The 243731-nt window shown below is 35.8% G+C and overlaps 64 non-coding genes across 64 annotated transcripts; all 64 read left to right on the top strand.

Moving 5' to 3' along the window:
• Positions 1 to 726: 726 nt before the first annotated feature.
• Positions 727 to 799, top strand: Trnak-cuu (transfer RNA lysine (anticodon CUU)). The gene has a single exon. It is a non-coding gene; the product is annotated as a tRNA-Lys (tRNA).
• A 2749-nt stretch (positions 800 to 3548) lies between these two features.
• Positions 3549 to 3621, top strand: Trnak-cuu (transfer RNA lysine (anticodon CUU)). The gene has a single exon. It is a non-coding gene; the product is annotated as a tRNA-Lys (tRNA).
• A 2749-nt stretch (positions 3622 to 6370) lies between these two features.
• On the top strand, positions 6371 to 6443 carry Trnak-cuu (transfer RNA lysine (anticodon CUU)). Its single transcript has one exon. It is a non-coding gene; the product is annotated as a tRNA-Lys (tRNA).
• Positions 6444 to 9191: 2748 nt separating this feature from the next.
• Trnak-cuu (transfer RNA lysine (anticodon CUU)) lies at positions 9192 to 9264 on the top strand. Its single transcript has one exon. It is a non-coding gene; the product is annotated as a tRNA-Lys (tRNA).
• A 2749-nt stretch (positions 9265 to 12013) lies between these two features.
• Positions 12014 to 12086, top strand: Trnak-cuu (transfer RNA lysine (anticodon CUU)). The gene has a single exon. It is a non-coding gene; the product is annotated as a tRNA-Lys (tRNA).
• Positions 12087 to 14835: 2749 nt separating this feature from the next.
• Positions 14836 to 14908, top strand: Trnak-cuu (transfer RNA lysine (anticodon CUU)). Its single transcript has one exon. It is a non-coding gene; the product is annotated as a tRNA-Lys (tRNA).
• Positions 14909 to 17646: 2738 nt separating this feature from the next.
• Trnak-cuu (transfer RNA lysine (anticodon CUU)) lies at positions 17647 to 17719 on the top strand. Its single transcript has one exon. It is a non-coding gene; the product is annotated as a tRNA-Lys (tRNA).
• A 2748-nt stretch (positions 17720 to 20467) lies between these two features.
• On the top strand, positions 20468 to 20540 carry Trnak-cuu (transfer RNA lysine (anticodon CUU)). The gene has a single exon. It is a non-coding gene; the product is annotated as a tRNA-Lys (tRNA).
• Positions 20541 to 23288: 2748 nt separating this feature from the next.
• Positions 23289 to 23361, top strand: Trnak-cuu (transfer RNA lysine (anticodon CUU)). The gene has a single exon. It is a non-coding gene; the product is annotated as a tRNA-Lys (tRNA).
• A 2748-nt stretch (positions 23362 to 26109) lies between these two features.
• Trnak-cuu (transfer RNA lysine (anticodon CUU)) lies at positions 26110 to 26182 on the top strand. The gene has a single exon. It is a non-coding gene; the product is annotated as a tRNA-Lys (tRNA).
• A 9134-nt stretch (positions 26183 to 35316) lies between these two features.
• Positions 35317 to 35389, top strand: Trnak-cuu (transfer RNA lysine (anticodon CUU)). The gene has a single exon. It is a non-coding gene; the product is annotated as a tRNA-Lys (tRNA).
• A 2749-nt stretch (positions 35390 to 38138) lies between these two features.
• Positions 38139 to 38211, top strand: Trnak-cuu (transfer RNA lysine (anticodon CUU)). The gene has a single exon. It is a non-coding gene; the product is annotated as a tRNA-Lys (tRNA).
• A 2748-nt stretch (positions 38212 to 40959) lies between these two features.
• Trnak-cuu (transfer RNA lysine (anticodon CUU)) lies at positions 40960 to 41032 on the top strand. Its single transcript has one exon. It is a non-coding gene; the product is annotated as a tRNA-Lys (tRNA).
• A 2738-nt stretch (positions 41033 to 43770) lies between these two features.
• Trnak-cuu (transfer RNA lysine (anticodon CUU)) lies at positions 43771 to 43843 on the top strand. Its single transcript has one exon. It is a non-coding gene; the product is annotated as a tRNA-Lys (tRNA).
• Positions 43844 to 46591: 2748 nt separating this feature from the next.
• Trnak-cuu (transfer RNA lysine (anticodon CUU)) lies at positions 46592 to 46664 on the top strand. The gene has a single exon. It is a non-coding gene; the product is annotated as a tRNA-Lys (tRNA).
• Positions 46665 to 49412: 2748 nt separating this feature from the next.
• Trnak-cuu (transfer RNA lysine (anticodon CUU)) lies at positions 49413 to 49485 on the top strand. Its single transcript has one exon. It is a non-coding gene; the product is annotated as a tRNA-Lys (tRNA).
• A 2748-nt stretch (positions 49486 to 52233) lies between these two features.
• On the top strand, positions 52234 to 52306 carry Trnak-cuu (transfer RNA lysine (anticodon CUU)). Its single transcript has one exon. It is a non-coding gene; the product is annotated as a tRNA-Lys (tRNA).
• Positions 52307 to 61440: 9134 nt separating this feature from the next.
• On the top strand, positions 61441 to 61513 carry Trnak-cuu (transfer RNA lysine (anticodon CUU)). Its single transcript has one exon. It is a non-coding gene; the product is annotated as a tRNA-Lys (tRNA).
• Positions 61514 to 64262: 2749 nt separating this feature from the next.
• Trnak-cuu (transfer RNA lysine (anticodon CUU)) lies at positions 64263 to 64335 on the top strand. The gene has a single exon. It is a non-coding gene; the product is annotated as a tRNA-Lys (tRNA).
• Positions 64336 to 67083: 2748 nt separating this feature from the next.
• On the top strand, positions 67084 to 67156 carry Trnak-cuu (transfer RNA lysine (anticodon CUU)). The gene has a single exon. It is a non-coding gene; the product is annotated as a tRNA-Lys (tRNA).
• Positions 67157 to 69905: 2749 nt separating this feature from the next.
• Positions 69906 to 69978, top strand: Trnak-cuu (transfer RNA lysine (anticodon CUU)). Its single transcript has one exon. It is a non-coding gene; the product is annotated as a tRNA-Lys (tRNA).
• Positions 69979 to 72727: 2749 nt separating this feature from the next.
• Positions 72728 to 72800, top strand: Trnak-cuu (transfer RNA lysine (anticodon CUU)). Its single transcript has one exon. It is a non-coding gene; the product is annotated as a tRNA-Lys (tRNA).
• Positions 72801 to 75548: 2748 nt separating this feature from the next.
• Trnak-cuu (transfer RNA lysine (anticodon CUU)) lies at positions 75549 to 75621 on the top strand. Its single transcript has one exon. It is a non-coding gene; the product is annotated as a tRNA-Lys (tRNA).
• A 2748-nt stretch (positions 75622 to 78369) lies between these two features.
• Positions 78370 to 78442, top strand: Trnak-cuu (transfer RNA lysine (anticodon CUU)). The gene has a single exon. It is a non-coding gene; the product is annotated as a tRNA-Lys (tRNA).
• Positions 78443 to 81962: 3520 nt separating this feature from the next.
• Positions 81963 to 82035, top strand: Trnak-cuu (transfer RNA lysine (anticodon CUU)). The gene has a single exon. It is a non-coding gene; the product is annotated as a tRNA-Lys (tRNA).
• Positions 82036 to 84783: 2748 nt separating this feature from the next.
• Trnak-cuu (transfer RNA lysine (anticodon CUU)) lies at positions 84784 to 84856 on the top strand. Its single transcript has one exon. It is a non-coding gene; the product is annotated as a tRNA-Lys (tRNA).
• A 2748-nt stretch (positions 84857 to 87604) lies between these two features.
• Trnak-cuu (transfer RNA lysine (anticodon CUU)) lies at positions 87605 to 87677 on the top strand. The gene has a single exon. It is a non-coding gene; the product is annotated as a tRNA-Lys (tRNA).
• A 3520-nt stretch (positions 87678 to 91197) lies between these two features.
• Positions 91198 to 91270, top strand: Trnak-cuu (transfer RNA lysine (anticodon CUU)). Its single transcript has one exon. It is a non-coding gene; the product is annotated as a tRNA-Lys (tRNA).
• Positions 91271 to 94019: 2749 nt separating this feature from the next.
• On the top strand, positions 94020 to 94092 carry Trnak-cuu (transfer RNA lysine (anticodon CUU)). Its single transcript has one exon. It is a non-coding gene; the product is annotated as a tRNA-Lys (tRNA).
• Positions 94093 to 96840: 2748 nt separating this feature from the next.
• On the top strand, positions 96841 to 96913 carry Trnak-cuu (transfer RNA lysine (anticodon CUU)). Its single transcript has one exon. It is a non-coding gene; the product is annotated as a tRNA-Lys (tRNA).
• Positions 96914 to 99661: 2748 nt separating this feature from the next.
• Positions 99662 to 99734, top strand: Trnak-cuu (transfer RNA lysine (anticodon CUU)). Its single transcript has one exon. It is a non-coding gene; the product is annotated as a tRNA-Lys (tRNA).
• A 2748-nt stretch (positions 99735 to 102482) lies between these two features.
• Trnak-cuu (transfer RNA lysine (anticodon CUU)) lies at positions 102483 to 102555 on the top strand. Its single transcript has one exon. It is a non-coding gene; the product is annotated as a tRNA-Lys (tRNA).
• Positions 102556 to 105303: 2748 nt separating this feature from the next.
• Positions 105304 to 105376, top strand: Trnak-cuu (transfer RNA lysine (anticodon CUU)). Its single transcript has one exon. It is a non-coding gene; the product is annotated as a tRNA-Lys (tRNA).
• Positions 105377 to 108124: 2748 nt separating this feature from the next.
• Trnak-cuu (transfer RNA lysine (anticodon CUU)) lies at positions 108125 to 108197 on the top strand. Its single transcript has one exon. It is a non-coding gene; the product is annotated as a tRNA-Lys (tRNA).
• A 2749-nt stretch (positions 108198 to 110946) lies between these two features.
• On the top strand, positions 110947 to 111019 carry Trnak-cuu (transfer RNA lysine (anticodon CUU)). Its single transcript has one exon. It is a non-coding gene; the product is annotated as a tRNA-Lys (tRNA).
• A 2749-nt stretch (positions 111020 to 113768) lies between these two features.
• Positions 113769 to 113841, top strand: Trnak-cuu (transfer RNA lysine (anticodon CUU)). Its single transcript has one exon. It is a non-coding gene; the product is annotated as a tRNA-Lys (tRNA).
• A 2749-nt stretch (positions 113842 to 116590) lies between these two features.
• Positions 116591 to 116663, top strand: Trnak-cuu (transfer RNA lysine (anticodon CUU)). The gene has a single exon. It is a non-coding gene; the product is annotated as a tRNA-Lys (tRNA).
• Positions 116664 to 119412: 2749 nt separating this feature from the next.
• On the top strand, positions 119413 to 119485 carry Trnak-cuu (transfer RNA lysine (anticodon CUU)). Its single transcript has one exon. It is a non-coding gene; the product is annotated as a tRNA-Lys (tRNA).
• A 2749-nt stretch (positions 119486 to 122234) lies between these two features.
• On the top strand, positions 122235 to 122307 carry Trnak-cuu (transfer RNA lysine (anticodon CUU)). The gene has a single exon. It is a non-coding gene; the product is annotated as a tRNA-Lys (tRNA).
• A 2749-nt stretch (positions 122308 to 125056) lies between these two features.
• On the top strand, positions 125057 to 125129 carry Trnak-cuu (transfer RNA lysine (anticodon CUU)). Its single transcript has one exon. It is a non-coding gene; the product is annotated as a tRNA-Lys (tRNA).
• Positions 125130 to 127877: 2748 nt separating this feature from the next.
• Positions 127878 to 127950, top strand: Trnak-cuu (transfer RNA lysine (anticodon CUU)). The gene has a single exon. It is a non-coding gene; the product is annotated as a tRNA-Lys (tRNA).
• A 2749-nt stretch (positions 127951 to 130699) lies between these two features.
• Trnak-cuu (transfer RNA lysine (anticodon CUU)) lies at positions 130700 to 130772 on the top strand. Its single transcript has one exon. It is a non-coding gene; the product is annotated as a tRNA-Lys (tRNA).
• A 2749-nt stretch (positions 130773 to 133521) lies between these two features.
• On the top strand, positions 133522 to 133594 carry Trnak-cuu (transfer RNA lysine (anticodon CUU)). The gene has a single exon. It is a non-coding gene; the product is annotated as a tRNA-Lys (tRNA).
• A 2748-nt stretch (positions 133595 to 136342) lies between these two features.
• Trnak-cuu (transfer RNA lysine (anticodon CUU)) lies at positions 136343 to 136415 on the top strand. The gene has a single exon. It is a non-coding gene; the product is annotated as a tRNA-Lys (tRNA).
• Positions 136416 to 139164: 2749 nt separating this feature from the next.
• On the top strand, positions 139165 to 139237 carry Trnak-cuu (transfer RNA lysine (anticodon CUU)). Its single transcript has one exon. It is a non-coding gene; the product is annotated as a tRNA-Lys (tRNA).
• Positions 139238 to 141986: 2749 nt separating this feature from the next.
• On the top strand, positions 141987 to 142059 carry Trnak-cuu (transfer RNA lysine (anticodon CUU)). Its single transcript has one exon. It is a non-coding gene; the product is annotated as a tRNA-Lys (tRNA).
• Positions 142060 to 144808: 2749 nt separating this feature from the next.
• Positions 144809 to 144881, top strand: Trnak-cuu (transfer RNA lysine (anticodon CUU)). Its single transcript has one exon. It is a non-coding gene; the product is annotated as a tRNA-Lys (tRNA).
• Positions 144882 to 147630: 2749 nt separating this feature from the next.
• Positions 147631 to 147703, top strand: Trnak-cuu (transfer RNA lysine (anticodon CUU)). The gene has a single exon. It is a non-coding gene; the product is annotated as a tRNA-Lys (tRNA).
• Positions 147704 to 150452: 2749 nt separating this feature from the next.
• Positions 150453 to 150525, top strand: Trnak-cuu (transfer RNA lysine (anticodon CUU)). Its single transcript has one exon. It is a non-coding gene; the product is annotated as a tRNA-Lys (tRNA).
• Positions 150526 to 153274: 2749 nt separating this feature from the next.
• On the top strand, positions 153275 to 153347 carry Trnak-cuu (transfer RNA lysine (anticodon CUU)). Its single transcript has one exon. It is a non-coding gene; the product is annotated as a tRNA-Lys (tRNA).
• A 2749-nt stretch (positions 153348 to 156096) lies between these two features.
• Positions 156097 to 156169, top strand: Trnak-cuu (transfer RNA lysine (anticodon CUU)). The gene has a single exon. It is a non-coding gene; the product is annotated as a tRNA-Lys (tRNA).
• Positions 156170 to 158940: 2771 nt separating this feature from the next.
• Trnak-cuu (transfer RNA lysine (anticodon CUU)) lies at positions 158941 to 159013 on the top strand. The gene has a single exon. It is a non-coding gene; the product is annotated as a tRNA-Lys (tRNA).
• Positions 159014 to 161762: 2749 nt separating this feature from the next.
• On the top strand, positions 161763 to 161835 carry Trnak-cuu (transfer RNA lysine (anticodon CUU)). Its single transcript has one exon. It is a non-coding gene; the product is annotated as a tRNA-Lys (tRNA).
• Positions 161836 to 164583: 2748 nt separating this feature from the next.
• Positions 164584 to 164656, top strand: Trnak-cuu (transfer RNA lysine (anticodon CUU)). Its single transcript has one exon. It is a non-coding gene; the product is annotated as a tRNA-Lys (tRNA).
• Positions 164657 to 167405: 2749 nt separating this feature from the next.
• On the top strand, positions 167406 to 167478 carry Trnak-cuu (transfer RNA lysine (anticodon CUU)). Its single transcript has one exon. It is a non-coding gene; the product is annotated as a tRNA-Lys (tRNA).
• A 2749-nt stretch (positions 167479 to 170227) lies between these two features.
• Positions 170228 to 170300, top strand: Trnak-cuu (transfer RNA lysine (anticodon CUU)). Its single transcript has one exon. It is a non-coding gene; the product is annotated as a tRNA-Lys (tRNA).
• A 2749-nt stretch (positions 170301 to 173049) lies between these two features.
• Positions 173050 to 173122, top strand: Trnak-cuu (transfer RNA lysine (anticodon CUU)). The gene has a single exon. It is a non-coding gene; the product is annotated as a tRNA-Lys (tRNA).
• Positions 173123 to 175871: 2749 nt separating this feature from the next.
• Positions 175872 to 175944, top strand: Trnak-cuu (transfer RNA lysine (anticodon CUU)). The gene has a single exon. It is a non-coding gene; the product is annotated as a tRNA-Lys (tRNA).
• Positions 175945 to 178693: 2749 nt separating this feature from the next.
• Trnak-cuu (transfer RNA lysine (anticodon CUU)) lies at positions 178694 to 178766 on the top strand. The gene has a single exon. It is a non-coding gene; the product is annotated as a tRNA-Lys (tRNA).
• A 2749-nt stretch (positions 178767 to 181515) lies between these two features.
• Trnak-cuu (transfer RNA lysine (anticodon CUU)) lies at positions 181516 to 181588 on the top strand. Its single transcript has one exon. It is a non-coding gene; the product is annotated as a tRNA-Lys (tRNA).
• A 2749-nt stretch (positions 181589 to 184337) lies between these two features.
• Positions 184338 to 184410, top strand: Trnak-cuu (transfer RNA lysine (anticodon CUU)). The gene has a single exon. It is a non-coding gene; the product is annotated as a tRNA-Lys (tRNA).
• Positions 184411 to 187159: 2749 nt separating this feature from the next.
• Trnak-cuu (transfer RNA lysine (anticodon CUU)) lies at positions 187160 to 187232 on the top strand. Its single transcript has one exon. It is a non-coding gene; the product is annotated as a tRNA-Lys (tRNA).
• Positions 187233 to 189980: 2748 nt separating this feature from the next.
• Positions 189981 to 190053, top strand: Trnak-cuu (transfer RNA lysine (anticodon CUU)). The gene has a single exon. It is a non-coding gene; the product is annotated as a tRNA-Lys (tRNA).
• Positions 190054 to 192483: 2430 nt separating this feature from the next.
• Positions 192484 to 192558, top strand: Trnak-cuu (transfer RNA lysine (anticodon CUU)). The gene has a single exon. It is a non-coding gene; the product is annotated as a tRNA-Lys (tRNA).
• Positions 192559 to 243731: the final 51173 nt, after the last annotated feature.

The raw sequence follows: 243731 nt of genomic DNA, 5'->3' as shown, positions 1-243731 counted from the left end.
GAGTTAAGAATACGAAATCAACTTGAGGAGAAAAGGGAATAACTGTTATCAATATCAGCCTGGTTAACACAAGACTGGTAAATACAACTTTTAGATGTATATGTCTCCTTATTGTTTGCTTTATATAGCTGATGATTAGGTTGAACAGTGCTGAACTTTTTTATAGTTTGTACTTTGCCATAAACTTCCACACCGCGTCATCGTGGAGTAACATGTTTTGCGAAAGTTTTTGTAAGGTTATTAATAATTTGATTTATTTGATTTTAGAGTTTGACCCAAATATGTTGTTCATTTATCCCGCCATATTCCTGTTTTTTGTTTGTATTAAGTTTGCTTAGACTTTCTATCTTATGGTACGTGAAATTGTATAATTGCACTGAATAGAGAAATAGTCTGTTATCGTTTCAAAAAAAGTATTTCGCAAGAGACCTTTTGGGTTCAAGGTAATCACAAAATACATTTTTCTAATTTTACATGGTTAATCGTATACGATATATTTTCCTTCAGTTTGGAAGTTAATCTTTGGTGCATAAATTTTAATGACATGGTCTCATAATTTTGCCATATCGATGTATCACACGAAAGAGTTTGTTACCGAACATTCTTTTTTTCAGTCACCATGAGTAAATTTTATGTGAAATAATGACAGCTAATGTTGTTTTTTTATTATGATATATAAATACGATGTCTCTTGATGAGAAAAGTCAATAGATGTTAACATTATCTGCCCGGTTAGCTCAGTCGGTAGAGCACGGGACTCTTAATCCCGGGGTCGTGGGTTCGAGCCCCACATCGGGCGTGTATATTTTAATAGCTACAGCTTTGTTTGTAAATACAGTTTTTAGTGGCGTATTTCTCATCAATATTTTGCCGTAGTAATTTGCACTTTCTCAAAATTCCACAGCAAAACACCTCTTTTGTTCAATTTGCTTGTAAGGTAGGTAAACATTTGAATTATTTGACTTCTGAGCGTAACCTGGTCACCCAAGAATCATGTTCGTTTTTCGAAATGCCATCTCGTTTTATTTTCATTAAGTGTTTTCGAATTTTCCTCTTCATTTGGATACGAGGAATTGCATAATTGAGTTGAATAAACACATTTTCTTCTTGCTATAGTTTTTTAAACAAATATCCCATAAGAGACCTTTTGTGATTCGACTAGTCCCATATTAGCTTTTTTAATTTTAAGTGTTCTGTAGCTAATTATAAGTGATCTATCGTTCAGACATCAGCAGTTAATCTGTTACCGTCATATAAGTTTCTGGTAGGGATCTTTCACACCAAAGAATCTGGTAACGAATATTCTAAGATAAAGTGGTATATGCTGTATTGAGCTTAATACATAATAACAATCACAAATGTTAAGGACAATCGTCAATGTAAAGTTCTAAGACTAAATAGAAGGTATATAGTCGTGTTAGATATGGCACATCACCATCGGATGTTGAAGAAAAAACTTTCTATTGGCTGTTGACTTATCAGACTAACGTTTGTTTTGAGAAAGGTACAGCTAGTAATATCGTTCTTCAGTCATCGCCTGGATATTTATGTCATGGCATGAACTAAATACTGCGTTGTAATTAGTCGATAGTGAAACCATTATTCTAAAGAAATTTTTAATTAACATGGAACAATATGACACCGGAAGCAGACGAATTCACAATATGAACAATCTCGGCCTTTGCTGTCCTAACCAACATCCTGCAGTTTACAAGAGGAGTATCACCAAGCACATCAGATCGATGTGTATTCGTGCAACTACTTCCAAACTATATTCAAAATAACAAAGTCAAACCAAAATAGAAAATATTCAAAGAAAGGTTTGATGATTAAATATAAGGTATATATTCATATTAGATGTGATAAGAACACATCGGGAATTGAAGAAACGACGTCGGACTGGCTCTTGGTTTGTATAACACGTTTCTCTTGCTCTGAGAAGGCACAACTAGTGTTCGTCATTTAATATCGCACGGCTATTAACGTCAGATCGTGAAACATACCTCCCACGTAATTCGTCACAATTGGGGGCTTTATATTTAACAAATTTGTTTCCCTTGATCAAGATGCCGGCGGAAAGAGACAAGTTCACGATCGGGTCAATTTTGGTCAATCATATCCTAAATTACATGTTGCACTCCACAATTACCGAAAACATGAAACTGATGTGTATTCTTACAACCAATCCCTACGATATTTCACAACATGACGGATGTGATGTAGCGACGTTTCAATCGGCTGTCTTATCAGCGTACAGACTGGTACAAGGCTGTAAAAATGCTAAAGGTTATTCACAATACGTTAAGTGACATAAGGCGACTGAGAAAAATACCTAATTGTATTGTTCTTTTCAAGTCAATTTTCCATTAACAGACGAACATAGTGATATAGAAACAGGCATCTAAGCAAAACACAAATAACACAAATACGTCAGCAAACACACACAAACAAGGAGAGGTTCATAGTCTTCAAGACTAATTTTTATGTGTAATAAACCCAGCGGATGTTAAAGCAAATACGTCGGAAATGAAAAATATAGCGTCTGCCTTTTCTTTGCCTGTCTAATGATACATCTCGATAGACTTTTTTCACATACGAATGACTGGTTTATATTGTATGAGACATCTCTTGACGAGAAAAGGTAATATATGTTTACAATATCAGTCAGTAGAGCACGGGACTCTTAATCCCGGGGTCGTGGGTTGGAGCCGCACATTGGGCGATTCGATTTTGATTATAGTGTTTTATATGACAGAGGACAATTTTATGTGATAAAATAACATTTTGCACACTGTCTTAACATTTTACTACGCATCATTGTGAGTTAAGAATACGAAATCAACTTGAGGAGAAAAGGGAATAACTGTTATCAATATCAGCCTGGTTAACACAAGACTGGTAAATACAACTTTTAGATGTATATGTCTCCTTATTGTTTGCTTTATATAGCTGATGATTAGGTTGAACAGTGCTGAACTTTTTTATAGTTTGTACTTTGCCATAAACTTCCACACCGCGTCATCGTGGAGTAACATGTTTTGCGAAAGTTTTTGTAAGGTTATTAATAATTTGATTTATTTGATTTTAGAGTTTGACCCAAATATGTTGTTCATTTATCCCGCCATATTCCTGTTTTTTGTTTGTATTAAGTTTGCTTAGACTTTCTATCTTATGGTACGTGAAATTGTATAATTGCACTGAATGGAGAAATAGTCTGTTATCGTTTCAAAAAAAGTATTTCGCAAGAGACCTTTTGGGTTCAAGGTAATCACAAAATACATTTTTCTAATTTTACATGGTTAATCATATACGATATATTTTCCTTCAGTTTGGAAGTTAATCTTTGGTGCATAAGTTTTAATGACATGGTCTCATAATTTTGCCATATCGATGTATCACACGAAAGAGTTTGTTATCGAACATTCTTTTTTTTCAGTCACCATGAGTAAATTTTATGTGAAATAATGACAGCTAATGTTGTTTTTTTATTATGATATATAAATACGATGTCTCTTGATGAGAAAAGTCAATAGATGTTAACATTATCTGCCCGGTTAGCTCAGTCGGTAGAGCACGGGACTCTTAATCCCGGGGTCGTGGGTTCGAGCCCCACATCGGGCGTGTATATTTTAATAGCTACAGCTTTGTTTGTAAATACAGTTTTTAGTGGCGTATTTCTCATCAATATTTTGCCGTAGTAATTTGCACTTTCTCAAAATTCCACAGCAAAACACCTCTTTTGTTCAATTTGCTTGTAAGGTAGGTAAACATTTGAATTATTTGACTTCTGAGCGTAACCTGGTCACCCAAGAATCATGTTCGTTTTTCGAAATGCCATCTCGTTTTATTTTCATTAAGTGTTTTCGAATTTTCCTCTTCATTTGGATACGAGGAATTGCATAATTGAGTTGAATAAACACATTTTCTTCTTGCTATAGTTTTTTAAACAAATATCCCATAAGAGACCTTTTGTGATTCGACTAGTCCCATATTAGCTTTTTTAATTTTAAGTGTTCTGTAGCTAATTATAAGTGATCTATCGTTCAGACATCAGCAGTTAATCTGTTACCGTCATATAAGTTTCTGGTAGGGATCTTTCACACCAAAGAATCTGGTAACGAATATTCTAAGATAAAGTGGTATATGCTGTATTGAGCTTAATACATAATAACAATCACAAATGTTAAGGACAATCGTCCATGTAAAGTTCTAAGACTAAATAGAAGGTATATAGTCGTGTTAGATATGGCACATCACCATCGGATGTTGAAGAAAAAACTTTCTATTGGCTGTTGACTTATCAGACTAACGTTTGTTTTGAGAAAGGTACAGCTAGTAATATCGTTCTTCAGTCATCGCCTGGATATTTATGTCATGGCATGAACTAAATACTGCGTTGTAATTAGTCGATAGTGAAACCATTATTCTAAAGAAATTTTTAATTAACATGGAACAATATGACACCGGAAGCAGACGAATTCACAATATGAACAATCTCGGCCTTTGCTGTCCTAACCAACATCCTGCAGTTTACAAGAGGAGTATCACCAAGCACATCAGATCGATGTGTATTCGTGCAACTACTTCCAAACTATATTCAAAATAACAAAGTCAAACCAAAATAGAAAATATTCAAAGAAAGGTTTGATGATTAAATATAAGGTATATATTCATATTAGATGTGATAAGAACACATCGGGAATTGAAGAAACGACGTCGGACTGGCTCTTGGTTTGTATAACACGTTTCTCTTGCTCTGAGAAGGCACAACTAGTGTTCGTCATTTAATATCGCACGGCTATTAACGTCAGATCGTGAAACATACCTCCCACGTAATTCGTCACAATTGGGGGCTTTATATTTAACAAATTTGTTTCCCTTGATCAAGATGCCGGCGGAAAGAGACAAGTTCACGATCGGGTCAATTTTGGTCAATCATATCCTAAATTACATGTTGCACTCCACAATTACCGAAAACATGAAACTGATGTGTATTCTTACAACCAATCCCTACGATATTTCACAACATGACGGATGTGATGTAGCGACGTTTCAATCGGCTGTCTTATCAGCGTACAGACTGGTACAAGGCTGTAAAAATGCTAAAGGTTATTCACAATACGTTAAGTGACATAAGGCGACTGAGAAAAATACCTAATTGTATTGTTCTTTTCAAGTCAATTTTCCATTAACAGACGAACATAGTGATATAGAAACAGGCATCTAAGCAAAACACAAATAACACAAATACGTCAGCAAACACACACAAACAAGGAGAGGTTCATAGTCTTCAAGACTAATTTTTATGTGTAATAAACCCAGCGGATGTTAAAGCAAATACGTCGGAAATGAAAAATATAGCGTCTGCCTTTTCTTTGCCTGTCTAATGATACATCTCGATAGACTTTTTTCACATACGAATGACTGGTTTATATTGTATGAGACATCTCTTGACGAGAAAAGGTAATATATGTTTACAATATCAGTCAGTAGAGCACGGGACTCTTAATCCCGGGGTCGTGGGTTGGAGCCGCACATTGGGCGATTCGATTTTGATTATAGTGTTTTATATGACAGAGGACAATTTTATGTGATAAAATAACATTTTGCACACTGTCTTAACATTTTACTACGCATCATTGTGAGTTAAGAATACGAAATCAACTTGAGGAGAAAAGGGAATAACTGTTATCAATATCAGCCTGGTTAACACAAGACTGGTAAATACAACTTTTAGATGTATATGTCTCCTTATTGTTTGCTTTATATAGCTGATGATTAGGTTGAACAGTGCTGAACTTTTTTATAGTTTGTACTTTGCCATAAACTTCCACACCGCGTCATCGTGGAGTAACATGTTTTGCGAAAGTTTTTGTAAGGTTATTAATAATTTGATTTATTTGATTTTAGAGTTTGACCCAAATATGTTGTTCATTTATCCCGCCATATTCCTGTTTTTTGTTTGTATTAAGTTTGCTTAGACTTTCTATCTTATGGTACGTGAAATTGTATAATTGCACTGAATAGAGAAATAGTCTGTTATCGTTTCAAAAAAAGTATTTCGCAAGAGACCTTTTGGGTTCAAGGTAATCACAAAATACATTTTTCTAATTTTACATGGTTAATCATATACGATATATTTTCCTTCAGTTTGGAAGTTAATCTTTGGTGCATAAGTTTTAATGACATGGTCTCATAATTTTGCCATATCGATGTATCACACGAAAGAGTTTGTTATCGAACATTCTTTTTTTTCAGTCACCATGAGTAAATTTTATGTGAAATAATGACAGCTAATGTTGTTTTTTTATTATGATATATAAATACGATGTCTCTTGATGAGAAAAGTCAATAGATGTTAACATTATCTGCCCGGTTAGCTCAGTCGGTAGAGCACGGGACTCTTAATCCCGGGGTCGTGGGTTCGAGCCCCACATCGGGCGTGTATATTTTAATAGCTACAGCTTTGTTTGTAAATACAGTTTTTAGTGGCGTATTTCTCATCAATATTTTGCCGTAGTAATTTGCACTTTCTCAAAATTCCACAGCAAAACACCTCTTTTGTTCAATTTGCTTGTAAGGTAGGTAAACATTTGAATTATTTGACTTCTGAGCGTAACCTGGTCACCCAAGAATCATGTTCGTTTTTCGAAATGCCATCTCGTTTTATTTTCATTAAGTGTTTTCGAATTTTCCTCTTCATTTGGATACGAGGAATTGCATAATTGAGTTGAATAAACACATTTTCTTCTTGCTATAGTTTTTTAAACAAATATCCCATAAGAGACCTTTTGTGATTCGACTAGTCCCATATTAGCTTTTTTAATTTTAAGTGTTCTGTAGCTAATTATAAGTGATCTATCGTTCAGACATCAGCAGTTAATCTGTTACCGTCATATAAGTTTCTGGTAGGGATCTTTCACACCAAAGAATCTGGTAACGAATATTCTAAGATAAAGTGGTATATGCTGTATTGAGCTTAATACATAATAACAATCACAAATGTTAAGGACAATCGTCCATGTAAAGTTCTAAGACTAAATAGAAGGTATATAGTCGTGTTAGATATGGCACATCACCATCGGATGTTGAAGAAAAAACTTTCTATTGGCTGTTGACTTATCAGACTAACGTTTGTTTTGAGAAAGGTACAGCTAGTAATATCGTTCTTCAGTCATCGCCTGGATATTTATGTCATGGCATGAACTAAATACTGCGTTGTAATTAGTCGATAGTGAAACCATTATTCTAAAGAAATTTTTAATTAACATGGAACAATATGACACCGGAAGCAGACGAATTCACAATATGAACAATTTCGGCCTTTGCTGTCCTAACCAACATCCTGCAGTTTACAAGAGGAGTATCACCAAGCACATCAGATCGATGTGTATTCGTGCAACTACTTCCAAACTATATTCAAAATAACAAAGTCAAACCAAAATAGAAAATATTCAAAGAAAGGTTTGATGATTAAATATAAGGTATATATTCATATTAGATGTGATAAGAACACATCGGGAATTGAAGAAACGACGTCGGACTGGCTCTTGGTTTGTATAACACGTTTCTCTTGCTCTGAGAAGGCACAACTAGTGTTCGTCATTTAATATCGCACGGCTATTAACGTCAGATCGTGAAACATACCTCCCACGTAATTCGTCACAATTGGGGGCTTTATATTTAACAAATTTGTTTCCCTTGATCAAGATGCCGGCGGAAAGAGACAAGTTCACGATCGGGTCAATTTTGGTCAATCATATCCTAAATTACATGTTGCACTCCACAATTACCGAAAACATGAAACTGATGTGTATTCTTACAACCAATCCCTACGATATTTCACAACATGACGGATGTGATGTAGCGACGTTTCAATCGGCTGTCTTATCAGCGTACAGACTGGTACAAGGCTGTAAAAATGCTAAAGGTTATTCACAATACGTTCAGTGACATAAGGCGACTGAGAAAAATACCTAATTGTATTGTTCTTTTCAAGTCAATTTTCCATTAACAGACGAACATAGTGATATAGAAACAGGCATCTAAGCAAAACACAAATAACACAAATACGTCAGCAAACACACACAAACAAGGAGAGGTTCATAGTCTTCAAGACTAATTTTTATGTGTAATAAATCCAGCGGATGTTAAAGCAAATACGTCGGAAATGAAAAATATAGCGTCTGCCTTTTCTTTGCCTGTCTAATGATACATCTCGATAGACTTTTTTCACATACGAATGACTGGTTTATATTGTATGAGACATTTCTTGACGAGAAAAGGTAATATATGTTTACAATATCAGTCGGTAGAGCACGGGACTCTTAATCCCGGGGTCGTGGGTTGGAGCCGCACATTGGGCGATTCGATTTTGATTATAGTGTTTTATATGACAGGGGACAATTTTATGTGATAAAATAACATTTTGCACACTGTCTTAACATTTTACTACGCATCATTGTGAGTTAAGAATACGAAATCAACTTGAGGAGAAAAGGGAATAACTGTTATCAATATCAGCCTGGTTAACACAAGACTGGTAAATACAACTTTTAGATGTATATGTCTCCTTATTGTTTGCTTTATATAGCTGATGATTAGGTTGAACAGTGCTGAACTTTTTTATAGTTTGTACTTTGCCATAAACTTCCACACCGCGTCATCGTGGAGTAACATGTTTTGCGAAAGTTTTTGTAAGGTTATTAATAATTTGATTTATTTGATTTTAGAGTTTGACCCAAATATGTTGTTCATTTATCCCGCCATATTCCTGTTTTTTGTTTGTATTAAGTTTGCTTAGACTTTCTATCTTATGGTACGTGAAATTGTATAATTGCACTGAATAGAGAAATAGTCTGTTATCGTTTCAAAAAAAGTATTTCGCAAGAGACCTTTTGGGTTCAAGGTAATCACAAAATACATTTTTCTAATTTTACATGGTTAATCGTATACGATATATTTTCCTTCAGTTTGGAAGTTAATCTTTGGTGCATAAATTTTAATGACATGGTCTCATAATTTTGCCATATCGATGTATCACACGAAAGAGTTTGTTACCGAACATTCTTTTTTTCAGTCACCATGAGTAAATTTTATGTGAAATAATGACAGCTAATGTTGTTTTTTTATTATGATATATAAATACGATGTCTCTTGATGAGAAAAGTCAATAGATGTTAACATTATCTGCCCGGTTAGCTCAGTCGGTAGAGCACGGGACTCTTAATCCCGGGGTCGTGGGTTCGAGCCCCACATCGGGCGTGTATATTTTAATAGCTACAGCTTTGTTTGTAAATACAGTTTTTAGTGGCGTATTTCTCATCAATATTTTGCCGTAGTAATTTGCACTTTCTCAAAATTCCACAGCAAAACACCTCTTTTGTTCAATTTGCTTGTAAGGTAGGTAAACATTTGAATTATTTGACTTCTGAGCGTAACCTGGTCACCCAAGAATCATGTTCGTTTTTCGAAATGCCATCTCGTTTTATTTTCATTAAGTGTTTTCGAATTTTCCTCTTCATTTGGATACGAGGAATTGCATAATTGAGTTGAATAAACACATTTTCTTCTTGCTATAGTTTTTTAAACAAATATCCCATAAGAGACCTTTTGTGATTCGACTAGTCCCATATTAGCTTTTTTAATTTTAAGTGTTCTGTAGCTAATTATAAGTGATCTATCGTTCAGACATCAGCAGTTAATCTGTTACCGTCATATAAGTTTCTGGTAGGGATCTTTCACACCAAAGAATCTGGTAACGAATATTCTAAGATAAAGTGGTATATGCTGTATTGAGCTTAATACATAATAACAATCACAAATGTTAAGGACAATCGTCAATGTAAAGTTCTAAGACTAAATAGAAGGTATATAGTCGTGTTAGATATGGCACATCACCATCGGATGTTGAAGAAAAAACTTTCTATTGGCTGTTGACTTATCAGACTAAGGTTTGTTTTGAGAAAGGTACAGCTAGTAATATCGTTCTTCAGTCATCGCCTGGATATTTATGTCATGGCATGAACTAAATACTGCGTTGTAATTAGTCGATAGTGAAACCATTATTCTAAAGAAATTTTTAATTAACATGGAACAATATGACACCGGAAGCAGACGAATTCACAATATGAACAATCTCGGCCTTTGCTGTCCTAACCAACATCCTGCAGTTTACAAGAGGAGTATCACCAAGCACATCAGATCGATGTGTATTCGTGCAACTACTTCCAAACTATATTCAAAATAACAAAGTCAAACCAAAATAGAAAATATTCAAAGAAAGGTTTGATGATTAAATATAAGGTATATATTCATATTAGATGTGATAAGAACACATCGGGAATTGAAGAAACGACGTCGGACTGGCTCTTGGTTTGTATAACACGTTTCTCTTGCTCTGAGAAGGCACAACTAGTGTTCGTCATTTAATATCGCACGGCTATTAACGTCAGATCGTGAAACATACCTCCCACGTAATTCGTCACAATTGGGGGCTTTATATTTAACAAATTTGTTTCCCTTGATCAAGATGCCGGCGGAAAGAGACAAGTTCACGATCGGGTCAATTTTGGTCAATCATATCCTAAATTACATGTTGCACTCCACAATTACCGAAAACATGAAACTGATGTGTATTCTTACAACCAATCCCTACGATATTTCACAACATGACGGATGTGATGTAGCGACGTTTCAATCGGCTGTCTTATCAGCGTACAGACTGGTACAAGGCTGTAAAAATGCTAAAGGTTATTCACAATACGTTAAGTGACATAAGGCGACTGAGAAAAATACCTAATTGTATTGTTCTTTTCAAGTCAATTTTCCATTAACAGACGAACATAGTGATATAGAAACAGGCATCTAAGCAAAACACAAATAACACAAATACGTCAGCAAACACACACAAACAAGGAGAGGTTCATAGTCTTCAAGACTAATTTTTATGTGTAATAAACCCAGCGGATGTTAAAGCAAATACGTCGGAAATGAAAAATATAGCGTCTGCCTTTTCTTTGCCTGTCTAATGATACATCTCGATAGACTTTTTTCACATACGAATGACTGGTTTATATTGTATGAGACATCTCTTGACGAGAAAAGGTAATATATGTTTACAATATCAGTCAGTAGAGCACGGGACTCTTAATCCCGGGGTCGTGGGTTGGAGCCGCACATTGGGCGATTCGATTTTGATTATAGTGTTTTATATGACAGAGGACAATTTTATGTGATAAAATAACATTTTGCACACTGTCTTAACATTTTACTACGCATCATTGTGAGTTAAGAATACGAAATCAACTTGAGGAGAAAAGGGAATAACTGTTATCAATATCAGCCTGGTTAACACAAGACTGGTAAATACAACTTTTAGATGTATATGTCTCCTTATTGTTTGCTTTATATAGCTGATGATTAGGTTGAACAGTGCTGAACTTTTTTATAGTTTGTACTTTGCCATAAACTTCCACACCGCGTCATCGTGGAGTAACATGTTTTGCGAAAGTTTTTGTAAGGTTATTAATAATTTGATTTATTTGATTTTAGAGTTTGACCCAAATATGTTGTTCATTTATCCCGCCATATTCCTGTTTTTTGTTTGTATTAAGTTTGCTTAGACTTTCTATCTTATGGTACGTGAAATTGTATAATTGCACTGAATAGAGAAATAGTCTGTTATCGTTTCAAAAAAAGTATTTCGCAAGAGACCTTTTGGGTTCAAGGTAATCACAAAATACATTTTTCTAATTTTACATGGTTAATCATATACGATATATTTTCCTTCAGTTTGGAAGTTAATCTTTGGTGCATAAGTTTTAATGACATGGTCTCATAATTTTGCCATATCGATGTATCACACGAAAGAGTTTGTTATCGAACATTCTTTTTTTTCAGTCACCATGAGTAAATTTTATGTGAAATAATGACAGCTAATGTTGTTTTTTTATTATGATATATAAATACGATGTCTCTTGATGAGAAAAGTCAATAGATGTTAACATTATCTGCCCGGTTAGCTCAGTCGGTAGAGCACGGGACTCTTAATCCCGGGGTCGTGGGTTCGAGCCCCACATCGGGCGTGTATATTTTAATAGCTACAGCTTTGTTTGTAAATACAGTTTTTAGTGGCGTATTTCTCATCAATATTTTGCCGTAGTAATTTGCACTTTCTCAAAATTCCACAGCAAAACACCTCTTTTGTTCAATTTGCTTGTAAGGTAGGTAAACATTTGAATTATTTGACTTCTGAGCGTAACCTGGTCACCCAAGAATCATGTTCGTTTTTCGAAATGCCATCTCGTTTAATTTTCATTAAGTGTTTTCGAATTTTCCTCTTCATTTGGATACGAGGAATTGCATAATTGAGTTGAATAAACACATTTTCTTCTTGCTATAGTTTTTTAAACAAATATCCCATAAGAGACCTTTTGTGATTCGACTAGTCCCATATTAGCTTTTTTAATTTTAAGTGTTCTGTAGCTAATTATAAGTGATCTATCGTTCAGACATCAGCAGTTAATCTGTTACCGTCATATAAGTTTCTGGTAGGGATCTTTCACACCAAAGAATCTGGTAACGAATATTCTAAGATAAAGTGGTATATGCTGTATTGAGCTTAATACATAATAACAATCACAAATGTTAAGGACAATCGTCAATGTAAAGTTCTAAGACTAAATAGAAGGTATATAGTCGTGTTAGATATGGCACATCACCATCGGATGTTGAAGAAAAAACTTTCTATTGGCTGTTGACTTATCAGACTAAGGTTTGTTTTGAGAAAGGTACAGCTAGTAATATCGTTCTTCAGTCATCGCCTGGATATTTATGTCATGGCATGAACTAAATACTGCGTTGTAATTAGTCGATAGTGAAACCATTATTCTAAAGAAATTTTTAATTAACATGGAACAATATGACACCGGAAGCAGACGAATTCACAATATGAACAATCTCGGCCTTTGCTGTCCTAACCAACATCCTGCAGTTTACAAGAGGAGTATCACCAAGCACATCAGATCGATGTGTATTCGTGCAACTACTTCCAAACTATATTCAAAATAACAAAGTCAAACCAAAATAGAAAATATTCAAAGAAAGGTTTGATGATTAAATATAAGGTATATATTCATATTAGATGTGATAAGAACACATCGGGAATTGAAGAAACGACGTCGGACTGGCTCTTGGTTTGTATAACACGTTTCTCTTGCTCTGAGAAGGCACAACTAGTGTTCGTCATTTAATATCGCACGGCTATTAACGTCAGATCGTGAAACATACCTCCCACGTAATTCGTCACAATTGGGGGCTTTATATTTAACAAATTTGTTTCCCTTGATCAAGATGCCGGCGGAAAGAGACAAGTTCACGATCGGGTCAATTTTGGTCAATCATATCCTAAATTACATGTTGCACTCCACAATTACCGAAAACATGAAACTGATGTGTATTCTTACAACCAATCCCTACGATATTTCACAACATGACGGATGTGATGTAGCGACGTTTCAATCGGCTGTCTTATCAGCGTACAGACTGGTACAAGGCTGTAAAAATGCTAAAGGTTATTCACAATACGTTAAGTGACATAAGGCGACTGAGAAAAATACCTAATTGTATTGTTCTTTTCAAGTCAATTTTCCATTAACAGACGAACATAGTGATATAGAAACAGGCATCTAAGCAAAACACAAATAACACAAATACGTCAGCAAACACACACAAACAAGGAGAGGTTCATAGTCTTCAAGACTAATTTTTATGTGTAATAAACCCAGCGGATGTTAAAGCAAATACGTCGGAAATGAAAAATATAGCGTCTGCCTTTTCTTTGCCTGTCTAATGATACATCTCGATAGACTTTTTTCACATACGAATGACTGGTTTATATTGTATGAGACATCTCTTGACGAGAAAAGGTAATATATGTTTACAATATCAGTCAGTAGAGCACGGGACTCTTAATCCCGGGGTCGTGGGTTGGAGCCGCACATTGGGCGATTCGATTTTGATTATAGTGTTTTATATGACAGAGGACAATTTTATGTGATAAAATAACATTTTGCACACTGTCTTAACATTTTACTACGCATCATTGTGAGTTAAGAATACGAAATCAACTTGAGGAGAAAAGGGAATAACTGTTATCAATATCAGCCTGGTTAACACAAGACTGGTAAATACAACTTTTAGATGTATATGTCTCCTTATTGTTTGCTTTATATAGCTGATGATTAGGTTGAACAGTGCTGAACTTTTTTATAGTTTGTACTTTGCCATAAACTTCCACACCGCGTCATCGTGGAGTAACATGTTTTGCGAAAGTTTTTGTAAGGTTATTAATAATTTGATTTATTTGATTTTAGAGTTTGACCCAAATATGTTGTTCATTTATCCCGCCATATTCCTGTTTTTTGTTTGTATTAAGTTTGCTTAGACTTTCTATCTTATGGTACGTGAAATTGTATAATTGCACTGAATAGAGAAATAGTCTGTTATCGTTTCAAAAAAAGTATTTCGCAAGAGACCTTTTGGGTTCAAGGTAATCACAAAATACATTTTTCTAATTTTACATGGTTAATCATATACGATATATTTTCCTTCAGTTTGGAAGTTAATCTTTGGTGCATAAGTTTTAATGACATGGTCTCATAATTTTGCCATATCGATGTATCACACGAAAGAGTTTGTTATCGAACATTCTTTTTTTTCAGTCACCATGAGTAAATTTTATGTGAAATAATGACAGCTAATGTTGTTTTTTTATTATGATATATAAATACGATGTCTCTTGATGAGAAAAGTCAATAGATGTTAACATTATCTGCCCGGTTAGCTCAGTCGGTAGAGCACGGGACTCTTAATCCCGGGGTCGTGGGTTCGAGCCCCACATCGGGCGTGTATATTTTAATAGCTACAGCTTTGTTTGTAAATACAGTTTTTAGTGGCGTATTTCTCATCAATATTTTGCCGTAGTAATTTGCACTTTCTCAAAATTCCACAGCAAAACACCTCTTTTGTTCAATTTGCTTGTAAGGTAGGTAAACATTTGAATTATTTGACTTCTGAGCGTAACCTGGTCACCCAAGAATCATGTTCGTTTTTCGAAATGCCATCTCGTTTTATTTTCATTAAGTGTTTTCGAATTTTCCTCTTCATTTGGATACGAGGAATTGCATAATTGAGTTGAATAAACACATTTTCTTCTTGCTATAGTTTTTTAAACAAATATCCCATAAGAGACCTTTTGTGATTCGACTAGTCCCATATTAGCTTTTTTAATTTTAAGTGTTCTGTAGCTAATTATAAGTGATCTATCGTTCAGACATCAGCAGTTAATCTGTTACCGTCATATAAGTTTCTGGTAGGGATCTTTCACACCAAAGAATCTGGTAACGAATATTCTAAGATAAAGTGGTATATGCTGTATTGAGCTTAATACATAATAACAATCACAAATGTTAAGGACAATCGTCAATGTAAAGTTCTAAGACTAAATAGAAGGTATATAGTCGTGTTAGATATGGCACATCACCATCGGATGTTGAAGAAAAAACTTTCTATTGGCTGTTGACTTATCAGACTAACGTTTGTTTTGAGAAAGGTACATCGTTCTTCAGTCATCGCCTAGATATTTATGTCATGGCATGAACTAAATACTGCGTTGTAATTAGTCGATAGTGAAACCATTATTCTAAAGAAATTTTTAATTAACATGGAACAATATGACACCGGAAGCAGACGAATTCACAATATGAACAATCTCGGCCTTTGCTGTCCTAACCAACATCCTGCAGTTTACAAGAGGAGTATCACCAAGCACATCAGATCGATGTGTATTCGTGCAACTACTTCCAAACTATATTCAAAATAACAAAGTCAAACCAAAATAGAAAATATTCAAAGAAAGGTTTGATGATTAAATATAAGGTATATATTCATATTAGATGTGATAAGAACACATCGGGAATTGAAGAAACGACGTCGGACTGGCTCTTGGTTTGTATAACACGTTTCTCTTGCTCTGAGAAGGCACAACTAGTGTTCGTCATTTAATATCGCACGGCTATTAACGTCAGATCGTGAAACATACCTCCCACGTAATTCGTCACAATTGGGGGCTTTATATTTAACAAATTTGTTTCCCTTGATCAAGATGCCGGCGGAAAGAGACAAGTTCACGATCGGGTCAATTTTGGTCAATCATATCCTAAATTACATGTTGCACTCCACAATTACCGAAAACATGAAACTGATGTGTATTCTTACAACCAATCCCTACGATATTTCACAACATGACGGATGTGATGTAGCGACGTTTCAATCGGCTGTCTTATCAGCGTACAGACTGGTACAAGGCTGTAAAAATGCTAAAGGTTATTCACAATACGTTAAGTGACATAAGGCGACTGAGAAAAATACCTAATTGTATTGTTCTTTTCAAGTCAATTTTCCATTAACAGACGAACATAGTGATATAGAAACAGGCATCTAAGCAAAACACAAATAACACAAATACGTCAGCAAACACACACAAACAAGGAGAGGTTCATAGTCTTCAAGACTAATTTTTATGTGTAATAAACCCAGCGGATGTTAAAGCAAATACGTCGGAAATGAAAAATATAGCGTCTGCCTTTTCTTTGCCTGTCTAATGATACATCTCGATAGACTTTTTTCACATACGAATGACTGGTTTATATTGTATGAGACATTTCTTGACGAGAAAAGGTAATATATGTTTACAATATCAGTCGGTAGAGCACGGGACTCTTAATCCCGGGGTCGTGGGTTGGAGCCGCACATTGGGCGATTCGATTTTGATTATAGTGTTTTATATGACAGAGGACAATTTTATGTGATAAAATAACATTTTGCACACTGTCTTAACATTTTACTACGCATCATTGTGAGTTAAGAATACGAAATCAACTTGAGGAGAAAAGGGAATAACTGTTATCAATATCAGCCTGGTTAACACAAGACTGGTAAATACAACTTTTAGATGTATATGTCTCCTTATTGTTTGCTTTATATAGCTGATGATTAGGTTGAACAGTGCTGAACTTTTTTATAGTTTGTACTTTGCCATAAACTTCCACACCGCGTCATCGTGGAGTAACATGTTTTGCGAAAGTTTTTGTAAGGTTATTAATAATTTGATTTATTTGATTTTAGAGTTTGACCCAAATATGTTGTTCATTTATCCCGCCATATTCCTGTTTTTTGTTTGTATTAAGTTTGCTTAGACTTTCTATCTTATGGTACGTGAAATTGTATAATTGCACTGAATAGAGAAATAGTCTGTTATCGTTTCAAAAAAAGTATTTCGCAAGAGACCTTTTGGGTTCAAGGTAATCACAAAATACATTTTTCTAATTTTACATGGTTAATCGTATACGATATATTTTCCTTCAGTTTGGAAGTTAATCTTTGGTGCATAAATTTTAATGACATGGTCTCATAATTTTGCCATATCGATGTATCACACGAAAGAGTTTGTTACCGAACATTCTTTTTTTCAGTCACCATGAGTAAATTTTATGTGAAATAATGACAGCTAATGTTGTTTTTTTATTATGATATATAAATACGATGTCTCTTGATGAGAAAAGTCAATAGATGTTAACATTATCTGCCCGGTTAGCTCAGTCGGTAGAGCACGGGACTCTTAATCCCGGGGTCGTGGGTTCGAGCCCCACATCGGGCGTGTATATTTTAATAGCTACAGCTTTGTTTGTAAATACAGTTTTTAGTGGCGTATTTCTCATCAATATTTTGCCGTAGTAATTTGCACTTTCTCAAAATTCCACAGCAAAACACCTCTTTTGTTCAATTTGCTTGTAAGGTAGGTAAACATTTGAATTATTTGACTTCTGAGCGTAACCTGGTCACCCAAGAATCATGTTCGTTTTTCGAAATGCCATCTCGTTTTATTTTCATTAAGTGTTTTCGAATTTTCCTCTTCATTTGGATACGAGGAATTGCATAATTGAGTTGAATAAACACATTTTCTTCTTGCTATAGTTTTTTAAACAAATATCCCATAAGAGACCTTTTGTGATTCGACTAGTCCCATATTAGCTTTTTTAATTTTAAGTGTTCTGTAGCTAATTATAAGTGATCTATCGTTCAGACATCAGCAGTTAATCTGTTACCGTCATATAAGTTTCTGGTAGGGATCTTTCACACCAAAGAATCTGGTAACGAATATTCTAAGATAAAGTGGTATATGCTGTATTGAGCTTAATACATAATAACAATCACAAATGTTAAGGACAATCGTCAATGTAAAGTTCTAAGACTAAATAGAAGGTATATAGTCGTGTTAGATATGGCACATCACCATCGGATGTTGAAGAAAAAACTTTCTATTGGCTGTTGACTTATCAGACTAACGTTTGTTTTGAGAAAGGTACAGCTAGTAATATCGTTCTTCAGTCATCGCCTGGATATTTATGTCATGGCATGAACTAAATACTGCGTTGTAATTAGTCGATAGTGAAACCATTATTCTAAAGAAATTTTTAATTAACATGGAACAATATGACACCGGAAGCAGACGAATTCACAATATGAACAATCTCGGCCTTTGCTGTCCTAACCAACATCCTGCAGTTTACAAGAGGAGTATCACCAAGCACATCAGATCGATGTGTATTCGTGCAACTACTTCCAAACTATATTCAAAATAACAAAGTCAAACCAAAATAGAAAATATTCAAAGAAAGGTTTGATGATTAAATATAAGGTATATATTCATATTAGATGTGATAAGAACACATCGGGAATTGAAGAAACGACGTCGGACTGGCTCTTGGTTTGTATAACACGTTTCTCTTGCTCTGAGAAGGCACAACTAGTGTTCGTCATTTAATATCGCACGGCTATTAACGTCAGATCGTGAAACATACCTCCCACGTAATTCGTCACAATTGGGGGCTTTATATTTAACAAATTTGTTTCCCTTGATCAAGATGCCGGCGGAAAGAGACAAGTTCACGATCGGGTCAATTTTGGTCAATCATATCCGAAATTACATGTTGCACTCCACAATTACCGAAAACATGAAACTGATGTGTATTCTTACAACCAATCCCTACGATATTTCACAACATGACGGATGTGATGTAGCGACGTTTCAATCGGCTGTCTTATCAGCGTACAGACTGGTACAAGGCTGTAAAAATGCTAAAGGTTATTCACAATACGTTAAGTGACATAAGGCGACTGAGAAAAATACCTAATTGTATTGTTCTTTTCAAGTCAATTTTCCATTAACAGACGAACATAGTGATATAGAAACAGGCATCTAAGCAAAACACAAATAACACAAATACGTCAGCAAACACACACAAACAAGGAGAGGTTCATAGTCTTCAAGACTAATTTTTATGTGTAATAAACCCAGCGGATGTTAAAGCAAATACGTCGGAAATGAAAAATATAGCGTCTGCCTTTTCTTTGCCTGTCTAATGATACATCTCGATAGACTTTTTTCACATACGAATGACTGGTTTATATTGTATGAGACATCTCTTGACGAGAAAAGGTAATATATGTTTACAATATCAGTCAGTAGAGCACGGGACTCTTAATCCCGGGGTCGTGGGTTGGAGCCGCACATTGGGCGATTCGATTTTGATTATAGTGTTTTATATGACAGAGGACAATTTTATGTGATAAAATAACATTTTGCACACTGTCTTAACATTTTACTACGCATCATTGTGAGTTAAGAATACGAAATCAACTTGAGGAGAAAAGGGAATAACTGTTATCAATATCAGCCTGGTTAACACAAGACTGGTAAATACAACTTTTAGATGTATATGTCTCCTTATTGTTTGCTTTATATAGCTGATGATTAGGTTGAACAGTGCTGAACTTTTTTATAGTTTGTACTTTGCCATAAACTTCCACACCGCGTCATCGTGGAGTAACATGTTTTGCGAAAGTTTTTGTAAGGTTATTAATAATTTGATTTATTTGATTTTAGAGTTTGACCCAAATATGTTGTTCATTTATCCCGCCATATTCCTGTTTTTTGTTTGTATTAAGTTTGCTTAGACTTTCTATCTTATGGTACGTGAAATTGTATAATTGCACTGAATAGAGAAATAGTCTGTTATCGTTTCAAAAAAAGTATTTCGCAAGAGACCTTTTGGGTTCAAGGTAATCACAAAATACATTTTTCTAATTTTACATGGTTAATCGTATACGATATATTTTCCTTCAGTTTGGAAGTTAATCTTTGGTGCATAAATTTTAATGACATGGTCTCATAATTTTGCCATATCGATGTATCACACGAAAGAGTTTGTTACCGAACATTCTTTTTTTCAGTCACCATGAGTAAATTTTATGTGAAATAATGACAGCTAATGTTGTTTTTTTATTATGATATATAAATACGATGTCTCTTGATGAGAAAAGTCAATAGATGTTAACATTATCTGCCCGGTTAGCTCAGTCGGTAGAGCACGGGACTCTTAATCCCGGGGTCGTGGGTTCGAGCCCCACATCGGGCGTGTATATTTTAATAGCTACAGCTTTGTTTGTAAATACAGTTTTTAGTGGCGTATTTCTCATCAATATTTTGCCGTAGTAATTTGCACTTTCTCAAAATTCCACAGCAAAACACCTCTTTTGTTCAATTTGCTTGTAAGGTAGGTAAACATTTGAATTATTTGACTTCTGAGCGTAACCTGGTCACCCAAGAATCATGTTCGTTTTTCGAAATGCCATCTCGTTTTATTTTCATTAAGTGTTTTCGAATTTTCCTCTTCATTTGGATACGAGGAATTGCATAATTGAGTTGAATAAACACATTTTCTTCTTGCTATAGTTTTTTAAACAAATATCCCATAAGAGACCTTTTGTGATTCGACTAGTCCCATATTAGCTTTTTTAATTTTAAGTGTTCTGTAGCTAATTATAAGTGATCTATCGTTCAGACATCAGCAGTTAATCTGTTACCGTCATATAAGTTTCTGGTAGGGATCTTTCACACCAAAGAATCTGGTAACGAATATTCTAAGATAAAGTGGTATATGCTGTATTGAGCTTAATACATAATAACAATCACAAATGTTAGGGACAATCGTCAATGTAAAGTTCTAAGACTAAATAGAAGGTATATAGTCGTGTTAGATATGGCACATCACCATCGGATGTTGAAGAAAAAACTTTCTATTGGCTGTTGACTTATCAGACTAAGGTTTGTTTTGAGAAAGGTACAGCTAGTAATATCGTTCTTCAGTCATCGCCTGGATATTTATGTCATGGCATGAACTAAATACTGCGTTGTAATTAGTCGATAGTGAAACCATTATTCTAAAGAAATTTTTAATTAACATGGAACAATATGACACCGGAAGCAGACGAATTCACAATATGAACAATCTCGGCCTTTGCTGTCCTAACCAACATCCTGCAGTTTACAAGAGGAGTATCACCAAGCACATCAGATCGATGTGTATTCGTGCAACTACTTCCAAACTATATTCAAAATAACAAAGTCAAACCAAAATAGAAAATATTCAAAGAAAGGTTTGATGATTAAATATAAGGTATATATTCATATTAGATGTGATAAGAACACATCGGGAATTGAAGAAACGACGTCGGACTGGCTCTTGGTTTGTATAACACGTTTCTCTTGCTCTGAGAAGGCACAACTAGTGTTCGTCATTTAATATCGCACGGCTATTAACGTCAGATCGTGAAACATACCTCCCACGTAATTCGTCACAATTGGGGGCTTTATATTTAACAAATTTGTTTCCCTTGATCAAGATGCCGGCGGAAAGAGACAAGTTCACGATCGGGTCAATTTTGGTCAATCATATCCTAAATTACATGTTGCACTCCACAATTACCGAAAACATGAAACTGATGTGTATTCTTACAACCAATCCCTACGATATTTCACAACATGACGGATGTGATGTAGCGACGTTTCAATCGGCTGTCTTATCAGCGTACAGACTGGTACAAGGCTGTAAAAATGCTAAAGGTTATTCACAATACGTTAAGTGACATAAGGCGACTGAGAAAAATACCTAATTGTATTGTTCTTTTCAAGTCAATTTTCCATTAACAGACGAACATAGTGATATAGAAACAGGCATCTAAGCAAAACACAAATAACACAAATACGTCAGCAAACACACACAAACAAGGAGAGGTTCATAGTCTTCAAGACTAATTTTTATGTGTAATAAACCCAGCGGATGTTAAAGCAAATACGTCGGAAATGAAAAATATAGCGTCTGCCTTTTCTTTGCCTGTCTAATGATACATCTCGATAGACTTTTTTCACATACGAATGACTGGTTTATATTGTATGAGACATCTCTTGACGAGAAAAGGTAATATATGTTTACAATATCAGTCAGTAGAGCACGGGACTCTTAATCCCGGGGTCGTGGGTTGGAGCCGCACATTGGGCGATTCGATTTTGATTATAGTGTTTTATATGACAGAGGACAATTTTATGTGATAAAATAACATTTTGCACACTGTCTTAACATTTTACTACGCATCATTGTGAGTTAAGAATACGAAATCAACTTGAGGAGAAAAGGGAATAACTGTTATCAATATCAGCCTGGTTAACACAAGACTGGTAAATACAACTTTTAGATGTATATGTCTCCTTATTGTTTGCTTTATATAGCTGATGATTAGGTTGAACAGTGCTGAACTTTTTTATAGTTTGTACTTTGCCATAAACTTCCACACCGCGTCATCGTGGAGTAACATGTTTTGCGAAAGTTTTTGTAAGGTTATTAATAATTTGATTTATTTGATTTTAGAGTTTGACCCAAATATGTTGTTCATTTATCCCGCCATATTCCTGTTTTTTGTTTGTATTAAGTTTGCTTAGACTTTCTATCTTATGGTACGTGAAATTGTATAATTGCACTGAATAGAGAAATAGTCTGTTATCGTTTCAAAAAAAGTATTTCGCAAGAGACCTTTTGGGTTCAAGGTAATCACAAAATACATTTTTCTAATTTTACATGGTTAATCGTATACGATATATTTTCCTTCAGTTTGGAAGTTAATCTTTGGTGCATAAATTTTAATGACATGGTCTCATAATTTTGCCATATCGATGTATCACACGAAAGAGTTTGTTACCGAACATTCTTTTTTTCAGTCACCATGAGTAAATTTTATGTGAAATAATGACAGCTAATGTTGTTTTTTTATTATGATATATAAATACGATGTCTCTTGATGAGAAAAGTCAATAGATGTTAACATTATCTGCCCGGTTAGCTCAGTCGGTAGAGCACGGGACTCTTAATCCCGGGGTCGTGGGTTCGAGCCCCACATCGGGCGTGTATATTTTAATAGCTACAGCTTTGTTTGTAAATACAGTTTTTAGTGGCGTATTTCTCATCAATATTTTGCCGTAGTAATTTGCACTTTCTCAAAATTCCACAGCAAAACACCTCTTTTGTTCAATTTGCTTGTAAGGTAGGTAAACATTTGAATTATTTGACTTCTGAGCGTAACCTGGTCACCCAAGAATCATGTTCGTTTTTCGAAATGCCATCTCGTTTTATTTTCATTAAGTGTTTTCGAATTTTCCTCTTCATTTGGATACGAGGAATTGCATAATTGAGTTGAATAAACACATTTTCTTCTTGCTATAGTTTTTTAAACAAATATCCCATAAGAGACCTTTTGTGATTCGACTAGTCCCGTATTAGCTTTTTTAATTTTAAGTGTTCTGTAGCTAATTATAAGTGATCTATCGTTCAGACATCAGCAGTTAATCTGTTACCGTCATATAAGTTTCTGGTAGGGATCTTTCACACCAAAGAATCTGGTAACGAATATTCTAAGATAAAGTGGTATATGCTGTATTGAGCTTAATACATAATAACAATCACAAATGTTAAGGACAATCGTCAATGTAAAGTTCTAAGACTAAATAGAAGGTATATAGTCGTGTTAGATATGGCACATCACCATCGGATGTTGAAGAAAAAACTTTCTATTGGCTGTTGACTTATCAGACTAACGTTTGTTTTGAGAAAGGTACAGCTAGTAATATCGTTCTTCAGTCATCGCCTGGATATTTATGTCATGGCATGAACTAAATACTGCGTTGTAATTAGTCGATAGTGAAACCATTATTCTAAAGAAATTTTTAATTAACATGGAACAATATGACACCGGAAGCAGACGAATTCACAATATGAACAATCTCGGCCTTTGCTGTCCTAACCAACATCCTGCAGTTTACAAGAGGAGTATCACCAAGCACATCAGATCGATGTGTATTCGTGCAACTACTTCCAAACTATATTCAAAATAACAAAGTCAAACCAAAATAGAAAATATTCAAAGAAAGGTTTGATGATTAAATATAAGGTATATATTCATATTAGATGTGATAAGAACACATCGGGAATTGAAGAAACGACGTCGGACTGGCTCTTGGTTTGTATAACACGTTTCTCTTGCTCTGAGAAGGCACAACTAGTGTTCGTCATTTAATATCGCACGGCTATTAACGTCAGATCGTGAAACATACCTCCCACGTAATTCGTCACAATTGGGGGCTTTATATTTAACAAATTTGTTTCCCTTGATCAAGATGCCGGCGGAAAGAGACAAGTTCACGATCGGGTCAATTTTGGTCAATCATATCCTAAATTACATGTTGCACTCCACAATTACCGAAAACATGAAACTGATGTGTATTCTTACAACCAATCCCTACGATATTTCACAACATGACGGATGTGATGTAGCGACGTTTCAATCGGCTGTCTTATCAGCGTACAGACTGGTACAAGGCTGTAAAAATGCTAAAGGTTATTCACAATACGTTAAGTGACATAAGGCGACTGAGAAAAATACCTAATTGTATTGTTCTTTTCAAGTCAATTTTCCATTAACAGACGAACATAGTGATATAGAAACAGGCGTCTAAGCAAAACACAAATAACACAAATACGTCAGCAAACACACACAAACAAGGAGAGGTTCATAGTCTTCAAGACTAATTTTTATGTGTAATAAACCCAGCGGATGTTAAAGCAAATACGTCGGAAATGAAAAATATAGCGTCTGCCTTTTCTTTGCCTGTCTAATGATACATCTCGATAGACTTTTTTCACATACAAATGACTGGTTTATATTGTATGAGACATCTCTTGACGAGAAAAGGTAATATATGTTTACAATATCAGTCAGTAGAGCACGGGACTCTTAATCCCATGGTCGTGGGTTGGAGCCGCACATTGGGCGATTCGATTTTGATTATAGTGTTTTATATGACAGAGGACAATTTTATGTGATAAAATAACATTTTGCACACTGTCTTAACATTTTACTACGCATCATTGTGAGTTAAGAATACGAAATCAACTTGAGGAGAAAAGGGAATAACTGTTATCAATATCAGCCTGGTTAACACAAGACTGGTAAATACAACTTTTAGATGTATATGTCTCCTTATTGTTTGCTTTATATAGCTGATGATTAGGTTGAACAGTGCTGAACTTTTTTATAGTTTGTACTTTGCCATAAACTTCCACACCGCGTCATCGTGGAGTAACATGTTTTGCGAAAGTTTTTGTAAGGTTATTAATAATTTGATTTATTTGATTTTAGAGTTTGACCCAAATATGTTGTTCATTTATCCCGCCATATTCCTGTTTTTTGTTTGTATTAAGTTTGCTTAGACTTTCTATCTTATGGTACGTGAAATTGTATAATTGCACTGAATAGAGAAATAGTCTGTTATCGTTTCAAAAAAAGTATTTCGCAAGAGACCTTTTGGGTTCAAGGTAATCACAAAATACATTTTTCTAATTTTACATGGTTAATCGTATACGATATATTTTCCTTCAGTTTGGAAGTTAATCTTTGGTGCATAAATTTTAATGACATGGTCTCATAATTTTGCCATATCGATGTATCACACGAAAGAGTTTGTTACCGAACATTCTTTTTTTCAGTCACCATGAGTAAATTTTATGTGAAATAATGACAGCTAATGTTGTTTTTTTATTATGATATATAAATACGATGTCTCTTGATGAGAAAAGTCAATAGATGTTAACATTATCTGCCCGGTTAGCTCAGTCGGTAGAGCACGGGACTCTTAATCCCGGGGTCGTGGGTTCGAGCCCCACATCGGGCGTGTATATTTTAATAGCTACAGCTTTGTTTGTAAATACAGTTTTTAGTGGCGTATTTCTCATCAATATTTTGCCGTAGTAATTTGCACTTTCTCAAAATTCCACAGCAAAACACCTCTTTTGTTCAATTTGCTTGTAAGGTAGGTAAACATTTGAATTATTTGACTTCTGAGCGTAACCTGGTCACCCAAGAATCATGTTCGTTTTTCGAAATGCCATCTCGTTTTATTTTCATTAAGTGTTTTCGAATTTTCCTCTTCATTTGGATACGAGGAATTGCATAATTGAGTTGAATAAACACATTTTCTTCTTGCTATAGTTTTTTAAACAAATATCCCATAAGAGACCTTTTGTGATTCGACTAGTCCCATATTAGCTTTTTTAATTTTAAGTGTTCTGTAGCTAATTATAAGTGATCTATCGTTCAGACATCAGCAGTTAATCTGTTACCGTCATATAAGTTTCTGGTAGGGATCTTTCACACCAAAGAATCTGGTAACGAATATTCTAAGATAAAGTGGTATATGCTGTATTGAGCTTAATACATAATAACAATCACAAATGTTAAGGACAATCGTCAATGTAAAGTTCTAAGACTAAATAGAAGGTATATAGTCGTGTTAGATATGGCACATCACCATCGGATGTTGAAGAAAAAACTTTCTATTGGCTGTTGACTTATCAGACTAACGTTTGTTTTGAGAAAGGTACAGCTAGTAATATCGTTCTTCAGTCATCGCCTGGATATTTATGTCATGGCATGAACTAAATACTGCGTTGTAATTAGTCGATAGTGAAACCATTATTCTAAAGAAATTTTTAATTAACATGGAACAATATGACACCGGAAGCAGACGAATTCACAATATGAACAATCTCGGCCTTTGCTGTCCTAACCAACATCCTGCAGTTTACAAGAGGAGTATCACCAAGCACATCAGATCGATGTGTATTCGTGCAACTACTTCCAAACTATATTCAAAATAACAAAGTCAAACCAAAATAGAAAATATTCAAAGAAAGGTTTGATGATTAAATATAAGGTATATATTCATATTAGATGTGATAAGAACACATCGGGAATTGAAGAAACGACGTCGGACTGGCTCTTGGTTTGTATAACACGTTTCTCTTGCTCTGAGAAGGCACAACTAGTGTTCGTCATTTAATATCGCACGGCTATTAACGTCAGATCGTGAAACATACCTCCCACGTAATTCGTCACAATTGGGGGCTTTATATTTAACAAATTTGTTTCCCTTGATCAAGATGCCGGCGGAAAGAGACAAGTTCACGATCGGGTCAATTTTGGTCAATCATATCCTAAATTACATGTTGCACTCCACAATTACCGAAAACATGAAACTGATGTGTATTCTTACAACCAATCCCTACGATATTTCACAACATGACGGATGTGATGTAGCGACGTTTCAATCGGCTGTCTTATCAGCGTACAGACTGGTACAAGGCTGTAAAAATGCTAAAGGTTATTCACAATACGTTAAGTGACATAAGGCGACTGAGAAAAATACCTAATTGTATTGTTCTTTTCAAGTCAATTTTCCATTAACAGACGAACATAGTGATATAGAAACAGGCGTCTAAGCAAAACACAAATAACACAAATACGTCAGCAAACACACACAAACAAGGAGAGGTTCATAGTCTTCAAGACTAATTTTTATGTGTAATAAACCCAGCGGATGTTAAAGCAAATACGTCGGAAATGAAAAATATAGCGTCTGCCTTTTCTTTGCCTGTCTAATGATACATCTCGATAGACTTTTTTCACATACGAATGACTGGTTTATATTGTATGAGACATCTCTTGACGAGAAAAGGTAATATATGTTTACAATATCAGTCGGTAGAGCACGGGACTCTTAATCCCGGGGTCGTGGGTTCGAGCCCCACATCGGGCGTGTATATTTTAATAGCTACAGCTTTGTTTGTAAATACAGTTTTTAGTGGCGTATTTCTCATCAATATTTTGCCGTAGTAATTTGCACTTTCTCAAAATTCCACAGCAAAACACCTCTTTTGTTCAATTTGCTTGTAAGGTAGGTAAACATTTGAATTATTTGACTTCTGAGCGTAACCTGGTCACCCAAGAATCATGTTCGTTTTTCAAAATGCGATCTCGTTTTATTTTCATTAAGTGTTTTCGAATTTTCCTCTTCATTTGGATTCCGGTTATGACATCAGAAGGAAAACACGTTTGATGATCGCTCCGTGAATTTTCAAGTTTTTTTCCTTTAATAGACATTTTTGCTGTTTTAATTTGTTACTGGTACGTTGATAAGATTTGTTTGATCGCATTCATATATAAGTGAGATATATTTTGAGTGTGTGGATAACTTTATCCACCACACAAAATTTTTTTTCTGTGACAATGAATACAAAGCCTGGTCGTGCTGCACGTGCAGCACAAGGAGCTGACTCACACTCTAATGACACCAGTGGAATAGCTAACAATAAGAATGGCATGTCGAGTAACATCGATAGACAGACAGGAGCTTCTCGTCGTTTTGGGAAAGAATGTACCGTGGTGATTGATGTAAAGGATGTGAAGAAAATAAAGGCAAGTGATATTGTTAGAAGTGTAGAAGAATTAACCGGAGATATGTCGGTCTATGCAGTTGTGCCCAAAGGTGCAATTTTGTATGAGGTCACACTACCGAGTAAGGAAGTAGCATATAATACCTTGTGTGGAATTGATATTGGAAGTGAACACTTTGATTGTACTCTTTTATATTCAGACACTATTATTGTGTCAATTCTTCATTTACCAGCATACATCACAGATGATGATATAAGTATGAAGCTCGGTGAATACGGAGTAGAACTTCTTTCTCCCATTCAACGCAGATATTATCGTGGAACTAGTGTGGCTGATGGGACTCGTTATGTCAAATGTAAATTTCCACAGCAGGTAAAATCCTTACCTTACAGTCTGAAATTTCAGACTGTCAATGGTCAACAATACTTTAGAGTATTACACAATAATCAAGTTAAGGTATGTTCTAGATGTCTTGATCCGGGACATGTTATAAAAGACTGCCCTGATTTTGTATGCTACAAGTGTGGGGAGCAAGGCCATGTAGCAAAAAATTGCACAAGGCAAAGATGTGAAAGTTGTGGAAGTTTTCCTCTTATGTGTACATGCAGGATATGCGACAAATGCCACAAAGAGGCGCAAACATGTATGTGTTACAGAGAGGCCATTGCAGGCATTCATTCGCAAGTTGATGATGATATGAGGGAAGACATATTGGAGTTACAGAGTGACGAAGATGATAAAGAAGAAATTGAGAATGAAAAAAAAGATAATGAGAGTGGAGAAAGTGGGGAAGAAAAAGAAAGAATTGGAGTTGATATGACCAATGTAGAAATAGAATCTGAGGAAGTAAACAACAATCATACAATTGGAGATGGATCGGGGACAGATTCAGATGATGACAGGAAGATGGCTGCAGACGTTGTTGAAAGATCAAACGAATCACGTACATGTCAAGAAAACGGTACTAATATCGAAAATTTCAAAGTAGTACAAAGGAGAAGGAGAAGGTTTAATCCAGTACCTAATATGAAGATGAATAGCATGCGACGAACACCTATGAAGAAATGATCAAACACTCAACATTTTTTAATACTTTCAATACACTCATCATAATCATGGCTTTAAATATTGTATCTCTAAATGTAAATGGCTTGCGTAATTTGAATAAACTAAAGTCTGTTTTAGAAATATTTAAAGAGAAAAGAGGCCATATTTTATTATTGCAAGAAACCTTTTGGGATGATGAGTTTGTTGAAAGTATTAGAGAAAATGAGATTTGGAATGGTGACATATTTTATAGTAATGCTGACAATAGGAGGGCAGGTGTTGCTGTTTTAGTAGTGAGAGAATTGAGAAATCAGGTGACACAAGAAATGATTGAAAAGGGTAGGATTTTACATCTTAAAATAGCTATTGATGATAAAGTGATTGATTTAATCAATATTTATGCTCCAAATGTTGTGAAGGAAAAGTTTAACTTTTTCATGAAGCTAAATACATATTTACATAACAGTACTAGTGATAGCACTATCCTGGCTGGTGATTTTAATACAACTTTAGCAGGTATTGATCGACATAACAAAGCCTTACATATTGATGATGTAGCAATGCGTGAACTTTATAAAATTATTCATGATAGGAATATTACCGATTTATGGAGATCACGAAATCCTAGTACTCGTAGTTTCTCCAGAAAACAAGTTGTACTAGGCGAAATGAAGCAGAGTAGAATAGATTATTTTTTGATTTCCTCAAAATTGCACTCCAATGTGCAAAATATTTATTATGCAGATACATCCTTTAGTGATCATTCTTTTGTATACCTTAAACTAAATACCTGCAAAGTGGAAACAGGGCCCGGATTATGGATATTAAATAACAATGTTCTTTTTGAGGAAAAATATGTACAAAGAGTGAAATCAATTCTTACCGAAGGAAAAACTGACGAAATGTATTTCAGTGAACCACTCATTTGGTGGGATAATGTAAAATACAAAATTAAAAAATTTTCCCAAGTATACTGTACAAGAAGAAATAAGGAAAGATTACAAGAATACTTTACATTGCAAAATAAATTAAAATCATTTTCAGAAAAAGTCGCAAATAAAGAACCATATGACATTAACAAATATGAAGAACTAAAACATCAGCTAAGTGACTATGAAACTGATTTTTGTCGGGGTGCTATATTGAGATCTAAGGCCAAATGGGCAATTGAAAGCGATAGAAATACTAAATATTTTCTAAATCTTGAGAAATATCGACACAACAAAAATGTAATCAATGAATTGATTGATGATGATGGTGTAATTATTTCAAATACAAGCGGAATCTTAGATGAAACACATCAGTTTTATAGTCATTTATATTCTTCGGTAACTGTTGATGATAATTGTACTGATTCACTTTTAAATTTTGTAAACTGTTCTGTATCTGATGAGGATAAAGATATGTGTGATGCCATAATAACAGTTGATGAAATACATACAGCTATAAAAGGGATGGCTAAAAATAAAAGCCCCGGCCCGGACGGATTGACAGTAGAGTGGTATTGTAAATTTTATGATTGTATATATGATATTCTGTTGCACATCTTTCAGAGTGTTAAGAATGACAATATTATGTCGAGATCAATGAGATTTGGGGTTATATCACTTATTTATAAAAATAAGGGGGATAATAGAAGATTGCAAAATTGGCGTCCTATCAGTTTACTTAATGTAGATTATAAAATTTTGGCAAGGATTTTGTCTACACGTTTAAAAATGGTATTACCCAAAATTATTTCTCAAACTCAGACATGTTGTATAGTTGGGAGAGATATTGCTGATACTGTAGTCACTGTAAGAGATATTATAGATATGGTTGAGAGAGACAATCTTGAGGGATATATCTTAAAAATTGATCAAGAAAAAGCGTTTGACAGAGTTTGCCACTCATATTTGATTTCTGTGTTACGAAAGTTCGGTTTTGGTGACAATTTTATTCAGTGGATAAAGATATTTTATAATGAAATTAAAAGTAGTGTTAAATGCAATGGTCATCTAACGAAACCCTTTTTAATTAAAAATTCAGTCAGACAAGGTTGTCCTATATCAGCAATGTTATATGTATTAGCAGCAGAACCCTTAGGACTCGCTATCAAAGCAAATCCCACTATCAAAGGTATTCCACTCCCACTGTCTAGTAATACAAGTAAAGTTTTTCAACATGCAGATGATACAACCTTGACATTAGCGGATACACAATCCATTAATCAATCTTTTAATGTACTTGACTTGTATTGTAAAGGATCTGGTGCAAAGGTGAACAAGGAAAAGACAGAACTTCTGTGTATTGGATCTGGTAAACTTACTGATGATTATTGCAGACAATTACAAATTCAAATGTGTGATCAAGTCATCTTAATTTTGGGAGCTTATGTGGGAAAATGTGCAAAGTTATGTGAGCAACTGAACTGGAATGATAGATTGTCTAAAATTAAAAACTTATTGCAACTGTGGTCACAGAGATATTTGACAATACAAGGAAAAGTAACAGTTGTTAATAACTTATTAGTTTCTAGAGTATTGTACATAGTGTCAGTTCAGCCTCTTCCTGATATGATTGCTGATGAATTGAAGCAATTATTTCTCAGATTTATCTGGTCAGGAAAGTCCCATTTGGTTCACTATTATACAATAATTGGTGATAAGCGAAATGGCGGACTACAGTTAACTGATATAAAGATGAAAATGTATGCATTCAGACTAAATTTTTTAAAAAGATACTTTGATGTGAATTGCCATGCTATGTGGAAAAATACCTTTGATCACTTTTTATCTACTGTCCTGAACATGAGGTTGACCAAAGAGTTGTTTCTCATGTCTTTAAATAAGCAACAATTGAATACCCTACCTATATTTTACAGAGAAATGTTTCATGCATGGGAAAAACTTAGAAATAATATCGATACAAATATTGATGTGAGGAATGTTTTTGAACAACCTCTCTTTTTAAATCCTAATATTACATGTGCTGGTAAAACGTTGTTTTTCGCAGAATTTATAGAAGCAGGAGTTGTTCGTGTTCAGGATATTACATATGAATTTGTACCTGGAATACTACCTTATAGAGCTATTCAAGAAATGATATACAAATCAAATTCTGAGATCAAAACAGATAAGATAAAAAAAGACTATAATTGCATAATAGAAAGTATACCATTAGGCTGGAGAAATATTGTTGCAACAGAGTCAAAACCCACTGTAACCAATGGGAGAAATAATATGTTTCTCAGAGTTGATACAAAATTATATGACCTCTGTTTATGTACAAAACAACTATTTTACAAGCTTTTATGTACGTTGATTTTTCAAGAACCAGCTTCTGTTTCCTTTTGGAGTAAGATATTTAGTTTGGAAAAGCATAAATACTGGAAATTGATACACCTACCTTTCAAGACCCCAGATTGTATAGATTTGGATTACAGAATAATGCACAATCGAATATTTACAAAAGAGAGACTAAAATACTATGGCAAAATTGATAATGACTTATGTCCAGTGAGCCAGTTGGAAACAGAAGATTTATTTCACATGTTTTTGAAATGTCCTGAATTAAGCTCTTTTAAGAATTATATTGTATATATAGTTGAGATTCTTTTTAAAAAATGTAGAGTTGGTGTTCTCAATAGCACTTCTTTTGAACAAATGCTCATGATAGGATATAACAAAGAAACAAAATCAGTAAATAGTTATTTTTTGAACTACATTCTGAGCATTGCTCGATTGTGCATTTACAAAAGAAGAAACATTATGTCTTTATTAGGGAAACAAATAGACATAGAAAGATTGTTCCAATATTTGACTAGAAAATATATATTATATGCGTATCAACATTACAAAGACAAAAATCAGACTTTGATTACGAAGTATTTTGTAAAAGATAATCCTTTAATGAGAATAGAAGAGGATAAAGTGTTTATAATTTTGTAGAATCATTGTTTTGTAATATAGCACGGCTATTAACGTCAGATCGTGAAACATACCTCCCACGTAATTCGTCACAATTGGGGGCTTTATATTTAACAAATTTGTTTCCCTTGATCAAGATGCCGGCGGAAAGAGACAAGTTCACGATCGGGTCAATTTTGGTCAATCATATCCTAAATTACATGTTGCACTCCACAATTACCGAAAACATGAAACTGTTGTGTATTCTTACAACCAATCCATACGATATTTCACAACATGACGGATGTGATGTAGCGACGTTTCAATCGGCTGTCTTATCAGCGTACAGACTGGTACAAGGCTGTACAAATGCTAAAGGTTATTCACAATACGTTAAGTGACATAAGGCGACTGAGAAAAATACCTAATTGTATTGTTCTTTTCAAGTCAATTTTCCATTAACAGACGAACATAGTGATATAGAAACAGGCATCTAAGCAAAACACAAATAACACAAATACGTCAGCAAACACACACAAACAAGGAGAGGTTCATAGTCTTCAAGACTAATTTTTATGTGTAATAAACCCAGCGGATGTTAAAGCAAATACGTCGGAAATGAAAAATATAGCGTCTGCCTTTTCTTTGCCTGTCTAATGATTCATCTCGATAGACTTTTTTCACATACGAATGACTGGTTTATATTGTATGAGACATCTCTTGACGAGAAAAGGTAATATATGTTTACAATATCAGTCGGTAGAGCACGGGACTCTTAATCCCGGGGTCGTGGGTTGGAGCCGCACATTGGGCGATTCGATTTTGATTATAGTGTTTTATATGACAGAGGACAATTTTATGTGATAAAATAACATTTTGCACACTGTCTTAACATTTTACTACGCATCATTGTGAGTTAAGAATACGAAATCAACTTGAGGAGAAAAGGGAATAACTGTTATCAATATCAGCCTGGTTAACACAAGACTGGTAAATACAACTTTTAGATGTATATGTCTCCTTATTGTTTGCTTTATATAGCTGATGATTAGGTTGAACAGTGCTGAACTTTTTTATAGTTTGTACTTTGCCATAAACTTCCACACCGCGTCATCGTGGAGTAACATGTTTTGCGAAAGTTTTTGTAAGGTTATTAATAATTTGATTTATTTGATTTTAGAGTTTGACCCAAATATGTTGTTCATTTATCCCGCCATATTCCTGTTTTTTGTTTGTATTAAGTTTGCTTAGACTTTCTATCTTATGGTACGTGAAATTGTATAATTGCACTGAATAGAGAAATAGTCTGTTATCGTTTCAAAAAAAGTATTTCGCAAGAGACCTTTTGGGTTCAAGGTAATCACAAAATACATTTTTCTAATTTTACATGGTTAATCGTATACGATATATTTTCCTTCAGTTTGGAAGTTAATCTTTGGTGCATAAATTTTAATGACATGGTCTCATAATTTTGCCATATCGATGTATCACACGAAAGAGTTTGTTACCGAACATTCTTTTTTTCAGTCACCATGAGTAAATTTTATGTGAAATAATGACAGCTAATGTTGTTTTTTTATTATGATATATAAATACGATGTCTCTTGATGAGAAAAGTCAATAGATGTTAACATTATCTGCCCGGTTAGCTCAGTCGGTAGAGCACGGGACTCTTAATCCCGGGGTCGTGGGTTCGAGCCCCACATCGGGCGTGTATATTTTAATAGCTACAGCTTTGTTTGTAAATACAGTTTTTAGTGGCGTATTTCTCATCAATATTTTGCCGTAGTAATTTGCACTTTCTCAAAATTCCACAGCAAAACACCTCTTTTGTTCAATTTGCTTGTAAGGTAGGTAAACATTTGAATTATTTGACTTCTGAGCGTAACCTGGTCACCCAAGAATCATGTTCGTTTTTCGAAATGCCATCTCGTTTTATTTTCATTAAGTGTTTTCGAATTTTCCTCTTCATTTGGATACGAGGAATTGCATAATTGAGTTGAATAAACACATTTTCTTCTTGCTATAGTTTTTTAAACAAATATCCCATAAGAGACCTTTTGTGATTCGACTAGTCCCATATTAGCTTTTTTAATTTTAAGTGTTCTGTAGCTAATTATAAGTGATCTATCGTTCAGACATCAGCAGTTAATCTGTTACCGTCATATAAGTTTCTGGTAGGGATCTTTCACACCAAAGAATCTGGTAACGAATATTCTAAGATAAAGTGGTATATGCTGTATTGAGCTTAATACATAATAACAATCACAAATGTTAAGGACAATCGTCAATGTAAAGTTCTAAGACTAAATAGAAGGTATATAGTCGTGTTAGATATGGCACATCACCATCGGATGTTGAAGAAAAAACTTTCTTTTGGCTGTTGACTTATCAGACTAACGTTTGTTTTGAGAAAGGTACAGCTAGTAATATCGTTCTTCAGTCATCGCCTGGATATTTATGTCATGGCATGAACTAAATACTGCGTTGTAATTAGTCGATAGTGAAACCATTATTCTAAAGAAATTTTTAATTAACATGGAACAATATGACACCGGAAGCAGACGAATTCACAATATGAACAATCTCGGCCTTTGCTGTCCTAACCAACATCCTGCAGTTTACAAGAGGAGTATCACCAAGCACATCAGATCGATGTGTATTCGTGCAACTACTTCCAAACTATATTCAAAATAACAAAGTCAAACCAAAATAGAAAATATTCAAAGAAAGGTTTGATGATTAAATATAAGGTATATATTCATATTAGATGTGATAAGAACACATCGGGAATTGAAGAAACGACGTCGGACTGGCTCTTGGTTTGTATAACACGTTTCTCTTGCTCTGAGAAGGCACAACTAGTGTTCGTCATTTAATATCGCACGGCTATTAACGTCAGATCGTGAAACATACCTCCCACGTAATTCGTCACAATTGGGGGCTTTATATTTAACAAATTTGTTTCCCTTGATCAAGATGCCGGCGGAAAGAGACAAGTTCACGATCGGGTCAATTTTGGTCAATCATATCCTAAATTACATGTTGCACTCCACAATTACCGAAAACATGAAACTGATGTGTATTCTTACAACCAATCCCTACGATATTTCACAACATGACGGATGTGATGTAGCGACGTTTCAATCGGCTGTCTTATCAGCGTACAGACTGGTACAAGGCTGTAAAAATGCTAAAGGTTATTCACAATACGTTAAGTGACATAAGGCGACTGAGAAAAATACCTAATTGTATTGTTCTTTTCAAGTCAATTTTCCATTAACAGACAAACATAGTGATATAGAAACGGGCGTCTAAGCAAAACACAAATAACACAAATACGTCAGCAAACACACACAAACAAGGAGAGGTTCATAGTCTTCAAGACTAATTTTTATGTGTAATAAACCCAGCGGATGTTAAAGCAAATACGTCGGAAATGAAAAATATAGCGTCTGCCTTTTCTTTGCCTGTCTAATGATACATCTCGATAGACTTTTTTCACATACGAATGACTGGTTTATATTGTATGAGACATCTCTTGACGAGAAAAGGTAATATATGTTTACAATATCAGTCGGTAGAGCACGGGACTCTTAATCCCGGGGTCGTGATTTGGAGCCGCACATTGGGCGATTCGATTTTGATTATAGTGCTTTATATGACAGAGGACAATTTTATGTGATAAAATAACATTTTGCACACTGTCTTAACATTTTACTACGCATCATTGTGAGTTAAGAATACGAAATCAACTTGAGGATAAAAGGGAATAACTGTTATCAATATCAGCCTGGTTAACACAAGACTGGTAAATACAACTTTTAGATGTATATGTCTCCTTATTGTTTGCTTTATATAGCTGATGATTAGGTTGAACAGTGCTGAACTTTTTTATAGTTTGTACTTTGCCATAAACTTCCACACCGCGTCATCGTGGAGTAACATGTTTTGCGAAAGTTTTTGTAAGGTAATTAATAATTTGATTTATTTGATTTTAGAGTTTGACCCAAATATGTTGTTCATTTATCCCGCCATATTCCTGTTTTTTGTTTGTATTAAGTTTGCTTAGACTTTCTATCTTATGGTACGTGAAATTGTATAATTGCACTGAATAGAGAAATAGTCTGTTATCGTTTCAAAAAAAGTATTTCGCAAGAGACCTTTTGGGTTCAAGGTAATCACAAAATACATTTTTCTAATTTTACATGGTTAATCATATACGATATATTTTCCTTCAGTTTGGAAGTTAATCTTTGGTGCATAAGTTTTAACGACATGGTCTCATAATTTTGCCATATCGATGTATCACACGAAAGAGTTTGTTATCGAACATTCTTTTTTTTCAGTCACCATGAGTAAATTTTATGTGAAATAATGACAGCTAATGTTGTTTTTTTATTATGATATATAAATACGATGTCTCTTGATGAGAAAAGTCAATAGATGTTAACATTATCTGCCCGGTTAGCTCAGTCGGTAGAGCACGGGACTCTTAATCCCGGGGTCGTGGGTTCGAGCCCCACATCGGGCGTGTATATTTTAATAGCTACAGCTTTGTTTGTAAATACAGTTTTTAGTGGCGTATTTCTCATCAATATTTTGCCGTAGTAATTTGCACTTTCTCAAAATTCCACAGCAAAACACCTCTTTTGTTCAATTTGCTTGTAAGGTAGGTAAACATTTGAATTATTTGACTTCTGAGCGTAACCTGGTCACCCAAGAATCATGTTCGTTTTTCGAAATGCCATCTCGTTTTATTTTCATTAAGTGTTTTCGAATTTTCCTCTTCATTTGGATACGAGGAATTGCATAATTGAGTTGAATAAACACATTTTCTTCTTGCTATAGTTTTTTAAACAAATATCCCATAAGAGACCTTTTGTGATTCGACTAGTCCCATATTAGCTTTTTTAATTTTAAGTGTTCTGTAGCTAATTATAAGTGATCTATCGTTCAGACATCAGCAGTTAATCTGTTACCGTCATATAAGTTTCTGGTAGGGATCTTTCACACCAAAGAATCTGGTAACGAATATTCTAAGATAAAGTGGTATATGCTGTATTGAGCTTAATACATAATAACAATCACAAATGTTAAGGACAATCGTCAATGTAAAGTTCTAAGACTAAATAGAAGGTATATAGTCGTGTTAGATATGGCACATCACCATCGGATGTTGAAGAAAAAACTTTCTATTGGCTGTTGACTTATCAGACTAAGGTTTGTTTTGAGAAAGGTACAGCTAGTAATATCGTTCTTCAGTCATCGCCTGGATATTTATGTCATGGCATGAACTAAATACTGCGTTGTAATTAGTCGATAGTGAAACCATTATTCTAAAGAAATTTTTAATTAACATGGAACAATATGACACCGGAAGCAGACGAATTCACAATATGAACAATCTCGGCCTTTGCTGTCCTAACCAACATCCTGCAGTTTACAAGAGGAGTATCACCAAGCACATCAGATCGATGTGTATTCGTGCAACTACTTCCAAACTATATTCAAAATAACAAAGTCAAACCAAAATAGAAAATATTCAAAGAAAGGTTTGATGATTAAATATAAGGTATATATTCATATTAGATGTGATAAGAACACATCGGGAATTGAAGAAACGACGTCGGACTGGCTCTTGGTTTGTGTAACACGTTTCTCTTGCTCTGAGAAGGCACAACTAGTGTTCGTCATTTAATATCGCACGGCTATTAACGTCAGATCGTGAAACATACCTCCCACGTAATTCGTCACAATTGGGGGCTTTATATTTAACAAATTTGTTTCCCTTGATCAAGATGCCGGCGGAAAGAGACAAGTTCACGATCGGGTCAATTTTGGTCAATCATATCCTAAATTACATGTTGCACTCCACAATTACCGAAAACATGAAACTGATGTGTATTCTTACAACCAATCCCTACGATATTTCACAACATGACGGATGTGATGTAGCGACGTTTCAATCGGCTGTCTTATCAGCGTACAGACTGGTACAAGGCTGTACAAATGCTAAAGGTTATTCACAATACGTTAAGTGACATAAGGCGACTGAGAAAAATACCTAATTGTATTGTTCTTTTCAAGTCAATTTTCCATTAACAGACGAACATAGTGATATAGAAACAGGCGTCTAAGCAAAACACAAATAACACAAATACGTCAGCAAACAAACACAAACAAGGAGAGGTTCATAGTCTTCAAGACTAATTTTTATGTGTAATAAACCCAGCGGATGTTAAAGCAAATACGTCGGAAATGAAAAATATAGCGTCTGCCTTTTCTTTGCCTGTCTAATGATACATCTCGATAGACTTTTTTCACATACGAATGACTGGTTTATATTGTATGAGACATCTCTTGACGAGAAAAGGTAATATATGTTTACAATATCAGTCGGTAGAGCACGGGACTCTTAATCCCGGGGTCGTGGGTTGGAGCCGCACATTGGGCGATTCGATTTTGATTATAGTGTTTTATATGACAGAGGACAATTTTATGTGATAAAATAACATTTTGCACACTGTCTTAACATTTTACTACGCATCATTGTGAGTTAAGAATACGAAATCAACTTGAGGAGAAAAGGGAATAACTGTTATCAATATCAGCCTGGTTAACACAAGACTGGTAAATACAACTTTTAGATGTATATGTCTCCTTATTGTTTGCTTTATATAGCTGATGATTAGGTTGAACAGTGCTGAACTTTTTTATAGTTTGTACTTTGCCATAAACTTCCACACCGCGTCATCGTGGAGTAACATGTTTTGCGAAAGTTTTTGTAAGGTTATTAATAATTTGATTTATTTGATTTTAGAGTTTGACCCAAATATGTTGTTCATTTATCCCGCCATATTCCTGTTTTTTGTTTGTATTAAGTTTGCTTAGACTTTCTATCTTATGGTACGTGAAATTGTATAATTGCACTGAATAGAGAAATAGTCTGTTATCGTTTCAAAAAAAGTATTTCGCAAGAGACCTTTTGGGTTCAAGGTAATCACAAAATACATTTTTCTAATTTTACATGGTTAATCGTATACGATATATTTTCCTTCAGTTTGGAAGTTAATCTTTGGTGCATAAATTTTAATGACATGGTCTCATAATTTTGCCATATCGATGTATCACACGAAAGAGTTTGTTACCGAACATTCTTTTTTTCAGTCACCATGAGTAAATTTTATGTGAAATAATGACAGCTAATGTTGTTTTTTTATTATGATATATAAATACGATGTCTCTTGATGAGAAAAGTCAATAGATGTTAACATTATCTGCCCGGTTAGCTCAGTCGGTAGAGCACGGGACTCTTAATCCCGGGGTCGTGGGTTCGAGCCCCACATCGGGCGTGTATATTTTAATAGCTACAGCTTTGTTTGTAAATACAGTTTTTAGTGGCGTATTTCTCATCAATATTTTGCCGTAGTAATTTGCACTTTCTCAAAATTCCACAGCAAAACACCTCTTTTGTTCAATTTGCTTGTAAGGTAGGTAAACATTTGAATTATTTGACTTCTGAGCGTAACCTGGTCACCCAAGAATCATGTTCGTTTTTCGAAATGCCATCTCGTTTTATTTTCATTAAGTGTTTTCGAATTTTCCTCTTCATTTGGATACGAGGAATTGCATAATTGAGTTGAATAAACACATTTTCTTCTTGCTATAGTTTTTTAAACAAATATCCCATAAGAGACCTTTTGTGATTCGACTAGTCCCATATTAGCTTTTTTAATTTTAAGTGTTCTGTAGCTAATTATAAGTGATCTATCGTTCAGACATCAGCAGTTAATCTGTTACCGTCATATAAGTTTCTGGTAGGGATCTTTCACACCAAAGAATCTGGTAACGAATATTCTAAGATAAAGTGGTATATGCTGTATTGAGCTTAATACATAATAACAATCACAAATGTTAAGGACAATCGTCAATGTAAAGTTCTAAGACTAAATAGAAGGTATATAGTCGTGTTAGATATGGCACATCACCATCGGATGTTGAAGAAAAAACTTTCTATTGGCTGTTGACTTATCAGACTAACGTTTGTTTTGAGAAAGGTACATCGTTCTTCAGTCATCGCCTAGATATTTATGTCATGGCATGAACTAAATACTGCGTTGTAATTAGTCGATAGTGAAACCATTATTCTAAAGAAATTTTTAATTAACATGGAACAATATGACACCGGAAGCAGACGAATTCACAATATGAACAATCTCGGCCTTTGCTGTCCTAACCAACATCCTGCAGTTTACAAGAGGAGTATCACCAAGCACATCAGATCGATGTGTATTCGTGCAACTACTTCCAAACTATATTCAAAATAACAAAGTCAAACCAAAATAGAAAATATTCAAAGAAAGGTTTGATGATTAAATATAAGGTATATATTCATATTAGATGTGATAAGAACACATCGGGAATTGAAGAAACGACGTCGGACTGGCTCTTGGTTTGTATAACACGTTTCTCTTGCTCTGAGAAGGCACAACTAGTGTTCGTCATTTAATATCGCACGGCTATTAACGTCAGATCGTGAAACATACCTCCCACGTAATTCGTCACAATTGGGGGCTTTATATTTAACAAATTTGTTTCCCTTGATCAAGATGCCGGCGGAAAGAGACAAGTTCACGATCGGGTCAATTTTGGTCAATCATATCCTAAATTACATGTTGCACTCCACAATTACCGAAAACATGAAACTGATGTGTATTCTTACAACCAATCCCTACGATATTTCACAACATGACGGATGTGATGTAGCGACGTTTCAATCGGCTGTCTTATCAGCGTACAGACTGGTACAAGGCTGTAAAAATGCTAAAGGTTATTCACAATACGTTAAGTGACATAAGGCGACTGAGAAAAATACCTAATTGTATTGTTCTTTTCAAGTCAATTTTCCATTAACAGACGAACATAGTGATATAGAAACAGGCATCTAAGCAAAACACAAATAACACAAATACGTCAGCAAACACACACAAACAAGGAGAGGTTCATAGTCTTCAAGACTAATTTTTATGTGTAATAAACCCAGCGGATGTTAAAGCAAATACGTCGGAAATGAAAAATATAGCGTCTGCCTTTTCTTTGCCTGTCTAATGATACATCTCGATAGACTTTTTTCACATACGAATGACTGGTTTATATTGTATGAGACATTTCTTGACGAGAAAAGGTAATATATGTTTACAATATCAGTCGGTAGAGCACGGGACTCTTAATCCCGGGGTCGTGGGTTGGAGCCGCACATTGGGCGATTCGATTTTGATTATAGTGTTTTATATGACAGAGGACAATTTTATGTGATAAAATAACATTTTGCACACTGTCTTAACATTTTACTACGCATCATTGTGAGTTAAGAATACGAAATCAACTTGAGGAGAAAAGGGAATAACTGTTATCAATATCAGCCTGGTTAACACAAGACTGGTAAATACAACTTTTAGATGTATATGTCTCCTTATTGTTTGCTTTATATAGCTGATGATTAGGTTGAACAGTGCTGAACTTTTTTATAGTTTGTACTTTGCCATAAACTTCCACACCGCGTCATCGTGGAGTAACATGTTTTGCGAAAGTTTTTGTAAGGTAATTAATAATTTGATTTATTTGATTTTAGAGTTTGACCCAAATATGTTGTTCATTTATCCCGCCATATTCCTGTTTTTTGTTTGTATTAAGTTTGCTTAGACTTTCTATCTTATGGTACGTGAAATTGTATAATTGCACTGAATAGAGAAATAGTCTGTTATCGTTTCAAAAAAAGTATTTCGCAAGAGACCTTTTGGGTTCAAGGTAATCACAAAATACATTTTTCTAATTTTACATGGTTAATCGTATACGATATATTTTCCTTCAGTTTGGAAGTTAATCTTTGGTGCATAAATTTTAATGACATGGTCTCATAATTTTGCCATATCGATGTATCACACGAAAGAGTTTGTTACCGAACATTCTTTTTTTCAGTCACCATGAGTAAATTTTATGTGAAATAATGACAGCTAATGTTGTTTTTTTATTATGATATATAAATACGATGTCTCTTGATGAGAAAAGTCAATAGATGTTAACATTATCTGCCCGGTTAGCTCAGTCGGTAGAGCACGGGACTCTTAATCCCGGGGTCGTGGGTTCGAGCCCCACATCGGGCGTGTATATTTTAATAGCTACAGCTTTGTTTGTAAATACAGTTTTTAGTGGCGTATTTCTCATCAATATTTTGCCGTAGTAATTTGCACTTTCTCAAAATTCCACAGCAAAACACCTCTTTTGTTCAATTTGCTTGTAAGGTAGGTAAACATTTGAATTATTTGACTTCTGAGCGTAACCTGGTCACCCAAGAATCATGTTCGTTTTTCGAAATGCCATCTCGTTTTATTTTCATTAAGTGTTTTCGAATTTTCCTCTTCATTTGGATACGAGGAATTGCATAATTGAGTTGAATAAACACATTTTCTTCTTGCTATAGTTTTTTAAACAAATATCCCATAAGAGACCTTTTGTGATTCGACTAGTCCCATATTAGCTTTTTTAATTTTAAGTGTTCTGTAGCTAATTATAAGTGATCTATCGTTCAGACATCAGCAGTTAATCTGTTACCGTCATATAAGTTTCTGGTAGGGATCTTTCACACCAAAGAATCTGGTAACGAATATTCTAAGATAAAGTGGTATATGCTGTATTGAGCTTAATACATAATAACAATCACAAATGTTAAGGACAATCGTCAATGTAAAGTTCTAAGACTAAATAGAAGGTATATAGTCGTGTTAGATATGGCACATCACCATCGGATGTTGAAGAAAAAACTTTCTATTGGCTGTTGACTTATCAGACTAAGGTTTGTTTTGAGAAAGGTACAGCTAGTAATATCGTTCTTCAGTCATCGCCTGGATATTTATGTCATGGCATGAACTAAATACTGCGTTGTAATTAGTCGATAGTGAAACCATTATTCTAAAGAAATTTTTAATTAACATGGAACAATATGACACCGGAAGCAGACGAATTCACAATATGAACAATCTCGGCCTTTGCTGTCCTAACCAACATCCTGCAGTTTACAAGAGGAGTATCACCAAGCACATCAGATCGATGTGTATTCGTGCAACTACTTCCAAACTATATTCAAAATAACAAAGTCAAACCAAAATAGAAAATATTCAAAGAAAGGTTTGATGATTAAATATAAGGTATATATTCATATTAGATGTGATAAGAACACATCGGGAATTGAAGAAACGACGTCGGACTGGCTCTTGGTTTGTATAACACGTTTCTCTTGCTCTGAGAAGGCACAACTAGTGTTCGTCATTTAATATCGCACGGCTATTAACGTCAGATCGTGAAACATACCTCCCACGTAATTCGTCACAATTGGGGGCTTTATATTTAACAAATTTGTTTCCCTTGATCAAGATGCCGGCGGAAAGAGACAAGTTCACGATCGGGTCAATTTTGGTCAATCATATCCGAAATTACATGTTGCACTCCACAATTACCGAAAACATGAAACTGATGTGTATTCTTACAACCAATCCCTACGATATTTCACAACATGACGGATGTGATGTAGCGACGTTTCAATCGGCTGTCTTATCAGCGTACAGACTGGTACAAGGCTGTAAAAATGCTAAAGGTTATTCACAATACGTTAAGTGACATAAGGCGACTGAGAAAAATACCTAATTGTATTGTTCTTTTCAAGTCAATTTTCCATTAACAGACGAACATAGTGATATAGAAACAGGCATCTAAGCAAAACACAAATAACACAAATACGTCAGCAAACAAACACAAACAAGGAGAGGTTCATAGTCTTCAAGACTAATTTTTATGTGTAATAAACCCAGCGGATGTTAAAGCAAATACGTCGGAAATGAAAAATATAGCGTCTGCCTTTTCTTTGCCTGTCTAATGATACATCTCGATAGACTTTTTTCACATACGAATGACTGGTTTATATTGTATGAGACATCTCTTGACGAGAAAAGGTAATATATGTTTACAATATCAGTCAGTAGAGCACGGGACTCTTAATCCCGGGGTCGTGGGTTGGAGCCGCACATTGGGCGATTCGATTTTGATTATAGTGTTTTATATGACAGAGGACAATTTTATGTGATAAAATAACATTTTGCACACTGTCTTAACATTTTACTACGCATCATTGTGAGTTAAGAATACGAAATCAACTTGAGGAGAAAAGGGAATAACTGTTATCAATATCAGCCTGGTTAACACAAGACTGGTAAATACAACTTTTAGATGTATATGTCTCCTTATTGTTTGCTTTATATAGCTGATGATTAGGTTGAACAGTGCTGAACTTTTTTATAGTTTGTACTTTGCCATAAACTTCCACACCGCGTCATCGTGGAGTAACATGTTTTGCGAAAGTTTTTGTAAGGTTATTAATAATTTGATTTATTTGATTTTAGAGTTTGACCCAAATATGTTGTTCATTTATCCCGCCATATTCCTGTTTTTTGTTTGTATTAAGTTTGCTTAGACTTTCTATCTTATGGTACGTGAAATTGTATAATTGCACTGAATAGAGAAATAGTCTGTTATCGTTTCAAAAAAAGTATTTCGCAAGAGACCTTTTGGGTTCAAGGTAATCACAAAATACATTTTTCTAATTTTACATGGTTAATCGTATACGATATATTTTCCTTCAGTTTGGAAGTTAATCTTTGGTGCATAAATTTTAATGACATGGTCTCATAATTTTGCCATATCGATGTATCACACGAAAGAGTTTGTTACCGAACATTCTTTTTTTCAGTCACCATGAGTAAATTTTATGTGAAATAATGACAGCTAATGTTGTTTTTTTATTATGATATATAAATACGATGTCTCTTGATGAGAAAAGTCAATAGATGTTAACATTATCTGCCCGGTTAGCTCAGTCGGTAGAGCACGGGACTCTTAATCCCGGGGTCGTGGGTTCGAGCCCCACATCGGGCGTGTATATTTTAATAGCTACAGCTTTGTTTGTAAATACAGTTTTTAGTGGCGTATTTCTCATCAATATTTTGCCGTAGTAATTTGCACTTTCTCAAAATTCCACAGCAAAACACCTCTTTTGTTCAATTTGCTTGTAAGGTAGGTAAACATTTGAATTATTTGACTTCTGAGCGTAACCTGGTCACCCAAGAATCATGTTCGTTTTTCGAAATGCCATCTCGTTTTATTTTCATTAAGTGTTTTCGAATTTTCCTCTTCATTTGGATACGAGGAATTGCATAATTGAGTTGAATAAACACATTTTCTTCTTGCTATAGTTTTTTAAACAAATATCCCATAAGAGACCTTTTGTGATTCGACTAGTCCCATATTAGCTTTTTTAATTTTAAGTGTTCTGTAGCTAATTATAAGTGATCTATCGTTCAGACATCAGCAGTTAATCTGTTACCGTCATATAAGTTTCTGGTAGGGATCTTTCACACCAAAGAATCTGGTAACGAATATTCTAAGATAAAGTGGTATATGCTGTATTGAGCTTAATACATAATAACAATCACAAATGTTAAGGACAATCGTCAATGTAAAGTTCTAAGACTAAATAGAAGGTATATAGTCGTGTTAGATATGGCACATCACCATCGGATGTTGAAGAAAAAACTTTCTATTGGCTGTTGACTTATCAGACTAAGGTTTGTTTTGAGAAAGGTACAGCTAGTAATATCGTTCTTCAGTCATCGCCTGGATATTTATGTCATGGCATGAACTAAATACTGCGTTGTAATTAGTCGATAGTGAAACCATTATTCTAAAGAAATTTTTAATTAACATGGAACAATATGACACCGGAAGCAGACGAATTCACAATATGAACAATCTCGGCCTTTGCTGTCCTAACCAACATCCTGCAGTTTACAAGAGGAGTATCACCAAGCACATCAGATCGATGTGTATTCGTGCAACTACTTCCAAACTATATTCAAAATAACAAAGTCAAACCAAAATAGAAAATATTCAAAGAAAGGTTTGATGATTAAATATAAGGTATATATTCATATTAGATGTGATAAGAACACATCGGGAATTGAAGAAACGACGTCGGACTGGCTCTTGGTTTGTATAACACGTTTCTCTTGCTCTGAGAAGGCACAACTAGTGTTCGTCATTTAATATCGCACGGCTATTAACGTCAGATCGTGAAACATACCTCCCACGTAATTCGTCACAATTGGGGGCTTTATATTTAACAAATTTGTTTCCCTTGATCAAGATGCCGGCGGAAAGAGACAAGTTCACGATCGGGTCAATTTTGGTCAATCATATCCTAAATTACATGTTGCACTCCACAATTACCGAAAACATGAAACTGATGTGTATTCTTACAACCAATCCCTACGATATTTCACAACATGACGGATGTGATGTAGCGACGTTTCAATCGGCTGTCTTATCAGCGTACAGACTGGTACAAGGCTGTAAAAATGCTAAAGGTTATTCACAATACGTTAAGTGACATAAGGCGACTGAGAAAAATACCTAATTGTATTGTTCTTTTCAAGTCAATTTTCCATTAACAGACGAACATAGTGATATAGAAACAGGCATCTAAGCAAAACACAAATAACACAAATACGTCAGCAAACACACACAAACAAGGAGAGGTTCATAGTCTTCAAGACTAATTTTTATGTGTAATAAACCCAGCGGATGTTAAAGCAAATACGTCGGAAATGAAAAATATAGCGTCTGCCTTTTCTTTGCCTGTCTAATGATACATCTCGATAGACTTTTTTCACATACGAATGACTGGTTTATATTGTATGAGACATCTCTTGACGAGAAAAGGTAATATATGTTTACAATATCAGTCAGTAGAGCACGGGACTCTTAATCCCGGGGTCGTGGGTTGGAGCCGCACATTGGGCGATTCGATTTTGATTATAGTGTTTTATATGACAGAGGACAATTTTATGTGATAAAATAACATTTTGCACACTGTCTTAACATTTTACTACGCATCATTGTGAGTTAAGAATACGAAATCAACTTGAGGAGAAAAGGGAATAACTGTTATCAATATCAGCCTGGTTAACACAAGACTGGTAAATACAACTTTTAGATGTATATGTCTCCTTATTGTTTGCTTTATATAGCTGATGATTAGGTTGAACAGTGCTGAACTTTTTTATAGTTTGTACTTTGCCATAAACTTCCACACCGCGTCATCGTGGAGTAACATGTTTTGCGAAAGTTTTTGTAAGGTTATTAATAATTTGATTTATTTGATTTTAGAGTTTGACCCAAATATGTTGTTCATTTATCCCGCCATATTCCTGTTTTTTGTTTGTATTAAGTTTGCTTAGACTTTCTATCTTATGGTACGTGAAATTGTATAATTGCACTGAATAGAGAAATAGTCTGTTATCGTTTCAAAAAAAGTATTTCGCAAGAGACCTTTTGGGTTCAAGGTAATCACAAAATACATTTTTCTAATTTTACATGGTTAATCGTATACGATATATTTTCCTTCAGTTTGGAAGTTAATCTTTGGTGCATAAATTTTAATGACATGGTCTCATAATTTTGCCATATCGATGTATCACACGAAAGAGTTTGTTACCGAACATTCTTTTTTTCAGTCACCATGAGTAAATTTTATGTGAAATAATGACAGCTAATGTTGTTTTTTTATTATGATATATAAATACGATGTCTCTTGATGAGAAAAGTCAATAGATGTTAACATTATCTGCCCGGTTAGCTCAGTCGGTAGAGCACGGGACTCTTAATCCCGGGGTCGTGGGTTCGAGCCCCACATCGGGCGTGTATATTTTAATAGCTACAGCTTTGTTTGTAAATACAGTTTTTAGTGGCGTATTTCTCATCAATATTTTGCCGTAGTAATTTGCACTTTCTCAAAATTCCACAGCAAAACACCTCTTTTGTTCAATTTGCTTGTAAGGTAGGTAAACATTTGAATTATTTGACTTCTGAGCGTAACCTGGTCACCCAAGAATCATGTTCGTTTTTCGAAATGCCATCTCGTTTTATTTTCATTAAGTGTTTTCGAATTTTCCTCTTCATTTGGATACGAGGAATTGCATAATTGAGTTGAATAAACACATTTTCTTCTTGCTATAGTTTTTTAAACAAATATCCCATAAGAGACCTTTTGTGATTCGACTAGTCCCGTATTAGCTTTTTTAATTTTAAGTGTTCTGTAGCTAATTATAAGTGATCTATCGTTCAGACATCAGCAGTTAATCTGTTACCGTCATATAAGTTTCTGGTAGGGATCTTTCACACCAAAGAATCTGGTAACGAATATTCTAAGATAAAGTGGTATATGCTGTATTGAGCTTAATACATAATAACAATCACAAATGTTAAGGACAATCGTCAATGTAAAGTTCTAAGACTAAATAGAAGGTATATAGTCGTGTTAGATATGGCACATCACCATCGGATGTTGAAGAAAAAACTTTCTATTGGCTGTTGACTTATCAGACTAACGTTTGTTTTGAGAAAGGTACAGCTAGTAATATCGTTCTTCAGTCATCGCCTGGATATTTATGTCATGGCATGAACTAAATACTGCGTTGTAATTAGTCGATAGTGAAACCATTATTCTAAAGAAATTTTTAATTAACATGGAACAATATGACACCGGAAGCAGACGAATTCACAATATGAACAATCTCGGCCTTTGCTGTCCTAACCAACATCCTGCAGTTTACAAGAGGAGTATCACCAAGCACATCAGATCGATGTGTATTCGTGCAACTACTTCCAAACTATATTCAAAATAACAAAGTCAAACCAAAATAGAAAATATTCAAAGAAAGGTTTGATGATTAAATATAAGGTATATATTCATATTAGATGTGATAAGAACACATCGGGAATTGAAGAAACGACGTCGGACTGGCTCTTGGTTTGTATAACACGTTTCTCTTGCTCTGAGAAGGCACAACTAGTGTTCGTCATTTAATATCGCACGGCTATTAACGTCAGATCGTGAAACATACCTCCCACGTAATTCGTCACAATTGGGGGCTTTATATTTAACAAATTTGTTTCCCTTGATCAAGATGCCGGCGGAAAGAGACAAGTTCACGATCGGGTCAATTTTGGTCAATCATATCCTAAATTACATGTTGCACTCCACAATTACCGAAAACATGAAACTGATGTGTATTCTTACAACCAATCCCTACGATATTTCACAACATGACGGATGTGATGTAGCGACGTTTCAATCGGCTGTCTTATCAGCGTACAGACTGGTACAAGGCTGTAAAAATGCTAAAGGTTATTCACAATACGTTAAGTGACATAAGGCGACTGAGAAAAATACCTAATTGTATTGTTCTTTTCAAGTCAATTTTCCATTAACAGACGAACATAGTGATATAGAAACAGGCGTCTAAGCAAAACACAAATAACACAAATACGTCAGCAAACACACACAAACAAGGAGAGGTTCATAGTCTTCAAGACTAATTTTTATGTGTAATAAACCCAGCGGATGTTAAAGCAAATACGTCGGAAATGAAAAATATAGCGTCTGCCTTTTCTTTGCCTGTCTAATGATACATCTCGATAGACTTTTTTCACATACAAATGACTGGTTTATATTGTATGAGACATCTCTTGACGAGAAAAGGTAATATATGTTTACAATATCAGTCAGTAGAGCACGGGACTCTTAATCCCATGGTCGTGGGTTGGAGCCGCACATTGGGCGATTCGATTTTGATTATAGTGTTTTATATGACAGAGGACAATTTTATGTGATAAAATAACATTTTGCACACTGTCTTAACATTTTACTACGCATCATTGTGAGTTAAGAATACGAAATCAACTTGAGGAGAAAAGGGAATAACTGTTATCAATATCAGCCTGGTTAACACAAGACTGGTAAATACAACTTTTAGATGTATATGTCTCCTTATTGTTTGCTTTATATAGCTGATGATTAGGTTGAACAGTGCTGAACTTTTTTATAGTTTGTACTTTGCCATAAACTTCCACACCGCGTCATCGTGGAGTAACATGTTTTGCGAAAGTTTTTGTAAGGTTATTAATAATTTGATTTATTTGATTTTAGAGTTTGACCCAAATATGTTGTTCATTTATCCCGCCATATTCCTGTTTTTTGTTTGTATTAAGTTTGCTTAGACTTTCTATCTTATGGTACGTGAAATTGTATAATTGCACTGAATAGAGAAATAGTCTGTTATCGTTTCAAAAAAAGTATTTCGCAAGAGACCTTTTGGGTTCAAGGTAATCACAAAATACATTTTTCTAATTTTACATGGTTAATCGTATACGATATATTTTCCTTCAGTTTGGAAGTTAATCTTTGGTGCATAAATTTTAATGACATGGTCTCATAATTTTGCCATATCGATGTATCACACGAAAGAGTTTGTTACCGAACATTCTTTTTTTCAGTCACCATGAGTAAATTTTATGTGAAATAATGACAGCTAATGTTGTTTTTTTATTATGATATATAAATACGATGTCTCTTGATGAGAAAAGTCAATAGATGTTAACATTATCTGCCCGGTTAGCTCAGTCGGTAGAGCACGGGACTCTTAATCCCGGGGTCGTGGGTTCGAGCCCCACATCGGGCGTGTATATTTTAATAGCTACAGCTTTGTTTGTAAATACAGTTTTTAGTGGCGTATTTCTCATCAATATTTTGCCGTAGTAATTTGCACTTTCTCAAAATTCCACAGCAAAACACCTCTTTTGTTCAATTTGCTTGTAAGGTAGGTAAACATTTGAATTATTTGACTTCTGAGCGTAACCTGGTCACCCAAGAATCATGTTCGTTTTTCGAAATGCCATCTCGTTTTATTTTCATTAAGTGTTTTCGAATTTTCCTCTTCATTTGGATACGAGGAATTGCATAATTGAGTTGAATAAACACATTTTCTTCTTGCTATAGTTTTTTAAACAAATATCCCATAAGAGACCTTTTGTGATTCGACTAGTCCCATATTAGCTTTTTTAATTTTAAGTGTTCTGTAGCTAATTATAAGTGATCTATCGTTCAGACATCAGCAGTTAATCTGTTACCGTCATATAAGTTTCTGGTAGGGATCTTTCACACCAAAGAATCTGGTAACGAATATTCTAAGATAAAGTGGTATATGCTGTATTGAGCTTAATACATAATAACAATCACAAATGTTAAGGACAATCGTCAATGTAAAGTTCTAAGACTAAATAGAAGGTATATAGTCGTGTTAGATATGGCACATCACCATCGGATGTTGAAGAAAAAACTTTCTATTGGCTGTTGACTTATCAGACTAACGTTTGTTTTGAGAAAGGTACAGCTAGTAATATCGTTCTTCAGTCATCGCCTGGATATTTATGTCATGGCATGAACTAAATACTGCGTTGTAATTAGTCGATAGTGAAACCATTATTCTAAAGAAATTTTTAATTAACATGGAACAATATGACACCGGAAGCAGACGAATTCACAATATGAACAATCTCGGCCTTTGCTGTCCTAACCAACATCCTGCAGTTTACAAGAGGAGTATCACCAAGCACATCAGATCGATGTGTATTCGTGCAACTACTTCCAAACTATATTCAAAATAACAAAGTCAAACCAAAATAGAAAATATTCAAAGAAAGGTTTGATGATTAAATATAAGGTATATATTCATATTAGATGTGATAAGAACACATCGGGAATTGAAGAAACGACGTCGGACTGGCTCTTGGTTTGTATAACACGTTTCTCTTGCTCTGAGAAGGCACAACTAGTGTTCGTCATTTAATATCGCACGGCTATTAACGTCAGATCGTGAAACATACCTCCCACGTAATTCGTCACAATTGGGGGCTTTATATTTAACAAATTTGTTTCCCTTGATCAAGATGCCGGCGGAAAGAGACAAGTTCACGATCGGGTCAATTTTGGTCAATCATATCCTAAATTACATGTTGCACTCCACAATTACCGAAAACATGAAACTGATGTGTATTCTTACAACCAATCCCTACGATATTTCACAACATGACGGATGTGATGTAGCGACGTTTCAATCGGCTGTCTTATCAGCGTACAGACTGGTACAAGGCTGTAAAAATGCTAAAGGTTATTCACAATACGTTAAGTGACATAAGGCGACTGAGAAAAATACCTAATTGTATTGTTCTTTTCAAGTCAATTTTCCATTAACAGACGAACATAGTGATATAGAAACAGGCGTCTAAGCAAAACACAAATAACACAAATACGTCAGCAAACACACACAAACAAGGAGAGGTTCATAGTCTTCAAGACTAATTTTTATGTGTAATAAACCCAGCGGATGTTAAAGCAAATACGTCGGAAATGAAAAATATAGCGTCTGCCTTTTCTTTGCCTGTCTAATGATACATCTCGATAGACTTTTTTCACATACGAATGACTGGTTTATATTGTATGAGACATCTCTTGACGAGAAAAGGTAATATATGTTTACAATATCAGTCGGTAGAGCACGGGACTCTTAATCCCGGGGTCGTGGGTTCGAGCCCCACATCGGGCGTGTATATTTTAATAGCTACAGCTTTGTTTGTAAATACAGTTTTTAGTGGCGTATTTCTCATCAATATTTTGCCGTAGTAATTTGCACTTTCTCAAAATTCCACAGCAAAACACCTCTTTTGTTCAATTTGCTTGTAAGGTAGGTAAACATTTGAATTATTTGACTTCTGAGCGTAACCTGGTCACCCAAGAATCATGTTCGTTTTTCAAAATGCCATCTCGTTTTATTTTCATTAAGTGTTTTCGAATTTTCCTCTTCATTTGGATTCCGGTTATGACATCAGAAGGAAAACACGTTTGATGATCGCTCCGTGAATTTTCAAGTTTTTTTCCTTTAATAGACATTTTTGCTGTTTTAATTTGTTACTGGTACGTTGATAAGATTTGTTTGATCGCATTCATATATAAGTGAGATATATTTTGAGTGTGTGGATAACTTTATCCACCACACAAAATTTTTTTTCTGTGACAATGAATACAAAGCCTGGTCGTGCTGCACGTGCAGCACAAGGAGCTGACTCACACTCTAATGACACCAGTGGAATAGCTAACAATAAGAATGGCATGTCGAGTAACATCGATAGACAGACAGGAGCTTCTCGTCGTTTTGGGAAAGAATGTACCGTGGTGATTGATGTAAAGGATGTGAAGAAAATAAAGGCAAGTGATATTGTTAGAAGTGTAGAAGAATTAACCGGAGATATGTCGGTCTATGCAGTTGTGCCCAAAGGTGCAATTTTGTATGAGGTCACACTACCGAGTAAGGAAGTAGCATATAATACCTTGTGTGGAATTGATATTGGAAGTGAACACTTTGATTGTACTCTTTTATATTCAGACACTATTATTGTGTCAATTCTTCATTTACCAGCATACATCACAGATGATGATATAAGTATGAAGCTCGGTGAATACGGAGTAGAACTTCTTTCTCCCATTCAACGCAGATATTATCGTGGAACTAGTGTGGCTGATGGGACTCGTTATGTCAAATGTAAATTTCCACAGCAGGTAAAATCCTTACCTTACAGTCTGAAATTTCAGACTGTCAATGGTCAACAATACTTTAGAGTATTACACAATAATCAAGTTAAGGTATGTTCTAGATGTCTTGATCCGGGACATGTTATAAAAGACTGCCCTGATTTTGTATGCTACAAGTGTGGGGAGCAAGGCCATGTAGCAAAAAATTGCACAAGGCAAAGATGTGAAAGTTGTGGAAGTTTTCCTCTTATGTGTACATGCAGGATATGCGACAAATGCCACAAAGAGGCGCAAACATGTATGTGTTACAGAGAGGCCATTGCAGGCATTCATTCGCAAGTTGATGATGATATGAGGGAAGACATATTGGAGTTACAGAGTGACGAAGATGATAAAGAAGAAATTGAGAATGAAAAAAAAGATAATGAGAGTGGAGAAAGTGGGGAAGAAAAAGAAAGAATTGGAGTTGATATGACCAATGTAGAAATAGAATCTGAGGAAGTAAACAACAATCATACAATTGGAGATGGATCGGGGACAGATTCAGATGATGACAGGAAGATGGCTGCAGACGTTGTTGAAAGATCAAACGAATCACGTACATGTCAAGAAAACGGTACTAATATCGAAAATTTCAAAGTAGTACAAAGGAGAAGGAGAAGGTTTAATCCAGTACCTAATATGAAGATGAATAGCATGCGACGAACACCTATGAAGAAATGATCAAACACTCAACATTTTTTAATACTTTCAATACACTCATCATAATCATGGCTTTAAATATTGTATCTCTAAATGTAAATGGCTTGCGTAATTTGAATAAACTAAAGTCTGTTTTAGAAATATTTAAAGAGAAAAGAGGCCATATTTTATTATTGCAAGAAACCTTTTGGGATGATGAGTTTGTTGAAAGTATTAGAGAAAATGAGATTTGGAATGGTGACATATTTTATAGTAATGCTGACAATAGGAGGGCAGGTGTTGCTGTTTTAGTAGTGAGAGAATTGAGAAATCAGGTGACACAAGAAATGATTGAAAAGGGTAGGATTTTACATCTTAAAATAGCTATTGATGATAAAGTGATTGATTTAATCAATATTTATGCTCCAAATGTTGTGAAGGAAAAGTTTAACTTTTTCATGAAGCTAAATACATATTTACATAACAGTACTAGTGATAGCACTATCCTGGCTGGTGATTTTAATACAACTTTAGCAGGTATTGATCGACATAACAAAGCCTTACATATTGATGATGTAGCAATGCGTGAACTTTATAAAATTATTCATGATAGGAATATTACCGATTTATGGAGATCACGAAATCCTAGTACTCGTAGTTTCTCCAGAAAACAAGTTGTACTAGGCGAAATGAAGCAGAGTAGAATAGATTATTTTTTGATTTCCTCAAAATTGCACTCCAATGTGCAAAATATTTATTATGCAGATACATCCTTTAGTGATCATTCTTTTGTATACCTTAAACTAAATACCTGCAAAGTGGAAACAGGGCCCGGATTATGGATATTAAATAACAATGTTCTTTTTGAGGAAAAATATGTACAAAGAGTGAAATCAATTCTTACCGAAGGAAAAACTGACGAAATGTATTTCAGTGAACCACTCATTTGGTGGGATAATGTAAAATACAAAATTAAAAAATTTTCCCAAGTATACTGTACAAGAAGAAATAAGGAAAGATTACAAGAATACTTTACATTGCAAAATAAATTAAAATCATTTTCAGAAAAAGTCGCAAATAAAGAACCATATGACATTAACAAATATGAAGAACTAAAACATCAGCTAAGTGACTATGAAACTGATTTTTGTCGGGGTGCTATATTGAGATCTAAGGCCAAATGGGCAATTGAAAGCGATAGAAATACTAAATATTTTCTAAATCTTGAGAAATATCGACACAACAAAAATGTAATCAATGAATTGATTGATGATGATGGTGTAATTATTTCAAATACAAGCGGAATCTTAGATGAAACACATCAGTTTTATAGTCATTTATATTCTTCGGTAACTGTTGATGATAATTGTACTGATTCACTTTTAAATTTTGTAAACTGTTCTGTATCTGATGAGGATAAAGATATGTGTGATGCCATAATAACAGTTGATGAAATACATACAGCTATAAAAGGGATGGCTAAAAATAAAAGCCCCGGCCCGGACGGATTGACAGTAGAGTGGTATTGTAAATTTTATGATTGTATATATGATATTCTGTTGCACATCTTTCAGAGTGTTAAGAATGACAATATTATGTCGAGATCAATGAGATTTGGGGTTATATCACTTATTTATAAAAATAAGGGGGATAATAGAAGATTGCAAAATTGGCGTCCTATCAGTTTACTTAATGTAGATTATAAAATTTTGGCAAGGATTTTGTCTACACGTTTAAAAATGGTATTACCCAAAATTATTTCTCAAACTCAGACATGTTGTATAGTTGGGAGAGATATTGCTGATACTGTAGTCACTGTAAGAGATATTATAGATATGGTTGAGAGAGACAATCTTGAGGGATATATCTTAAAAATTGATCAAGAAAAAGCGTTTGACAGAGTTTGCCACTCATATTTGATTTCTGTGTTACGAAAGTTCGGTTTTGGTGACAATTTTATTCAGTGGATAAAGATATTTTATAATGAAATTAAAAGTAGTGTTAAATGCAATGGTCATCTAACGAAACCCTTTTTAATTAAAAATTCAGTCAGACAAGGTTGTCCTATATCAGCAATGTTATATGTATTAGCAGCAGAACCCTTAGGACTCGCTATCAAAGCAAATCCCACTATCAAAGGTATTCCACTCCCACTGTCTAGTAATACAAGTAAAGTTTTTCAACATGCAGATGATACAACCTTGACATTAGCGGATACACAATCCATTAATCAATCTTTTAATGTACTTGACTTGTATTGTAAAGGATCTGGTGCAAAGGTGAACAAGGAAAAGACAGAACTTCTGTGTATTGGATCTGGTAAACTTACTGATGATTATTGCAGACAATTACAAATTCAAATGTGTGATCAAGTCATCTTAATTTTGGGAGCTTATGTGGGAAAATGTGCAAAGTTATGTGAGCAACTGAACTGGAATGATAGATTGTCTAAAATTAAAAACTTATTGCAACTGTGGTCACAGAGATATTTGACAATACAAGGAAAAGTAACAGTTGTTAATAACTTATTAGTTTCTAGAGTATTGTACATAGTGTCAGTTCAGCCTCTTCCTGATATGATTGCTGATGAATTGAAGCAATTATTTCTCAGATTTATCTGGTCAGGAAAGTCCCATTTGGTTCACTATTATACAATAATTGGTGATAAGCGAAATGGCGGACTACAGTTAACTGATATAAAGATGAAAATGTATGCATTCAGACTAAATTTTTTAAAAAGATACTTTGATGTGAATTGCCATGCTATGTGGAAAAATACCTTTGATCACTTTTTATCTACTGTCCTGAACATGAGGTTGACCAAAGAGTTGTTTCTCATGTCTTTAAATAAGCAACAATTGAATACCCTACCTATATTTTACAGAGAAATGTTTCATGCATGGGAAAAACTTAGAAATAATATCGATACAAATATTGATGTGAGGAATGTTTTTGAACAACCTCTCTTTTTAAATCCTAATATTACATGTGCTGGTAAAACGTTGTTTTTCGCAGAATTTATAGAAGCAGGAGTTGTTCGTGTTCAGGATATTACATATGAATTTGTACCTGGAATACTACCTTATAGAGCTATTCAAGAAATGATATACAAATCAAATTCTGAGATCAAAACAGATAAGATAAAAAAAGACTATAATTGCATAATAGAAAGTATACCATTAGGCTGGAGAAATATTGTTGCAACAGAGTCAAAACCCACTGTAACCAATGGGAGAAATAATATGTTTCTCAGAGTTGATACAAAATTATATGACCTCTGTTTATGTACAAAACAACTATTTTACAAGCTTTTATGTACGTTGATTTTTCAAGAACCAGCTTCTGTTTCCTTTTGGAGTAAGATATTTAGTTTGGAAAAGCATAAATACTGGAAATTGATACACCTACCTTTCAAGACCCCAGATTGTATAGATTTGGATTACAGAATAATGCACAATCGAATATTTACAAAAGAGAGACTAAAATACTATGGCAAAATTGATAATGACTTATGTCCAGTGAGCCAGTTGGAAACAGAAGATTTATTTCACATGTTTTTGAAATGTCCTGAATTAAGCTCTTTTAAGAATTATATTGTATATATAGTTGAGATTCTTTTTAAAAAATGTAGAGTTGGTGTTCTCAATAGCACTTCTTTTGAACAAATGCTCATGATAGGATATAACAAAGAAACAAAATCAGTAAATAGTTATTTTTTGAACTACATTCTGAGCATTGCTCGATTGTGCATTTACAAAAGAAGAAACATTATGTCTTTATTAGGGAAACAAATAGACATAGAAAGATTGTTCCAATATTTGACTAGAAAATATATATTATATGCGTATCAACATTACAAAGACAAAAATCAGACTTTGATTACGAAGTATTTTGTAAAAGATAATCCTTTAATGAGAATAGAAGAGGATAAAGTGTTTATAATTTTGTAGAATCATTGTTTTGTAATATAGCACGGCTATTAACGTCAGATCGTGAAACATACCTCCCACGTAATTCGTCACAATTGGGGGCTTTATATTTAACAAATTTGTTTCCCTTGATCAAGATGCCGGCGGAAAGAGACAAGTTCACGATCGGGTCAATTTTGGTCAATCATATCCTAAATTACATGTTGCACTCCACAATTACCGAAAACATGAAACTGTTGTGTATTCTTACAACCAATCCATACGATATTTCACAACATGACGGATGTGATGTAGCGACGTTTCAATCGGCTGTCTTATCAGCGTACAGACTGGTACAAGGCTGTACAAATGCTAAAGGTTATTCACAATACGTTAAGTGACATAAGGCGACTGAGAAAAATACCTAATTGTATTGTTCTTTTCAAGTCAATTTTCCATTAACAGACGAACATAGTGATATAGAAACAGGCATCTAAGCAAAACACAAATAACACAAATACGTCAGCAAACACACACAAACAAGGAGAGGTTCATAGTCTTCAAGACTAATTTTTATGTGTAATAAACCCAGCGGATGTTAAAGCAAATACGTCGGAAATGAAAAATATAGCGTCTGCCTTTTCTTTGCCTGTCTAATGATTCATCTCGATAGACTTTTTTCACATACGAATGACTGGTTTATATTGTATGAGACATCTCTTGACGAGAAAAGGTAATATATGTTTACAATATCAGTCGGTAGAGCACGGGACTCTTAATCCCGGGGTCGTGGGTTGGAGCCGCACATTGGGCGATTCGATTTTGATTATAGTGTTTTATATGACAGAGGACAATTTTATGTGATAAAATAACATTTTGCACACTGTCTTAACATTTTACTACGCATCATTGTGAGTTAAGAATACGAAATCAACTTGAGGAGAAAAGGGAATAACTGTTATCAATATCAGCCTGGTTAACACAAGACTGGTAAATACAACTTTTAGATGTATATGTCTCCTTATTGTTTGCTTTATATAGCTGATGATTAGGTTGAACAGTGCTGAACTTTTTTATAGTTTGTACTTTGCCATAAACTTCCACACCGCGTCATCGTGGAGTAACATGTTTTGCGAAAGTTTTTGTAAGGTTATTAATAATTTGATTTATTTGATTTTAGAGTTTGACCCAAATATGTTGTTCATTTATCCCGCCATATTCCTGTTTTTTGTTTGTATTAAGTTTGCTTAGACTTTCTATCTTATGGTACGTGAAATTGTATAATTGCACTGAATAGAGAAATAGTCTGTTATCGTTTCAAAAAAAGTATTTCGCAAGAGACCTTTTGGGTTCAAGGTAATCACAAAATACATTTTTCTAATTTTACATGGTTAATCGTATACGATATATTTTCCTTCAGTTTGGAAGTTAATCTTTGGTGCATAAATTTTAATGACATGGTCTCATAATTTTGCCATATCGATGTATCACACGAAAGAGTTTGTTACCGAACATTCTTTTTTTCAGTCACCATGAGTAAATTTTATGTGAAATAATGACAGCTAATGTTGTTTTTTTATTATGATATATAAATACGATGTCTCTTGATGAGAAAAGTCAATAGATGTTAACATTATCTGCCCGGTTAGCTCAGTCGGTAGAGCACGGGACTCTTAATCCCGGGGTCGTGGGTTCGAGCCCCACATCGGGCGTGTATATTTTAATAGCTACAGCTTTGTTTGTAAATACAGTTTTTAGTGGCGTATTTCTCATCAATATTTTGCCGTAGTAATTTGCACTTTCTCAAAATTCCACAGCAAAACACCTCTTTTGTTCAATTTGCTTGTAAGGTAGGTAAACATTTGAATTATTTGACTTCTGAGCGTAACCTGGTCACCCAAGAATCATGTTCGTTTTTCGAAATGCCATCTCGTTTTATTTTCATTAAGTGTTTTCGAATTTTCCTCTTCATTTGGATACGAGGAATTGCATAATTGAGTTGAATAAACACATTTTCTTCTTGCTATAGTTTTTTAAACAAATATCCCATAAGAGACCTTTTGTGATTCGACTAGTCCCATATTAGCTTTTTTAATTTTAAGTGTTCTGTAGCTAATTATAAGTGATCTATCGTTCAGACATCAGCAGTTAATCTGTTACCGTCATATAAGTTTCTGGTAGGGATCTTTCACACCAAAGAATCTGGTAACGAATATTCTAAGATAAAGTGGTATATGCTGTATTGAGCTTAATACATAATAACAATCACAAATGTTAAGGACAATCGTCAATGTAAAGTTCTAAGACTAAATAGAAGGTATATAGTCGTGTTAGATATGGCACATCACCATCGGATGTTGAAGAAAAAACTTTCTTTTGGCTGTTGACTTATCAGACTAACGTTTGTTTTGAGAAAGGTACAGCTAGTAATATCGTTCTTCAGTCATCGCCTGGATATTTATGTCATGGCATGAACTAAATACTGCGTTGTAATTAGTCGATAGTGAAACCATTATTCTAAAGAAATTTTTAATTAACATGGAACAATATGACACCGGAAGCAGACGAATTCACAATATGAACAATCTCGGCCTTTGCTGTCCTAACCAACATCCTGCAGTTTACAAGAGGAGTATCACCAAGCACATCAGATCGATGTGTATTCGTGCAACTACTTCCAAACTATATTCAAAATAACAAAGTCAAACCAAAATAGAAAATATTCAAAGAAAGGTTTGATGATTAAATATAAGGTATATATTCATATTAGATGTGATAAGAACACATCGGGAATTGAAGAAACGACGTCGGACTGGCTCTTGGTTTGTATAACACGTTTCTCTTGCTCTGAGAAGGCACAACTAGTGTTCGTCATTTAATATCGCACGGCTATTAACGTCAGATCGTGAAACATACCTCCCACGTAATTCGTCACAATTGGGGGCTTTATATTTAACAAATTTGTTTCCCTTGATCAAGATGCCGGCGGAAAGAGACAAGTTCACGATCGGGTCAATTTTGGTCAATCATATCCTAAATTACATGTTGCACTCCACAATTACCGAAAACATGAAACTGATGTGTATTCTTACAACCAATCCCTACGATATTTCACAACATGACGGATGTGATGTAGCGACGTTTCAATCGGCTGTCTTATCAGCGTACAGACTGGTACAAGGCTGTAAAAATGCTAAAGGTTATTCACAATACGTTAAGTGACATAAGGCGACTGAGAAAAATACCTAATTGTATTGTTCTTTTCAAGTCAATTTTCCATTAACAGACAAACATAGTGATATAGAAACGGGCGTCTAAGCAAAACACAAATAACACAAATACGTCAGCAAACACACACAAACAAGGAGAGGTTCATAGTCTTCAAGACTAATTTTTATGTGTAATAAACCCAGCGGATGTTAAAGCAAATACGTCGGAAATGAAAAATATAGCGTCTGCCTTTTCTTTGCCTGTCTAATGATACATCTCGATAGACTTTTTTCACATACGAATGACTGGTTTATATTGTATGAGACATCTCTTGACGAGAAAAGGTAATATATGTTTACAATATCAGTCGGTAGAGCACGGGACTCTTAATCCCGGGGTCGTGATTTGGAGCCGCACATTGGGCGATTCGATTTTGATTATAGTGCTTTATATGACAGAGGACAATTTTATGTGATAAAATAACATTTTGCACACTGTCTTAACATTTTACTACGCATCATTGTGAGTTAAGAATACGAAATCAACTTGAGGATAAAAGGGAATAACTGTTATCAATATCAGCCTGGTTAACACAAGACTGGTAAATACAACTTTTAGATGTATATGTCTCCTTATTGTTTGCTTTATATAGCTGATGATTAGGTTGAACAGTGCTGAACTTTTTTATAGTTTGTACTTTGCCATAAACTTCCACACCGCGTCATCGTGGAGTAACATGTTTTGCGAAAGTTTTTGTAAGGTAATTAATAATTTGATTTATTTGATTTTAGAGTTTGACCCAAATATGTTGTTCATTTATCCCGCCATATTCCTGTTTTTTGTTTGTATTAAGTTTGCTTAGACTTTCTATCTTATGGTACGTGAAATTGTATAATTGCACTGAATAGAGAAATAGTCTGTTATCGTTTCAAAAAAAGTATTTCGCAAGAGACCTTTTGGGTTCAAGGTAATCACAAAATACATTTTTCTAATTTTACATGGTTAATCATATACGATATATTTTCCTTCAGTTTGGAAGTTAATCTTTGGTGCATAAGTTTTAACGACATGGTCTCATAATTTTGCCATATCGATGTATCACACGAAAGAGTTTGTTATCGAACATTCTTTTTTTTCAGTCACCATGAGTAAATTTTATGTGAAATAATGACAGCTAATGTTGTTTTTTTATTATGATATATAAATACGATGTCTCTTGATGAGAAAAGTCAATAGATGTTAACATTATCTGCCCGGTTAGCTCAGTCGGTAGAGCACGGGACTCTTAATCCCGGGGTCGTGGGTTCGAGCCCCACATCGGGCGTGTATATTTTAATAGCTACAGCTTTGTTTGTAAATACAGTTTTTAGTGGCGTATTTCTCATCAATATTTTGCCGTAGTAATTTGCACTTTCTCAAAATTCCACAGCAAAACACCTCTTTTGTTCAATTTGCTTGTAAGGTAGGTAAACATTTGAATTATTTGACTTCTGAGCGTAACCTGGTCACCCAAGAATCATGTTCGTTTTTCGAAATGCCATCTCGTTTTATTTTCATTAAGTGTTTTCGAATTTTCCTCTTCATTTGGATACGAGGAATTGCATAATTGAGTTGAATAAACACATTTTCTTCTTGCTATAGTTTTTTAAACAAATATCCCATAAGAGACCTTTTGTGATTCGACTAGTCCCATATTAGCTTTTTTAATTTTAAGTGTTCTGTAGCTAATTATAAGTGATCTATCGTTCAGACATCAGCAGTTAATCTGTTACCGTCATATAAGTTTCTGGTAGGGATCTTTCACACCAAAGAATCTGGTAACGAATATTCTAAGATAAAGTGGTATATGCTGTATTGAGCTTAATACATAATAACAATCACAAATGTTAAGGACAATCGTCAATGTAAAGTTCTAAGACTAAATAGAAGGTATATAGTCGTGTTAGATATGGCACATCACCATCGGATGTTGAAGAAAAAACTTTCTATTGGCTGTTGACTTATCAGACTAAGGTTTGTTTTGAGAAAGGTACAGCTAGTAATATCGTTCTTCAGTCATCGCCTGGATATTTATGTCATGGCATGAACTAAATACTGCGTTGTAATTAGTCGATAGTGAAACCATTATTCTAAAGAAATTTTTAATTAACATGGAACAATATGACACCGGAAGCAGACGAATTCACAATATGAACAATCTCGGCCTTTGCTGTCCTAACCAACATCCTGCAGTTTACAAGAGGAGTATCACCAAGCACATCAGATCGATGTGTATTCGTGCAACTACTTCCAAACTATATTCAAAATAACAAAGTCAAACCAAAATAGAAAATATTCAAAGAAAGGTTTGATGATTAAATATAAGGTATATATTCATATTAGATGTGATAAGAACACATCGGGAATTGAAGAAACGACGTCGGACTGGCTCTTGGTTTGTGTAACACGTTTCTCTTGCTCTGAGAAGGCACAACTAGTGTTCGTCATTTAATATCGCACGGCTATTAACGTCAGATCGTGAAACATACCTCCCACGTAATTCGTCACAATTGGGGGCTTTATATTTAACAAATTTGTTTCCCTTGATCAAGATGCCGGCGGAAAGAGACAAGTTCACGATCGGGTCAATTTTGGTCAATCATATCCTAAATTACATGTTGCACTCCACAATTACCGAAAACATGAAACTGATGTGTATTCTTACAACCAATCCCTACGATATTTCACAACATGACGGATGTGATGTAGCGACGTTTCAATCGGCTGTCTTATCAGCGTACAGACTGGTACAAGGCTGTACAAATGCTAAAGGTTATTCACAATACGTTAAGTGACATAAGGCGACTGAGAAAAATACCTAATTGTATTGTTCTTTTCAAGTCAATTTTCCATTAACAGACGAACATAGTGATATAGAAACAGGCGTCTAAGCAAAACACAAATAACACAAATACGTCAGCAAACACACACAAACAAGGAGAGGTTCATAGTCTTCAAGACTAATTTTTATGTGTAATAAACCCAGCGGATGTTAAAGCAAATACGTCGGAAATGAAAAATATAGCGTCTGCCTTTTCTTTGCCTGTCTAATGATACATCTCGATAGACTTTTTTCACATACGAATGACTGGTTTATATTGTATGAGACATCTCTTGACGAGAAAAGGTAATATATGTTTACAATATCAGTCGGTAGAGCACGGGACTCTTAATCCCGGGGTCGTGGGTTGGAGCCGCACATTGGGCGATTCGATTTTGATTATAGTGTTTTATATGACAGAGGACAATTTTATGTGATAAAATAACATTTTGCACACTGTCTTAACATTTTACTACGCATCATTGTGAGTTAAGAATACGAAATCAACTTGAGGAGAAAAGGGAATAACTGTTATCAATATCAGCCTGGTTAACACAAGACTGGTAAATACAACTTTTAGATGTATATGTCTCCTTATTGTTTGCTTTATATAGCTGATGATTAGGTTGAACAGTGCTGAACTTTTTTATAGTTTGTACTTTGCCATAAACTTCCACACCGCGTCATCGTGGAGTAACATGTTTTGCGAAAGTTTTTGTAAGGTTATTAATAATTTGATTTATTTGATTTTAGAGTTTGACCCAAATATGTTGTTCATTTATCCCGCCATATTCCTGTTTTTTGTTTGTATTAAGTTTGCTTAGACTTTCTATCTTATGGTACGTGAAATTGTATAATTGCACTGAATAGAGAAATAGTCTGTTATCGTTTCAAAAAAAGTATTTCGCAAGAGACCTTTTGGGTTCAAGGTAATCACAAAATACATTTTTCTAATTTTACATGGTTAATCGTATACGATATATTTTCCTTCAGTTTGGAAGTTAATCTTTGGTGCATAAATTTTAATGACATGGTCTCATAATTTTGCCATATCGATGTATCACACGAAAGAGTTTGTTACCGAACATTCTTTTTTTCAGTCACCATGAGTAAATTTTATGTGAAATAATGACAGCTAATGTTGTTTTTTTATTATGATATATAAATACGATGTCTCTTGATGAGAAAAGTCAATAGATGTTAACATTATCTGCCCGGTTAGCTCAGTCGGTAGAGCACGGGACTCTTAATCCCGGGGTCGTGGGTTCGAGCCCCACATCGGGCGTGTATATTTTAATAGCTACAGCTTTGTTTGTAAATACAGTTTTTAGTGGCGTATTTCTCATCAATATTTTGCCGTAGTAATTTGCACTTTCTCAAAATTCCACAGCAAAACACCTCTTTTGTTCAATTTGCTTGTAAGGTAGGTAAACATTTGAATTATTTGACTTCTGAGCGTAACCTGGTCACCCAAGAATCATGTTCGTTTTTCGAAATGCCATCTCGTTTTATTTTCATTAAGTGTTTTCGAATTTTCCTCTTCATTTGGATACGAGGAATTGCATAATTGAGTTGAATAAACACATTTTCTTCTTGCTATAGTTTTTTAAACAAATATCCCATAAGAGACCTTTTGTGATTCGACTAGTCCCATATTAGCTTTTTTAATTTTAAGTGTTCTGTAGCTAATTATAAGTGATCTATCGTTCAGACATCAGCAGTTAATCTGTTACCGTCATATAAGTTTCTGGTAGGGATCTTTCACACCAAAGAATCTGGTAACGAATATTCTAAGATAAAGTGGTATATGCTGTATTGAGCTTAATACATAATAACAATCACAAATGTTAAGGACAATCGTCAATGTAAAGTTCTAAGACTAAATAGAAGGTATATAGTCGTGTTAGATATGGCACATCACCATCGGATGTTGAAGAAAAAACTTTCTTTTGGCTGTTGACTTATCAGACTAACGTTTGTTTTGAGAAAGGTACAGCTAGTAATATCGTTCTTCAGTCATCGCCTGGATATTTATGTCATGGCATGAACTAAATACTGCGTTGTAATTAGTCGATAGTGAAACCATTATTCTAAAGAAATTTTTAATTAACATGGAACAATATGACACCGGAAGCAGACGAATTCACAATATGAACAATCTCGGCCTTTGCTGTCCTAACCAACATCCTGCAGTTTACAAGAGGAGTATCACCAAGCACATCAGATCGATGTGTATTCGTGCAACTACTTCCAAACTATATTCAAAATAACAAAGTCAAACCAAAATAGAAAATATTCAAAGAAAGGTTTGATGATTAAATATAAGGTATATATTCATATTAGATGTGATAAGAACACATCGGGAATTGAAGAAACGACGTCGGACTGGCTCTTGGTTTGTATAACACGTTTCTCTTGCTCTGAGAAGGCACAACTAGTGTTCGTCATTTAATATCGCACGGCTATTAACGTCAGATCGTGAAACATACCTCCCACGTAATTCGTCACAATTGGGGGCTTTATATTTAACAAATTTGTTTCCCTTGATCAAGATGCCGGCGGAAAGAGACAAGTTCACGATCGGGTCAATTTTGGTCAATCATATCCTAAATTACATGTTGCACTCCACAATTACCGAAAACATGAAACTGATGTGTATTCTTACAACCAATCCCTACGATATTTCACAACATGACGGATGTGATGTAGCGACGTTTCAATCGGCTGTCTTATCAGCGTACAGACTGGTACAAGGCTGTAAAAATGCTAAAGGTTATTCACAATACGTTAAGTGACATAAGGCGACTGAGAAAAATACCTAATTGTATTGTTCTTTTCAAGTCAATTTTCCATTAACAGACAAACATAGTGATATAGAAACGGGCGTCTAAGCAAAACACAAATAACACAAATACGTCAGCAAACACACACAAACAAGGAGAGGTTCATAGTCTTCAAGACTAATTTTTATGTGTAATAAACCCAGCGGATGTTAAAGCAAATACGTCGGAAATGAAAAATATAGCGTCTGCCTTTTCTTTGCCTGTCTAATGATACATCTCGATAGACTTTTTTCACATACGAATGACTGGTTTATATTGTATGAGACATCTCTTGACGAGAAAAGGTAATATATGTTTACAATATCAGTCGGTAGAGCACGGGACTCTTAATCCCGGGGTCGTGATTTGGAGCCGCACATTGGGCGATTCGATTTTGATTATAGTGCTTTATATGACAGAGGACAATTTTATGTGATAAAATAACATTTTGCACACTGTCTTAACATTTTACTACGCATCATTGTGAGTTAAGAATACGAAATCAACTTGAGGATAAAAGGGAATAACTGTTATCAATATCAGCCTGGTTAACACAAGACTGGTAAATACAACTTTTAGATGTATATGTCTCCTTATTGTTTGCTTTATATAGCTGATGATTAGGTTGAACAGTGCTGAACTTTTTTATAGTTTGTACTTTGCCATAAACTTCCACACCGCGTCATCGTGGAGTAACATGTTTTGCGAAAGTTTTTGTAAGGTAATTAATAATTTGATTTATTTGATTTTAGAGTTTGACCCAAATATGTTGTTCATTTATCCCGCCATATTCCTGTTTTTTGTTTGTATTAAGTTTGCTTAGACTTTCTATCTTATGGTACGTGAAATTGTATAATTGCACTGAATAGAGAAATAGTCTGTTATCGTTTCAAAAAAAGTATTTCGCAAGAGACCTTTTGGGTTCAAGGTAATCACAAAATACATTTTTCTAATTTTACATGGTTAATCATATACGATATATTTTCCTTCAGTTTGGAAGTTAATCTTTGGTGCATAAGTTTTAACGACATGGTCTCATAATTTTGCCATATCGATGTATCACACGAAAGAGTTTGTTATCGAACATTCTTTTTTTTCAGTCACCATGAGTAAATTTTATGTGAAATAATGACAGCTAATGTTGTTTTTTTATTATGATATATAAATACGATGTCTCTTGATGAGAAAAGTCAATAGATGTTAACATTATCTGCCCGGTTAGCTCAGTCGGTAGAGCACGGGACTCTTAATCCCGGGGTCGTGGGTTCGAGCCCCACATCGGGCGTGTATATTTTAATAGCTACAGCTTTGTTTGTAAATACAGTTTTTAGTGGCGTATTTCTCATCAATATTTTGCCGTAGTAATTTGCACTTTCTCAAAATTCCACAGCAAAACACCTCTTTTGTTCAATTTGCTTGTAAGGTAGGTAAACATTTGAATTATTTGACTTCTGAGCGTAACCTGGTCACCCAAGAATCATGTTCGTTTTTCGAAATGCCATCTCGTTTTATTTTCATTAAGTGTTTTCGAATTTTCCTCTTCATTTGGATACGAGGAATTGCATAATTGAGTTGAATAAACACATTTTCTTCTTGCTATAGTTTTTTAAACAAATATCCCATAAGAGACCTTTTGTGATTCGACTAGTCCCATATTAGCTTTTTTAATTTTAAGTGTTCTGTAGCTAATTATAAGTGATCTATCGTTCAGACATCAGCAGTTAATCTGTTACCGTCATATAAGTTTCTGGTAGGGATCTTTCACACCAAAGAATCTGGTAACGAATATTCTAAGATAAAGTGGTATATGCTGTATTGAGCTTAATACATAATAACAATCACAAATGTTAAGGACAATCGTCAATGTAAAGTTCTAAGACTAAATAGAAGGTATATAGTCGTGTTAGATATGGCACATCACCATCGGATGTTGAAGAAAAAACTTTCTATTGGCTGTTGACTTATCAGACTAAGGTTTGTTTTGAGAAAGGTACAGCTAGTAATATCGTTCTTCAGTCATCGCCTGGATATTTATGTCATGGCATGAACTAAATACTGCGTTGTAATTAGTCGATAGTGAAACCATTATTCTAAAGAAATTTTTAATTAACATGGAACAATATGACACCGGAAGCAGACGAATTCACAATATGAACAATCTCGGCCTTTGCTGTCCTAACCAACATCCTGCAGTTTACAAGAGGAGTATCACCAAGCACATCAGATCGATGTGTATTCGTGCAACTACTTCCAAACTATATTCAAAATAACAAAGTCAAACCAAAATAGAAAATATTCAAAGAAAGGTTTGATGATTAAATATAAGGTATATATTCATATTAGATGTGATAAGAACACATCGGGAATTGAAGAAACGACGTCGGACTGGCTCTTGGTTTGTGTAACACGTTTCTCTTGCTCTGAGAAGGCACAACTAGTGTTCGTCATTTAATATCGCACGGCTATTAACGTCAGATCGTGAAACATACCTCCCACGTAATTCGTCACAATTGGGGGCTTTATATTTAACAAATTTGTTTCCCTTGATCAAGATGCCGGCGGAAAGAGACAAGTTCACGATCGGGTCAATTTTGGTCAATCATATCCTAAATTACATGTTGCACTCCACAATTACCGAAAACATGAAACTGATGTGTATTCTTACAACCAATCCCTACGATATTTCACAACATGACGGATGTGATGTAGCGACGTTTCAATCGGCTGTCTTATCAGCGTACAGACTGGTACAAGGCTGTACAAATGCTAAAGGTTATTCACAATACGTTAAGTGACATAAGGCGACTGAGAAAAATACCTAATTGTATTGTTCTTTTCAAGTCAATTTTCCATTAACAGACGAACATAGTGATATAGAAACAGGCGTCTAAGCAAAACACAAATAACACAAATACGTCAGCAAACACACACAAACAAGGAGAGGTTCATAGTCTTCAAGACTAATTTTTATGTGTAATAAACCCAGCGGATGTTAAAGCAAATACGTCGGAAATGAAAAATATAGCGTCTGCCTTTTCTTTGCCTGTCTAATGATACATCTCGATAGACTTTTTTCACATACGAATGACTGGTTTATATTGTATGAGACATCTCTTGACGAGAAAAGGTAATATATGTTTACAATATCAGTCGGTAGAGCACGGGACTCTTAATCCCGGGGTCGTGATTTGGAGCCGCACATTGGGCGATTCGATTTTGATTATAGTGCTTTATATGACAGAGGACAATTTTATGTGATAAAATAACATTTTGCACACTGTCTTAACATTTTACTACGCATCATTGTGAGTTAAGAATACGAAATCAACTTGAGGATAAAAGGGAATAACTGTTATCAATATCAGCCTGGTTAACACAAGACTGGTAAATACAACTTTTAGATGTATATGTCTCCTTATTGTTTGCTTTATATAGCTGATGATTAGGTTGAACAGTGCTGAACTTTTTTATAGTTTGTACTTTGCCATAAACTTCCACACCGCGTCATCGTGGAGTAACATGTTTTGCGAAAGTTTTTGTAAGGTAATTAATAATTTGATTTATTTGATTTTAGAGTTTGACCCAAATATGTTGTTCATTTATCCCGCCATATTCCTGTTTTTTGTTTGTATTAAGTTTGCTTAGACTTTCTATCTTATGGTACGTGAAATTGTATAATTGCACTGAATAGAGAAATAGTCTGTTATCGTTTCAAAAAAAGTATTTCGCAAGAGACCTTTTGGGTTCAAGGTAATCACAAAATACATTTTTCTAATTTTACATGGTTAATCATATACGATATATTTTCCTTCAGTTTGGAAGTTAATCTTTGGTGCATAAGTTTTAACGACATGGTCTCATAATTTTGCCATATCGATGTATCACACGAAAGAGTTTGTTATCGAACATTCTTTTTTTTCAGTCACCATGAGTAAATTTTATGTGAAATAATGACAGCTAATGTTGTTTTTTTATTATGATATATAAATACGATGTCTCTTGATGAGAAAAGTCAATAGATGTTAACATTATCTGCCCGGTTAGCTCAGTCGGTAGAGCACGGGACTCTTAATCCCGGGGTCGTGGGTTCGAGCCCCACATCGGGCGTGTATATTTTAATAGCTACAGCTTTGTTTGTAAATACAGTTTTTAGTGGCGTATTTCTCATCAATATTTTGCCGTAGTAATTTGCACTTTCTCAAAATTCCACAGCAAAACACCTCTTTTGTTCAATTTGCTTGTAAGGTAGGTAAACATTTGAATTATTTGACTTCTGAGCGTAACCTGGTCACCCAAGAATCATGTTCGTTTTTCGAAATGCCATCTCGTTTTATTTTCATTAAGTGTTTTCGAATTTTCCTCTTCATTTGGATACGAGGAATTGCATAATTGAGTTGAATAAACACATTTTCTTCTTGCTATAGTTTTTTAAACAAATATCCCATAAGAGACCTTTTGTGATTCGACTAGTCCCATATTAGCTTTTTTAATTTTAAGTGTTCTGTAGCTAATTATAAGTGATCTATCGTTCAGACATCAGCAGTTAATCTGTTACCGTCATATAAGTTTCTGGTAGGGATCTTTCACACCAAAGAATCTGGTAACGAATATTCTAAGATAAAGTGGTATATGCTGTATTGAGCTTAATACATAATAACAATCACAAATGTTAAGGACAATCGTCAATGTAAAGTTCTAAGACTAAATAGAAGGTATATAGTCGTGTTAGATATGGCACATCACCATCGGATGTTGAAGAAAAAACTTTCTATTGGCTGTTGACTTATCAGACTAAGGTTTGTTTTGAGAAAGGTACAGCTAGTAATATCGTTCTTCAGTCATCGCCTGGATATTTATGTCATGGCATGAACTAAATACTGCGTTGTAATTAGTCGATAGTGAAACCATTATTCTAAAGAAATTTTTAATTAACATGGAACAATATGACACCGGAAGCAGACGAATTCACAATATGAACAATCTCGGCCTTTGCTGTCCTAACCAACATCCTGCAGTTTACAAGAGGAGTATCACCAAGCACATCAGATCGATGTGTATTCGTGCAACTACTTCCAAACTATATTCAAAATAACAAAGTCAAACCAAAATAGAAAATATTCAAAGAAAGGTTTGATGATTAAATATAAGGTATATATTCATATTAGATGTGATAAGAACACATCGGGAATTGAAGAAACGACGTCGGACTGGCTCTTGGTTTGTGTAACACGTTTCTCTTGCTCTGAGAAGGCACAACTAGTGTTCGTCATTTAATATCGCACGGCTATTAACGTCAGATCGTGAAACATACCTCCCACGTAATTCGTCACAATTGGGGGCTTTATATTTAACAAATTTGTTTCCCTTGATCAAGATGCCGGCGGAAAGAGACAAGTTCACGATCGGGTCAATTTTGGTCAATCATATCCTAAATTACATGTTGCACTCCACAATTACCGAAAACATGAAACTGATGTGTATTCTTACAACCAATCCCTACGATATTTCACAACATGACGGATGTGATGTAGCGACGTTTCAATCGGCTGTCTTATCAGCGTACAGACTGGTACAAGGCTGTACAAATGCTAAAGGTTATTCACAATACGTTAAGTGACATAAGGCGACTGAGAAAAATACCTAATTGTATTGTTCTTTTCAAGTCAATTTTCCATTAACAGACGAACATAGTGATATAGAAACAGGCGTCTAAGCAAAACACAAATAACACAAATACGTCAGCAAACACACACAAACAAGGAGAGGTTCATAGTCTTCAAGACTAATTTTTATGTGTAATAAACCCAGCGGATGTTAAAGCAAATACGTCGGAAATGAAAAATATAGCGTCTGCCTTTTCTTTGCCTGTCTAATGATACATCTCGATAGACTTTTTTCACATACGAATGACTGGTTTATATTGTATGAGACATCTCTTGACGAGAAAAGGTAATATATGTTTACAATATCAGTCGGTAGAGCACGGGACTCTTAATCCCGGGGTCGTGGGTTGGAGCCGCACATTGGGCGATTCGATTTTGATTATAGTGTTTTATATGACAGAGGACAATTTTATGTGATAAAATAACATTTTGCACACTGTCTTAACATTTTACTACGCATCATTGTGAGTTAAGAATACGAAATCAACTTGAGGAGAAAAGGGAATAACTGTTATCAATATCAGCCTGGTTAACACAAGACTGGTAAATACAACTTTTAGATGTATATGTCTCCTTATTGTTTGCTTTATATAGCTGATGATTAGGTTGAACAGTGCTGAACTTTTTTATAGTTTGTACTTTGCCATAAACTTCCACACCGCGTCATCGTGGAGTAACATGTTTTGCGAAAGTTTTTGTAAGGTTATTAATAATTTGATTTATTTGATTTTAGAGTTTGACCCAAATATGTTGTTCATTTATCCCGCCATATTCCTGTTTTTTGTTTGTATTAAGTTTGCTTAGACTTTCTATCTTATGGTACGTGAAATTGTATAATTGCACTGAATAGAGAAATAGTCTGTTATCGTTTCAAAAAAAGTATTTCGCAAGAGACCTTTTGGGTTCAAGGTAATCACAAAATACATTTTTCTAATTTTACATGGTTAATCGTATACGATATATTTTCCTTCAGTTTGGAAGTTAATCTTTGGTGCATAAATTTTAATGACATGGTCTCATAATTTTGCCATATCGATGTATCACACGAAAGAGTTTGTTACCGAACATTCTTTTTTTCAGTCACCATGAGTAAATTTTATGTGAAATAATGACAGCTAATGTTGTTTTTTTATTATGATATATAAATACGATGTCTCTTGATGAGAAAAGTCAATAGATGTTAACATTATCTGCCCGGTTAGCTCAGTCGGTAGAGCACGGGACTCTTAATCCCGGGGTCGTGGCTTCGAGCCCCACATCGGGCGTGTATATTTTAATAGCTACAGCTTTGTTTGTAAATACAGTTTTTAGTGGCGTATTTCTCATCAATATTTTGCCGTAGTAATTTGCACTTTCTCAAAATTCCACAGCAAAACACCTCTTTTGTTCAATTTGCTTGTAAGGTAGGTAAACATTTGAATTATTTGACTTCTGAGCGTAACCTGGTCACCCAAGAATCATGTTCGTTTTTCGAAATGCCATCTCGTTTTATTTTCATTAAGTGTTTTCGAATTTTCCTCTTCATTTGGATACGAGGAATTGCATAATTGAGTTGAATAAACACATTTTCTTCTTGCTATAGTTTTTTAAACAAATATCCCATAAGAGACCTTTTGTGATTCGACTAGTCCCATATTAGCTTTTTTAATTTTAAGTGTTCTGTAGCTAATTATAAGTGATCTATCGTTCAGACATCAGCAGTTAATCTGTTACCGTCATATAAGTTTCTGGTAGGGATCTTTCACACCAAAGAATCTGGTAACGAATATTCTAAGATAAAGTGGTATATGCTGTATTGAGCTTAATACATAATAACAATCACAAATGTTAAGGACAATCGTCAATGTAAAGTTCTAAGACTAAATAGAAGGTATATAGTCGTGTTAGATATGGCACATCACCATCGGATGTTGAAGAAAAAACTTTCTTTTGGCTGTTGACTTATCAGACTAAGGTTTGTTTTGAGAAAGGTACAGCTAGTAATATCGTTCTTCAGTCATCGCCTGGATATTTATGTCATGGCATGAACTAAATACTGCGTTGTAATTAGTCGATAGTGAAACCATTATTCTAAAGAAATTTTTAATTAACATGGAACAATATGACACCGGAAGCAGACGAATTCACAATATGAACAATCTCGGCCTTTGCTGTCCTAACCAACATCCTGCAGTTTACAAGAGGAGTATCACCAAGCACATCAGATCGATGTGTATTCGTGCAACTACTTCCAAACTATATTCAAAATAACAAAGTCAAACCAAAATAGAAAATATTCAAAGAAAGGTTTGATGATTAAATATAAGGTATATATTCATATTAGATGTGATAAGAACACATCGGGAATTGAAGAAACGACGTCGGACTGGCTCTTGGTTTGTATAACACGTTTCTCTTGCTCTGAGAAGGCACAACTAGTGTTCGTCATTTAATATCGCACGGCTATTAACGTCAGATCGTGAAACATACCTCCCACGTAATTCGTCACAATTGGGGGCTTTATATTTAACAAATTTGTTTCCCTTGATCAAGATGCCGGCGGAAAGAGACAAGTTCACGATCGGGTCAATTTTGGTCAATCATATCCTAAATTACATGTTGCACTCCACAATTACCGAAAACATGAAACTGATGTGTATTCTTACAACCAATCCCTACGATATTTCACAACATGACGGATGTGATGTAGCGACGTTTCAATCGGCTGTCTTATCAGCGTACAGACTGGTACAAGGCTGTAAAAATGCTAAAGGTTATTCACAATACGTTAAGTGACATAAGGCGACTGAGAAAAATACCTAATTGTATTGTTCTTTTCAAGTCAATTTTCCATTAACAGACGAACATAGTGATATATAAACAGGCATCTAAGCAAAACACAAATAACACAAATACGTCAGCAAACACACACAAACAAGGAGAGGTTCATAGTCTTCAAGACTAATTTTTATGTGTAATAAACCCAGCGGATGTTAAAGCAAATACGTCGGAAATGAAAAATATAGCGTCTGCCTTTTCTTTGCCTGTCTAATGATACATCTCGATAGACTTTTTTCACATACGAATGACTGGTTTATATTGTATGAGACATCTCTTGACGAGAAAAGGTAATATATGTTTACAATATCAGTCGGTAGAGCACGGGACTCTTAATCCCGGGGTCGTGGGTTGGAGCCGCACATTGGGCGATTCGATTTTGATTATAGTGTTTTTTATGACAGAGGACAATTTTGTGTGATAAAATAACATTTTGCACACTGTCTTAACATTTTACTACGCATCATTGTGAGTTAAGAATACGAAATCAACTTGAGGAGAAAAGGGAATAACTGTTATCAATATCAGCCTGGTTAACACAAGACTGGTAAATACAACTTTTAGATGTATATGTCTCCTTATTGTTTGCTTTATATAGCTGATGATTAGGTTGAACAGTGCTGAACTTTTTTATAGTTTGTACTTTGCCATAAACTTCCACACCGCGTCATCGTGGAGTAACATGTTTTGCGAAAGTTTTTGTAAGGTTATTAATAATTTGATTTATTTGATTTTAGAGTTTGACCCAAATATGTTGTTCATTTATCCCGCCATATTCCTGTTTTTTGTTTGTATTAAGTTTGCTTAGACTTTCTATCTTATGGTACGTGAAATTGTATAATTGCACTGAATAGAGAAATAGTCTGTTATCGTTTCAAAAAAAGTATTTCGCAAGAGACCTTTTGGGTTCAAGGTAATCACAAAATACATTTTTCTAATTTTACATGGTTAATCATATACGATATATTTTCCTTCAGTTTGGAAGTTAATCTTTGGTGCATAAATTTTAATGACATGGTCTCATAATTTTGCCATATCGATGTATCACACGAAAGAGTTTGTTACCGAACATTCTTTTTTTCAGTCACCATGAGTAAATTTTATGTGAAATAATGACAGCTAATGTTGTTTTTTTATTATGATATATAAATACGATGTCTCTTGATGAGAAAAGTCAATAGATGTTAACATTATCTGCCCGGTTAGCTCAGTCGGTAGAGCACGGGACTCTTAATCCCGGGGTCGTGGCTTCGAGCCCCACATCGGGCGTGTATATTTTAATAGCTACAGCTTTGTTTGTAAATACAGTTTTTAGTGGCGTATTTCTCATCAATATTTTGCCGTAGTAATTTGCACTTTCTCAAAATTCCACAGCAAAACACCTCTTTTGTTCAATTTGCTTGTAAGGTAGGTAAACATTTGAATTATTTGACTTCTGAGCGTAACCTGGTCACCCAAGAATCATGTTCGTTTTTCAAAATGCCATCTCGTTTTATTTTCATTAAGTGTTTTCGAATTTTCGTCTTCATTTGGATTCCGGTTATGACATCAGAAGGAAAACACGTTTGATGATCGCTCCGTGAATTTTCAAGTTTTTTTCCTTTAATAGACATTTTTGCTGTTTTAATTTGTTACAGGTACGTTGATATGATTTGTTTGATCGCATTCATATATAAGTGAGATATATTTTGAGTGTGTGGATAACTTTATCCAAAAAAATTGTTTCTGTGACAATGAATACAAAGCCTGGTCGTGCTGCACGTGCAGCACAAGGAGCTGACTCACACTCTAATGACACCAGTGGAATAGCTAACAATAAGAATGGCATGTCGAGTAACATCGATAGACAGACAGGAGCTTCTCGTCGTTTTGGGAAAGAATGTACCGTGGTGATTGATGTAAAGGATGTGAAGAAAATAAAGGCAAGTGATATTGTTAGAAGTGTAGAAGAATTAACCGGAGATATGTCGGTCTATGCAGTTGTGCCCAAAGGTGCAATTTTGTATGAGGTCACACTACCGAGTAAGGAAGTAGCATATAATACCTTGTGTGGAATTGATATTGGAAGTGAACACTTTGATTGTACTCTTTTATATTCAGACACTATTATTGTGTCAATTCTTCATTTACCAGCATACATCACAGATGATGATATAAGTATGAAGCTCGGTGAATACGGAGTAGAACTTCTTTCTCCCATTCAACGCAGATATTATCCTGGAACTAGTGTGGCTGATGGGACTCGTTATGTCAAATGTAAATTTCCACAGCAGGTAAAATCCTTACCTTACAGTCTGAAATTTCAGACTGTCAATGGTCAACAATACTTTAGAGTATTACACAATAATCAAGTTAAGGTATGTTCTAGATGTCTTGATCCGGGACATGTTATAAAAGACTGCCCTGATTTTGTATGCTACAAGTGTGGGGAGCAAGGCCATGTAGCAAAAAATTGCACAAGGCAAAGATGTGAAAGTTGTGGAAGTTTTCCTCTTATGTGTACATGCAGGATATGCGACAAATGCCACAAAGAGGCGCAAACATGTATGTGTTACAGAGAGGCCATTGCAGGCATTCATTCGCAAGTTGATGATGATATGAGGGAAGACATATTGGAGTTACAGAGTGACGAAGATGATAAAGAAGAAATTGAGAATGAAAAAAAAGATAATGAGAGTGGAGAAAGTGGGGAAGAAAAAGAAAGAATTGGAGTTGATATGACCAATGTAGAAATAGAATCTGAGGAAGTAAACAACAATCATACAATTGGAGATGGATCGGGGACACATTCAGATGATGACAGGAAGATGGCTGCAGACGTTGTTGAAAGATCAAACGAATCACGTACATGTCAAGAAAACGGTACTAATATCGAAAATTTCAAAGTAGTACAAAGGAGAAGGAGAAGGTTTAATCCAGTACCTAATATGAAGATGAATAGCATGCGACGAACACCTATGAAGAAATGATCAAACATCAGATCGATGTGTATTCGTGCAACTACTTCCAAACTATATTCAAAATAACAAAGTCAAACCAAAATAGAAAATATTCAAAGAAAGGTTTGATGATTAAATATAAGGTATATATTCATATTAGATGTGATAAGAACACATCGGGAATTGAAGAAACGACGTCGGACTGGCTCTTGGTTTGTATAACACGTTTCTCTTGCTCTGAGAAGGCACAACTAGTGTTCGTCATTTAATATCGCACGGCAATTAACGTCAGATCGTGAAACATACCTCCCACGTAATTCGTCACAATTGGGGGCTTTATATTTAACAAATTTGTTTCCCTTGATCAAGATGCCGGCGGAAAGAGACAAGTTCACGATCGGGTCAATTTTGGTCAATCATATCCTAAATTACATGTTGCACTCCACAATTACCGAAAACATGAAACTGATGTGTATTCTTACAACCAATCCCTACGATATTTCACAACATGACGGATGTGATGTAGCGACGTTTCAATCGGCTGTCTTATCAGCGTACAGACTGGTACAAGGCTGTAAAAATGCTAAAGGTTATTCACAATACGTTAAGTGACATAAGGCGACTGAGAAAAATACCTAATTGTATTGTTCTTTTCAAGTCAATTTTCCATTAACAGACGAACATAGTGATATAGAAACAGGCATCTAAGCAAAACACAAATAACACAAATACGTCAGCAAACACACACAAACAAGGAGAGGTTCATAGTCTTCAAGACTAATTTTTATGTGTAATAAACCCAGCGGATGTTAAAGCAAATACGTCGGAAATGAAAAATATAGCGTCTGCCTTTTCTTTGCCTGTCTAATGATACATCTCGATAGACTTTTTTCACATACGAATGACTGGTTTATATTGTATGAGACATCTCTTGACGAGAAAAGGTAATATATGTTTACAATATCAGTCAGTAGAGCACGGGACTCTTAATCCCGGGGTCGTGGGTTGGAGCCGCACATTGGGCGATTCGATTTTGATTATAGTGTTTTATATGACAGAGGACAATTTTATGTGATAAAATAACATTTTGCACACTGTCTTAACATTTTACTACGCATCATTGTGAGTTAAGAATACGAAATCAACTTGAGGAGAAAAGGGAATAACTGTTATCAATATCAGCCTGGTTAACACAAGACTGGTAAATACAACTTTTAGATGTATATGTCTCCTTATTGTTTGCTTTATATAGCTGATGATTAGGTTGAACAGTGCTGAACTTTTTTATAGTTTGTACTTTGCCATAAACTTCCACACCGCGTCATCGTGGAGTAACATGTTTTGCGAAAGTTTTTGTAAGGTTATTAATAATTTGATTTATTTGATTTTAGAGTTTGACCCAAATATGTTGTTCATTTATCCCGCCATATTCCTGTTTTTTGTTTGTATTAAGTTTGCTTAGACTTTCTATCTTATGGTACGTGAAATTGTATAATTGCACTGAATAGAGAAATAGTCTGTTATCGTTTCAAAAAAAGTATTTCGCAAGAGACCTTTTGGGTTCAAGGTAATCACAAAATACATTTTTCTAATTTTACATGGTTAATCATATACGATATATTTTCCTTCAGTTTGGAAGTTAATCTTTGGTGCATAAATTTTAATGACATGGTCTCATAATTTTGCCATATCGATGTATCACACGAAAGAGTTTGTTACCGAACATTCTTTTTTTCAGTCACCATGAGTAAATTTTATGTGAAATAATGACAGCTAATGTTGTTTTTTTATTATGATATATAAATACGATGTCTCTTGATGAGAAAAGTCAATAGATGTTAACATTATCTGCCCGGTTAGCTCAGTCGGTAGAGCACGGGACTCTTAATCCCGGGGTCGTGGCTTCGAGCCCCACATCGGGCGTGTATATTTTAATAGCTACAGCTTTGTTTGTAAATACAGTTTTTAGTGGCGTATTTCTCATCAATATTTTGCCGTAGTAATTTGCACTTTCTCAAAATTCCACAGCAAAACACCTCTTTTGTTCAATTTGCTTGTAAGGTAGGTAAACATTTGAATTATTTGACTTCTGAGCGTAACCTGGTCACCCAAGAATCATGTTCGTTTTTCGAAATGCCATCTCGTTTTATTTTCATTAAGTGTTTTCGAATTTTCCTCTTCATTTGGATACGAGGAATTGCATAATTGAGTTGAATAAACACATTTTCTTCTTGCTATAGTTTTTTAAACAAATATCCCATAAGAGACCTTTTGTGATTCGACTAGTCCCATATTAGCTTTTTTAATTTTAAGTGTTCTGTAGCTAATTATAAGTGATCTATCGTTCAGACATCAGCAGTTAATCTGTTACCGTCATATAAGTTTCTGGTAGGGATCTTTCACACCAAAGAATCTGGTAACGAATATTCTAAGATAAAGTGGTATATGCTGTATTGAGCTTAATACATAATAACAATCACAAATGTTAAGGACAATCGTCAATGTAAAGTTCTAAGACTAAATAGAAGGTATATAGTCGTGTTAGATATGGCACATCACCATCGGATGTTGAAGAAAAAACTTTCTTTTGGCTGTTGACTTATCAGACTAAGGTTTGTTTTGAGAAAGGTACAGCTAGTAATATCGTTCTTCAGTCATCGCCTGGATATTTATGTCATGGCATGAACTAAATACTGCGTTGTAATTAGTCGATAGTGAAACCATTATTCTAAAGAAATTTTTAATTAACATGGAACAATATGACACCGGAAGCAGACGAATTCACAATATGAACAATCTCGGCCTTTGCTGTCCTAACCAACATCCTGCAGTTTACAAGAGGAGTATCACCAAGCACATCAGATCGATGTGTATTCGTGCAACTACTTCCAAACTATATTCAAAATAACAAAGTCAAACCAAAATAGAAAATATTCAAAGAAAGGTTTGATGATTAAATATAAGGTATATATTCATATTAGATGTGATAAGAACACATCGGGAATTGAAGAAACGACGTCGGACTGGCTCTTGGTTTGTATAACACGTTTCTCTTGCTCTGAGAAGGCACAACTAGTGTTCGTCATTTAATATCGCACGGCTATTAACGTCAGATCGTGAAACATACCTCCCACGTAATTCGTCACAATTGGGGGCTTTATATTTAACAAATTTGTTTCCCTTGATCAAGATGCCGGCGGAAAGAGACAAGTTCACGATCGGGTCAATTTTGGTCAATCATATCCTAAATTACATGTTGCACTCCACAATTACCGAAAACATGAAACTGATGTGTATTCTTACAACCAATCCCTACGATATTTCACAACATGACGGATGTGATGTAGCGACGTTTCAATCGGCTGTCTTATCAGCGTACAGACTGGTACAAGGCTGTACAAATGCTAAAGGTTATCCACAATACGTTAAGTGACATAAGGCGACTGAGAAAAATACCTAATTGTATTGTTCTTTTCAAGTCAATTTTCCATTAACAGACGAACATAGTGATATAGAAACGGGCGTCTAAGCAAAACACAAATAACACAAATACGTCAGCAAACACACACAAACAAGGAGAGGTTCATAGTCTTCAAGACTAATTTTTATGTGTAATAAACCCAGCGGATGTTAAAGCAAATACGTCGGAAATGAAAAATATAGCGTCTGCCTTTTCTTTGCCTGTCTAATGATACATCTCGATAGACTTTTTTCACATACGAATGACTGGTTTATATTGTATGAGACATCTCTTGACGAGAAAAGGTAATATATGTTTACAATATCAGTCGGTAGAGCACGGGACTCTTAATCCCGGGGTCGTGGGTTGGAGCCGCACATTGGGCGATTCGATTTTGATTATAGTGTTTGTTATGACAGAGGACAATTTTATGTGATAAAATAACATTTTGCACACTGTCTTAACATTTTACTACGCATCATTGTGAGTTAAGAATACGAAATCAACTTGAGGAGAAAAGGGAATAACTGTTATCAATATCAGCCTGGTTAACACAAGACTGGTAAATACAACTTTTAGATGTATATGTCTCCTTATTGTTTGCTTTATATAGCTGATGATTAGGTTGAACAGTGCTGAACTTTTTTATAGTTTGTACTTTGCCATAAACTTCCACACCGCGTCATCGTGGAGTAACATGTTTTGCGAAAGTTTTTGTAAGGTTATTAATAATTTGATTTATTTGATTTTAGAGTTTGACCCAAATATGTTGTTCATTTATCCCGCCATATTCCTGTTTTTTGTTTGTATTAAGTTTGCTTAGACTTTCTATCTTATGGTACGTGAAATTGTATAATTGCACTGAATAGAGAAATAGTCTGTTATCGTTTCAAAAAAAGTATTTCGCAAGAGACCTTTTGGGTTCAAGGTAATCACAAAATACATTTTTCTAATTTTACATGGTTAATCATATACGATATATTTTCCTTCAGTTTGGAAGTTAATCTTTGGTGCATAAATTTTAATGACATGGTCTCATAATTTTGCCATATCGATGTATCACACGAAAGAGTTTGTTACCGAACATTCTTTTTTTCAGTCACCATGAGTAAATTTTATGTGAAATAATGACAGCTAATGTTGTTTTTTTATTATGATATATAAATACGATGTCTCTTGATGAGAAAAGTCAATAGATGTTAACATTATCTGCCCGGTTAGCTCAGTCGGTAGAGCACGGGACTCTTAATCCCGGGGTCGTGGCTTCGAGCCCCACATCGGGCGTGTATATTTTAATAGCTACAGCTTTGTTTGTAAATACAGTTTTTAGTGGCGTATTTCTCATCAATATTTTGCCGTAGTAATTTGCACTTTCTCAAAATTCCACAGCAAAACACCTCTTTTGTTCAATTTGCTTGTAAGGTAGGTAAACATTTGAATTATTTGACTTCTGAGCGTAACCTGGTCACCCAAGAATCATGTTCGTTTTTCGAAATGCCATCTCGTTTTATTTTCATTAAGTGTTTTCGAATTTTCCTCTTCATTTGGATACGAGGAATTGCATAATTGAGTTGAATAAACACATTTTCTTCTTGCTATAGTTTTTTAAACAAATATCCCATAAGAGACCTTTTGTGATTCGACTAGTCCCATATTAGCTTTTTTAATTTTAAGTGTTCTGTAGCTAATTATAAGTGATCTATCGTTCAGACATCAGCAGTTAATCTGTTACCTTCATATATGTTTCTGGTAGGGATCTTTCACACCAAAGAATCTGGTAACGAATATTCTAAGATAAAGTGGTATATGCTGTATTGAGCTTAATACATAATAACAATCACAAATGTTAAGGACAATCGTCAATGTAAAGTTCTAAGACTAAATAGAAGGTATATAGTCGTGTTAGATATGGCACATCACCATCGGATGTTGAAGAAAAAACTTTCTTTTGGCTGTTGACTTATCAGACTAAGGTTTGTTTTGAGAAAGGTACAGCTAGTAATATCGTTCTTCAGTCATCGCCTGGATATTTATGTCATGGCATGAACTAAATACTGCGTTGTAATTAGTCGATAGTGAAACCATTATTCTAAAGAAATTTTTAATTAACATGGAACAATATGACACCGGAAGCAGACGAATTCACAATATGAACAATCTCGGCCTTTGCTGTCCTAACCAACATCCTGCAGTTTACAAGAGGAGTATCACCAAGCACATCAGATCGATGTGTATTCGTGCAACTACTTCCAAACTATATTCAAAATAACAAAGTCAAACCAAAATAAAAAATATTCAAAGAAAGGTTTGATGATTAAATATAAGGTATATATTCATATTAGATGTGATAAGAACACATCGGGAATTGAAGAAACGACGTCGGACTGGCTCTTGGTTTGTATAACACGTTTCTCTTGCTCTGAGAAGGCACAACTAGTGTTCGTCATTTAATATCGCACGGCTATTAACGTCAGATCGTGAAACATACCTCCCACGTAATTCGTCACAATTGGGGGCTTTATATTTAACAAATTTGTTTCCCTTGATCAAGATGCCGGCGGAAAGAGACAAGTTCACGATCGGGTCAATTTTGGTCAATCATATCCTAAATTACATGTTGCACTCCACAATTACCGAAAACATGAAACTGATGTGTATTCTTACAACCAATCCCTACGATATTTCACAACATGACGGATGTGATGTAGCGACGTTTCAATCGGCTGTCTTATCAGCGTACAGACTGGTACAAGGCTGTAAAAATGCTAAAGGTTATTCACAATACGTTAAGTGACATAAGGCGACTGAGAAAAATACCTAATTGTATTGTTCTTTTCAAGTCAATTTTCCATTAACAGACGAACATAGTGATATATAAACAGGCGTCTAAGCAAAACACAAATAACACAAATACGTCAGCAAACACACACAAACAAGGAGAGGTTCATAGTCTTCAAGACTAATTTTTATGTGTAATAAACCCAGCGGATGTTAAAGCAAATACGTCGGAAATGAAAAATATAGCGTCTGCCTTTTCTTTGCCTGTCTAATGATACATCTCGATAGACTTTTTTCACATACGAATGACTGGTTTATATTGTATGAGACATCTCTTGACGAGAAAAGGTAATATATGTTTACAATATCAGTCGGTAGAGCACGGGACTCTTAATCCCGGGGTCGTGGGTTGGAGCCGCACATTGGGCGATTCGATTTTGATTATAGTGTTTTTTATGACAGAGGACAATTTTATGTGATAAAATAACATTTTGCACACTGTCTTAACATTTTACTACGCATCATTGTGAGTTAAGAATACGAAATCAACTTGAGGAGAAAAGGGAATAACTGTTATCAATATCAGCCTGGTTAACACAAGACTGGTAAATACAACTTTTAGATGTATATGTCTCCTTATTGTTTGCTTTATATAGCTGATGATTAGGTTGAACAGTGCTGAACTTTTTTATAGTTTGTACTTTGCCATAAACTTCCACACCGCGTCATCGTGGAGTAACATGTTTTGCGAAAGTTTTTGTAAGGTTATTAATAATTTGATTTATTTGATTTTAGAGTTTGACCCAAATATGTTGTTCATTTATCCCGCCATATTCCTGTTTTTTGTTTGTATTAAGTTTGCTTAGACTTTCTATCTTATGGTACGTGAAATTGTATAATTGCACTGAATAGAGAAATAGTCTGTTATCGTTTCAAAAAAAGTATTTCGCAAGAGACCTTTTGGGTTCAAGGTAATCACAAAATACATTTTTCTAATTTTACATGGTTAATCATATACGATATATTTTCCTTCAGTTTGGAAGTTAATCTTTGGTGCATAAATTTTAATGACATGGTCTCATAATTTTGCCATATCGATGTATCACACGAAAGAGTTTGTTACCGAACATTCTTTTTTTCAGTCACCATGAGTAAATTTTATGTGAAATAATGACAGCTAATGTTGTTTTTTTATTATGATATATAAATACGATGTCTCTTGATGAGAAAAGTCAATAGATGTTAACATTATCTGCCCGGTTAGCTCAGTCGGTAGAGCACGGGACTCTTAATCCCGGGGTCGTGGCTTCGAGCCCCACATCGGGCGTGTATATTTTAATAGCTACAGCTTTGTTTGTAAATACAGTTTTTAGTGGCGTATTTCTCATCAATATTTTGCCGTAGTAATTTGCACTTTCTCAAAATTCCACAGCAAAACACCTCTTTTGTTCAATTTGCTTTTAAGGTAGGTAAACATTTGAATTATTTGACTTCTGAGCGTAACCTGGTCACCCAAGAATCATGTTCGTTTTTCAAAATGCCATCTCGTTTTATTTTCATTAAGTGTTTTCGAATTTTCGTCTTCATTTGGATTCCGGTTATGACATCAGAAGGAAAACACGTTTGATGATCGCTCCGTGAATTTTCAAGTTTTTTTCCTTTAATAGACATTTTTGCTGTTTTAATTTGTTACAGGTACGTTGATAAGATTTGTTTGATCGCATTCATATATAAGTGAGATATATTTTGAGTGTGTGGATAACTTTATCCAAAAAAATTTTTTCTGTGACAATGAATACAAAGCCTGGTCGTGCTGCACGTGCAGCACAAGGAGCTGACTCACACTCTAATGACACCAGTGGAATAGCTAACAATAAGAATGGCATGTCGAGTAACATCGATAGACAGACAGGAGCTTCTCGTCGTTTTGGGAAAGAATGTACCGTGGTGATTGATGTAAAGGATGTGAAGAAAATAAAGGCAAGTGATATTGTTAGAAGTGTAGAAGAATTAACCGGAGATATGTCGGTCTATGCAGTTGTGCCCAAAGGTGCAATTTTGTATGAGGTCACACTACCGAGTAAGGAAGTAGCATATAATACCTTGTGTGGAATTGATATTGGAAGTGAACACTTTGATTGTACTCTTTTATATTCAGACACTATTATTGTGTCAATTCTTCATTTACCAGCATACATCACAGATGATGATATAAGTATGAAGCTCGGTGAATACGGAGTAGAACTTCTTTCTCCCATTCAACGCAGATATTATCCTGGAACTAGTGTGGCTGATGGGACTCGTTATGTCAAATGTAAATTTCCACAGCAGGTAAAATCCTTACCTTACAGTCTGAAATTTCAGATTGTCAATGGTCAACAATACTTTAGAGTATTACACAATAATCAAGTTAAGGTATGTTCTAGATGTCTTGATCCGGGACATGTTATAAAAGACTGCCCTGATTTTGTATGCTACAAGTGTGGGGAGCAAGGCCATGTAGCAAAAAATTGCACAAGGCAAAGATGTGAAAGTTGTGGAAGTTTTCCTCTTATGTGTACATACAGGATATGCGACAAATGCCACAAAGAGGCGCAAACATGTATGTGTTACAGAGAGGCCATTGCAGGCATTCATTCGCAAGTTGATGATGATATGAGGGAAGACATATTGGAGTTACAGAGTGACGAAGATGATAAAGAAGAAATTGAGAATGAAAAAAAAGATAATGAGAGTGGAGAAAGTGGGGAAGAAAAAGAAAGAATTGGAGTTGATATGACCAATGTAGAAATAGAATCTGAGGAAGTAAACAACAATCATACAATTGGAGATGGATCGGGGACAGATTCAGATGATGACAGGAAGATGGCTGCAGACATTGTTGAAAGATCAAACGAATCACGTACATGTCAAGAAAACGGTACTAATATCGAAAATTTCAAAGTAGTACAAAGGAGAAGGAGAAGGTTTAATCCAGTACCTAATATGAAGATGAATAGCATGCGACGAACACCTATGAAGAAATGATCAAACATCAGATCGATGTGTATTCGTGCAACTACTTCCAAACTATATTCAAAATAACAAAGTCAAACCAAAATAGAAAATATTCAAAGAAAGGTTTGATGATTAAATATAAGGTATATATTCATATTAGATGTGATAAGAACACATCGGGAATTGAAGAAACGACGTCGGACTGGCTCTTGGTTTGTATAACACGTTTCTCTTGCTCTGAGAAGGCACAACTAGTGTTCGTCATTTAATATCGCACGGCTATTAACGTCAGATCGTGAAACATACCTCCCACGTAATTCGTCACAATTGGGGGCTTTATATTTAACAAATTTGTTTCCCTTGATCAAGATGCCGGCGGAAAGAGACAAGTTCACGATCGGGTCAATTTTGGTCAATCATATCCTAAATTACATGTTGCACTCCACAATTACCGAAAACATGAAACTGATGTGTATTCTTACAACCAATCCCTACGATATTTCACAACATGACGGATGTGATGTAGCGACGTTTCAATCGGCTGTCTTATCAGCGTACAGACTGGTACAAGGCTGTACAAATGCTAAAGGTTATCCACAATACGTTAAGTGACATAAGGCGACTGAGAAAAATACCTAATTGTATTGTTCTTTTCAAGTCAATTTTCCATTAACAGACGAACATAGTGATATAGAAACGGGCGTCTAAGCAAAACACAAATAACACAAATACGTCAGCAAACACACACAAACAAGGAGAGGTTCATAGTCTTCAAGACTAATTTTTATGTGTAATAAACCCAGCGGATGTTAAAGCAAATACGTCGGAAATGAAAAATATAGCGTCTGCCTTTTCTTTGCCTGTCTAATGATACATCTCGATAGACTTTTTTCACATACGAATGACTGGTTTATATTGTATGAGACATCTCTTGACGAGAAAAGGTAATATATGTTTACAATATCAGTCGGTAGAGCACGGGACTCTTAATCCCGGGGTCGTGGGTTGGAGCCGCACATTGGGCGATTCGATTTTGATTATAGTGTTTGTTATGACAGAGGACAATTTTATGTGATAAAATAACATTTTGCACACTGTCTTAACATTTTACTACGCATCATTGTGAGTTAAGAATACGAAATCAACTTGAGGAGAAAAGGGAATAACTGTTATCAATATCAGCCTGGTTAACACAAGACTGGTAAATACAACTTTTAGATGTATATGTCTCCTTATTGTTTGCTTTATATAGCTGATGATTAGGTTGAACAGTGCTGAACTTTTTTATAGTTTGTACTTTGCCATAAACTTCCACACCGCGTCATCGTGGAGTAACATGTTTTGCGAAAGTTTTTGTAAGGTTATTAATAATTTGATTTATTTGATTTTAGAGTTTGACCCAAATATGTTGTTCATTTATCCCGCCATATTCCTGTTTTTTGTTTGTATTAAGTTTGCTTAGACTTTCTATCTTATGGTACGTGAAATTGTATAATTGCACTGAATAGAGAAATAGTCTGTTATCGTTTCAAAAAAAGTATTTCGCAAGAGACCTTTTGGGTTCAAGGTAATCACAAAATACATTTTTCTAATTTTACATGGTTAATCATATACGATATATTTTCCTTCAGTTTGGAAGTTAATCTTTGGTGCATAAATTTTAATGACATGGTCTCATAATTTTGCCATATCGATGTATCACACGAAAGAGTTTGTTACCGAACATTCTTTTTTTCAGTCACCATGAGTAAATTTTATGTGAAATAATGACAGCTAATGTTGTTTTTTTATTATGATATATAAATACGATGTCTCTTGATGAGAAAAGTCAATAGATGTTAACATTATCTGCCCGGTTAGCTCAGTCGGTAGAGCACGGGACTCTTAATCCCGGGGTCGTGGCTTCGAGCCCCACATCGGGCGTGTATATTTTAATAGCTACAGCTTTGTTTGTAAATACAGTTTTTAGTGGCGTATTTCTCATCAATATTTTGCCGTAGTAATTTGCACTTTCTCAAAATTCCACAGCAAAACACCTCTTTTGTTCAATTTGCTTGTAAGGTAGGTAAACATTTGAATTATTTGACTTCTGAGCGTAACCTGGTCACCCAAGAATCATGTTCGTTTTTCGAAATGCCATCTCGTTTTATTTTCATTAAGTGTTTTCGAATTTTCCTCTTCATTTGGATACGAGGAATTGCATAATTGAGTTGAATAAACACATTTTCTTCTTGCTATAGTTTTTTAAACAAATATCCCATAAGAGACCTTTTGTGATTCGACTAGTCCCATATTAGCTTTTTTAATTTTAAGTGTTCTGTAGCTAATTATAAGTGATCTATCGTTCAGACATCAGCAGTTAATCTGTTACCGTCATATAAGTTTCTGGTAGGGATCTTTCACACCAAAGAATCTGGTAACGAATATTCTAAGATAAAGTGGTATATGCTGTATTGAGCTTAATACATAATAACAATCACAAATGTTAAGGACAATCGTCAATGTAAAGTTCTAAGACTAAATAGAAGGTATATAGTCGTGTTAGATATGGCACATCACCATCGGATGTTGAAGAAAAAACTTTCTTTTGGCTGTTGACTTATCAGACTAAGGTTTGTTTTGAGAAAGGTACAGCTAGTAATATCGTTCTTCAGTCATCGCCTGGATATTTATGTCATGGCATGAACTAAATACTGCGTTGTAATTAGTCGATAGTGAAACCATTATTCTAAAGAAATTTTTAATTAACATGGAACAATATGACACCGGAAGCAGACGAATTCACAATATGAACAATCTCGGCCTTTGCTGTCCTAACCAACATCCTGCAGTTTACAAGAGGAGTATCACCAAGCACATCAGATCGATGTGTATTCGTGCAACTACTTCCAAACTATATTCAAAATAACAAAGTCAAACCAAAATAGAAAATATTCAAAGAAAGGTTTGATGATTAAATATAAGGTATATATTCATATTAGATGTGATAAGAACACATCGGGAATTGAAGAAACGACGTCGGACTGGCTCTTGGTTTGTATAACACGTTTCTCTTGCTCTGAGAAGGCACAACTAGTGTTCGTCATTTAATATCGCACGGCTATTAACGTCAGATCGTGAAACATACCTCCCACGTAATTCGTCACAATTGGGGGCTTTATATTTAACAAATTTGTTTCCCTTGATCAAGATGCCGGCGGAAAGAGACAAGTTCACGATCGGGTCAATTTTGGTCAATCATATCCTAAATTACATGTTGCACTCCACAATTACCGAAAACATGAAACTGATGTGTATTCTTACAACCAATCCCTACGATATTTCACAACATGACGGATGTGATGTAGCGACGTTTCAATCGGCTGTCTTATCAGCGTACAGACTGGTACAAGGCTGTACAAATGCTAAAGGTTATCCACAATACGTTAAGTGACATAAGGCGACTGAGAAAAATACCTAATTGTATTGTTCTTTTCAAGTCAATTTTCCATTAACAGACGAACATAGTGATATAGAAACGGGCGTCTAAGCAAAACACAAATAACACAAATACGTCAGCAAACACACACAAACAAGGAGAGGTTCATAGTCTTCAAGACTAATTTTTATGTGTAATAAACCCAGCGGATGTTAAAGCAAATACGTCGGAAATGAAAAATATAGCGTCTGCCTTTTCTTTGCCTGTCTAATGATACATCTCGATAGACTTTTTTCACATACGAATGACTGGTTTATATTGTATGAGACATCTCTTGACGAGAAAAGGTAATATATGTTTACAATATCAGTCGGTAGAGCACGGGACTCTTAATCCCGGGGTCGTGGGTTGGAGCCGCACATTGGGCGATTCGATTTTGATTATAGTGTTTGTTATGACAGAGGACAATTTTATGTGATAAAATAACATTTTGCACACTGTCTTAACATTTTACTACGCATTCATTGTGAGTTAAGAATACGAAATCAACTTGAGGAGAAAAGGGAATAACTGTTATCAATATCAGCCTGGTTAACACAAGACTGGTAAATACAACTTTTAGATGTATATGTCTCCTTATTGTTTGCTTTATATAGCTGATGATTAGGTTGAACAGTGCTGAACTTTTTTATAGTTTGTACTTTGCCATAAACTTCCACACCGCGTCATCGTGGAGTAACATGTTTTGCGAAAGTTTTTGTAAGGTTATTAATAATTTGATTTATTTGATTTTAGAGTTTGACCCAAATATGTTGTTCATTTATCCCGCCATATTCCTGTTTTTTGTTTGTATTAAGTTTGCTTAGACTTTCTATCTTATGGTACGTGAAATTGTATAATTGCACTGAATAGAGAAATAGTCTGTTATCGTTTCAAAAAAAGTATTTCGCAAGAGACCTTTTGGGTTCAAGGTAATCACAAAATACATTTTTCTAATTTTACATGGTTAATCATATACGATATATTTTCCTTCAGTTTGGAAGTTAATCTTTGGTGCATAAATTTTAATGACATGGTCTCATAATTTTGCCATATCGATGTATCACACGAAAGAGTTTGTTACCGAACATTCTTTTTTTCAGTCACCATGAGTAAATTTTATGTGAAATAATGACAGCTAATGTTGTTTTTTTATTATGATATATAAATACGATGTCTCTTGATGAGAAAAGTCAATAGATGTTAACATTATCTGCCCGGTTAGCTCAGTCGGTAGAGCACGGGACTCTTAATCCCGGGGTCGTGGCTTCGAGCCCCACATCGGGCGTGTATATTTTAATAGCTACAGCTTTGTTTGTAAATACAGTTTTTAGTGGCGTATTTCTCATCAATATTTTGCCGTCGTAATTTGCACTTTCTCAAAATTCCACAGCAAAACACCTCTTTTGTTCAATTTGCTTGTAAGGTAGGTAAACATTTGAATTATTTGACTTCTGAGCGTAACCTGGTCACCCAAGAATCATGTTCGTTTTTCGAAATGCCATCTCGTTTTATTTTCATTAAGTGTTTTCGAATTTTCCTCTTCATTTGGATACGAGGAATTGCATAATTGAGTTGAATAAACACATTTTCTTCTTGCTATAGTTTTTTAAACAAATATCCCATAAGAGACCTTTTGTGATTCGACTAGTCCCATATTAGCTTTTTTAATTTTAAGTGTTCTGTAGCTAATTATAAGTGATCTATCGTTCAGACATCAGCAGTTAATCTGTTACCGTCATATAAGTTTCTGGTAGGGATCTTTCACACCAAAGAATCTGGTAACGAATATTCTAAGATAAAGTGGTATATGCTGTATTGAGCTTAATACATAATAACAATCACAAATGTTAAGGACAATCGTCAATGTAAAGTTCTAAGACTAAATAGAAGGTATATAGTCGTGTTAGATATGGCACATCACCATCGGATGTTGAAGAAAAAACTTTCTTTTGGCTGTTGACTTATCAGACTAAGGTTTGTTTTGAGAAAGGTACAGCTAGTAATATCGTTCTTCAGTCATCGCCTGGATATTTATGTCATGGCATGAACTAAATACTGCGTTGTAATTAGTCGATAGTGAAACCATTATTCTAAAGAAATTTTTAATTAACATGGAACAATATGACACCGGAAGCAGACGAATTCACAATATGAACAATCTCGGCCTTTGCTGTCCTAACCAACATCCTGCAGTTTACAAGAGGAGTATCACCAAGCACATCAGATCGATGTGTATTCGTGCAACTACTTCCAAACTATATTCAAAATAACAAAGTCAAACCAAAATAAAAAATATTCAAAGAAAGGTTTGATGATTAAATATAAGGTATATATTCATATTAGATGTGATAAGAACACATCGGGAATTGAAGAAACGACGTCGGACTGGCTCTTGGTTTGTATAACACGTTTCTCTTGCTCTGAGAAGGCACAACTAGTGTTCGTCATTTAATATCGCACGGCTATTAACGTCAGATCGTGAAACATACCTCCCACGTAATTCGTCACAATTGGGGGCTTTATATTTAACAAATTTGTTTCCCTTGATCAAGATGCCGGCGGAAAGAGACAAGTTCACGATCGGGTCAATTTTGGTCAATCATATCCTAAATTACATGTTGCACTCCACAATTACCGAAAACATGAAACTGATGTGTATTCTTACAACCAATCCCTACGATATTTCACAACATGACGGATGTGATGTAGCGACGTTTCAATCGGCTGTCTTATCAGCGTACAGACTGGTACAAGGCTGTACAAATGCTAAAGGTTATCCACAATACGTTAAGTGACATAAGGCGACTGAGAAAAATACCTAATTGTATTGTTCTTTTCAAGTCAATTTTCCATTAACAGACGAACATAGTGATATAGAAACGGGCGTCTAAGCAAAACACAAATAACACAAATACGTCAGCAAACACACACAAACAAGGAGAGGTTCATAGTCTTCAAGACTAATTTTTATGTGTAATAAACCCAGCGGATGTTAAAGCAAATACGTCGGAAATGAAAAATATAGCGTCTGCCTTTTCTTTGCCTGTCTAATGATACATCTCGATAGACTTTTTTCACATACGAATGACTGGTTTATATTGTATGAGACATCTCTTGACGAGAAAAGGTAATATATGTTTACAATATCAGTCGGTAGAGCACGGGACTCTTAATCCCGGGGTCGTGGGTTGGAGCCGCACATTGGGCGATTCGATTTTGATTATAGTGTTTGTTATGACAGAGGACAATTTTATGTGATAAAATAACATTTTGCACACTGTCTTAACATTTTACTACGCATCATTGTGAGTTAAGAATACGAAATCAACTTGAGGAGAAAAGGGAATAACTGTTATCAATATCAGCCTGGTTAACACAAGACTGGTAAATACAACTTTTAGATGTATATGTCTCCTTATTGTTTGCTTTATATAGCTGATGATTAGGTTGAACAGTGCTGAACTTTTTTATAGTTTGTACTTTGCCATAAACTTCCACACCGCGTCATCGTGGAGTAACATGTTTTGCGAAAGTTTTTGTAAGGTTATTAATAATTTGATTTATTTGATTTTAGAGTTTGACCCAAATATGTTGTTCATTTATCCCGCCATATTCCTGTTTTTTGTTTGTATTAAGTTTGCTTAGACTTTCTATCTTATGGTACGTGAAATTGTATAATTGCACTGAATAGAGAAATAGTCTGTTATCGTTTCAAAAAAAGTATTTCGCAAGAGACCTTTTGGGTTCAAGGTAATCACAAAATACATTTTTCTAATTTTACATGGTTAATCATATACGATATATTTTCCTTCAGTTTGGAAGTTAATCTTTGGTGCATAAATTTTAATGACATGGTCTCATAATTTTGCCATATCGATGTATCACACGAAAGAGTTTGTTACCGAACATTCTTTTTTTCAGTCACCATGAGTAAATTTTATGTGAAATAATGACAGCTAATGTTGTTTTTTTATTATGATATATAAATACGATGTCTCTTGATGAGAAAAGTCAATAGATGTTAACATTATCTGCCCGGTTAGCTCAGTCGGTAGAGCACGGGACTCTTAATCCCGGGGTCGTGGCTTCGAGCCCCACATCGGGCGTGTATATTTTAATAGCTACAGCTTTGTTTGTAAATACAGTTTTTAGTGGCGTATTTCTCATCAATATTTTGCCGTAGTAATTTGCACTTTCTCAAAATTCCACAGCAAAACACCTCTTTTGTTCAATTTGCTTGTAAGGTAGGTAAACATTTGAATTATTTGACTTCTGAGCGTAACCTGGTCACCCAAGAATCATGTTCGTTTTTCGAAATGCCATCTCGTTTTATTTTCATTAAGTGTTTTCGAATTTTCCTCTTCATTTGGATACGAGGAATTGCATAATTGAGTTGAATAAACACATTTTCTTCTTGCTATAGTTTTTTAAACAAATATCCCATAAGAGACCTTTTGTGATTCGACTAGTCCCATATTAGCTTTTTTAATTTTAAGTGTTCTGTAGCTAATTATAAGTGATCTATCGTTCAGACATCAGCAGTTAATCTGTTACCGTCATATAAGTTTCTGGTAGGGATCTTTCACACCAAAGAATCTGGTAACGAATATTCTAAGATAAAGTGGTATATGCTGTATTGAGCTTAATACATAATAACAATCACAAATGTTAAGGACAATCGTCAATGTAAAGTTCTAAGACTAAATAGAAGGTATATAGTCGTGTTAGATATGGCACATCACCATCGGATGTTGAAGAAAAAACTTTCTATTGGCTGTTGACTTATCAGACTAACGTTTGTTTTGAGAAAGGTACAGCTAGTAATATCGTTTTTCAGTCATCGCCTGGATATTTATGTCATGGCATGAACTAAATACTGCGTTGTAATTAGTCGATAGTGAAACCATTATTCTAAAGAAATTTTTAATTAACATGGAACAATATGACACCGGAAGCAGACGAATTCACAATATGAACAATCTCGGCCTTTGCTGTCCTAACCAACATCCTGCAGTTTACAAGAGGAGTATCACCAAGCACATCAGATCGATGTGTATTCGTGCAACTACTTCCAAACTATATTCAAAATAACAAAGTCAAACCAAAATAGAAAATATTCAAAGAAAGGTTTGATGATTAAATATAAGGTATATATTCATATTAGATGTGATAAGAACACATCGGGAATTGAAGAAACGACGTCGGACTGGCTCTTGGTTTGTATAACACGTTTCTCTTGCTCTGAGAAGGCACAACTAGTGTTCGTCATTTAATATCGCACGGCTATTAACGTCAGATCGTGAAACATACCTCCCACGTAATTCGTCACAATTGGGGGCTTTATATTTAACAAATTTGTTTCCCTTGATCAAGATGCCGGCGGAAAGAGACAAGTTCACGATCGGGTCAATTTTGGTCAATCATATCCTAAATTACATGTTGCACTCCACAATTACCGAAAACATGAAACTGATGTGTATTCTTACAACCAATCCCTACGATATTTCACAACATGACGGATGTGATGTAGCGACGTTTCAATCGGCTGTCTTATCAGCGTACAGACTGGTACAAGGCTGTACAAATGCTAAAGGTTATCCACAATACGTTAAGTGACATAAGGCGACTGAGAAAAATACCTAATTGTATTGTTCTTTTCAAGTCAATTTTCCATTAACAGACGAACATAGTGATATAGAAACGGGCGTCTAAGCAAAACACAAATAACACAAATACGTCAGCAAACACACACAAACAAGGAGAGGTTCATAGTCTTCAAGACTAATTTTTATGTGTAATAAACCCAGCGGATGTTAAAGCAAATACGTCGGAAATGAAAAATATAGCGTCTGCCTTTTCTTTGCCTGTCTAATGATACATCTCGATAGACTTTTTTCACATACGAATGACTGGTTTATATTGTATGAGACATCTCTTGACGAGAAAAGGTAATATATGTTTACAATATCAGTCGGTAGAGCACGGGACTCTTAATCCCGGGGTCGTGGGTTGGAGCCGCACATTGGGCGATTCGATTTTGATTATAGTGTTTGTTATGACAGAGGACAATTTTATGTGATAAAATAACATTTTGCACACTGTCTTAACATTTTACTACGCATCATTGTGAGTTAAGAATACGAAATCAACTTGAGGAGAAAAGGGAATAACTGTTATCAATATCAGCCTGGTTAACACAAGACTGGTAAATACAACTTTTAGATGTATATGTCTCCTTATTGTTTGCTTTATATAGCTGATGATTAGGTTGAACAGTGCTGAACTTTTTTATAGTTTGTACTTTGCCATAAACTTCCACACCGCGTCATCGTGGAGTAACATGTTTTGCGAAAGTTTTTGTAAGGTTATTAATAATTTGATTTATTTGATTTTAGAGTTTGACCCAAATATGTTGTTCATTTATCCCGCCATATTCCTGTTTTTTGTTTGTATTAAGTTTGCTTAGACTTTCTATCTTATGGTACGTGAAATTGTATAATTGCACTGAATAGAGAAATAGTCTGTTATCGTTTCAAAAAAAGTATTTCGCAAGAGACCTTTTGGGTTCAAGGTAATCACAAAATACATTTTTCTAATTTTACATGGTTAATCATATACGATATATTTTCCTTCAGTTTGGAAGTTAATCTTTGGTGCATAAATTTTAATGACATGGTCTCATAATTTTGCCATATCGATGTATCACACGAAAGAGTTTGTTACCGAACATTCTTTTTTTCAGTCACCATGAGTAAATTTTATGTGAAATAATGACAGCTAATGTTGTTTTTTTATTATGATATATAAATACGATGTCTCTTGATGAGAAAAGTCAATAGATGTTAACATTATCTGCCCGGTTAGCTCAGTCGGTAGAGCACGGGACTCTTAATCCCGGGGTCGTGGGTTCGAGCCCCACATCGGGCGTGTATATTTTAATAGCTACAGCTTTGTTTGTAAATACAGTTTTTAGTGGCGTATTTCTCATCAATATTTTGCCGTAGTAATTTGCACTTTCTCAAAATTCCACAGCAAAACACCTCTTTTGTTCAATTTGCTTGTAAGGTAGGTAAACATTTGAATTATTTGACTTCTGAGCGTAACCTGGTCACCCAAGAATCATGTTCGTTTTTCGAAATGCCATCTCGTTTTATTTTCATTAAGTGTTTTCGAATTTTCCTCTTCATTTGGATACGAGGAATTGCATAATTGAGTTGAATAAACACATTTTCTTCTTGCTATAGTTTTTTAAACAAATATCCCATAAGAGACCTTTTGTGATTCGACTAGTCCCATATTAGCTTTTTTAATTTTAAGTGTTCTGTAGCTAATTATAAGTGATCTATCGTTCAGACATCAGCAGTTAATCTGTTACCGTCATATAAGTTTCTGGTAGGGATCTTTCACACCAAAGAATCTGGTAACGAATATTCTAAGATAAAGTGGTATATGCTGTATTGAGCTTAATACATAATAACAATCACAAATGTTAAGGACAATCGTCAATGTAAAGTTCTAAGACTAAATAGAAGGTATATAGTCGTGTTAGATATGGCACATCACCATCGGATGTTGAAGAAAAAACTTTCTATTGGCTGTTGACTTATCAGACTAACGTTTGTTTTGAGAAAGGTACAGCTAGTAATATCGTTTTTCAGTCATCGCCTGGATATTTATGTCATGGCATGAACTAAATACTGCGTTGTAATTAGTCGATAGTGAAACCATTATTCTAAAGAAATTTTTAATTAACATGGAACAATATGACACCGGAAGCAGACGAATTCACAATATGAACAATCTCGGCCTTTGCTGTCCTAACCAACATCCTGCAGTTTACAAGAGGAGTATCACCAAGCACATCAGATCGATGTGTATTCGTGCAACTACTTCCAAACTATATTCAAAATAACAAAGTCAAACCAAAATAGAAAATATTCAAAGAAAGGTTTGATGATTAAATATAAGGTATATATTCATATTAGATGTGATAAGAACACATCGGGAATTGAAGAAACGACGTCGGACTGGCTCTTGGTTTGTATAACACGTTTCTCTTGCTCTGAGAAGGCACAACTAGTGTTCGTCATTTAATATCGCACGGCTATTAACGTCAGATCGTGAAACATACCTCCCACGTAATTCGTCACAATTGGGGGCTTTATATTTAACAAATTTGTTTCCCTTGATCAAGATGCCGGCGGAAAGAGACAAGTTCACGATCGGGTCAATTTTGGTCAATCATATCCTAAATTACATGTTGCACTCCACAATTACCGAAAACATGAAACTGATGTGTATTCTTACAACCAATCCCTACGATATTTCACAACATGACGGATGTGATGTAGCGACGTTTCAATCGGCTGTCTTATCAGCGTACAGACTGGTACAAGGCTGTACAAATGCTAAAGGTTATCCACAATACGTTAAGTGACATAAGGCGACTGAGAAAAATACCTAATTGTATTGTTCTTTTCAAGTCAATTTTCCATTAACAGACGAACATAGTGATATAGAAACGGGCGTCTAAGCAAAACACAAATAACACAAATACGTCAGCAAACACACACAAACAAGGAGAGGTTCATAGTCTTCAAGACTAATTTTTATGTGTAATAAACCCAGCGGATGTTAAAGCAAATACGTCGGAAATGAAAAATATAGCGTCTGCCTTTTCTTTGCCTGTCTAATGATACATCTCGATAGACTTTTTTCACATACGAATGACTGGTTTATATTGTATGAGACATCTCTTGACGAGAAAAGGTAATATATGTTTACAATATCAGTCGGTAGAGCACGGGACTCTTAATCCCGGGGTCGTGGGTTGGAGCCGCACATTGGGCGGTTCGATTTTGATTATAGTGTTTTATATGACAGAGGACAAATTTATGTGATAAAATAACATTTTGCACACTGTCTTAACATTTTACTACGCATCATTGTGAGTTAAGAATACGAAATCAACTTGAGGAGAAAAGGGAATAACTGTTATCAATATCAGCCTGGTTAACACAAGACTGGTAAATACAACTTTTAGATGTATATGTCTCCTTATTGTTTGCTTTATATAGCTGATGATTAGGTTGAACAGTGCTGAACTTTTTTATAGTTTGTACTTTGCCATAAACTTCCACACCGCGTCATCGTGGAGTAACATGTTTTGCGAAAGTTTTTGTAAGGTTATTAATAATTTGATTTATTTGATTTTAGAGTTTGAGCCAAATATGTTGTTCATTTATCCCGCCATATTCCTGTTTTTTGTTTGTATTAAGTTTGCTTAGACTTTCTATCTTATGGTACGTGAAATTGTATAATTGCACTGAATAGAGAAATAGTCTGTTATCGTTTCAAAAAAAGTATTTCGCAAGAGACCTTTTGGGTTCAAGGTAATCACAAAATACATTTTTCTAATTTTACATGGTTAATCGTATACGATATATTTTCCTTCAGTTTGGAAGTTAATCTTTGGTGCATAAATTTTAATGACATGGTCTCATAATTTTGCCATATCGATGTATCACACGAAAGAGTTTGTTACCGAACATTCTTTTTTTCAGTCACCATGAGTAAATTTTATGTGAAATAATGACAGCTAATGTTGTTTTTTTATTATGATATATAAATACGATGTCTCTTGATGAGAAAAGTCAATAGATGTTAACATTATCTGCCCGGTTAGCTCAGTCGGTAGAGCACGGGACTCTTAATCCCGGGGTCGTGGCTTCGAGCCCCACATCGGGCGTGTATATTTTAATAGCTACAGCTTTGTTTGTAAATACAGTTTTTAGTGGCGTATTTCTCATCAATATTTTGCCGTAGTAATTTGCACTTTCTCAAAATTCCACAGCAAAACACCTCTTTTGTTCAATTTGCTTGTAAGGTAGGTAAACATTTGAATTATTTGACTTCTGAGCGTAACCTGGTCACCCAAGAATCATGTTCGTTTTTCGAAATGCCATCTCGTTTTATTTTCATTAAGTGTTTTCGAATTTTCCTCTTCATTTGGATACGAGGAATTGCATAATTGAGTTGAATAAACACATTTTCTTCTTGCTATAGTTTTTTAAACAAATATCCCATAAGAGACCTTTTGTGATTCGACTAGTCCCATATTAGCTTTTTTAATTTTAAGTGTTCTGTAGCTAATTATAAGTGATCTATCGTTCAGACATCAGCAGTTAATCTGTTACCGTCATATAAGTTTCTGGTAGGGATCTTTCACACCAAAGAATCTGGTAACGAATATTCTAAGATAAAGTGGTATATGCTGTATTGAGCTTAATACATAATAACAATCACAAATGTTAAGGACAATCGTCAATGTAAAGTTCTAAGACTAAATAGAAGGTATATAGTCGTGTTAGATATGGCACATCACCATCGGATGTTGAAGAAAAAACTTTCTATTGGCTGTTGACTTATCAGACTAAGGTTTGTTTTGAGAAAGGTACAGCTAGTAATATCGTTCTTCAGTCATCGCCTGGATATTTATGTCATGGCATGAACTAAATACTGCGTTGTAATTAGTCGATAGTGAAACCATTATTCTAAAGAAATTTTTAATTAACATGGAACAATATGACACCGGAAGCAGACGAATTCACAATATGAACAATCTCGGCCTTTGCTGTCCTAACCAACATCCTGCAGTTTACAAGAGGAGTATCACCAAGCACATCAGATCGATGTGTATTCGTGCAACTACTTCCAAACTATATTCAAAATAACAAAGTCAAACCAAAATAGAAAATATTCAAAGAAAGGTTTGATGATTAAATATAAGGTATATATTCATATTAGATGTGATAAGAACACATCGGGAATTGAAGAAACGATGTCGGACTGGCTCTTGGTTTGTATAACACGTTTCTCTTGCTCTGAGAAGGCACAACTAGTGTTCGTCATTTAATATCGCACGGCTATTAACGTCAGATCGTGAAACATACCTCCCACGTAATTCGTCACAATTGGGGGCTTTATATTTAACAAATTTGTTTCCCTTGATCAAGATGCCGGCGGAAAGAGACAAGTTCACGATCGGGTCAATTTTGGTCAATCATATCCTAAATTACATGTTGCACTCCACAATTACCGAAAACATGAAACTGATGTGTATTCTTACAACCAATCCCTACGATATTTCACAACATGACGGATGTGATGTAGCGACGTTTCAATCGGCTGTCTTATCAGCGTACAGACTGGTACAAGGCTGTACAAATGCTAAAGGTTATTCACAATACGTTAAGTGACATAAGGCGACTGAGAAAAATACCTAATTGTATTGTTCTTTTCAAGTCAATTTTCCATTAACAGACGAACATAGTGATATAGAAACAGGCATCTAAGCAAAACACAAATAACACAAATACGTCAGCAAACACACACAAACAAGGAGAGGTTCATAGTCTTCAAGACTAATTTTTATGTGTAATAAACCCAGCGGATGTTAAAGCAAATACGTCGGAAATGAAAAATATAGCGTCTGCCTTTTCTTTGCCTGTCTAATGATACATCTCGATAGACTTTTTTCACATACGAATGACTGGTTTATATTGTATGAGACATCTCTTGACGAGAAAAGGTAATATATGTTTACAATATCAGTCGGTAGAGCACGGGACTCTTAATCCCGGGGTCGTGGGTTGGAGCCGCACATTGGGCGATTCGATTTTGATTATAGTGTTTTATATGACAGAGGACAATTTTATGTGATAAAATAACATTTTGCACACTGTCTTAACATTTTACTACGCATCATTGTGAGTTAAGAATACGAAATCAACTTGAGGAGAAAAGGGAATAACTGTTATCAATATCAGCCTGGTTAACACAAGACTGGTAAATACAACTTTTAGATGTATATGTCTCCTTATTGTTTGCTTTATATAGCTGATGATTAGGTTGAACAGTGCTGAACTTTTTTATAGTTTGTACTTTGCCATAAACTTCCACACCGCGTCATCGTGGAGTAACATGTTTTGCGAAAGTTTTTGTAAGGTTATTAATAATTTGATTTATTTGATTTTAGAGTTTGAGCCAAATATGTTGTTCATTTATCCCGCCATATTCCTGTTTTTTGTTTGTATTAAGTTTGCTTAGACTTTCTATCTTATGGTACGTGAAATTGTATAATTGCACTGAATAGAGAAATAGTCTGTTATCGTTTCAAAAAAAGTATTTCGCAAGAGACCTTTTGGGTTCAAGGTAATCACAAAATACATTTTTCTAATTTTACATGGTTAATCATATACGATATATTTTCCTTCAGTTTGGAAGTTAATCTTTGGTGCATAAATTTTAATGACATGGTCTCATAATTTTGCCATATCGATGTATCACACGAAAGAGTTTGTTATCGAACATTCTTTTTCTCAGTCACCATGAGTAAATTTTATGTGAAATAATGACAGCTAATGTTGTTTTTTTATTATGATATATAAATACGATGTCTCTTGATGAGAAAAGTCAATAGATGTTAACATTATCTGCCCGGTTAGCTCAGTCGGTAGAGCACGGGACTCTTAATCCCGGGGTCGTGGGTTCGAGCCCCACATCAGGTGTGTATATTTTAATAGCTACAGCTTTGTTTGTAAATACAGTTTTTAGTGGCGTATTTCTCCTCAATATTTTGCCGTAGTAATTTGCACTTTCTCAAAATTCCACAGCAAAACACCTCTTTTGTTCAATTTGCTTGTAAGGTAGGTAAACATTTGAATTATTTGACTTCTGAGCGTAACCTGGTCACCCAAGAATCATGTTCGTTTTTCGAAATGCCATCTCGTTTTATTTTCATTAAGTGTTTTCGAATTTTCCTCTTCATTTGGATACGAGGAATTGCATAATTGAGTTGAATAAACACATTTTCTTCTTGCTATAGTTTTTTAAACAAATATCCCATAAGAGACCTTTTGTGATTCGACTAGTCCCATATTAGCTTTTTTAATTTTAAGTGTTCTGTAGCTAATTATAAGTGATCTATCGTTCAGACATCAGCAGTTAATCTGTTACCGTCATATAAGTTTCTGGTAGGGATCTTTCACACCAAAGAATCTGGTAACGAATATTCTAAGATAAAGTGGTATATGCTGTATTGAGCTTAATACATAATAACAATCACAAATGTTAAGGACAATCGTCAATGTAAAGTTCTAAGACTAAATAGAAGGTATATAGTCGTGTTAGATATGGCACATCACCATCGGATGTTGAAGAAAAAACTTTCTATTGGCTGTTGACTTATCAGACTAAGGTTTGTTTTGAGAAAGGTACAGCTAGTAATATCGTTCTTCAGTCATCGCCTGGATATTTATGTCATGGCATGAACTAAATACTGCGTTGTAATTAGTCGATAGTGAAACCATTATTCTAAAGAAATTTTTAATTAACATGGAACAATATGACACCGGAAGCAGACGAATTCACAATATGAACAATCTCGGCCTTTGCTGTCCTAACCAACATCCTGCAGTTTACAAGAGGAGTATCACCAAGCACATCAGATCGATGTGTATTCGTGCAACTACTTCCAAACTATATTCAAAATAACAAAGTCAAACCAAAATAGAAAATATTCAAAGAAAGGTTTGATGATTAAATATAAGGTATATATTCATATTAGATGTGATAAGAACACATCGGGAATTGAAGAAACGATGTCGGACTGGCTCTTGGTTTGTATAACACGTTTCTCTTGCTCTGAGAAGGCACAACTAGTGTTCGTCATTTAATATCGCACGGCTATTAACGTCAGATCGTGAAACATACCTCCCACGTAATTCGTCACAATTGGGGGCTTTATATTTAACAAATTTGTTTCCCTTGATCAAGATGCCGGCGGAAAGAGACAAGTTCACGATCGGGTCAATTTTGGTCAATCATATCCTAAATTACATGTTGCACTCCACAATTACCGAAAACATGAAACTGATGTGTATTCTTACAACCAATCCCTACGATATTTCACAACATGACGGATGTGATGTAGCGACGTTTCAATCGGCTGTCTTATCAGCGTACAGACTGGTACAAGGCTGTACAAATGCTAAAGGTTATTCACAATACGTTAAGTGACATAAGGCGACTGAGAAAAATACATAATTGTATTGTTCTTTTCAAGTCAATTTTCCATTAACAGACGAACATAGTGATATAGAAACAGGCCTCTAAGCAAAACACAAATAACACAAATACGTCAGCAAACACACACAAACAAGGAGAGGTTCATAGTCTTCAAGACTAATTTTTATGTGTAATAAACCCAGCGGATGTTAAAGCAAATACGTCGGAAATGAAAAATATAGCGTCTGCCGTTTCTTTGCCTGTCTAATGATACATCTCGATAGACTTTTTTCACATACGAATGACTTTTTTATGTTGTATGAGACATCTCTTGACGAGAAAAGGTAATATATGTTTACAATATCAGTCGGTAGAGCACGGGACTCTTAATCCCGGGGTCGTGATTTGGAGCCGCACATTGGGCGATTCGATTTTGATTATAGTGCTTTATATGACAGAGGACAATTTTATGTGATAAAATAACATTTTGCACACTGTCTTAACATTTTACTACGCATCATTGTGAGTTAAGAATACGAAATCAACTTGAGGAGAAAAGGGAATAACTGTTATCAATATCAGCCTGGTTAACACAAGACTGGTAAATACAACTTTTAGATGTATATGTCTCCTTATTGTTTGCTTTATATAGCTGATGATTAGGTTGAACAGTGCTGAACTTTTTTATAGTTTGTACTTTGCCATAAACTTCCACACCGCGTCATCGTGGAGTAACATGTTTTGCGAAAGTTTTTGTAAGGTAATTAATAATTTGATTTATTTGACTTTAGAGTTTGACCCAAATATGTTGTTCATTTATCCCGCCATATTCCTGTTTTTTGTTTGTATTAAGTTTGCTTAGACTTTCTATCTTATGGTACGTGAAATTGTATAATTGCACTGAATAGAGAAATAGTCTGTTATCGTTTCAAAAAAAGTATTTCGCAAGAGACCTTTTGGGTTCAAGGTAATCACAAAATACATTTTTCTAATTTTACATGGTTAATCATATACGATATATTTTCCTTCAGTTTGGAAGTTAATCTTTGGTGCATAAATTTTAATGACATGGTCTCATAATTTTGCCATATCGATGTATCACACGAAAGAGTTTGTTATCGAACATTCTTTTTCTCAGTCACCATGAGTAAATTTTATGTGAAATAATGACAGCTAATGTTGTTTTTTTATTATGATATATAAATACGATGTCTCTTGATGAGAAAAGTCAATAGATGTTAACATTATCTGCCCGGTTAGCTCAGTCGGTAGAGCACGGGACTCTTAATCCCGGGGTCGTGGGTTCGAGCCCCACATCGGGCGTGTATATTTTAATAGCTACAGCTTTGTTTGTAAATACAGTTTTTAGTGGCGTATTTCTCATCAATATTTTGCCGTAGTAATTTGCACTTTCTCAAAATTCCACAGCAAAACACCTCTTTTGTTCAATTTGCTTGTAAGGTAGGTAAACATTTGAATTATTTGACTTCTGAGCGTAACCTGGTCACCCAAGAATCATGTTCGTTTTTCGAAATGCCATCTCGTTTTATTTTCATTAAGTGTTTTCGAATTTTCCTCTTCATTTGGATACGAGGAATTGCATAATTGAGTTGAATAAACACATTTTCTTCTTGCTATAGTTTTTTAAACAAATATCCCATAAGAGACCTTTTGTGATTCGACTAGTCCCATATTAGCTTTTTTAATTTTAAGTGTTCTGTAGCTAATTATAAGTGATCTATCGTTCAGACATCAGCAGTTAATCTGTTACCGTCATATAAGTTTCTGGTAGGGATCTTTCACACCAAAGAATCTGGTAACGAATATTCTAAGATAAAGTGGTATATGCTGTATTGAGCTTAATACATAATAACAATCACAAATGTTAAGGACAATCGTCAATGTAAAGTTCTAAGACTAAATAGAAGGTATATAGTCGTGTTAGATATGGCACATCACCATCGGATGTTGAAGAAAAAACTTTCTATTGGCTGTTGACTTATCAGACTAACGTTTGTTTTGAGAAAGGTACAGCTAGTAATATCGTTCTTCAGTCATCGCCTGGATATTTATGTCATGGCATGAACTAAATACTGCGTTGTAATTAGTCGATAGTGAAACCATTATTCTAAAGAAATTTTTAATTAACATGGAACAATATGACACCGGAAGCAGACGAATTCACAATATGAACAATCTCGGCCTTTGCTGTCCTAACCAACATCCTGCAGTTTACAAGAGGAGTATCACCAAGCACATCAGATCGATGTGTATTCGTGCAACTACTTCCAAACTATATTCAAAATAACAAAGTCAAACCAAAATAGAAAATATTCAAAGAAAGGTTTGATGATTAAATATAAGGTATATATTCATATTAGATGTGATAAGAACACATCGGGAATTGAAGAAACGACGTCGGACTGGCTCTTGGTTTGTATAACACGTTTCTCTTGCTCTGAGAAGGCACAACTAGTGTTCGTCATTTAATATCGCACGGCTATTAACGTCAGATCGTGAAACATACCTCCCACGTAATTCGTCACAATTGGGGGCTTTATATTTAACAAATTTGTTTCCCTTGATCAAGATGCCGGCGGAAAGAGACAAGTTCACGATCGGGTCAATTTTGGTCAATCATATCCTAAATTACATGTTGCACTCCACAATTACCGAAAACATGAAACTGATGTGTATTCTTACAACCAATCCCTACGATATTTCACAACATGACGGATGTGATGTAGCGACGTTTCAATCGGCTGTCTTATCAGCGTACAGACTGGTACAAGGCTGTAAAAATGCTAAAGGTTATTCACAATACGTTAAGTGACATAAGGCGACTGAGAAAAATACCTAATTGTATTGTTCTTTTCAAGTCAATTTTCCATTAACAGACGAACATAGTGATATAGAAACAGGCCTCTAAGCAAAACACAAATAACACAAATACGTCAGCAAACACACACAAACAAGGAGAGGTTCATAGTCTTCAAGACTAATTTTTATGTGTAATAAACCCAGCGGATGTTAAAGCAAATACGTCGGAAATGAAAAATATAGCGTCTGCCGTTTCTTTGCCTGTCTAATGATACATCTCGATAGACTTTTTTCACATACGAATGACTTTTTTATGTTGTATGAGACATCTCTTGACGAGAAAAGGTAATATATGTTTACAATATCAGTCGGTAGAGCACGGGACTCTTAATCCCGGGGTCGTGATTTGGAGCCGCACATTGGGCGATTCGATTTTGATTATAGTGCTTTATATGACAGAGGACAATTTTATGTGATAAAATAACATTTTGCACACTGTCTTAACATTTTACTACGCATCATTGTGAGTTAAGAATACGAAATCAACTTGAGGAGAAAAGGGAATAACTGTTATCAATATCAGCCTGGTTAACACAAGACTGGTAAATACAACTTTTAGATGTATATGTCTCCTTATTGTTTGCTTTATATAGCTGATGATTAGGTTGAACAGTGCTGAACTTTTTTATAGTTTGTACTTTGCCATAAACTTCCACACCGCGTCATCGTGGAGTAACATGTTTTGCGAAAGTTTTTGTAAGGTAATTAATAATTTGATTTATTTGATTTTAGAGTTTGAGCCAAATATGTTGTTCATTTATCCCGCCATATTCCTGTTTTTTGTTTGTATTAAGTTTGCTTAGACTTTCTATCTTATGGTACGTGAAATTGTATAATTGCACTGAATAGAGAAATAGTCTGTTATCGTTTCAAAAAAAGTATTTCGCAAGAGACCTTTTGGGTTCAAGGTAATCACAAAATACATTTTTCTAATTTTACATGGTTAATCATATACGATATATTTTCCTTCAGTTTGGAAGTTAATCTTTGGTGCATAAGTTTTAATGACATGGTCTCATAATTTTGCCATATCGATGTATCACACGAAAGAGTTTGTTATCGAACATTCTTTTTTTTCAGTCACCATGAGTAAATTTTATGTGAAATAATGACAGCTAATGTTGTTTTTTTATTATGATATATAAATACGATGTCTCTTGATGAGAAAAGTCAATAGATGTTAACATTATCTGCCCGGTTAGCTCAGTCGGTAGAGCACGGGACTCTTAATCCCGGGGTCGTGGCTTCGAGCCCCACATCGGGCGTGTATATTTTAATAGCTACAGCTTTGTTTGTAAATACAGTTTTTAGTGGCGTATTTCTCATCAATATTTTGCCGTAGTAATTTGCACTTTCTCAAAATTCCACAGCAAAACACCTCTTTTGTTCAATTTGCTTGTAAGGTAGGTAAACATTTGAATTATTTGACTTCTGAGCGTAACCTGGTCACCCAAGAATCATGTTCGTTTTTCGAAATGCCATCTCGTTTTATTTTCATTAAGTGTTTTCGAATTTTCCTCTTCATTTGGATACGAGGAATTGCATAATTGAGTTGAATAAACACATTTTCTTCTTGCTATAGTTTTTTAAACAAATATCCCATAAGAGACCTTTTGTGATTCGACTAGTCCCATATTAGCTTTTTTAATTTTAAGTGTTCTGTAGCTAATTATAAGTGATCTATCGTTCAGACATCAGCAGTTAATCTGTTACCGTCATATAAGTTTCTGGTAGGGATCTTTCACACCAAAGAATCTGGTAACGAATATTCTAAGATAAAGTGGTAAATGCTGTATTGAGCTTAATACATAATAACAATCACAAATGTTAAGGACAATCGTCAATGTAAAGTTCTAAGACTAAATAGAAGGTATATAGTCGTGTTAGATATGGCACATCACCATCGGATGTTGAAGAAAAAACTTTCTATTGGCTGTTGACTTATCAGACTAAGGTTTGTTTTGAGAAAGGTACAGCTAGTAATATCGTTCTTCAGTCATCGCCTGGATATTTATGTCATGGCATGAACTAAATACTGCGTTGTAATTAGTCGATAGTGAAACCATTATTCTAAAGAAATTTTTAATTAACATGGAACAATATGACACCGGAAGCAGACGAATTCACAATATGAACAATCTCGGCCTTTGCTGTCCTAACCAACATCCTGCAGTTTACAAGAGGAGTATCACCAAGCACATCAGATCGATGTGTATTCGTGCAACTACTTCCAAACTATATTCAAAATAACAAAGTCAAACCAAAATAGAAAATATTCAAAGAAAGGTTTGATGATTAAATATAAGGTATATATTCATATTAGATGTGATAAGAACACATCGGGAATTGAAGAAACGACGTCGGACTGGCTCTTGGTTTGTATAACACGTTTCTCTTGCTCTGAGAAGGCACAACTAGTGTTCGTCATTTAATATCGCACGGCTATTAACGTCAGATCGTGAAACATACCTCCCACGTAATTCGTCACAATTGGGGGCTTTATATTTAACAAATTTGTTTCCCTTGATCAAGATGCCGGCGGAAAGAGACAAGTTCACGATCGGGTCAATTTTGGTCAATCATATCCTAAATTACATGTTGCACTCCACAATTACCGAAAACATGAAACTGATGTGTATTCTTACAACCAATCCCTACGATATTTCACAACATGACGGATGTGATGTAGCGACGTTTCAATCGGCTGTCTTATCAGCGTACAGACTGGTACAAGGCTGTACAAATGCTAAAGGTTATTCACAATACGTTAAGTGACATAAGGCGACTGAGAAAAATACCTAATTGTATTGTTCTTTTCAAGTCAATTTTCCATTAACAGACGAACATAGTGATATAGAAACAGGCATCTAAGCAAAACACAAATAACACAAATACGTCAGCAAACACACACAAACAAGGAGAGGTTCATAGTCTTCAAGACTAATTTTTATGTGTAATAAACCCAGCGGATGTTAAAGCAAATACGTCGGAAATGAAAAATATAGCGTCTGCCTTTTCTTTGCCTGTCTAATGATACATCTCGATAGACTTTTTTCACATACGAATGACTGGTTTATATTGTATGAGACATCTCTTGACGAGAAAAGGTAATATATGTTTACAATATCAGTCGGTAGAGCACGGGACTCTTAATCCCGGGGTCGTGGGTTGGAGCCGCACATTGGGCGATTCGATTTTGATTATAGTGTTTTATATGACAGAGGACAATTTTATGTGATAAAATAACATTTTGCACACTGTCTTAACATTTTACTACGCATCATTGTGAGTTAAGAATACGAAATCAACTTGAGGAGAAAAGGGAATAACTGTTATCAATATCAGCCTGGTTAACACAAGACTGGTAAATACAACTTTTAGATGTATATGTCTCCTTATTGTTTGCTTTATATAGCTGATGATTAGGTTGAACAGTGCTGAACTTTTTTATAGTTTGTACTTTGCCATAAACTTCCACACCGCGTCATCGTGGAGTAACATGTTTTGCGAAAGTTTTTGTAAGGTAATTAATAATTTGATTTATTTGACTTTAGAGTTTGACCCAAATATGTTGTTCATTTATCCCGCCATATTCCTGTTTTTTGTTTGTATTAAGTTTGCTTAGACTTTCTATCTTATGGTACGTGAAATTGTATAATTGCACTGAATAGAGAAATAGTCTGTTATCGTTTCAAAAAAAGTATTTCGCAAGAGACCTTTTGGGTTCAAGGTAATCACAAAATACATTTTTCTAATTTTACATGGTTAATCATATACGATATATTTTCCTTCAGTTTGGAAGTTAATCTTTGGTGCATAAGTTTTAATGACATGGTCTCATAATTTTGCCATATCGATGTATCACACGAAAGAGTTTGTTATCGAACATTCTTTTTTTTCAGTCACCATGAGTAAATTTTATGTGAAATAATGACAGCTAATGTTGTTTTTTTATTATGATATATAAATACGATGTCTCTTGATGAGAAAAGTCAATAGATGTTAACATTATCTGCCCGGTTAGCTCAGTCGGTAGAGCACGGGACTCTTAATCCCGGGGTCGTGGCTTCGAGCCCCACATCGGGCGTGTATATTTTAATAGCTACAGCTTTGTTTGTAAATACAGTTTTTAGTGGCGTATTTCTCATCAATATTTTGCCGTAGTAATTTGCACTTTCTCAAAATTCCACAGCAAAACACCTCTTTTGTTCAATTTGCTTGTAAGGTAGGTAAACATTTGAATTATTTGACTTCTGAGCGTAACCTGGTCACCCAAGAATCATGTTCGTTTTTCGAAATGCCATCTCGTTTTATTTTCATTAAGTGTTTTCGAATTTTCCTCTTCATTTGGATACGAGGAATTGCATAATTGAGTTGAATAAACACATTTTCTTCTTGCTATAGTTTTTTAAACAAATATCCCATAAGAGACCTTTTGTGATTCGACTAGTCCCATATTAGCTTTTTTAATTTTAAGTGTTCTGTAGCTAATTATAAGTGATCTATCGTTCAGACATCAGCAGTTAATCTGTTACCGTCATATAAGTTTCTGGTAGGGATCTTTCACACCAAAGAATCTGGTAACGAATATTCTAAGATAAAGTGGTATATGCTGTATTGAGCTTAATACATAATAACAATCACAAATGTTAAGGACAATCGTCAATGTAAAGTTCTAAGACTAAATAGAAGGTATATAGTCGTGTTAGATATGGCACATCACCATCGGATGTTGAAGAAAAAACTTTCTATTGGCTGTTGACTTATCAGACTAAGGTTTGTTTTGAGAAAGGTACAGCTAGTAATATCGTTCTTCAGTCATCGCCTGGATATTTATGTCATGGCATGAACTAAATACTGCGTTGTAATTAGTCGATAGTGAAACCATTATTCTAAAGAAATTTTTAATTAACATGGAACAATATGACACCGGAAGCAGACGAATTCACAATATGAACAATCTCGGCCTTTGCTGTCCTAACCAACATCCTGCAGTTTACAAGAGGAGTATCACCAAGCACATCAGATCGATGTGTATTCGTGCAACTACTTCCAAACTATATTCAAAATAACAAAGTCAAACCAAAATAGAAAATATTCAAAGAAAGGTTTGATGATTAAATATAAGGTATATATTCATATTAGATGTGATAAGAACACATCGGGAATTGAAGAAACGACGTCGGACTGGCTCTTGGTTTGTATAACACGTTTCTCTTGCTCTGAGAAGGCACAACTAGTGTTCGTCATTTAATATCGCACGGCTATTAACGTCAGATCGTGAAACATACCTCCCACGTAATTCGTCACAATTGGGGGCTTTATATTTAACAAATTTGTTTCCCTTGATCAAGATGCCGGCGGAAAGAGACAAGTTCACGATCGGGTCAATTTTGGTCAATCATATCCTAAATTACATGTTGCACTCCACAATTACCGAAAACATGAAACTGATGTGTATTCTTACAACCAATCCCTACGATATTTCACAACATGACGGATGTGATGTAGCGACGTTTCAATCGGCTGTCTTATCAGCGTACAGACTGGTACAAGGCTGTACAAATGCTAAAGGTTATTCACAATACGTTAAGTGACATAAGGCGACTGAGAAAAATACCTAATTGTATTGTTCTTTTCAAGTCAATTTTCCATTAACAGACGAACATAGTGATATAGAAACAGGCATCTAAGCAAAACACAAATAACACAAATACGTCAGCAAACACACACAAACAAGGAGAGGTTCATAGTCTTCAAGACTAATTTTTATGTGTAATAAACCCAGCGGATGTTAAAGCAAATACGTCGGAAATGAAAAATATAGCGTCTGCCTTTTCTTTGCCTGTCTAATGATACATCTCGATAGACTTTTTTCACATACGAATGACTGGTTTATATTGTATGAGACATCTCTTGACGAGAAAAGGTAATATATGTTTACAATATCAGTCAGTAGAGCACGGGACTCTTAATCCCGGGGTCGTGGGTTGGAGCCGCACATTGGGCGATTCGATTTTGATTATAGTGTTTTATATGACAGAGGACAATTTTATGTGATAAAATAACATTTTGCACACTGTCTTAACATTTTACTACGCATCATTGTGAGTTAAGAATACGAAATCAACTTGAGGAGAAAAGGGAATAACTGTTATCAATATCAGCCTGGTTAACACAAGACTGGTAAATACAACTTTTAGATGTATATGTCTCCTTATTGTTTGCTTTATATAGCTGATGATTAGGTTGAACAGTGCTGAACTTTTTTATAGTTTGTACTTTGCCATAAACTTCCACACCGCGTCATCGTGGAGTAACATGTTTTGCGAAAGTTTTTGTAAGGTTATTAATAATTTGATTTATTTGATTTTAGAGTTTGACCCAAATATGTTGTTCATTTATCCCGCCATATTCCTGTTTTTTGTTTGTATTAAGTTTGCTTAGACTTTCTATCTTATGGTACGTGAAATTGTATAATTGCACTGAATAGAGAAATAGTCTGTTATCGTTTCAAAAAAAGTATTTCGCAAGAGACCTTTTGGGTTCAAGGTAATCACAAAATACATTTTTCTAATTTTACATGGTTAATCATATACGATATATTTTCCTTCAGTTTGGAAGTTAATCTTTGGTGCATAAGTTTTAATGACATGGTCTCATAATTTTGCCATATCGATGTATCACACGAAAGAGTTTGTTATCGAACATTCTTTTTTTTCAGTCACCATGAGTAAATTTTATGTGAAATAATGACAGCTAATGTTGTTTTTTTATTATGATATATAAATACGATGTCTCTTGATGAGAAAAGTCAATAGATGTTAACATTATCTGCCCGGTTAGCTCAGTCGGTAGAGCACGGGACTCTTAATCCCGGGGTCGTGGCTTCGAGCCCCACATCGGGCGTGTATATTTTAATAGCTACAGCTTTGTTTGTAAATACAGTTTTTAGTGGCGTATTTCTCATCAATATTTTGCCGTAGTAATTTGCACTTTCTCAAAATTCCACAGCAAAACACCTCTTTTGTTCAATTTGCTTGTAAGGTAGGTAAACATTTGAATTATTTGACTTCTGAGCGTAACCTGGTCACCCAAGAATCATGTTCGTTTTTCGAAATGCCATCTCGTTTTATTTTCATTAAGTGTTTTCGAATTTTCCTCTTCATTTGGATACGAGGAATTGCATAATTGAGTTGAATAAACACATTTTCTTCTTGCTATAGTTTTTTAAACAAATATCCCATAAGAGACCTTTTGTGATTCGACTAGTCCCATATTAGCTTTTTTAATTTTAAGTGTTCTGTAGCTAATTATAAGTGATCTATCGTTCAGACATCAGCAGTTAATCTGTTACCGTCATATAAGTTTCTGGTAGGGATCTTTCACACCAAAGAATCTGGTAACGAATATTCTAAGATAAAGTGGTATATGCTGTATTGAGCTTAATACATAATAACAATCACAAATGTTAAGGACAATCGTCCATGTAAAGTTCTAAGACTAAATAGAAGGTATATAGTCGTGTTAGATATGGCACATCACCATCGGATGTTGAAGAAAAAACTTTCTATTGGCTGTTGACTTATCAGACTAAGGTTTGTTTTGAGAAAGGTACAGCTAGTAATATCGTTCTTCAGTCATCGCCTGGATATTTATGTCATGGCATGAACTAAATACTGCGTTGTAATTAGTCGATAGTGAAACCATTATTCTAAAGAAATTTTTAATTAACATGGAACAATATGACACCGGAAGCAGACGAATTCACAATATGAACAATCTCGGCCTTTGCTGTCCTAACCAACATCCTGCAGTTTACAAGAGGAGTATCACCAAGCACATCAGATCGATGTGTATTCGTGCAACTACTTCCAAACTATATTCAAAATAACAAAGTCAAACCAAAATAGAAAATATTCAAAGAAAGGTTTGATGATTAAATATAAGGTATATATTCATATTAGATGTGATAAGAACACATCGGGAATTGAAGAAACGACGTCGGACTGGCTCTTGGTTTGTATAACACGTTTCTCTTGCTCTGAGAAGGCACAACTAGTGTTCGTCATTTAATATCGCACGGCTATTAACGTCAGATCGTGAAACATACCTCCCACGTAATTCGTCACAATTGGGGGCTTTATATTTAACAAATTTGTTTCCCTTGATCAAGATGCCGGCGGAAAGAGACAAGTTCACGATCGGGTCAATTTTGGTCAATCATATCCTAAATTACATGTTGCACTCCACAATTACCGAAAACATGAAACTGATGTGTATTCTTACAACCAATCCCTACGATATTTCACAACATGACGGATGTGATGTAGCGACGTTTCAATCGGCTGTCTTATCAGCGTACAGACTGGTACAAGGCTGTAAAAATGCTAAAGGTTATTCACAATACGTTCAGTGACATAAGGCGACTGAGAAAAATACCTAATTGTATTGTTCTTTTCAAGTCAATTTTCCATTAACAGACGAACATAGTGATATAGAAACAGGCATCTAAGCAAAACACAAATAACACAAATACGTCAGCAAACACACACAAACAAGGAGAGGTTCATAGTCTTCAAGACTAATTTTTATGTGTAATAAATCCAGCGGATGTTAAAGCAAATACGTCGGAAATGAAAAATATAGCGTCTGCCTTTTCTTTGCCTGTCTAATGATACATCTCGATAGACTTTTTTCACATACGAATGACTGGTTTATATTGTATGAGACATTTCTTGACGAGAAAAGGTAATATATGTTTACAATATCAGTCGGTAGAGCACGGGACTCTTAATCCCGGGGTCGTGGGTTGGAGCCGCACATTGGGCGATTCGATTTTGATTATAGTGTTTTATATGACAGGGGACAATTTTATGTGATAAAATAACATTTTGCACACTGTCTTAACATTTTACTACGCATCATTGTGAGTTAAGAATACGAAATCAACTTGAGGAGAAAAGGGAATAACTGTTATCAATATCAGCCTGGTTAACACAAGACTGGTAAATACAACTTTTAGATGTATATGTCTCCTTATTGTTTGCTTTATATAGCTGATGATTAGGTTGAACAGTGCTGAACTTTTTTATAGTTTGTACTTTGCCATAAACTTCCACACCGCGTCATCGTGGAGTAACATGTTTTGCGAAAGTTTTTGTAAGGTAATTAATAATTTGATTTATTTGATTTTAGAGTTTGAGCCAGATATGTTGTTCATTTATCCCGCCATATTCCTGTTTTTTGTTTGTATTAAGTTTGCTTAGACTTTCTATCTTATGGTACGTGAAATTGTATAATTGCACTGAATAGAGAAATAGTCTGTTATCGTTTCAAAAAAAGTATTTCGCAAGAGACCTTTTGGGTTCAAGGTAATCACAAAATACATTTTTCTAATTTTACATGGTTAATCATATACGATATATTTTCCTTCAGTTTGGAAGTTAATCTTTGGTGCATAAGTTTTAATGACATGGTCTCATAATTTTGCCATATCGATGTATCACACGAAAGAGTTTGTTATCGAACATTCTTTTTTTTCAGTCACCATGAGTAAATTTTATGTGAAATAATGACAGCTAATGTTGTTTTTTTATTATGATATATAAATACGATGTCTCTTGATGAGAAAAGTCAATAGATGTTAACATTATCTGCCCGGTTAGCTCAGTCGGTAGAGCACGGGACTCTTAATCCCGGGGTCGTGGCTTCGAGCCCCACATCGGGCGTGTATATTTTAATAGCTACAGCTTTGTTTGTAAATACAGTTTTTAGTGGCGTATTTCTCATCAATATTTTGCCGTAGTAATTTGCACTTTCTCAAAATTCCACAGCAAAACACCTCTTTTGTTCAATTTGCTTGTAAGGTAGGTAAACATTTGAATTATTTGACTTCTGAGCGTAACCTGGTCACCCAAGAATCATGTTCGTTTTTCGAAATGCCATCTCGTTTTATTTTCATTAAGTGTTTTCGAATTTTCCTCTTCATTTGGATACGAGGAATTGCATAATTGAGTTGAATAAACACATTTTCTTCTTGCTATAGTTTTTTAAACAAATATCCCATAAGAGACCTTTTGTGATTCGACTAGTCCCATATTAGCTTTTTTAATTTTAAGTGTTCTGTAGCTAATTATAAGTGATCTATCGTTCAGACATCAGCAGTTAATCTGTTACCGTCATATAAGTTTCTGGTAGGGATCTTTCACACCAAAGAATCTGGTAACGAATATTCTAAGATAAAGTGGTAAATGCTGTATTGAGCTTAATACATAATAACAATCACAAATGTTAAGGACAATCGTCAATGTAAAGTTCTAAGACTAAATAGAAGGTATATAGTCGTGTTAGATATGGCACATCACCATCGGATGTTGAAGAAAAAACTTTCTATTGGCTGTTGACTTATCAGACTAACGTTTGTTTTGAGAAAGGTACAGCTAGTAATATCGTTCTTCAGTCATCGCCTGGATATTTATGTCATGGCATGAACTAAATACTGCGTTGTAATTAGTCGATAGTGAAACCATTATTCTAAAGAAATTTTTAATTAACATGGAACAATATGACACCGGAAGCAGACGAATTCACAATATGAACAATCTCGGCCTTTGCTGTCCTAACCAACATCCTGCAGTTTACAAGAGGAGTATCACCAAGCACATCAGATCGATGTGTATTCGTGCAACTACTTCCAAACTATATTCAAAATAACAAAGTCAAACCAAAATAGAAAATATTCAAAGAAAGGTTTGATGATTAAATATAAGGTATATATTCATATTAGATGTGATAAGAACACATCGGGAATTGAAGAAACGATGTCGGACTGGCTCTTGGTTTGTATAACACGTTTCTCTTGCTCTGAGAAGGCACAACTAGTGTTCGTCATTTAATATCGCACGGCTATTAACGTCAGATCGTGAAACATACCTCCCACGTAATTCGTCACAATTGGGGGCTTTATATTTAACAAATTTGTTTCCCTTGATCAAGATGCCGGCGGAAAGAGACAAGTTCACGATCGGGTCAATTTTGGTCAATCATATCCTAAATTACATGTTGCACTCCACAATTACCGAAAACATGAAACTGATGTGTATTCTTACAACCAATCCCTACGATATTTCACAACATGACGGATGTGATGTAGCGACGTTTCAATCGGCTGTCTTATCAGCGTACAGACTGGTACAAGGCTGTACAAATGCTAAAGGTTATTCACAATACGTTAAGTGACATAAGGCGACTGAGAAAAATACCTAATTGTATTGTTCTTTTCAAGTCAATTTTCCATTAACAGACGAACATAGTGATATAGAAACAGGCCTCTAAGCAAAACACAAATAACACAAATACGTCAGCAAACACACACAAACAAGGAGAGGTTCATAGTCTTCAAGACTAATTTTTATGTGTAATAAACCCAGCGGATGTTAAAGCAAATACGTCGGAAATGAAAAATATAGCGTCTGCCGTTTCTTTGCCTGTCTAATGATACATCTCGATAGACTTTTTTCACATACGAATGACTTTTTTATGTTGTATGAGACATCTCTTGACGAGAAAAGGTAATATATGTTTACAATATCAGTCGGTAGAGCACGGGACTCTTAATCCCGGGGTCGTGATTTGGAGCCGCACATTGGGCGATTCGATTTTGATTATAGTGCTTTATATGACAGAGGACAATTTTATGTGATAAAATAACATTTTGCACACTGTCTTAACATTTTACTACGCATCATTGTGAGTTAAGAATACGAAATCAACTTGAGGAGAAAAGGGAATAACTGTTATCAATATCAGCCTGGTTAACACAAGACTGGTAAATACAACTTTTAGATGTATATGTCTCCTTATTGTTTGCTTTATATAGCTGATGATTAGGTTGAACAGTGCTGAACTTTTTTATAGTTTGTACTTTGCCATAAACTTCCACACCGCGTCATCGTGGAGTAACATGTTTTGCGAAAGTTTTTGTAAGGTAATTAATAATTTGATTTATTTGATTTTAGAGTTTGAGCCAAATATGTTGTTCATTTATCCCGCCATATTCCTGTTTTTTGTTTGTATTAAGTTTGCTTAGACTTTCTATCTTATGGTACGTGAAATTGTATAATTGCACTGAATAGAGAAATAGTCTGTTATCGTTTCAAAAAAAGTATTTCGCAAGAGACCTTTTGGGTTCAAGGTAATCACAAAATACATTTTTCTAATTTTACATGGTTAATCATATACGATATATTTTCCTTCAGTTTGGAAGTTAATCTTTGGTGCATAAGTTTTAATGACATGGTCTCATAATTTTGCCATATCGATGTATCACACGAAAGAGTTTGTTATCGAACATTCTTTTTTTTCAGTCACCATGAGTAAATTTTATGTGAAATAATGACAGCTAATGTTGTTTTTTTATTATGATATATAAATACGATGTCTCTTGATGAGAAAAGTCAATAGATGTTAACATTATCTGCCCGGTTAGCTCAGTCGGTAGAGCACGGGACTCTTAATCCCGGGGTCGTGGCTTCGAGCCCCACATCGGGCGTGTATATTTTAATAGCTACAGCTTTGTTTGTAAATACAGTTTTTAGTGGCGTATTTCTCATCAATATTTTGCCGTAGTAATTTGCACTTTCTCAAAATTCCACAGCAAAACACCTCTTTTGTTCAATTTGCTTGTAAGGTAGGTAAACATTTGAATTATTTGACTTCTGAGCGTAACCTGGTCACCCAAGAATCATGTTCGTTTTTCGAAATGCCATCTCGTTTTATTTTCATTAAGTGTTTTCGAATTTTCCTCTTCATTTGGATACGAGGAATTGCATAATTGAGTTGAATAAACACATTTTCTTCTTGCTATAGTTTTTTAAACAAATATCCCATAAGAGACCTTTTGTGATTCGACTAGTCCCATATTAGCTTTTTTAATTTTAAGTGTTCTGTAGCTAATTATAAGTGATCTATCGTTCAGACATCAGCAGTTAATCTGTTACCGTCATATAAGTTTCTGGTAGGGATCTTTCACACCAAAGAATCTGGTAACGAATATTCTAAGATAAAGTGGTAAATGCTGTATTGAGCTTAATACATAATAACAATCACAAATGTTAAGGACAATCGTCAATGTAAAGTTCTAAGACTAAATAGAAGGTATATAGTCGTGTTAGATATGGCACATCACCATCGGATGTTGAAGAAAAAACTTTCTATTGGCTGTTGACTTATCAGACTAACGTTTGTTTTGAGAAAGGTACAGCTAGTAATATCGTTCTTCAGTCATCGCCTGGATATTTATGTCATGGCATGAACTAAATACTGCGTTGTAATTAGTCGATAGTGAAACCATTATTCTAAAGACATTTTTAATTAACATGGAACAATATGACACCGGAAGCAGACGAATTCACAATATGAACAATCTCGGCCTTTGCTGTCCTAACCAACATCCTGCAGTTTACAAGAGGAGTATCACCAAGCACATCAGATCGATGTGTATTCGTGCAACTACTTCCAAACTATATTCAAAATAACAAAGTCAAACCAAAATAGAAAATATTCAAAGAAAGGTTTGATGATTAAATATAAGGTATATATTCATATTAGATGTGATAAGAACACATCGGGAATTGAAGAAACGACGTCGGACTGGCTCTTGGTTTGTATAACACGTTTCTCTTGCTCTGAGAAGGCACAACTAGTGTTCGTCATTTAATATCGCACGGCTATTAACGTCAGATCGTGAAACATACCTCCCACGTAATTCGTCACAATTGGGGGCTTTATATTTAACAAATTTGTTTCCCTTGATCAAGATGCCGGCGGAAAGAGACAAGTTCACGATCGGGTCAATTTTGGTCAATCATATCCTAAATTACATGTTGCACTCCACAATTACCGAAAACATGAAACTGATGTGTATTCTTACAACCAATCCCTACGATATTTCACAACATGACGGATGTGATGTAGCGACGTTTCAATCGGCTGTCTTATCAGCGTACAGACTGGTACAAGGCTGTAAAAATGCTAAAGGTTATTCACAATACGTTAAGTGACATAAGGCGACTGAGAAAAATACCTAATTGTATTGTTCTTTTCAAGTCAATTTTCCATTAACAGACGAACATAGTGATATAAAAACAGGCATCTAAGCAAAACACAAATAACACAAATACGTCAGCAAACACACACAAACAAGGAGAGGTTCATAGTCTTCAAGACTAATTTTTATGTGTAATAAACCCAGCGGATGTTAAAGCAAATACGTCGGAAATGAAAAATATAGCGTCTGCCTTTTCTTTGCCTGTCTAATGATACATCTCGATAGACTTTTTTCACATACGAATGACTGGTTTATATTGTATGAGACATCTCTTGACGAGAAAAGGTAATATATGTTTACAATATCAGTCGGTAGAGCACGGGACTCTTAATCCCGGGGTCGTGGGTTGGAGCCGCACATTGGGCGATTCGATTTTGATTATAGTGTTTTATATGACAGAGGACAATTTTATGTGATAAAATAACATTTTGCACACTGTCTTAACATTTTACTACGCATCATTGTGAGTTAAGAATACGAAATCAACTTGAGGAGAAAAGGGAATAACTGTTATCAATATCAGCCTGGTTAACACAAGACTGGTAAATACAACTTTTAGATGTATATGTCTCCTTATTGTTTGCTTTATATAGCTGATGATTAGGTTGAACAGTGCTGAACTTTTTTATAGTTTGTACTTTGCCATAAACTTCCACACCGCGTCATCGTGGAGTAACATGTTTTGCGAAAGTTTTTGTAAGGTAATTAATAATTTGATTTATTTGATTTTAGAGTTTGACCCAAATATGTTGTTCATTTATCCCGCCATATTCCTGTTTTTTGTTTGTATTAAGTTTGCTTAGACTTTCTATCTTATGGTACGTGAAATTGTATAATTGCACTGAATAGAGAAATAGTCTGTTATCGTTTCAAAAAAAGTATTTCGCAAGAGACCTTTTGGGTTCAAGGTAATCACAAAATACATTTTTCTAATTTTACATGGTTAATCATATACGATATATTTTCCTTCAGTTTGGAAGTTAATCTTTGGTGCATAAGTTTTAATGACATGGTCTCATAATTTTGCCATATCGATGTATCACACGAAAGAGTTTGTTATCGAACATTCTTTTTTTTCAGTCACCATGAGTAAATTTTATGTGAAATAATGACAGCTAATGTTGTTTTTTTATTATGATATATAAATACGATGTCTCTTGATGAGAAAAGTCAATAGATGTTAACATTATCTGCCCGGTTAGCTCAGTCGGTAGAGCACGGGACTCTTAATCCCGGGGTCGTGGGTTCGAGCCCCACATCGAGCGTGTATATTTTAATAGCTACAGCTTTGTTTGTAAATACAGTTTTTAGTGGCGTATTTCTCATCAATATTTTGCCGTAGTAATTTGCACTTTCTCAAAATTCCACAGCAAAACACCTCTTTTGTTCAATTTGCTTGTAAGGTAGGTAAACATTTGAATTATTTGACTTCTGAGCGTAACCTGGTCACCCAAGAATCATGTTCGTTTTTCGAAATGCCATCTCGTTTTATTTTCATTAAGTGTTTTCGAATTTTCCTCTTCATTTGGATACGAGGAATTGCATAATTGAGTTGAATAAACACATTTTCTTCTTGCTATAGTTTTTTAAACAAATATCCCATAAGAGACCTTTTGTGATTCGACTAGTCCCATATTAGCTTTTTTAATTTTAAGTGTTCTGTAGCTAATTATAAGTGATCTATCGTTCAGACATCAGCAGTTAATCTGTTACCGTCATATAAGTTTCTGGTAGGGATCTTTCACACCAAAGAATCTGGTAACGAATATTCTAAGATAAAGTGGTATATGCTGTATTGAGCTTAATACATAATAACAATCACAAATCTTAAGGACAATCGTCAATGTAAAGTTCTAAGACTAAATAGAAGGTATATAGTCGTGTTAGATATGGCACATCACCATCGGATGTTGAAGAAAAAACTTTCTATTGGCTGTTGACTTATCAGACTAAGGTTTGTTTTGAGAAAGGTACAGCTAGTAATATCGTTCTTCAGTCATCGCCTGGATATTTATGTCATGGCATGAACTAAATACTGCGTTGTAATTAGTCGATAGTGAAACCATTATTCTAAAGAAATTTTTAATTAACATGGAACAATATGACACCGGAAGCAGACGAATTCACAATATGAACAATCTCGGCCTTTGCTGTCCTAACCAACATCCTGCAGTTTACAAGAGGAGTATCACCAAGCACATCAGATCGATGTGTATTCGTGCAACTACTTCCAAACTATATTCAAAATAACAAAGTCAAACCAAAATAGAAAATATTCAAAGAAAGGTTTGATGATTAAATATAAGGTATATATTCATATTAGATGTGATAAGAACACATCGGGAATTGAAGAAACGATGTCGGACTGGCTCTTGGTTTGTATAACACGTTTCTCTTGCTCTGAGAAGGCACAACTAGTGTTCGTCATTTAATATCGCACGGCTATTAACGTCAGATCGTGAAACATACCTCCCACGTAATTCGTCACAATTGGGGGCTTTATATTTAACAAATTTGTTTCCCTTGATCAAGATGCCGGCGGAAAGAGACAAGTTCACGATCGGGTCAATTTTGGTCAATCATATCCTAAATTACATGTTGCACTCCACAATTACCGAAAACATGAAACTGATGTGTATTCTTACAACCAATCCCTACGATATTTCACAACATGACGGATGTGATGTAGCGACGTTTCAATCGGCTGTCTTATCAGCGTACAGACTGGTACAAGGCTGTACAAATGCTAAAGGTTATTCACAATACGTTAAGTGACATAAGGCGACTGAGAAAAATACCTAATTGTATTGTTCTTTTCAAGTCAATTTTCCATTAACAGACGAACATAGTGATATAGAAACAGGCCTCTAAGCAAAACACAAATAACACAAATACGTCAGCAAACACACACAAACAAGGAGAGGTTCATAGTCTTCAAGACTAATTTTTATGTGTAATAAACCCAGCGGATGTTAAAGCAAATACGTCGGAAATGAAAAATATAGCGTCTGCCGTTTCTTTGCCTGTCTAATGATACATCTCGATAGACTTTTTTCACATACGAATGACTTTTTTATGTTGTATGAGACATCTCTTGACGAGAAAAGGTAATATATGTTTACAATATCAGTCGGTAGAGCACGGGACTCTTAATCCTGGGGTCGTGATTTGGAGCCGCACATTGGGCGATTCGATTTTGATTATAGTGCTTTATATGACAGAGGACAATTTTATGTGATAAAATAACATTTTGCACACTGTCTTAACATTTTACTACGCATCATTGTGAGTTAAGAATACGAAATCAACTTGAGGAGAAAAGGGAATAACTGTTATCAATATCAGCCTGGTTAACACAAGACTGGTAAATACAACTTTTAGATGTATATGTCTCCTTATTGTTTGCTTTATATAGCTGATGATTAGGTTGAACAGTGCTGAACTTTTTTATAGTTTGTACTTTGCCATAAACTTCCACACCGCGTCATCGTGGAGTAACATGTTTTGCGAAAGTTTTTGTAAGGTAATTAATAATTTGATTTATTTGACTTTAGAGTTTGACCCAAATATGTTGTTCATTTATCCCGCCATATTCCTGTTTTTTGTTTGTATTAAGTTTGCTTAGACTTTCTATCTTATGGTACGTGAAATTGTATAATTGCACTGAATAGAGAAATAGTCTGTTATCGTTTCAAAAAAAGTATTTCGCAAGAGACCTTTTGGGTTCAAGGTAATCACAAAATACATTTTTCTAATTTTACATGGTTAATCATATACGATATATTTTCCTTCAGTTTGGAAGTTAATCTTTGGTGCATAAATTTTAATGACATGGTCTCATAATTTTGCCATATCGATGTATCACACGAAAGAGTTTGTTATCGAACATTCTTTTTCTCAGTCACCATGAGTAAATTTTATGTGAAATAATGACAGCTAATGTTGTTTTTTTATTATGATATATAAATACGATGTCTCTTGATGAGAAAAGTCAATAGATGTTAACATTATCTGCCCGGTTAGCTCAGTCGGTAGAGCACGGGACTCTTAATCCCGGGGTCGTGGGTTCGAGCCCCACATCGGGCGTGTATATTTTAATAGCTACAGCTTTGTTTGTAAATACAGTTTTTAGTGGCGTATTTCTCATCAATATTTTGCCGTAGTAATTTGCACTTTCTCAAAATTCCACAGCAAAACACCTCTTTTGTTCAATTTGCTTGTAAGGTAGGTAAACATTTGAATTATTTGACTTCTGAGCGTAACCTGGTCACCCAAGAATCATGTTCGTTTTTCGAAATGCCATCTCGTTTTATTTTCATTAAGTGTTTTCGAATTTTCCTCTTCATTTGGATACGAGGAATTGCATAATTGAGTTGAATAAACACATTTTCTTCTTGCTATAGTTTTTTAAACAAATATCCCATAAGAGACCTTTTGTGATTCGACTAGTCCCATATTAGCTTTTTTAATTTTAAGTGTTCTGTAGCTAATTATAAGTGATCTATCGTTCAGACATCAGCAGTTAATCTGTTACCGTCATATAAGTTTCTGGTAGGGATCTTTCACACCAAAGAATCTGGTAACGAATATTCTAAGATAAAGTGGTAAATGCTGTATTGAGCTTAATACATAATAACAATCACAAATGTTAAGGACAATCGTCAATGTAAAGTTCTAAGACTAAATAGAAGGTATATAGTCGTGTTAGATATGGCACATCACCATCGGATGTTGAAGAAAAAACTTTCTATTGGCTGTTGACTTATCAGACTAACGTTTGTTTTGAGAAAGGTACAGCTAGTAATATCGTTCTTCAGTCATCGCCTGGATATTTATGTCATGGCATGAACTAAATACTGCGTTGTAATTAGTCGATAGTGAAACCATTATTCTAAAGAAATTTTTAATTAACATGGAACAATATGACACCGGAAGCAGACGAATTCACAATATGAACAATCTCGGCCTTTGCTGTCCTAACCAACATCCTGCAGTTTACAAGAGGAGTATCACCAAGCACATCAGATCGATGTGTATTCGTGCAACTACTTCCAAACTATATTCAAAATAACAAAGTCAAACCAAAATAGAAAATATTCAAAGAAAGGTTTGATGATTAAATATAAGGTATATATTCATATTAGATGTGATAAGAACACATCGGGAATTGAAGAAACGATGTCGGACTGGCTCTTGGTTTGTATAACACGTTTCTCTTGCTCTGAGAAGGCACAACTAGTGTTCGTCATTTAATATCGCACGGCTATTAACGTCAGATCGTGAAACATACCTCCCACGTAATTCGTCACAATTGGGGGCTTTATATTTAACAAATTTGTTTCCCTTGATCAAGATGCCGGCGGAAAGAGACAAGTTCACGATCGGGTCAATTTTGGTCAATCATATCCTAAATTACATGTTGCACTCCACAATTACCGAAAACATGAAACTGATGTGTATTCTTACAACCAATCCCTACGATATTTCACAACATGACGGATGTGATGTAGCGACGTTTCAATCGGCTGTCTTATCAGCGTACAGACTGGTACAAGGCTGTACAAATGCTAAAGGTTATTCACAATACGTTAAGTGACATAAGGCGACTGAGAAAAATACCTAATTGTATTGTTCTTTTCAAGTCAATTTTCCATTAACAGACGAACATAGTGATATAGAAACAGGCCTCTAAGCAAAACACAAATAACACAAATACGTCAGCAAACACACACAAACAAGGAGAGGTTCATAGTCTTCAAGACTAATTTTTATGTGTAATAAACCCAGCGGATGTTAAAGCAAATACGTCGGAAATGAAAAATATAGCGTCTGCCGTTTCTTTGCCTGTCTAATGATACATCTCGATAGACTTTTTTCACATACGAATGACTTTTTTATGTTGTATGAGACATCTCTTGACGAGAAAAGGTAATATATGTTTACAATATCAGTCGGTAGAGCACGGGACTCTTAATCCCGGGGTCGTGATTTGGAGCCGCACATTGGGCGATTCGATTTTGATTATAGTGCTTTATATGACAGAGGACAATTTTATGTGATAAAATAACATTTTGCACACTGTCTTAACATTTTACTACGCATCATTGTGAGTTAAGAATACGAAATCAACTTGAGGAGAAAAGGGAATAACTGTTATCAATATCAGCCTGGTTAACACAAGACTGGTAAATACAACTTTTAGATGTATATGTCTCCTTATTGTTTGCTTTATATAGCTGATGATTAGGTTGAACAGTGCTGAACTTTTTTATAGTTTGTACTTTGCCATAAACTTCCACACCGCGTCATCGTGGAGTAACATGTTTTGCGAAAGTTTTTGTAAGGTAATTAATAATTTGATTTATTTGATTTTAGAGTTTGAGCCAAATATGTTGTTCATTTATCCCGCCATATTCCTGTTTTTTGTTTGTATTAAGTTTGCTTAGACTTTCTATCTTATGGTACGTGAAATTGTATAATTGCACTGAATAGAGAAATAGTCTGTTATCGTTTCAAAAAAAGTATTTCGCAAGAGACCTTTTGGGTTCAAGGTAATCACAAAATACATTTTTCTAATTTTACATGGTTAATCATATACGATATATTTTCCTTCAGTTTGGAAGTTAATCTTTGGTGCATAAGTTTTAATGACATGGTCTCATAATTTTGCCATATCGATGTATCACACGAAAGAGTTTGTTATCGAACATTCTTTTTTTTCAGTCACCATGAGTAAATTTTATGTGAAATAATGACAGCTAATGTTGTTTTTTTATTATGATATATAAATACGATGTCTCTTGATGAGAAAAGTCAATAGATGTTAACATTATCTGCCCGGTTAGCTCAGTCGGTAGAGCACGGGACTCTTAATCCCGGGGTCGTGGGTTCGAGCCCCACATCGGGCGTGTATATTTTAATAGCTACAGCTTTGTTTGTAAATACAGTTTTTAGTGGCGTATTTCTCATCAATATTTTGCCGTAGTAATTTGCACTTTCTCAAAATTCCACAGCAAAACACCTCTTTTGTTCAATTTGCTTGTAAGGTAGGTAAACATTTGAATTATTTGACTTCTGAGCGTAACCTGGTCACCCAAGAATCATGTTCGTTTTTCGAAATGCCATCTCGTTTTATTTTCATTAAGTGTTTTCGAATTTTCCTCTTCATTTGGATACGAGGAATTGCATAATTGAGTTGAATAAACACATTTTCTTCTTGCTATAGTTTTTTAAACAAATATCCCATAAGAGACCTTTTGTGATTCGACTAGTCCCATATTAGCTTTTTTAATTTTAAGTGTTCTGTAGCTAATTATAAGTGATCTATCGTTCAGACATCAGCAGTTAATCTGTTACCGTCATATAAGTTTCTGGTAGGGATCTTTCACACCAAAGAATCTGGTAACGAATATTCTAAGATAAAGTGGTAAATGCTGTATTGAGCTTAATACATAATAACAATCACAAATGTTAAGGACAATCGTCAATGTAAAGTTCTAAGACTAAATAGAAGGTATATAGTCGTGTTAGATATGGCACATCACCATCGGATGTTGAAGAAAAAACTTTCTATTGGCTGTTGACTTATCAGACTAACGTTTGTTTTGAGAAAGGTACAGCTAGTAATATCGTTCTTCAGTCATCGCCTGGATATTTATGTCATGGCATGAACTAAATACTGCGTTGTAATTAGTCGATAGTGAAACCATTATTCTAAAGAAATTTTTAATTAACATGGAACAATATGACACCGGAAGCAGACGAATTCACAATATGAACAATCTCGGCCTTTGCTGTCCTAACCAACATCCTGCAGTTTACAAGAGGAGTATCACCAAGCACATCAGATCGATGTGTATTCGTGCAACTACTTCCAAACTATATTCAAAATAACAAAGTCAAACCAAAATAGAAAATATTCAAAGAAAGGTTTGATGATTAAATATAAGGTATATATTCATATTAGATGTGATAAGAACACATCGGGAATTGAAGAAACGATGTCGGACTGGCTCTTGGTTTGTATAACACGTTTCTCTTGCTCTGAGAAGGCACAACTAGTGTTCGTCATTTAATATCGCACGGCTATTAACGTCAGATCGTGAAACATACCTCCCACGTAATTCGTCACAATTGGGGGCTTTATATTTAACAAATTTGTTTCCCTTGATCAAGATGCCGGCGGAAAGAGACAAGTTCACGATCGGGTCAATTTTGGTCAATCATATCCTAAATTACATGTTGCACTCCACAATTACCGAAAACATGAAACTGATGTGTATTCTTACAACCAATCCCTACGATATTTCACAACATGACGGATGTGATGTAGCGACGTTTCAATCGGCTGTCTTATCAGCGTACAGACTGGTACAAGGCTGTACAAATGCTAAAGGTTATTCACAATACGTTAAGTGACATAAGGCGACTGAGAAAAATACCTAATTGTATTGTTCTTTTCAAGTCAATTTTCCATTAACAGACGAACATAGTGATATAGAAACAGGCCTCTAAGCAAAACACAAATAACACAAATACGTCAGCAAACACACACAAACAAGGAGAGGTTCATAGTCTTCAAGACTAATTTTTATGTGTAATAAACCCAGCGGATGTTAAAGCAAATACGTCGGAAATGAAAAATATAGCGTCTGCCGTTTCTTTGCCTGTCTAATGATACATCTCGATAGACTTTTTTCACATACGAATGACTTTTTTATGTTGTATGAGACATCTCTTGACGAGAAAAGGTAATATATGTTTACAATATCAGTCGGTAGAGCACGGGACTCTTAATCCCGGGGTCGTGATTTGGAGCCGCACATTGGGCGATTCGATTTTGATTATAGTGCTTTATATGACAGAGGACAATTTTATGTGATAAAATAACATTTTGCACACTGTCTTAACATTTTACTACGCATCATTGTGAGTTAAGAATACGAAATCAACTTGAGGAGAAAAGGGAATAACTGTTATCAATATCAGCCTGGTTAACACAAGACTGGTAAATACAACTTTTAGATGTATATGTCTCCTTATTGTTTGCTTTATATAGCTGATGATTAGGTTGAACAGTGCTGAACTTTTTTATAGTTTGTACTTTGCCATAAACTTCCACACCGCGTCATCGTGGAGTAACATGTTTTGCGAAAGTTTTTGTAAGGTAATTAATAATTTGATTTATTTGATTTTAGAGTTTGAGCCAAATATGTTGTTCATTTATCCCGCCATATTCCTGTTTTTTGTTTGTATTAAGTTTGCTTAGACTTTCTATCTTATGGTACGTGAAATTGTATAATTGCACTGAATAGAGAAATAGTCTGTTATCGTTTCAAAAAAAGTATTTCGCAAGAGACCTTTTGGGTTCAAGGTAATCACAAAATACATTTTTCTAATTTTACATGGTTAATCATATACGATATATTTTCCTTCAGTTTGGAAGTTAATCTTTGGTGCATAAGTTTTAATGACATGGTCTCATAATTTTGCCATATCGATGTATCACACGAAAGAGTTTGTTATCGAACATTCTTTTTTTTCAGTCACCATGAGTAAATTTTATGTGAAATAATGACAGCTAATGTTGTTTTTTTATTATGATATATAAATACGATGTCTCTTGATGAGAAAAGTCAATAGATGTTAACATTATCTGCCCGGTTAGCTCAGTCGGTAGAGCACGGGACTCTTAATCCCGGGGTCGTGGGTTCGAGCCCCACATCGAGCGTGTATATTTTAATAGCTACAGCTTTGTTTGTAAATACAGTTTTTAGTGGCGTATTTCTCATCAATATTTTGCCGTAGTAATTTGCACTTTCTCAAAATTCCACAGCAAAACACCTCTTTTGTTCAATTTGCTTGTAAGGTAGGTAAACATTTGAATTATTTGACTTCTGAGCGTAACCTGGTCACCCAAGAATCATGTTCGTTTTTCGAAATGCCATCTCGTTTTATTTTCATTAAGTGTTTTCGAATTTTCCTCTTCATTTGGATACGAGGAATTGCATAATTGAGTTGAATAAACACATTTTCTTCTTGCTATAGTTTTTTAAACAAATATCCCATAAGAGACCTTTTGTGATTCGACTAGTCCCATATTAGCTTTTTTAATTTTAAGTGTTCTGTAGCTAATTATAAGTGATCTATCGTTCAGACATCAGCAGTTAATCTGTTACCGTCATATAAGTTTCTGGTAGGGATCTTTCACACCAAAGAATCTGGTAACGAATATTCTAAGATAAAGTGGTATATGCTGTATTGAGCTTAATACATAATAACAATCACAAATCTTAAGGACAATCGTCAATGTAAAGTTCTAAGACTAAATAGAAGGTATATAGTCGTGTTAGATATGGCACATCACCATCGGATGTTGAAGAAAAAACTTTCTATTGGCTGTTGACTTATCAGACTAAGGTTTGTTTTGAGAAAGGTACAGCTAGTAATATCGTTCTTCAGTCATCGCCTGGATATTTATGTCATGGCATGAACTAAATACTGCGTTGTAATTAGTCGATAGTGAAACCATTATTCTAAAGAAATTTTTAATTAACATGGAACAATATGACACCGGAAGCAGACGAATTCACAATATGAACAATCTCGGCCTTTGCTGTCCTAACCAACATCCTGCAGTTTACAAGAGGAGTATCACCAAGCACATCAGATCGATGTGTATTCGTGCAACTACTTCCAAACTATATTCAAAATAACAAAGTCAAACCAAAATAGAAAATATTCAAAGAAAGGTTTGATGATTAAATATAAGGTATATATTCATATTAGATGTGATAAGAACACATCGGGAATTGAAGAAACGATGTCGGACTGGCTCTTGGTTTGTATAACACGTTTCTCTTGCTCTGAGAAGGCACAACTAGTGTTCGTCATTTAATATCGCACGGCTATTAACGTCAGATCGTGAAACATACCTCCCACGTAATTCGTCACAATTGGGGGCTTTATATTTAACAAATTTGTTTCCCTTGATCAAGATGCCGGCGGAAAGAGACAAGTTCACGATCGGGTCAATTTTGGTCAATCATATCCTAAATTACATGTTGCACTCCACAATTACCGAAAACATGAAACTGATGTGTATTCTTACAACCAATCCCTACGATATTTCACAACATGACGGATGTGATGTAGCGACGTTTCAATCGGCTGTCTTATCAGCGTACAGACTGGTACAAGGCTGTACAAATGCTAAAGGTTATTCACAATACGTTAAGTGACATAAGGCGACTGAGAAAAATACCTAATTGTATTGTTCTTTTCAAGTCAATTTTCCATTAACAGACGAACATAGTGATATAGAAACAGGCCTCTAAGCAAAACACAAATAACACAAATACGTCAGCAAACACACACAAACAAGGAGAGGTTCATAGTCTTCAAGACTAATTTTTATGTGTAATAAACCCAGCGGATGTTAAAGCAAATACGTCGGAAATGAAAAATATAGCGTCTGCCGTTTCTTTGCCTGTCTAATGATACATCTCGATAGACTTTTTTCACATACGAATGACTTTTTTATGTTGTATGAGACATCTCTTGACGAGAAAAGGTAATATATGTTTACAATATCAGTCGGTAGAGCACGGGACTCTTAATCCTGGGGTCGTGATTTGGAGCCGCACATTGGGCGATTCGATTTTGATTATAGTGCTTTATATGACAGAGGACAATTTTATGTGATAAAATAACATTTTGCACACTGTCTTAACATTTTACTACGCATCATTGTGAGTTAAGAATACGAAATCAACTTGAGGAGAAAAGGGAATAACTGTTATCAATATCAGCCTGGTTAACACAAGACTGGTAAATACAACTTTTAGATGTATATGTCTCCTTATTGTTTGCTTTATATAGCTGATGATTAGGTTGAACAGTGCTGAACTTTTTTATAGTTTGTACTTTGCCATAAACTTCCACACCGCGTCATCGTGGAGTAACATGTTTTGCGAAAGTTTTTGTAAGGTAATTAATAATTTGATTTATTTGACTTTAGAGTTTGACCCAAATATGTTGTTCATTTATCCCGCCATATTCCTGTTTTTTGTTTGTATTAAGTTTGCTTAGACTTTCTATCTTATGGTACGTGAAATTGTATAATTGCACTGAATAGAGAAATAGTCTGTTATCGTTTCAAAAAAAGTATTTCGCAAGAGACCTTTTGGGTTCAAGGTAATCACAAAATACATTTTTCTAATTTTACATGGTTAATCATATACGATATATTTTCCTTCAGTTTGGAAGTTAATCTTTGGTGCATAAATTTTAATGACATGGTCTCATAATTTTGCCATATCGATGTATCACACGAAAGAGTTTGTTATCGAACATTCTTTTTCTCAGTCACCATGAGTAAATTTTATGTGAAATAATGACAGCTAATGTTGTTTTTTTATTATGATATATAAATACGATGTCTCTTGATGAGAAAAGTCAATAGATGTTAACATTATCTGCCCGGTTAGCTCAGTCGGTAGAGCACGGGACTCTTAATCCCGGGGTCGTGGGTTCGAGCCCCACATCGGGCGTGTATATTTTAATAGCTACAGCTTTGTTTGTAAATACAGTTTTTAGTGGCGTATTTCTCATCAATATTTTGCCGTAGTAATTTGCACTTTCTCAAAATTCCACAGCAAAACACCTCTTTTGTTCAATTTGCTTGTAAGGTAGGTAAACATTTGAATTATTTGACTTCTGAGCGTAACCTGGTCACCCAAGAATCATGTTCGTTTTTCGAAATGCCATCTCGTTTTATTTTCATTAAGTGTTTTCGAATTTTCCTCTTCATTTGGATACGAGGAATTGCATAATTGAGTTGAATAAACACATTTTCTTCTTGCTATAGTTTTTTAAACAAATATCCCATAAGAGACCTTTTGTGATTCGACTAGTCCCATATTAGCTTTTTTAATTTTAAGTGTTCTGTAGCTAATTATAAGTGATCTATCGTTCAGACATCAGCAGTTAATCTGTTACCGTCATATAAGTTTCTGGTAGGGATCTTTCACACCAAAGAATCTGGTAACGAATATTCTAAGATAAAGTGGTAAATGCTGTATTGAGCTTAATACATAATAACAATCACAAATGTTAAGGACAATCGTCAATGTAAAGTTCTAAGACTAAATAGAAGGTATATAGTCGTGTTAGATATGGCACATCACCATCGGATGTTGAAGAAAAAACTTTCTATTGGCTGTTGACTTATCAGACTAACGTTTGTTTTGAGAAAGGTACAGCTAGTAATATCGTTCTTCAGTCATCGCCTGGATATTTATGTCATGGCATGAACTAAATACTGCGTTGTAATTAGTCGATAGTGAAACCATTATTCTAAAGAAATTTTTAATTAACATGGAACAATATGACACCGGAAGCAGACGAATTCACAATATGAACAATCTCGGCCTTTGCTGTCCTAACCAACATCCTGCAGTTTACAAGAGGAGTATCACCAAGCACATCAGATCGATGTGTATTCGTGCAACTACTTCCAAACTATATTCAAAATAACAAAGTCAAACCAAAATAGAAAATATTCAAAGAAAGGTTTGATGATTAAATATAAGGTATATATTCATATTAGATGTGATAAGAACACATCGGGAATTGAAGAAACGATGTCGGACTGGCTCTTGGTTTGTATAACACGTTTCTCTTGCTCTGAGAAGGCACAACTAGTGTTCGTCATTTAATATCGCACGGCTATTAACGTCAGATCGTGAAACATACCTCCCACGTAATTCGTCACAATTGGGGGCTTTATATTTAACAAATTTGTTTCCCTTGATCAAGATGCCGGCGGAAAGAGACAAGTTCACGATCGGGTCAATTTTGGTCAATCATATCCTAAATTACATGTTGCACTCCACAATTACCGAAAACATGAAACTGATGTGTATTCTTACAACCAATCCCTACGATATTTCACAACATGACGGATGTGATGTAGCGACGTTTCAATCGGCTGTCTTATCAGCGTACAGACTGGTACAAGGCTGTACAAATGCTAAAGGTTATTCACAATACGTTAAGTGACATAAGGCGACTGAGAAAAATACCTAATTGTATTGTTCTTTTCAAGTCAATTTTCCATTAACAGACGAACATAGTGATATAGAAACAGGCCTCTAAGCAAAACACAAATAACACAAATACGTCAGCAAACACACACAAACAAGGAGAGGTTCATAGTCTTCAAGACTAATTTTTATGTGTAATAAACCCAGCGGATGTTAAAGCAAATACGTCGGAAATGAAAAATATAGCGTCTGCCGTTTCTTTGCCTGTCTAATGATACATCTCGATAGACTTTTTTCACATACGAATGACTTTTTTATGTTGTATGAGACATCTCTTGACGAGAAAAGGTAATATATGTTTACAATATCAGTCGGTAGAGCACGGGACTCTTAATCCCGGGGTCGTGATTTGGAGCCGCACATTGGGCGATTCGATTTTGATTATAGTGCTTTATATGACAGAGGACAATTTTATGTGATAAAATAACATTTTGCACACTGTCTTAACATTTTACTACGCATCATTGTGAGTTAAGAATACGAAATCAACTTGAGGAGAAAAGGGAATAACTGTTATCAATATCAGCCTGGTTAACACAAGACTGGTAAATACAACTTTTAGATGTATATGTCTCCTTATTGTTTGCTTTATATAGCTGATGATTAGGTTGAACAGTGCTGAACTTTTTTATAGTTTGTACTTTGCCATAAACTTCCACACCGCGTCATCGTGGAGTAACATGTTTTGCGAAAGTTTTTGTAAGGTAATTAATAATTTGATTTATTTGATTTTAGAGTTTGAGCCAAATATGTTGTTCATTTATCCCGCCATATTCCTGTTTTTTGTTTGTATTAAGTTTGCTTAGACTTTCTATCTTATGGTACGTGAAATTGTATAATTGCACTGAATAGAGAAATAGTCTGTTATCGTTTCAAAAAAAGTATTTCGCAAGAGACCTTTTGGGTTCAAGGTAATCACAAAATACATTTTTCTAATTTTACATGGTTAATCATATACGATATATTTTCCTTCAGTTTGGAAGTTAATCTTTGGTGCATAAGTTTTAATGACATGGTCTCATAATTTTGCCATATCGATGTATCACACGAAAGAGTTTGTTATCGAACATTCTTTTTTTTCAGTCACCATGAGTAAATTTTATGTGAAATAATGACAGCTAATGTTGTTTTTTTATTATGATATATAAATACGATGTCTCTTGATGAGAAAAGTCAATAGATGTTAACATTATCTGCCCGGTTAGCTCAGTCGGTAGAGCACGGGACTCTTAATCCCGGGGTCGTGGCTTCGAGCCCCACATCGGGCGTGTATATTTTAATAGCTACAGCTTTGTTTGTAAATACAGTTTTTAGTGGCGTATTTCTCATCAATATTTTGCCGTAGTAATTTGCACTTTCTCAAAATTCCACAGCAAAACACCTCTTTTGTTCAATTTGCTTGTAAGGTAGGTAAACATTTGAATTATTTGACTTCTGAGCGTAACCTGGTCACCCAAGAATCATGTTCGTTTTTCGAAATGCCATCTCGTTTTATTTTCATTAAGTGTTTTCGAATTTTCCTCTTCATTTGGATACGAGGAATTGCATAATTGAGTTGAATAAACACATTTTCTTCTTGCTATAGTTTTTTAAACAAATATCCCATAAGAGACCTTTTGTGATTCGACTAGTCCCATATTAGCTTTTTTAATTTTAAGTGTTCTGTAGCTAATTATAAGTGATCTATCGTTCAGACATCAGCAGTTAATCTGTTACCGTCATATAAGTTTCTGGTAGGGATCTTTCACACCAAAGAATCTGGTAACGAATATTCTAAGATAAAGTGGTAAATGCTGTATTGAGCTTAATACATAATAACAATCACAAATGTTAAGGACAATCGTCAATGTAAAGTTCTAAGACTAAATAGAAGGTATATAGTCGTGTTAGATATGGCACATCACCATCGGATGTTGAAGAAAAAACTTTCTATTGGCTGTTGACTTATCAGACTAACGTTTGTTTTGAGAAAGGTACAGCTAGTAATATCGTTCTTCAGTCATCGCCTGGATATTTATGTCATGGCATGAACTAAATACTGCGTTGTAATTAGTCGATAGTGAAACCATTATTCTAAAGAAATTTTTAATTAACATGGAACAATATGACACCGGAAGCAGACGAATTCACAATATGAACAATCTCGGCCTTTGCTGTCCTAACCAACATCCTGCAGTTTACAAGAGGAGTATCACCAAGCACATCAGATCGATGTGTATTCGTGCAACTACTTCCAAACTATATTCAAAATAACAAAGTCAAACCAAAATAGAAAATATTCAAAGAAAGGTTTGATGATTAAATATAAGGTATATATTCATATTAGATGTGATAAGAACACATCGGGAATTGAAGAAACGACGTCGGACTGGCTCTTGGTTTGTATAACACGTTTCTCTTGCTCTGAGAAGGCACAACTAGTGTTCGTCATTTAATATCGCACGGCTATTAACGTCAGATCGTGAAACATACCTCCCACGTAATTCGTCACAATTGGGGGCTTTATATTTAACAAATTTGCTTCCCTTGATCAAGATGCCGGCGGAAAAAGACAAGTTCACGATCGGGTCAATTTTGGTCAATCATATCCTAAATTACATGTTGCACTCCACAATTACCGAAAACATGAAACTGATGTGTATTCTTACAACCAATCCCTACGATATTTCACAACATGACGGATGTGATGTAGCGACGTTTCAATCGGCTGTCTTATCAGCGTACAGACTGGTACAAGGCTGTAAAAATGCTAAAGGTTATTCACAATACGTTAAGTGACATAAGGCGACTGAGAAAAATACCTAATTGTATTGTTCTTTTCAAGTCAATTTTCCATTAACAGACGAACATAGTGATATAGAAACAGGCATCTAAGCAAAACACAAATAACACAAATACGTCAGCAAACACACACAAACAAGGAGAGGTTCATAGTCTTCAAGACTAATTTTTATGTGTAATAAACCCAGCGGATGTTAAAGCAAATACGTCGGAAATGAAAAATATAGCGTCTGCCTTTTCTTTGCCTGTCTAATGATACATCTCGATAGACTTTTTTCACATACGAATGACTGGTTTATATTGTATGAGACATCTCTTGACGAGAAAAGGTAATATATGTTTACAATATCAGTCGGTAGAGCACGGGACTCTTAATCCCGGGGTCGTGGGTTGGAGCCGCACATTGGGCGATTCGATTTTGATTATAGTGTTTTATATGACAGAGGACAATTTTATGTGATAAAATAACATTTTGCACACTGTCTTAACATTTTACTACGCATCATTGTGAGTTAAGAATACGAAATCAACTTGAGGAGAAAAGGGAATAACTGTTATCAATATCAGCCTGGTTAACACAAGACTGGTAAATACAACTTTTAGATGTATATGTCTCCTTATTGTTTGCTTTATATAGCTGATGATTAGGTTGAACAGTGCTGAACTTTTTTATAGTTTGTACTTTGCCATAAACTTCCACACCGCGTCATCGTGGAGTAACATGTTTTGCGAAAGTTTTTGTAAGGTAATTAATAATTTGATTTATTTGATTTTAGAGTTTGACCCAAATATGTTGTTCATTTATCCCGCCATATTCCTGTTTTTTGTTTGTATTAAGTTTGCTTAGACTTTCTATCTTATGGTACGTGAAATTGTATAATTGCACTGAATAGAGAAATAGTCTGTTATCGTTTCAAAAAAAGTATTTCGCAAGAGACCTTTTGGGTTCAAGGTAATCACAAAATACATTTTTCTAATTTTACATGGTTAATCATATACGATATATTTTCCTTCAGTTTGGAAGTTAATCTTTGGTGCATAAGTTTTAATAACATGGTCTCATAATTTTGCCATATCGATGTATCACACGAAAGAGTTTGTTATCGAACATTCTTTTTTTTCAGTCAGCATGAGTAAATTTTATGTGAAATAATGACAGCTAATGTTGTTTTTTTATTATGATATATAAATACGATGTCTCTTGATGAGAAAAGTCAATAGATGTTAACATTATCTGCCCGGTTAGCTCAGTCGGTAGAGCACGGGACTCTTAATCCCGGGGTCGTGGGTTCGAGCCCCACATCGGGCGTGTATATTTTAATAGCTACAGCTTTGTTTGTAAATACAGTTTTTAGTGGCGTATTTCTCATCAATATTTTGCCGTAGTAATTTGCACTTTCTCAAAATTCCACAGCAAAACACCTCTTTTGTTCAATTTGCTTGTAAGGTAGGTAAACATTTGAATTATTTGACTTCTGAGCGTAACCTGGTCACCCAAGAATCATGTTCGTTTTTCGAAATGCCATCTCGTTTTATTTTCATTAAGTGTTTTCGAATTTTCCTCTTCATTTGGATACGAGGAATTGCATAATTGAGTTGAATAAACACATTTTCTTCTTGCTATAGTTTTTTAAACAAATATCCCATAAGAGACCTTTTGTGATTCGACTAGTCCCATATTAGCTTTTTTAATTTTAAGTGTTCTGTAGCTAATTATAAGTGATCTATCGTTCAGACATCAGCAGTTAATCTGTTACCGTCATATAAGTTTCTGGTAGGGATCTTTCACACCAAAGAATCTGGTAACGAATATTCTAAGATAAAGTGGTAAATGCTGTATTGAGCTTAATACATAATAACAATCACAAATGTTAAGGACAATCGTCAATGTAAAGTTCTAAGACTAAATAGAAGGTATATAGTCGTGTTAGATATGGCACATCACCATCGGATGTTGAAGAAAAAACTTTCTATTGGCTGTTGACTTATCAGACTAAGGTTTGTTTTGAGAAAGGTACAGCTAGTAATATCGTTCTTCAGTCATCGCCTGGATATTTATGTCATGGCATGAACTAAATACTGCGTTGTAATTAGTCGATAGTGAAACCATTATTCTAAAGAAATTTTTAATTAACATGGAACAATATGACACCGGAAGCAGACGAATTCACAATATGAACAATCTCGGCCTTTGCTGTCCTAACCAACATCCTGCAGTTTACAAGAGGAGTATCACCAAGCACATCAGATCGATGTGTATTCGTGCAACTACTTCCAAACTATATTCAAAATAACAAAGTCAAACCAAAATAGAAAATATTCAAAGAAAGGTTTGATGATTAAATATAAGGTATATATTCATATTAGATGTGATAAGAACACATCGGGAATTGAAGAAACGACGTCGGACTGGCTCTTGGTTTGTATAACACGTTTCTCTTGCTCTGAGAAGGCACAACTAGTGTTCGTCATTTAATATCGCACGGCTATTAACGTCAGATCGTGAAACATACCTCCCACGTAATTCGTCACAATTGGGGGCTTTATATTTAACAAATTTGTTTCCCTTGATCAAGATGCCGGCGGAAAGAGACAAGTTCACGATCGGGTCAATTTTGGTCAATCATATCCTAAATTACATGTTGCACTCCACAATTACCGAAAACATGAAACTGATGTGTATTCTTACAACCAATCCCTACGATATTTCACAACATGACGGATGTGATGTAGCGACGTTTCAATCGGCTGTCTTATCAGCGTACAGACTGGTACAAGGCTGTACAAATGCTAAAGGTTATTCACAATACGTTAAGTGACATAAGGCGACTGAGAAAAATACCTAATTGTATTGTTCTTTTCAAGTCAATTTTCCATTAACAGACGAACATAGTGATATAAAAACAGGCATCTAAGCAAAACACAAATAACACAAATACGTCAGCAAACACACACAAACAAGGAGAGGTTCATAGTCTTCAAGACTAATTTTTATGTGTAATAAACCCAGCGGATGTTAAAGCAAATACGTCGGAAATGAAAAATATAGCGTCTGCCTTTTCTTTGCCTGTCTAATGATACATCTCGATAGACTTTTTTCACATACGAATGACTGGTTTATATTGTATGAGACATCTCTTGACGAGAAAAGGTAATATATGTTTACAATATCAGTCGGTAGAGCACGGGACTCTTAATCCCGGGGTCGTGGGTTGGAGCCGCACATTGGGCGATTCGATTTTGATTATAGTGTTTTATATGACAGAGGACAATTTTATGTGATAAAATAACATTTTGCACACTGTCTTAACATTTTACTACGCATCATTGTGAGTTAAGAATACGAAATCAACTTGAGGAGAAAAGGGAATAACTGTTATCAATATCAGCCTGGTTAACACAAGACTGGTAAATACAACTTTTAGATGTATATGTCTCCTTATTGTTTGCTTTATATAGCTGATGATTAGGTTGAACAGTGCTGAACTTTTTTATAGTTTGTACTTTGCCATAAACTTCCACACCGCGTCATCGTGGAGTAACATGTTTTGCGAAAGTTTTTGTAAGGTAATTAATAATTTGATTTATTTGATTTTAGAGTTTGACCCAAATATGTTGTTCATTTATCCCGCCATATTCCTGTTTTTTGTTTGTATTAAGTTTGCTTAGACTTTCTATCTTATGGTACGTGAAATTGTATAATTGCACTGAATAGAGAAATAGTCTGTTATCGTTTCAAAAAAAGTATTTCGCAAGAGACCTTTTGGGTTCAAGGTAATCACAAAATACATTTTTCTAATTTTACATGGTTAATCATATACGATATATTTTCCTTCAGTTTGGAAGTTAATCTTTGGTGCATAAGTTTTAATGACATGGTCTCATAATTTTGCCATATCGATGTATCACACGAAAGAGTTTGTTATCGAACATTCTTTTTTTTCAGTCACCATGAGTAAATTTTATGTGAAATAATGACAGCTAATGTTGTTTTTTTATTATGATATATAAATACGATGTCTCTTGATGAGAAAAGTCAATAGATGTTAACATTATCTGCCCGGTTAGCTCAGTCGGTAGAGCACGGGACTCTTAATCCCGGGGTCGTGGGTTCGAGCCCCACATCGGGCGTGTATATTTTAATAGCTACAGCTTTGTTTGTAAATACAGTTTTTAGTGGCGTATTTCTCATCAATATTTTGCCGTAGTAATTTGCACTTTCTCAAAATTCCACAGCAAAACACCTCTTTTGTTCAATTTGCTTGTAAGGTAGGTAAACATTTGAATTATTTGACTTCTGAGCGTAACCTGGTCACCCAAGAATCATGTTCGTTTTTCGAAATGCCATCTCGTTTTATTTTCATTAAGTGTTTTCGAATTTTCCTCTTCATTTGGATACGAGGAATTGCATAATTGAGTTGAATAAACACATTTTCTTCTTGCTATAGTTTTTTAAACAAATATCCCATAAGAGACCTTTTGTGATTCGACTAGTCCCATATTAGCTTTTTTAATTTTAAGTGTTCTGTAGCTAATTATAAGTGATCTATCGTTCAGACATCAGCAGTTAATCTGTTACCGTCATATAAGTTTCTGGTAGGGATCTTTCACACCAAAGAATCTGGTAACGAATATTCTAAGATAAAGTGGTATATGCTGTATTGAGCTTAATACATAATAACAATCACAAATCTTAAGGACAATCGTCAATGTAAAGTTCTAAGACTAAATAGAAGGTATATAGTCGTGTTAGATATGGCACATCACCATCGGATGTTGAAGAAAAAACTTTCTATTGGCTGTTGACTTATCAGACTAAGGTTTGTTTTGAGAAAGGTACAGCTAGTAATATCGTTCTTCAGTCATCGCCTGGATATTTATGTCATGGCATGAACTAAATACTGCGTTGTAATTAGTCGATAGTGAAACCATTATTCTAAAGACATTTTTAATTAACATGGAACAATATGACACCGGAAGCAGACGAATTCACAATATGAACAATCTCGGCCTTTGCTGTCCTAACCAACATCCTGCAGTTTACAAGAGGAGTATCACCAAGCACATCAGATCGATGTGTATTCGTGCAACTACTTCCAAACTATATTCAAAATAACAAAGTCAAACCAAAATAGAAAATATTCAAAGAAAGGTTTGATGATTAAATATAAGGTATATGATCATATTAGATGTGATAAGAACACATCGGGAATTGAAGAAACGACGTCGGACTGGCTCTTGGTTTGTATAACACGTTTCTCTTGCTCTGAGAAGGCACAACTAGTGTTCGTCATTTAATATCGCACGGCTATTAACGTCAGATCGTGAAACATACCTCCCACGTAATTCGTCACAATTGGGGGCTTTATATTTAACAAATTTGTTTCCCTTGATCAAGATGCCGGCGGAAAGAGACAAGTTCACGATCGGGTCAATTTTGGTCAATCATATCCTAAATTACATGTTGCACTCCACAATTACCGAAAACATGAAACTGATGTGTATTCTTACAACCAATCCCTACGATATTTCACAACATGACGGATGTGATGTAGCGACGTTTCAATCGGCTGTCTTATCAGCGTACAGACTGGTACAAGGCTGTAAAAATGCTAAAGGTTATTCACAATATGTTAAGTGACATAAGGCGACTGAGAAAAATACCTAATTGTATTGTTCTTTTCAAGTCAATTTTCCATTAACAGACGAACATAGTGATATAGAAACAGGCATCTAAGCAAAACACAAATAACACAAATACGTCAGCAAACACACACAAACAAGGAGAGGTTCATAGTCTTCAAGACTAATTTTTATGTGTAATAAACCCAGCGGATGTTAAAGCAAATACGTCGGAAATGAAAAATATAGCGTCTGCCTTTTCTTTGCCTGTCTAATGATACATCTCGATAGACTTTTTTCACATACGAATGACTGGTTTATATTGTATGAGACATCTCTTGACGAGAAAAGGTAATATATGTTTACAATATCAGTCGGTAGAGCACGGGACTCTTAATCCCGGGGTCGTGGGTTGGAGCCGCACATTGGGCGGTTCGATTTTGATTATAGTGTTTTATATGACAGAGGACAAATTTATGTGATAAAATAACATTTTGCACACTGTCTTAACATTTTACTACGCATCATTGTGAGTTAAGAATACGAAATCAACTTGAGGAGAAAAGGGAATAACTGTTATCAATATCAGCCTGGTTAACACAAGACTGGTAAATACAACTTTTAGATGTATATGTCTCCTTATTGTTTGCTTTATATAGCTGATGATTAGGTTGAACAGTGCTGAACTTTTTTATAGTTTGTACTTTGCCATAAACTTCCACACCGCGTCATCGTGGTGTAACATGTTTTGCGAAAGTTTTTGTAAGGTTATTAATAATTTGATTTATTTGATTTTAGAGTTTGACCCAAATATGTTGTTCATTTATCCCGCCATATTCCTGTTTTTTGTTTGTATTAAGTTTGCTTAGACTTTCTATCTTATGGTACGTGAAATTGTATAATTGCACTGAATAGAGAAATAGTCTGTTATCGTTTCAAAAAAAGTATTTCGCAAGAGACCTTTTGGGTTCAAGGTAATCACAAAATACATTTTTCTAATTTTACATGGTTAATCATATACGATATATTTTCCTTCAGTTTGGAAGTTAATCTTTGGTGCATAAGTTTTAATGACATGGTCTCATAATTTTGCCATATCGATGTATCACACGAAAGAGTTTGTTATCGAACATTCTTTTTTTTCAGTCACCATGAGTAAATTTTATGTGAAATAATGACAGCTAATGTTGTTTTTTTATTATGATATATAAATACGATGTCTCTTGATGAGAAAAGTCAATAGATGTTAACATTATCTGCCCGGTTAGCTCAGTCGGTAGAGCACGGGACTCTTAATCCCGGGGTCGTGGCTTCGAGCCCCACATCGGGCGTGTATATTTTAATAGCTACAGCTTTGTTTGTAAATACAGTTTTTAGTGGCGTATTTCTCATCAATATTTTGCCGTAGTAATTTGCACTTTCTCAAAATTCCACAGCAAAACACCTCTTTTGTTCAATTTGCTTGTAAGGTAGGTAAACATTTGAATTATTTGACTTCTGAGCGTAACCTGGTCACCCAAGAATCATGTTCGTTTTTCGAAATGCCATCTCGTTTTATTTTCATTAAGTGTTTTCGAATTTTCCTCTTCATTTGGATACGAGGAATTGCATAATTGAGTTGAATAAACACATTTTCTTCTTGCTATAGTTTTTTAAACAAATATCCCATAAGAGACCTTTTGTGATTCGACTAGTCCCATATTAGCTTTTTTAATTTTAAGTGTTCTGTAGCTAATTATAAGTGATCTATCGTTCAGACATCAGCAGTTAATCTGTTACCGTCATATAAGTTTCTGGTAGGGATCTTTCACACCAAAGAATCTGGTAACGAATATTCTAAGATAAAGTGGTAAATGCTGTATTGAGCTTAATACATAATAACAATCACAAATCTTAAGGACAATCGTCAATGTAAAGTTCTAAGACTAAATAGAAGGTATATAGTCGTGTTAGATATGGCACATCACCATCGGATGTTGAAGAAAAAACTTTCTATTGGCTGTTGACTTATCAGACTAAGGTTTGTTTTGAGAAAGGTACAGCTAGTAATATCGTTCTTCAGTCATCGCCTGGATATTTATGTCATGGCATGAACTAAATACTGCGTTGTAATTAGTCGATAGTGAAACCATTATTCTAAAGAAATTTTTAATTAACATGGAACAATATGACACCGGAAGCAGACGAATTCACAATATGAACAATCTCGGCCTTTGCTGTCCTAACCAACATCCTGCAGTTTACAAGAGGAGTATCACCAAGCACATCAGATCGATGTGTATTCGTGCAACTACTTCCAAACTATATTCAAAATAACAAAGTCAAACCAAAATAGAAAATATTCAAAGAAAGGTTTGATGATTAAATATAAGGTATATATTCATATTAGATGTGATAAGAACACATCGGGAATTGAAGAAACGACGTCGGACTGGCTCTTGGTTTGTATAACACGTTTCTCTTGCTCTGAGAAGGCACAACTAGTGTTCGTCATTTAATATCGCACGGCTATTAACGTCAGATCGTGAAACATACCTCCCACGTAATTCGTCACAATTGGGGGCTTTATATTTAACAAATTTGTTTCCCTTGATCAAGATGCCGGCGGAAAGAGACAAGTTCACGATCGGGTCAATTTTGGTCAATCATATCCTAAATTACATGTTGCACTCCACAATTACCGAAAACATGAAACTGATGTGTATTCTTACAACCAATCCCTACGATATTTCACAACATGACGGATGTGATGTAGCGACGTTTCAATCGGCTGTCTTATCAGCGTACAGACTGGTACAAGGCTGTACAAATGCTAAAGGTTATTCACAATACGTTAAGTGACATAAGGCGACTGAGAAAAATACCTAATTGTATTGTTCTTTTCAAGTCAATTTTCCATTAACAGACGAACATAGTGATATAAAAACAGGCATCTAAGCAAAACACAAATAACACAAATACGTCAGCAAACACACACAAACAAGGAGAGGTTCATAGTCTTCAAGACTAATTTTTATGTGTAATAAACCCAGCGGATGTTAAAGCAAATACGTCGGAAATGAAAAATATAGCGTCTGCCTTTTCTTTGCCTGTCTAATGATACATCTCGATAGACTTTTTTCACATACGAATGACTGGTTTATATTGTATGAGACATCTCTTGACGAGAAAAGGTAATATATGTTTACAATATCAGTCGGTAGAGCACGGGACTCTTAATCCCGGGGTCGTGGGTTGGAGCCGCACATTGGGCGATTCGATTTTGATTATAGTGTTTTATATGACAGAGGACAATTTTATGTGATAAAATAACATTTTGCACACTGTCTTAACATTTTACTACGCATCATTGTGAGTTAAGAATACGAAATCAACTTGAGGAGAAAAGGGAATAACTGTTATCAATATCAGCCTGGTTAACACAAGACTGGTAAATACAACTTTTAGATGTATATGTCTCCTTATTGTTTGCTTTATATAGCTGATGATTAGGTTGAACAGTGCTGAACTTTTTTATAGTTTGTACTTTGCCATAAACTTCCACACCGCGTCATCGTGGAGTAACATGTTTTGCGAAAGTTTTTGTAAGGTAATTAATAATTTGATTTATTTGATTTTAGAGTTTGACCCAAATATGTTGTTCATTTATCCCGCCATATTCCTGTTTTTTGTTTGTATTAAGTTTGCTTAGACTTTCTATCTTATGGTACGTGAAATTGTATAATTGCACTGAATAGAGAAATAGTCTGTTATCGTTTCAAAAAAAGTATTTCGCAAGAGACCTTTTGGGTTCAAGGTAATCACAAAATACATTTTTCTAATTTTACATGGTTAATCATATACGATATATTTTCCTTCAGTTTGGAAGTTAATCTTTGGTGCATAAGTTTTAATGACATGGTCTCATAATTTTGCCATATCGATGTATCACACGAAAGAGTTTGTTATCGAACATTCTTTTTTTTCAGTCACCATGAGTAAATTTTATGTGAAATAATGACAGCTAATGTTGTTTTTTTATTATGATATATAAATACGATGTCTCTTGATGAGAAAAGTCAATAGATGTTAACATTATCTGCCCGGTTAGCTCAGTCGGTAGAGCACGGGACTCTTAATCCCGGGGTCGTGGGTTCGAGCCCCACATCGGGCGTGTATATTTTAATAGCTACAGCTTTGTTTGTAAATACAGTTTTTAGTGGCGTATTTCTCATCAATATTTTGCCGTAGTAATTTGCACTTTCTCAAAATTCCACAGCAAAACACCTCTTTTGTTCAATTTGCTTGTAAGGTAGGTAAACATTTGAATTATTTGACTTCTGAGCGTAACCTGGTCACCCAAGAATCATGTTCGTTTTTCGAAATGCCATCTCGTTTTATTTTCATTAAGTGTTTTCGAATTTTCCTCTTCATTTGGATACGAGGAATTGCATAATTGAGTTGAATAAACACATTTTCTTCTTGCTATAGTTTTTTAAACAAATATCCCATAAGAGACCTTTTGTGATTCGACTAGTCCCATATTAGCTTTTTTAATTTTAAGTGTTCTGTAGCTAATTATAAGTGATCTATCGTTCAGACATCAGCAGTTAATCTGTTACCGTCATATAAGTTTCTGGTAGGGATCTTTCACACCAAAGAATCTGGTAACGAATATTCTAAGATAAAGTGGTATATGCTGTATTGAGCTTAATACATAATAACAATCACAAATCTTAAGGACAATCGTCAATGTCAAGTTCTAAGACTAAATAGAAGGTATATAGTCGTGTTAGATATGGCACATCACCATCGGATGTTGAAGAAAAAACTTTCTATTGGCTGTTGACTTATCAGACTAAGGTTTGTTTTGAGAAAGGTACAGCTAGTAATATCGTTCTTCAGTCATCGCCTGGATATTTATGTCATGGCATGAACTAAATACTGCGTTGTAATTAGTCGATAGTGAAACCATTATTCTAAAGACATTTTTAATTAACATGGAACAATATGACACCGGAAGCAGACGAATTCACAATATGAACAATCTCGGCCTTTGCTGTCCTAACCAACATCCTGCAGTTTACAAGAGGAGTATCACCAAGCACATCAGATCGATGTGTATTCGTGCAACTACTTCCAAACTATATTCAAAATAACAAAGTCAAACCAAAATAGAAAATATTCAAAGAAAGGTTTGATGATTAAATATAAGGTATATGATCATATTAGATGTGATAAGAACACATCGGGAATTGAAGAAACGACGTCGGACTGGCTCTTGGTTTGTATAACACGTTTCTCTTGCTCTGAGAAGGCACAACTAGTGTTCGTCATTTAATATCGCACGGCTATTAACGTCAGATCGTGAAACATACCTCCCACGTAATTCGTCACAATTGGGGGCTTTATATTTAACAAATTTGTTTCCCTTGATCAAGATGCCGGCGGAAAGAGACAAGTTCACGATCGGGTCAATTTTGGTCAATCATATCCTAAATTACATGTTGCACTCCACAATTACCGAAAACATGAAACTGATGTGTATTCTTACAACCAATCCCTACGATATTTCACAACATGACGGATGTGATGTAGCGACGTTTCAATCGGCTGTCTTATCAGCGTACAGACTGGTACAAGGCTGTAAAAATGCTAAAGGTTATTCACAATATGTTAAGTGACATAAGGCGACTGAGAAAAATACCTAATTGTATTGTTCTTTTCAAGTCAATTTTCCATTAACAGACGAACATAGTGATATAGAAACAGGCATCTAAGCAAAACACAAATAACACAAATACGTCAGCAAACACACACAAACAAGGAGAGGTTCATAGTCTTCAAGACTAATTTTTATGTGTAATAAACCCAGCGGATGTTAAAGCAAATACGTCGGAAATGAAAAATATAGCGTCTGCCTTTTCTTTGCCTGTCTAATGATACATCTCGATAGACTTTTTTCACATACGAATGACTGGTTTATATTGTATGAGACATCTCTTGACGAGAAAAGGTAATATATGTTTACAATATCAGTCGGTAGAGCACGGGACTCTTAATCCCGGGGTCGTGGGTTGGAGCCGCACATTGGGCGGTTCGATTTTGATTATAGTGTTTTATATGACAGAGGACAAATTTATGTGATAAAATAACATTTTGCACACTGTCTTAACATTTTACTACGCATCATTGTGAGTTAAGAATACGAAATCAACTTGAGGAGAAAAGGGAATAACTGTTATCAATATCAGCCTGGTTAACACAAGACTGGTAAATACAACTTTTAGATGTATATGTCTCCTTATTGTTTGCTTTATATAGCTGATGATTAGGTTGAACAGTGCTGAACTTTTTTATAGTTTGTACTTTGCCATAAACTTCCACACCGCGTCATCGTGGAGTAACATGTTTTGCGAAAGTTTTTGTAAGGTTATTAATAATTTGATTTATTTGATTTTAGAGTTTGACCCAAATATGTTGTTCATTTATCCCGCCATATTCCTGTTTTTTGTTTGTATTAAGTTTGCTTAGACTTTCTATCTTATGGTACGTGAAATTGTATAATTGCACTGAATAGAGAAATAGTCTGTTATCGTTTCAAAAAAAGTATTTCGCAAGAGACCTTTTGGGTTCAAGGTAATCACAAAATACATTTTTCTAATTTTACATGGTTAATCATATACGATATATTTTCCTTCAGTTTGGAAGTTAATCTTTGGTGCATAAGTTTTAATGACATGGTCTCATAATTTTGCCATATCGATGTATCACACGAAAGAGTTTGTTATCGAACATTCTTTTTTTTCAGTCACCATGAGTAAATTTTATGTGAAATAATGACAGCTAATGTTGTTTTTTTATTATGATATATAAATACGATGTCTCTTGATGAGAAAAGTCAATAGATGTTAACATTATCTGCCCGGTTAGCTCAGTCGGTAGAGCACGGGACTCTTAATCCCGGGGTCGTGGGTTCGAGCCCCACATCGGGCGTGTATATTTTAATAGCTACAGCTTTGTTTGTAAATACAGTTTTTAGTGGCGTATTTCTCATCAATATTTTGCCGTAGTAATTTGCACTTTCTCAAAATTCCACAGCAAAACACCTCTTTTGTTCAATTTGCTTGTAAGGTAGGTAAACATTTGAATTATTTGACTTCTGAGCGTAACCTGGTCACCCAAGAATCATGTTCGTTTTTCGAAATGCCATCTCGTTTTATTTTCATTAAGTGTTTTCGAATTTTCCTCTTCATTTGGATACGAGGAATTGCATAATTGAGTTGAATAAACACATTTTCTTCTTGCTATAGTTTTTTAAACAAATATCCCATAAGAGACCTTTTGTGATTCGACTAGTCCCATATTAGCTTTTTTAATTTTAAGTGTTCTGTAGCTAATTATAAGTGATCTATCGTTCAGACATCAGCAGTTAATCTGTTACCGTCATATAAGTTTCTGGTAGGGATCTTTCACACCAAAGAATCTGGTAACGAATATTCTAAGATAAAGTGGTATATGCTGTATTGAGCTTAATACATAATAACAATCACAAATCTTAAGGACAATCGTCAATGTCAAGTTCTAAGACTAAATAGAAGGTATATAGTCGTGTTAGATATGGCACATCACCATCGGATGTTGAAGAAAAAACTTTCTATTGGCTGTTGACTTATCAGACTAAGGTTTGTTTTGAGAAAGGTACAGCTAGTAATATCGTTCTTCAGTCATCGCCTGGATATTTATGTCATGGCATGAACTAAATACTGCGTTGTAATTAGTCGATAGTGAAACCATTATTCTAAAGACATTTTTAATTAACATGGAACAATATGACACCGGAAGCAGACGAATTCACAATATGAACAATCTCGGCCTTTGCTGTCCTAACCAACATCCTGCAGTTTACAAGAGGAGTATCACCAAGCACATCAGATCGATGTGTATTCGTGCAACTACTTCCAAACTATATTCAAAATAACAAAGTCAAACCAAAATAGAAAATATTCAAAGAAAGGTTTGATGATTAAATATAAGGTATATGATCATATTAGATGTGATAAGAACACATCGGGAATTGAAGAAACGACGTCGGACTGGCTCTTGGTTTGTATAACACGTTTCTCTTGCTCTGAGAAGGCACAACTAGTGTTCGTCATTTAATATCGCACGGCTATTAACGTCAGATCGTGAAACATACCTCCCACGTAATTCGTCACAATTGGGGGCTTTATATTTAACAAATTTGTTTCCCTTGATCAAGATGCCGGCGGAAAGAGACAAGTTCACGATCGGGTCAATTTTGGTCAATCATATCCTAAATTACATGTTGCACTCCACAATTACCGAAAACATGAAACTGATGTGTATTCTTACAACCAATCCCTACGATATTTCACAACATGACGGATGTGATGTAGCGACGTTTCAATCGGCTGTCTTATCAGCGTACAGACTGGTACAAGGCTGTAAAAATGCTAAAGGTTATTCACAATATGTTAAGTGACATAAGGCGACTGAGAAAAATACCTAATTGTATTGTTCTTTTCAAGTCAATTTTCCATTAACAGACGAACATAGTGATATAGAAACAGGCATCTAAGCAAAACACAAATAACACAAATACGTCAGCAAACACACACAAACAAGGAGAGGTTCATAGTCTTCAAGACTAATTTTTATGTGTAATAAACCCAGCGGATGTTAAAGCAAATACGTCGGAAATGAAAAATATAGCGTCTGCCTTTTCTTTGCCTGTCTAATGATACATCTCGATAGACTTTTTTCACATACGAATGACTGGTTTATATTGTATGAGACATCTCTTGACGAGAAAAGGTAATATATGTTTACAATATCAGTCGGTAGAGCACGGGACTCTTAATCCCGGGGTCGTGGGTTGGAGCCGCACATTGGGCGATTCGATTTTGATTATAGTGTTTTATATGACAGAGGACAATTTTATGTGATAAAATAACATTTTGCACACTGTCTTAACATTTTACTACGCATCATTGTGAGTTAAGAATACGAAATCAACTTGAGGAGAAAAGGGAATAACTGTTATCAATATCAGCCTGGTTAACACAAGACTGGTAAATACAACTTTTAGATGTATATGTCTCCTTATTGTTTGCTTTATATAGCTGATGATTAGGTTGAACAGTGCTGAACTTTTTTATAGTTTGTACTTTGCCATAAACTTCCACACCGCGTCATCGTGGAGTAACATGTTTTGCGAAAGTTTTTGTAAGGTAATTAATAATTTGATTTATTTGATTTTAGAGTTTGAGCCAAATATGTTGTTCATTTATCCCGCCATATTCCTGTTTTTTGTTTGTATTAAGTTTGCTTAGACTTTCTATCTTATGGTACGTGAAATTGTATAATTGCACTGAATAGAGAAATAGTCTGTTATCGTTTCAAAAAAAGTATTTCGCAAGAGACCTTTTGGGTTCAAGGTAATCACAAAATACATTTTTCTAATTTTACATGGTTAATCATATACGATATATTTTCCTTCAGTTTGGAAGTTAATCTTTGGTGCATAAGTTTTAATGACATGGTCTCATAATTTTGCCATATCGATGTATCACACGAAAGAGTTTGTTATCGAACATTCTTTTTTTTCAGTCACCATGAGTAAATTTTATGTGAAATAATGACAGCTAATGTTGTTTTTTTATTATGATATATAAATACGATGTCTCTTGATGAGAAAAGTCAATAGATGTTAACATTATCTGCCCGGTTAGCTCAGTCGGTAGAGCACGGGACTCTTAATCCCGGGGTCGTGGGTTCGAGCCCCACATCGGGCGTGTATATTTTAATAGCTACAGCTTTGTTTGTAAATACAGTTTTTAGTGGCGTATTTCTCATCAATATTTTGCCGTAGTAATTTGCACTTTCTCAAAATTCCACAGCAAAACACCTCTTTTGTTCAATTTGCTTGTAAGGTAGGTAAACATTTGAATTATTTGACTTCTGAGCGTAACCTGGTCACCCAAGAATCATGTTCGTTTTTCGAAATGCCATCTCGTTTTATTTTCATTAAGTGTTTTCGAATTTTCCTCTTCATTTGGATACGAGGAATTGCATAATTGAGTTGAATAAACACATTTTCTTCTTGCTATAGTTTTTTAAACAAATATCCCATAAGAGACCTTTTGTGATTCGACTAGTCCCATATTAGCTTTTTTAATTTTAAGTGTTCTGTAGCTAATTATAATCATAATATCATAATAAAAAAACAATTATATCGTTCAGACATCAGCAGTTAATCTGTTACCGTCATATAAGTTTCTGGTAGGGATCTTTCACACCAAAGAATCTGGTAACGAATATTCTAAGATAAAGTGGTATATGCTGTATTGAGCTTAATACATAATAACAATCACAAATGTTAAGGACAATCGTCAATGTAAAGTTCTAAGACTAAATAGAAGGTATATAGTCGTGTTAGATATGGCACATCACCATCGGATGTTGAAGAAAAAACTTTCTATTGGCTGTTGACTTATCAGACTAAGGTTTGTTTTGAGAAAGGTACAGCTAGTAATATCGTTCTTCAGTCATCGCCTGGATATTTATGTCATGGCATGAACTAAATACTGCGTTGTAATTAGTCGATAGTGAAACCATTATTCTAAAGAAATTTTTAATTAACATGGAACAATATGACACCGGAAGCAGACGAATTCACAATATGAACAATCTCGGCCTTTGCTGTCCTAACCAACATCCTGCAGTTTACAAGAGGAGTATCACCAAGCACATCAGATCGATGTGTATTCGTGCAACTACTTCCAAACTATATTCAAAATAACAAAGTCAAACCAAAATAGAAAATATTCAAAGAAAGGTTTGATGATTAAATATAAGGTATATATTCATATTAGATGTGATAAGAACACATCGGGAATTGAAGAAACGATGTCGGACTGGCTCTTGGTTTGTATAACACGTTTCTCTTGCTCTGAGAAGGCACAACTAGTGTTCGTCATTTAATATCGCACGGCTATTAACGTCAGATCGTGAAACATACCTCCCACGTAATTCGTCACAATTGGGGGCTTTATATTTAACAAATTTGTTTCCCTTGATCAAGATGCCGGCGGAAAGAGACAAGTTCACGATCGGGTCAATTTTGGTCAATCATATCCTAAATTACATGTTGCACTCCACAATTACCGAAAACATGAAACTGATGTGTATTCTTACAACCAATCCCTACGATATTTCACAACATGACGGATGTGATGTAGCGACGTTTCAATCGGCTGTCTTATCAGCGTACAGACTGGTACAAGGCTGTAAAAATGCTAAAGGTCATTCACAATACGTTAAGTGACATAAGGCGACTGAGAAAAATACCTAATTGTATTGTTCTTTTCAAGTCAATTTTCCATTAACAGACGAACATAGTGATATAGAAACAGGCATCTAAGCAAAACACAAATAACACAAATACGTCAGCAAACACACACAAACAAGGAGAGGTTCATAGTCTTCAAGACTAATTTTTATGTGTAATAAACCCAGCGGATGTTAAAGCAAATACGTCGGAAATGAAAAATATAGCGTCTGCCTTTTCTTTGCCTGTCTAATGATACATCTCGAAAGACTTTTTTCACATACGAATGACTTTTTTATGTTGTATGGGACATCTCTTGACGAGAAAAGGTAATATATGTTTACAATATCAGTCGGTAGAGCACGGGACTCTTAATCCCGGGGTCGTGATTTGGAGCCGCACATTGGGCGATTCGATTTTGATTATAGTGCTTTATATGACAGAGGACAATTTTATGTGATAAAATAACATTTTGCACACTGTTATAACATTTTACTACGCAGCATTGTGAGTTAAGAATACGAAATCAACTTGAGGAGAAAAGGGAATAACTGTTATCAATATCAGCCTGGTTAACACAAGACTGGTAAATACAACTTTTAGATGTATATGTCTCCTTATTGTTTGCTTTATATAGCTGATGATTAGGTTGAACAGTGCTGAACTTTTTTATAGTTTGTACTTTGCCATAAACTTCCACACCGCGTCATCGTGGAGTAACATGTTTTGCGAAAGTTTTTGTAAGGTAATTAATAATTTGATTTATTTGATTTTAGAGTTTGACCCAAATATGTTGTTCATTTATCCCGCCATATTCCTGTTTTTTGTTTGTATTAAGTTTGCTTAGACTTTCTATCTTATGGTACGTGAAATTGTATAATTGCACTGAATAGAGAAATAGTCTGTTATCGTTTCAAAAAAAGTATTTCGCAAGAGACCTTTTGGGTTCAAGGTAATCACAAAATACATTTTTCTAATTTTACATGGTTAATCATATACGATATATTTTCCTTCAGTTTGGAAGTTAATCTTTGGTGCATAAGTTTTAATGACATGGTCTCATAATTTTGCCATATCGATGTATCACACGAAAGAGTTTGTTATCGAACATTCTTTTTTTTCAGTCACCATGAGTAAATTTTATGTGAAATAATGACAGCTAATGTTGTTTTTTTATTATGATATATAAATACGATGTCTCTTGATGAGAAAAGTCAATAGATGTTAACATTATCTGCCCGGTTAGCTCAGTCGGTAGAGCACGGGACTCTTAATCCCGGGGTCGTGGGTTCGAGCCCCACATCGGGCGTGTATATTTTAATAGCTACAGCTTTGTTTGTAAATACAGTTTTTAGTGGCGTATTTCTCATCAATATTTTGCCGTAGTAATTTGCACTTTCTCAAAATTCCACAGCAAAACACCTCTTTTGTTCAATTTGCTTGTAAGGTAGGTAAACATTTGAATTATTTGACTTCTGAGCGTAACCTGGTCACCCAAGAATCATGTTCGTTTTTCGAAATGCCATCTCGTTTTATTTTCATTAAGTGTTTTCGAATTTTCCTCTTCATTTGGATACGAGGAATTGCATAATTGAGTTGAATAAACACATTTTCTTCTTGCTATAGTTTTTTAAACAAATATCCCATAAGAGACCTTTTGTGATTCGACTAGTCCCATATTAGCTTTTTTAATTTTAAGTGTTCTGTAGCTAATTATAAGTGATCTATCGTTCAGACATCAGCAGTTAATCTGTTACCGTCATATAAGTTTCTGGTAGGGATCTTTCACACCAAAGAATCTGGTAACGAATATTCTAAGATAAAGTGGTATATGCTGTATTGAGCTTAATACATAATAACAATCACAAATGTTAAGGACAATCGTCAATGTAAAGTTCTAAGACTAAATAGAAGGTATATAGTCGTGTTAGATATGGCACATCACCATCGGATGTTGAAGAAAAAACTTTCTATTGGCTGTTGACTTATCAGACTAAGGTTTGTTTTGAGAAAGGTACAGCTAGTAATATCGTTCTTCAGTCATCGCCTGGATATTTATGTCATGGCATGAACTAAATACTGCGTTGTAATTAGTCGATAGTGAAACCATTATTCTAAAGAAATTTTTAATTAACATGGAACAATATGACACCGGAAGCAGACGAATTCACAATATGAACAATCTCGGCCTTTGCTGTCCTAACCAACATCCTGCAGTTTACAAGAGGAGTATCACCAAGCACATCAGATCGATGTGTATTCGTGCAACTACTTCCAAACTATATTCAAAATAACAAAGTCAAACCAAAATAGAAAATATTCAAAGAAAGGTTTGATGATTAAATATAAGGTATATGATCATATTAGATGTGATAAGAACACATCGGGAATTGAAGAAACGACGTCGGACTGGCTCTTGGTTTGTATAACACGTTTCTCTTGCTCTGAGAAGGCACAACTAGTGTTCGTCATTTAATATCGCACGGCTATTAACGTCAGATCGTGAAACATACCTCCCACGTAATTCGTCACAATTGGGGGCTTTATATTTAACAAATTTGTTTCCCTTGATCAAGATGCCGGCGGAAAGAGACAAGTTCACGATCGGGTCAATTTTGGTCAATCATATCCTAAATTACATGTTGCACTCCACAATTACCGAAAACATGAAACTGATGTGTATTCTTACAACCAATCCCTACGATATTTCACAACATGACGGATGTGATGTAGCGACGTTTCAATCGGCTGTCTTATCAGCGTACAGACTGGTACAAGGCTGTAAAAATGCTAAAGGTTATTCACAATATGTTAAGTGACATAAGGCGACTGAGAAAAATACCTAATTGTATTGTTCTTTTCAAGTCAATTTTCCATTAACAGACGAACATAGTGATATAGAAACAGGCATCTAAGCAAAACACAAATAACACAAATACGTCAGCAAACACACACAAACAAGGAGAGGTTCATAGTCTTCAAGACTAATTTTTATGTGTAATAAACCCAGCGGATGTTAAAGCAAATACGTCGGAAATGAAAAATATAGCGTCTGCCTTTTCTTTGCCTGTCTAATGATACATCTCGATAGACTTTTTTCACATACGAATGACTGGTTTATATTGTATGAGACATCTCTTGACGAGAAAAGGTAATATATGTTTACAATATCAGTCGGTAGAGCACGGGACTCTTAATCCCGGGGTCGTGGGTTGGAGCCGCACATTGGGCGATTCGATTTTGATTATAGTGTTTTATATGACAGAGGACAATTTTATGTGATAAAATAACATTTTGCACACTGTCTTAACATTTTACTACGCATCATTGTGAGTTAAGAATACGAAATCAACTTGAGGAGAAAAGGGAATAACTGTTATCAATATCAGCCTGGTTAACACAAGACTGGTAAATACAACTTTTAGATGTATATGTCTCCTTATTGTTTGCTTTATATAGCTGATGATTAGGTTGAACAGTGCTGAACTTTTTTATAGTTTGTACTTTGCCATAAACTTCCACACCGCGTCATCGTGGAGTAACATGTTTTGCGAAAGTTTTTGTAAGGTAATTAATAATTTGATTTATTTGATTTTAGAGTTTGACCCAAATATGTTGTTCATTTATCCCGCCATATTCCTGTTTTTTGTTTGTATTAAGTTTGCTTAGACTTTCTATCTTATGGTACGTGAAATTGTATAATTGCACTGAATAGAGAAATAGTCTGTTATCGTTTCAAAAAAAGTATTTCGCAAGAGACCTTTTGGGTTCAAGGTAATCACAAAATACATTTTTCTAATTTTACATGGTTAATCATATACGATATATTTTCCTTCAGTTTGGAAGTTAATCTTTGGTGCATAAGTTTTAATGACATGGTCTCATAATTTTGCCATATCGATGTATCACACGAAAGAGTTTGTTATCGAACATTCTTTTTTTTCAGTCACCATGAGTAAATTTTATGTGAAATAATGACAGCTAATGTTGTTTTTTTATTATGATATATAAATACGATGTCTCTTGATGAGAAAAGTCAATAGATGTTAACATTATCTGCCCGGTTAGCTCAGTCGGTAGAGCACGGGACTCTTAATCCCGGGGTCGTGGGTTCGAGCCCCACATCGGGCGTGTATATTTTAATAGCTACAGCTTTGTTTGTAAATACAGTTTTAGTGGCGTATTTCTCATCAATATTTTGCCGTAGTAATTTGCACTTTCTCAAAATTCCACAGCAAAACACCTCTTTTGTTCAATTTGCTTGTAAGGTAGGTAAACATTTGAATTATTTGACTTCTGAGCGTAACCTGGTCACCCAAGAATCATGTTCGTTTTTCGAAATGCCATCTCGTTTTATTTTCATTAAGTGTTTTCGAATTTTCCTCTTCATTTGGATACGAGGAATTGCATAATTGAGTTGAATAAACACATTTTCTTCTTGCTATAGTTTTTTAAACAAATATCCCATAAGAGACCTTTTGTGATTCGACTAGTCCCATATTAGCTTTTTTAATTTTAAGTGTTCTGTAGCTAATTATAAGTGATCTATCGTTCAGACATCAGCAGTTAATCTGTTACCGTCATATAAGTTTCTGGTAGGGATCTTTCACACCAAAGAATCTGGTAACGAATATTCTAAGATAAAGTGGTATATGCTGTATTGAGCTTAATACATAATAACAATCACAAATCTAAAGGACAATCGTCAATGTAAAGTTCTAAGACTAAATAGAAGGTATATAGTCGTGTTAGATATGGCACATCACCATCGGATGTTGAAGAAAAAACTTTCTATTGGCTGTTGACTTATCAGACTAACGTTTGTTTTGAGAAAGGTACAGCTAGTAATATCGTTCTTCAGTCATCGCCTGGATATTTATGTCATGGCATGAACTAAATACTGCGTTGTAATTAGTCGATAGTGAAACCATTATTCTAAAGAAATTTTTAATTAACATGGAACAATATGACACCGGAAGCAGACGAATTCACAATATGAACAATCTCGGCCTTTGCTGTCCTAACCAACATCCTGCAGTTTACAAGAGGAGTATCACCAAGCACATCAGATCGATGTGTATTCGTGCAACTACTTCCAAACTATATTCAAAATAACAAAGTCAAACCAAAATAGAAAATATTCAAAGAAAGGTTTGATGATTAAATATAAGGTATATATTCATATTAGATGTGATAAGAACACATCGGGAATTGAAGAAACGATGTCGGACTGGCTCTTGGTTTGTATAACACGTTTCTCTTGCTCTGAGAAGGCACAACTAGTGTTCGTCATTTAATATCGCACGGCTATTAACGTCAGATCGTGAAACATACCTCCCACGTAATTCGTCACAATTGGGGGCTTTATATTTAACAAATTTGTTTCCCTTGATCAAGATGCCGGCGGAAAGAGACAAGTTCACGATCGGGTCAATTTTGGTCAATCATATCCTAAATTACATGTTGCACTCCACAATTACCGAAAACATGAAACTGATGTGTATTCTTACAACCAATCCCTACGATATTTCACAACATGACGGATGTGATGTAGCGACGTTTCAATCGGCTGTCTTATCAGCGTACAGACTGGTACAAGGCTGTAAAAATGCTAAAGGTTATTCACAATACGTTAAGTGACATAAGGCGACTGAGAAAAATACCTAATTGTATTGTTCTTTTCAAGTCAATTTTCCATTAACAGACGAACATAGTGATATAGAAACAGGCATCTAAGCAAAACACAAATAACACAAATACGTCAGCAAACACACACAAACAAGGAGAGGTTCATAGTCTTCAAGACTAATTTTTATGTGTAATAAACCCAGCGGATGTTAAAGCAAATACGTCGGAAATGAAAAATATAGCGTCTGCCTTTTCTTTGCCTGTCTAATGATACATCTCGAAAGACTTTTTTCACATACGAATGACTTTTTTATGTTGTATGAGACATCTCTTGACGAGAAAAGGTAATATATGTTTACAATATCAGTCGGTAGAGCACGGGACTCTTAATCCCGGGGTCGTGATTTGGAGCCGCACATTGGGCGATTCGATTTTGATTATAGTGCTTTATATGACAGAGGACAATTTTATGTGATAAAATAACATTTTGCACACTGTCTTAACATTTTACTACGCATCATTGTGAGTTAAGAATACGAAATCAACTTGAGGAGAAAAGGGAATAACTGTTATCAATATCAGCCTGGTTAACACAAGACTGGTAAATACAACTTTTAGATGTATATGTCTCCTTATTGTTTGCTTTATATAGCTGATGATTAGGTTGAACAGTGCTGAACTTTTTTATAGTTTGTACTTTGCCATAAACTTCCACACCGCGTCATCGTGGAGTAACATGTTTTGCGAAAGTTTTTGTAAGGTAATTAATAATTTGATTTATTTGATTTTAGAGTTTGACCCAAATATGTTGTTCATTTATCCCGCCATATTCCTGTTTTTTGTTTGTATTAAGTTTGCTTAGACTTTCTATCTTATGGTACGTGAAATTGTATAATTGCACTGAATAGAGAAATAGTCTGTTATCGTTTCAAAAAAAGTATTTCGCAAGAGACCTTTTGGGTTCAAGGTAATCACAAAATACATTTTTCTAATTTTACATGGTTAATCATATACGATATATTTTCCTTCAGTTTGGAAGTTAATCTTTGGTGCATAAATTTTAATGACATGGTCTCATAATTTTGCCATATCGATGTATCACACGAAAGAGTTTGTTATCGAACATTCTTTTTTTTCAGTCACCATGAGTAAATTTTATGTGAAATAATGACAGCTAATGTTGTTTTTTTATTATGATATATAAATACGATGTCTCTTGATGAGAAAAGTCAATAGATGTTAACATTATCTGCCCGGTTAGCTCAGTCGGTAGAGCACGGGACTCTTAATCCCGGGGTCGTGGGTTCGAGCCCCACATCGGGCGTGTATATTTTAATAGCTACAGCTTTGTTTGTAATTACAGTTTTTAGTGGCGTATTTCTCATCAATATTTTGCCGTAGTAATTTGCACTTTCTCAAAATTCCACAGCAAAACACCTCTTTTGTTCAATTTGCTTGTAAGGTAGGTAAACATTTGAATTATTTGACTTCTGAGCGTAACCTGGTCACCCAAGAATCATGTTCGTTTTTCGAAATGCCATCTCGTTTTATTTTCATTAAGTGTTTTCGAATTTTCCTCTTCATTTGGATACGAGGAATTGCATAATTGAGTTGAATAAACACATTTTCTTCTTGCTATAGTTTTTTAAACAAATATCCCATAAGAGACCTTTTGTGATTCGACTAGTCCCATATTAGCTTTTTTAATTTTAAGTGTTCTGTAGCTAATTATAAGTGATCTATCGTTCAGACATCAGCAGTTAATCTGTTACCGTCATATAAGTTTCTGGTAGGGATCTTTCACACCAAAGAATCTGGTAACGAATATTCTAAGATAAAGTGGTATATGCTGTATTGAGCTTAATACATAATAACAATCACAAATCTTAAGGACAATCGTCAATGTAAAGTTCTAAGACTAAATAGAAGGTATATAGTCGTGTTAGATATGGCACATCACCATCGGATGTTGAAGAAAAAACTTTCTATTGGCTGTTGACTTATCAGACTAACGTTTGTTTTGAGAAAGGTACAGCTAGTAATATCGTTCTTCAGTCATCGCCTGGATATTTATGTCATGGCATGAACTAAATACTGCGTTGTAATTAGTCGATAGTGAAACCATTATTCTAAAGAAATTTTTAATTAACATGGAACAATATGACACCGGAAGCAGACGAATTCACAATATGAACAATCTCGGCCTTTGCTGTCCTAACCAACATCCTGCAGTTTACAAGAGGAGTATCACCAAGCACATCAGATCGATGTGTATTCGTGCAACTACTTCCAAACTATATTCAAAATAACAAAGTCAAACCAAAATAGAAAATATTCAAAGAAAGGTTTGATGATTAAATATAAGGTATATGATCATATTAGATGTGATAAGAACACATCGGGAATTGAAGAAACGACGTCGGACTGGCTCTTGGTTTGTATAACACGTTTCTCTTGCTCTGAGAAGGCACAACTAGTGTTCGTCATTTAATATCGCACGGCTATTAACGTCAGATCGTGAAACATACCTCCCACGTAATTCGTCACAATTGGGGGCTTTATATTTAACAAATTTGTTTCCCTTGATCAAGATGCCGGCGGAAAGAGACAAGTTCACGATCGGGTCAATTTTGGTCAATCATATCCTAAATTACATGTTGCACTCCACAATTACCGAAAACATGAAACTGATGTGTATTCTTACAACCAATCCCTACGATATTTCACAACATGACGGATGTGATGTAGCGACGTTTCAATCGGCTGTCTTATCAGCGTACAGACTGGTACAAGGCTGTAAAAATGCTAAAGGTTATTCACAATATGTTAAGTGACATAAGGCGACTGAGAAAAATACCTAATTGTATTGTTCTTTTCAAGTCAATTTTCCATTAACAGACGAACATAGTGATATAAAAACAGGCATCTAAGCAAAACACAAATAACACAAATACGTCAGCAAACACACACAAACAAGGAGAGGTTCATAGTCTTCAAGACTAATTTTTATGTGTAATAAACCCAGCGGATGTTAAAGCAAATACGTCGGAAATGAAAAATATAGCGTCTGCCTTTTCTTTGCCTGTCTAATGATACATCTCGAAAGACTTTTTTCACATACGAATGACTTTTTTATGTTGTATGAGACATCTCTTGACGAGAAAAGGTAATATATGTTTACAATATCAGTCGGTAGAGCACGGGACTCTTAATCCCGGGGTCGTGATTTGGAGCCGCACATTGGGCGATTCGATTTTGATTATAGTGCTTTATATGACAGAGGACAATTTTATGTGATAAAATAACATTTTGCACACTGTCTTAACATTTTACTACGCATCATTGTGAGTTAAGAATACGAAATCAACTTGAGGAGAAAAGGGAATAACTGTTATCAATATCAGCCTGGTTAACACAAGACTGGTAAATACAACTTTTAGATGTATATGTCTCCTTATTGTTTGCTTTATATAGCTGATGATTAGGTTGAACAGTGCTGAACTTTTTTATAGTTTGTACTTTGCCATAAACTTCCACACCGCGTCATCGTGGAGTAACATGTTTTGCGAAAGTTTTTGTAAGGTAATTAATAATTTGATTTATTTGATTTTAGAGTTTGACCCAAATATGTTGTTCATTTATCCCGCCATATTCCTGTTTTTTGTTTGTATTAAGTTTGCTTAGACTTTCTATCTTATGGTACGTGAAATTGTATAATTGCACTGAATAGAGAAATAGTCTGTTATCGTTTCAAAAAAAGTATTTCGCAAGAGACCTTTTGGGTTCAAGGTAATCACAAAATACATTTTTCTAATTTTACATGGTTAATCATATACGATATATTTTCCTTCAGTTTGGAAGTTAATCTTTGGTGCATAAGTTTTAATGACATGGTCTCATAATTTTGCCATATCGATGTATCACACGAAAGAGTTTGTTATCGAACATTCTTTTTTTTCAGTCACCATGAGTAAATTTTATGTGAAATAATGACAGCTAATGTTGTTTTTTTATTATGATATATAAATACGATGTCTCTTGATGAGAAAAGTCAATAGATGTTAACATTATCTGCCCGGTTAGCTCAGTCGGTAGAGCACGGGACTCTTAATCCCGGGGTCGTGGGTTCGAGCCCCACATCGGGCGTGTATATTTTAATAGCTACAGCTTTGTTTGTAAATACAGTTTTTAGTGGCGTATTTCTCCTCAATATTTTGCCGTAGTAATTTGCACTTTCTCAAAATTCCACAGCAAAACACCTCTTTTGTTCAATTTGCTTGTAAGGTAGGTAAACATTTGAATTATTTGACTTCTGAGCGTAACCTGGTCACCCAAGAATCATGTTCGTTTTTCGAAATGCCATCTCGTTTTATTTTCATTAAGTGTTTTCGAATTTTCCTCTTCATTTGGATACGAGGAATTGCATAATTGAGTTGAATAAACACATTTTCTTCTTGCTATAGTTTTTTAAACAAATATCCCATAAGAGACCTTTTGTGATTCGACTAGTCCCATATTAGCTTTTTTAATTTTAAGTGTTCTGTAGCTAATTATAAGTGATCTATCGTTCAGACATCAGCAGTTAATCTGTTACCGTCATATAAGTTTCTGGTAGGGATCTTTCACACCAAAGAATCTGGTAACGAATATTCTAAGATAAAGTGGTATATGCTGTATTGAGCTTAATACATAATAACAATCACAAATGTTAAGGACAATCGTCAATGTAAAGTTCTAAGACTAAATAGAAGGTATATAGTCGTGTTAGATATGGCACATCACCATCGGATGTTGAAGAAAAAACTTTCTATTGGCTGTTGACTTATCAGACTAACGTTTGTTTTGAGAAAGGTACAGCTAGTAATATCGTTCTTCAGTCATCGCCTGGATATTTATGTCATGGCATGAACTAAATACTGCGTTGTAATTAGTCGATAGTGAAACCATTATTCTAAAGAAATTTTTAATTAACATGGAACAATATGACACCGGAAGCAGACGAATTCACAATATGAACAATCTCGGCCTTTGCTGTCCTAACCAACATCCTGCAGTTTACAAGAGGAGTATCACCAAGCACATCAGATCGATGTGTATTCGTGCAACTACTTCCAAACTATATTCAAAATAACAAAGTCAAACCAAAATAGAAAATATTCAAAGAAAGGTTTGATGATTAAATATAAGGTATATATTCATATTAGATGTGATAAGAACACATCGGGAATTGAAGAAACGATGTCGGACTGGCTCTTGGTTTGTATAACACGTTTCTCTTGCTCTGAGAAGGCACAACTAGTGTTCGTCATTTAATATCGCACGGCTATTAACGTCAGATCGTGAAACATACCTCCCACGTAATTCGTCACAATTGGGGGCTTTATATTTAACAAATTTGTTTCCCTTGATCAAGATGCCGGCGGAAAGAGACAAGTTCACGATCGGGTCAATTTTGGTCAATCATATCCTAAATTACATGTTGCACTCCACAATTACCGAAAACATGAAACTGATGTGTATTCTTACAACCAATCCCTACGATATTTCACAACATGACGGATGTGATGTAGCGACGTTTCAATCGGCTGTCTTATCAGCGTACAGACTGGTACAAGGCTGTAAAAATGCTAAAGGTTATTCACAATACGTTAAGTGACATAAGGCGACTGAGAAAAATACCTAATTGTATTGTTCTTTTCAAGTCAATTTTCCATTAACAGACGAACATAGTGATATAGAAACAGGCATCTAAGCAAAACACAAATAACACAAATACGTCAGCAAACACACACAAACAAGGAGAGGTTCATAGTCTTCAAGACTAATTTTTATGTGTAATAAACCCAGCGGATGTTAAAGCAAATACGTCGGAAATGAAAAATATAGCGTCTGCCTTTTCTTTGCCTGTCTAATGATACATCTCGAAAGACTTTTTTCACATACGAATGACTTTTTTATGTTGTATGAGACATCTCTTGACGAGAAAAGGTAATATATGTTTACAATATCAGTCGGTAGAGCACGGGACTCTTAATCCCGGGGTCGTGATTTGGAGCCGCACATTGGGCGATTCGATTTTGATTATAGTGCTTTATATGACAGAGGACAATTTTATGTGATAAAATAACATTTTGCACACTGTCTTAACATTTTACTACGCATCATTGTGAGTTAAGAATACGAAATCAACTTGAGGAGAAAAGGGAATAACTGTTATCAATATCAGCCTGGTTAACACAAGACTGGTAAATACAACTTTTAGATGTATATGTCTCCTTATTGTTTGCTTTATATAGCTGATGATTAGGTTGAACAGTGCTGAACTTTTTTATAGTTTGTACTTTGCCATAAACTTCCACACCGCGTCATCGTGGAGTAACATGTTTTGCGAAAGTTTTTGTAAGGTAATTAATAATTTGATTTATTTGATTTTAGAGTTTGAGCCAAATATGTTGTTCATTTATCCCGCCATATTCCTGTTTTTTGTTTGTATTAAGTTTGCTTAGACTTTCTATCTTATGGTACGTGAAATTGTATAATTGCACTGAATAGAGAAATAGTCTGTTATCGTTTCAAAAAAAGTATTTCGCAAGAGACCTTTTGGGTTCAAGGTAATCACAAAATACATTTTTCTAATTTTACATGGTTAATCATATACGATATATTTTCCTTCAGTTTGGAAGTTAATCTTTGGTGCATAAGTTTTAATGACATGGTCTCATAATTTTGCCATATCGATGTATCACACGAAAGAGTTTGTTATCGAACATTCTTTTTTTTCAGTCACCATGAGTAAATTTTATGTGAAATAATGACAGCTAATGTTGTTTTTTTATTATGATATATAAATACGATGTCTCTTGATGAGAAAAGTCAATAGATGTTAACATTATCTGCCCGGTTAGCTCAGTCGGTAGAGCACGGGACTCTTAATCCCGGGGTCGTGGGTTCGAGCCCCACATCGGGCGTGTATATTTTAATAGCTACAGCTTTGTTTGTAAATACAGTTTTTAGTGGCGTATTTCTCATCAATATTTTGCCGTAGTAATTTGCACTTTCTCAAAATTCCACAGCAAAACACCTCTTTTGTTCAATTTGCTTGTAAGGTAGGTAAACATTTGAATTATTTGACTTCTGAGCGTAACCTGGTCACCCAAGAATCATGTTCGTTTTTCGAAATGCCATCTCGTTTTATTTTCATTAAGTGTTTTCGAATTTTCCTCTTCATTTGGATACGAGGAATTGCATAATTGAGTTGAATAAACACATTTTCTTCTTGCTATAGTTTTTTAAACAAATATCCCATAAGAGACCTTTTGTGATTCGACTAGTCCCATATTAGCTTTTTTAATTTTAAGTGTTCTGTAGCTAATTATAAGTGATCTATCGTTCAGACATCAGCAGTTAATCTGTTACCGTCATATAAGTTTCTGGTAGGGATCTTTCACACCAAAGAATCTGGTAACGAATATTCTAAGATAAAGTGGTATATGCTGTATTGAGCTTAATACATAATAACAATCACAAATGTTAAGGACAATCGTCAATGTAAAGTTCTAAGACTAAATAGAAGGTATATAGTCGTGTTAGATATGGCACATCACCATCGGATGTTGAAGAAAAAACTTTCTATTGGCTGTTGACTTATCAGACTAACGTTTGTTTTGAGAAAGGTACAGCTAGTAATATCGTTCTTCAGTCATCGCCTGGATATTTATGTCATGGCATGAACTAAATACTGCGTTGTAATTAGTCGATAGTGAAACCATTATTCTAAAGAAATTTTTAATTAACATGGAACAATATGACACCGGAAGCAGACGAATTCACAATATGAACAATCTCGGCCTTTGCTGTCCTAACCAACATCCTGCAGTTTACAAGAGGAGTATCACCAAGCACATCAGATCGATGTGTATTCGTGCAACTACTTCCAAACTATATTCAAAATAACAAAGTCAAACCAAAATAGAAAATATTCAAAGAAAGGTTTGATGATTAAATATAAGGTATATGATCATATTAGATGTGATAAGAACACATCGGGAATTGAAGAAACGACGTCGGACTGGCTCTTGGTTTGTATAACACGTTTCTCTTGCTCTGAGAAGGCACAACTAGTGTTCGTCATTTAATATCGCACGGCTATTAACGTCAGATCGTGAAACATACCTCCCACGTAATTCGTCACAATTGGGGGCTTTATATTTAACAAATTTGTTTCCCTTGATCAAGATGCCGGCGGAAAGAGACAAGTTCACGATCGGGTCAATTTTGGTCAATCATATCCTAAATTACATGTTGCACTCCACAATTACCGAAAACATGAAACTGATGTGTATTCTTACAACCAATCCCTACGATATTTCACAACATGACGGATGTGATGTAGCGACGTTTCAATCGGCTGTCTTATCAGCGTACAGACTGGTACAAGGCTGTAAAAATGCTAAAGGTTATTCACAATATGTTAAGTGACATAAGGCGACTGAGAAAAATACCTAATTGTATTGTTCTTTTCAAGTCAATTTTCCATTAACAGACGAACATAGTGATATAAAAACAGGCATCTAAGCAAAACACAAATAACACAAATACGTCAGCAAACACACACAAACAAGGAGAGGTTCATAGTCTTCAAGACTAATTTTTATGTGTAATAAACCCAGCGGATGTTAAAGCAAATACGTCGGAAATGAAAAATATAGCGTCTGCCTTTTCTTTGCCTGTCTAATGATACATCTCGAAAGACTTTTTTCACATACGAATGACTTTTTTATGTTGTATGAGACATCTCTTGACGAGAAAAGGTAATATATGTTTACAATATCAGTCGGTAGAGCACGGGACTCTTAATCCCGGGGTCGTGATTTGGAGCCGCACATTGGGCGATTCGATTTTGATTATAGTGCTTTATATGACAGAGGACAATTTTATGTGATAAAATAACATTTTGCACACTGTCTTAACATTTTACTACGCATCATTGTGAGTTAAGAATACGAAATCAACTTGAGGAGAAAAGGGAATAACTGTTATCAATATCAGCCTGGTTAACACAAGACTGGTAAATACAACTTTTAGATGTATATGTCTCCTTATTGTTTGCTTTATATAGCTGATGATTAGGTTGAACAGTGCTGAACTTTTTTATAGTTTGTACTTTGCCATAAACTTCCACACCGCGTCATCGTGGAGTAACATGTTTTGCGAAAGTTTTTGTAAGGTAATTAATAATTTGATTTATTTGATTTTAGAGTTTGAGCCAAATATGTTGTTCATTTATCCCGCCATATTCCTGTTTTTTGTTTGTATTAAGTTTGCTTAGACTTTCTATCTTATGGTACGTGAAATTGTATAATTGCACTGAATAGAGAAATAGTCTGTTATCGTTTCAAAAAAAGTATTTCGCAAGAGACCTTTTGGGTTCAAGGTAATCACAAAATACATTTTTCTAATTTTACATGGTTAATCATATACGATATATTTTCCTTCAGTTTGGAAGTTAATCTTTGGTGCATAAGTTTTAATGACATGGTCTCATAATTTTGCCATATCGATGTATCACACGAAAGAGTTTGTTATCGAACATTCTTTTTTTTCAGTCACCATGAGTAAATTTTATGTGAAATAATGACAGCTAATGTTGTTTTTTTATTATGATATATAAATACGATGTCTCTTGATGAGAAAAGTCAATAGATGTTAACATTATCTGCCCGGTTAGCTCAGTCGGTAGAGCACGGGACTCTTAATCCCGGGGTCGTGGGTTCGAGCCCCACATCGGGCGTGTATATTTTAATAGCTACAGCTTTGTTTGTAAATACAGTTTTTAGTGGCGTATTTCTCATCAATATTTTGCCGTAGTAATTTGCACTTTCTCAAAATTCCACAGCAAAACACCTCTTTTGTTCAATTTGCTTGTAAGGTAGGTAAACATTTGAATTATTTGACTTCTGAGCGTAACCTGGTCACCCAAGAATCATGTTCGTTTTTCGAAATGCCATCTCGTTTTATTTTCATTAAGTGTTTTCGAATTTTCCTCTTCATTTGGATACGAGGAATTGCATAATTGAGTTGAATAAACACATTTTCTTCTTGCTATAGTTTTTTAAACAAATATCCCATAAGAGACCTTTTGTGATTCGACTAGTCCCATATTAGCTTTTTTAATTTTAAGTGTTCTGTAGCTAATTATAAGTGATCTATCGTTCAGACATCAGCAGTTAATCTGTTACCGTCATATAAGTTTCTGGTAGGGATCTTTCACACCAAAGAATCTGGTAACGAATATTCTAAGATAAAGTGGTATATGCTGTATTGAGCTTAATACATAATAACAATCACAAATGTTAAGGACAATCGTCAATGTAAAGTTCTAAGACTAAATAGAAGGTATATAGTCGTGTTAGATATGGCACATCACCATCGGATGTTGAAGAAAAAACTTTCTATTGGCTGTTGACTTATCAGACTAACGTTTGTTTTGAGAAAGGTACAGCTAGTAATATCGTTCTTCAGTCATCGCCTGGATATTTATGTCATGGCATGAACTAAATACTGCGTTGTAATTAGTCGATAGTGAAACCATTATTCTAAAGAAATTTTTAATTAACATGGAACAATATGACACCGGAAGCAGACGAATTCACAATATGAACAATCTCGGCCTTTGCTGTCCTAACCAACATCCTGCAGTTTACAAGAGGAGTATCACCAAGCACATCAGATCGATGTGTATTCGTGCAACTACTTCCAAACTATATTCAAAATAACAAAGTCAAACCAAAATAGAAAATATTCAAAGAAAGGTTTGATGATTAAATATAAGGTATATATTCATATTAGATGTGATAAGAACACATCGGGAATTGAAGAAACGATGTCGGACTGGCTCTTGGTTTGTATAACACGTTTCTCTTGCTCTGAGAAGGCACAACTAGTGTTCGTCATTTAATATCGCACGGCTATTAACGTCAGATCGTGAAACATACCTCCCACGTAATTCGTCACAATTGGGGGCTTTATATTTAACAAATTTGTTTCCCTTGATCAAGATGCCGGCGGAAAGAGACAAGTTCACGATCGGGTCAATTTTGGTCAATCATATCCTAAATTACATGTTGCACTCCACAATTACCGAAAACATGAAACTGATGTGTATTCTTACAACCAATCCCTACGATATTTCACAACATGACGGATGTGATGTAGCGACGTTTCAATCGGCTGTCTTATCAGCGTACAGACTGGTACAAGGCTGTAAAAATGCTAAAGGTTATTCACAATACGTTAAGTGACATAAGGCGACTGAGAAAAATACCTAATTGTATTGTTCTTTTCAAGTCAATTTTCCATTAACAGACGAACATAGTGATATAGAAACAGGCATCTAAGCAAAACACAAATAACACAAATACGTCAGCAAACACACACAAACAAGGAGAGGTTCATAGTCTTCAAGACTAATTTTTATGTGTAATAAACCCAGCGGATGTTAAAGCAAATACGTCGGAAATGAAAAATATAGCGTCTGCCTTTTCTTTGCCTGTCTAATGATACATCTCGAAAGACTTTTTTCACATACGAATGACTTTTTTATGTTGTATGAGACATCTCTTGACGAGAAAAGGTAATATATGTTTACAATATCAGTCGGTAGAGCACGGGACTCTTAATCCCGGGGTCGTGATTTGGAGCCGCACATTGGGCGATTCGATTTTGATTATAGTGCTTTATATGACAGAGGACAATTTTATGTGATAAAATAACATTTTGCACACTGTCTTAACATTTTACTACGCATCATTGTGAGTTAAGAATACGAAATCAACTTGAGGAGAAAAGGGAATAACTGTTATCAATATCAGCCTGGTTAACACAAGACTGGTAAATACAACTTTTAGATGTATATGTCTCCTTATTGTTTGCTTTATATAGCTGATGATTAGGTTGAACAGTGCTGAACTTTTTTATAGTTTGTACTTTGCCATAAACTTCCACACCGCGTCATCGTGGAGTAACATGTTTTGCGAAAGTTTTTGTAAGGTAATTAATAATTTGATTTATTTGATTTTAGAGTTTGAGCCAAATATGTTGTTCATTTATCCCGCCATATTCCTGTTTTTTGTTTGTATTAAGTTTGCTTAGACTTTCTATCTTATGGTACGTGAAATTGTATAATTGCACTGAATAGAGAAATAGTCTGTTATCGTTTCAAAAAAAGTATTTCGCAAGAGACCTTTTGGGTTCAAGGTAATCACAAAATACATTTTTCTAATTTTACATGGTTAATCATATACGATATATTTTCCTTCAGTTTGGAAGTTAATCTTTGGTGCATAAGTTTTAATGACATGGTCTCATAATTTTGCCATATCGATGTATCACACGAAAGAGTTTGTTATCGAACATTCTTTTTTTTCAGTCACCATGAGTAAATTTTATGTGAAATAATGACAGCTAATGTTGTTTTTTTATTATGATATATAAATACGATGTCTCTTGATGAGAAAAGTCAATAGATGTTAACATTATCTGCCCGGTTAGCTCAGTCGGTAGAGCACGGGACTCTTAATCCCGGGGTCGTGGGTTCGAGCCCCACATCGGGCGTGTATATTTTAATAGCTACAGCTTTGTTTGTAAATACAGTTTTTAGTGGCGTATTTCTCATCAATATTTTGCCGTAGTAATTTGCACTTTCTCAAAATTCCACAGCAAAACACCTCTTTTGTTCAATTTGCTTGTAAGGTAGGTAAACATTTGAATTATTTGACTTCTGAGCGTAACCTGGTCACCCAAGAATCATGTTCGTTTTTCGAAATGCCATCTCGTTTTATTTTCATTAAGTGTTTTCGAATTTTCCTCTTCATTTGGATACGAGGAATTGCATAATTGAGTTGAATAAACACATTTTCTTCTTGCTATAGTTTTTTAAACAAATATCCCATAAGAGACCTTTTGTGATTCGACTAGTCCCATATTAGCTTTTTTAATTTTAAGTGTTCTGTAGCTAATTATAAGTGATCTATCGTTCAGACATCAGCAGTTAATCTGTTACCGTCATATAAGTTTCTGGTAGGGATCTTTCACACCAAAGAATCTGGTAACGAATATTCTAAGATAAAGTGGTATATGCTGTATTGAGCTTAATACATAATAACAATCACAAATGTTAAGGACAATCGTCAATGTAAAGTTCTAAGACTAAATAGAAGGTATATAGTCGTGTTAGATATGGCACATCACCATCGGATGTTGAAGAAAAAACTTTCTATTGGCTGTTGACTTATCAGACTAACGTTTGTTTTGAGAAAGGTACAGCTAGTAATATCGTTCTTCAGTCATCGCCTGGATATTTATGTCATGGCATGAACTAAATACTGCGTTGTAATTAGTCGATAGTGAAACCATTATTCTAAAGAAATTTTTAATTAACATGGAACAATATGACACCGGAAGCAGACGAATTCACAATATGAACAATCTCGGCCTTTGCTGTCCTAACCAACATCCTGCAGTTTACAAGAGGAGTATCACCAAGCACATCAGATCGATGTGTATTCGTGCAACTACTTCCAAACTATATTCAAAATAACAAAGTCAAACCAAAATAGAAAATATTCAAAGAAAGGTTTGATGATTAAATATAAGGTATATGATCATATTAGATGTGATAAGAACACATCGGGAATTGAAGAAACGACGTCGGACTGGCTCTTGGTTTGTATAACACGTTTCTCTTGCTCTGAGAAGGCACAACTAGTGTTCGTCATTTAATATCGCACGGCTATTAACGTCAGATCGTGAAACATACCTCCCACGTAATTCGTCACAATTGGGGGCTTTATATTTAACAAATTTGTTTCCCTTGATCAAGATGCCGGCGGAAAGAGACAAGTTCACGATCGGGTCAATTTTGGTCAATCATATCCTAAATTACATGTTGCACTCCACAATTACCGAAAACATGAAACTGATGTGTATTCTTACAACCAATCCCTACGATATTTCACAACATGACGGATGTGATGTAGCGACGTTTCAATCGGCTGTCTTATCAGCGTACAGACTGGTACAAGGCTGTAAAAATGCTAAAGGTTATTCACAATATGTTAAGTGACATAAGGCGACTGAGAAAAATACCTAATTGTATTGTTCTTTTCAAGTCAATTTTCCATTAACAGACGAACATAGTGATATAAAAACAGGCCTCTAAGCAAAACACAAATAACACAAATACGTCAGCAAACACACACAAACAAGGAGAGGTTCATAGTCTTCAAGACTAATTTTTATGTGTAATAAACCCAGCGGATGTTAAAGCAAATACGTCGGAAATGAAAAATATAGCGTCTGCCTTTTCTTTGCCTGTCTAATGATACATCTCGAAAGACTTTTTTCACATACGAATGACTTTTTTATGTTGTATGAGACATCTCTTGACGAGAAAAGGTAATATATGTTTACAATATCAGTCGGTAGAGCACGGGACTCTTAATCCCGGGGTCGTGATTTGGAGCCGCACATTGGGCGATTCGATTTTGATTATAGTGCTTTATATGACAGAGGACAATTTTATGTGATAAAATAACATTTTGCACACTGTCTTAACATTTTACTACGCATCATTGTGAGTTAAGAATACGAAATCAACTTGAGGAGAAAAGGGAATAACTGTTATCAATATCAGCCTGGTTAACACAAGACTGGTAAATACAACTTTTAGATGTATATGTCTCCTTATTGTTTGCTTTATATAGCTGATGATTAGGTTGAACAGTGCTGAACTTTTTTATAGTTTGTACTTTGCCATAAACTTCCACACCGCGTCATCGTGGAGTAACATGTTTTGCGAAAGTTTTTGTAAGGTAATTAATAATTTGATTTATTTGATTTTAGAGTTTGACCCAAATATGTTGTTCATTTATCCCGCCATATTCCTGTTTTTTGTTTGTATTAAGTTTGCTTAGACTTTCTATCTTATGGTACGTGAAATTGTATAATTGCACTGAATAGAGAAATAGTCTGTTATCGTTTCAAAAAAAGTATTTCGCAAGAGACCTTTTGGGTTCAAGGTAATCACAAAATACATTTTTCTAATTTTACATGGTTAATCATATACGATATATTTTCCTTCAGTTTGGAAGTTAATCTTTGGTGCATAAGTTTTAATGACATGGTCTCATAATTTTGCCATATCGATGTATCACACGAAAGAGTTTGTTATCGAACATTCTTTTTTTTCAGTCACCATGAGTAAATTTTATGTGAAATAATGACAGCTAATGTTGTTTTTTTATTATGATATATAAATACGATGTCTCTTGATGAGAAAAGTCAATAGATGTTAACATTATCTGCCCGGTTAGCTCAGTCGGTAGAGCACGGGACTCTTAATCCCGGGGTCGTGGGTTCGAGCCCCACATCGGGCGTGTATATTTTAATAGCTACAGCTTTGTTTGTAAATACAGTTTTTAGTGGCGTATTTCTCATCAATATTTTGCCGTAGTAATTTGCACTTTCTCAAAATTCCACAGCAAAACACCTCTTTTGTTCAATTTGCTTGTAAGGTAGGTAAACATTTGAATTATTTGACTTCTGAGCGTAACCTGGTCACCCAAGAATCATGTTCGTTTTTCGAAATGCCATCTCGTTTTATTTTCATTAAGTGTTTTCGAATTTTCCTCTTCATTTGGATACGAGGAATTGCATAATTGAGTTGAATAAACACATTTTCTTCTTGCTATAGTTTTTTAAACAAATATCCCATAAGAGACCTTTTGTGATTCGACTAGTCCCATATTAGCTTTTTTAATTTTAAGTGTTCTGTAGCTAATTATAAGTGATCTATCGTTCAGACATCAGCAGTTAATCTGTTACCGTCATATAAGTTTCTGGTAGGGATCTTTCACACCAAAGAATCTGGTAACGAATATTCTAAGATAAAGTGGTATATGCTGTATTGAGCTTAATACATAATAACAATCACAAATGTTAAGGACAATCGTCAATGTAAAGTTCTAAGACTAAATAGAAGGTATATAGTCGTGTTAGATATGGCACATCACCATCGGATGTTGAAGAAAAAACTTTCTATTGGCTGTTGACTTATCAGACTAACGTTTGTTTTGAGAAAGGTACAGCTAGTAATATCGTTCTTCAGTCATCGCCTGGATATTTATGTCATGGCATGAACTAAATACTGCGTTGTAATTAGTCGATAGTGAAACCATTATTCTAAAGAAATTTTTAATTAACATGGAACAATATGACACCGGAAGCAGACGAATTCACAATATGAACAATCTCGGCCTTTGCTGTCCTAACCAACATCCTGCAGTTTACAAGAGGAGTATCACCAAGCACATCAGATCGATGTGTATTCGTGCAACTACTTCCAAACTATATTCAAAATAACAAAGTCAAACCAAAATAGAAAATATTCAAAGAAAGGTTTGATGATTAAATATAAGGTATATATTCATATTAGATGTGATAAGAACACATCGGGAATTGAAGAAACGATGTCGGACTGGCTCTTGGTTTGTATAACACGTTTCTCTTGCTCTGAGAAGGCACAACTAGTGTTCGTCATTTAATATCGCACGGCTATTAACGTCAGATCGTGAAACATACCTCCCACGTAATTCGTCACAATTGGGGGCTTTATATTTAACAAATTTGTTTCCCTTGATCAAGATGCCGGCGGAAAGAGACAAGTTCACGATCGGGTCAATTTTGGTCAATCATATCCTAAATTACATGTTGCACTCCACAATTACCGAAAACATGAAACTGATGTGTATTCTTACAACCAATCCCTACGATATTTCACAACATGACGGATGTGATGTAGCGACGTTTCAATCGGCTGTCTTATCAGCGTACAGACTGGTACAAGGCTGTAAAAATGCTAAAGGTTATTCACAATACGTTAAGTGACATAAGGCGACTGAGAAAAATACCTAATTGTATTGTTCTTTTCAAGTCAATTTTCCATTAACAGACGAACATAGTGATATAGAAACAGGCATCTAAGCAAAACACAAATAACACAAATACGTCAGCAAACACACACAAACAAGGAGAGGTTCATAGTCTTCAAGACTAATTTTTATGTGTAATAAACCCAGCGGATGTTAAAGCAAATACGTCGGAAATGAAAAATATAGCGTCTGCCTTTTCTTTGCCTGTCTAATGATACATCTCGAAAGACTTTTTTCACATACGAATGACTTTTTTATGTTGTATGAGACATCTCTTGACGAGAAAAGGTAATATATGTTTACAATATCAGTCGGTAGAGCACGGGACTCTTAATCCCGGGGTCGTGATTTGGAGCCGCACATTGGGCGATTCGATTTTGATTATAGTGCTTTATATGACAGAGGACAATTTTATGTGATAAAATAACATTTTGCACACTGTCTTAACATTTTACTACGCATCATTGTGAGTTAAGAATACGAAATCAACTTGAGGAGAAAAGGGAATAACTGTTATCAATATCAGCCTGGTTAACACAAGACTGGTAAATACAACTTTTAGATGTATATGTCTCCTTATTGTTTGCTTTATATAGCTGATGATTAGGTTGAACAGTGCTGAACTTTTTTATAGTTTGTACTTTGCCATAAACTTCCACACCGCGTCATCGTGGAGTAACATGTTTTGCGAAAGTTTTTGTAAGGTAATTAATAATTTGATTTATTTGATTTTAGAGTTTGACCCAAATATGTTGTTCATTTATCCCGCCATATTCCTGTTTTTTGTTTGTATTAAGTTTGCTTAGACTTTCTATCTTATGGTACGTGAAATTGTATAATTGCACTGAATAGAGAAATAGTCTGTTATCGTTTCAAAAAAAGTATTTCGCAAGAGACCTTTTGGGTTCAAGGTAATCACAAAATACATTTTTCTAATTTTACATGGTTAATCATATACGATATATTTTCCTTCAGTTTGGAAGTTAATCTTTGGTGCATAAGTTTTAATGACATGGTCTCATAATTTTGCCATATCGATGTATCACACGAAAGAGTTTGTTATCGAACATTCTTTTTTTTCAGTCACCATGAGTAAATTTTATGTGAAATAATGACAGCTAATGTTGTTTTTTTATTATGATATATAAATACGATGTCTCTTGATGAGAAAAGTCAATAGATGTTAACATTATCTGCCCGGTTAGCTCAGTCGGTAGAGCACGGGACTCTTAATCCCGGGGTCGTGGGTTCGAGCCCCACATCGGGCGTGTATATTTTAATAGCTACAGCTTTGTTTGTAAATACAGTTTTTAGTGGCGTATTTCTCATCAATATTTTGCCGTAGTAATTTGCACTTTCTCAAAATTCCACAGCAAAACACCTCTTTTGTTCAATTTGCTTGTAAGGTAGGTAAACATTTGAATTATTTGACTTCTGAGCGTAACCTGGTCACCCAAGAATCATGTTCGTTTTTCGAAATGCCATCTCGTTTTATTTTCATTAAGTGTTTTCGAATTTTCCTCTTCATTTGGATACGAGGAATTGCATAATTGAGTTGAATAAACACATTTTCTTCTTGCTATAGTTTTTTAAACAAATATCCCATAAGAGACCTTTTGTGATTCGACTAGTCCCATATTAGCTTTTTTAATTTTAAGTGTTCTGTAGCTAATTATAAGTGATCTATCGTTCAGACATCAGCAGTTAATCTGTTACCGTCATATAAGTTTCTGGTAGGGATCTTTCACACCAAAGAATCTGGTAACGAATATTCTAAGATAAAGTGGTATATGCTGTATTGAGCTTAATACATAATAACAATCACAAATGTTAAGGACAATCGTCAATGTAAAGTTCTAAGACTAAATAGAAGGTATATAGTCGTGTTAGATATGGCACATCACCATCGGATGTTGAAGAAAAAACTTTCTATTGGCTGTTGACTTATCAGACTAACGTTTGTTTTGAGAAAGGTACAGCTAGTAATATCGTTCTTCAGTCATCGCCTGGATATTTATGTCATGGCATGAACTAAATACTGCGTTGTAATTAGTCGATAGTGAAACCATTATTCTAAAGAAATTTTTAATTAACATGGAACAATATGACACCGGAAGCAGACGAATTCACAATATGAACAATCTCGGCCTTTGCTGTCCTAACCAACATCCTGCAGTTTACAAGAGGAGTATCACCAAGCACATCAGATCGATGTGTATTCGTGCAACTACTTCCAAACTATATTCAAAATAACAAAGTCAAACCAAAATAGAAAATATTCAAAGAAAGGTTTGATGATTAAATATAAGGTATATGATCATATTAGATGTGATAAGAACACATCGGGAATTGAAGAAACGACGTCGGACTGGCTCTTGGTTTGTATAACACGTTTCTCTTGCTCTGAGAAGGCACAACTAGTGTTCGTCATTTAATATCGCACGGCTATTAACGTCAGATCGTGAAACATACCTCCCACGTAATTCGTCACAATTGGGGGCTTTATATTTAACAAATTTGTTTCCCTTGATCAAGATGCCGGCGGAAAGAGACAAGTTCACGATCGGGTCAATTTTGGTCAATCATATCCTAAATTACATGTTGCACTCCACAATTACCGAAAACATGAAACTGATGTGTATTCTTACAACCAATCCCTACGATATTTCACAACATGACGGATGTGATGTAGCGACGTTTCAATCGGCTGTCTTATCAGCGTGCAGACTGGTACAAGGCTGTAAAAATGCTAAAGGTTATTCACAATACGTTAAGTGACATAAGGCGACTGAGAAAAATACCTAATTGTATTGTTCTTTTCAAGTCAATTTTCCATTAACAGACGAACATAGTGATATAGAAACAGGCATCTAAGCAAAACACAAATAACACAAATACGTCAGCAAACACACACAAACAAGGAGAGGTTCATAGTCTTCAAGACTAATTTTTATGTGTAATAAACCCAGCGGATGTTAAAGCAAATACGTCGGAAATGAAAAATATAGCGTCTGCCTTTTCTTTGCCTGTCTAATGATACATCTCGAAAGACTTTTTTCACATACGAATGACTTTTTTATGTTGTATGAGACATCTCTTGACGAGAAAAGGTAATATATGTTTACAATATCAGTCGGTAGAGCACGGGACTCTTAATCCCGGGGTCGTGATTTGGAGCCGCACATTGGGCGATTCGATTTTGATTATAGTGCTTTATATGACAGAGGACAATTTTATGTGATAAAATAACATTTTGCACACTGTCTTAACATTTTACTACGCATCATTGTGAGTTAAGAATACGAAATCAACTTGAGGAGAAAAGGGAATAACTGTTATCAATATCAGCCTGGTTAACACAAGACTGGTAAATACAACTTTTAGATGTATATGTCTCCTTATTGTTTGCTTTATATAGCTGATGATTAGGTTGAACAGTGCTGAACTTTTTTATAGTTTGTACTTTGCCATAAACTTCCACACCGCGTCATCGTGGAGTAACATGTTTTGCGAAAGTTTTTGTAAGGTAATTAATAATTTGATTTATTTGATTTTAGAGTTTGACCCAAATATGTTGTTCATTTATCCCGCCATATTCCTGTTTTTTGTTTGTATTAAGTTTGCTTAGACTTTCTATCTTATGGTACGTGAAATTGTATAATTGCACTGAATAGAGAAATAGTCTGTTATCGTTTCAAAAAAAGTATTTCGCAAGAGACCTTTTGGGTTCAAGGTAATCACAAAATACATTTTTCTAATTTTACATGGTTAATCATATACGATATATTTTCCTTCAGTTTGGAAGTTAATCTTTGGTGCATAAGTTTTAATGACATGGTCTCATAATTTTGCCATATCGATGTATCACACGAAAGAGTTTGTTATCGAACATTCTTTTTTTTCAGTCACCATGAGTAAATTTTATGTGAAATAATGACAGCTAATGTTGTTTTTTTATTATGATATATAAATACGATGTCTCTTGATGAGAAAAGTCAATAGATGTTAACATTATCTGCCCGGTTAGCTCAGTCGGTAGAGCACGGGACTCTTAATCCCGGGGTCGTGGGTTCGAGCCCCACATCGGGCGTGTATATTTTAATAGCTACAGCTTTGTTTGTAAATACAGTTTTTAGTGGCGTATTTCTCATCAATATTTTGCCGTAGTAATTTGCACTTTCTCAAAATTCCACAGCAAAACACCTCTTTTGTTCAATTTGCTTGTAAGGTAGGTAAACATTTGAATTATTTGACTTCTGAGCGTAACCTGGTCACCCAAGAATCATGTTCGTTTTTCGAAATGCCATCTCGTTTTATTTTCATTAAGTGTTTTCGAATTTTCCTCTTCATTTGGATACGAGGAATTGCATAATTGAGTTGAATAAACACATTTTCTTCTTGCTATAGTTTTTTAAACAAATATCCCATAAGAGACCTTTTGTGATTCGACTAGTCCCATATTAGCTTTTTTAATTTTAAGTGTTCTGTAGCTAATTATAAGTGATCTATCGTTCAGACATCAGCAGTTAATCTGTTACCGTCATATAAGTTTCTGGTAGGGATCTTTCACACCAAAGAATCTGGTAACGAATATTCTAAGATAAAGTGGTATATGCTGTATTGAGCTTAATACATAATAACAATCACAAATGTTAAGGACAATCGTCAATGTAAAGTTCTAAGACTAAATAGAAGGTATATAGTCGTGTTAGATATGGCACATCACCATCGGATGTTGAAGAAAAAACTTTCTATTGGCTGTTGACTTATCAGACTAACGTTTGTTTTGAGAAAGGTACAGCTAGTAATATCGTTCTTCAGTCATCGCCTGGATATTTATGTCATGGCATGAACTAAATACTGCGTTGTAATTAGTCGATAGTGAAACCATTATTCTAAAGAAATTTTTAATTAACATGGAACAATATGACACCGGAAGCAGACGAATTCACAATATGAACAATCTCGGCCTTTGCTGTCCTAACCAACATCCTGCAGTTTACAAGAGGAGTATCACCAAGCACATCAGATCGATGTGTATTCGTGCAACTACTTCCAAACTATATTCAAAATAACAAAGTCAAACCAAAATAGAAAATATTCAAAGAAAGGTTTGATGATTAAATATAAGGTATATATTCATATTAGATGTGATAAGAACACATCGGGAATTGAAGAAACGATGTCGGACTGGCTCTTGGTTTGTATAACACGTTTCTCTTGCTCTGAGAAGGCACAACTAGTGTTCGTCATTTAATATCGCACGGCTATTAACGTCAGATCGTGAAACATACCTCCCACGTAATTCGTCACAATTGGGGGCTTTATATTTAACAAATTTGTTTCCCTTGATCAAGATGCCGGCGGAAAGAGACAAGTTCACGATCGGGTCAATTTTGGTCAATCATATCCTAAATTACATGTTGCACTCCACAATTACCGAAAACATGAAACTGATGTGTATTCTTACAACCAATCTCTACGATATTTCACAACATGACGGATGTGATGTAGCGACGTTTCAATCGGCTGTCTTATCAGCGTACAGACTGGTACAAGGCTGTAAAAATGCTAAAGGTTATTCACAATACGTTAAGTGACATAAGGCGACTGAGAAAAATACCTAATTGTATTGTTCTTTTCAAGTCAATTTTCCATTAACAGACGAACATAGTGATATAGAAACAGGCATCTAAGCAAAACACAAATAACACAAATACGTCAGCAAACACACACAAACAAGGAGAGGTTCATAGTCTTCAAGACTAATTTTTATGTGTAATAAACCCAGCGGATGTTAAAGCAAATACGTCGGAAATGAAAAATATAGCGTCTGCCTTTTCTTTGCCTGTCTAATGATACATCTCGAAAGACTTTTTTCACATACGAATGACTTTTTTATGTTGTATGAGACATCTCTTGACGAGAAAAGGTAATATATGTTTACAATATCAGTCGGTAGAGCACGGGACTCTTAATCCCGGGGTCGTGATTTGGAGCCGCACATTGGGCGATTCGATTTTGATTATAGTGCTTTATATGACAGAGGACAATTTTATGTGATAAAATAACATTTTGCACACTGTCTTAACATTTTACTACGCATCATTGTGAGTTAAGAATACGAAATCAACTTGAGGAGAAAAGGGAATAACTGTTATCAATATCAGCCTGGTTAACACAAGACTGGTAAATACAACTTTTAGATGTATATGTCTCCTTATTGTTTGCTTTATATAGCTGATGATTAGGTTGAACAGTGCTGAACTTTTTTATAGTTTGTACTTTGCCATAAACTTCCACACCGCGTCATCGTGGAGTAACATGTTTTGCGAAAGTTTTTGTAAGGTAATTAATAATTTGATTTATTTGATTTTAGAGTTTGACCCAAATATGTTGTTCATTTATCCCGCCATATTCCTGTTTTTTGTTTGTATTAAGTTTGCTTAGACTTTCTATCTTATGGTACGTGAAATTGTATAATTGCACTGAATAGAGAAATAGTCTGTTATCGTTTCAAAAAAAGTATTTCGCAAGAGACCTTTTGGGTTCAAGGTAATCACAAAATACATTTTTCTAATTTTACATGGTTAATCATATACGATATATTTTCCTTCAGTTTGGAAGTTAATCTTTGGTGCATAAGTTTTAATGACATGGTCTCATAATTTTGCCATATCGATGTATCACACGAAAGAGTTTGTTATCGAACATTCTTTTTTTTCAGTCACCATGAGTAAATTTTATGTGAAATAATGACAGCTAATGTTGTTTTTTTATTATGATATATAAATACGATGTCTCTTGATGAGAAAAGTCAATAGATGTTAACATTATCTGCCCGGTTAGCTCAGTCGGTAGAGCACGGGACTCTTAATCCCGGGGTCGTGGGTTCGAGCCCCACATCGGGCGTGTATATTTTAATAGCTACAGCTTTGTTTGTAAATACAGTTTTTAGTGGCGTATTTCTCATCAATATTTTGCCGTAGTAATTTGCACTTTCTCAAAATTCCACAGCAAAACACCTCTTTTGTTCAATTTGCTTGTAAGGTAGGTAAACATTTGAATTATTTGACTTCTGAGCGTAACCTGGTCACCCAAGAATCATGTTCGTTTTTCGAAATGCCATCTCGTTTTATTTTCATTAAGTGTTTTCGAATTTTCCTCTTCATTTGGATACGAGGAATTGCATAATTGAGTTGAATAAACACATTTTCTTCTTGCTATAGTTTTTTAAACAAATATCCCATAAGAGACCTTTTGTGATTCGACTAGTCCCATATTAGCTTTTTTAATTTTAAGTGTTCTGTAGCTAATTATAAGTGATCTATCGTTCAGACATCAGCAGTTAATCTGTTACCGTCATATAAGTTTCTGGTAGGGATCTTTCACACCAAAGAATCTGGTAACGAATATTCTAAGATAAAGTGGTATATGCTGTATTGAGCTTAATACATAATAACAATCACAAATGTTAAGGACAATCGTCAATGTAAAGTTCTAAGACTAAATAGAAGGTATATAGTCGTGTTAGATATGGCACATCACCATCGGATGTTGAAGAAAAAACTTTCTATTGGCTGTTGACTTATCAGACTAACGTTTGTTTTGAGAAAGGTACAGCTAGTAATATCGTTCTTCAGTCATCGCCTGGATATTTATGTCATGGCATGAACTAAATACTGCGTTGTAATTAGTCGATAGTGAAACCATTATTCTAAAGAAATTTTTAATTAACATGGAACAATATGACACCGGAAGCAGACGAATTCACAATATGAACAATCTCGGCCTTTGCTGTCCTAACCAACATCCTGCAGTTTACAAGAGGAGTATCACCAAGCACATCAGATCGATGTGTATTCGTGCAACTACTTCCAAACTATATTCAAAATAACAAAGTCAAACCAAAATAGAAAATATTCAAAGAAAGGTTTGATGATTAAATATAAGGTATATGATCATATTAGATGTGATAAGAACACATCGGGAATTGAAGAAACGACGTCGGACTGGCTCTTGGTTTGTATAACACGTTTCTCTTGCTCTGAGAAGGCACAACTAGTGTTCGTCATTTAATATCGCACGGCTATTAACGTCAGATCGTGAAACATACCTCCCACGTAATTCGTCACAATTGGGGGCTTTATATTTAACAAATTTGTTTCCCTTGATCAAGATGCCGGCGGAAAGAGACAAGTTCACGATCGGGTCAATTTTGGTCAATCATATCCTAAATTACATGTTGCACTCCACAATTACCGAAAACATGAAACTGATGTGTATTCTTACAACCAATCCCTACGATATTTCACAACATGACGGATGTGATGTAGCGACGTTTCAATCGGCTGTCTTATCAGCGTGCAGACTGGTACAAGGCTGTAAAAATGCTAAAGGTTATTCACAATACGTTAAGTGACATAAGGCGACTGAGAAAAATACCTAATTGTATTGTTCTTTTCAAGTCAATTTTCCATTAACAGACGAACATAGTGATATAGAAACAGGCATCTAAGCAAAACACAAATAACACAAATACGTCAGCAAACACACACAAACAAGGAGAGGTTCATAGTCTTCAAGACTAATTTTTATGTGTAATAAACCCAGCGGATGTTAAAGCAAATACGTCGGAAATGAAAAATATAGCGTCTGCCTTTTCTTTGCCTGTCTAATGATACATCTCGATAGACTTTTTTCACATACGAATGACTGGTTTATATTGTATGAGACATCTCTTGACGAGAAAAGGTAATATATGTTTACAATATCAGTCGGTAGAGCACGGGACTCTTAATCCCGGGGTCGTGGGTTGGAGCCGCACATTGGGCGATTCGATTTTGATTATAGTGTTTTATATGACAGAGGACAATTTTATGTGATAAAATAACATTTTGCACACTGTCTTAACATTTTACTACGCATCATTGTGAGTTAAGAATACGAAATCAACTTGAGGAGAAAAGGGAATAACTGTTATCAATATCAGCCTGGTTAACACAAGACTGGTAAATACAACTTTTAGATGTATATGTCTCCTTATTGTTTGCTTTATATAGCTGATGATTAGGTTGAACAGTGCTGAACTTTTTTATAGTTTGTACTTTGCCATAAACTTCCACACCGCGTCATCGTGGAGTAACATGTTTTGCGAAAGTTTTTGTAAGGTTATTAATAATTTGATTTATTTGATTTTAGAGTTTGACCCAAATATGTTGTTCATTTATCCCGCCATATTCCTGTTTTTTGTTTGTATTAAGTTTGCTTAGACTTTCTATCTTATGGTACGTGAAATTGTATAATTGCACTGAATAGAGAAATAGTCTGTTATCGTTTCAAAAAAAGTATTTCGCAAGAGACCTTTTGGGTTCAAGGTAATCACAAAATACATTTTTCTAATTTTACATGGTTAATCATATACGATATATTTTCCTTCAGTTTGGAAGTTAATCTTTGGTGCATAAATTTTAATGACATGGTCTCATAATTTTGCCATATCGATGTATCACACGAAAGAGTTTGTTACCGAACATTCTTTTTTTCAGTCACCATGAGTAAATTTTATGTGAAATAATGACAGCTAATGTTGTTTTTTTATTATGATATATAAATACGATGTCTCTTGATGAGAAAAGTCAATAGATGTTAACATTATCTGCCCGGTTAGCTCAGTCGGTAGAGCACGGGACTCTTAATCCCGGGGTCGTGGGTTCGAGCCCCACATCGGGCGTGTATATTTTAATAGCTACAGCTTTGTTTGTAAATACAGTTTTTAGTGGCGTATTTCTCATCAATATTTTGCCGTAGTAATTTGCACTCTCTCAAAATTCCACAGCAAAACACCTCTTTTGTTCAATTTGCTTGTAAGGTAGGTAAACATTTGAATTATTTGACTTCTGAGCGTAACCTGGTCACCCAAGAATCATGTTCGTTTTTCGAAATGCCATCTCGTTTTATTTTCATTAAGTGTTTTCGAATTTTCCTCTTCATTTGGATACGAGGAATTGCATAATTGAGTTGAATAAACACATTTTCTTCTTGCTATAGTTTTTTAAACAAATATCCCATAAGAGACCTTTTGTGATTCGACTAGTCCCATATTAGCTTTTCTAATTTTAAGTGTTCTGTAGCTAATTATAAGTGATCTATCGTTCAGACATCAGCAGTTAATCTGTTACCGTCATATAAGTTTCTGGTAGGGATCTTTCACACCAAAGAATCTGGTAACGAATATTCTAAGATAAAGTGGTATATGCTGTATTGAGCTTAATACATAATAACAATCACAAATGTTAAGGACAATCGTCAATGTAAAGTTCTAAGACTAAATAGAAAGTATATAGTCGTGTTAGATATGGCACATCACCATCGGATGTTGAAGAAAAAACTTTCTATTGGCTGTTGACTTATCAGACTAACGTTTGTTTTGAGAAAGGTACAGCTAGTAATATCGTTCTTCAGTCATCGCCTGGATATTTATGTCATGGCATGAACTAAATACTGCGTTGTAATTAGTCGATAGTGAAACCATTATTCTAAAGAAATTTTTAATTAACATGGAACAATATGACACCGGAAGCAGACGAATTCACAATATGAACAATCTCGGCCTTTGCTGTCCTAACCAACATCCTGCAGTTTACAAGAGGAGTATCACCAAGCACATCAGATCGATGTGTATTCGTGCAACTACTTCCAAACTATATTCAAAATAACAAAGTCAAACCAAAATAGAAAATATTCAAAGAAAGGTTTGATGATTAAATATAAGGTATATATTCATATTAGATGTGATAAGAACACATCGGGAATTGAAGAAACGACGTCGGACTGGCTCTTGGTTTGTATAACACGTTTCTCTTGCTCTGAGAAGGCACAACTAGTGTTCGTCATTTAATATCGCACGGCTATTAACGTCAGATCGTGAAACATACCTCCCACGTAATTCGTCACAATTGGGGGCTTTATATTTAACAAATTTGTTTCCCTTGATCAAGATGCCGGCGGAAAGAGACAAGTTCACGATCGGGTCAATTTTGGTCAATCATATCCTAAATTACATGTTGCACTCCACAATTACCGAAAACATGAAACTGATGTGTATTCTTACAACCAATCCCTACGATATTTCACAACATGACGGATGTGATGTAGCGACGTTTCAATCGGCTGTCTTATCAGCGTACAGACTGGTACAAGGCTGTACAAATGCTAAAGGTTATTCACAATACGTTAAGTGACATAAGGCGACTGAGAAAAATACCTAATTGTATTGTTCTTTTCAAGTCAATTTTCCATTAACAGACGAACATAGTGATATAGAAACAGGCCTCTAAGCAAAACACAAATAACACAAATACGTCAGCAAACACACACAAACAAGGAGAGGTTCATAGTCTTCAAGACTAATTTTTATGTGTAATAAACCCAGCGGATGTTAAAGCAAATACGTCGGAAATGAAAAATATAGCGTCTGCCGTTTCTTTGCCTGTCTAATGATACATCTCGATAGACTTTTTTCACATACGAATGACTTTTTTATATTGTATGAGACATCTCTTGACGAGAAAAGGTAATATATGTTTACAATATCAGTCGGTAGAGCACGGGACTCTTAATCCCGGGGTCGTCATTTGGAGCACATTGGGCGATTCGATTTTGATTATAGTGCTTTATATGACAGAGGACAATTTTATGTGATAAAATAACATTTTGCACACTGTCTTAACATTTTACTACGCATCATTGTGAGTTAAGAATACGAAATCAACTTGAGGAGAAAAGGGAATAACTGTTATCAATATCAGCCTGGTTAACACAAGACTGGTAAATACAACTTTTAGATGTATATGTCTCCTTAAAAGACATTTTTGTGATTCGACTAGTCCCATATTAGCTTTTTTAATTTTAAGTGTTCTGTAGCTAATTATAACTGATATATCGATCAGACATTAGCAGTCAATCTATTCTGAAAAATTGGCAATGTTACCGTCATATAAGTTTCTGGTTGGGATTTTCCACACCAAAGAATTTGGTAACGAATATTTTCTTTGCCTGTCTGGTGATACCACTTGATATATTGTTTTCACATCCGAATGACTGGCTTATAATGTATGAGATATCTCTTTACGAGAACAGGTAAGAGATTTTTACAATATCCGCCCGGCTAGCTCAGTTGGTAGAGCACGGGATTCTTAATCCCGTGGTTGTGGGTTCGAGCCCCACATTGGCTGTATTGATTTTGATTATAGACAGGGGACAATTTTATGCGATACTGAAAAATAACATTTTATATACTGTCTTAACCTTTTACTACTCATCATTGTGAGTTAAGAATCTGAAAGCAGCTTGAGGAGAAAAGGCAATAATGTTTTCAATATCTGCCTGCTTAGCACAACACGGGTAAAGACAACTTTCAGATGTATATGTCTCCTTATTGTTTGCTTATATAGCTGATGATTAGGTTGTAAAGTGCTGAACTTTTATCATAGTTTGTACTTTGTCTTTAACTTTCACTCCGCGTCGTCGTGGAGTAACATGTTTTGTGAACGTTTTTGGTAAAGTAATTAATAATTTGATTTATTTGACTGTAGAGATTGACTCAAATATGTTGTTTATTTATCCAGCCATATACCTGTTTTTATTTGTATTACGTTTACTTAAACTTTCTATGTTATATTACCTCAAATTGTATAATTGAACTGAATAGAGAACTAGTCTGTTATCGTTGCAAAATACGTATTTTGCAAGAGACTTATTTGGTTCTAGGTAATCACAAAATACATTTTTTCTAATTTTACATGGTTAATCACATGCGATATATTTTCCTTCCGTTTGGAAGTTAATCTTTAGAGCATATTTGTCAATGACAGGGTCTCATAATTTTGCCATATCGATGTATCACACGAAAGAGTTTGTTAAAGGAATAGGGAACGTACATGTTGGTTTTATGTTATTTGATTGCCTGTAGTGCAAAATTATATTTTATCTTATTCCCGTACACCGTTCTCGGTCCCTTTAGTTACTACAAGAAAATATTTCGGTTATCCGCGCAAGTACCTTGAGAGATAATTAGATACGTATCATGTGGCCGGTAGTGACGTCATAGGATCTATTGCTACCACCCAACCAAGCTAACTACGAAGATTGCTAGCATGATTCAGATAATTTCTTTTCCCTTTTGCGTCATGGAAAATTGCGAGAACGTCTTCCCCGACTTCTCAGTAAGCGTGGACATTTTACCGTATCAGTTTGAGCCACTTTTGAAGACTAACAACGAAGAGGGTAGTGATGACACGTCGTCATGTTCTTCGAATGATGAGGATATTTTGCCGAGTGAAGAAGGACGACTCGAGAACACACAATGGTTTGTACCGATTTATAGCATGCATTTCATATTAAAAAAATGAGCAGAACGCACGTTACATTCATTAAAAGAAACTGGAACTTTGTCAACTAATGTGTGTATAAATCTGTAAGTTTTGTTGGACCCAAATTTCAATAATCCTCCCTCGATTGCCTGAAACTTTTAAATTATACCAATAGTGCGAGTTATCAAAGTAGATGCTTGTAAAGCTGTATTCTAGTGTTTATGTCTTGCTAAATAAAACATTTTTGATATGAAGTAGCAAAGTTTGGGTTCGAGCCCCACATCGGGCGTGTGTATTTTAATAGCTATAGCTTTGCTTGTTAAATAGAGGCGTATTTCTCATCAATATGTTGCCGTAGTAATTTGCACTTTCTCAAAATTACACAGCAAAACACCTCTTTTGTTGAATTTGCTTGTAAGGTAGGTAAACATTTGAATTATTTGACTTTGAGTGTAACCTGGTCACCCAAGAATCCTGCTCGTTTTTTCCACCATACCATCTAGTTTTATTTTCATTAAGTGTTTTTTTGATTTTCCTCTTCGTTTGGACACGAGTAATGTTATAACTGAGTTGAATAAACACATTTTCTTCTTGTTTTAGTTTTTTAAACAAATATCCTATTAGAGCCTTGTTTGTGATTTGACTAGTCGCATATTACCTTTATTTAGTTTTTAAGTGTTCTGTAATTAATTATGACTGATATATCGTTCAGACATTGGCATTTAATCTTTTCTTTAAAATTGACAGTGGCACCGTCATATACCTTTCTGTTAGGGCTTTTCCACACCAAAGAATTTGGTAACGAATATTCTAACATAAATCGATATATACTGTATTGAGCTTAATACATAATAACAAATGTTAATGACAATCGTCAATGTAAAGTTCTAAGACTAAATAGAAGGTATATAGTCGTGTTAGATATGGCACATCACCATCGGATCTTGAAGAAAAAAACTTCCTATTGGCTGTTGACTTATCAGACTAAGTTTTGCTTTGAGAAAGGTACAGCTAGTAATATCGTTCTTCAGTCATCGCCTGGGTATTTGTGTCATGGCATGAACTAAATACTGCGTTGTAATTAGTCGATAGTGAAACCATTATTCTAAAGAAATATTTAATTAACATGGAACAATATGACACCGGAAGCAGACGAATTCACAATATGAACAATCTCGGCCTTTGCGAGATCGCTCACATGCGAAATCGTTGGAACCAATAGTATACTAGTGATCAGTAAAATAATTGTAAGATTCACTCTCATTGGTTGTTTCTCGAAATGCTGCGGGATGCTGAATCTTTAGTATTGAAGAGTACAAAATATACAAAAGTCATGGCGGGCAAGATGTTTATTATTTTTCGTAGACCTAGTAATTAACCTAGACGGCGTTGTTTTATAGCTGAACCTGTTATACAAGAGACTTTAAATGCATCGATGTAGGTAGATTTATATTATATTTATAGTATTCGCATACCCTCCCGTTTGTTTGTAAGCCCTCTGTCCATTTCTGATTTCTAGAATAGTCTATTTCAGCAGTAGCCTCGTCCTACATGTAAGACCTCGACGATGATATTTATGTTGTGGGAATCTTATCACTAAAACAAAAACATGTGCTATGTCTTACATTGTAGGACTAAGTAGAAGCCGTGTCATCTGCGTCCAATATGTGCAATGTTTTGTTTTAACATTTCCAGAACAATTTGAACAAATAAATAGAAGGAATTCTTGTATATACGTGTTCAAAGAGATGTAAATCTCAAATTTATGGAATTACTGAGATTTTCAAAGACAGTAATTTCAATCACGACTGTGCTTGAAAACAGAAGCTGGCCCAAGTCAAAATGGCGACCATGTTGCTAAAGAAGCTCCCTTTTGATTCAAAAGTCAGCTGTGTTGGAGGCCCTCTGTTGGCAATCAGTTCATAACTCATAAATCAGTGAATGCAATGGCTAAGTTTTGTGCATTTTTGAAATCTTTTATTCTTTCTCTTTTTCAAATCAGTAGGGTGGTACAAACAGAGGGTAAGGTGTGAGAATATTTTAGTAGTTCATAACCAATCAGCAGCATAACAGGCAGTCACTTGTATAATGTAATGCACAGGTCAGGTTATTGTTGCTTACAATTTACTCTTCAGATTATTTATTTATTATCATATAGTACATATAATATTTACAGGAAGATTTAGTCTCAGGCTCTGCTCCGTTTTGAGAGAGCATACCACTAGCTTCCCATTGGTCCGTGGTTTTCCCCAGTGGTTTTCCAGGTTCTTCCTCCACCAGATATATTTACTGTTGTGTAGCATGAAAAATGGCCTTAAGTTAATCCTAACAATGTAAGACTTCAACCCTGATATTTATGTTTAGGGATTTAGGTTTTGCTGGCTAAATAACGGTATGTGTAGTGAGTTCCCATGTTGACTAACATCTGAACAAGAAGTCAAATTTTCAGGAATATCTCACACTCTTGGCAGCCCGTCTCAACATTTTTCTACAAATTAAGGTAATAAAGTTTTATCAGACTTTACTTACTCTGATGTCTTTTTTCTAATTAATTCAAATTCTCACACCAGCATGTGGACATGTTTTCAAGTTTGTTGGCCTACATTTCAGTTGGCAGTAATGCAATGGAAGTCAGAAATGCCAAAATTGGTTAAAAGGATGAGAAATATCTTGAATGAAATGAAGCTATCTAAGCACTTTCTTCAGCATTAACATATTTTTATTCATTTCATTAGCGAAGTATACTTCAGCTTTATCCAAGTTCAGCATTCCCAAAAGGAAGTACATGCTGTACGTACAGCAAGAGTAGTATATGCCTAAGTACTGTGTTCTCAATGCATTGAACAATTTCTCTCCAGGACATTAGTCAGTTTGATTGTGTAAAATATAAATATTCACTTCTTATCTATAAATCTGCAGTAGCATGGAATAAATTGATAAAAGGACGCTTTAGATCAAGCATCCATGCAACTGTAAGAGTAGTGTGTGTAACTCAAATTTGGATGAAGTTGTTCTGGTGGCAAAATTTAATTATTTATGTATTTTCAGCACTGTATACCTCTTTTTTGCTTGAGACGGCCTGTCAGAGAAACCACCTGGTGTCACAGCAGATAGGTAAATACCACACCCAGACAGGAATACAGAGCTGAAACCACAATGACCACAAACCGTAGTAGGAGGTATAGCGTGACCACTCCTTTTATTGTATGCATAATGACGCATTAAAATTTTATTTTACATGTATCAGTTAGTTGCTACCATGGGTAAAAAGTTGGTTGCATAATCATTGACCTAGTACTAAACTGAACCCCCATTTGTTTCCAAACTATCAATTTTGGCCATTATTTCTTTTTAATTTTGGTTACAATTATTGACAATGCTACTAGTAACTGATGTGATGATAGAGATTTTGTGATTTAGGGTTTTGTTAGCTTAGCCACAAATGTTTTGTTTTCATTATTTGAAAATATGTTTGAAAAGTTTTGAGAACATAAAAGTTACTTTAGAAGCACAATGAATTAAATATTTTAAAGCCCACATTACCCCTCCATTGATAATTGTTAAGTCTGGAAACAATTTAATATCCAGTAGCTGTTTTATATCTTTAGATTCATTACAAAGCAGATACAGAGATGCTTCCAGGGCATAAATCATGCAAAATTTGTAAGAATTTCCCAAATATTGATGCACAGGAGCTCCCACAATTTAAAGTCACTCACATGAAAATGCACTCTGCACTGTAAACAATTTTTATTTAAAGTACTTCGGGTAAGTCACACCAGTAGAGGTATCATCGTGCTTTTTGCAACACAAGTCTTTTTTCAGGTAGGCAACTGTTTACATCTGGATTCTTCAGCTTGACATCCATGGTTCCTAAACTAGATTTGATTGGCACATTGTGCCCTGTAGCAAGCATTATGTCATAGTTTAAGCCATGTAAAAAGGAAGTTTTACAAGAGCATGTTAAAAATTCAGCCTACCTAGAAAAACAAAAATGGCTAATTCCCTGCTTGGTTCATCTTCTTTTGTTCCGCAAATTCTGGCCGATGATAATGATGAAGACAATGATTTCTGTTATTATCAAGTATATCTCATTATTGGAGCTGGGAAAGTGTTAATGGAGATACCAGTGACTGATTTTGAGACCCAAAACGGTGTTAAATACGAGTGCGATGTACATGCTGAATGGACAAATTAGTTTTTCAGTCGTCCTTCCTTTTGCGGTATATCAGAATTTAATGTAAAGCAGACATGATACCAAGCCTAATTAAATTAAATACAATTTAAAATTGGAGTGCACTTTTCATTTCTTTTCTCAAACAATTTAGCCCTGCTGGATCATGTACTTCCAAATTATAAAGTCTTTAATGGTTAAGATCGGTTGAATAAATATGAATAAAAAATGATAATAAGAAGTACAGTTATTTATTTGGTCAAAATACCTCTGTCGGAGCAAGCAAGCTATGGCATTTATGGACCTAAAAACCCTAATACAGCATTAAAGAACAGATAAGAAATCTGTCAGTATTGTGTGTGTGATTTTGATTTTTAGTGTAGCTTTAAAAAAATGTGAGTCATATTGCTATGATGCCTGCAGTGTGGCAGTTTATAGTGATGGCTAGCAATTGGGCATCATGCTGCAGACATGTAGCATAATGTCCTAGCCAGTCACATTAACCTGACACCAGGCCAACCAGTCCTAAAAATGACATCTTGATGTTGAACACCAAGTGATGTAGCTGTTAGTATCATTGTTGTAAGAATTTGGTATGACTCAGCCGATGTTCTAACCTGCGACCTCCCACATCCAAGGTGATGCTATAACCACTTAGGCCAACCAGAGCAGTCTAATCATAGTTTTCAGTGAAGTACTAATTTGAGAAAGTGAAACTTTGGCACAGCTTAAGTTTGTTAAAAATTCAGTTTTGTAGCAGAAGTATCAAAAAGATAAAATATAATACCTTTGAGCACTAGAAAATTGTCCTTAATTACCATAAAGAAACAATGGCTATCTATATGCTTCTTTAGACACCATACTAGGAAAAGAAGGTTCTCAGAGAGAAGTTTCAAAGCACAAGTTATCTGGCCAAAATAAGGAGTTAATCAATTGGTAATTAAATATTAAGCATAATAATTGTCAAAAATGGAAAATCACAGATTATGACAGCTACATACAAAACGGAATATCTGTTATTTTGAAAAATTATCTTTGTTCTTTTAAATATTTATAATTTTAACAGATGAATTTCCCTAAATTTATATAATCAATGTACCATTTAAACATTTGTTGTGAATAATTCGATATTTATTGGGTGGAGTAATTTAGTCTTTAAACATGCCACAATTTGTATGCAACATGTCATTTTCAGTTAAACAGCTTATTTTTTCATTTTTCAGGTACTTTGTTTCAAACAGTGATAAAATTGATATAGTGAAGGGTTGTTTCTTACTACATTTTCAAATGCAAATGTCATCATTGCTTGAATATACGTTATGTACAAAGACTGGCATTCTCAATTTTTTTACCTATAGACTATGATGAAGGATTAGTTTTATTATAGAGAATATAGAATATAATATTTTCTTTTGTGCAGATTTGATACGAGGACTTTTAATTTTTATTTGAGATCCCACTAACTTGATGTCCTTCCTGTACAGATAGAAGTTACATTATGATGAAGTAAACAATATTTTCCTAAATTTGAATTAAGAATATGCGATTTCATTGTGACTTTAAATAAGAAAAAAGCTGTCAACATTGTGTAGAGATTGTTTTACTTATTGATTATGGAATTTTATATTGTTACAGGAGGCAAAACTTTTAATGAGATTTTACAAATAATTTTGGGTTAAGACTATCAGAGTATTATCTTTATTGTTCAGACTCTTTTTCTTCATAATGGGTTTATTGTTTTTGATTTTAAGTCCATACTCGTATGCTTTTACTGATGTATATTGATATGGTTTTAACAGCCATTTAACACATTCCATATTATATGGACCATTTTGCAAGAGAGGATAAGGAGGAATCTGGGACTTCCTTATTTTTAATAAACATTTTCTATATTAAAATCAAGTTAATAATAGTAAATTTGTCATATACTAGGTTGGAATTAAAGTTTGAACAGAAGGGATATTAAGATATACTGTTTTTATTAACTTAAAAGAAGAACCAAATTTTAATGCCTTATAGTCTCATGTAGTATATAATAATAATAATAATAATAATAATAATAATAATACTAATAATAATAATGAGGACTTTGTATAGCGCCTAATCTTTAGAAGCTCTAAGCGCTTTACAACATTAGACAACACCTATAGCATAAATTACATATATAATGATATGATTACAAAAACAAACACCACGAAATTAGAAAACATAACAAACATTTTGAGAATATTTAAGACAGGAAACATTAGGTCTTTAAGTTTGTTCTTGCAGTCGAAATAAGTGAGTTTTGAGAGCATTCTTGAATGGGACCACTGTCTTTGTGTCTAAGTTCAGTGGGCAATTCATAACACATTGCTGGGCCCTGGTATGCAAAAGAACACTCTCCATATGACTTTGTTTTCACAGTGGGAATAATGAGTATACGATTGTCAGAAGAGGGGTGTAAGTATCTTGCTGGTGTACACACATGGGTGAGGTCGGATATGTATGTTGGACTAGAGTCTGTCAGTGAAATGAAGCACAGAGAACACATTTTGTGTTTGATTCTGGGTCGAATGGATAGCCAGTGTAGGGTACAGAGCAGCGGGGAGGTGTGCTCTGATCGGGATCCAAGCAGCTGTGTTTTGAAGTTTCTGGAGTAGATATTGAGATGAACCAAACCGAATTTAGTTACAATAGTCCAGTCTTGAAAGTACTAATGAACACACAAGTGTTTCAGTGGCATCAACTGAAAGATATTTGCGAATGGAACTGATGCGTCTCAGCTCAAGATATGCAGCCTTGCATATGTTCATGACATGTTGGTGCAACGTGAGAGTACTGTCCAGAGTAACACCTAGGTTTCATACTGATTGTGTGAATTTAATGTTGGTGTTGCTGATATTTATTGTTTGAGGTAAAGGACCTGAAAGAGAAAGTCTTTGTGTTGTGATTAGAATGGCCTAAGTTTTATCATCATTCATCTGCAGCTTGTTACATGTCATCCATGATTTCACAACTTAAATGCACCTCTCTACACCTTGGATGGTAGCATCAACTTCAGTTGGGTGGCTCGATTTTGTATATTTGGGTGTTATCAACATACAATTGGTGAGACACTGGATGATGATATATGACACTTGAGAGCGGCTGAGTGTATAGAATGAAGAGAACAGGTCCAAGAACAGACCCCTGTGGAACACCACAACATAGATGAACCGGGCTGGAGTGTATTCAGTTTGCAGACACAATTTATGTCCTGTTGACCAAATAGGACTTGGACCACAGTAAGGCTGTATCATGAATGTCAAATACATGCTGGAGACGGTGAAGTAATATATCATGGTCTATTATGTCAAATGCTGCAGACAAATCAAGGAGGGTGAGGACTGTAATCTTTCCGCTATCCAAAGCAGAGAGAATGCTGTTGGCTACTTTTAGAACAGTAGTTTCATTACTGTGGCAAGGGCGATATGCAAATTGTACATTACTAAATAGACTATTTGAATTCAGATGAGATACAAGCTGGGATGGAACAACCTCTTTTAAGATTTTTTATATGAATGGGAGATTAGAAACTGGGCGGTAGTTCTTTAAATCGTTATGATCTAGTGTTGGTTTCTTCAGCAGAGGCTTTACAATGGCAGTTTTGAAAAATGAATCTTTTGTTTCATCTCAAGTTAATATCAGACATTACTTGTTTTCATTGATATGTGTGTTATGAATCATTCATGCTATGTGCTAATACAAGATGTAATATTTGTTCTGGCAAACCATAATACCTGCAGAAGGAACAAATATTGGGACTTGCTATTTCTGTGTCCCCACCTATTGAAATGATAACTTGCTACAATCGCTTGAACTTATTTCCCTAGCTACTAGGGAGTCTTTGTATTTCTGAAGAAACAAAAAAAATACCAGAACATGTAACTATATTTTGACTAATCTGACCTTTATTCATCTTCGTTATGACTTAAACTAGGCTTGAAACAATCATATCTTGCGTAAATTCAAATATTTCAAGGCCATTTTCACCAATTAAGCACATCAACTTGATAACAACAAAATAGGGCTAACTTATTTTATTTTGTTATGTATGATAATCAAAGACATCATTACAAGCCCTTTCGGCTTGATGCATACATTTTCATTTCATTCTAGGGAGAGTTATTGTTTGCCAATAATATCCTACACATCATGTTTTTAAACTTGAAGTAGTGTGAAATTTATAATTTTATTGGTGAACTTAAAGCATGGTTTGACAAATCTCCAATTAATAAAGAAATACAACATTCACCCAGTGAGGCATGTACTAAATGTTTTATTTGACCATAAAAAACTTTTACTCTACCAGTTATGATACAAATATAAAAAATTAAATTTAATGACCTGAAATCAGTCATATGAAAGATTGTCAATGGAATATAATATATTACCCTTCTGACAACAGTTGCATTAATTAAATTTAGACCAGTCTGCTCACCGTCTAATAAACATTTATTAGTACTGAAGAGTGAAAGGTAAGCACTCATTGTAGAATGCATGAACTTTTAATGAATAATGTGGGCAATGTTCTTTAAACAATCATCAACAGTGTTGCACTTTGAGGGAGGTCTGTGACACCCTCCCATCTCAAACACCCAATGTCTCCCATATATTGATAATTATAGCGTCCAGAACAGCAGAAAGACTGAGCCCACCGACTATTTCGTCAAACAGAACCTTCTATCGAAAACACTCTTGATAGAAGTATTGTCTTCACAAAATAAACCCTTCTAGTCAGAAAACACTGATAAATAGGCTTTCTCCGCTGACCAGAAGGGTTATCTCATGAAAAATATCTACCTATATAACTACTTCTCGATACAAGGGTCTACTAGACGAAACATTCGATGTTGTTTCAGTCTCTCTGCTGCTCGAAATACAAAGTATTTCTAATTTTAAAGTATTTCTGTGAATTAAAAAATTATAAAATCAATAATAATGGCAAATATCGGAGAAGCATATAGTATTAGATTAGCGCGAGAGCGATTAGAAGCAATTAAAAATTTCTTCCTGTCCGCGATCGTTTTAGAGAGAAACTTCAACAACGACAGCAAGAACAAGTTGAATTTGCTACGGGTACAGAACAGTTATTTAAACCCGTTACAACAGCTACTGAAACGGCTGCGGCGGTCACTGAAAGAGCTTTATTGGGAGATATTACGGAAGAGGAAAGAAAAAAAGGTATTCTTCCAACGCTAAAACAAACCGCTGAGCAAACTGAAAAAGTTGCAAGGAGAACTAAACAAACAAAAAAGATTTTACAAAAAGTTCCAACTGATATAGCTGCAGCTCATCCTCCTGTTGGTGAAGAAATACTTAAAGGGGTCAGTGAAATTCGTACTGAAGTAGCTGGAGTAAAAGAAAAACTTACACCTAAACCAATAAAAGAAAATGTTGCAATGTTTAAAAAATTTAGAGAAGGGTTTGTCGAAGATATTAGAAATACTAAAAGTGAGGAACTACCTGAAAAAACATTAATTAGTATATTTAATAAATCCAGTATCTTAAAGCCTGGCTTTGAAAAAATAAACGATGATAGTCTTATCAAATGGATATATCGTATATATAAATATAAAAAGCAAGCCAGAGATGATGATTTAGAATTCAGAGGGTTTTTTGAAGAAGTAGGGAGACTTTATAATGAGAAAGTGAAACAAGCAGAACAACAACTATCCACTCAGTCACCTCCGCCATCAGTAGAAAGACAGCTACCGCCTTCACTTCAACGTATTCCATCCCTGCAGCCTTTACATCAGCTTGATACACCTCTACCGTCTTCATATCAACTTACTACCCCTCGGCCACCATTAGAAAAACGACGGCGGGAGTTAGCTAAGGAATTTGAAGAAGGGGGACCTCCAGGTGCTACTGATAGTGGTCACATTACTTGTCCTGATAGTGTTCTCAATGATGTATCACGATTAGAAGTTCTCATCGGAGGCAGACGAGCTGGTAATAACTCACCGGAAATAATTAATGAAGCAGCTGGTATTTGTCAGCGATTATTTCAGGGTGGTATCATGGATGTTCACGCATATCGAGAACTTATCGATGAAATCATTGACTGAAATCATCGAGTTAGATATAAAAAAAAAATAATAATGATCATACATAACGCTCACCGTGGACCCGTCGTGGTCAGGGTAATAAGTTCACGACTACCTGTTTATAGAACAATTTACGGAGATGGACTAGGTGATGTTATTCAAGGTTTATTCAGAAGACTAGCACCCAAGGCAGCACCGATTGCAAAACAACTATCAATGAAAGCTATTGATGTTATTAAAGACAAAGCTCCTAGTGCTATCGGTAATATTGCCAGCAAGGCATTTACTGCAATCAAGGAAAGATTAGCGCGATTGCGCAGACCAGTCAAATTACCAGCCACCGCAGAGATGCCTGCAGATGTCAGTAAAGTAATAAATCAAGCTGCAAATAAAAGCCTAGCAGAGATATTGGATCAACCAATAAATACAAATATGATATCAGGAAGTGGTTTTCGTTTTAGATGACTATGATTTACTATAAAATTTTTAAACGCGTGTCTGATCCAGCTTTCGATATGGATACACCAGTACTCAAGGATGAGTCTGTGCGCGATTATCAGTACTATTCTTATGAAGCACGAGAACCAAATCAGCGGGGCAGAATTGAATTACAAGTGCAGGATACAAGTAGATATTTCTTGCCCGCGGAAGCATTTATTGAAGTTACAGGTGAAATCGTAACAAATGTTATCGCTAATACATCATATGCAGTTGATGTCCAAGATGGCTTTGTAAATAATGGCATCATGGCACTATTTTCCAGCGCCAGATATCTCATAGACGGCAAAGAAATTGAGACAATTCAAAATAATGTTGATGTTGCTACGACAATTATTGGGCTGGCAAGATATTCAGATGATTACACTATATCAGCTGGCCCAACAATGATGTTCGCCAAAGACAATTCTAACTTTCCTGATGGAAGACAGGCATCGTAAGGCGACCACAAAACAATGCCAAAAATGCTAATGCCGATGTGGAAAATTTATCCTTTCCCAACACTGAATACAGCTTAGGGTTTGGAACACGAAAATTAATGTTGAAAGGTGATAATAGAGAATTTTCATGTGCGATTCCACTGTCTCACATCTTTGGATTTTGTAGAAATGTCAGAAAGGCCATTTTTGGAGCCAAACACACAGTTGTACTTGCGAGAAAAGGTGATGACAATGATGCTATCTGGCGAGCAGCTGGCGTTGCTGATGGTAAAGTAAATATAAAAAGACTTACTCTATGGATGCCGGTGATGACTCCGTCACTCGCTGAAGAACAGCGGTTAATTTCTTTCATGGATCAAGGTGGTAAATCAATACTGTCGTGGCTAACAACAACCACTGACGTTAATCAAAATTATGTTGATGGGTTATTCACGTGGCATATATCATCACAGCAAGGTGTTGCGGTACCAAGACATGTCTTTGTTGGGTTTCAACTTAATTTACGATTAAACAATCAAGAACGTTCTCATATGATATTTGATCAACTTGGTATCACTGCAGTATCCTTGCGAATAAACGGACATTAAGAACCATCCGAGGATATAATATTGAATTTTGGCACTAATAATGTAGCACGTGTATATCACCGTTTGATGACATTTATGGGACGTGATCAAAATATTGATACTGGTTTGCAAATATCACAGTTGGATTTTACGAGTATGTATCCTATTTATTACTTTTCGCTGGAGCATCTTGATTTAGCTAAACAATCTGTTGTTGATTTACACCTCAGAGCTAACGTAAACTCAGGTAACCCTTACAGAGCAATCGCGGTCATACTCTCTGATAAAACAATGCTACTTGAAGGTGCTGGTGGACGAATGAGAGTCCTTGATGCCCCAGTAGAAAATATGTAATATTTTCCGAAAATATGTAACATTGCTAGCAGCAATATGTAAACAATTAGATCAATCTAGTATTAAATAAAATGTCATACAGTCATGTTATTGTTACTCTGACTCCTGATCAGGTGAAGAAATTACAATCGAAGAACGCGAGCACATGTGGGACAAAAATAACACTAAAATACGATCAGCTAATGGGCGGTCCAAACAAACTGTCATTAACTAAAACCCAACTAAAACATTTCAATAAAGCAAAGCAATCAACGACTGGAACTCAGCTTGATTTCTCTCCTGCAGCTGTCAAAGATATGGTTAAAACCGGCGGTATATTTCCTCTTCTCGCAGCCATACCAGCACTGATAGCTGCTGCTGCTCCCGCAGTCGCAAAAGCAGCCGCGTTAGGAGCTGTTGGAACTGCTGCTGGAATGGCACTAAAGAAAGCAACAGGAAATGGATACAAAAAAAAGGGACGCGGGTTAAGACTTCCAGGAACTCCACCCTCATGGTACCCAAAATGGTTCTAAAAACACAAAGTGTTTTCACACCGATGTTGAAGCTTCCAGCTTCTAATTTTGATTTGCTTGATGCTGTTAAACAATTAAATATAAAGAACTTCAGAGGCATCTTTATGCGAGATCAATTACCAGCACGACCGAATAATCCAGAAACCGGAATTATTAATCTTGATAACAGTGATGGTCCAGGAACTCACTGGGTTGCTTACGCGATCGATCCACGTGGAATTATCTATTTTGATTCGTACGGGCACGCACCGCCAATTGAGTTTCTTCGATATACAAAAAACATCCCCCTAACAGGTAAGGTTTGGTATTCAACGTTACCAACACAAACACTAACCGATCCTCCGATATGTGGCCGTGAAGTATTAAATGTTCATGATGCAATCTCGAAATCAAAGATTTCTCCTCACAAAGTCGTGCATGAATACACGTTGAAATCACAGATGTGATTTCCAAATTTAAACAACCACATAACTAATAATGGTTGATATTTACGGAAGATCAAGCAGAACAAAGGAAGAAAAAAAAGATATCGATTTATCGAAGTATGCGACCAAAGATGAAATTGATAATTTTTAAATCTGACCGGGATAGACCCAGATGAGATTGTAATTTTTCAAGATCGACATGGCAAGCTAAAAACCAGTAACATTAAGTGGAATGACATAATTCGCAGGGTTATTGGAGCTACCACGGACAACATCGTTGTATTCACTGACAGCGGCAGAATCAGAGATTCGTCGATATCAATCACAGCGCTTCGAGATGATGCACGAAAAGTCGCAGGGGAACGTGTAGCGAAGACCGGTGATACAATGACAGGTGAACTCAATCTCGGCAACAACAAAATAACCGCCTTGAAAGATCCAACATCCCCGGAAGATGCCGCAAACAAACAATATGTAGACACGAGTGTCCATACAAGCACTAGCGCCGTTGACAGTAAACTAACAACATTGCGGGGCGAGTATGATGATCACGTAAATAATTTTAAAAGCCTTCGCAAAAATGCCATAGAAAAATTCTTTGGCAAAACGCCATTTAAAATCGACATGACACTTTCTGAAATCATACCAAATCTTGCTAATAACGCCAACGATATCAACAAGATTAATACCCGGTTAGGTGTAGTCAGAACAGATAAAAGTTTTTCAGATCAAATCGCGTTGATATAAAATAGCATTGACACGATCAAACAAACACAGCAAGATATCGTATCGGGAATTCCTGAGATCGTTAACAAAACCAGTCTGATTAAAGTCCCCACTGGAGTTACTTCTGGGCATATCACCAACATCGTATATACAGTATCATCGGAATTCGCAACATGGTCCCGAAAAAATAATACTATCAAATATACAGCAACAGCCACTGGTGTGTATAGACTGTCTGTATTCAGTGCCGCTAAGTTTGAGATTTTTACAACATATCCCTGGAGACATTCCACCGATAAATATTCCGGGGTTGTGACTATCATATTAAACAAGGAAACCGAAGGAACATTTATATTGGAAGCTGCAGACAAGAAATTAACAGCAACATCTTACTGGTGGTGTTTGGAATTGTAGCTGAAACGCCTCAATTGGTTACCGCGTAAAATAATAAAATGGCATCAACGACAACACTAATGACAGAGTCATTAAGTACGCAGCAATATAGATATGATCAAGTACGCGAATGGCAGTCAGAGTTAAAAAAACACTATTGACAAATGCGCAACAAAGATAAAAAATACAAACGGCGTGTAACTGTATTAGACACAATAGTGTATTCGGTATCCGCGGTAGTTGCATCCACGGGTGTCCTATTATCAGCGCTGACACCAGTGACAACTGCAATTACAACTGTAGTTGTGATTACAATTACAGTTTCAACATCAACGACAACTGCAGGAGTTGCTAATATAATTGCGAAAAAATTATCCTCGTGTGCGTTAACAAAATTGCACGAGTATGAAAAGTTAAACAGCGCGACCACAAGCACCTACTCGAAATTGTCCTCGTTGATATCATCCAGCCTTGACGATACAGTTATATCCAATTCGGAATTCACGTTGATGTCCAGCGCATACAACGATTACATTCAAAGTACAAAGAACTTTGATTTGAAAACGATGAAGATAAATAATGACGGAGATACTTCAGCAGATAGCCGCAAATACAGCTCCGGTAAAAACATCAATGATAACAATATCTTCGACGCAACCAGAGTTTAATATTAATTTTCCAACTGCAATTCCAGCAAAAGAAATCGCACTGGCACAATTACGAGTATATCACAGTTGGCCCAACATCAGGTCGACATAATTTCACGGACAGTGGCCAGATAATTCATTTGTATTTTCGTATAAGAATAACCCCGACGGTACTCCAGATTGGGACGTCATTCATTTACAAACAGGGTCTTATCAGATAGAAGAAATCAACAAAGAAATACAGCGTCAAATAAAACATATCACGGGAAAAGAAGCAAAAATATCAATAAGTGCACACGAGCCAACGTTGTCAACGATCATCGAAGTCGCTTCACCGGGTTACGCCGTAGACATTTATAACAGTTCAATCAGAACAGTATTAGGATGGCCTGAAAATCCACCACCGATACCACCTGAACCTAAAAAGTCTGATTATATCACCGATAAGCAATCATATCACGGAATTACACCGTCATACAAAGAACGACTGGATAAAGTAAAAGGTACAACGTCGTTTAGCTGGATTCCCCCCCCCCCATAGATGATGGCAGCGATAATGAGTGGCGTTTTACTCTTATGATACTCAAGGAGGGTGAAAAAGTTGGAATTCGTGTTAGTCTAAGCGAAATTACTGAATATTTTAAAATTGTTAATGTGTCGCATAGAGCACAACTAGCGCATCTACGGCAACGCTTCCAAGAACATATTTCCGATGTAACAGGTTCACGTGAAGTAATTAGTAAATAAATTGAGCTATTAAATCAGATTGCCGCAGATAAGGAATATTATAACCAGCTAATGATTCAGATAGTAATTGACAGTAAACCCAGCGATAAACAGATATTTTTGGATAATTTCTCGCTGAAAGAAGCTGAACTACCGAATTATAAATTTCCAGGATACGTTTCCCCGGTCATCTTGAAAAAATTTGTTACTTATATCGTCGATGATTGCTTAATGACATACTTGACCAGCACAAAAAAATACTGCCACCGCCAACTACCCTCAGACATGACAATTCCACAGCCAGTGATGGCAGACATATTTCTCCGGGAATCGTAAAATCACTGAAGTGGTCGCGGTCAATCTTGTGTGTGACGCAATTGATGGCAGTTACAACATAGACACAACAGTATCAAATCAAGCCCAGCAAGGGTTTATACTATACTCATTTACTCCTGAAGAATCACCTGGGTTTTTCATTGTACAAGAGCCAATTAATCCAGTATTTCTGCAGTGTTTAAGTCCAATGCTGACAAGGATGAATTTTAAAGTCACTGACCAACAGGGTAGACTTTTGGACCTGAGAAATGAAACTATTAGTATTAATTTGCTGGTAAAGTTGTAGACTTCCAATCCTACAGTGTTTTACACTCCAAGGATTTTCAAATCGTGAAACGATTTTCAGTTAATAATATCATATTATAATAATGTCCAAAAAATCTTCGATTTTCAAGTCAAATACTTCCCAGAAATGCAAAGCATTTCCGAAAAAATATGATGATGATGATGAAAATGTCTCTGACATTTGCACCGACAGTGATCTCTCTGACAGTGATTTTATTGTTAGTGACAGTGATCTCTCTGACAGTGATTTTATTGTTAGTGACAGTGATGAAAATGTCTCTGACATTTCCACTGACAGTGACGACACCGACAGTGATGTCGGCAACAATAACAGTGCCATCACCGTTAAAATAAATTAAATTAAATGATAAAAAAAATATAGCATGTATCAGCACGTGAAATGTTTCATACACGACAAACAAGTACTTGAAGAATATATCAAAAAAGTATTCAGCAGAACGTCGTTGATAGGTGAAGTTAAAATAGTTATTGATAAATACGGTAATGATGACTTTTTACTGACAGAATCACAGTTGAAACAACTACAAGAGAATCATATCACAATGATCATGTGTTTTCCAGACCAAATCATGAATTATGCTCACTCGTGTATTTCACGGGATCATCTTAATAAGATATTGCAGTGAAAACGCTTTATTCTGGGGTATTTACTAGTAAATCGGACGGTAAAAAAAAAGTAATATTTTTTTTACTTTCGATTTCACTTCCAAGTATTTGACGAAGTCAATGACGAAATCAAGGTGAGGTATTTACTTCCTCGTCAGTGACTTTGTCAGCGGACATATAATGCTTTAATTTTCTAACCCGATTATTTATTATCTTTTTAGTTTCATACTCGGCTGCCAGTGCTAGCCTGATCTTTTCAATTGCAAGAGACAATGGAACAAATTCATTTATTTCTGCTTCTTCCACGCTGGCCAGTGATTTATACAAATTATTTTGAATCATCTTTATGAATCGATATTGAGCAGGAAGAATATAACGCCCTGCGCATTTAGATTTATATAACGATTCAAAATCAGACAGAATTGTTTCAGGATTTAGTGATAAATTAAATCCTTGTTTTTCTAATATTTTAATAGCATCAATCACATTATTGATATTTTCGTGATTCATATTTATATATATTTTTATATATTTAAAATAAAAAAACATCACATCTCCTTGAGCTTCTAGCTTATCGTATGATAGGCTACCAAACTCAGGAGCGGAAACACGACCAATGAGCTCTTAACCTGTCAAATAACAGTCTAGAAAGCCCAGAGGGTGTGTTTGCGAACGACGGGACATTCCCCATTTGTGAACCCCTAGCTTACCATTTGATATGCTAGCAAGGTTCATATAGGGACAACACATAACATATAACTTATCCTAGTACTTAATTCTAACTTATCATAGGGACGGTACAAACATATAACTTAATTCTAACTTATCTTAAGACGGCACAAACACATAGTATTTACAATATTTACAGTAGAAGCATATTTACAGCAGTTGTATTTACAATATTTACAGTAGAAGCATATTAACAGCAGTTGTATTTACAATATTTACAATTGCATATATAACTTATCCTAGGACGGTACAAACATGTAGACAACACAGATAGATGCGGGGTTATATTCTACGTCCAACAAAGTTGCACCCCCATCCCCAAAATCAATCCCGTTGGGTGGTATAAGACCACTCCTGACGGGGCGATAACGGAGAAAGTTGTGCAACTTCGTTGGGTTTCGAAACCCCGTATATTATTCGGACGATATTATATATAAACCGACTGATACCTGGAAGTTCAGAAATAGCTCAGCGTGACTTGTTTAAAACGTTTTTTCTTAAATATGATCATGTGGAAAATACGGATGAACCATAAACCCGAACAAGTGTATTAAAATAGTGATATTGTCTGTAAATAAAAGATAAATACGCGTTTGTCCCTTGATTTCATCAAGGACTTTGTCATTCTTGACGCTGTCACCTTGATAAAATCAAGGGTGATAAAATCAATGGTGATAAAATCAAGGGAAGTTATTTACTTCCTTGTGCAGAAAACCGTCTGCTGTTACCTGTAAAATAATATACCTCTGTAGTGGTAACAGACAGTTAACAAATTCTGAGTTGAATTTTAAACACTGAATTTAAGCTCTGATTTATGAAAATACTGACAAACGCGAGACTGTGACGCAGTGTGTATACAGTTGGATGTAAAAAAAAAAATACCGCACTGGATAAATTTACCTGTCAAGGAGTGTTGCGCAACACTTCCTGACAAGGGGAAATAATTGTATCATTGACTTTCACGCAGTCGCTGTAGAGTCATCTCCGTTTGGAAAATCCTCAGATTATAGTAAATTACCTAACAATAATGAAAAACAATTTTCTGCTTATTATATGTTTCTGACAACGCGGATTTATATATTTTTTCTGCGACTTTTCGTACTGAAGCCACACAAATATCAAAATGCTTACTGGCTGCATTCATCGAATGAAATATTATTTCTTCATTTGTATCTAAATTTATGGATACAACTGCCCTAGACTCTCTCTTCCCCCCAGCATTCCCAGCAATACAAGTTTGGCTTTGTGTCACAGCTCTTAAATTAGATAAATTATTATTAAGTTTTTGACCAGCAATGTGATCAATTACAAGACCGTCTTTGATCTTTCCAAAGAAACACTCGTACACGACCCTGTGATTATAATAGTTTTTACCTCCAGAAACCCCAAAATGGAGATAACCAGCATTATTAACAACGCCAACTGGCTTTTTCACTCTGCAATGTCTCACTATTCCCTCGCGAGATGCTTCATAATTCTTAATGGTTGGATGTGGGACAAATTCTTGGCTCATTTATATAATAATATATTTGTCTAATTTATAATTTGTCTGAGAACTTAGTTATATAATCGCTCTCTGATTTCAGCGCATCTCCATTATTTTTTTTATTGTAGTATCGTTTGAGTTCACCGTATCGCTTACCGCCGCGTCCCGCACATAACTGTGTTTTACCTCTGACCCCAATGCCACATCGAAGACACGGTATGGGTCCTGTGCTTCCACGTTTGATGCTTTGTATGTGTTCGGGGCCCCGAGTGGCCGAGTGGTCTAAAGCGCTCTTCGTTACGGATCACTGCGGTTCGAGTCTACGATTCAGCCAATGTGGGTATGTGAGAAAACTTGCCAGTAGCTTCTCGTGGGTCGGTGGTTCTTTCCGGGCTTTTTTTCTGGTTCTTCCTCCACCATTAATACTGGCCGCCATGTATAGCCTATCATGTGCTGCAAAATGGCGTTAAACCCCACAACAACAACAACAACATTGTATGTGTTCACCGCAAAATTCCTTCCTGCAGGGCTTATAACAGACTGTTACAGATCCAAATTTTAACCACTTGCAGTTATTCATTTGTATATATATATTATTTCTTATTTAAATATTTGTCTTAAATATAATATGAAGGAGTTATTTGGCGCCGGGAGATTCGATCTTGACAGACTAAACAGAGACTCACGCCAACGGAATCTAACTGATCTATTTAATATTATCAGGGATGCCAAAAAAGAATTCCGCGACGACGGCGCTTCTCATGTATGGTCGTCATTTAAAATTATCCGCGATATTGACGAAATCATCGATGACAGCATCGATGTTGACGAAGTCATCGATGCTACAATAACTGATACCCGAGCAAAAACAATTATTGATTACCTTGCTGATGGATATCAAAGTGATGAACACGGTAAGAAATATTTTTTCAGAATAAAATTTATTGTGCAAACAGATTCCGATACGTGGATTTTCCGTGACAAACTCGACCCTGTTCTTGCTAACGGAAAGACCATTCTGTTAAGTAAAGATTCCAAACCAGGAATGCTGACCGGGATTGATAAACCATATTACTCTCGAGCGTATCCTGTGACCGCAGTCGTTAATGGAATCTATCCGGTAAAAAAAACAAAAATTTATAAACTCACCCCGATGAAAACGTCATCAATGTCGGCGTTAAATTGTGTAGCCGAGCGAGTAATGGAACATTTTAAAAACGCAAAACGAGGAAACGATTTAACCGATCTGCGACGTGAAAAAATATCAGCATGGGCTGAGCAAGTCAAGGATACTGGGACATCAATAAACGATGTTGCTGTGCTATCAAGTAAATTAAAATTTTCAATAACAGTAAAAACACTAACCGGGGAAATATTATATAATTCGAAGCATTATAAAAAGTCAGGATCACCGATTGAAATTATTGATCATAACTCTCATGCCTGGACTGATGCGGTTACAATATTTCCACGAGATCGTGTTGTAAAACTTTACTCGGAAAACATATTTGATGTTATTTACACGCTGAGTAAAACCGACCCTGTGTCAGTGTGGTTATTTAAGAGTTCCGAAGATGGCGAATATGATCAAATTTGTAAAACCCAACGGTGAATTATACCGGACGGAGTCGTTGGAACAACAAATGAAAAAACTCGCAGAGAAATATGTGAAAGAAAACATTGAGCAGTTATTGGTTAATTGTTTTACAGTTCCAAGTGTTGCCGCTCAGGCCGCAAGAGAAATAAATTCGTGGAGACCAACCCGAAGTCAGTTTCTTTCGGATATACAATTAAGTTGTGTCGAGTATGGGCATGGCGGGTTGTGGAATACCCGGTATGACTACCGGGATATGATTTCCGTGGATATGATTGCTTGCTACCCAGGAAGCTTTCTCGGGATGGGCGAGTGTCGCGAATACTTTAAGCGATTTGGACATCCCACGAACTCGATGAAACGAGTTGCTATAAACGGTCCTTTACCCGATTTTGACCTGACGGGATTTGCTCGTGTGACTTCGTTTGAATTCCCCGTGGAACTTCATCCGTGCTGTTATGTTTGGTTTGGCAGACACTTCAGTGAAAAGCGCTGGGTACCAATAGTGTTATTGCGATATATGCCTGACAGCCGAATACTGGTATCGTTGACTGTCAGTGAAGCAATCATATCATATCAACCACATACCTCAGTTTGGTTGCCAACACCAGAGCGTGTCAGTGTAGATGAAGTTATTAACGAGTATGCACGAGAGAGTCCAAATACCCCGATGGATGTCATTATTAAAGAAGCTCCTAAAGTTCTCAAGATCAAACATAGCAATAGTGAAAAAATAGCAAAAGATCTCGGACGAAGAATAATTGGTAAATTTACTCAAGGTGCTGCATATGATCACAAACTACATCACTCGCGAGTGATTATCGATGATGCTGAATTGGATTTTATAATTGCTGACGCTGTTGCGAGAAGTATATTTTGTAATCGGGAGGATGTGTTCTTGTCCGACGGGAAAAAGTTGGGCACAATTGTAAGTTACATCGACGGAGAATCGTCTCAATACACACATCTAAGATCTTCAATGCTGGGTTATGTTTCTATAAATTTGCTATCAATGATAAATCGATTTCCTGACACAGCAGTTAGAGTTGCAACGGATTCATTTTATATCAATAAAAGATATTCAGAATCACTGGCTTTTACAATGAAGTCCGCAGGATTTTCGGATGAATGGAGTTCGTGGAGAATAAAAGCGGAGATGTTACATGAATATTGTGAATCCGCTGATGTTGCAATTAAGAATGATTATTGTAAATTATCAGACATGTCGACGACAAAGTCAATGTTGCCATCTGTGTATGATCCAATCACTAGACACAAAACCGTTTATTTAAACGGACCGGGTGGGTCTGGTAAGACAACTCGAGCGATTGAATTATTTGGAAAATCGGATATGATTGTGCTAACACCTACACACAGGCTTGCCAGGGAGATGAAACAACGAGGAGTCAATTCTTGTACTTATCACAGCTTTTTCAAATACAGCGGCGGTGTGTGGACTCCAGATCGAACGGGAACAAAATATATTCCCGAGAATTGGGATGAGATATGTACGGTGCCCTTGGAAACATTAAAAACATTTCTTGATTGGCTGCTAACGAAAAATACTGCAGTGATTATGTGCGGCGATCACGGTCAACCACCTCCGTTTGTCGGCGCATCTCCACATGATTGGTTAAAAAATTTTGTTGATTATTACGAAGAAGTGTCTGATGATCATAGAGCACTTGATGCAACGTTGAAAGAATTTAAAACATTAATCAGATTACAACCGAAAAAAATTCAATATGAAATTATGCGCGAGATGATTCCTGAAACATCAATGAGCGACTTTTGGGGTGTGTGGAAACCAGACGATTTGATAGTAGCAAGTAGAAAGATAGTCAGAGACACACTTCAACAACAGCTATTTCAATTACAACAAAAAAAGTTTCCAATCCTGCCAGTGCCGTTATGTTATAGACCAGCTGATACGCGGTTACAGAATATAGATGTTGATATACCAATGAAAACAGAGAAACAGAATTTAGTATTGAATGATATTGTGTTAGTTGATATTAATGCTGTCAAAGATGCACTAAAAATGAATAAATCCCCGTGGACGCTAGGATACGCAATGACAATTCATTCATCTCAAGGACTAACTATCAGTGATTCAGCTGTCTGGATTGTTGATGATCGAATCGAATGGTCGAACTTAGTTTACTTAGCTGTATCCAGAGTTAGAAGAATATCTCAACTGCGAAGAATTGTATTGGAAGATTCAATAGCTGATAAAATTAATAATGAAAATAACAGTGACATAATAAAAAGAAAATTAGCCGGTTACAAACAGAGTGACAAAAAAAATAATCGCGATTTCGACCTTGATGTTGAATTTATTATTGAGTTAAAACAACAGCAGAATAATTACTGCGCGAGCTGTAATTGTATAATGCTATGGCAGTATTCGAATAAAAATTCAAAACAATTTACTGTAGACAGAAAAGATAACAGTCGTGGTCATAAACGCGATAATATCATGTTGACCTGTCTTCAGTGCAATCGACGTCGGGGTGCTAGATAAGTGATCGCGGTGGTAATTGTGTGCCCTCGGGAATTACCTATAGTTGCTCACGTGTGAATCCACGTTGAGGAGCAGTTGAATCCAGCCTGTAGATTGCTGGTCTACCAGTGGATCTTGTCACGGTGGTTATCTTGTGTGTGGTAACACTCCAAATAGGATCAGTTGCTCTTTTTTTACCACCTTCAAGTTCACCTGGTTCATATAAATATCTAACTGTAACATCACCCAGTATCGGCTGTGCTGAAGAATGACGTCGTACGGGTATATGTTTTTTTGTGATTGCGATGGCAGGTTTCATGTTGGTTTTTCGTGTAATCTCATTATTTAGCGCAGCTATCACGCTTGGTAATCTTGCAACCCATTCACGAGATCTCGTATCTTGAATAAATTCCTTCGCGTATTGATATCCAAATAACCGCTCAGCAAGTGTTCGATTGAATCGCTCAACAATTGCCTGATCGCGATGAATTTCAGTATGTCCTCATCTGATGGTGACGTTATGTTGCTTCATCAACGATGATACTGCACCCTGAAATTCTTTGTCAGGATCAACTTGTAATAGATTTGGCCAACGCAGACCACGTTGATAAATTCGTTTAAACGCAGAAGCAACCTCGGATGCTGTTTTAGTCGTTAACGGTTCAGCATCTTTATATTTACTTGCAACATCAACTACAGTTAACGCGTACTTGTATGTACGTCTTCGGATAGTATCATGTGGTAGAAATAATATATCAGCCTGATGAACCTCATTTGGCACACTAACATCGAAATGTGCAAAGTGAATTTGTTTAGGACGCGGTAGATAAATTTGCCGTATTGCCTGTTGGGATAACCAATTTTTAGCAGTAACTTTTGTAACTTTTGCTGCTTCAGCGAGTTTACTAATTGCTGCGCTACCTCTCCAATATCCACTTGGGGAATAATAAATCGACTCCATTATATACCAGTACCTAGCGCTAATTTACCTTTCATTGCGGATTTTATCAACCAGGATGCTAACTTTTCTTGGAAAGATTTATCAGTGATGGCATTTAATGCATGAATTAATTTCACGTCCGCGAGATGGCGCTGTTGCAAATCCTTACTTCGGTAAGCTACACCATGGCACGCCTTATCAATAGCATTTATCGGATACTCACCTGGATTTGGGTGATCCTGAGCATCAAGTCTGATATCAAGTCGGGTTCCAGGACCACAGTAATTATATCCTGGAAGATGTTTTTCTCCTGGGTATTTAGCCCACGGTGTTCCTGGTAACTTGGCTAACTTGGCTGCAATATCACCTACTTTTTTTATAATAAATTTAAACGTTTTTGTGCCACATCGTTCACACTTGCCTGTAAGCGCTTGTCGATTATTTTTGTTGTAATTGTTGTCATATCCGCAGTTGGGGTACGTGCTCGGCATTTCACACAATATAAATCCATATTATTTTTATGATATATTTAATGGAGATTACTGACTTTTCTGAGTCAAAGCGACGAGAGCCAATTAAACATAACTCAGTGCTACCAAATTCAATTCGAATGATTATTATAGGTCCATCTGGGTCGGATAAGACACAGTTATTACTTAATTTAATAATGAAGTGGATGAAGTGGGATAAATTATATTTGATAGCACCATCGGTGGATGATCAACGGTGTTATAGCGTACTGAAGGATTACAACGAAAGTGCAAAATCGATAAGTGAAGAAGATGTTGTTGATTTTATAACTGATATTGATGAAGCACCGAGTATCGATGATATTGATGGGAGTATTAATAATTTAGTTGTGTACGATGATATCATGTTGGACAAACAATCAAACCCTGCCAGGATATTCTCACGTGGACGACACAAAAACACTGATGTGATTTATGTAACTCAACGATATACACAAATTCCGAAAGTGATCAGAGATAACTTAAACATTCTCGCGGTATTTAACGGCGTTGACGCACACACGTTACGAAATATTCATCAGACCTGGTGCAGCGGTGACATGGACATAAATAAATTGAGAAATTTCTTTAGTCGTGCTCAGGCAAAACCACACGGATTTGTAACGATAAATTTACATGATCCTCGGACACGGTATCGAATTGGGTTGGATACAATTTTTACCTAGAAATGCAAGCATTAAAAATTCTAGAATTTTGATCAGCAGAGAGACTGAAACAACACCGAATGTTTCGTCTAGTAGACCCTTGTATCGAGAAGTAGTTATATAGGTAGATATTTTTCATGAGATAACCCTCCTGGTCAGCGGAGAAAGCCTTTTTTATCAGTGTTTTCTGACTAGAAGGGTTTATTTTGTGAAGACAATACTTCTATCAAGAGTGTTTTCGATAGAAGGTTCTGTTTGACGAAATAGTCGGTTGGCTCAGTCTCTCTGCTGCTGCCAGAGATACATAAAATCCCCCCCCCCCCGAAAGCCCAATCAGTATGCAACACATGGTCAGCACTGATTCTGCATTCATCCAATCATAGAGTGGTTTGACAATCTTGACACCAGATATTTTTAACTGCCATTTCTAAAAAGTCGGATTGTTTAATTTTAAGCCCCAAAAAGGTAAAGACCAAAAAACTTGTCAGTAGCTTCCCATGGATCGATGGTTCTTGTCAGGTTCTTCCTCACCTTTTATACTGGATGCTATGTATAACCTATTGTGTGCTGAAAATGGCATTAAACCCCACAACAGCAACAACAGTGACTTTGATTCATCTGCTACTACAGAGATGGCATTCATCATGACATTATTGCAAACTTGTTGATTTTTAAACCTGTACAGAAATGCAATTCTCAAAATGAATAGGAGATAACTTTGCCAAAGAAATTCATCTGAACAACATCAGTCTAAAATACCTCCCATTGCAGTAAACAATATGCTTATGCCAGGCTGGATCAGGTCCAGTGTTGGGGGAATGGGGTTGTTCCAAAATTACCAAAGGACCCTAACTTCCTTGCAAGGGCACTTAAGCTAAAATCTGTGTGTATATTCACTCCAAGTGTGCATATTACCTAATAAACATGTGAAGAATAAAACGATGGTCAAATTTAAAGTGACAAGTGACTGTACATTTGTGTGTGTATGTTTGTTTTTTTTTAAGCGGGTGTGGGTGCAGGCCAGACCCCCACACGCACACACACACACACACACACACACACACCCTTCTGGCTATGTTGATGCAAAGTGTTTGAATGCAAAACTCTGCAAAAACATATTGGACAAAGTACAGTTGTTTCACATACATGTGATATAGGTTCCATTATTGAGTAGTGTAACAAGTTTGCTAACATTCTCTATGGACAACTAACTTGCGGTCTTCAAGGCATGTCATGTATTTGCATAAATACCTATTAATTTGTCTTTGCAGTATTTTACATATAACTGAATAGTTTGTAAACAAATCTTCCTATTTGCATTACTTGTTATGTACAGTAATTTAGTGAAATCATGACAGTTAAATTAGCCTTAATGTTCTAGTGTCTAATATCCATAAATATTGTTGAAGTTTTTCATACCAAAACAGTTTGATTATTCCAATTTTAATTCTAGGTAAGCTTGACAAAAGTCTTAGGGTAGTGTATGAAATCATGTTTTCATTTTTTATCTTTATTGGCTTTGATTTCATTTTACCGATCATAAACTCATTATAGGTTTCACATCTAATAAAAGCAGTAAGCTTGTTTCAAAAGATCATGTTTTGTCTTTCTTATTACAGGCTATTGTACTGAATAACCTGGAAACTTCCCATGATAATGAAAAGATGAAGTCAATAAAGTGATGCAGATAATTAACCAATTATGGTAAATGTAAATAGATCAAATTATGTTACTAAAATAGGCATGATAATAAATGTAAGACTGAACAAAATGCCAATAGTATCTGGTTGATATAATGTACCTACTCAAAGATACAAAGAGCATTCCGTTTGGGACAGCAAGGAACAATGATCTGAATATGGCAGATACTGTAAACATTAACAAAATGTTCTGCATTTATGTTAATTTTTTAATCAATTGGTCTGATTATAATCATCAAGTATTGGATCAGTTTGTCTGTCCATCTATCTGTTCATCTGCAACTACATTTTATCTTAATCCACTGGGTGGAAATTGACCAAAATAGGCTGCTCTTGTAATAAATGTGTGCAAGAGAAGTATGCCATTTTGAGTCCCATTGCTGGTATCCATGTAAGAATTTTCGATTTTAAAAGAAGATGTACAGAATAATAATGTTGTCAATAATTGTAAATTGTAAACGTGTATGAAAACGACATACAATATAGTGATTCTTGACTAAACTGTATGAAAATGACATACAATATAGTGATTCTTGACCAAACTGTATGAAAATGACATACAATATAGTGATTCTTCACCAAACTGTATGAAAATGACAAACACTAGTGATTCTTGACCAAACTGTATGAAAATGACATACAATATAGTGATTCCTGACCAAATTGTATGAAATTGACATACAATATAGTGATTCCTGACCAAACTGTATGAAAATGACATACAATATAGTGATTCCTGACCAAACTGTATGAAAATGACATACAACATAGTGATTCTTCACCAAACTGTATGAAAATGACATACAATATAGTGATTCCTGACCAAACTGTATGAAAATGACATACAATATAGTGATTCCTGACCAAACTTTATGAAAATGACATACAATATAGTGATTCCTGACCAAACTGCATGAAAATGACATACAATATAGTGATTCTTCACCAAACTGTATGAAAATGACATACAATATAGTGATTCTTGATCAAACTGTATGAAAATGACATACAATATAGTGATTCTTCACCAAACTGTATGAAAATGACAAACACTAGTGATTCTTGACCAAACTGTATGAAAATGACATACAATATAGTGATTCCTGACCAAACTGTATGAAAATGACATACAATATAGTGATTCCTGACCAAACTGTATGAAAATGACATACAATATAGTGATTCTTCACCAAACTGTATGAAAATGAAATACAATATAGTGATTCTTCACCAAACTGTATGAAAATGACATACAATATAGTGATTCCTGACCAAACTTTATGAAAATGACATACAATATAGTGATTCTTCACCAACCTGTATGAAAATGACATACAATATAGTGATTCCTGACCAAACTGTATGAAAATGACATACAATATAGTGATTCTTGACCAAACTGTATGAAAATGACATACAATATAGTGATTCCTGACCAAACTGTATGAAAATGACATGCAATATAGTGATTCTTCACCAAACTGTATGAAAATGACATACAATATAGTGATTCCTGACCAAACTGTATGAAAATGACATACAATATAGTGATTCCTGACCAAACTGTATGAAAATGACATACAATATAGTGATTATTGACCAAACTGTATGAAAATGACATACAATATTGTGATTCCTGACCAAACTGTATGAAAACGACATACAATATAGTGATTCCTGACCAAACTGTATGAGAATGACATACAATATAGTGATTCTTCACCAAACTGTATGGATGTTTCTCTCTGAGGATGACACATAAGATAATGTTTTTATCTTGAAACACGTTTAAAAAATAAATTTTCTCTAAATTAAGTATTTGTATTAATGTCGTGTCATGTGTAGTGATGTCCATTTATTCGTGGAAATTAAAGCCCAAAGATATTAAAGTTTTTAATTTTATAATCTCATTGCCCTATAAATCTATTAGATTGTCTTGGTCTATTAGTAATTATGTTGGAAGGACCAATCACTTGTTTAACAAATGACTCTGTGACATTAAAATGGTTACGGGCCGATTCATTTATATTGTGCTTGATATCAAATATGAGCCTTGCAAATTTGCCATTATGTGTTGGGTTTGCATGTCATACATAGTTTTAACTCAATTTTCAACATGTAGTAAGGTAACAGTAGTGAAAGGGGCCACCCTACGTACAATGGGAATTAGCATTACAGGGACCCCTGGGCCACTCTACGTACAATGGAAATTTAACATGGCAAAAAATCGTGGGCCACTCTACGTACAAGGGGAATTTAACATGGCAATAAATCGTGGGCCACTCTACGTACAAGGGGAATTTAACATGGGGAATAGAGTTTGGGCTTGTTTAGGGACAAAGGGAATGGAACATGGGATTTTTTTTAAAAAAAAAATTTTTAAAAAAGGGGTAGGCAATGGAAAGGCTATCTCTTTTCGAGATATATGGCTGGCCCTGAAAAGGGCCTTTGGTTTATGTTAATATGCCCTTAGCATAAAGGGCATTTGCGACATCTTCTTTTCCTCAAACTTCGTCTTACAGCAGGGCCATACATCAGAGTCCTCTTGAGGCAACCTTGTCTCTCTATATAGACTCTTCTTATCCACAGGCTGCTGTTGGTCCTGTGGACAACGGTCCACTTGGATCGGACATACATGAGCATGTCCGTCCTGAACATCATTGTTGACACAAGGGTTGAAGATTCAACGTCGGTCCACATGTTGAGGCTCCGAGAATAGGTGAATCAATGCAGTGAACTGCGCTTATTTATAGGGACAGAAAGGATTGAAACGGATTGAGTTCATTCACCAATCCGAACACGCGTTACAGAATTCAGTCAGCCCGCATCCAATCCGAAGAGAGCAGTCTGTGACGTCACGTAGTCAATATAGATTCGCTAGCGCTTGTGTGCAGTCAATCTATGCGATAGTGATTCAACATGACGGAAACTCAGAAAACGATCCAGTGGGGTGCACCAGCAGGGGAGACCGCCCAAGGGAACCCGGACTTACTTTCAGAAGAGGTGAATTGGGATTTTGTGGATTTTCTCTCCTCGCAAGAATTTGTTCCGGAACCTTCGTTACCTTCTTCATTACCGCAAGTGGAGAATTTTTGACAGAGACAGAAAGAAGAATTGGAGAAATTTATACAACGACAAAAGGAAGCGGAACAGGCTTTTCTCCTACAGCAACAGCAACAAGAAGAAGAGGTAAGAAAAAAACAACAGCAAGAAGAAGTAGCAGCAAAGAAACAAGAGGGTGAAAATCAAACGGTCACGGTACTGTTGGACATTTTAGCGGAGTTAAGAAGTCTGAAACAAATGTATCAGACTTCTTTATCACGACCGAAGAGAATACGACCTTCCCGAGCCAAACATGTCAACCCTGTGACTAAGCCTACCGTACCACCCTTAGTGATTTCAACCCAATCATTATCATCATTACGCAGTCCAGAAGTAGGCCTTGGCCGTGGCAAAGGCTTAAGGCAGTTAAAATTGATTGCTTAAACTCACCCCTGCACCATAAAGAAAAAAGGCCCTTTTCAGGGCCACCCACATTTCTCGAAAAGAAATACAATTTCAATTTGCCAATAACTCAAAAAAAAAAAAACTCACCCATTTTACCCTTATAGTACGTGTCTGTGTATGAGTGCGTGAGTGTAGCTTCTTATTTTAAAATCAAAACTCAAAGACTCTTACCTTATATCATTCATTTATTCTTTTCTCCATTCTTTTACAATCCAATTCACAATTCACAACTCAACACTTTAATTAAAAGTTCATTGATTTCTTCTTTTCTCCTTGTTTAGTCTCTCTGTTTTTTGAATTTCTTCACCGTCACACTCTTTTCCTCTTCTTCTTTCTCCTCGCTTTCTTCCCTTCTTCTTTTTTTCTCCTGTTTCTTTTTCTTCACCTGTCTTCTTTCTTCCTCAGAAGAATCCCTCTCTTCCTCCGAAGAATCCCTCTCTTCTTCTGAAGAATTCCTCTTTTCTTATGACTCCTCTTGTTTCTTTTTTGGGCAATCTGGAGACCAATGTCCTTTTTCTTTACAATAATAACAGGTATCTTGACTTTTGTCTTTTTTAGTCCCTGTTTTTGTTCTTTTTTGACGGTCTGGACACTCTGAAGACCAATGCCCTTTCTTCTGACAGATATAGCAAGTATCTTGACTTTTATCTCTAAAGGAAGGAGAGTAGTCCGTAGGCTGGTCTGAAGAGAATTTTCTAATGACCCCTCGCAAAGCTCTGACGAAACGTTCCATCTGGTTAGTCTCTTCCATCGTTGTGCTCGGCTTGAGAGTGAAATGAATAGTGAAAGGACAAGACACACACCCTTTTATATACGCTGGTCTGCTATGACTATAAAGTAGTTTATGGTGTTTGAACTTGAGTCATTTGACTTTCTGCTTTCAAGATGAAACGATCCCATTCATTCGAGAAGAAAGAAGAAGAAAGTAAGAGGCAGAAACGTGATCTATCGCCTCGTACCAGGGCTGAAATCTTGGCACAAATTCATGCCAGTGATTTTGAAGAGGACATGAGTGAACCAGAATCCGAAACCTCTAAACCAAGTTCACCACCCTTAGTTAACCCTGAAAAGTACTATTCCATTCGAGAGACGGAAAAGCGCTCCTCTAGAAAATTTAGAACCACGGCTTACAAATACACGGTGAAGTTTAAAGATTTCAAGGCTGAAGTGCCGTTAGAGAAAGCAGAAGTGTTCATCACTGAGGTGTGGGATTCTTTGCTCACTGCACTCAAGCGACAATGTCAACCCAAAGAAGACGATCGCTTGAGACTTTCCATACAACACGACGGTTTGAAATCCCCTGTTTGGATCGAGTTTAGCACCCCTGCAGAATTGACTGCTTCCAAAGTCATGGACAAGATTCAACACGTACAACAATCTAATGATCAGTTTGACATCACCGATGGTAAAGCCACACTGGACATGACCCACGTCTCTCCTCCTCAAGGGACAGGACGCAAAAAGATGTTATTGGTGGACGATCTTCGCAACACCAAAACGAGTCTCGTCCGAATTAACAACCCTCATGACCAGATGTGTTTAGCCCGTGCCATCGTGGTGGGACGAACCTATGCCAACAAGAACGACACGGTAGAATGGAAAAGAACCTGGAACACTATTCAACGTTCCGACCGAGCCAAACAACGAAACGAAGCAGAACTCCTGTTACAACAAGCCGGATTGCCCAAAGACACACCCTGTGGCATTCCCGAGATGCAAAAATTGCAAGATGTCCTAGCTCCACGCTACACCTTGAAAGTGCACCATCAAGAAATGCGCGGGCCTCTATTGTTTCGAGGCCAAGATTTTAAGGACGGAAAATACATTCACCTTTATCATCACGATGACCATTTCGATACCATTACCAGTATCACTGGATTCCTGGGATACAGATATTACTGTGAGAAATGTGACTATGGTTATAATAATCGAGAGCAACACAAACATTGTGGATGGAAATGCTCAGGATGTTTGGCCTCTCCACCCTGTCTAAGCGAAGAACCAGTGCCTTGTTCAACTTGTCTGCGCACGTTTGTCAGCCCTGCCTGTTACCAACAACATTTGAAGACGCAAGGTTCACAGAAAAAATGCGCTTGTCAACTGATAAGATTGTGCCCCGAGTGTGGAAAAGGCATACGTACCAATAATACCAAGGCACACGTATGTTCAGGAAAGAAAAAATGTCACATTTGTCACCACATCGTGGACTTGGAACACGAATGTTACGTGCAAAAATACCAACCCCCACCAGAGAAAGAGGACGGTCACAAGAAGAAAGGCAATTTCATCTTTTTCGATTTCGAATGCATGCAAGAGACCGGCATTCACACTCCTAATTTCTGCGTGGCTCATCGAGCGTGCGAGAAGTGCATTCAAGAACCTATCTTCAGTCATTGCCCTCACTGCAGCAAGATTCCTGGAGGACGTGAAAAAATCTTTTGGGGACAGAACACGTTAGCCGATTTTGCCCAATGGGTCTTAGACCCCGTCGACAAGACGTGGAGCCAAGAGGACATCGAACGTTACCGAGATTGTCATCGTCATGCCACGGTGATGGCTCACAATTTCTCCGGATACGATGGACAGTTTCTTCTCAGATACTATACGGAACAAGGCACCGAGCGTCCTAAAGTGACTTTGAACGGAGCCAAAATCATTTTCATGCAAGTGGGACAAGTACAGTTTAAAGATTCGATGAGTTACTTGGCCATGCCTTTGAGTCGAATGCCTAAAACGTTTGGAATGACAGAAATGGCTAAAGGGTACTTTCCACACTTTTTCAATACGGAAGCCAATCAAAATGCCGTTCTACCCCATTTACCCGAGGCTCACTATTACGACCCCGACAACATGCGTACCGAACAACGAGAAGCTTTCTACGCTTGGTACCAGATTCACGCCTCGGACCCTTTCGACTTTCAGGAAGAAATGCTAAAGTATTGTCGTTCCGACGTGGACATTTTACGGCGTTGCTGTGGAAAATTTCGAGAACTGTTCATGGAACACGGAGGGGTCGATCCATTGAAAGAAGCTTGCACCATTGCCAAAGCGTGTTCCTTAGTGTATCGACAACGATTCATGCCTGAAAAGACCGTGGCTGTCATCAGTCCTCAAACGACCCACTATGTCAAACGTCAATACTCGGTCAAAGCCCTACGTTGGTTACATTACTTGTGCGACAAGGAAGACAAGTGGATTCAGCATGCCCGCAACGGAGGGGGCGAAAAGACCATCGGAACGTATTCGGTCGATGGCTGGGACTTAGAAAACCCCAAGATCGTGTACGAGTTTAACGGTTGCTTATTTCACGGATGTCCTGTTTGTTACCCTGACCGTGGCACTAAAAATCAGTTTTTGCAACGAACCATGGAAGACTTGTACCAGGACACTTGTCAGCGACGCCTAAAGTTAGAACAGCAAGGATACCAAGTGGTGGAAATGTGGGAACACGAGTACGATCACCGTTTGAAAACCGATCCCGAGTTTAAACGCCTCGTGGAAAGTTACCAGTTCATGGACCCGTTGAACCCGAGGGATAGTTTGTACGGAGGAAGGACCAATGCCACCTGTTTGCTGTACCAAGCCGACGAAGAGAAAGGAGAAGAAATGAAATACTTGGACGTGTGTTCGCTGTATCCCTACGTGTGCAAATATTGTCGCTTTCCTGTAGGGCACCCGCAATTGCTGACGGAACACATCGACCTGAAAAACATTCGACAATACGAAGGCTTGATCAAGTGTAAAGTTTTGCCTCCCACGAACCTATACCATCCCGTCTTACCTCACCATTGTCAAGGCAAACTGATGTTTCCCTTGTGCCGTACTTGTGCCGAAACGTGCAACCAAGACCAACCTTGCCATCACAGCCAGGAAGAACGGGCCTTGACGGGAACCTGGGTCAGCGTAGAATTGTTCAAAGCTCTGGACATGGGATACCAACTGTTAGAAGTGTACGAAATTTGCCACTTTCCCAAGACACAACAATACCACAAGGGTGACCCCACGCAGAAAGGCATTTTCGCAGACTACGTGGATGCCTTTTTGAAACTGAAGCAAGAAGCCAGCGGCTATCCTTCCTGGTGTCACACTCCCGAAGACCAAATAAAATTCAAAGAGAAATACTACGAACAAGAAGGCATCACTTTAGACCACATCGAGAAAAACGAAGGCAGGCGATCGTTTGCCAAAGTGATGTTAAATTGCTTGTGGGGTAAAATGGCACAACGACCGTGTTTACCCAAGACGGAATATTTGACAGAACCTTCCCGCTACTTCCAGATGATTCACGACAAAACCAAATACATGAAACACGTGGACGTCGTTCGAGAGAATTTGATCTTGGTCAATTACGAAGAAGATCTGGACTTTGTACAAGACGACCCTTTTGGAAATGTCATCATTGCGGCTTACGTGACAGCCCATGCTCGCTTAAAATTGTACGAAGCTTTAGAACTGTTAGAAGAACGCGTCCTGTACTTTGACACGGACAGTTGCATTTACATCCATCACCCGATTCAACATCACCCTAACATCGAAGGAGACCGTTTAGGAGCCTGGACAGACGAGCATCCCGACGACAAGATTCTAAGTTTTGTCAGTGGCGGTCCCAAAAATTACGGCTACGAATACCGTGACAAACAAGGAGAAGTGCACACGACGTGCAAAGTGAAAGGACTGACTCTGAATTATCGTACCAGTCGAGTGGTCAACTTTGGGGTATTGAAAGAAGCCTTGCAATCGGGAGAGGATGGAAACTTTAAAGTGACCACCTATCAACCGAACAAGATTGTACGTTTACCCACTCACCACATCGTCAGTCGACCCTTGGAAAAAGTCTATCAAATCGTGTACCAGAAGCGAGTTCGACTTCCCAATCATTTCACCTTACCGTATGGACACGTTGGTATAAAACATTGGTTGTAAGAGGATAGTTACCCCACCAGAAAGATGACTTCGCCACAGCAAGAATCGAGTGAGAAACCCGATGAGAACTCCAAGTTCAAACCCTACCATTTTCCAGTCTTCTTACCTGACTATTGTGATTGTGCCCGTCGATTGGACACGTTTCAGAAATGGCCTACGGATAGGGAAGGATTACCTTCTTCGCATGTTTTAGCTAGAACAGGATTTGTCTACTTGGGACCTGAGTCAGGATTGGGATACGAGGTACAGTGTTTTGCTTGCGGACTGAAGTTACGAATGGATCTATGTATCTATAAAGATTCAGCTATTCTGGAACATACTCGATGGTCTCTGCACTGCCCTTACCTTTCTATGGCCTTTCCACCCATCACACTACGGTACAATGTTGACGGTACCTTAGAGACGGTACCTTCCGAAACAAGACATAAAAAACGTAAAAAAGGAAAGATGTACAAGCTGGAGACTGCATTGCGACTAGTATAAAAAGGGGGCTATGGTCAAGATCGATAGTTCATTGTGACTACCAAGACCGAGCGAACAAGATGAATACTTTGAAAAAGACATCGTTTCAGTTTGGGGATTGTAAAAAAGTTGTATCTTCCTCTAGTGTGACTAATATTGGATGGATAAGACCCAGGCATTGCGACGGAAAATGTCCGGAAGGAAACTGCGATTGTCCATGTGGTTACCATTGTAATTGCGTAACGGAGTTTGCAGACGAGTGCGATTGTGAGCCTTGCGATGGGACCGATGCTGTACGTTGTGACCTGAGCGATGCCGTAAAACATCATGGGAACTTTGTTCTCACTGCCCCTGTCATGGAAAGTGATGCTGTGCGTGTCAAACCTGAGGGATGCGAAAGCGATGCCGCTCGTCCTCTTAGACATTTTACTGGGTTTCGTTTTAAAGGGGAATGTCAACCTTCACGTTTACCTCCCTACGGATGTCATCCAGCCCTGAGCAAACTCCTGTTCCTGTCACCCAACCCTCATCGAAACGAACCTGTGAAAGACGAATATTCGTTCCCTGTGCGTTTGTCGGAATACTGCGACTTTGAAAATCATCTTCAATCGTTCAAAGGAAAATGGCCAAAGTATCTGGGAGGACCGACCCCCGAAGAATTAGCCAGAGCCGGATTTTTCTACTTGGGCGAAGGAGATAAAGTCAAGTGCTTCAGTTGCGGTGTGTCACTTCACCACTGGGAACCGCAAGATTCGGCCTACGTAGAACATGCTCGATGGTCACCGAATTGTCATTACTTACCTTTAGTGGGACAGAGACATTGAAGTAACTTCTTACCATAATAATCTCTTCATGGATACTTTACAAGAGAACATTCGTGCTTTGCCTGTGGAGTTGAGAGAACGTATTTATCGAGAGCTGGTCAAAATACAAGTGAAACGTAAAGAACAATTGCATCCGTTACGTCACCGGTGTTTGAACCACTGGTACCTGAAGGCTATACAAGGACTGATTCAATTGAAAGTGTTCCATCGGACAGACATTGATCAACGATCCTCTAGTTTTAAAAAGGATTGGTTTGGTATGGACGATTGTAGTTACGTCATTGTAAACGTACTGCATCGAATTCCAGAGGAAGAGTTAACGAATTACCAACATCTTGAACACAATGTCAACTTAGTGAAAGAGGAAACTTCTGAACGAATTGTAATGTGTAGATTAGTGACTCAACGATTTAAATTCGACACTGAAGTGAAACCATGTTTGTGCAAAGAGTACATTTCTTGTGTCAGACCAAAGAGGATTTAGTATGACCTATTCATGGATACTTTGCTAGAGAACATTCGTGCTTTGCCTGTGGAGTTGAGAGAACGCATTTACCGAGAGCTGGTGAAAATACAAGTGAAACGTAAAGAACAACTGCATCCGTTACGTCACCAGATCTTTAACCACTGGTACCTGAATGGTATAAGAGAACTGATTCGTCAGAAATTGTTTCAGTGGTCAGACCTTGTTCAAAACTTTGAGGTCACTAATGATCGACATGTTCATAATTATGGTTACTTCGAGATTCACCTACAGCAATACATTGAGGAAGACAAGGTAAAGGATTACCAACATTTGTTACGTGGAATCTACTTAGCGGAAGAGGAAACTTCTAAACGAACTCTGACGTTTCGGTTACAGTATGCAAGTTTTAGATTCCCTACTGGAGAACGAAGATCTCTGGCTAGAAAGTACGTGTATTGCATCCAAAAAAAAGAGAACATAAAAACAGGCTGCCATGCCACGGTTTATGTCACATGTCATCCAACAGATTCCGTGGAAGGAACTCAATGACCATATTCAAACCGTGGATCATTACCATCAATTATTACAAGAACTGTATCCATTCAATTTGGGACGACAAGTGGTGTGTGTTTTAGTGACTTGTTTTCTGGGATTTCGTTTACCAGCCGATTCTTTGTGGACTCTTTACGATCAGTACTTACCACCTCCATGGCCTTAAATGGTCACGAAAAACTTCTTTTGCTCAAAGCCTTGCGTTTTCATCTGGATACTTCTCGACCTCAACAGGAAAAAAGATTCGTCAACTTTTAGCTACCCAAGACGTGTATGACGATGTGTGTGTAGCTTGTGACTTACATCCCCATTGGACAGATGTCCGTGCCTGGAAAGAATGGGATTTTGAGGCTTGGACCCAAGAAGTGGCCCAGTATGCACGAGAGTTGTTCAAGGAAAAAAGTTACTTTTCAACCCGTGTTAGTGACGGTGCCAGAAGAACCCGTCACCCAAGACAGAACTGTCGTGGACAGACCTGAAAGACCTTTTCGGGAGGACACTTGTGTGACTTTACCCCCTGTTGAACTGGTTAGAACATTACCCAAAACATGTGGTTGTTGTACAGACACTTGTGTTTATTCCACGTTCATCGTTATCCTGTGCCTTTTATTCTTGTACTTAAGCCTTTGGCGTTTGTGTATTTTTGTCTTTCGTATTCATGTTTGAAACATTCAATAAACGTGTTCTGAAAAAGTATATAAACCATGGCTACCTCTGCTGTCTCTGCTCCCTCTTCCTCTACTGTCAAAGTCATCGACGAACACTTAGATCGTGCCAGTTGGGAGGCTTTGTATCTTCGCCATCCCTTTAACATGCTCATTGCTGGACCTAGCGGTTCAGGCAAAACCGAATTCGTCAAACGTTTGATCGAACATAAACATCATTTGATCGATCTACTCCCTCAACGGATCGTGTGGTGTTACAAAGAGTGGCAATCGGCGTACAGTCTCTTGCGAGAAAGTCAAGGCGATTCCATCGTGTTTGTGGAAGGCATTCCTAAAGAAGACGACGGCATCGTCTATGACTCCCGTCTAACCCATTTGGTCATTTTCGACGACATGTTAGGAGAAGACGAAGAAGAAATTAAATTGTGGTTCACGCGCAAAGGGCATCACCGTAATGCCAGTGTCGTTTACATCACCCAAAATTTGTTTCAACAAAGTAAAGCCCATCGCACCATCAGTCTCAATGCGCATTACGTGGTCTTGTTTAAAAGCCATCGAGATAAATCGCAAGTGCAAGTCTTAGCCAAACAGTTAGGAACGCCTTGGCTGACTCAGGCGTACGACGATGCCACTCAAACGCCACACGCCTATTTACTCGTCGATTTGAAACCTACGACTCCCGAGGATTTGCGATTTCGTACCCACTTGTTTCACCACTGGTGCCAAGACGGAGGGCCTGTCCTGTACACGTCTCCGTCCTCGACTTCATTTCACTCCCCATGAAAAAAATCTATAAAAACCTCAGACCCTTTTTCGTCTGTCTCACACAGTGTGAACATGACGTCCCTTCAGTCGCATCTTCCCGTCAAATTGATTCGTGCCTTGTATGGCATCAGTCGAGAAAAAGATCCACAAACACGAGCCCGTGTCTTAGAAGCTAGTCTCAAAGAAGTCTTACGATGGTTCACGGTGACGGCACGTCAATTACTCCAAGGAATCATTCAGATTCCTCATCAAACCCAACGCTTTTTCGATCGAAACAAAGTCGCTTTGGTCCAACTGGCCGATCCCCGCATCGACACTCAAACCAAAAAACAAATCATTTTGAAACCTGGAGGGAGCGGTACTCTAGGAGGGGTCATCATTCGCTCACTCTTAAGATGGGATCCTAATGCCCCCAAAGTTATCCCCAAGACAAAAGTCCAACGAAGCCCCAAGAAGAAAAAGAAAAAGACCAAGTCCCCAAGAAGAATAACTTCTCCAGTGGCAGGACCCTCCTCTTACCAGACACCACCACCCCGGAAAAAGAAAAGAAGCCCCCAGAAAAAGAAACAGAGAAAAAGTCCTCAGAAAAAGAAAAGTCCACAGAAGAAAACTAGTCGCAAGAGAGGCACTTCGGCCAGGACGCAACCTTACACTCGCAAACCACGACCTGCCACGGCAGTGACTGCGTCTCCGGCATCCTCACGTTCATCCACTTCTCCGTTGATGACACCAAGAACTGAAGAGTACTTGGAGACGTTGATCACACCAAGAACATCTCCGTTGATGACCCCCAAAAGAACTTCCCCAGTGGCAGGACCCTCCAATTTAGCGGCAGTGGCTGCTGCTCACAAAGTACCTTCTCCCAAAATCAAAGTCCAAGAAAGATCGGGCATGTTACAAAGTTTACTGGATTTGTCCAAGCAAGAACTGGCTCGATTTAGTCCGTTACGTACCCCTGCACGACGTGTCATGCCTGTCCGCAAACTGATAAAACGTAAAGACAATCAGTGGCGACGCGTTCCAGTATAAAAAGACCTGTGACCAAGTCGGGGGTATCAGTGAACTTGTAAAAAGATGTCACCTCCAAGAAGCCACAAAAGAAAGAGACAAAGGCAGACGCGTCATCCGACAAAGCGCTTAGCCAAGCATCGACGTTACCCTAAAAAAAGACACAGTCGTTCCAAGAAAAAGAGGCGTCAACAAAGGGGAGGATTCCTTGGCGATTTTAGGAAAAACATTGTCACCTTTATGACAAAGCGATAGTCCCAGAAAAAAAAGATAAAAGGGTGTGTGTTAAGTCATCGACGTTAGTGTCTGTTTGGTGAATGTCCCGGAACTCACAAGCAAAGATGTCACCCTCCAGAAAACCCCAAGGAAAGAAAAGAAAAGGACTACCACCACGTTTAGCCAAACATGGGGACATGTTATCTGTCCTGTCCAAAGCTTCTCCACCCCTACGAAAAAAACTCATTCAAACGGCCTCCAAAGAGGTCATCGATACTGTGTGCGAATGTTGTTTGAACGTTTTGAAAGGCACGATCCCTTTGTCCAAACACCAGAAACAATGCTTAGGCAAACATCGTCACGTTCTTCGGAAAATGGTTCAAAAGAAAGTTCCCATTCGTCAGAAAAAGAAGATGTTGGTCCAACGTGGAGGTATTTTACCTCTCTTGTTAGGCCCCATACTGAAAGGAGTCTTGGGAACCATGTTGGGAGGACTGGTGGGAGCAAGATAAAAAGGCCTTCGGAAGTCCCAAGATCTCAGAATTCACCCCTGACAACCCCATGGAAGGACGAAAACTAGCTTTAGTGCCTTACAAACGATGGATGGAATACCATCGGTGGCAAGAACAACGCACCCCTCATTTACCTCCCAATCCCAATTTGCGCGAGATGTCCCAGTTACAACACGAATTGCAATCCTTGATGGATCGCCAAGATTTGTCCGAAACAGAAAAATCGCAAAAGTACGGTCAACTCTTGCAACGACTACAACTCTTTCACCAGAAAGCTTTAGACGAAACAGCTCTACCCACTCTGAAAGATTTTAAGACCTTGATGAAAAGTCCAGCACCATCACCAGTACCAGTACCAGTACCACCAGTACCCGTGACCAAGACAGAAAAAGGAAAAGAAGAAGAAGAAGAAGGGTTTCAAACTCCACCAGAAAAAGTACGCAAGTTAACAACACCACCTACCTCCAGAATTGGATGGATTAAAAAGATGATGGCCACCCCTTCTTCCTCACAAGAGAAAAAGAAAGTGAAGACAGAAGTGAAGACAGAAGTGAAACAAGAACCGATATCCCCCGCTCAGACATCCTCCTCCTCCTCTTCGACACCTATTGCTGCCCGCATACGCAAAGCATTGCAATCCAAGAAAATACCCCAAGAGAAAAAGAGTAGCCTCTTCCAAGAGTGGGTGCCTTATTAACACACCAATCAACACAAAAAAAAATGGAAAAAGTCTTAGCCAGCATTTACTACGATCCCTCGCATCCTGCAGGTTACGCAGGAGTTCAAAAATTGTATCGTGCTGCCAAAACTCGACTGAAAAGTCTCCGTTTACCTCAAGTGCAACGATGGTTACAAGAACAAGCTACCTACACTTTACACAAACCCATTCGACGCAAGTTTGCCAGAAGTCGCACCCGAGTGGAAGGCATCGATCATCAATGGCAAGCCGATTTAGCCGATGTCTCTCATTTGGCCAGCTACAATCGTGGTTACAAATATTTGTTTTGTGTCATCGACGTCTTTTCCAAATTTGCCTGGGTCGTGCCTTTGACTTCCAAATCCAGCAGCGACTTAGTGCGAGCCCTGCAACGGGTGTTGAAACAAAGCGGTCGTCGACCTCTTCGATGGCAAACGGACAAAGGCACCGAATTTCTGAACCAAGCTTTCCAAAAAGAATTAAAGAAACGTGACATTCATTTTTTTACCACCGAGAATCCCGAAACCAAAGCCAGCATCGTGGAACGTTTTCAACGCACTTTGAAAGAACGCATGTGGAAATATTTTACGCATCACCACACTCTGAAGTACATCGACATCTTACCGCACCTGGTGCAAGCGTACAACCAATCTTACCATCGAAGCATCGGACGTGCCCCGCAAGACGTGACTCCCGACAACGAAGTGCTGGTGTTCCAGCGTCTGTTCGGTACGTCCCCGACGAGGGCTGTCCCCAAGAAAAGTGGAGAGTTGACCGTAGGAGATTGGGTGCGCATTGGCAAAACCAAACGCACTTTCGACAAAGGTTACTTACCTAACTGGACGACCGAATTGTTTCGCGTCACTGGACGAGTACATGGCCGTCATCCTGCCGTCTATAAATTGGAAGACATGAACGGAGAAGTACTCAAAGGAACGTTTTATTTGCCCGAGTTACAACGTGTCACCAAAAAAGAAGACGACGTGTACGACATCGAAAGCATTCTCGAACGCAGAACCCGTAAAGTGGGCAAACGACGTGTCAAAGAAGTCAAAGTACGTTGGAAAGGATATCCACCCAGTTTCGATTCTTGGATCGACGCTTCGCAAGTCATCGACTATAAAAAGAAGAAGTGACCATCATGCCCTTTCACACATCAGACGCAGCTACGTCGACCAGTCCTTCTTCCCCTAGTTCTTCTGTGCAAGATTTACAAAAACAACCCTTGTGGGTGTGGTGTGGAGAACGTGTGCCTAAAACGCAAATCGTCTTTTTCTGTCAAATCTTCGTGGTGTATTGTGTCATCGGGGCAGCCATTGCCAATTTGAGTTTGCAACAAGGAGACAAACAATTGTGGACCATTTTATTGAGCAGTTGCATCGGTTACCTGCTTCCCAACCCCTCCCTGAAATTCTCCTCGAACGGGAACGTTGTGTCCAGTGCCAGTGCCAGTCACCACTCCAACATCCACAACCAAAACCCCATTTTGGGCGGAGACACGCCTCTGACATCCACTAACCCCTCGGACAGCCACAGAACTCTGGAATTATGAGTCACCAAAACCAATTTTACTTAACCTTACCCAGTGACAGTTCCATGGAGGTGTTTCCCAACAACACGTTGTGCTGTTACACGGCCAAATTACCTCAGGCCATCCCCTTAGATCACGAAGCCCATTGGGAAGTGGCTTTGGTAGAAATAATTCACCCAACCCAACTCCTCAATGTCATTGACAATCAAAGTAAATTTACGGTGGAAGTTTATGACGAACCATTGCAAAAGTGGATGAATGACAATAACAAATATCCCCATAAAAAACAAAACACAGTCAATCCAAAGTGGACCGACTATGAGTTGTTCATTCCCTCAGGCTATTATTTTAGTGGTCAACATTTGGTCAGCGTCATAGCCTCCAAGTTTAATGGCGTGTTTGGGGAAGCTTTTAAGACTTTCAAGTCCAAAGCTGTCACCCTGGAATACCACAAAACAGCTCGTCGCTTCCTGATGAAATTTCCTGAGGAAAAAATCATGGGTTTCTATTTTAATGATGAATTGTTTGACATGTTGGGTGGTGACGTAAAGATGAGGAAGAAAGTAGAACATACACTAAAAGAAAAAGTTGTCATTTACAGCAACGAGTCTTTTGGCCAGTATTTTCGTACCCCGGTAGAACTGAACCAAGGACTGAATTTGATCTTTGTGTATTCCGATGTGGTGGAATACAACGTGGTGGGACACACCTCCGTGCCGTTACTGCGTGTCATTCCTTTCAAAGTGGACTCTGCCACAATCGCTGACGAGGAAGGTGGAAACACTTACCACGTCCACCGCGAATTTGTCCATCCTCACTATTTGCCTGTCAGTAAGTCGTATTTGGACACGGTCAACATTGCTATAAAAGGAGATCTGGGACAAAATATTCCATTCACCAAAGGAAAAGTCACGGTGAAACTCCATTTTCGAAAACGGTTCTCTCACGACTCGTAAGTAAGTAAGTCATGTATCCAGTGTACCGAGGGGTTGCTCGACAGCGAGGACACGGCTTAGGAGACATGTTAAAATCGGCCTTTCGTTCGGTGGCTCCAGTCTTGAAACCGATGGTGACACGAGGATTGCACGCCTTGAAAGATGCGGCACTGACACAAGGCAAAGAATTTCTCCAAAATGTCATCATCGACAAACAAAACCCTAAAGAAGCCTTCATGAGGGCAGGCAAAAATGTCTTGCTGCAAACGGGCAAAGACATTTTAGGCCGACGAGACACACCTATAAATGCCCTGCACGCTACCGAGTCAAGCATTCAGCAAGGACAAGGCAGAAAGAGACGACGAAGAAGAAAACACCCTTTCACCAGACTTCAAACGAGAAAGGCCAAGAAAAGAAGAACCGTTCGAGACTTAGACGTTTTCGATTATTGAGACACAGCAACAACAAAAAATGATGCACCGAGAGTCTTGCGCCTGTTCCAAGACGGAACTGGATCTGTTTGCCATGCCCCCCACCATGATGACGATGCAAGAATCCCAATGGGTGGAATTTCATCCCGTCTCCTCATTGATAGCCTCAGCTCCCATCGAGTTTGAAATCAAAGGACAGCCCGAAGATTACATCGATCTGAATAGCAGTTACTTGTACTTGAAAGTCAAAGTTCTAGATAAGGATGATGGTGCAGTAGATGTCGGTGAGATTATAGCTCCCGTCAACAATTTCATGCATTCCTTGTTCAGCTCAGTGGACTTGTACTTGAACAACAAACTGGTTAGCAGCAGCATGGATACTTACCCTTACCGTGCCTACCTGGAAAATCTCTTGACGTACGGACCAGATGCCAAGACAAGTCATCTCAATGCCTGTGTGCTGTGGGTAGATGACGAAGCGGGCAAGTTTAAGATAGCTGACGCAGATGACAATGACGGCTTTGTGGCAAGACGAGCCAAAATCTTAAATAAGAACAGTTTAGAACTGATGGATCGTTTGCATTTGGACATGTGGTTGCAAGAGAAATATTTGCTGAACGGGGTCAATGTGCGCCTGAGACTGAATCGCAGCAGTGCCACTTTCCATTTGTTGGCTGATGAAACTGCTACTAAGGGTGGCAATCCTAAAAGCCAAATCGAAGAGGCCAAACTCTACGTACGACGCGTAGAAGTGTTACCTAAAGTGGGAAACGACATCAGTCAGACGTTGAGCAGAACGACCGCCAAGTATCCCATACGACGTGTGGAAGTGAAAACGTTCACCATTTCTGCTGGACTGCAATCCATAACCGAAGATCATCTGTTCCAAGGACAGTTACCCAAACGTTTGATCCTTGGTATGGTCTCGAATGCAGCCTTCAACGGAGCCTTCCCTGAAAATCCTTTCAACTTTCAACACTTTTTAGTGAAGAAAATCGAAGTCAGTCGCGATGGCAAGACCTTGTGTACCCGACCTTTCGAACCTGACTTTACCAACAAAAATTACTTGAGATCGTACTTGTCCCTGTACGAAGCCACCGGTCAGTTAGGAACCAACACCAGTCACGGCATTGAGTACGACGATTATGACAAAGGCTATGCTTTGTGGGCTTTCGATTTCACTCCAGACCAAGGCAGCGACGAGGGACATTTCCACCCTATAAAATCCGGCCAGATTCGTGTGGAACTTCAGTTTGCAGAAGCACTGAAACAGACAGTGAACGTCATCCTGTATGCCGAATTCGATAATACCATAGAAATCAACAGTTTGAGAGAAGTCATTCTAGACTATTAGAAGCTATGGAAGACTGTTATCCCTCTTTACCTAGCGGAGAAACTTTGGACATGAAATGTGAGGAGACTGTGGAAGAAGAAGTGATCATGATGAAATCGAGATGGCCAGAACAAGAAGCCCATTTAGTCTCCTGTTTTGCCAAACACTTGGTCGACAAAATAACGGAATTGATCAAGAAAAATTGCTATGGATGTCAAAACGATCATCCCAGTCAAATTCAACACGATAAATGCCTAATGTTAAGTCAAGAAGAAAAATTGGACGAGTATCTGGACGAAGCTTGGAGTCTCATCTCGAACAAAGACGTGTTGCACCAGTGGTATAAAGACTTGCGTGAACATTCTTGTCCAGCATTAACCACTCAAGAGATCCATCGTATCGAAGCTCTCCTGAATCAGAGTGAGGAAACAGAACGAATAACCGTTTATTCGTCAGACATTTTCAAGCAAAAAGTCAGGATCGAATTGACGACTTATTATTACCTGTGAAGAAAAAACACAAAACAATGGATACCTGGGAACTTTATTACCTTTTGAACCACAGTTCGTATACGTCTTCTTGGAATCCTGTCGTCTGTGCTAAAGATGAACTCCCTCATCGCAAACCTAAAGACCATCAAGCTTACGTGATCAACACGGACGACAGTCATCTCCCAGGAACCCACTGGGTAGCCGTCTACTTTCCTCAAGAAGGATGTGTGGAATATTTCGATTCGTACGGATTGCCCCCTTTGGAAGACGATATCATCGACTTTATGAGAAGAAATGCTCAAACCACCCGATTCAATAATGTGAAATTACAAGGCACAGATTCCTTGGTGTGTGGACAGTACTGTGTGTATTTTCTGCATCATCGCAGCCTGTGCTATTCCTTAGAACATTTAGTGACTCATTTTGATCCTCGTTCTTCTGCTAGAAATGATGTGAAAGTAGATCGATGGTTTTGTGACCATTATGCTTATCTTTTGTCTCAAGCTAGGAAACGTAGTGTCCAACAATGGCCTAATGATTTCCAACAGTGGAAATCACAATTTCATTCACAACGTTGTCAGCCCTGTTCAAAGTAGTTAGTAATTGAAGAAAAAAAATGTTTGTGATTTGAAAAAAAATTGTTTGATGTTATAGTGTTGGATTATTGTTAAAAATGTTGTTGTTTAGTGTTAAGTGATTTTTGAATAAAAAAATGTTGTGTTTAGAAAAAAATGCCTTTGTGGTTTGTTTAGCTATAAGAATGTTGGATTGATGCTCTTTCATTTCTTACTATCCCTCTCATGAACGTTGCGGCTCGAAAACCGTGTGGGGGATGTTTTCCTTCACGTCCGCGCTTTAACTTTAAGAACCGGGTTGTTCCCAGTCTAGCCATCCATTGTCGACTCATCCTCCTAAGAAGATGTGCTCCAAACTAGTTAAGCTCAACGAAGCCTACGTGAATCTGCATAGGGTCAGACACAGTCTGATACCGAAACCAGAAGAAATAGAGAATGTGAGAATGTTAAAAATCACTGAAGACCTGATAGAAGAGCTCTTCAGAGAAGAAATGAACAGGGAGAAAGAAGAATGGACAGAGAAGTACAGACTTCAGAGACAGCAGCAACAGCAGCAACAACAGCAACAGCAGCAGCAACCTGAAGCTGACAGAGGCTTTGTCGATTGTCGTATCGACACCAAAGAATTCTTCTTCTCTTTCCGAAGAAGCAGACCTATTGCCAGAAAGTCTATCCTCAGAGGACATCGCATTCTTAGAAACTAAAAAAGAATGCCATAGCAAAACAAAAAAAACAGCCCTTTTCAGGGCTACCCAATACTCTAGAAAAGAAATAACGATCGATTTGCCAGTGTGTGTAGGTAGAGTAGTGTGAAAATAAACACTAAATCTTTCTTAAAAAATGTGAGGGTATGTGTTTGTGTGTTTGTGTGATTGTGTTTGTAAGTGATAAAATAGGTTGGTGTGGATACTAGATTAAAATGATAGTTTTTTTGGCTGTTAGAGGTATATATTTTGGGTTAGATTGGATTGCTTTTGAGTATGTGGATAGTCTATTGAAGTGATTCATAAAAATTTTACAATAGTGATGGGTGGCATAAAAAAGTGAGTGAGTGTTTCTTTTAGGTCCGCGCGTTGTTGTTGTTTTTTGGTCATGATCTAGGTAAGATGAATTTTATGTTTTTAGGGGATGTTTTCCTTCACGTCCGCGCTTTCAGTATAAATTGAAACTCGTTCGGCAGTCCAGCTACCCTTGTTGATTGATCAACACCAAAAATGAACACGAGACTGGAGAAACTGTTGGAACTTCATGTGCATCTGGAATATGCCAGGCGCATATTAAATGAACTGGCCGCTGAAGCCATTGTCGAGGAGGGAAGGATAAGAGAGGAGGAAAGAAGAAAAAAAGAAGAGGAGGAGAGAAGATATAAAGAAGAGGAGGAGGAAAAGGAGAGAAGAAAAAATTTCAGAATCCCAGAGAGTGAAAATTGGGATTCTGAAGCGACATATCCTGCCTCTGCTCTCTCCCCCCAAAAGGTAAAAAGTAACTGGGGGATAAGATGTGTATGTGGCGCCAGGCCTGGAAGGTGCCACCATTAACCAGGTGTCCATGAAGTTCCAAACAAAACAGCCCTTTTCAGGGCTACCCAATACTCTAGAAAAGAAATAACTATTAATTTGCCAATGTGTGTAGGTAGAGTAGTGTGAATATAAACACTAACTCTTTATTAATAGTGGAAGTGTATGTGTTTGTGTGTTTGTAAATGCTGAAGTAAGTTTGTGTGAATAGTAGATTATGGATTTATTTATTGATTCTTAGCGTATGTAGAGAGTATAGTTAGGGTTATATTATATGAAATGAGAAAGTAGGGGGATGTTTTCCTTCACGTTCGCGCGTTGTTGGGTCATGATCTAGGTAAGATCCATTTTATGTTTTAGGGGGATGTTTTCCTTCACGTCCGCGCTTTTCGTATAAGAGCCCACATTATTAGTTGTTAAAACCATTCTGCAAAGAATAAAAAGAAGTTGGCGTCAAACCAAATGGACAAAATACAAACCTTGCAAGACGTTTTAGACAACTTAGGAATAATGGAACAGATGCTAATAAGACTCGTTGAAGACCATTATTCCTATAGTCCCCATCGTGTAAAGATGGAAATTAACAATTTAAGAAAAGCAAAGGACAAGATTAGTGGTGTGATGAAGGAAATAAAGGAGGAGAAGGAGGATGAAGAGGAAAAGATAAGAATAAGAACATGGAACGAAAAAATTGAAAAAGAAGAGGAAAATGAGAAGAGGAAGAAAGAAGAGGAGGAAGAGAAGAAAGAAGAGGAGGAGAAAAAAAAGAAGAGAAAGAGTGTTGGAGATAAAATAAGAAGTTGGTGGAGGAAAAGAAGAAATTAGAAGAAGAAAACCCAAAGGCCCTTTTCAGGGCCAGCCATATATCTCGAAAAGAGATAGCCTTTCCATTGCCTACCCCTTTTTTAAAAAAATTTTTTTTTAAAAAAAATCCCATGTTCCATTCCCTTTGTCCCTAAACAAGCCCAAACTCTATTCCCCCATGTTAAATTCCCCTTGTACGTAGAGTGGCCCACGATTTATTGCCATGTTAAATTCCCCTTGTACGTAGAGTGGCCCACGATTTTTTGCCATGTTAAATTTCCATTGTACGTAGAGTGGCCCAGGGGTCCCTGTAATGCTAATTCCCATTGTACGTAGGGTGGCCCCTTTCACTACTGGTAACTGATACTTTAATAATTGCATACACGTCACTTGATATAGAATCGACATTAATCTATGACAGAGTTTTATTCTACAAAACAGGGACAAGTATTGCAGCCACATTGATTGCTAGGTGTATATAGGCTACACGAACATGCCTGCTTTGTAGTATCATTTGTTATTTTTCCAAGAAAACGTTTGTAATAACTAAGTACACTACAAGCACTAAATAAACACATTGTTGGCCGTTGCAAATCTTCTACAAAGTCTATTAAACATTAAGTTGTTTGGAGTTAAAATTTCTGCTGAAACCTTTATCCTCAAATCGAGGTTATTGAATATCTGATTACTTGCTTGGTAACAATGATTGTTCTCTGGAGCATTCATCAGGCATCATAGATTAAAATACAGTCATAAAATCTAGAATTGTCCATAAAAGACTCTTGTTTTATAAATAAGCACATCTTGGGGATTTTCTCGTATTTGAGGACTTCATCCTCTCTTTTATCTAGCGTAACAAGGTTTATGCAGAAACTATATCTTGTCTTTCAGACAGATTGTCATTGACCTTTGTCCGTT

Source organism: Sinohyriopsis cumingii, chromosome 10 (assembly GCF_028554795.1).
Source record: "Sinohyriopsis cumingii isolate HCF-2022 chromosome 10, ASM2855479v2, whole genome shotgun sequence".
Classification (NCBI taxonomy): Eukaryota; Metazoa; Mollusca; class Bivalvia; order Unionida; family Unionidae; genus Sinohyriopsis; species Sinohyriopsis cumingii.
The sequence above is the reverse complement of the archived record's forward strand: the minus strand, read 5'-3'. Positions and strand labels throughout refer to the sequence as shown.